This window comes from Opisthocomus hoazin, chromosome 3, assembly GCF_030867145.1.
Source record: "Opisthocomus hoazin isolate bOpiHoa1 chromosome 3, bOpiHoa1.hap1, whole genome shotgun sequence".
NCBI lineage: Eukaryota > Metazoa > Chordata > Aves > Opisthocomiformes > Opisthocomidae > Opisthocomus > Opisthocomus hoazin.
This window is the reverse complement of record NC_134416.1, coordinates 89,089,930-89,375,849: the sequence shown is the minus strand read 5'-3', so window position 1 is coordinate 89,375,849 and position 285,920 is coordinate 89,089,930. Positions and strand designations below refer to the sequence as shown.

Here is a 285,920-nt window from a genome sequence, read left to right as displayed (position 1 = left end):
ACTAAATCTAGTCACTTTTAACTTTTCAGGGAAACTGGGATTCAGAATCTGAGCTGGCGGCTGAAGCCACTTCCCCCCCCAGCCCCTGCAATGCAGATGCGCACCCATACAGCCTCTGTCAGTTTAGGGAAAACCTTTCCTCACTGCTACACCTACGCAGAAACCAAGTGTGGATATATCAAGAAATATCAAGAAAAATATCGGGTTATCACAGTCCTTGTTGTACAGGACAGTAAAGGCCTAGTTACTTAGTGTTTAAATCCTTGTTTGGCTCGAAGCATGTGCATACACAGCTTTCATTTCCTCTCTTCTGTCCCCGTGCTTGCCCAAGAACACATTTCCCTGGAAGGGGACTGCCTGGTGCTCCTCACAGTTGTTTTCTGACTACAACAAGCAGCCCTTCTGGTATGAAAAGAGAGATGACTGGAGTCAGACTTCTCCTAGCAGCTCTCCTCCAATGCCAGCCAGATCCTCTGACCGGGGATGCTCGTACAGGGTTGGCAGTGCTGCGTGGCAGCGTGGCAGTACCCAGGCTGGGTGCCTGAGGGGGCAACGAGGGCTGCAAAACCCCACCGGGCAAGTGAGACGAATGCTTCAGCGGTGAGTCCTCACCCCAAGCTTTGCACTGCCCTGGCTGTGCTGGCAGGCAAGCCCTGGCTGGGCAGCATAAAGTTAACTCTGCTGCGTCAGCACAGCCTGCAGTGTAGATCGATTGCAGTGCAGACACATCCTGAATTTCTAAGCCTGCCGGTCAGCCTCAGGACTTGGCACTGATGCGTCCCCAGAGAAATCTGAAAAAATAACTGATTCCATAAAAGTAGCCCATCGGTGTTAACTTCCAAATGGCTTTTTCCTCTGGTTTATGCTGACAAACCAAAGGCTCTCCCCCGGCCAGCTCTTGCAACGGTCTCGCCCCGTCAGGACCTGCGGCTGCTGAGGCGGAGATGCAGATTTACGGCACTGGCTTTTGCAGAGTATAATGCTGAGCCTCAGGGATCAAGGGTTATGACATTTTTATGGCCTCTCTTCTCCCCCCTCATACGAATATGAAGCAACCGTAAGGAAAAACATCTGGTTTCACTTTTCTTTTCTCCACCACTGTTCCCATCTGACAAAACCTTAAAAACTTGCCAGTGCTCTAGAGAGCTGTGTGTGCCAGCAGCCTGCAAAGAGCCAAGGCTTATTTGGTGTCTTTGTAGCGAGAGTACACTGCCCTGGAAGGATCAGCTCCATCGTCACTAGAAGGCAAGACCACCTGGACCCCGTCCCACTGACGGGTGCTCTGGCAGCCCTCCTCCATTGCTAGGGCAAGCCCAAGGGTTGCTAAAAGTCTGCCCCGCCATCTTGATCTCATTACAGGCTGCGTCTCCAGAGGGAAACACTGGCCACTGCGGGGGATGCCACGAGAGGAGGCATCCCCTGCTGCGGGCAGGGAAAGCAAGCTGCGAGGAGAAGTCCTGCCTCACCTCAGAGACTCCAGAGGGGTTCTTGCAGGGTGGAAGAATGGGCTCGCTTTATTTCTGAACCACAGCGTGCTGAGGAAGGCTCACGCCTGCCTCTGTGCTCAGGGCTGGCCTGCACCAGAAAAGAAGGACAAGCCCAAAAATCCAGGCAGAAGCCCACGACCCGCAGGAGCTACCTGCGCAGCTTCTGGGTCCAGGCGGGACCCACGCTGCCTGTCAGCAGAAGCATAAAAGACTACTGACTCTGAGGGCAGTCTGGCAAAGGTGGCCGAGTGCCTGTTTCCACAGCTAGACAGCAAGAAACATGGTGTAATCGGCTCCCTCAGGTTGTCTTATTTTTCCAAGGACAGACAAAATTAAAATTTTTCCAAGAATCTGAAAGCATTTGTCCCTTGTATATGGGAGAGGAAGGCAACTAGGCAACAGGCAGTGTAGTAGCTCTGGAAAACCTTCAGAAATAATCTCCCTCTCACTCTCCCACCTCAGGATCTCCCATCTTCAAATCCCCTGAGGAAGCCAGGTGGGCTATTCAGACAAACCTCACAAAAGAGGGACAACAGCTGGGTGCTGGCCCCAGCAACATCCTGCTGAGTACCACCAGCTGTCATGGAGGGCATGAGAGGCGAGGGTGCTTCACAGGGACGAGGTCTCAGGACTGCGTGGCGATAAAGATCCTATGTTAGGCGTTAGAAACAAATCTTAACAGTTGTGCACCCAAATAACAAAACTGGCCTCCAAGGAAGGTCTCTGAGGGACTGGAACCAAAAGTGCTCATGGAGAAGGATATTGAACATCAAGACACACAAAGAAAATGTCTGTTCTGGCTGTGGGCTGCAAGAGCAGACCCAGGGTATTGTTTTCCAGTTTTTCTCTCTTTCTTACTGCCCTTCTTGACTACACCAATAAAAAACCACCACTCCCTCCTCTTATTCTTTTTCTTTGTTTACTTTACTTTTTTTCCTCATAGCAACTCAAAGCTGAAGCCATCTGACATTTCCAAGTAACCAAGACCATTATTCACTGAAAGCACTGGCCTGGATCCTAATTGCTGCTGGTCTTATACTCAACACAAGCATTGCAAACAGCTGTAGAGATCTCTGTACAGTACTCCACTCATGTCAAGCCGACCCTAATTCTTACAGGTCCCCTGGGATACAAATAAAACTTCAGCAACATGCTACCAGAGAAAATAGGTGTGCTAGGCATGCATTGGAAGGACAAACACCAGCAAGAGAGGAGCCAGGGTAGAAATATTGTTTTATACCCTTTTCCGAGGCGTGCAAAGGGGAAGCAGGTGAAAGGAGATGGTGGTCACTGGTATCTGCAGATCACAAGAAGGGATGAAGAGACCTTACAGCTGACACTAAGACAATGAGGACTTTCCAGAACATGTCCTAGTCCCCAGAGAATGTTTGTGGAGGAGGCTGGAGCACCCCCCTTTCCCACATCACCCCTCCAAGCCTTTGCTCCAGGCATGCTGCTATTCTGGCATTACCTGATTTCTTCACCCTATTTCCCTCTATTCACACAAAGGGCCTGTGTTTCATACAAACCTTTGTTTAAGGCTAAGGAGCATCATAACTGCCAGGTAACAACATTGCATTACAAGAGTGATGAGGCCAGTGTAAAACCTCTGCTAAGGAGGGGAGAGGTCTGTGCTTTGCATCTCTCCTTGCGAGAGTCACAGAAAGGAGAACAGGACGGGGCGGCAAAGCATGTGACAAAGTGCAAAGTATGGTGCTTTTCTATCTGCTTCACTGCTGTAACCAGAGGAATGCAAAGAAAAAAAATCATAGTGCAAGAGTCTGACTATTTCACAATGAAAAAAGATAGTCACTAAAATATCTTATGGGGTTTTTTCTTTTTAAAATACAATCCAAGTCAGAGACTGGGGGGGGGGGGGAGAGGAGGGGAAGTCCAGTTTTTTACCAGCTCCCCAGAGAGTTAGGCACTTATAACACTCCCTCATTTTTTATTGCCCTTATTCTTCAAATCCTGCCCATCCCCTGTGTGATTTCACACTGCCCTTCTGTTCTCCTTCCCATCTATTACACAGTATCTCCCTTTCCCACTCGCTTCCTCCTCTTCTCTGATCCACTCGTGCATTCCAGCTTCTCTCACTCATCCCAAAGTTTGTTGGAACATCAACATTTCTCTGATGCCTTCAGCTCCTCATCCCACGTGGCTGCCTGTGTCCTGCCAAGGGGCTCCTGTCCTGATGGTGGGGATGCAGCAGCCTAAACCTGCTGCTTCCCGTGGCTGAGTCAGTTCAGCCAGGCAGAAGAGCAGGAGATTTGGCGAGACATTTCAGCCTAGCCGGGGGAGGCGAAGCAGGCACAGTGCAAAAGTCCACTGCTTACATACCAGGAGATGGAAATCAGTACAGCTGATACTGTGTGTTCAGCTCTCAGCCAAAGTCCTTTCTCTCAAGGTTGTGCTGACAGACTATGAAAACAACGGCTGAAAGCACAGCATGAAAGCAAGCGGTGGGGAACTTGCCCCAGAAGAAAAAATTCACAAAGAGCAAGGCAAGGTTTAACAAATTTTTTTTTTATGTCAAGCCCTTGGCAGGGACTCGTGAGGAGGGACGATGGAAGATATTAATCCAGCACACACCAAACACTTCTTGATGCACACATGTGTTTCTCCCAGCCTTTCCACATAAGTGCTCTCTTTAAGACTCAGTCCTTAATGAGCGACATTTCAGAAGGACACCCCAGACCCCTGCATCAGCTCCAAGACAGGAGATATGCTGCAAATTAAGACATGTGGCAAGAAAATTTTTACTAGGAACAAATATTTGCCATTGCTCCGGATGGCTGCTAAGCCACACTACATTCTTGCTGGCACACTAGAGTGGATAAATATTCTTGGAAAAGTAAGTAGATTTCTGCCATCGCAAACATCTGACAAACACTTGAGGCTGCTGAACCCTGGGTCTTCATTTCTTCTTGTCAAGTTGGAGGCCCTGCCCCAGGTAGGACTATGCGCACAGCTGGCTTCTCATGTGTGCTGGTGGGACGAAAGAGCTAGAGTCAGATAAATAATAGGGAAAGCTATGGACACTCAGCACAGTGAAACCTGCATTAAGACCAGCGGACACATGCCCCGTCCTAGCTAGGCATCTCTTCAGATCTCTCAAGATTTCCACTGCCATTTCATTTAATGTCTTGTTCAAGCGCCACGTCTACCGGGGAAATGAATTCTCTCTGTTCCCCTATGCCAAGTTTCACTCCAGCATGTCAAAACCACTGCCCTACACTGCAGCATTCCTTTCCAAGTGAACTATTCCCCCCCCTCCCTCCCGCAGGTCCTGCTGATGGCAGCTCGAGGTTGTATAACTGTGCGCTCCCTCCTTGATAATAGCACAAACCAGGATTTCCTGGTATGCCAGAAATGGGTTTGCCACTCCTGCCTGTGTGAAAGGGGTGTGACAGGAGGCGAAGCAGCCATCGGGTGTTACAGCTCTGGGTCGTGTCTGTGCACCTTGACATCCCGCCAGGCTATAATAAGTGAGACCTGCAGGGAGCAACATATGTCAAAGCTGGTAATTTTCCTTCCTGCCTTCGCTCCTCAAAACCGCCTCAACTGGATCAACGCCCACCCAGTTCCTTCTCTGGACAGCCAGCGAGGCGTGCACACTGCACAAGCAGCTGCCAACTCCCCTGGAAAATGTACAGACCGACAGATCACCTGCGAGCCCGCAGCCTTGGTGTGAGCCATTCTGCACGTCTGCAGCTCGACAATGCTGCTGTGGCTATGCGAGGCAGCACCGGCCGGCCACTCGCAATCCACAGCCAGAGGTGCCTCTAAAAACACGGTCCCCACAGCAGGGAGGTCTTGCAGAAGCCTCCCAAACCTCCCCTCATTTTTAAGCCAAAGCATCCTAATAATGCCTCCTCTTCCTTTCCCTCCCCCAGCAATTTCCAGCTCCCCTGGACAGCCACGATGTCAGTCCACTTCTGGAAAGGGCATCCCTGGACAATCTGCAGCTGGATCGGAGCCAGATGCAGGAAAGGCTTGCAAGCTCCCTTGCACTGTCTTCCTTCAGGCTTCCTTAGCACGAGCCACACTCCCAGTGAGACCGCAGGAGACTTCAGCCGGTGTCTGCTCGTGCCCCTCTGCCGCACCAGGCGTTTGGCTGAGATGCAGCCGTGGCCCTGGGGAGCTGGGCTTGGAGAACTAACTAGTGCCATTTTCTGTGGAGCCCTCAGATTTGGCCTCCTAAGCAGAATTGCCAAAAATTGCACAAAAGAACACCAGCGTCTTCAGGTTTGCAGAGGTTTCCGTAACTTGAAAAGCATCCAGGTTGTTAACTGCTTCTATGGACATACTTCATATGCCACATCATTTGAGGCACCTGGCCGGTGATCTTTGAGCTCCTAGAATTGCCAAAGTGGATCTGCTTTGCCTGTTCTCCTTCCTCCTGCCTCCCTTCCGCCAGCCCTCCATGCTGCTGTCTCCTTTCCAGCCACTCGCAGATGCATGCGCCCACTTTACACCTTCTGAGCCCCTACATGAATATGGGATTTGCAGGCCGTTTAAGCTTTTGATGCTAATTCCAGAGCAAACAGGCCCATCGGTTCATTATCACACTACCAGTTTCACCATGTTGTCCGCATCGAGCGCAAGGCAGGCTCACAGCACTGCTCAATGCTGGGATGCTCTCAGAGCCAGCAGTGGAGAGTCCAACAGCTCCTTTGATGGGAGCAGGAAAGACCACATACTCATACCGTCTAATTCAGCTAATTTATTCTTAAATGTCGTATTGAGGCAGGCATGGTGTGAACAGAGAAGAGCAAACACACTGAGATCTGGAAGGTGATCCAAGTTCTGTGTTGCTTTATGCCTCTGCCTGCCTCTGTGTTGTCTGTGTGAGTGATTCAGACACCCTGTTGAATCAGACTCAGCTCCTGCCACCTGCAAAGTGAGACACTATAGGGACTGGGTATTGTACTGCATTGCGTAAGAGAATTGCCTTTGTCTGCGTGTGCTTTGAGCAACACATCCCGTTGCCATCACTCACGGCCATCAGAGTGAGAATTTAAGGCTCCTTTTCTCTTTGGGGCGTCATGACTCGCTGCAGCGGATGGGCGGGCCACACTGACCCTCTGCATCCCCCCAGCTCTGAGTCACAAGCCTGGGCATACAGCGACGTGTTTAGGATTACAGACAAGCACTCCATCAAAAACCTCCTTCTCTCCCTCCCCTGCCAGGATTTTTGCTAACAGAGGCTCTGTACGCTTTCAGATGCGGCAGAAAGGATGGAAATTCAGGGAAACCCCAGACAGCCTGCAGCTCTACAGCCAGGTGTCACATCAAAGGTACCAACCGATCAGCTTACTCAGTACCACCCAGGCACATAAAGACGGGATGGCATAAATCCATCCGTCCGCATGCCAGGAAGTTCTTAAAAGTAAAACAAAAATGTGTGTTGGCGTAGGTGGGTGACACTTATGAATGAGCCCTGATGGCACAGAGCAGGGGCATCACTTTACAAACCTTTGAGCAGATGTGCTGTGAGCTTTTGGAGGCAGTAACATGCCTGTCCTTTGCGGTGAGACAGCAACCTGATTTCTCAAAGATGTCGCTCGCGCTGTCAAGTGAACACAGCAAGATGCATCTCAGTGTGGTGGCTCTGGGCCAAGACCCTTCTGCCTGCTTGTGCCAGACCTGGCTGCAGGCATGGGGAGAGGGAGCGGGCTCCGGGCAAGCCTTACTGGGCAGTGCCGTGGGCAAGGGCAGGGCAGCACATACCACCGGGCACTGGGACAGGGAGTGCAGGGAAGGGGAGGCCCTGTTAATGAGACAGGTTGACAATTGTGTTACTCTGAAGGTCTGGCGGTGCTGGAAATCAGAGGTGGCGGGAGCAGAGCTGACTGCCTCCTCCTGTCAGGGTGGCTTTGCTCACCTCTCACAAAATCCCTGGCTAAGCAATACCTGCCGTTTTGGAAGAACCTCTGCAGTGGCCCTAGGGGATGCATGCCCTGCTTCTTGGGAAACACCTCCCTGGGTGCTTCAGTACATTGCCCAGGCTACCGCTGCTGAAATACCTGACCCGGTTTTGTGGGCATGGATACAGTCAAGCACAAGCATCAGCGTTTAGAAAGTGACTCAGAGAGTCAGCTACAGGCTGTAATGAAATGCGTTTAAAAAAAAAAAGAAGAAAATGAAAGAGGAAGAGCTGACATCAAAGCGAGCAACAGAGGACCCAGAAACCAATGGATTTCACACTCAGTTGAATAAATTCCACAGACGGAGCTGCGAGTGCGTGTGTACCAAACTGCTCCCCCCTCGCGGCTGGATGCCCAACACTCGGCGACGCCGCGGGAATCAGATGTTGCTGAGGATCCAGTTGCGCCATACATTTCCACATCTTGCTCAGGCTCCCCAGGTGAGTGTCTAGGTTGGTTTCTGTGGTACCGCGCCATGTGCCCGAATTCGTCAGGGATGGGCGTGTTCGTGCCTGCTGTTGGCCTGCCGCGTTTGCCTCCCTGCGGGGGAAGCGGGGAGGAAGCAGAGAAATTGTCAGGTTTGCATTTCACAACCGCCCGTGCGATGCAGGCTGCCGCACACATCCCGTGTGGGGCTCGGCCTCCCAGGCGCAGGGTGATGGGCAGTGGGAGGGAGTGTTTGCACAGCTCGCCAGCCGCTCTGCGGTCACTATAGCAACCCCCAAGGGTCAGTTTATGGAGGAAAGGAAGTTCGCTTTTGGGGAGTTCAGCTTTCCAACGCCAGCATCAAGCATGGCTGAAAAACAAAAGGCCAGACGGTGGGAGGAAACACACTTAAAGGAGCTTCTGATGTTCAAAACCACCCAAGCTTTCTCAGTCACCAGGAGATGCTGCGTTCCTTTCCCCTTGGTCAAAGGCGCACCGCTGGCCGGCTGATGCCTGCGCTGGAGGGTTATCTCCCCTCTCCTGCAGATGCCCATAAGCATTTGAGAGCAGGACACCTATAGATGAGTGCAACACAGAGCCACGCTTCCAGAAACACCGCTGTGCTGGCCCCGCCAAGCTGAGAGCCACAGGACTGATGTCCACAGCGTATTCACTGCAAGCTCTGGCTGTGCGAAGGCTGTTTGCAGACCTGCGCAACGTCTTCTGTGGCAGAAAGAAACAACAGGGACTGCTCTTTCTGGTCTGGAGGTAAACCAGCAGATGTCCATGCATTCAAACTTGGGTGTCCTGTGTGGAGACATGCAGTTTTTTGAACTGACCATGCTGAGACTTTGCCTGCATTGGTGCTGCCAGTGATACCCTGATTAAACCCGAAATATATGACAGATGTCTCTGAGGCGGTGCCTAGGGAAATACCCTCTTTCCAAACACTGCCGTCTTCCCCAGGCATCTCTCCCTGACCTATATGGCTCCTTGATGTGTTGCAACTCACTACCAAAATGGCCTGAATACTCCCCAAGAGCTGAAAGAGCATGTCAGCCATTGTTATAATATTGGGACAGTGTCAGAGCGCGGTCATCCTGGGGAATTGTGCTTTCGCAGGGAAAGAGGTAATAAACACAGCATCTCCTCAGCCACAACGGAAAACAGCCTGTGGCCTGAAGTTGTTCTCTCGCCAGCAGTTCCCATCACTGGGTCTGAAGCAGCGGAAGAGCAAGTGCTTGTTGGGGCACTGGAGGCCAGGAGCTACTTTAAAAGAAGGTCCACCCCCAGCTGAACAAGTCCAACACTAGATAGGAAAACAGGCACAAAATTTGCTGAGCTTCCCAGCTGAGCTCACCGCTGTGCCTCGTGCTCCAGGGTTTCAGAGCAGGCTTTCAGTTTACCTACCCTGCGTGCCACTCCTGCGTGATGGGTATGAGGTGATAAAGGTGTCCCTGCACTCAGCAGCAGCTGGAGAAAGGGCACAGAGGAGTCTTGTGCTCAGTCAAGTACGGAGGGGAGGTGCAATGGGCATTCCTCCCCCTGGCCTTGGCTGCAGTGGGAAACGTAGAGAGAAGGAAGCCCGGAGAACCCCAGGGAGGTGTATTGACATCAGACTGCACATCCCAAGGCCCATTTTCCCCTCTAAAACGGCAAGTTGCATCAGCTACAGACCTTTCCAGTAAAGCTCCTTCTTCTGCCTGTGACGACCTGTGCACGAGTGCTCAGTTGGTGGCAGGCTGGGAGCCAAGCTGGATGATGGTACATCACGCTGGAGACTGCTGCACAGGCAGAGCTTGGGGGAACTGGCACAGGGGTTTCCCAAAGGACCAAATTCAGCAAAGAAGCAGCAAGCCACTGCCTGGGGGAAGAGAGAGGGACAAGGAGAGGACGTGGGGGAGTAGGGACTGTGAGGATCTGTGTGTAGGAAGACCTAGGAGTGTGATACAGATACATTATGGCAGAGAGAAACAGGCAGAAAGACAGCATCATGGAGAAGCAGAGTCTCCAAGGAGGGGAGAGTGATACCGTGAGGCACTGGTGCAGGAGAAAGGACCACATGGCTGGGAAGGAGTGAGCCACAGCTGAGGCTTCTGAAAAAAAAATGATAAAAAGAGGGGAAGGATGCTGAAAATAATTGTGGATGCTGCAGGGGAGGACTGGCAGTGAAGGCTGTGGAGATGAGAAAGGTGGCTTTGTGTGGTGAAAGAATTCATCAAGTCACACAAAGATGTCAGATCCACTCAAGAAAACAGATGTATTGGAGGTGCAATTCATCTTGTCCCAAAGCAGATGTCGGATACATCATACACGTACTTGTCTCTGGAATGGGGACCTACAGTAATGATGCCAGAAGAAGGCATCCACATCGCGCAGGTCAGATCTCAGTGAATGAATCCTCTGTGTCTAATAATCTTCTGCTCTTGGGTGGCAAGCGGAAGGGCAGAGCTTTGGGATGACGGCTGCGTGTGTGTTTGAGGGTGATCTCTTGGGAGAATCTTCCCCAGGCCTGGGTGTTGCCCAAGGAAACATGAGTAGGTTTCAGTGCTGCCTCACTCCCCAGCTCATCAGCAGGGAGGACTCTCCCAAGGAAACTCCACAGGTGGGTTTCACTTTTGCTGGCAACACCCATCTCACACACCTAACCCCACAGGCTTTGAGCAGGGGATGTGCACAGGGCTGGCAAGCAAACGCTGTGCCTGGGAGCTGTGGGACAGACCAGGAGGGCTAGTAGCACAGCAGGGATGCCCTCGCCCTGCCAGTGGCTATGGCACAGCACGGATGCCCACAGGAATAGGCACTGCCCCTGCGCAGCCACGGCAAGGGGGCTCCAGCATCTCTTGGACAGGCTGCGGTTCAGCCCTGGCTTGGGAAGCCCTTCTGCCATTGCCCTCTCGTTCCCACTCTGCGTGTGGATGAGTCAAAGCATGTGTCCTCAGTGTCACCCAAGTCCCACACAGCCTGCTGCTAGCCCTGTGTACGGGACAGACCTGCCTGATCTCCTTATGGTGATGAACAATGGCCCTTCAGGTGGTTTAACGTCACGAGGAGTCTTTCCACAGGCTCAGCTCACATCCTAGAGCAGCCAGATGTGTTTCCCACTCCTTTTCCCACGTTGGTGAGCAAAGGGGGCTCAGCCCTCTGCCCTGGGCTCCGTCCTGTGGCACCCCCGGCTCCCTGCATCTGCCTTGCTGTGCGGCCCATGTGCAGTGTGTAGAGATGCTGCAATATCAGCTGAACCGGGCCACCTAGGATGGAAAAAGCAGGAGGACACCCAGGTGACTGAGACACCAACAATGCACAGAGTGATGGCTCAAAACCTTGTCATGGCACTTCGGAAATATTACTCTGGGGTGAGGGGAGGACAGGGAGGTGGAAGAAGTGGTTTTGACATTCCTCTATTAATACTGTGTGCAGAAAAGTACCCCAAAATAACGCAGTCAGGATTGGCAGCAGTTGTGAGACACTTGCCACTTCCTCCCTATGGTCCTCCACACCCATGGCAGCTGGAGTCGATGGGCGACATCTCAGCAGCGGCTGTGCCCGACGTGTGCTTGGACCTGTCTGTAGGGCAGAGGTCCGTGTGAAGCCCCAGGCTGCGCAGAAATTTAATCCAGCTCCCAAGATGTTGCATAAAGGTGTAAAAATGTGAGCTTTGGTACTGGCTCACCATCTGCTCCTAGGTACATGTAGCAACACAGTAAATAGCGTTTGCTTGTATTTGCAGATTTAACGGTCAGATAAGTGGTAAGGATGGTATGAAAAAGGCCTGCTGAGAAACAAGGAACACTAAAAACAAGTGTCTTCATCTTTGTTGCTACCGCTACTTTATATGCAAATAAGGCTTGCATTAGTTAGACCATAAGTGATCATCACAGAGGGTAAAAATAATTAGGGAGGAAATAGTAGCAAGGATGTTATTTAACATTATAAATGTTTCTATACCCTCACCTGTGCTCGGGTGTTGCCACTGCACCCACCTCAAAGGCTGTTTGTTGAAAGAGAAAGAAGAGATTAGAGAGAGAGATGACAAAAAAACAAAGAGATGGAAAAGACGTGGAAAAACCTTTTACCCCATAGGCTCCTCTGGCTTCTTAGAAAAGGTTTATCCCCCTCAAGCCTAGAGGAGGCCAAAACAGCCAGTTCCACAGAAATTGCCCACTCTTATCACTCCTGCCCCAGGAAACCTCGCAACCTTAAAGTGATTTTCTCTCCCTGCAGGGTTAACTCACCCCAAGGCATGTTTTGTGCCACTGGCTTAAGGCTCAGCACAGAGCCTCCCGTGCAGGCAAGCAATCACTTTGCCAGTTAGCTTTCAGAAGTATATGAGCCCTCAGGTTTCATGATGCGATGCTGGTCACTGAATGATGGTTGGGAAGAAGGTCCTTCTCCAGGCAGCTTAACCTGTAATTGTCTCATGTGAAGTGTTTAGCCTTGGCCTGAAAGCCCTTGGTACTCAGCACCACTGCCTTGCTCCAACATGGCACTTCTGGCCTCCCAAAAGCATCCTGTGGGAACAAGAAAGTCACTTCACTTTGCCCACATCGCTGATGCCCCTTCACTCTCTGCTGAAGACGAAAGTTTGGGGGTTTTATTTCTGTTTTCTGCAAGATGCTGCTGCCTGGGGCGAAGCAGAAACCAGCTTTCCCCAACCATCCCAGGGCACCCAGTTGGAGCCAGCTTTCAGAAAGGGCGTTGGGCATCAGCCACACACCTGAATGAGCAGTCGGGCTTTCTGAAAGGCTGGGTGGCCGGCCACCAGCACCCCGGTGGGAGCTGGCATGGGATGAATCCTGCTGAAAGTGCAGCATCCTCAGCCTGTTTAGCCCAGTGTAAAAGGCAGAGCCTCAAAATGCTTCATGTTCGAGACTCCAAGTGGGAGACGGAGAGGGTTATGTTGTAACGTCATTGATGCAGGAATCCAGACAACGCTTCCTTGTGATGGCGAGGTCCAGTATTTTGTCTTCTGCTTAACACATTGTCAAGAGAAACGAAGTCATGGACTATGACAGAGATTTATCTGTATTGCAGCACCACCTACACTAATAACTGCAACAATTACTGCTCACTTAAGTTTTCTTTTGAAAAAACGCCCTGCATACAAAAGGTTTTCTTACGCGATAGCGTATGATAGATCGCACAGTTTCAAAAGACACTTCTCTGCATCTGGCCAAATCCTCAGGGAGAGGATTTTCTTCATCCTTTATACTACTCTGTGGGCTCTAACTGGTGCCTGGCTCATCCTGCCCTTGTGTTTGGCAGTCAGGCTGTGTTTGGCAGGCAGGCCCATCCCACGCGCGTCCCTTATGGCCAAAGCGCTCCAGAGCAGAGGGGATGCTTTAACTTTTGCTTCTTTTTGCAGCTTTTTTATGACAGCTTCCCTTCATACTTGGCTTAGCCTGGGTCCCAAATACCTGTGACTGCTTCCCTTTCTTACTGGACACAGTTCCACTTTCAGACTCTCGTCTGCTGGCACACTGTGGGTGTATTTAGGTGTCCAACTCTCTGCGGGGAAGAGGCTTAAAAATTATAAGAGGTCCCCGTGGAAGCTGCACCACTTTTCAAACACGAGAGGATGTCAGTATTCATATGAGGCAGGGAAACCCTTAGTAGAAAAGAAAAATCCACTAGTTTTTGTTCCTTCTTCTTGACATGTCCCTTTAACAGCACTCAACAGCTGTTAAATGGGATAATCACCTGTTATCCTCATGTCACTAATTCAAATGCTAATGGCTGTCAGTGCATGAGAGGTTATTCAGCCATACGGCACCCCAGGTACGCTTTGCAAGAGGAGGATGCTGAAGCGATTAAGCTCCCTTCTGGGATTCTACCATCATTGGAAAGAAATGCTTCCAGATGATCTCAGCAAGGAGATGTTGTCTAAGACAGAAAGGAACACCGGACAGGGAGGAGGCAGGAAAGAAGGGTTTGCGTGTTTTGCTGCCTCAGAGGGTCTCCATGCCCACACTGAGAGACCCTACACCCAGCCCAGCCTCCGTGCCAGCCAATTCAGCCACGGCTCCCTTTGATCCCACATAACTACTGCTTGTACAGTGGTAGTGCTCAGCGAGCCCAAAAAAGGGTCGTCATTTCACCGCCCTAGCTAAACCGCTATCCCAGCAGTGCAATATTTGCTATCTACACAGAAATAGCGGCACCTCTTCCTAGGGGTCAGGTCACCACTGCAAGGTCGCTAGCAGCAGAGGAGAAGCTCTGGTCCTGGCCAGGGGACACCAGGCTCAGTGACCCTCCAGCCTCCCAACGTGAAGTGCCAAGCTGTTGGCGCCCTGCGGAGCAAACCCTCTGGTACTCCTTGCCTCTGTGACAGCGAAGAGGCTGCAGAAGGCAGTAGCAAAATCTTTCGAACCAACACCGCTTTCACAGAGCAGAGCTTGCAACTAGATCCACATGTGCGCGCATGTGTCCAAAATGTAGTTCAATGCATTCTTTTATATTCGACACATGCAATTTCCCAAAAAATCTCCCAGTCTCAGTCCCAGTTTTGTAAATCTCTACAAAAGTATGTAGTGTCTTTTACATGGTAATAACCACAGATTGTAAAGTTGCACCATTAAACAGGTCACACTGTTATCCACCAGGGATATCAACACAAAAGTAGAGCCAGATTTAAGCCTAGAACTCTTTTGCTATGAAGCTGCGACCCACAAGGCAGTAGGCCATTGGTGTCTGTCCTTCCCTTGCAAAGAGACCAGATGACAGTGCTATGGGTGATGCCAAAGGAAAGGAACAGCGGTGACTTCAGTTTCCACCACAGGCCATGGTGGCTGTGCCTCACCCATCCCTCTTGTAATCCAAGGTGCGTGCCCAGATCGCAGATATTGGCATCATCTGTCTATCAAGTGGCATGTAGGAGGAGAAAAGGGGAATTAACAGATCAATATGGTACCCTAGATGGGAAGATATAGAAGATGAGGAGGGTAAACAGCTGGGAAAAAAGATAGCTCTTCCGCAGCTTTCAGCCATGATCATCTGAAACACTTTTGACCACATTCTCCAGAGGGGTCATAATCAATGAACATCCAGTTTTGTCTTTTGAGAAACCTATTTTGACGTCAAAACTATGGTGTGCTTCTAAATGCGGTCTGAAGCCCATGAAGGCCACTATTATTTAAGGAAATTCACTGGCCAAAGCACCCCCTCAGCTTCAGCATCCATCCTTGGCTTATTTTTAACTTTGAAATGATCTTGTTTTCAACTCTGCTGGCCTGGTATCTCCAGTTCCGTCGGTATTCCATTGCTAAATCTTGACATCTTCTCTTTTGAAGAGTTACTTATGGGCAAGAAAAGTTGTTCTCCTTGCATGTTCAAAAAAAATAAATATCTATATCTCTGTTGCCATGACAGTGGTGTGGGTTACTACCAACTATTTTAGCCACACTAAGCTTAAAATGGTAAGCAAATTAACAACTCTTTTATTTATTCCTGGGAAAAAAAGAACTGATGCAGCCAGCTCAGGAACAAGTGCTGGGACATGTTTGCTCCTGCGAGCTTACGGGTGACCACCAGGTAACCATGGCTGGTCCCATCCATGGAGTGCAAGGCTGACCCAGTTTCCCCTCGGAGCTGTCATGGCAACCTCCATGGTCGCGTTTGCTGCTTTGCATGGCGAAATCTTTGATTTCTGGCTACAGCAAAGCAAGAATGCAAAACCGGTGTCAGCGCAAGGCGGAGGGCAGCTCAGCCTTTTGCCCTGCATCCCGCTCCTGAACAAAACCTGTGTCCAAGTGGTCACAAAGGAATTGAACATGGGAAGGAAAGGAAACTGTCACTTAGTTTTTTCCATTCTGGTGCTGCTTTATTCCTCAGAAAGAAACATGTTCAGCCTGGCTTGATAAAGAAATGAGGTGCGTGCAGTCATTTTGTGTGTGCCCAGCGTGGGGCAGAGCCTCTTCCCTCCTAATCCCCCCTGAACTCGAGTCCCTTGCTCTCACAGACCAAACTCAGCAAAGAGTCAGTACCCTCGGATCCCTGAAAGCTGTGGGAAGAAGGACAAATGGGAGAGGGATGGTGCCTCTGCACAGGGGAAGGCGACAGCAGGAGCTCAGCCTGTATTTGACATCAGAGAATCTGCAAGAGAGTGACGCTGGCAGCACGGCGCTCGCCTGGGCTGCTCCCAGGACCTTGGCTGCAAGGCGGTTGTGCATTTACCCATCCTCAGTCACTCGTTACCCAGAGAGCTGGCTGCCCGCAGCCACAAAGAAATGTCAGCACTTTATACTAAAAAACTTGTCAGCCCAAACCGGAGAGAAAAATGTTCCACTTCGTGGGGCAGACACCCAAAAATCACTTCTGTGTCGTGGAGAGGAGGGAAAAGGAGGAAAAAAAAAAAAAAAGAAAAAATGGAAATGATGGAAATGGCTAGGGGGTTGATTTGTAACGGAAATGAGCTGTAAGATAGTGTGCCCAGACTCACTAAGCCGAGGTGGGCATGAGAAAAGCAAGTGACAGCCAGCGAGCACCAGGAGAGCCCAGGCAGTGGGGAAGGAAAAACATCAGCCCGCTTGGAGGGAGCGAGAAGTACAGAAAGTGCACGCTAAGTAGGAGTGCGGGGATGACATCTGAAAAGGGGAAAATTTAGGCCAAGTGGCAGGAATAGTTTCCTGACAGTGAGATGCACAAACTGGAGCCGTCCCTCAGGAGAAGCCCTGGAAGCCTCATCAATTGGTGTGCGAGGACTGAGCTGGAGGAAAGCTGCAAGTCCTGGAAAGGCCTTATCCAAAGCTTGCTGAAAATCAACAGCAAGGCTTGCATTAATTACGGGAGGCTTGGCTCCAAGACGAACCACACCGCCAGGAACGAGCCTGCAGGGAAGAGGGGAACTTGCAGGAGGTGATTGGGTGGTGATGGGTCCCCGGCACGAGCACCGCCCTCCCCGAAGGAGCTGGGAAACAAATGGGTGAGCAGGATGAGGAAACAGATGGGGAAATAAAAAAATCCCTTCTCCTTTAAGGCAACATTATCTGTCAGCAAGGAGCTGCTCTGTTCTGGGCATGGCACAAGCAGAGTCAGGGCTCAGGCTTCTGTTAGTCTTGGCCCCTGGGAAGGCCAGCTGCCAAAAAAAGGGCAATTTCGCTTTAGTCAGTGGGCAGGGCATGGGTGGGTGGGGAGAGAAATGAGGCAGAGAGCGAGAGTGCAGCACGGGAGAGAGGGGACGTATGCACCATGTCTTTGGATGTGCAGCAAGAAGCCCAGCAGGACGGAGCTTGTGACAGGGGGGAGGAGGCGATGGCTGTGGGCAGAAGCCAAGGCAGAAGCAGAGGAGCTCCAGGGATGATGCAGTTCCCCTCCTAGCAAGAAGGAGCCTTGTCTAAAGAAACTCGTGCTAAAAACAGCTGGGATGCTGGCTCCGTCCCCAGAGCTCCCTGAGCCACCAGCCCTCCCTGTCACAAGAGGCAGGAGGCGATTTCCCCAGTGGGGAGGCAAACAGCATAAGTTCCCACGCAGGGAACTATCCCTGCGCCCCGTCCCCGGGCATGCTGCTCAGCCAGATGTGCCAGCCGGGCTGGGTGGAGACTCTCCATTGCACGTAGCCCCAGAGCTGCGGGCCGAGCTGGCAGGTACCGTGGTGTGAGCTGAGCATCATCCCGCCCATACCAGTGGCCTTACTGGGAGCTGGCATCACGACGTCGCCTCCGCAGCATGAAATGGATTTTCAACCTCCAATCCCATGTGGGTTCCTTCAACCCCCAACGAAAGCATCTGTGCTCCAAGGGTATCCACACATTCATGCAGGAGACAGCCAGGCACGGGCAGTCGAAGCAATAACCGGCCTTTGCACACCACAGCCCTGGAAGTGCTCGTCATGTGTGCCATCCATCTCCCACCCCCACTTTTACTGGTGGATTCATTTATTCGGACACACCGCCTTCTCCATTTAAACAGCAAACCCGGCAGGGCAGGAAATGACAGCCTATGCAATTGCCAAGCCAACAGAAACAGAGCTAAAGTGGAAAGCCTAATTTAAGAGTAAAGTATAATATAAAGAGATTGTACTTCTTTCCGGATCAGGGATTACAAACCCAGGGAATTCGGAGTTAAAGTTATGCTTAAAGTAAATTCAAACTTGTTGAAGTGTGGCAATGTGCAACCAAGGCATACAAATAGCCTTAATTCTGCCCTGCAGTGACACATAACCATATGACTGTGATTAAAATGTTTTAGTACTTGTGCTCCTAGACTAGATTACCCTGATAAATACAATATTTTTTCATATTCCCTTGCTTTGCCCCTCCTCCAATAACCCTGTGCCCCACATATTGCCGCTAGTACAGATTTCACTGCCTACCTGGAAAAAAAGACACATATCACAGGTCCTTCACATCTGTAATGGGAGCCCCGGGCTAAGTGTTGTCTTGGAAATACCCTCCCTCCTGCCATCGGATCCACAGCCACCCCTGCCCAAAGCTCTGGAGAGCGCAACTCCAGTTGCACCAAGCGAGCATTTACTCCTGCTGAGGAGAAGGGAAGGACTTTCCTCACACCTTTTACACTGCTGTAATCTACACTCCTGTATTTATTTTACAAGCCCATTAAAAACTTGGTTTTAAAGTGTAGAGAAAACCAAAGAGAGACAAAGAAAAATCATCTGGATAAACAATTATGCCTTTTTGTCAAGGACTCAGGAGCTAATCGAGTCCAGATCTGTTCCACATTCACATTTACATGCAAATTTGTACTTACTGAGCTAGAAAAAGTCAGATTAGCGTCAAGAGTCAGTTCTGCCCTCAGCTACATAGCACAAACTGCATGGAGTGAATGGTGGCTCGCAGGGTGTAACAGAGGGCAAAGTTTGGCCCCTAATACTTGCAGACCATTTGGCCTGGACACACATGAAAGTGCCTGCTCTGCACTTCAGCCCAGTCTGAAATGACTTTCCAGAAGTTGTATTTACTTAAGAGTGTGGGTGGCCTGAATTGTCACGATGTGTTTAAATATTCGGCACTAAATCACAGCTGTCCACTTATTTGCACTTTTGCTGCTGGGCAGCAGGAACACCTCTGGAATTAGTCAGCATCAGACGCATTAATGAGCTAACAGATATACTACAGTTTACAGTTTAGCCTTCTTTTGTGCACATAAATACACACCCCGTCTCCTTTTCTTGCCCAGAACAGCATATCTTTTCAAACATGTTGACTTTCTAAGCTTTATTTTATTTGGCCTTTATTAATGAGCTTGCAAAGTTTTCTGTTACACAGAACAGCACCTTGCCCCTAGCAGGCTTGCTGTGTGTTACACACTATCCTGAAGAAACTCGTTGTGCGAGGAGGAACGGTCCAGCCTCAGAGGAGTTCCTCCTCACAAGCCAAAAGCCATTCCCTGCATGCGAAGATCCCAAGTAAATATGGAACCAATAACAACTGCAAGTGAAGACCTTTGCATATGGAAAATATTTACAAAGTCTGTGCTACAAATCACATCGGCTGGAGGAAAACACTTGCACCTTTGCTTGTGCAGAAAGCAGGCGATCTGTTGCACAAAAGGAAAGAAAATCTTGTTCTCTGGGTTAACACTCCCACATCCCATTCATCCCACTTCTCCACTGCCAGTAACTTTTTATAAATCACAGGCATAGTGTGGGTCATGATTTGATGACTCGCCGACAAACTGTATCCAGCATGGGAGGACCGCAGTGTCGATATCAATTCTTTGTGACTTGTATGCCTAATGGATACTAACTGCAAATTGTAACAATTTTTATTAAACAAACCACTAGAGACTTTACCAGGGTAATGTTCTAGTATGGAATCAATGGCAGCCAGTTTTGTGTGTGTGTAAATAAAACAGTTTTTCGTAAAAAAAAAAACAAAAAACAAAACTTATTTGCTGACACTGAAGTTTCTTGTGGGAATACATCACTTCTGTAATTAAATTTTCATCTGGAAGATTTGTCAGGTCAAAAATGGAATTTCTGGTCAAAATCATAGCAGGGAGGAACACACAGGAAGCCAGGCTCTGAACCAAGCACAGCCGAGCGTCTTGCATCCCAAGCACTTGGCCTGATTACGGAGCCAAGAGCTCGTCTGCCATATGGCCACTCCTCACCTAGTCTTGCTCGGTTTTGGCCATACTCCTCCAGCACCATTTCCCGGTTCTCCCTCCAGCCTCTCTGGAGAGCAGAAAGTGCAAAGCCACCCTCTGATAGCCTCTGCCGGCTTTGCAATCAGATTTGCCGGGAAGCATCCCCGAGCGAGCAGCTGGCTCCGGCCGGAGGAGCACAGGGGAGCAACCCCACCACCAGCAGCCACTCTCACCCATGCAGCAGGACCTGGGAGAGGATGTCTGGCCGTATCTGCCTTCCCCACGTGCACAGGAATGCGCCATATCAGCAGATAGAACCTTCGGTAAGGGCGTAAATGCATCCCCCCTTGGGCGTCTGCGCAGCTTTATCTGTGGCAGTGCAAGGAACGGGGAGAGCCGAGCTGCCGGCCAGCCTTTGTACCCTCACAACCTGATTCACCAGAATAGCCCAGCTGCCTTTCTCCACCACAATGGCACACCGGAGCTGCAAGCCTAGTTTAACCAGCCGGTTTGTGACACTCTTGTGTCCACAGAGTGGATACGGAGCTGCTGGAAGGGGCCAGCAAGCCCTTTCGCGTTGCGTACCTCAACCAGGCTTCTGCAGCAGGGGCCAAGACCCAGCTGTCACCAGTCACCACCTCAACCTCCCTTCACCTTCAGGTCAGAAACGGTTCAGCTCAGCCACTGCAGCCAAGTGGGTCTGAAACACTGTTAGGAGGGACCAGAACCTCTTGTGTGCGTACGTGTGTGTGTGGTTTCACAACACCTCCCTCTCCCCACTGCCAGCCACGCCAGTTTCCTCAAAGAAAGGCAGAACAGTAGAGCATAGACCCAAAGCTGCCCCGTGATGTATTAAAGCCTTGTTTTTCCCACTGCTTAAAGAACTGACCCAGCCCCCTCAAATGTTCCCAGCATATTTGAATTGTGAGTCAGAGACCACAATGGAGATACTTGCCTAGCCTGACAAAGTTGAAGTATCTCCTGCCAAACAGTAATCGCTGATTTTTTGCTCTGTCACTCAGAAGTCCTGTTTCCACCGCCCTAACCATGCAAAACACACTGCCTCATTGAAGAAGCGAGGATTACTTCTTGGATGCTTACCTGTAGCATCTCCAACTTCTCATGGTCCCTTTCAGAGTCCTGCTAACAAACAGGACGGAAACCTGCAGGTATTGAAAGCTCACGTCTCTGCACCCACAGTGGAAGCAATGCAGACAGAGGATAGAAAGAATAGCAGCAATACTGACAAGTGAGGCCAGGAAAAACTTCATCTTTGCAGGCAGGGTCTAACACTTGGAAAAAAAAATTTAAGACAGATTTCCACAGGCTGGACCAGCATCTCACTTAGCAAAGCACCCTAAGGCTTAGGAGTTAATCTGTGGCAGACCACCATACTCTTTCTTGGGCCACCACCACTGCAGTAAACTTTGGCAAAAGGGAACAGCCAGGAGTAGGGAGCAGCCAGGAGTAGGAAGCAACATGTTGTTCACCATAGCTAAAGCCACTAACTGCCATGAGTTAGTTTCCAAAGTGGCAAAATAAGTTTTCACTGCTGTTTCTTCTGCAGTGGTGACAGGGCTGCAGCGCTAAGTGGGACTCCATTTTCTTTCCCCCCATCATCCAAGCAATGCACGCAGCCACGCTTGGGGCAAAAAGGTAGAACATACTTTTCATTATCCTTTTACTATAGGTCACACTCATTTCCCGTTTTCAAATTTCCCTAAACAATCATGAGCACTAGAAATATTTTTTCTTAGTTAGTTTTTTTTTTTGCCTCTCCTCTTTCTCTCTGTTGAAAGCCAAGATTCTCAGTTGGTCTCAGCATTTGGGCAGAGACGCACGAGGGCTTCAAGGAAATCCCCGAGTATCAGTGCAAGGCTTGATCTGCAGCGAAGAGAGCTGGCACGTCAGTGCTCCAGATGTTGCTCCAGTGGTGGAGCCATGTCAGGATGAGCCCAAAGGACCAGCGGCTGAGAAAAAACTCAGACACGACCAAAACCTTCAGCATTACATGAGGCTGAGGCTGTGAGTGTGTGTGAACTTGCTTTATTTTTCTTTTTTTTTCTTTCCCATTGCAACTAAATATTTCTTCTGAGGATTCATGCTCATACTTGTGCAAAGAAATCTTTCCCGTCATCTCCTCCATCACCTGGGCTGCAGTGCAGCCAGCAGCGTGCTGCTATTCATCCCTGCTGCCCGGGCAGCAAGAAAAAAAAATCAAGTAAAACTTCCCTCCTTATTAGTTAACGCTTGCCCACAAAAACAATGCAAAGGCCGGGAGGTGAACAGGTCTGAGTGGACTTCACATAACAAATGCAAACATCACACTTCAAAATCTCTCTGCTTCTTGGATGGGGGAGCCTTTGACAGAAGCTGTGTCCAAAGCCCTAGACAGAGACCCAGGAGCTCTAGGATTTCCTCCCCAGCTCTGCCTCAGGCTTGACATTTCAGGACTTTGGTGTCTTGCTGACAAACCTGAGTCACGCTAAACTGCAGATAAAATACCAGTGATCCTTTTAAACTTCCCATCCCCCCCGAGCACACGTTGCTCCGAGCAGTGCACATGCACTGACCTCTCCCAGCTCGGTCCTGGCGACAGGGCAATGCACGACCCAGACCTGCTCTCCCTGAACACCCCACAGGCTTTTATCTAGCATGGAGCCAGGCACTGGAGGTGCGTAAGAGGGAGTGAGAAAGAAAAAGAAGCTGTTGCAATGTGCAACAAATACAGATCCTAATATGGATCTCAGGACTCTAAAACAATATGGATCCTAAGTCCATTCAAATCAACCAACAGAGGCTTCCAATGCCTTTACTGAAAACAGTAAAATGAATAGAAAGTGTCATGGCAGCAAGAACAGCTTTTAGAGTCCCAGCTGATGAGTCAAACCCTGAAGTGAACACCGAATTAATCTGCAGAGGTAATTGCTCCAGGACAGCCACACTGGCAAAGCCACGGGAGGTGGGAGAAGGATGATTGTCCTCCCACTCATGGCCAGTTGGTAGGTGACCAGGTTGCTTCACATGTTCCAGCTTGTCAATCTGACATCATCCATGAGGAATAAAATGTGTCCATTAGAATCCATCTACACCAGCTAGAACTATTCATGGGAGACAGACTGAAAGAGCAGGCAAACAGGGCTACCATAAAACTGGAGTGAGAGGCCTCAACGCTCCTTGCCTCACACAGTTCAGATGACACCAAGCTAGCCAAGCTTGAAAGAACTGCCCTTACATAGGGGTCCTCTGCAACCATCTGCACGAGACCACTGTCATCTGAGCTAAAATAAAAATCCCGTTGTACAGCCATGGTAGGATGCTGGGCCAGCTAATGCAGCGGGACGCAGTGCATTTTAGAGCACACTGTTCTGCACAACAAGCTTTGGAAAGCGTTTCTGGAGGCTGAGCCAACCTCACAGTGCTGGCCCTGAAAATATTTAACACGTGTCCTTCTCAAAAAAAGGCATTTTAAAGAAATCTGGATTGCAATCTGAATGCAAGCACCTTCTTTCTGCTCTCCATCCTCCGAGGCAATGCAAGCAGAACAGTCAGTCCAAGGGGCACAAACTGGCCCTGGAAGAGCCTCAGCCCAATGTCTGGGCTTGCTTGTCAAGCCAAAAAGAAAGGAGGCGGCGGCAAAACCATTGCATAGTCACCTGGAAAGTTTCTAATGCTGTTTGCAGGAGCAGTGGCTGCTGCCAGGAGCGCACCAGAGTCCTCTCCCTGGTAGCGTGCCACCACTGTGCCATCGCCCGGGCGGTGAGATTGTCAGCTGTCACTCAGCAGCCCAGGCTCCTCGCATTACAAAATCTGGAAGGGAGATGGAAGCTGAAATCAGAGAAGCTGCAAACAAGGGCTAGCAGCCTCCCGCTGCAGAGCAGAAGAGGCATTCCACCGGGAGTAACTCCGGCACTTGGGAGAGGACAGATTTTCTGTGCCGGGTGCTCAGAAATTCTACGTGAGCACACCCATTGGCACGATGCACAGCAAACCACTGGCTCTGGACACACGTGCTGGCCCCTCACATCTGGCACTCAGATGCAAGGGCTTCCAAGGCTTCAAACAGAGGGTGCACCTCCCTCCCACCCCCACTAACTCACAGCAGTTGCAAGGGGGACAACAGCAAGTGCCCCCCCCCCCCAACCCACTGCTGGCACGTCCGTCCCCCAGCAGTCTGCCAGACTGTTACACCCTGACAAAAGGGCTTGGCGGAGCAGCCTCTGCAGCCAAAGCAAGGTTCGCAGCAGGGGCTGAAGACCAAACCGTTTCTATCTCCGAACACACCTTTGTTAGTTTTGGCTGCACCCTTTCAGGTATCACCTGCCTCCCCAGGCAAACATGCTCCTATCCTGAGCTCCGCGAGCCTGCTGCGCTCTTCTGAGGGCTGCAGTCACCCGGCAGGTATCCGCGCACCTCCCGCATCCCCAGCAGCAGCGAGTGGCCGAGGAGGGAGAGCCCCGGGACTACCGTGGCTGCAGCGAATGTGTTTCAGGGAGCTGAGGAAGGAGCTGAAGCAGATTCACAGTCAGGCTGCTGTTTGGCTTTGCTGGAAACAAGAGTGGAAAGCTGGCACTGATGTCCAGCCGCCCCAACAAACATTGCATTCATCTGCAGAGCTACGGAGCAAATGATCTGTCAGTTGTTCATCTGGAGAACAGGTTTCTCCAGCCTGGATTAAATGATTATGTTGCCACAGCATGTGTTTCTTGCTTCTTTTAGAGGTAAGGTAAGTAAGGTGAGAGCATCACAGAGTGGGGCCTGACCCTGCAACCCAGCTGCAAGCACCTTTACGCTTAGAGAAAGTTCGGACCAACGCAGAGCACGGGGGACATGGCACAAGTGCATTTAAAAGGCAGCACTTTGGTGCCAATGTGCTGAAATCGCTAATGCAAGAAAACACCTCACTCGAGTACAGGAGGTGTACGTACACTTCGCCTCACGTTACTGCATCCAGATGTGCACCAGACTGGCTGTATTGCTGAGCCTTCTGCTCCTCATTCTCACAAAGCTGAAGGCAGGATGAGTGCACTTGGAGGTCTAACAGCACATGTGCAGCAGCGACAGGCTCCAGTGAAGCCTGTGCGTCCTGCCTTCACAAAACCCCCCTTGAGTGACTCCCTCAGGATGTAATTGCAGTCAACTTCATTCCAGGCCGTGAGCATATGTCTGGCTACGGACATTACTGCAAGCACACATGGGAAAAAAAGAAACATAAAGGAGAAAGTGCAAAATAACACTCTTGCAATCCAAGCCCCGTTAGGATAACGGGTGTTTTCCTCTATAGGAAAAGGTTACTTCGCTACCTTTGGCAGCCTGGCAGCTTCCCTGCATTAGTCTTTTGCAAGGCAGAAGAGAAAGGCTGACACCAGCTTAGCAGACTCAAAACCATGACACTGCACCAAACCCTCTGGCAGCACCCCCTGAACCCCTCCAGAGCTCACATGGGCAAAAAACAGATGCCCAAAGAGCCAACATGGTAACTTCAGGACTCGACCAGGTCGCAGGGGGCCAAACCCTTGCACAGGGGAGCCCACAGCATCTTTCTCCACCCCATGGCCTTCAGCGGGTCACCAGAGCTTGCAGCAGGTCCTCAGCTCTCAGGGGAGGATGGATCTGTGCTGGGGGTGGGGGGAAGGGTGCCGGGATGCAGCCACAGCATGCCGTGGGCAGTGGGAGCCACAGCCACAGCCCTCTTCCCCCACCGCATTTCACAAGATGAACTGTAGCAGCAGCACTGCCGCTTTTGTATTTGCCTTTTTTTTTTTCCAGAATGGGCAAACCCACATGTCGGTCGGTCCGTAGCCCACCCTGGGGAACCCATACAAGCACTGCTCTGGGGGGAAGCTTCCTACAAACAGCCCACAGCAAGCACCCAGCGCTCTCAGCCCAAGCAGTTGCAGGCTGGTGAATTTCTAAGCCATCCAAAGTAAGGTCTTAACGATGGGAATCGTCAGGCAGGCTTAAGCAGGGCTGAGCTGCCCTCCCCACATCAAGCGGCTGTGAAAACATGCAGGACTTGTCCAGCTGGGATGGCTCCCAGTCAGGCATTTACGTTTGTGACTCGTGGACGAGTCTTTAAAAATACATCCCAGTACATGTACGGATGTACTCCAAGATACACTTGCATCCACAACCACATGACCTAAGAGGTGGGTTTGAACTAAAGTGACTCAGCCTCCCAGTTACAGGAACAAAATTAGCAACTACTCATAAACGTCTTATGTCTCAGATGGGGCTAGATGGCACTCTAAGTTAGTTAATCTACAAGCCCTTCACCTCAGGAGATTTCACTTCGACCTTACGATCAGTGGAAAACCAGGAAAGCTGGGGCTCCCTAGGGTATATTTTCCAGAGCTGGGCTGGTAATTCACACTGACAGCCTGATTCAACATATTTTCTAGGTACCTAGTTAGGAACTTTGTCCAATAATTAAGTCATTTTCTGGAATTTACTTATTTTATTCTTTTGAGCAAATAATTCTTGGCTGGCAAGCACTTAAACATGTAATATTTATTATAAAACATATGGTTTTCCCTAATACTTAGCCTACTTTTTCCTACTTAGCTTTAATTTATCACATTTCTCCTCATTAACCCCTGCCCCCCACCCCCGTTGTTCCCATGCCGGATCCCTCTACCTCTCCCGGGAGAACAGTGATGAAATGACATTCGCCTCCCAGACCTCCTGGCACATCACCCCTTCCCTTCGGGATCAGCTCGGCGAGGCAGAGAGCCCTCTGGCCCGGAGCCCCTGAATCACTTAAGGATGCACAGCTGAAACAGAGCAAGGCAAAGCGGCAGAGGAAGGCGAGGACCGGGCTCACAGCACAGGCTTCTGGCTGTATTCAGGTCAGAGCATTCAGGTCCCGCGGCCTCGGGCCTCTGCGTGAGCTGGGTAGGAGATGGACGAGTAAGGATCTGCCCTAATCTCACACCCAGACCTTCCAGAGACTCTGCACTCCCTCCTCAAGCGAGCACGCCGCGACTGATGGCACCGTGCCACGGCAAGCAAACGGCATCCACATGTCTGGGGGGAGAGGGGGGACATGCGGTGCTGGCGCAGCACATCTGGCTCAAAGGCTGGGAAGAAGACGGCCACCTCTTTAACAGAGGCTGTACCCACCCCATCTAGTACTCTAGATGAGTATCTCTCCCATCTTATAACAAACAGAGCAGCCCTCTGGAAAAAAAAAACAAACCAACAATTTCTCCCAGCAGAGAATCCCTTCCTGACAGCCCTGGTCATTCGTGCCTGTGAATTGGCCTCCCCGTTCCTCAAGTAACAGATTAGTCACATACATTTGCAATGGCAGCAATTCTGCCAAATAGCTGAGGAGCGGGGCAGGAGGGGGAGGAGAACAGCATCACAGCAAGAACAGACAGAGGAGGGGAGAGGAGAAATGAAATGTTTCTTCCTCTTCTCCCATGCCCCCTTGGTTTTCGACAGCGTTTGTACGCGCAAGCTGCAAAACAGCTGCATCACGTGCAGGAGGTGAAATCCAGGCATTCTCTAGCCGAGAAGCTTGGACAGCCCTGTCTCTCCTCCCAGGCTAGTGGGAGCATCGCCCAGCAGCCAGAACGCAAATAGCTCTGCTGAGGTCGGGATCAAAACCCTCCCTAAATACGGACAAAGTGTGGTAGCTGGGAAGACCTCTTTCTTGAGCTCCCCATCTTCCGAGTGACTGACAAAGGCCAGACCCCGGCAGGGCTGAGAAAGGCTCAGGGCTGCAAAGCGTCCCGCTTAGAGGGGAGTCACTCGGAGAGGAAAACAAACCTGCAGAAGACCCCAAAAATCCAGCTCCTGATTAATAGGTGGCTTACTGAAAACAGTTACTCCCCTCTTCCAATAACATGCATGAAGAATCACCATCATCCTGAGAGCAGCAGTTCGTGGAGCCGGCGAGCAGGTCAGACCGCTCCTCCGCGCTGTACACGCTGGTGTCAAACTGTCCCTGTCCCAACACACTTCCAGCTACAAATGCCCCGGCAGGTAACAAAGAGGGAGATTCAAAGCAAGAGCACCTGAGTGAGCCCGTAACAGGAAAAAAACCAGGCTGTTTTGGGTCATCTGAGGTGTGCACACATTCCAAGACGCAGGGTCTGTTCCCTGTAGCTCATGGAAATGCTTAATGGGCAGCATGGCCCGGAGAAAGTGTAAAGAGGGGAAAAGCAGACACGTGCCTGGGGAAAGCAGATGAGCAGGCTTTCAAGACAAGTGTTGCTACTGCAACAAGAGATCAGAATGCATGTAGGCTGTCGCTGTCCTGGTAATAAATAACAGCTACAAAACTCTTATTAACATCTGAAAAATACATTGGTTCTGCCAGTAAGTCCACCATGAAGCTATCTGTCACATGTTAGCACTGTGGTACTCACTTCAGACGTCCCAGAGAAAGGCAGAAAACACAGCAGGCAGGTCACAGCACCCCGTATGCCAGCCAAGGGGACTCCCAGTCTCAAAGGACGCATTCTAATTATCATAAAAATAATGCTCCCCTCTGGTATCCTCCAACTTAGGGGGCAGCGCTGAAAAAGAAGAACGAAATACAAGCATCACTTCCGAGACAGGAATATCGCCATCACACAAAATACCAAGTAAACCACAGAAATCTTCTAGCTTTTCCTCCTAGGCATGGGGCTATGCATCAGGGTCTGGGCTGGTGCATTCACCCACAGCCCAGCGTGAGCCTGGCCCCATTCACCAGAGGGAATGGGAAGCGCTGGGCCTCTTCTCCTCTTGCTGTCTCACATTGTGGAGGGGAATTCAGGGCACAAGTGGACTGATGCCGGCGAGGGAAGTCTCGTCCCACGTGCTGCCAGGCTTCCCCACGACCCCATCTAAACACCGTCCCATTCCAGAAACAACATGGGGAGGAGGGGGAAGCGTATAAAGCAGTGCTCTGATATCTGGTACTACACCAGGACACAGATTAGATGATTAGCCAATCATTTTAATCGCTACCCAACAGTAATAACTATTTATGCAATTAATACTAAAACGTACATAGCATTGCAGTCTGTTTTTAATACTAATTGGGGCGGTCCTGACCCAAACAACAACCCTGGGTAGTGAAGCCACGTATTTTGGGGCATTTTTTTGACTGGCTGGTTCCAGAACTGCCCTAGACTACTGTTTTGATTAGGTTTTTGCTTCAACGTATGTACTTTTGTCTGTTTTCTTTTCAACTTCACATATTTGGCAGACAGAAAAAAAAGCAGCGCGGTAACTGACAGTGCACACACTTACTGTGCGACACGGGTTAATTCATCCTGGTCACCTGTGTCTGGTTCCTGTCCTGCGTGTTTATTTTTGCGCTCCCATGAGGGCTTGGATGCCTGGGAAAGATACCGGTTTTAGAACTACTGGGCCACCATAGCTGGACGCACACAAGTGAGCAGTGTGCTGAGACCTGGGGGAGCGGACAGTATTGCTAGGTTGTTGGCTAACCCACGCAGTCAGGAGGGCAAGGTGCCAGTGACAGAGACAAGCTGACTCTGAGGCAGACCCCAGTACGCTTCCGCAGGGGTTTTGTACTCCGCAGAAGCACTTTGCTCTCCCTTAAGGAAGGGGGGGATATTGGAGACAGTTCCTCTCCCTCCATCAGCACAGTTAATGCCTCTGTCATCACAAGCACGGGGAAGGATGGGTTGGGTGTGCAGAAGCTATTACCTGCCACATACTGAGCAAAACCATGGGGAAAAAGGTGGTGCAGCCCCTGCTCTGACTGTGTCCATCCCACAGGCAAATGAACTATGAAAACAGAGCACTGCAAAACAAAATCCACTGCTCCAAAAAGCCCTCAGAAAAGTATCTTCAATGGCATCATGTTTTTTCTCCTCCTTCTTTCTGATCCTTTTTTTTTTTACTGTTGAAGTTGACATCTTTTCCTCTTGCTGAACCAGCATTTCCTGACAGCAAGCCATTGTCAGAAATTTTCCATCCAGCTCTGGAGTAGATTTCAACACTCAGTGCTTGTGCATAATTATGAGAAGAGGTTAATGTCAATCTCAGAAAATTCATCTACAGGATGTGCAAAAGGGTACCACCAGCGAGGAGGAGTGCATTCGTTTGGAGAAGTTCAGACGCTGGCCGGTTTCTTTGCCTCGAAACTGGGGTCAGCTCCTCTCTACTCAACTACAGCTGCAATGGCAATCCTTTTACATGTGCTTACTGCCCAGCTGACCTGTCACTTGGAAAAAATCCTTCCGTGGGGAAGGATGCCTTTCATGACACAGTGTATCCCCTTTCAAATACCCTGGGGACATTTTGACGGTTTTGAAACCAAACATTTCGGAGAGGAGCACTGCTCCCCCAGTACACAGCCGTACAGACAGGCCTCGGAAGCTCATCAAGCGAGGCTGGAGCTTGTGGGAGGAGATGGAAATAAAAGCAGTCGCCGGCTGCTTAATCGCTGCCCCTTGTGCCCTGCTCACCACTGCCTTGTCACAGCAGCCCTGTGCGCAGTGGTGACGGGACAGCTCTCCCTGTTTGGAGGACTTCACCCAGCGAAACATCTCCAGGGACGAACACGCACTGAAGTGTAAGCATGCCCAAGTAACTTTTTAAGAAGTTTGAGAACAAGTTCCTGTGCTGTCAGAGAGCTGTCAGGCAGGCGGCAGCCTGGGAGCGGCAGTCCCCAGCCCGCAGCGGTTGCACTCGGGTGGGTGGGGGACAGCAACCCCAGCAGCCAAGGCTTTTTTGGGACCAGCCTTTCCCTATTCAGAACTTCTGCCCGCGAGGCACTCAAGCCAGAGCTGCCTTAATATGTTTTTAAAGGCAGGTAAATGACAAGCAAGGCATCTTTCCCTTCAAAGCCCAGCACTCCTCCTCCTCTGAGACATCTATAACTGCTATCATCAGCTTAAGGGGCAATAACTTCCCCGGCAGGCTAAGCTGGTTTATGAGGGGGAGGGGGAAAAGCTAACCCAAACTCACCAACCGCCCCACCGCCATCAGCCAGCAGCTCTGAGCACACCGGCGGGGAGGCGGGGGGACGTGGCACCCCAGCAGCATGCCCAAGAGAGGATGCCTTTTCTACAGGACACAGAGCACATCCCGGAGAGGATGCCTTTTCGAAAGGACACAGATGATTCATCACCACCCCGCTGAAGTGTCACAGGCAGTTTCGGCTGCAGCTCTGTTTGGCGGCGGCCAGCCAGCGTCAGCTGCCTCCTGGAAAAGGGAAAGAAAAGGGAAAAAAAAAAAAGCTTTGAAATGATGGAATGAGCAGAGGAATGGAGGGGAAAATAAAAAGGGGGGCGGGGGGCGAAAGAGGTGGGCTTGCCGTCTCTGGTTGGGTAACAGGCTAATTCTCCCCTGCTCCCTGCCCATGCCTCCACCTAATTACCCTATTTCCTCTGAGCTGATTGGAAAGTGGCCTTGTGTCTGGAAAAGGCCGTAAGCATCTTACACACATCTGTTCCACCTAATCCCTAGTAACTAGTGCCCGTGTGTTCAGGGAGAGGCGAGGTGGGGGAGGACGAGCGGGGAAGGGCTGGGGAGTGTTCCCCATCTGCGCTGCCCTGTGGCGGCAGGCAGGGCTGCCCTGCTGCTGGGGCCAGGGGCTTTTGGAGAGCCAACGCTGTTCCTCTTCTGCCTGTTTCACAATCTGAAGGCCCTTTCCTCCTTCTCCTTGCAAGAAAGAAACATTTTATTTAAAAAAAAAAAAAAAGAAAGAGAGGGCCTGGAGTGGGAAGCAGGACACGTTTTGCTGAGCCTTGCTGCAGTTCAGATCTGTGTGAGCCACTCGTTTTCCCCTTGCCCTAATCCTGCATTATCCGTCAGAAATGATGTTCAATCCCTGAAGGGGGGTTGGAAGTGCTCTCCAGGGCCCTGCATGTTTTGCCCAGGAATTTGGATTGCACTTTTTATGTGCAGCTCCGGGAAGGGGCAGAGGGACAATTACGCAGCCGTTTAGTAGCAAGGCAGGCACATTTTCAGCGATCTCTTCCTAGCAGGAGCTAATTCAACGCGAGGAGATCATGGGGATAAACAGCTCCATTTGCCAGCAAAACGATTGTCACATCTGGAATTTACACAAGTTACGAGGAGCCAGGAGCCACTATTTTGTTTCGCTCACGCCACTTCATAAAACATGTTAGCACTTTCAAAGCGTTGTGAGGCAGACGCGTGCAGGACAACGTCTCACACAGCCCCGCCCTTCCCTCACCCTCCCTTGCCATCACCGGGGGATGCTGGGCTCATCTCTGCATCTTACTCAATGCCCTCAACTTTGCTCCAGCCCCTGGGAAGGGAGGCTTTTGGCCTCCGGCACAACCAGCTGGCCATACCACGTCAGGTCTCCATGTGACGGCCCCAGGGGGCTCCCAGCCGGGAGAGGGACCCACTGTGCCCCCCACGCACCTTGCAGGGGATGCCAGCCCTCACCCTGGCTCAGCCCACGTGGAGGAGGACTCAGCCGTCAATCGCTTTAAACCAGTTTCGAAAAAGTTGGCTGCACCACCATGGAGTGTTTATTTCCAAGCGGTTTCCGCATTTATCCAGCCAACTTTTGTGGGTTTTGCTTTGGGATTTTTGCAGTTGCAATATATGAATGCTCCTCCTGCGACAACGTCCTCGCTCATCCCTTGGCACGCTAACGATGCCCGAGATGGTAATGAGTCCCATGGGCTGAGCTGCAGCTGGTTTCTATAGGAAGACCTTGTCTCCACCCCAGCAAAGATGCTGGGAAGCATCCTGCGAAAGGGTGGTGGGATACAGGTGTCCACAGGCTGAGCCCATCCTGTCCAGTAATAATGGAAATAAAACATTAAGGGGGAGAAAGCTGAAGTCAAGGGCATTAGCTGAGATTTTCACCTTTGGTGCTTCACACCTGCACGCAGCCCTAAAGGATGAACAAGGCAAAACCCAACAGCCCACCTTTTCCAATTCTTTTTTCTTCTCATTTTGTATCACTGAGCCAAGAAATCTGCTGCCCACTGACCTTCATGGAGGACCGAACCAGCCTGGGTGGGAAAACAAGTATGAGGACAAAAGTCATCTCTTGGCCCACCGTACCAGTTGTGAAACGTTGTGTAGAGGTAAAGGCCTGCAGGTTATGGTGTGGAAACCTGGCCATGACTTACACCTCCTCCTCTTCCTCCCACCAAGGGAAAAAGGGCTGTCTCAGGGAGGCTCATGCCACCCTGCAGAGGACCAGCATCATCGCTGCTCACTTTGCTGCCTGACGGCTTTCGCGAGACCCCTGCCAAGCCCATCCAGCCCCGGGTCTGCTGTCCGGAGTCCCGCCGATGCTCACGCCTGCTGGTCAAGGAGAAAAGCTCATGGTGGGGACGGCTACCCAGCAGCGGGATGTGTGGCACTGGCCCTGCGAGGGCCGTGTGGGACAGGGAGAGCCAGCAGCTGCCCTCTGCTCCAGCTCTCGTGACCGGCTGGAAAAGCGAAGTGAAACAGCACGATGGGAAGCCGCAAGGTCACACTTCGCTTGTAACGCGGTTCTCCCAGTTCACAGGCTGTCTTATTTTTTATTTTATCATAAAATGTTATTTTTAATTTTCTCAATAAGATAACACTTCATTATCTTTATTAAGAAAGATGCACCAGCTGAACTTCAGCTTTGCTAGTGTGATGGAAGGCATCCCACATCACTCACAATGAAATTTAAAGAACCTCAAGGTAACTTCATGTGACTTTCCCATGAGCGTAGGTTCCTGCCACTTTAAAATTAGCAGCTGAAAGAAAAAAATAAAAAGTGTCTTCAAAACCTCCATCTTTAGTTACCAGATAAGCGGCATAAACACTCCAAGTACCCAGAACCACTGGCAGTTTTCTGTTAATTCAGCCTGAAGTGCTGTGAAAACGGAGGCCACCTTCCTCCCAAGCTGCAATGATGGCTTTGGTGAGGAGTGCTCAAGGCTCCTGAAAGCCAGGCTGTGCAGCCAGTCTCAGAGCCTGCTTGGACCCTTTCTTCTCCCCCTTTATTAAAAGAGAGAAAATAAAACCTGAAGCTTGAGCCCCTAAGATTCAGCAGCACGCCTGAAGCAGGCAGGCCACTGAAAACACAGCAGCGCTCCCCATCTCCGCCAGCTCTGGTTTGTCGGTGCCTGGGAGTCGCTTCGCGCACACCGGGTTCCCAAGACTGACCACAGCACGGAGTTGACTGAATGTGCGAGGATTGTCATGGAATATAAACAGCAGCAAGCAGATGGACGAGAAAACATCCATTTGATCAAATTTAGGGCCAGGGGTGGTGCTTACAATTATGACTGCAGTCTCATCCCCTCCTTCTCAGTATCCCCCCAGCTCCAGGGAGGAGGAGACCAGCCATGCCATGACGGCTCCAGCCCTCTGAACACCTTTCCCACAGCATGCTCATCGTACCCTCAGGAAAAGAACAAAACACACCAACCCAAGCTGTTCCTCAAAACACACACTGGCATGAACTCTGCCCCCAGCTACGCCTCCGAATGACGGGAGCTGCTGAGGGGTAAGGAGGAAGAAGGTTTGGCTCGAACAGATCTCCTTTATTAGAGTCAGTGCAGGAGGACATTTACTTGCACCAAAGTACCGAGACAAGCTAGGTATCCAAATACTTCTGAAGACCCAGGGTTGCCCCAGCTGGCCAAAAATTACCTAGCATTTACTTGCGGAGCTGGGAGGAGACTGTGGAGGTACGGCCATCTACACTTCCCACAGTTAGTGCCTGTGGCAGGAGCAAGCAACCACAGCTCAGGAGCCGTGTCTCCAGGTCCCGTGCTCTACGCAGAGATCTGCAATCTGTCCCTCAATATCCTGCATTCTTTGAGATCCCTTTTAAACCCTTTGTGAGGGTGTTCAAAAAAGCAGAAGTCTTTGCATGACATTCCACATGCTGCATACACAGACATGTGATGGTTTTAAAAACTGTTAAAGCAATAAATTCACTGTATCCCGATTCATGTTCTGCATACGGTACGATGCTCCCAGCCTGGATGTACGAAATAAAACAATAGCTATACTGTGTGATAGCTCCTAGCATGAAGAGGCTCTCTATTTTCTACTCTGCTTTCACTGAGGTCTTATCTTTCTGGGATGAAACCTTCATAAATGTTCAGTTTGGGGATACTGAGCAGATTTATTCTGACACCCTTCTCTGGGGAAAGTCAGCAGCTTCCAAAAGACGGGTCATGGATGCAGCATCAGCACGGTCACAGCCCACTGAAGGGGATTCGTTATCACCCATCCCAATTGAGCTGATTAATCCTCGATAGCAATAGCTTATTTTAATTGTCTGAACTCTGTTATGGCAGGACCGAATCCCCTTAACTCCCCTAATTCTAGAGGCTGGATTTTTAGCTTCCTTCATGTTTTTTTCCTTTCAGTCTTGCATTCTCTTTGCACCAAGTCACTAATCACAGACTATACCTTGGGAAAACCCGTATCTGCAGGTCCCTGGCCTGGCCAGCAGAACAGCTGATCTAACTTGCGTGATGGCCCTGCATTGAAGGTGTCCCTCCAGAGGTCCCTTCCAACCAAAATGTTTCTGAGATGAAGGCATCATACTACTTGAACAGGCAGAAGCAGAGCCGAGGCTGCACGCAGCTGGGCTGAGCCAGAGCACGGCTGGGGCACGAGGCTCCCCTGGGAGCCTGGAGATGCCGACCAGGGGGACATCGCCCGGTTGGAGATGCGCCGTCTCCTTTGGGGCTTTCAATACTCAGCAATGAGTTAAAAAAGTAACACCACACCAGCGGGCTTCGGGACTGAGTGACCAGTCCTGAAAATCACAGCAGAAAGAGCTCACCCAGGGCTAGGCAGAGAGCGAGCGAACAGGTGATGCCTCAATTCTCCCTGTTCCCAGATCTCTTCTTTAGCCGCAGGCTCTGTGGTGAAAATTGCTGCAATTCTACGTAAAAATTATATCGCCATTAGATTTCAGAAAGCACCTGCAAAATGCAGTTAACTTACCACATAAAAAAAAAAAAAAAAAGGTATTTCAGGCGAGAAGATAAAACAATGCCAATATTTTCAAGGGCAAAGCCTTCATGGTTTATATTTAAATACAACTACCTGTTTAAGCTACTAACCTATTGAGAATTTTGACTAATATTCCATGATGGGAAAATGTCAATAAGAAATTCCCAAAGCAGATAACAAACTGCTTTTACAAACAGCAGAAGGTATTTTGCCCATGCCACACACATTATAGGCGATCCAACTGAGGGTCTGAGCAGACACGAACCACATATAATTCCACTTCCATATGAATGGAAGTCCAACGAATTTCCAGTGCAAATCAGGAAGAATTCAATGGGTAATTAAGCATAACAGAAACCTAGGTTTTCACTCTGTCTGTAGCTTATTCAACTATGGCTTTATACTTAAAAGTTTTTACAGTATCTTTCGCACTGGGGCTTGGGGGCTCCCAGGCAGTAAGGGATGTGATTAGATAAAAGACCAGTTTAAGGACTATTTGACTTTCATCCTTACTTCCTACTGCCTTGCTTTTGTGGGTTTAAAGCATAATCTTTTTACTAATTAAATACTTGTGAATATTCTGTTGCCTGCACAATGAATATATAATTAGACTCGGGAGAAAAATTATGTGCCCTCTAACTGATACTAACACTTCAGCATAAAGGTACCCAAGACACCCGTAAAAGTAACCTATGAGCTTCTGCTAATAACATGCTGCCTCTGATCTCCAGAGGATTATCTTACTCTGGAGCTCTTATAGGAGCCGTACATTGAAGGGGCCTGAAACAGATACCTTGTAATTTATGTCCCTGCTTAGTGCCTCGGTGAGGAAAGGCGGCCTTTGCTCCAAATTGCAAGGGTTTCTTTCTCTTTTTTTTGGGTCTGAAGTTAATGCACATGATCTTCAGGGAGCAGGGGGCTGTAAGGAACGTCTGGGTGGTTTCAGGGAAGAAAGCGTATTTTGTTGCCCAAGCTCCATCCCTATTTTTTCATGTCCAGGACTGCTTTTTCCCCTTAGAAACACAGAGAAACCTCTTAAATAAATTATATTAGGCAAAGCCCTTTCTCTCTGCTCCAAAATTAAAGAAGTATTTCTGTTGCTTTATCCTCACCCAAGCACATACTTTATAAGCAGTGCTACCTCCCAGTGCTATTATTTGCCATACTTTATAAATATTGGAGTCCTTTTTCTTTCCTCTACTTGGCACTTTTACCATCACTTTTAGGTTACTGGGTTTTGTTTTTGTTGTTTTTTTAACAGAGGTTACCCTCCCAGCTACCACATGATAATGCGCTTTTTACACCCCACCCCATCCCCATCCCCCCACCCCCACCCGTGGTTAGATCAGCTCAGACAACTAGATAAATATTGTAGGGAACTGACCCTTAAATATCAGGTTTGCCTGTATTTTTTCATGGAGGTCTTTATTTCTTTAAATTGTAGGTGGTCTCCTTAAGACAGCAGGGAGACGAGCCTGACGTAGCAAAAGACGGGAAAAAGAAGAAGCAGAAAAATCCCCTCAGGATGTTTCCTGTGGTAAAACAAAGTAAGGAATATTTTAGGAACAGTAAGGAATATTTCAGGGCAGCTCCAGACAAATTCAAATCCAAATCTTCTGTGAGGTTCAATGAACCACGCAAATTGTGTGTTTCCTCCAAAACCCCAAACCAGGCAACTTGAACCTGATTTTGGAGCGAGTACTGGGGCCACTGACATTCCTGTGCCCCTCGGTAATTGTGAAGAAGGTTGGATGGGGTTTTTTTGAGATGTCTGTTTTTTCAGAGCAAAGTTCGCTTAAAAAAACAGTGGGCTAGCTACTTAAAATCAGCCTCTATCAGCTAGCATCAACCAAAGATCTAGACACAGAGGGGAAAAAGCTCCTTTACTAGAAGTATGGCCTCAGTGTAAGCGATCCATCAATTTCCTCTCATCTTCAAAAGAAAATGATACCTGGGCAGGCCAACAGATAATGACAGACATGCAGCCTCAATGTCAGCAACCCCTGTGACATTGCTAGCATTATCCTCCAGTTCACACACCGAATCACAGGGTAACATTGCAGTTCAGTCACTTTTCTGTAGGGTCTAACTCCTTAAATAACTTCCTTCAGCCGGAGACCGGCTTTCTTTTTTTTGTTGTTGTTTACAATGTCAATAGAACATTTCCTCTGCTGGCATTGAGAAGTGTACCAGAGGACACATAGCACCTGTGTCAGTGCACTTGATCTCTGGATTTCATCACACGTAACATGCTTCACTGCAACTGCTTTGCTTTACCGCTTGCTCAACACAAAGAGGTACCCGGACTTCAGAGTTTCACATCCGTGCCTAAATTTCAAGGCTGACAGACCTAAACATCGAGAAGGAAGCACAGATCTTCTTTTCAACCCCAAAAGCAGGCAACTTGGGGAGTCTGGGAATGAAGCAGGTCCTTGGTTAGAGAGCGCTGTGCATTGGTCCCGGCTTATGTTGACCAACTCACAGTAAAGCTGCTCCAACCCCGGGGCCACGGGTAGTCAGGTCGGCCCCAGTGCCACGCCACCACAGCACACCCCAGCTGTGGTGGAGCTGCTCTGTGCCACTCACCGCGGTCTGCTTGCAAGGCTTTGATGGTTGCAGGTACCTGACATAGGCAGGCATCTGCTGGGACCCTTTATTCACTTTTCTTGAAGCCGTTCGCTTTTGGGAAGGAAAACCCAAAGTATCTGCCTACTCACATGGAAACACACCAATATCTCAGTCAGAGTTGCTGAGGCAGATTGCTAAACTTAATTACCAGTTCCAAGGGCTGAGATTGAATGACAGGTCAATTCATGCAGTGAGCTAGCAAAGATTGCTGATAAACGCTTTCTAACTAAAAGGATGATAAAACATCTATTAGTCACTGAGGAGCTTGACGAATGAGTTAGTCCTGGGGTTTTTTTACACTGTGAAGATCAAGAAGCACTAATCTCGTCAGCACTGTCATTTCCTACCAGCCTAGTCACTCAAAAGATTCAGGAAGGATCGTGACACTGCAAGGGGGTGACCAGTCACTGCTGCCTCATTCCTATTAAGGAGACGTATAGAAATAAGCATTAGCAGGATGGATGAAGTCTATTGTACTCTGGAGAACATCGGACATTTCTGTGAGTTAGGAAAACAACAAAGAATGAAAATAACCTCTCACACACAGCTCCCTTGGAAAAGCGACTGTATTAACAACATGACATATCCCTTGCACAGCACCTTTTAGTCCGAAGCATGCCATAGAGGCTAGTGGGCATTGGGAGTCTGGGTACTCAAGGCCCACCTCCAGCAATACCAATAATCTGTTGTATACAAGCAGTTTGAAACTCAAAGGCCGAACTGCGCCCTAGAAGGACCACTGGGTAGGTGGTCTCTTTATGCGCTGAGTAAGGTATTAGGACAGTCACTGTGGCAGCAGGACGTGGCAGTCATATGGGACGAGAAATGCCCTGAAACTGTCACAGCAGGAAAAGGCACCAAAGCTGCCCTGCAAAAGCCTGTGCGTAGATCTGACCCAAAAGTTACCTTCTGCAGCACTCAGTGACACAACGCTCGCTGCTGGGAAGGCACAAAACCAGCCACCACCCATTAGCAGGAACCTCTGCCACCTTGTTTTCACGCTGGGTGACCCAGAATGCATTTTTTCAGCTCTCTGTTTCTCTTTCCCTTCCTGTTCTTTCGCTGGTCTTTTTAGACCGTGAGATCTTCGGAGTGAGATTGCCTCTCATGGTGTATTTGCTCTGTGCCTAACACAATGGGTTACAGTCTTCGCTTAAGCCTTCAGGTACTGCTGTCGTAGGAATAATAATTCACGACACTTACGCACACCGCATTGCTGAAATGTAGCCACACTGGAGTTAAGGTTGGGACACGGCCGAGCAACACAAGCCACAGTGCATGTATAAAGTGAAGTTTTGCCAAAGACGGACGGTCGAGCCATTTCTAATCCTTAAGCAGCAGACATCACCTTACCTGTTAGGATGTGCCTTACTTTCCCCTTTCTCTCCCACCAAAATACCCACAGAGTTCTCACTAGAAGGTACTTAATATCTACATTATGAAGCCCAAGGTTTTCCGGGAGGTTGCAGCACTCCTGAAACGGTGCTTAACATGTTTAACTGGTGACAAATTTACTGCCTCTACATTGAAAATTGTGTAAATTCTTTACACAAAGGAGAGCATTTCCCATGGAGATGAGTGTGCCCGGCTGGAATATCTGACCAGAAACTGGCAAGAAGGGAGAGAAAAAATAGTTATACTAACAAATATATGATAGTAATCCAATGATGGCACAATAAGGGGGGCTTTTATTTACAGATTCAAATAGCGTAGAAGCTTGTAAATCTGTTAGATCCTTTTCTTTGAATGTTAGACCCCCAGACTCTTGAAAGTCCAGGTCAGTCTTGGTCAGCTCGTTCTTGTACTCAATATGGTTTGCCTTAAGCCAAAAGCCTCAGGCTACAGACAAGACATCCTTCTTCACAGTCAGATGTACAGGTAGATATTCTGACTGAAGTGCATGAGACTAAACAGATCAGCAGCTCTGCCAGTAAATCTTAGAGATGTAGCTTGTAGAGAAGGAACAGTGACAAGTAACCGTGGGCAAAAACTTCTTCCAGCAGTTGGGTCCAGAAGACAAACTAACTAGTAGTGTAGTGCCTACAATATTACACTAACATTTAAAACAAGGAGTGTCACTGAGTGCCTGTCCATGAATGAAGGTCATCTCTTGGCACTCAGTTTACAGCAGACACGTCTCAGACCTGCTCTCCACATGCTCTCCACACATCATAATTATGTATCAAATATAGGTGGATGCTATCATATATATTTTTTTAATTGATGCGGTCTCTAAGACTACTATCCCTGCTGTGCAGGGGCCTATGCTGGCATTAAACTGCTTTTTCTTGACAAAGTATATTATCTTCCTAAATTGGGGATAAGCTATGCCACTCTACATCCATACAAACCACTACACTTACATTCTCATTGCAAGATTTTCTACTAAGCATTTGGAAAAGGACACCCGCTGAAGCCAGCCAGTCTGCAGTTGTGATGGTTACACAAAACTTTCATATACACCCCAATAAAGGGTTCCTAGCCATTTTCACATATACTCCGGAATAAAGGACACATATCTCAATAAAGCAGAATCTTTTCTTCCTTCCTCCATGTTCTCGTCATCAATGAACACCCTTCTGATCAAAGGTTGTTGTTTGATCCCAGGGAAAGGCTAACCGTTACCGCAGTGCTTAGGTAGTTGCTCCAACAACTATTCATAGGTCTGCACTTCAAATCAGATCAGGCAACTAATCCTTTTTTTTTTAAACAAAAATACCTTTAATTTTTCAGGGTGCGTTTTTTTTTCTTAAAACATTTTCTCAAGCCAGCTGCAGCCGCAGCCCCCATCTCATCAAGCTGCAGCCTGAATTAGCATCTGTTCAAATGAATGACAGATATCCCAAGTTTTATGTTTCATGCCTACTGCAAAGTTGAGCAGATGTGAAGCATGTTTACAAATGCAGAGACATTTTGGGAGTTGCCCTGTTTGATGTCTGGACTTGTTTTGTACACACTCCTCATATTACTGCAAGTTCTTGGAGGAGGATGCTTCCATGGTGACTTTACTAAATGAAATAAAGTTTAAGCCAAAGGGAGCTTGGCTTAAAGTTTTTTTTTGCAGTTGCAAGATAGCTTATATCTGACTCTGTCATCAGTAATTAGGCATGTACAGGAAATCAATCTCAACAGGGATGTAAGATTCCAAAGCTGTCAGTAAGCGTTAGATTCTTTTTAAACACAAGCTCTCCAGAACGATGCTTATTAGTGAAATGCAGCATCTGAGTCAAAATCCTAGATAACCTAACAATAATTAATTTTGTTCAAAAGAATAAGCCTGAACTGTCTTGGTGACCATAGGCATACAGACCACTAAGATAAAACCTGGCCAGAGTTCCTCTGGGCTGAGAAGTATGAATAGGCAGCATGACAATTGCTAGGAGGGATGTCAATGTAAAAAAGAATCTCCTAACAGAAATATCGGCCTGGAAAATGCATGTCAGTCTGTAAGGAACTCTGCTCCTGTTAGCCTGGAGATGTAGGATGTCCTTACTGGGTGCAAACCAGAAAGACTGCTTTCAAGGCATTTGTTTCCTCCGATGGCTCTTTGCGTCAAAAGATTTTCTCCGGTGGTTATTGTAGCTAAGATTTCCCACCTAAGCAGGCAGGAAAACATGGTAAAGCTAGATATTTTGTGTTTTAGACTCACAAATGCACACAAACACGGAGAAGGTCAAATGTTGAGCTGAAGGGAGGCAGTGTCACTCCACTGATTACAGGTCTGCACATGTAGCATCAGGTTCAAACACTGAGGTGATGTAAATTGGAAATGCTATGTTTAAGTCAGTAGAATTAGGCCATTTGATGCTGATCCAAAATATCTGCTTGCAGTACGTAGGCAGGGCATGCCCTCTTAAATCTGAGCAGATCCACTGAGTCAGAGGTAGCTTGCAGAGAGTCAAATCTACCCTTTCTTCCTTTCATCTGCAGCCTACTAATCCATAAAATTTGGAAAACAATGAAAACCCATTGCAGTTTATTATTAGATTTTCAAAAGTCCTGCACACCGTTGGAGTTACTTGCAGGAGTTACATTAGCAAAGCTGCTTTAGCAACAGTTCTTGAGATGCAGTCAGTAAACCAAGACGAAAAAAAAAAACAACCACAAATCAAGCCTACAAGGACATGCAGCTTGTTTCATTGCTTCTGACAGCAAGGTAGTTTCAGCCCCGCTTTCATCTGGGCATGTGTCCTTAGTGATTTTGTAACTGGAAAGGACCTACTAGATATGTTGAATTGGGGTACTGCCAGTAGCTATTACTTTCAAGACCTTTACACACTGAGATGAGAAGAATGTATCCATGAACTAGATACTGGAGCATGTGTGTTTGTGCATGTGTGTGTCAGCTTCAGAACCAAAAAGGCCTGAATGAGATCTGTAAACCTAGCTCCCTTTGGGAAAACTCCTCCTCCAGAAACCTTCTGCTTTTTTCGAAAATACACATTCTTGTTATTCCAGCTCTCCTCACTTCATATACTTTGCAATCCCAACTTGCAGTGAGATCTGTGTTTACACTGGCATAAAGGATTGCTGCAATCATGGCACAAAAGAGGAATAAAATAGCGAGACTGTCCCACAGATACACAAACTGATCTATAGGAAGGCTTAACATGTTGCTTAACATTCACGAATTGCTGTGCATGGGTACCCGGATACATCTTCATCCTTGCTCACAATAGTTTTCACTTAATTACTTTCTTTAGTCAAAATTCTTCTGTAACATGGAAAGAGGCACTGGAGCACATTCTGAAGTTGAACGGACATCACAGTGCTCCGCCTCTCTGTTCCCATCTTGCATCCATATCCTGTGGTTTCAATTCCACCTCCAAGTTGGAAAGAGACAGGGCTGAAGGGGAAGATAAACCAGCAGCCCCTCCGCAGAGTCACTCTGATGGAGAGAGAAAGACGTGGGTGGGATGGAGAGCGGCTCAGAGGACCCATGGTGGACCACGGTCCTGTTCATCAGCCGTGATGCCCAGCAACTGTCTGTCTTCATGATTTTAGTCCTACGTGCTCACTCCACAGCTAGTAAAGGAAGCAGCCAGACGGCTGGAGCGATAGGCAAGTCCCTATTGCCCTCCCATGGGATGGTATTTGCCCTCCCATCCCATCACAGAGCTCTCTGGACCAGGAGCATGAGAGGGAACGAGGTCCTACCCCACATCCAGCCATGGCAGCTGAGCTCAGCTGGGAGGCCCCTGCAGCCAGCTCCCAGGTCCCACCCCTCCACGTCCAGCAACGTGGATTTCTCAGATGGGAGCTCCCGCGTTGGAGTTTGCTCCCCTTGGCAGCCGCTCAAATCTGGAGTCTAATGACCTTCGGGGCACCGTACAAGCCTCATTCATTTTGCTTAACATTCGATTAACTGTTTCTGGGTTTCTCCTGTAAGTTACTCTGCAACTCAGGCCTCCATGACAAATGGGAATGAGAAATAAACTTCTTAAATTTTTCTGCAAAAGACAGCAAGGCAGCAAAATACAGTTACTCCATGCAATCTAAAACAAAACATAGTACTGAAATGTATACAGGAAAACAACCTCAAAACTGATAAACCTAAAAACACTACCAGGAGTCTGTAAAGAGTTGACTGCCTCTGCTTGTCTCCTTGGCAAAGAGAACACTTCAGACACAGCAGAGATATAGCAAAGGGCCAAATCAAAATGCACAATTAACATATTAAAAAAAAAAAAACCACCTGTCACACTAAGGATGTAAGAAATGTTTTTCTATTTCTTTTCCCTCTGAGCAATTGCTAGAGCTGCTGCAGAGATATTTTGCAATTGTAAAGACAGAAGGAGGTGGTTTATCTGGCAGTCAAGCTGTGGTTCCCATGATGAAAGACTCTGAGGACTCTGGTGCTGGTACGCACATACCAGCTACTCCCTCGTGTGATCCTCTGTGCTGCAGCTCACCCCCTCTCCCTTATTTTCCGTGTCAGGAGTTTGTCCTAAAGTTTCTGAAAGCCTTGCCTGTCGCTTCAGATCCTCCCCCATCACAAATGCAGGGACAGCATCAGGGAAAGGCAGCCTAGCCAAAGGCTCATGTCCTAGTTCCTAGGACAAAGTAGAGGAGGGGAGAGATTTAAGGGATTTAAGGGATTTTAAAGTGTTCCCTGTAACTTGACAGTTATTAAACATGTTCCAGCTCTCTAAGTGCCTCCAGCACCTTCAAAACTCGATATGCACCTACAGAACTCTAAGGGTTTCTATGGAGCTGCATAAGGTGAAAACAAAAGAAAAAAGTACTGAATGCTTCCCAAAGTACTTCAGAATTAATTGGATGTATTATGCTGTTGAAGTTTGTTGAGCTTTTTCGATAATCCTGACAATTTACGTAGACTATAGCAGGGCAAAGCTGGGTTTCAGAGTCAGCAGGGTTGGAGCACGTTGCATTTCCTCAGAGATAAGAGAGGGAATCATTTCACACTTTGCCCAGATTTGCAGTAACACTGGAGGTATGTGAATCATGGCAATAAAACGTCACAACACACAGTGGACTCCTAATTCAAAGTCTTCTCTTTATGAAGGTTTCCTAGCTCTAAGGCAGTATGACGTAGCTCTCAGGTAGATCCCAGAGAGTGGAAACCCACTTCAGCATAAACCCCACTGAGATCTTTGTGGCTGAGACGATTCCTCTCTTCCCAGGCAGACAGTGCAAACACCGCTCAAACATGCTCATCCCTCATGGGTCGGACCTGCTGAGACCTGGAAAAAGGAAGACATGGGTAGTATGCTTTCAGTGCCTCAGCCATAGGAAAGGACCACCTGTTGCACGGCTAACTCCCATTAACCTGGCTGTTAACAGTGCATCCATTGGGCTTTCAGCTCTGCGGATTCTCAGTTTGATCCCTTGTAAGGCATGATGCAGCACACATACAGCCTCACCATTTCAAGTGGCTCACGGGAACAGCAGCTTTCACTATTTCCAGCCATCGAAAAAGGCACTTGGTCCCCGTACCACAGTGCGGCCACGCATACCAGAGGCGTCTCAGGTTCTAAGTGGCAGAGGCCACTGTGGGGCACTGGGGCACCCGCGGGACTTCTCCCTGCCCCTTCGATTCCCAGGCGCAATGGCAGGACCCGTGCATGGGGTCCCTGCCCTGCTCTGATGGACTGCCTGCATCCCTGCTGCTTCCATGCCAGTCAGGGGTATGCTGGCAAGGGGATGAGGGCATGTGTGCTGCTGCAAAAATGACTTTGATCTTCTTCCATTCTCTGGCAGAAGTAAGGTGGTGGGAAGGACAGAGGAGATCACAGAGCATGTAAGCACCCAGAGCTATCACCTGCCACCTGGGAATCCCCCGAACATGGGAGAGGCCTTGCTTTGCCAGAAAGCTCAGCCAGCTGTTTTCCCAAAGGGCTCTCTGGGGCTACAATTATCTATGCACAACAAGGAGCATCTTTTAGCCTGCTCTGCTTTTTATTAAGGACTTAGTAAGCACTTTCTTAATTCATTTAATGGCATTTTTCCTTCCTTTCCCACACCCAGTCATGCACTGAAATCAGACTGACCTTAGTAAACACCAAAAAGAAGAGGATCATTCTTTTCACAGAAAATCTTGGCATTATTTCCCAGTAACAACTGCAGAATCCTTATGGAAGAAGCCAATTAAGCAACAAAGCACAATCAAGTACAGCCTATTACGCTAACATAGTAATTCACACCTACAGTATTGCTACTAGATTCACACCTGCAGTGTTACATAAAGCCAAAAGCAACGAACTATTAAAACAAGCTAGCCAGTTTATTATTACAATATAATTTGTGCCTGGGGATACACTGCAGAAATTATAAGAGATTGATATGTATTTTTATTTAAGCGCGAAAAAAAATCTGAATTTTAAAAGGGAAACAATTGAGTGGTTTAAGGGTAAAATCAGATGGAGCTTGATACTTTTAGGAATTCAGTTATACAAAGCAAAATGCTGAAAAGTAGCCTGTGGGGCAGGGGTCTGCAGCGGGAGGGGAAAGGAGTGGATGAGGTGACATCACAGCATCTCCACCTGCTCTGTGGCCTGCTCTCACGGGGCAGGTACTCGGCTGACCTTAGCTGGAGGACCTCACTGAAGCCAACAGAGCTATTAGGTATGCAGAGCTAGCTGCTGGGCTGGAAGCAATTTAATGGAAAAAAATTAAGTGCTTAGTCAGAGTATCCAGCATGCATTCCCTTTGAAACATCCCCTAGTGATAACTATCATAATTATACTTCCTTGCTCAGGTTGTTACAGAGGAATTAGGCTGCCATTGTCCATTCTTACTCTGTGAAGCGTTTCAGCTGAGTTGAAGGCACGGGACATTGGACTGCTCAGCTGTGTCAGCAGCAGGTCACCCCATCCTAAAGCACTCCCAAACAAGGAAGAACTAAAAACAGTAATTCCAGAGACAGTAAGGAGGCCTTTCTTATGACACTCCCCAAATCTTTCAGAAAACAAACAAAAAAACCCACTGTTGCCTTACACTTGAGGCCTGAATGGGGCTGGAGGTTCACACTTCACTTGGTTATGACCCTAACCGAACCAGTCGCAGGATATAAACGAGCGAGTTGAGTGATGCTCTGCTGCTTGGGATATACCTTTTCCATTGAAAATTTTGGCAAGCAAGGGAGCAAGATGTCCTCTACTCCTGCTCAAACACCTGGTGGGTACTGGGGGGGCATGGGGGAGCTGCATGCCGGCGTTCATTGTTAGCGCACCTGCGACAGTGCCTGAAGCCATCCCTGGTCTTACAGCCAAAATAAAGGCATTGCCCACTCCCCTGCGATGTCTGAGAAACCGTACTTGTGACTGTTGGTTCCTTTGGCAGGCTGAGACCCTGACTAACAAGCCCCACAGCTTCTGCAGCTCCTCATTGACCTGACAGCCCGGGGCTGGTTGCCTCATCTCAGGTACGGCATCTTCCTCCCGCTCAGTCCCCCCTGCCTGCTCTTTCCTGTCTACCCAAAGAGCTGCCACGGAAATAACCTTCCCCTCCCGCCGCTCCGACCTTGTCCCCAGGTGCCCCAGGAGGCACACCAGACCTGCTGTGCGAAGGCTGCAGCCGCCTTCGCTGGTAACAGTTTAACTGCAAGCAGCCAGGCGGGCGGGCGAGAGGTCAGGGTGGTCCCTGCATCACCTCTGCTGACGAAGTCTGCTCCTCCAGCGTGGCCCACCACGGTCCCTCATCCAGCCAGCCTCCTCGCGCTGTGGTAAACCCCGCTGGTGTCTGTCCTGCCCTTGTCCTAGCCTGCGCCCTGGGGACATTCTGGAGAACAGCCAGGCCAGGAGGGTCAGGAGAACTGCAGGGGCACTCATCCTCAAGCCACGTCCGTGCGCCCCAGGTGGCTCCTCTGAGGTCTCCAGGCCTCGCCAGACAGTGTCCAGGAGGCCACGAGCTAAAACCTCCAGGGGCCCATCCCCTCCGTGAGGAGCTGAACACAGAAGGTGGTGGAAACCCCATAAATTGCAGCCCACAGAGCTGCCCAGGATTACCGCTGATCAGTTAAAAAAATCTTACCCGCTGTGATTTCTGTTGGACTCGGTGGCCCCAGCCTCCACCGCTTTAGCAAAGGTGCTGGGAAGTTATCAGGGGCACTTGGCTCAAAACTGGGTTGTCTTGCAACATTCTTCTGAAGTACTGTTTGCTTTGGCACGTGGATTTCTGCATGCAAAACAAAAACCAAACAAAACCACAACACAACAAACAAGTAGCTAATTTCTAGGAACAAACTAACCACTTCAGGGATCAAGATGGGGTAAGGGGGTGAGAAAAGAAGCAGTGGGAGTTAAGGGACTGAAGCAATGCCTGGAGCATGCCCAGAGCTTGTGCTAGAATGAAATGGGGTGAAAATGGGTCAGATCATTTTCTTTTCAATTTGTATTCTACCTGTTTAAGGGGCTCCTTGAAAAGTTCTAACAGTCAAAAGTGTGTTTCACAGCTCTGAACGCTGCAGGGAAGTAAAAGCAGTCCCGTCTTTCTCTGCTTTTTTTGTGAAATGGCATCCCTTTGCAAAGGCACAGTGCTGTGCTCTGTTCAGTACCCAAGCTGTACTATTAAACTACCGCACATACACACAATTAATTCTCAAGCCTAGAAATATAGGGAAAGGAGGGGGGCACTCTATGTTTTTTTAAATAAGCCATTTCTAAAGATGTGGCAAGGGGGGGGGGGGGAAAGGCAGAAAGACACATTTTATATTAGGACCAGATGTGGAAAGGGGGAAAAAATTAGGTTTGTGCCAACAAGCATCAAGGAGAATTTTTCATGTTTCAGCTCCAGAGCTGAATCTGCAGCACGCCACACCACACGCTGATATCGTCAGTGTAACGACTACGGCATATTAGCAGCATAACCCTCCTGCCAGCAGAGAGAAGGGAGTTGGTAAACTAAAAGCAACCTCTTCTCTCCATCTATTAGAGTATAACCTTTTGGACAGTTGGTGAAAACCAGTTCAAACTCTGCTGTTGCCCAAACTTCAAACCCATTGAAAAGCTTGCCTTGGCCCCAGGCCAAAGTCCAGTGTTTTATTACCAGCCTCATGTCTTTCTGTCCCTCGCCTTCCATTATCCACTTATTTTCTTACTTTTCAAACAAAAGAAATAATGAAGCATCCTTATAGTACAACAGCTATCTTCACAAGTTCTGGTACATGTCCTGGACCTCGTTAACTGATTCCACATCCAAAACACAAGGCTTTGGGCTATTTTTGTTGTTTAAAGTTGCACATTGGCCAACATCCTCTGCATATAATTAACCCCCTATTTCCATGGAATCTCTGCATTAACTTATTACAGACTTGGCTGGTAATGAACTCCTGGGAGAAGTCCACATACAAACACCGGCCATTGGCTTCAGTGCCCACGTGGATTAAACAAAAATTAATCTCATCTATTTGGTTATTCATTTGGTGTCTTTAAATTGGAGGCGTTTTTCTGCTTCATTTGATGCACACAAAGAAAGTGGGATCTGGCTACTGAACTTTATCCAGAAACATCCATGTGTGGAGCAGATTAATGGGAACTTTTCATACCCATAATAGCTTTACAGCAGTGAAGTAGAACACGCAGTTCTCCCTGGGTGACTATACTGCTCTGGGAGACAGGGAAAACAAACGTGGTTAGAAGATAGTAATGTTTTGCTCATCAAGCACTGCGTAGTTTAGACATCATTAAAGTGACATGTTTAGAATCGAGTCTGCGAGGAAACTCGGCTACCATGGGTGGGGTTTTTAAACCTTTTCTTTTTTTTTTTTTTGTGGAGCACTGAAGCTTTTGGACACCGAAATAAAAAGAAGGATGTGACAGATAGAGATGTCCCAAAGCAGCTGCTGGTATCAAGTGACCATATATAAAATGGTGAAAGGGAACTGACAGGCGGGCTAGTAAGGAAAAGCAGCAGCAGCAGGGCTTACCGATTCCCCCTCTACTTGCTTCCCGCTGGAAATGGGGATTTCTAAATAAAGAGAGTAGGACGGCTATTTTTATATCACTTATAACTTTTTTTTTATAATTTGTAGTGAGCACCTGGCTGGAATCCAAGAGAGCAAGGTCATTCTCTGGGGTCTGCATGGACCGTGGATCAGCCACCTTATTGCTGTGTGCCTCAGTTTCTCCATGAGTAAAGCCAGGGTAACAATAACAGCATCCCCTGGAAAATGCTCTGACAGCTACTAGGGGAGAAGACTATAAGAGGAGAACTCCAAAAGAACTCTTTTCTCCCCTGCCCTATAATGGGCACAAACTGAAGCAGAGGAAGTTCCGTCTGAACATGAGGAAGAACTTCCCTCTGAGGGTGATGGAGCACTGGAACAGGCTGCCCAGGGAGGTTGTGGAGTCTCCTTCTCTGGAGATATTCAAGATCCACCTGGACAAGGTCCTGTGCAACCTGCTGTAGGCAACCCTGCTTTGGCAGGGGGGTTGGACTAGATGACCCACAGAGGTCCCTTCCAACCCCTACCATTCTGTGATTCTGTGATTCTGCCTCCACCCCACCTCTTCAAACTCCTCCTTCACAAAGAGGGTGGCTATCGGGTTTTGGGATTACAGTTTTCAACAGCACCCTTCTTTATACCGTGTGGACATCTCTCTGGTCCTTTAGGCTCACATGGAGGTGTCCTGAAGAGGTGCCGTGGGGCCTCCTGGTCTTCTCCCTGACACAGCCACAGAAGCTGCTTCTTGGCATGAATTGACTTTGTCAGGTTAAAAACATCAAGGTCAAGCCAGCTGTGCTAAGGAGCTTCCTCAATCAGGCATTTACAATTCATGATCAAACTTTGGTGGATGGTACTAGGCCAATTTCTCACATGAGGTCCCAGTGCAGTGGACCTTCCTTTGCTGTAAACATCCCTCCCTGCCTCCTGTGTGATTTTGGTCTTGCTGAGGAAAACCTTGTTACTTGGAAAGGTATTTACACAACTTTTCAGTTGGGGTTGATGGCTAATGTGATGTTAAAGCCCATAGTCCTGCCTAAGTCATCTCCTCGTACAATATTCCTTTTGTTGCAGGACCTTCTGGAAGAGAAGCAGACCTGGCCATATGCTTCAAGGCCCTCAGGATTTCTCATGGGCCAGAGAAGCAGTCCTCTTCCTGTAAGCCAGGGATGGAGGCCCTCAGCAACCAGGACCTCGAGCTGACCTTGGGGGTGGCCTGAGCAGCCTGGAGGACCATCCACAAAGCAGCCTGTCCCTCACAAGGGAGCCGCCAGCTTGGGTCAGCACTGGACAAAACCTCTGCCTCTTGCTGCAACACCACCGTTTCCAGCTGGAGCTTTTCAGTCTTGCATGGTACTCGCTCAGGTGATTAAAGGTCAGGGCAGCGATCCCCTGCCTGCCAGTGCCTGAGCCAGCTAGATCAAACCTCCCTGGCATCTGCCTGCATGTGTCAAAGCCCTGGGTAGCCATGCAGACGTCACCTTTGACAAGCAAAGGCAGATGGGCTCAGAGGAAGGCGAGTGTGGTGGCCCAGCTCCTTCTTGGAGGCATTTCTCCCCTCCTGCCCCCCACCTTTCTGGCCAGCATCTCTGCCATGCAGCTGGGGGTGGGACAGCAGCCAGCTGTTCCCCTTGTCCCCGGCAGCTCTGTCTCCCTGCCACCTTGACATCCCACTGGCCTGGCAGTTTGCACCAGCGGGAAAGCAGAGAAGCAAAATCGGTCACCGCGCCACCTCTGCAAACGGCCCGGCCCCCTGCAGTGCAGGGAGCATGCGTGGGTGAAGCCCCTCGGGGAGGAGGGCACTATCTGCCCCACACTCCCAGCCTTGCTGAAGGGGAGTGGCAGGAGCCACTTACCCCTATAACACCCATTTCAGATGTATCTGGACAGAAAGCATTAAAAAGTGCTGAACGGCCTGGGAAAAAGGGGTTTAGAGAGAGTGTTCACATACATGGCCTGAAAGCCACCAGTCAACCTCCAGGTTGAGCTGCCATGGTGATGCCTCCACGGTGGTGTGTCCTGAGGTGCCCCCATCACTCCTTGCCTGCAGACTGAAAGACGGGCGACGGGACCATGACTTGGTGTCCCACGCCTTCTGTGAGGGTTTTGGGCTGAGCAGAAAACGGGTGAGCTTCATTCGTCCGATGGAGGTCTCTGTCCACTTCTGACAGCCTGCCATAACCCACTGGCCAGCATCTCCTGCCGAACAAGCAGAAGAGCAGGAAGCAAAGGGTGTCCAGAAAATGGGAATCAGGCTTGAGGGCGCAACACAAAAGCCAGTGGGGACGCAGCCGAGATCCACCCACTTCTTCAAAGCAGCTTTGCAAGTTCCCTTGCCACCAATATTTAACCAGTCCACCTAGTCAGCTACATCAGCAAGCATCTCCACCTCAACCGCGTTGCTCCAGTCCTCCATGCAGTTGCTGTAGGGACATCAGCGCTGCTCAGACACACCCCGGCCAGCCAGAAACGCGCTGGCTCAGGTACTGAGCCAGTGTGAATGGGCAGCAGGGCACAGGGATGACTAACCGCCCATCCTCCAACAGACCTGCCCCGCTCACCTTTCTCCAGACATGGGGTGTCTCTGGCCCAGTAACAGAAAGCAGAGCACAGCTATGACCAGCCTAGGGCACAGCAAGAAGAGGAAGCAAAACAGAAGTGGCACTTCTGTGTACTGCATCAAAGCCAACATCTGAAGGACACTGCTGTCATTGACTGTAAATAGTGCAAGATGGTTTCTGCAGGCAGACAAACTGGGTGGACATGTCCAGGCCTGTGCTCATTACTGGCTTGGAGATGAAGCTGGTGGGATTCTTGTCGTGCCGAGTTACTTGGCTCATTACAAGCACACATTCTCACATATGAGTTTTGCACCAAAGTGCAAAAAACAATATATAAGAAAAAGTTGTGACTTTAAGAGCAGGATCACTTCTAATCTAGCGGTCTTATTTTATTTATTTCACAGTTCCTGTGAAAACAACAATGTGATTGCCCTTTATTCAATATTTACTAATGCTTCTAAAATACTGGGAAGCATTTCGCTAATCATCCTTCTCCTTACGCTTTGCAAAGGAGCTGAAATAAACCCTTAAAAATTACATGACATGCAACAGCTAGCGGAGCTTTGTAAGCAGCACCACTTAAACAACCAGCCAGCAGACTACAGCACAAAAACCTTTTCAAAGGGAACTCAATAGCAGAGTGCTGCTGAGGATGCAATGAATGAGGGTTGCTGAGTTCTGCCTGAGGAAGGATTTCACTGCCACTGAAGTCAATGAGACCCTAGGGGAGAGATTTAAGGAATTCGTTTCTCATTCAGCCTGAAGTCTTCTTACAGCAACTTGGATATCCACACTGATATCCAAGCCTCTGGACAAAGCACCCAAAATTCAGACCACCCACAGCTCTCACACATGTTCAGGCCTCCCCAGCAGAGCCAAGGGGAGTCCAGTGGATCCCGAGTTTCCCATTTCCCTGCTTCTCGTATTTCCTGACTACCCTCAGCACAGGAGGGAGCTGCCTGTATTAGCAGGGAGCTTGGGCTGAAGAGGAAAACAAGAGGAGAAAGTAACTGCTCTTCAGCTGACCTGACCACCCTGCAAGCCCACACAGCTTCGCAAGGGCCTGCAAGGGAGAGGATGAACCTTGGGGAACCTGTGGCGCAGGTGATCGCGTGGTGACGGCGGTGACAAGCTGCCACAGAGGGGTCAGAGGTCCCCCGCACGGACAAGACTTGCCCTTGGCAGGTCCCCCAGAAGAGAAATCACGCATTGGAGGGAGGTCAAGCTGTGGGTTGCTCCATGGTGGGGTGTGCTACCTCTTCCTCACCTCCATCTTCCTGGCAATTCAGTACAGAGTGAGCCAATGGAAACAGCAATGGAGAAGCAACTGTTGATGGGCAACCATCACACACCTCCAAATCAGGCATCCCATGATCCTCACCCACTTATAGCCCTACTCTTCCTATGGTGATCTGGGTAAAAGATATCAATCCATCTGTAATCACAAAACAAAATGCTATAAAAAGTCCCAATAAGCTGCTAGGACCCAGTAATTGCTATAAATCACATTTACTGTTTAAATTCAGGGAAGAAAAAAAGAGAGTTGATCTACAGTAAAAGCAGACGATGCTATATCAGGCAAGACTAGAACTTGCCAATTTATCAGAGCAGTGTCAGCTGGGGTTTTAAAACCCAATCTCTACATGTCAAAAATGTAAAATTTACAGCAAAGCCATGTTTCCAAAGGTGTATCCCGGCAGTTGCAAGTCTTATGTATGAGGAAGTTGTACCAGCTCAACAAATAATATCATTTTTAAAGTGAGCTCTTCAGGCCAGCTCTGTAAACGTGTGTTTCATTTTCAGTTTGCTTTGGTTTATCTTCAAATTTACTTCAAGATTGATTATTCTGGTTTCAAAGAAACTTGTCCACCCAGGACTTTGTCACAATTTAAAACTTTGCTTTCGGTCATGGAAAGCAATCTTCCCACAGAGCAGAGGACAGGGCAAGTTTTAATTCCCGTCTTTGTTTATTTGAGAATTCCTGTGTGGAGCTATTCTTATTTTAGAATAAAAGCACTCATGCAGGGACTCAAGTAACAAGAGATTTAGGGTTCACATAATTATTTCCAAAAATTATGCGTGTACACCGGGTTTGTATCACAACACCCACTCTGAATGCCAGTTCTCATGTAATGACCTAACTCGCTGTAATAGATTATTTGGGGATTAAAACCAAAACAAATAGGTATTACAAGGAAAAAATATTGCCACATGAGGGCATGCTTCACCTCTTTCAAAAGCCTGCCTTTTTGTCTCATATTTAAGGCAAGTTACATTTTAAGACCTAGTTTCAGGAAATGGAAAACTCAGTTTTTAATTATGATTTACTAGGTTTCTTACATAACAATTAAACATAAAATTATCACAAACTTTTTGAAAAGAAATATTCTTTGCTCCCATCTGTGGATGTACAATTTTCTTCTGCTGCCAGCAGCACATGCTTTGGTCTTGGGGCAGAGGAGGTGAACTGTCTGGAGTCTCAATGCATAATACCCGTACAAAATACTCACAGAACACAAAAATCAAACAAAAAAATACAAAGTATATTAATTTCACCTTTTACCCAACGGGAATGGTTTTCTGGTTGACCAGCCACACCAGGGCAAAGGGTGGCATCTCTTACCATCCTCTTGTGAAAGAAGGGCAGAGTTGCGGGGTTCTCCATGGTTCCCCAGCTCCAGCACACCTATGGATCCATATCCTCCCAGGAATGACTGCCCATGTGTCCACACACTCCAACACGTCCTCAGATCATGACACTGCTGCCAAACCTGTGGTATACCTTTGTTGGGGATTCCCCAAATCACACGGTAACCCCAGGCAAGTCCGAGTGTCCTGCACCTCTGAAAGTCCACCTTTTAGGTAAAGCTGCCACTGTCTGGCTTTCAGAGCCTACCAGCTTATTTGTGGTAACAGCCCACAAATGAGTTAGGTCTGCTGATGGTAGGATCATAGCATTACAGAATCATTAAGGTTGGAAAAGACCTCTAAGATCATCAAGTCCAACTGTCAACGCATCACCACCATGCCTACTAAAGTAGGTACTGACAGGCAGCAAGAGATTAATCTCTCCACCCAGGTAGCTGCACCACAGCAGGAACGATCCTCAAGGCCACAAACTTTCTCTGGTCCACAATAGAGGATTTTGGACCCACGGTGAAGCACAGTGATTAACTAGGAAACAACAGCACACAATCCTTTGAGTCACTAGATGTAAATTTTCTTATAGCGAGTCAGAGTATCTGCACATCCTAGCTTCCTGGAAACTCGAGGACCTAAACATGCGATATCCCACTTAGGTATCATGTCTGTACCAGGGAGACCATTCTCCAAAACATTAGGCTTCTCCTGCAGCCTCCCAGCTCTTAGCCAATGTCCATGGATGCTCAAGGTTCTACAGAACCTGGCCTTGGGATGATTTGTTAAAATCAAATGGGAGGCTGTTTGTCTTTGTTTCGGCTGCCGCCGGCAACAAATGCGCCACGCGGCCGCCCCTCCCCCCGCCGGGGTGCGGAGGAGAATGGAAAGAAACAGGTAGAAACCGGTGGGTCAGGATAAGGGCAGTTTAACAGAACAGCAAACAAAGGGAACAGCAACAAACAACGATACAGATAAGGAGAGAACACAACAACGAACCGCACGACCCAGACAGCCGCTCTCCCGAACAGGACCGGCGCCGCGCCCCCCCAAGCCGCGAGTCAATCCCCGCTGCGACGCCCCCCCTCCACCGGACTCCAGCGTGACATCCCATGGTATGGAATACCGGGCTCTGTTTGGCCAGGTGGGGTCAGCCCCCACCCCCCAGCTGTGCCCCTTCCTGGAGTCCGGTGAAAATTAACCCTGTCCTGGACAAACCCAGGACACTGTTGTTCCCAAACTCCAGAGGAGCAGGGTCACACGCCAAGTTTCAGACACCTGCCACTCGCCTGACCTGGGCTCAGCAGTCCCTGCCAGAGGAGCACCAGCTCCTGGATCCTTCATCCTCAGCTGACGCAGGGAACCAGGAGGCTGCAGAGGCTGTAGCCCTGACAGCACCTGGCTGCACAATCCTGGCAGTCCAGGCTTGTGCTGACAAAGGTGTGCACACTGATGGCAAGAGCCATCTTACAGGGCAATCCTTCTTCGGCTTCTGCCTTTATCCCAGAGATGTAAATCCACTACATGCGTCTTTCACCACCATAACCATGCTCCGAGATGATTCCATCTGTCCATGGAAGAGATGGACAAAACACAAATGCTCTGACGTTTGTGGAAACTGGTGCAGTAAAAGCCACGGGTGGAGTGATAAATAAATTGATAGAGAGGCTTTTAATCCAATGAATTTGACAATATTGCATTCCCAGGTACTTCTGTTGTTGTAAACATGTTTCAATCACAAAATTGCCAGATGGCAGCCTTTATGTTCTCTCCTTATAACATCACAGGAAAATGCATTGTGGTATTGGATGGGAGCATCACCGGTATTCTGTGCTCACAGTGACAAAAGTTTTTCTTGTGTCATTTCACCATGAGTAGCTTTGAATTTATGCATCAGCATATAATTAACTGGATATTCATAAGCATCCATAGGGCCAGATACATTGCTCCTCTGGATGAGCCAACCCAAAGAAATCAGAACCCCAAATACCTGCTTGCAGTTTATGGAGGGATCAAGTTTCTCCCTGACTCCCTTGCCAAGCCACATGGCCTCCCCTCCAAGCCAGTTTCTGCCCTGCAGCCTGAACCCACCCATCCCTGCCGGGCCACCACAGCCCTGTCGCGCCCTGCAGCTCCCAGCCGGGCAGCTGCCAGCCACCGCTGCCCACTCCCTCCTGTCTGCTGCCCCTTCCCGAGGGCCTTGCATGGCTGCCCTGCCACCAGGACGTGCAAGGGCCACAATTTGTTTATTGGGCAGAAACAGCAGCACTGGGGGAGAGGAGAGGCCCTTGCTGCAATGCTGTCTGCACCTCCGAGCACCCCAGCCTCGCCTTGCGCTGGGAGATACAGCAATCGCATCGTATCTCTGAAGACGGACGGGGGTGCCGGAGGGGCAGGACAAAGCTGGGGAGAGCCTGGGAGTGAGTGGCCGCAGGAGCATGGGACCCCCCCGAGTCACAGCTGGTGAAGACCAGCCTGGCGCAGGATGGCCCTGCGTGGCTCCTCAGCCCAGCGATGGACTCCATGCTGGGACGAGCTCCAGTTCCCAAGCAACGACCCAGGCGGGTGACAAAGAGGCTTCCCCTCGCCCCAGGGTCCTGGGCACCTCAGGCACTAGCTGGCCCACCAGCTTCCCCAAAAGGCACTGGCAGCACACGGGGGCAGGCTGAAAAACCCACAAGCCCTTGGCTTCATCGGGGCAAAGGCGGTGTCTCTAACTGGCCATGGCTTCAGCAGGCAGCACGCCAGCATGTGGGCCAGTGCGTGTGCTTGGATATCTCTCTACCGAAACATGCGGTTATTTCGCATCTCTGTGAGCATGGCCTGTCTGGGAGGATTCCCTGACGGCTGCAGAGGAAGGGCAACAACAGTGTCCTAAAAGCTTAAATAGGCAAAACCTCAGCAGGAGATGGGTACTGACTCCTCCTGTATCACCAAAAAGCCTTGCCAAATTCCTCAGGCCCAGCACAGGCAGGCCATACAAGCCCGTACACAGGCACCGCTGTCCCCAGGACTTCTGCCCCATTCACAACAAGAAGTCTATTTATAAAACACCACCCTCCCGTTCCAGCTACAGCACTGGTGCTCGCCGCATCGACAAGCGAGCGCTGGCTAAGCAAGCCCCTACAGCTGCCGGGCTGCCCCTCACCGATCACCCCCTCTTCGGCCAGGAGCCAGCAGGACACCAAGCCTGAGCACCCCAAAGTGGCTCCTCCGGCCACTCTACTGACCGTCCAGAGCCTCGGCTGCATCAGCCGCGCTCACAAAGCCACCGGGCTCCGCACAGCCGCCACCTCGGTGCCAGCACGTGTTTTGCTTGCCTGATGGTTGGTAACCTGGGGCAGAGATGAGGTGAACAGCTGGGTTGAGAAAGCTGCTGCTGCTGGCCAAGTGTACATGGTCACCACAAAAAAAATGCTAGGCTTTCCGTGGAGTAAGAGCTAAGCACGAGCTCCCGCTTCGGCCCAGAGACAACGGTGCCTGCTTCCCTCTCTGTGGAGGAGAATTCCCCTTTGACCAGGGAAGAAAACAGGGAACAGGCGTAAGGAAAACAGCACATGGCTGCAATCATGGGAGAGTGGCAAGCAGCCATCCTAACTGGTGGTCACAAAGCTGTCTAGCAGCTGCAGAGAGAGGGATGTGGGGGGAAACGAGCCAGAGAGGGATGGAGCGGAGGAGGAGAGGAGGAAGCTTTAAAGATGAGCAGATTGAGGGCAGCCTCCCAAACGAGTCAAAACTCAGAGAGGTGGTCCCGACTCCCTATTTAGCAGGAGGCATCCACGAATGAATAAAAAGCAATGAAACCTGGATAACTAGGAAGCTGAAGTTAATCGGATTCATACATATTTAACAGGGACATTCACTCAAATAGAGGCCTGCCTGTAGCGTGCTGGAAACAAGTCACGCTGCCTGGGAGGCCTCGCTGCTGGCCAGCACAGGGCAGAAAGGCAAGGGACTGCTCACCATGCTCAGGGAAAAAGCAGCCCCGATGTGCAGGGAGGAGAAAATGAGGGAGTGGGTGAGATGCTGGGGAGACCATGCTCCATTTCGCAGCTGAGCCCCCGCTGCTGGCACACACTGCAGGAGACAGCACAGCTGCCCAGGATGGGATAGCCCCAGGAAAAACCTTTAATTCTCACTTTCTAGTCCAGAGCTCTTGCTCTCAGTGCAGCAGTGCGGCTTTGACATGAAGCCTCAGAGAGCTGGAGGAACTTGCGCCAGGATCGTGACTGATGCCAGGAAGATGAGGGGTGGAAGGATCACATCTCCTTCAGTCTCTGTAGCAATGGTCTGGATCCAGGTACACACCTGGGTAATAAACCTATTGCCACACATCCCAGTGGGCCCTTTCAGACCCGGATTAGTGGGAATTCAAGCCTAAGAGAACCACATCACATGAAACCATGTTGCTTCTTCTCCACCTCCACCTGGGAACTGGTTGAACCGATGCCCTTGCGCAGTGCTCTGCAACGGCATGTCCTGTATCAGAGCTGCTCCACAGGCAGACCTCAGCAACTCCTTGGCATTTGATATGAACCCAATTAGTATAGGAATGGGAAACTTGCCTTGGGTGCTCCTGGCTTGGGAAGTGTCACCACAGGATTCCCCTTGCCTGCTGCCCTCCGTCGGCCGTCCTACAAAACACAAAAACAATTCCTACCAAGACAAGTTTCCTCTCTGTCCGGCACAGCCTGTCATAGGAGTTCTGCAACCCCGGCTATGTCCTCACTGACACCTGCTCAACCTCAGGGCCCTCCAAGGTTTTGCACAAGCACAACTGGCTGAACTGTCCGACGAGGCAAAGGAACACCAGCACTCTCATCCCACAGGAATTGCTACAGCCCTGTTGACACGGAGGCTGCTAGATGGTGTTTCCAGAGCAGATTCCCCTCTCTCCTAGACATGGAGGCTCTCCCTCGAGGCAGAAGTCATGGCTTCAGTCCACCCTGTCACCTGTGGCGAACAAGCATCAGCCACACAAGGAGAGGCTCGTATCTGGCAGATGGGAAGCAGGACACAGCTGCAGGAAAAAGGGGAGCACACCTACAGCACGCAACAGTAGTACGTGATATGTTCCAGGGATACGTGAAAATGACGGTTATGAAAGAGACAGGAGGGGAAGGGAAATAAAAAAAGTCTTTTGGCCCGCATCCAGGGGGAAAGGTTCATTTCTGTCATCAGACTTAATGGTTCAGGCTAGGGAGAAATGTAAACGGGATCAGGTCCTCCCTTCCCAGACAGAGAGAGCAGGGTCAAAGGCAGCACCTCCTTTCCCCTCCCCGTGTGTGCCATCTGCCTCAGCCTGACCCGAGACGGGAGGCTGTCCTGAACTGCCGCTGTAGCCGGGTTTAAGGAGAACAGCACTGATCTGGTGATCACTGCATCACACAGGGAATCAGGAGGACTTTTACCTCAGGCACCACAGTAAGCTCTGCAGGAACCAGTTTTCATGCATCAGACACATTACATGGATACCACACATCCCATCTGGCAACTCCCTCAAGTATTGCAAGCTTCTGGATGAAGCGACTCCAAACTCTGGATCTGGCACAACACTCACCGGGCTTGAATTTAGACTAACACTCTCGGCCGAAAGCCCCGAGCACTGGGAAGGAAGTATCCTTATCCCCCCCTTTCCTCCCTCCTTCCCACTCCTGCCCCCAGACGGAAGGCACACTGGATCACTCCTCTCCGCGGCTGAGGGAGTGCTCTTCTTCTGCCATAATACCCTCCACACAGGGAGCTCCACTGGTCCTGCTCTCCTCCATCCACCAGGAAAAAAATCTCTGCTCGAATCCAAACACATCACAAAATCCAGCTGATTTTGCCAGGATTTCCCTTAAGAACATCAGGAAAACAAAGAGTTCCAGTGGTGTTGAAACATTTTTCAGCACATTTGAAATGCAACATAGCTGCTTTTTTTTATTATTTCAAAGCTACTTTCATTTTAATTTTGTGTCTGTTTGTACTGCATTAGGTAAGCTGCAAAACTCAAAATCAAAGCTTCCAATTGATCCAACACAAAAAAAAGGAATTGGAAGTGAAAAACCAGAAGATTTTAAAATTTGCCAGATCAAACTCTAAAAAGTAAAAATCCTCTACAAAACCAAACAGAAACCTCGATTTTCACACTCTGTACAAATGTTTAACACTATTTGAATACAACTCTCAATCTGTGAAATCTGCAGTTGTAGATAAGCCTCTAGTACTATGTAGGATAGGAAAAGCGCTGTATTGTATAAAAAGCTGTTATAAAAGAGTGTAAGTCCAGTAAGGTGTTCTGATAGTTCAGCATCTAAATATTTTTAAATATACATATATATTCTATCACTGATAAAAGTATATAGCCAGGGGAGAAGCTGTCTGTATGTCAGGATTTACAGATTTAGGAATTGTATAATCCTAAATGACATTTCCCAGCATCAGTCCTCTAGGCCACATGGCTGCAAAACAGCATCCTATCATCAACTGTGTCCTCACGTGCATGTACGCAGACCCAGTGATCTTACAGGTGTAAAACAGGGCAGGACTTGGTCCATGGCATTCATAGCCCAAAAGAACAACTACAAATTCTTAAAGGAGAGGGGAAAAAAGAGAAAATGAGAAAAAAGAGAAAAAGAAAAATAATAATGTTGAGAAAAGCAATGCTATACGCTAACTTGGCCCTAAATAAAACCTTAGATACTGGCTAGTAAGTACTCTGTCAAACTCTCTAGACTGAACATTACAATAAAGCCACTTTGGAGGGGGCAGCAGCTTTAAACCTACAGAAAATAGCTTTACATACCAACCTCAGGCAGTGAGTAAAGAATACTGTGTTTAAGCAGAAATTGCAGGAAGCGTGTGGGTGGCAATAGCCATCCTCCAGAGTTTAGTGGAGGACACTGTGATCATTCCTGTGGCTGGTCCAGGGAAATTTCGGTGCCGTGGAGAGATACGCCGCCAAGCCACACCCTGCTTTCCAAAGTGCACCCTGGTTTCCAAGGGCTCGGCAGATGGGCTTGGGATGAGCCTCCTGGAATTGCCAGGGACTGAAATGGAACTAGAGAAGCCAGAAATGAAACGTGAGATCTTGGACCAAATACAATAGATCTTGGATGCTGTACAAAAGTCACAGAGATCAGATGTCACCCAGTGATTAGGGGAAGAAGGGATAATATCAAAGAGAAGGTAGGCCAGCTATGTTAAGAGGAAGAAAACTCCTTCACATACAGCCCAGACCTATGAGTCAGAAGGTCTAGTTTATAACCTTGGCAAAGCTGAAAACTTCCTGTGACAACTTAAGCAAACCAGTTTGCTTCTCAATACAACAGGATAATAATTTACACAGCCCAGAGCTTTGAATTAACTGGAATTCATGGAGAGCTTGGAGCTCCCAGGGTGAAAAGTGCTCTTGCCTCAGAACAGAGTGACGCAGCCCTCCCGCTGTCCATCTGCTGAGCACAGTGGGAACGCTCCCGGCAGGGCACTGCACACAGGCAGCTCCCATTGATGTAAAACACGCTTCAGCGCTTGCTGCTTGGTGCAATTGACAAGAAGGTCCCAGCACACCGCTTCCTATCACTTATAGCCAGCTACATCCCACCACATTCTGCATGAATGGAAACTATTCATATCGTTACACTAGGTATAGCAAAGTAAACAGGAAAAACCAGAAGATTTGCTAGCAGATGCTAGGGGAAGGGAGGACGTGATGGTGATCAGCAGCTTTGGCAGCTATGTAAACGGTACCAGGCACGGCAATTTCGTTAACCACCTCCCCGTCAAGAAATTCAGAACAGTGGGGATTCATATTTAGAGAAGGCTTTCCAACATGCTGTTGGCTCTTATCTTGACCCAGCACATACATCACAAGCCATGACAGAAATTGTATCAGCATCAGCAGCAACCAGAGTAGCAGAGTATTCTTCATGGGGAAAAAAAACCCAGCAACAACAACCAAAAAAACACCGGTGTTTACTGTGAATAATGTCAGTTGTTCTACAGCTTCCATCTTCCAGTTGGGGTTGTGTGGCTCCGAGCTGGTGAAAGCGCTTTCAGAATATCATCTGGAAGGAGGACAGCATCCAGATGTATTTGACAGGAGTGAAAATCTATGTAAGGGGAAACCTTATAGCAGCCAAACCTGAAGGGGGTTTACAAGAAAACTGGAGAAGGATTTTTTACAAAGGAATGTAGTGACAGGACAAGGGGTAACAGCTTCAAACTGAAAGAGGGTAGATTTAGATTAGATACAAGAAAGAAATTCTTTACTATTATTTACACTAGAATAGGTTGCCCAGAGAAGCTGTGGATGCTCCCTCCCCGCAAGTGTTGAAGGCCAGGCTGGATGGGGCTTTGAGCAACCTGGTCTAGTGGAAGGTGTCCCTGCCCATGGCAGGGGGGTTGGAACGAGATGATCTTCAAGGTCCCTTCCAACCCAAGCCATTCTATGATAAGCCCTATGTTTCTTGTCTAAAAGTCACCACCCCAAAATAGCTTGTGATCTAGTTATTTTTATTTAGAGAAGAGCCTGTGCCTTGAGTTTGGACCCGAGTCCAAATTCCAGTAGAGTTTCAGATTGTTGTTATGGTAGGATGCTCCATTCTGGCCCAGTTCAGAAACAGGATGACCAGTAAGTTAGGGATCTCATTTAGAGCCTCAGATATTAGCGTGGCCCATTTTTACAGGTTTGTGTCATACAATAAATCAGCAGCTTTACACAAAAGGGCGGGTTTGTTTATTGATGAAGGGAGAATTTAAAAATTGTGTGCTCATTTCCATGTTTCAGAAAAGCTGTAAGTTGTTTCCGGGATGCTGGGAAGACTCCCAAGTCTCCCCAGTCCTCAAAGGGGGCCACTCAATAACAGAGAGCACGGTTCACTACCTGAAAATCATAGTAGTGGGTACTATCAGCTCTTCATTTTAAAGCGTTGCCTGCACACAGACATGTTTACCACTAGGCCACACACAGTATTATAGCTTGCTCCGTTTTGTCTGTGCATGCACCAAGGATTCTTTAACAGTTCTGTATTTTTGAATCTGGAAACCCTGTAGGATCTCCAGGATCTCTTAAAGACCACCTGCACCCTTTTGTCACGCTTCCTCCCATTTCTGAGTGATCCCTTGAGCACGAGAGCTTTCTTCTTTGCCCCAGCTGGATATTCTTAAAGATTTTATTATAAACTGCATGTTCAGCTTTAACCACAGTGGTACTAACATAATAATTAATAGCAATTTCTTGTAAATGCTCTGTTAGTAAGTTTGGATAATAATGATCTTTTAGTTACTGGTCCATCTACCATACTGCGTACCCATCCTAGAGCTCTTGTTTACACAGGAGGCTGACGCAGCTCCAAATACTCCATTTTAGTTGCTCATGTAACAAACAAGTACTTCACACATATTTTACACACATGCTTGGCACAAAATACCCACGCACATATTCACATCAAAGAGGAGTAACATGTTCTATTCCAGCAGATGTATTCAGTCCCACACACATGCCTTACCCATCCTCAGACCCATAGGAGGCTATGCAGGAACTGTCTAGGGCTGTGGACATGTTCTGTGGGGAAGGCTGTAGCCTTCTTCTCTCCTCTCCCTCCTTTCTAAAACTCAAGGAAAGGCTATGCTAGTAAACAGATTGAGAAGACCTTGGACTGCCTTTTCTAATAGCAGAGCAAGGGGCACAGGCGCCATCAGCAGAGGATTTGTAGCAAGCATCTGGAAAGGCTGTAAGATCTCCAGCCCAGTTCAGCTGTTTGAAAATAAATGCCTGTCTGCAGCCTTATGGAACTGAGCTGGTACCTCTTCAGAGATCCATTACATAAATCTCTTGTACGCTCAAGAGATTTATGATAAACACTTGCTCTTTCCTTAACCTCCAAAACCTTTTCCACCTGCTGAATAACACAAGATTCTTTCCCCTCACCCAGCCTGTTCAATATCTATATAAAGCCTCTAGAGAAGATTCAGTGGCACCATGGACTGACTTGTCAGCAGTACACATATGACACCCATCTCTACATCATCTTCACCTCCCATGGAAATAACATTATTACCCAGCTCTTCAAGGGCTTGGCTTAGGTCAGCAAATGAATGAAGAGAAGTTGGCAGAAGCTGAATCGTCGCAAGAGCCTGGGCTGATGACGGTATAGGAAAGTTTTTTACATTTCCATAACGTCATCCACTCTCCATCACTGGCATTAAGACTACTTGAAGATTTAATGTTCATCTGAACTAACACATCCTGGAAACCCCAATAACCATTGCTGCAAAAACCTCAGTCCTTCAGCTCTATTTCCAATCAGATGACTCGCTAGATTGAACTTGGCCCTTACGCTTAATTTCTACAGCCTAGCGTGTTCAGAAATGACACTCTGCACAAGAACACTTCAGCCCATTTACTCAGCAGTACAGGATCACCAAATAAGCTTGCGCTCCATTCATTGCTATGCTGACTGCTCAGCCACAGCTTAAATTCAAAGCTTCACCCTTCTTTTCAAAGCCTTCATGACCTTACCAAAAATTTGTTCAAGAACACTCACACTTCTAGTATTATGTTGAAATCTGACAGTTATATTGCTCTGTAACAAAATAAATACCCAATTTGAAGGGTGCGTGCACCAGGGATGGAGGTTCCTACTGCCTAGGATGCAACTATGGACTCCTGATCACCTGCAGGAGACAATCATAAATCTCAAAAGTGCAGGACAAAAGAGAAACTCCAGCTTTTCAACCCAGCCTTCCCGTCTCTATTCTAACCATACCAAAACCACCAGTGTGAACAAGTAATCCATGACTGACAGACAGGACGAAGTCTGGTGTCCAAAGGCACGCTCCAGTGGGGGTTCTCTGGTGCCTGATAAAAGGCGAGCTGAGCTGGCAGCACCTTGATGCTTCTAGCACAAGCTTCTAGGCTTTCTCATGTATCCATCTGCCTCTCTCTTTCAACGTTACGGTAACGTCATTTTCAGATTTGTACTCTTTCGGCAAATTAACTGACTAACAGGCTCACACTTTTGGGGAGGTGGGGAGGCAGGACACGTGGCATCACATAAACAGACAGACATACGCACACAGCATGAATTCTGAGGCATTGTTTCACTAGGAAACAGGTATTGGCAAAAGTGCCCTGCATAAAAAATAGGAGAGGAAAAGACAGAGAGAAATGTTGAAGATGCCTCGTGTTCATCTTCATGAGCTTGTAAAGTAATTGGAGGCAGATACATAAAGGTATCCTGGAACATCTGAGAAGTCATTGCTTTCCAACACACCAGTGACAGTCAGGGACTCAGAACCTGGAGCCTTCTAAAACAAACATAAAAGCTGCTTTTCAATTATATGAGATGCAAAACAAGTCAAAAAGTCTAGAAGATACCACTGAAATACACCTGAATCTATGTCCATAGCTCACTGCTACACAGGAAGGGGGCCTTGTTTTAAGGTTATGTTTCCACATTGCTTTTGAATTTCCTGACCACTGCTCAGTTGCAATATATCTAACTGTGTTTAAATTGCCTGCCAAGGAATGTAAAACAGAGGTACCTCGATAGGGGAACCAACCAGCTGTGTATCTGTACAATATTCAGAATAAATGCTCTGATGATGCAGAATCCTCATGATACACCTAGCACTGCATGAACTCCCCAGCTGCTTTTGCCTGGAAGGAAAAACATGTATGTACGAGCAGCGATACTGTTCAGAGACACTAACGCAGGCGTATAATACTCCATCCTGCTTTCTTCAGCACAAACATAAGCTCTGAAGAATACATGTCAGATCTTTATTTCTGACAACAATTGGCAATAACTTTGCCAATTTCAAATGTCAATGAGCAGCATAACTTTACAAATGGTTAAAAGGTGCACAAAGGTTGAAAAGCTTGGAAGTCTCTGCCAAAGATGATAAAACTTTGCTGAATCTGTTAAACTTACGTTCCCCTGAAATTTTCAAAACAACCGTTCCACTTGACATCTGCCTAAATTTGTACAGACCTTTGAGCTAACCTGACAAGAAATAAGTGACGAAGCAAACCATCAGAAGACACACTGGGAACCATCGAAGAGGCCCACTCAAAGCTTATGCCATGGTGGGGTTATATCTCGCCAGGCTCCTCTGGTGGTTGATTCCAGCAGCAACATTTGGGTTGGCACACCGTGCCAGTGAGTCAGCATTTCTAAGTTACAACTGAGAAAATAACCAAAAGAAAAAAAACGTGGGTTAATTATTTGGTAAGGCAGATGACATGATCATAGAAGTGCCCAAATTTTACTGCAAGACTCCTCTCCATCCTCTCCCAAAACTCTGCCTTCTTTTCTTAAACTGACAATTAAGAAAACAGCCTGGGTGTTGCTGCTTTCTGCCCAGTGTCCTCTGCCCTGCCTGCACACGTGCTCATCCAGTGACAGGCACCAGCAGCGAAACGGGATTACGCTCCGCTGGTTTAGGGCATGAGCACAGCCCTGGGTGGGGCTGCTGGAGGATCAGCCTTTAACAAGGTGGCCAATTTATAATCCAGCGGGGCAAGGAGCAACTGGCGCTCAGAATGAATAGCTCTTCTGTGCGACCGTCTCCCAAGGCTGGCGGCCTGGGCAGCCCGCCTCATCCTTTTCTCTCTCTCTCTCTCTCACACAGATGTTACTCCTTCCACTAAGTTTTTTGCTGTTTCCCAGACTGGAGATACAAAGGGGAAGGAAGATGAGAAGCATCCACCCATATCTGGTTGGACACTGCAAACTGCAGCAAAATGAGCAAACTATCTGCTAGATTAATAGGAAATGAACCCCTGGAGTTTAGTTGCCCTAAGGAGGTCTCATTTCAGCTGGACCCTGCTCCCAGGATCGGTCTTTGTGCCAGGGGGTGCCTGCGTGAGGAACCCCAGCGCTGGGGGACACGGCCGACGGGGTGAGGAGGACGGGCCAAGCGCGGGGGAGCGCCGGAGAGCAGCACAGGGACGCGGTCCCCGGGCCGATGCTCTCTCTCGCTTTCTGCTGAACCTCTGCCAGCGCTCCGACACTTCCCAGCAGCCGGACCATCTCCCTCGGGCGCTGCTCCCACCACGCCACAACGGCCACAACGGCCGCGCCACCGCTGTTCCCCCTCGCAGAGCAAGGCGACCACGAGTGCTCCCCTCACGGTCAGCCAAGGCGCAGCCCAACCCGCACCGTGGGCTGCAGCGAGGCGAGAGAGCCGCGCTGGCCCGGGGGTGGGGCCAAGGGGAGGGGCGGGGCGGGCGGCGGCCCGGCCCCCCTCGTGCGCGGCGCGGCGCACGGCGCAGCGCCCTCTGGCGGCGCGGGCAGCCCCGCGGCGGCCGGGCCGGGGCGGGCAGTGTGGCGCCGGAGAGGAGCGGCTGGCGCGGGAGCCCGGGCGGGGCGGCTCGGCCGCGGACGTGGAAGCAAGCGGCGGCCCGAGCACCCTGAACTGGGCTTGGAAGAAGGGTCGGAGCTTACCGCGCAGTTCGGAGAGGGCGGACCCGCCGCTGCGGGGAGGCCCTCGGTCCGAGTGAGCGCAGCGGTGCCGCGGGGACCGGCAGCGCGGCTGGGCGTCTGCCTTTGCCCTCCCCCACTGCCACAGCGGCTCCCTGCCCGGAGACCCACCCTGCCCCGGGAGGCTTCTTGCAGAGCCTCCGATACCTCCAGGACAGGCACTGAATAGATTTCCTTCCCACGGTGAGGATCTAACCCGACATCTGACAGAACCACAGGATGGTCGGGGTTGGAAGGGACCTCCGTGGGTCATCCAGTCCAACCCTCCTGCCGAAGCAGGGTCACCTAGAGCAGGCTGCACAGGACCGCGTCCACGCGGGGTTTGAATATCTCCAGAGAGGGAGAATCTACAACCCTCTGGGCAGCCTGTGCCAGTGCTCCATCACCTCAGAGGGAAGAAGTTCTTCCTCATGTTCAGACGGAACTTCCTCTGCTTCAGTTTGTGCCCATTGCCCCTTGTTCTGTCACTGGGCACCACTGAAAAGAGTCTGGCCCCATCCTCCTGACATCCACACTTCAGATATTTGTAGGCATTTATAAGGTCCCCTCTCAGCCTTCTCTTCTTCAGGCTAAACAATCCCAGCTCCCTCACCCGTTCTTCGTAGGACAGAGGCTCCAGTCCCCTCACCATCCTTGTAGCCCTCCGCTGGACTCTCTCCAGTAGCTCCTCATCTTTCTTGAAGTGGGGAGCCCAGAACTGGACACAGTACTCCAGATGGGGCCTCACTAGGGCAGAGTAGAGGGGGAGGAGAACCTCCCTCGGCCTGCTGGCCGCACTCCTCTGAACGCACCCCAACTTCACAAAGCATAAATCTGTAGCTCACTGCGTTCAGGAATGGCTGCTCCTCAGTACCTACAGTTCTCCTTTTTTTCTGTCTCTCTGCTGGCACTACATTGCGCAGAATGACTCTTTCCCGTCTGCAGCACTTAAACAAAACAATAGAAAAAACTTAAATATAACTCAACCTGAAAACTGTCCACCATTCTGTGCTTCCCCCCTTGCCAAAGCAGAGTGAAGGGTGACGGAACCATCCACCTGATCAGCCTGGCTGATCTGGCATCTGGGGCATCTGGCTCCCGCAGGATCTTTTACAGTAGGAGCCTGTTTCTAGGACCATTGGCCTTTCTGCAGCAGGATGCTGTTTTCAGGACCTGATCTAAGCTGAACTCCGAAAGACCACAGAGAAAGAAGCAGCAGAGTCTGTGCACTCAGTTTCCTGGAGAAGACGCCCGAGCTGTTCTTACGGCCTCCTGCAATAGCCGCCCGTCCTCCCCGTGCTCTACGGCCCGTCCCGGCGATTGCCAGCACTGTGGGCTCAACGGCCTCAGCTAGCAGCCCACAGCTGGCCCGGGGAGCCTGCCTTGGTTTGAGTAGAGAAATGCACAGTGTTTTCAATTAATAGCCTGCTCAGCAGCCATGTCACAGTCCGTGAGAAATGCTAAGTGTTATTAGCAGCCTCTTGGTCCAAAACCTTTGGGAGGGCCCCTGTTCTGTCCCCATCCTCACAGGGTCTTTGCATCTGGGGGGAATGCCTAGGATGGAGAACACAAAAGAACAAGCTGGACTGGAGTACCTGTCAGGCCATTGAAAAAAAATGAAACTAAGATGTCAACAAGTTCTGTGGGCCTAATTGTTTCTTCTCAAACAGATTGTCAGCTTATGTGAAGCAGGGTAGCTCTACTGAGTAAACGAAAGAATGGAAAGGAGGAGGGGGATAGCCTTGGGATCAGAAAGGCACAATGTGGGTCTTTATCCCCATTGCTTGCTGGCTACTGAGTAACATTAACTTATTGCCACCACCCCCCACCACCAGGAGATAGTGGCACTCAGAGAGATGAAGAGACACAGGATGGCAAATAGCAAGACTGTGTCTCTACAAACACCACCATGCAAGGCCACCTGAAGGATCGGGCCTTGACTCCCTCTCTCTGCAACCCCTGCTCTTGCCCTGCTGCTGAGCTCTCTCATGAAACTGAACTGCACAACACTAAGCCGATTAAAAAACAGAAACAATTGTTTTCTGAGCCAGATTGCTTCCCTGCTCTGGTCCACCTTACAGCCACATGCACTCTGGGCTAAATACAAGGGAACGGGTATGAAGAAAGTGCAACTGCTTCTTTCAGCATCAGTGCCAGCTCGAAGAGTTCATCAGCCTGCAGCCTGGTGAAATGCTGGGAAGTCCCACAGAGCGCAAAAGAGAAGGAAACTGTGCTTTAATTTCAGCAAAACACTGAACACAGACAAGGAGCAGGCAGTGAGTGAGTGATGCAAACGCGCCTAGTCAGATTTCTCCACTGGACCTTCAAGAGAAAAAGAGGTAAAATATCAAGCACAAAGGGCAGCCTGAGTTTTCCAAACACAGAATCAGGACAAGCCAAATCATGTCCAATTGCACAACATTAAAGAGTGATTCTGTGCTCTCTTACCTTGTGCTAAGGGAACAGCAATGTTCTGACCTGCAGTGATTTATGTGTAGCAAATCCGTGCTCATAAACAAGTGAGAGGAACCAAAATCTCATGCCCTAATCCTTCCAAGCAAAACCAAATTCTTTATGGGCATGCAACATTTAGCTGAGCTTGCTGTTGAAGGAGGTAATGTTTGTCCTTGTTTGAATCCAACAAAAAGACCAAAACAAGAGAAACAATGCTCAAAGAGCTCTTCTCCTTTACATTTGCAAATAATGCTACCAAAAAAAACCCACTAATTGCTTCACATGCTTTACAAACATTAATTAATTTAGCCTGATGTCTCCCCAGCTGGACAGGTGTTATCATCTCCACTGAACATATGAGCAAGCTGAGTAAGACAGAGCTGGCCTTGTTTTTTCTAAGTAGCATCTAATTTTCAGTGCACTTCTGTGTACAGGCAGCATCTGTTAATTTTGGCTAGAGCTGTAAGCGGTTAATACTTGTGCAAGGCAGATTCTGAGTATCTCAAGCTACAGGGCTAAAATTAAAGCCCATGCTTGAAAATGTGAACCTAAAGGACTTGCCCATAGCTAGGCAAGATGAGAAATCTGTTGCAGGATCAGGAAAATAAGCCAAGTCTTCAGATTCCTTGGGGCTTGTCTCCACAAGAAACATAGGGAAGCAACGTAAAATTGCATTGTGCCAGAAACATTCTCCCCAGGTGGACCCTTTGGTGTTTGCTGCTTTCAAAGAGCAGATTTTAACCCCTCCATAAATTCCTCCCATCCCCATAAGCACAGAGAGACCCACATCTCGCTTGCTGCTACTGCCGTAGCTTGTTGCCACTTTCTAAACTGAAAGGTGATGGTGACAAGAGAAGGATGTGGTGACTCAGGAGGTAGCAATAAGAAAGCCAAGGGCAAAGTTTCACTTTGATTTCAGAGAAAACTTCCCCATGAAGATGCTCTCGGTTTGCAATCAGCGATGAAGTCACTCACCTGTGTTTCAGAGAGGGGTGAGCTACCTCCCGCTTAGCGTATGCAGAGATTACGTCTACCCATTTGAAGCAGACACAGCCAATTTGGGCAGCTGCCCCCATCAGCTGGAGCACGATGCCAGCCCAAAGGAGGAGCTGTGTGGTTTCGTGCTAGAAATAAGCAGCAGGCCTCTCTGCGACAAACTCTCTAGACATAATCTGACAACGTCCACGCAGGGGCTGGGCTGCAGATGCACAGCCTCCCAAGCTGAGGGGCTGGTGGAAAAGGCTGTCCTCCCAGCCTGCAGTTACCATCCCTTCAGGTCTGCTTTGCTGAGCTGTGCTTGAATCCTTTTCACGCTTTTTCTGTCTGAATGAGGTAGGTTAGCAGAGGCCTAGTATTTCAACGTTATAAGCTACCACCCAATGCAAGATGTGCAGTTGTCACCCCACAGCCTACTCCCCGGATCTAAAGCAGCAGGAACCTCCAGTGCCAAGGAAGAGCTGGAGGCAGCAGCTTCTGCCACAGCCTATGTGAATATCTACAGCCTAAGTGCAGGGTGACGGTGCCCAAGAAGGTCATACTCTGGCTTGTCACGTGGCAGCTTTCATGTGGAGATGATCCTGGTGCTAATGCATTAGGCTTGGCTAACATTTTAAATGCTGTGGGAATAGCTTTGCCATTACTTGAATTCCCAGATTGGTGTGATATAGCTTAACTGGCAAAAATCAGTGTAGGCTAGGTCTGCCAAAACTGGTGGGTCCAAAGGAAGACATTGTGCTGCAGTGGGTGCCCTGCGGTGAGGATGGCAGCCGACTGCACAGTGACCACCCAGTAGGCGCATGCACTGCCGAGGCAGGCATAAATCCACTTTATGGTCTTGGTGGACTTGAGAAGAGTAGCAACACCAGACAGATGTAACAGTGGTTTTTACCACTGCAGGGTATGGATATACATCTGTTCAGAGCGAAGCAGAGCCCCTTAGTGTATCTCCCCCTCATCCCTCACACACCCACAGAGACACTTACACCTGGTGTCCCACAATGTCATATCAAGTGTTTGTGTAGCTGAGCTCTAAAGATTTTTTTAAGGACCTTTGGGTGAAGAAAAATAATCACCATACATCCTCCCTGAAACCCACATCTTTTCTTTTAAGTGGATCATTTCATGGAACTGGCTTAAAGGGCAGCTAGACAAACAGCTGAATCAGCACAGCCGATGAAGCAGTAATCTGGGGCAGCGGAGAAGGAGCCGACCAGAGCAGCCACCTCGATCACCTGCAAGCTAGAGCAGGATGCCTGACTGCAGCCCAGCTTTACCAACACTTTCCAAAGTGGTTGTTTTGGTTTGGATTAGGGTTGGGTTTTGGTTTTTTTTCTTACATTTCCTAAGGAAATTAGGCTTGTGCAATTGCTCTGTCCCTCGGTCTTCCTGTAATCCCTTTCAAATCTGCTGTGCAATCTCAGTCAAATCTGAGAGAGTTTCAAACACAGCACATCCCTCTAAATCAGCCGGTGTCTGGGTAGAAACCCAAACTTGTGTCCTTTGCAAGGAGAAAGGCACGCAAAACTCAGCTGCCAGCCAGTGCTGCCGGTTACTCAAAACATGGCTCTGGCCTGTGATTTTGGAAGGACGGAGACAGAGCTGAGGTGGTGAACCTGATGCTTGTCATATGAAGCCGAGCTTCATCACTTTGATCGCTTGTGCACAGCCTGCTTTAATCCAGACTTTGAAACTTATGGCACGTAGAATTTGGTGTGCGCTTGTGTTTTAAAATACAGTGTCCTGGCAGAAGTTCCTTCTGTAAGTCATTAAGATGTAGCTTATACTTTTAACTCTGTTCAGTGATTTCTGCATCAGGCTACTGTAAGATTAATTGCCTTAACAACAGAAGTACTACAGACATCCTTTGTGCAAAAAGGGTGATATTTACTTCTGTGCAGGGGCTCAGATGTATCATGTGTGCAATATGCCTGATACTGTATTTGTATTGCTAAAATGCCTTTTCTCAGGGGAGCGTAACACAGAGATGAATTCCATCTAACATGAGAGGAAAGACTTGTTATCTGGATAGATTATTCACTGATCTATAAATCAGAGAGAATACAATGCATACTGTAGTCCCACCTGTTCCCACATACTCCTTCTTGTCATCGCAGGAGGTCTTTAGTACCCTGAAATACAGCTTGCACAATAAAAATTAATTGAAAGTGTGCTAGAATCATTAACTTTTGGAGCTTCACAGTTTGCCCATCCTTAAATAACACCGGTTGTAAAATCCTGTTTGTGCTACAACTCCTCGGCTCTCCGTCATGTAGCATGTACAGAAATCAGCAGTATGTGCAGCAGGGACTTAGTTGGCTATAATATGAGCTCACATAATGGACTTTCTTCTTTAGCTCAGCAGCAAAACACTGACTCAGATCTAGAGACTGGTTATAGTCCCAGCGGTGTTTACTCCATGTAATTAGCAGTATCAAGTGTGTTGTCTTTTGGGTAGCCTGATTGTTTCCATATGCACGAGTACCTTCTGTGAACGTAGACAGGGCAAGAGGCAGACAGCATTAAAAGTGCGCGCGCGGCGCTTCGGGAAGCACATATGTTTTAAATACATTATCTCTACAATTAAGAAGAGTTTATAAATCGGTCATATAAATCTTCAAGAACAGGGGCAGTGGAGACAGAAAAAGACTTCTTTCCAAGCATGGACTTCTCCTGGGTAACTACTCGTAGTTAGGGCCCGGAGATGGGGCAGACATCTCCCTGCTTGCTGACGGGAGAGCGGCATGAATCAGTAGCTCACGCGGAGCAGGGAGCGGTGCTCCGAAGCTGGCGTGCATTGCTCCGGGCGGGAAAAGGCTGTTGATGCTGTGTTGGGGCCTGGAGGAAGATTGGGCTGGCGTTCGAGGTGGGGCGTGCCTGGGAATGCCGCACAACATTCATCTTAGGGGCAGGTACTTGCTGAAATTCCAATTACTGAGAGAGATGGCTGAAGCAGAGTGAGGTCTTGCTGTCGCTGTGCAAAGAGGTGCAGTTTTTTACCTCCGGGTAATGTTTCTGACCGATCCAGAGGTAAAAAAACAATGAAGCCAAGCACCTTCAGCCTCACTGCAAGGCAAACCAGGTGAGGTCAACCCCAAATGAGGGTGTGCTGCCAGCCTCGCCTACTCCACCACAGCAGCAGCAGCAGTTACAGCCAGGTTTAAGTAAAAAAAACAATTAAAAAAAAAAATCCTTGTGAGCAGAAAAGACAAGCCCTAATGTTTGTTTTGAAAGAAAGGGTAAAAAGGGATTTGTTTGGGTTATTTGCCTCTTTTTCTCCCTCTTCCTTTCATGGCTGCAACATTGCCATGCCTGATGGGCTCTCTCCCCTGCAAGCCCCAGGCCCTCGCCCCACGGCTGGCAGCGTGGCCAGAGGCAGCGGGGAGCGGCAGGGAGAGCCGTTCTCTCCCCATTCGAGAGAGCAGGGCCCCTCTGCACCACGGTCTTCAAGGTGGTCGCTGTGCTGCTTGGGAAAGCCTTTCCCAGGATATTCCCTCGCACACCTATTTCTGTGGGTGCCTGAATAAAGTCCGCCTTCAGTCAGTGCCTCGGGCTGCTAGCCAGCCCCTGCCCCAGGTGCCCTGCCAGCAGCCCAGGGCAGCGGAGAACAGCCTCCCTGCCAGGCTCCTCTGAGCTCCTCCAAGCCTCCAGCATGCGCATCTGCTTTGTCGCTTCACTAGCCATGTTTCAGGATCTGTTCTGCAGCAAACCACTCTTTATCTTTAACATGAACTCACCAAGGGAGAGTGCTTGACCCAGGGTATTGCAACCATCATCTTTAATACAGCAGGCACAGTCAAGATTTTGCCTTAAAACTTGTCTTGCAATACAGAAGGTACACGCATGCAAAGCACCCTTAAACCTGAGCAACTGCATCATACAATTTCACCTCCCTTTCTCTGCTACCTCTAGGAACTATCACAAAAAGCTCCCCAAACAAGCTGTTTAATTAATAAATCTTCACTATAAAGTACTGCACAGCAATATCTTATGCGATAAATTCAGACTATACATTCTTCTCTACAGCTCTTCCTGGAAATCACAGAATCATAGAATCACAGAATGTTAGGGGTTGGAAGGGACCTCTGTGGGTCATCTAGTCCAACCCCCCTGCCGAAGCAGGGTCACCCAGAGCAGGCTGCACAGGACCTTGTCCAGGTGAGTCTTGAATATCTCCAGAGAAGGAGAATCCACAACCTCCCTGGGCAGCCTGTTCCAGTGCTCCGTCACCCTCAGAGGGAAGAAGTTCTTCCTCATGTTCAGACGGAACATCCTATGCTTCAGTTTGTGCCCATTGCCCCTTGTCCTGTTGCTGGGCACCACTGAAAAGAGTCTGGCCCCTTCCTCCTGACATCCACCCTTCAGATATTTGTAAGAATTTATTAGGTCCCCTCGCAGCCTTCTCTTCTTCAGGCTGAACAAGCCCAGCTCCCTCAGCCTTTCCTCATAGGAGAGATGCTCCAGTCCCCTCATCATCCTCGTAGCCCTCCGCTGGACTCTCTCCAGCAGCTCCTCATCTTTCTTGAACTGGGGAGCCCAGAACTGGACACAGTACTCCAGATGGGGCCTCACTAGGGCAGTGTAGAGGGGAAGGAGAACCTCCCTGGACCTACTTACCACACTCTTCTTAATGCGCCCCAGGATCCCATTGGCCTTCTTGGCAGCCAGGGCACACTGCTGGCTCATAGTCAATCTGTCGTCCACCAGGACACCCAGGTCCCTCTCCACAGAGCTGCTCTCCAGCAGGTCCACTCCAAGCCTGTACAGGTGCATGGGGTTGTTGCTCCCCAGGTGCAGGACCCTGAACTTGCCCTTGTTGAATTTCATCAGGTTCCTCTTTGCCCAACTCTCCAGCCTGTCCAGGTCTCGCTGAATATCTTGCAGTTGCTGATTTGGATAGGATTTTTGCAAGCCTAGTGAGAACTAAAAATCCTTTACAGAAAAAGGCATATGCTGTTCATCAACAATCGTTCGTTAAACAGCCTAGCTGTTTGTTTCAGTCATGTCTTCTGATGTTAGGAATGGGGGTGCTACTGTGTTAATAATAAGCTATCAAGCAGTATTGCAAATAGTTACTGTTCTTTAGTTTCTTGAAAAGCTCCAAAGATTTGAAAAATGCATTTGCAGCACAGCTACTTCTGCCTATTCAGAAGTGTGTTTTACCTCAACCACAAGATTTGGCTATCTCAGTGAAAAATACTGCACTCGAAATTAGTTTAGTAGTTTTTACATCTATCACTGTTGTCATTCTGCATTTATTATTTTCGTGGTGGTTTCTCCTGGTTCTTTGCTAATTTTTCTTTGCTCATTTCCACTTGAATGTCTGTCAGTGACAAGCGCACTTCATGGCCTGAGGTCACTGTCGTGGTCACAACAGATGCAGGGAAGCCCAGTCTAGTCATTCGACCTAAAAAACATTACCAGGGAGCGAAATTACCTGTGTGCAATCTCGTGTCCTTACAAACACACCTGCAGGTGTGTAATTCTTCCCTAGCGCCTGGTGAGCTACAGGCGTCAACTTGCAGTTGTGCAGAAATACCTGAGGAAAGTTTGAAGATGCCTGAGGTACTGCTACCACCTTAGCGCTGGCAGCACACAGGACAGTGCATGCTAATTTAAAGCTTACATAAATAATCAATATGTTTTAGGGCCCTTTTATGTTTAAAACATTAGGTTAAATGAGAAGTATGAACATTTAGTTCAAGTTTAATAGCTAAAAATACAAATGTACTACATACTCAATACCTAAAACTCTGCTACATGGACATATAAATATAAATATAGAGAGGCTATCTGGAAAACCACCTTTTCCATAGCGATGGAAATAATACACTGCTTATGTGTCATGTTGAGGCATTATTAATCTATTCCTCTGCTGGTTTTGTAAACATGATACAGCACTAAAGATTTAGGGTGGCATATTGAAGATTCAGGCCCCTGACTCTGCAGACGTAAGCATGTATGTAACATGTGCTGAAGTGCTTACAGGAACGGAGCAGAAATACTTTATCAAGCCCAAACTTGAAAACAGGTGGTTTTAAGTTATACAAGCACAAAGAACAGCGAACAATTCTTTAAGCAGCCACTTTTTGTGTTCAGAAAATAAACAGCTATTTCTATTCCCGTTGCCACCACCCAAATAAAAAGCCACCAGCAGGCAGAGAAAGAAACAGATGAAATCTAAGTCGCAATTTTGTAACAGGGGCTCCTTCCCACCATGGAGGGCAGAGGGGAGGAACCACTTTCTTTGCTTTTTTTCTCTCCTCAGGTACTGCTGGGCCAGCAGTCGCCTGTGTCCCGGGCCGGCGGGCAGCTTAACACTGTGGGACAGCGGCACTTCCTCAGAGTGAACCAGGGTGCCCTCACAGGGTGGGCTCCACGAGACGGCTGGAGAACGGCCTGCTTGAGGTCATAACTGGTATTTTGTTCTGTTATTGCCCCCCAAAAATGGCTTCCATTAACATCTCTCACAGCCGCTGCAGTGGGCCAGTGCATGTCCCAGCAGCTGGGCTCCACTATGGCCACGGGAGGTGTTCCCGCTGCCCGTGGCCTCAGGGCCTGGTGAGGAGGCAGCTCTGAGACCCGCTGCCTGCTCAGGGACTGGCGGGGTGCTGGGGGCCACCTTCCCCTCTCCTTGCCTCAGGGGCGGCCCCATGCCCTGAGGGGAGACGGATGAGGCCGAGGCCCGGAGCCAGGCCTTGTCCACCCCCGAGGTGTCAGCCCCCTCCTAGGCCTCACCAGGCCCAGCCACACCCCAAAATGCTGGCACCCCTGCAGTGGCACCTGCACCCCCTGGCCATGTCCACACCCCACAGGGAGCAGGGCCCCCCAGGCCTATCCGCATCTTCCTCCCAAGCGGCAGGGCCGGAGACCCGTGGCTGCCCATGGTGCAAGGCTGGGGGTACGTGGGCAGCCACAGAGGCGAGGCGAGGCAGGGCGCAGGGGCCAACGTCTGCCCCCGATGTGGGGTGAAATCCCTCTCAGCCGCCCGCAGGTAAGGGAGCGTCCCTCGAAGGGTAATAGTGAGAACCGTCCGGATGCAAAGCCAGTCAGGAGCTCCCTCCTCTTACTGGCCTGCCTGCTGCCGTGGGAAGCGGGAGGAGGTTTTGCAATACCCAGGGAAAGGGATGAGCCCTGGGAGCTTGAGAGTGGGAGAGGAATAGCGGGGTTATCTGCGGAGGTGGGTGAGAAGGGGAGCAGGACAGTTTGGCTAACCCAGAGGCGAGGGGATGGCGGAAGGGGTGTTGGGAGAGGAAATGAAATGCAGGTCCAAGCACGGCTGGCCAGGAACGCAGGGAAGGGGGACAGCCTTGCGCTGCGCTTGGTTCGGGTGCAGGCTGCGACACGGGTGCGTGGAAGGGCTGGACAAAAGGCAGAAGAACCATGGCTGCTCATCCAGGGCGGTGAGAGGGAAGACCTCCCTTTCGCAGGAGGTCTGCCATTCCCATTCCTGTTCCCCACATGCTGCTGGGGAAGCCTGCGCTGCTGCTGCTTGCTAGGAGACGGCGCACGGCTGGGTGGCTGCGGGTGTGTGAGGCTTGCTAAATGGAGACTCCCGCTGCCCTGCTGGTTGCTGCTGCACTGGGGATGGAGGAGGAGGTGGAGGAGGAGGAGGGAGGGATGTGAAAGTGGGTCAGGAATGTAACTAGACTCTGCCCCCCTTGTTGCAGGCGCAGGCGGCGCTGCCTTAGCGATGGAAAGCAGGCATTTCACTGTTGATGTTCCCCAGTCCGACCGGCTGACGGTTACTAGGGGATCCTGAAGGATGTGTTCCCCTGTGACCCTTTGAGAAGAAAAACTTAGTTGTTGCAGTAACGAAGTTTGGCATGGATGCAATGATGCAGTAAATATCATAGGTGAGCCTTGCTAACGGAGGAGGAGGAAGCTGATACTGTATAGGCTGGATAACTCTTGCAGTCAGGTCAGGAAACATTTAAAAAACGTCCCAGGAAACCATATTAGTTAAACACAGGACTTTTACATTTCCTGATGCAATAAAACTCTCAGAATTTATCCCCTATGTATTGTAAACTACTAAGAAAATGGAGATAGAAATAAACTGCCTTACTGATGTAGCATGAGGTGCAGAGCTCACCCACAACTCTGCAGTAACCCTGTGCAGGTCTTTTGCATGCAAGTAACTTTTGTTTGATGGCCTGAAGTTTTGAAAGTTAAGGGGTGTGAAAGAAGATGGACGCTGACTCAAAACCTCAAGTTTGCACCCATCTTCTTTTCAGCATTGCTACTTTAGATTAACAGTTTTCAGTATTGTTACTTAGATTAAAAGAGGGAATTTGTCAATCCTGCTCCTGCAGGATATCCCCAAACTAAGTATTTTCAAACTGGAAAACAAACTAAAAGAATGAACAAAAAATATTCAGCTTGAGGCCCACTCACGCATCATTTCTCCCTATTCCCTCCAGTTCTTCTTGTCTGATTTCCATCTTCCTCTTACAGAGAAATAGACCTTTATTCACAGGGGTGGATAATTGCTTTTCAGAGTTAGAATGAAGAACTGAAAAAAACACAGAAGACAGATGCTGTGAGATATCTGTTTCTTCTCTAGTTTTCTTTCAGAGTCATGTTTTTTCTAAAGCACTGGTATTCTGAAGAAAAAACGGGTTGCTGTACATGGGACCGATTCTGCTCCCTGCCTGAGGATCAACAGAGGAGAACTGAGCTGTCAGGCTCACAGATGCGTCAGGAGTGAGGGGACACACCGCGTGTGTCAGTGCAGGCCACGCAGCAGATAGGTGTGCATCCAGTCGATGGATGAGGTTATGCATGTACATTTCATTAAGTGAGCAAAAGTCACTGGAGCAAACTGTGCAGCTATTCCTTTTACTCCTTTGAATTATATGTCAAGGAGGTATTGCTATAACTAAACACTCCTTTAGCTTCTCTCATCTCTGAAAGCTACTCAGTGTTTAAAAGCATCCATGCGCTTTAATTCAAGGGCACTCAAAGATGCACAATGAACGTCTCTGTTTTTACTTTTCATGTGAGGTAATTTGTCAAGTTGATTTCCCAAATCATTTGCTACTAAAAGCTAAATTTAATTAAAAAAGTTACATGGATGTAAGCAAATTGTGGTGAAATATAACTAATCTATTGTACTATTACTCCTGTTTTAAAAAAAAAGCAGAAACCAATAATGGGTTCAGTGCTGTAGGCCACAAAGCTCTTCTTAAAAAGAACTCGGCAGAGGGCCTGGGCGATACTTCAGAGGTGAATGTAGCCCATCGCCTCCAGTCATGGAAAATACTTATACAGTCTTTATCCACAGTTTTAAGATCAATAATTGCTTAGGCATGTCATGCTTGTATTTTGCGGCACAACGTTGCTGGGTTTTGCAGGCTCTCCTGGCAATGCAGAACATTCAGTAGACACAGTCTTTCACGCCATCTGCTTGCGCAGGCCTCTGCCACTATGCAGCCTTGCAGATCTGGGCGGGGGGATCCCAGAAGTCTCTCTCGTTACCGGGTGACAATGCCAAGTTAGAAAGCTTCCTCTTCCAGGACTGCCACAGAAAGTCTTGATTGTCCCACCTATTATCAGTGTATTTCCATGTGTGTTGAGGCAACCCAGTGAGTTGGGAAAACTAAACATTATGGAGAAGAAGCACTTGTTTTAGCAACCATTCCTTCTCTCAATGGCAGGGAGGGTCTGATTTCGTGGTTAGGCTTGGTCCTTTTTACGCCCCCTGGACAAGCAAAGGGCATGTTGAGCCTCACAGAAACAGTCACAAGAAAATCCTCCTGTGCTCCTCCTAGGAGCGTGGTGTTTCCTATCTATTCCCCCCCGCCCCTTTCTGTAGGGATAATATGAGGAAGGAGGTGTGGCCAGAAGGTTGCTGCTTTCTAGTTATTCTTGGCTCTGGCAAAGGCCCTTCTATTCAAGGGTAAATGGCAGGGACCTTGACGCCGCTCTATAAATCTGTATCGATGTCTTAGAGGTCCCCAGAAAGACCAGATAATATGACAAGTCATGAAGCACAGCTTAGGTATAATGCAGAATTAGACCTACAGCCTGTGGCTGCTTTGAACAGGAGTTGATTGTGGCATCCCAGACTAGTCCTTTACTGCCAAGCGTTTGGGCATGGGCCTAGCCTGCAGCGAAAGGCTAGTTAATGCAAAAGTATGGAAAAGGAGACATGGAGAAGTTCCAGGTCTGATAGTTGAGTCCATCTGCAAAAGTATTTTTGCTTTGGTTTTGCTTTGACTCGTACACTGGGAAAGTAGGAGGGGAAAAACCCCTATTTAAATAGAGCTTTTTCTACCTGTGTTCAGTCAAGTCCCCCGGTTATTAGAGAGAAAAAAGATGTATAAAGTTCTACCAAATCATGTTAGTGGGCTAGTGTGCATGGTTTAGTAAAATGCTTCTTTTCTGAGTAATTTTACCATGTTTTGGATTTTAAAACCATCATTTCTAAAAGAGATAATAATAATTTTTAAAAAGTTATTAGCTCATCTTGTTTCTACCTTGCAAGGGAACCAATTTGCATGCTACAAAAGTGGCTGACTGGCTTCAGGAAGAGGATAGATTGGGCCCTATTAAGATAGAGTTAAAAATTTAGCCACATGCTATTTTGGAGATTTATTTCCTTGGTTAGTATGTTGTTCTTACCAGACTGAATTGCAGAAACTTCTGTGCAAACAAGATGAAACAATAGCAGCAAAGGTGTGATGCCTTACCGTGCTGAATAGGGACCTCAAAGTCTATTACCATTTTAATGATGGCATTGTTAAGCAAAGTAGTCTCAAGATGATATCGTTTACTTCATTAAGAAAAACATGCTATTTATTGAGGGTTTTACATTTAGTGACCAAAATGCAGTAGTGTCTGGCTTTCTTTTGAAACTGTCTCTCGTGTAGTTTCAAAGCTGTTTGCAGCTGGAGACTGTCAGCCACTCACTGTACTTACAAAACAGGTTTAAAAGCAGACACGGTTAACAGGATGTGACATAGACTCTGCTTAGCGCCGCTGTATATGACACATCCCTATACTTTTCTAATAACTTTGAAAGAGGCTGCTTAAGCTTAGAATGCAACAGCTGTTCTTAAAGTTTGAACACAGCAGGAAAGCCTTAACAAAGGTATATTCCACATACATCTTATTGAGAATTATTTCAGTGAACTTTCGCTTATCAGTACTGAAAAGATGTGTTAAAACCAGTCTGGCAACTTTTTTTCAAAACACCATGTGCTGGAGGGCCTTGAGAAAACAGTTTTGAAACAATATCAGAGCCGAACTACTGCAATGCTTTGAACAAGAAGAATGTTCACTAAATACATTTCCCTGTTTTTTGTAGTGTCCCAAACAACAAAAGACAGGTATTTCATGATTTATAGCCCCTTTTCCAGTGAGATCCTTGAGAAGGAGCTCGAAAGATTTGCATCTTGCAAGTAAGAACATGGTGGACTTAAAATGCTTAACCTACGCTATTTTCTCAAAATTTTAGCCGTGAATTTACTGGATCCTGTTTCAAAACATGCATATATAAGTCTTAATTAGCCACCCAGTTCCCCTTATCTTAATTCACTGTAATTCAGCCAACACCCACAGGAGAGGCTACCCAGTGACTGAACCACGGGACATGCAGGCATTTTGTGCTTCGTTTGAATCAGTCGCTGTGGTACAATCCCGCTTTCTCTCTAGTTCCCATTTCTCTCTAGTTCCCATTAACTAGAACTCCTGGGAGTGAAATTAGGTTTCATTGCCCCAGGCCGCACCCTTTTCTCTCCTGCAAAAGAGGTGTGCTTCAGAACACAGGGCTGTGCGCGGGTCCTCCCACCCAAGCCCAGGGCGCAGACAGAGTGCCTGGCCGATGAGCTCCTGGCAGTGCTTGCTCTGCGCTGGAGGGCTGAGGAGGAAACACGTGGATAAGGACTGTGCAAAGCACACTGCCTTCCTGTTTGGTTCCCCCTTTCCAAACGCAGATTTCTCAGCACTTCTTGGCACCCCTCTTTTTAATGCGTAGCAAAGCATTTCAGGTCAGGATGGGTTATTCATCACCCCTGAAAAGCACAGTCTCACTGTGTACAGCTTGCTTTGAAAAATCAGAACTGAGTGGCACAAAAACGCAAAATAGGATTTCGAAGAAATCGTAGATGTCATTTTTCAGGATATGCTTCCTAACACAAAAGACAATGCAAACAAATAGTAGCATCGTGTTAGAGCGAGGGCAACTGGGTTTGAAGCATACCAGCTCAGACTAAAAAACAAGTTTTGCTGAAGGGAAGAGCCTTCCAGTACAGCTGGTTAACAGCATAAGGATTTAAGAAAAATCAGGACAGTGAAAGAAATGTACGTGTTGTGTTACAAAAATGTAGGGCCTAACTCTAGGAAAGTACGTAAGTCACTGGGGATGCTGCCCAGCAGGTAATGGTAAAACAAGAATCTTCTCTGCTTCTAGGGCTGTTCTGAAGAGCTGCTGTTAATGGTGCTTCCTCTTAGGCATTCCCAGGAGCTGTGTCTGTGCCTGCTTTGCTAAGAAGAGAATAGATGGTGGATACTGGTATTGGCAGGACCATTTACACATCAGTCTTGGTATTTTCTTTGAAGTCTTGGGTAATAGCAAGCAAGAGTCTCTGCAGAGATGATTTTTGCAACACAGGAAACACCTGTACACCCTCTTCAAATTATTTCTCCGTGTGACAAACACACACCAGCTCTGCTGTGTCACAAGGCCTTTTCACCCTCAAAGTTAGCCAGGAACGACCTCACAAAAGAAGCGCTGGACAAGGCAAAATCCTTTCCCAAGTCTTCCCTCCTCTCATCTCCTACTCTGTGTTCTGACTTGTTTTTTCCTCTGTATTCTTCAACATACAGCTTGCCTTCCTAAAAGCATCAGTCCATCATTCCCTGTATTTATTTCCGTGTCTGTTCCTGAGTTGTCAAGGACCAGCACATTCTTTTTTATTCCCTGTGTGCGTAGAGCAGAGGTCCAGCTACAGGCTGGTTTGCATTCTAAAGCTGTAGAAGTAGAACTGTATCAGTCAGTGATGTGGTTTCTGCAATTTCTATAACTTTTTCTTTAAACATACAGCATACAGCTGCCACCTCTCTTCCTCGTTTAATGAGAGCCTATTCTTTTTCCTGCACTGAAGTGCAGACTGTTGATATAAGCAGGCCTAGAGCTAGGAGAGGGGGCTCCCGTTCCTGGCCTTTCTACATCTTGTTGATTAGTTCCCCTCTTGCTGCCTCAGTTCCTTCAGCTGTACAACGGGGCTCGCAAAACTGTCCTTTTCATTAAAAGTGATTTAAGATTCTTGGTGAAGAACATGACATAAAATTAGACAGCTATAGCTGCTGCAGAAGTATTATATACCACTGTCACTGTGTGGGGAGTTCTCCAACATCACATTAGTACACACGAAACAGCAAAATTTTTTTCAAGGTTAGCATCTTCTACTCTTCAGCCTTGCCAGGGTAGAATAGCGTCTTAGATAAGAAAATGTTTGTGCAGTGTGATACCGTTACTGTGGTCTTCTTCAGATCTTGTCAGGATCCTAGCAGAAGTTATTTGCAATAAGGAAAAAAAAAATCGCTCTTTTAACCAGTTATTAACCTTGAGACGGTCTACTTACAAAGAGGTCACAAATGTTGTACGCACAGTATCTCTTCCTTTGTTCTCTGAAATCGGGATGGTTTCTAATAATTTAAGTGTTGTTATTTTATTACTAAGTACTACTGTATACCTCAATATTTTACAGAAAACTGATATTAGGTGAATTACACAGTTCTGGAATTCCTTCCAGTTGGGTATATCAGCATTTCTGTAACTTCATCTTTTCTCAGAGCAGGCTTCAGAAGCTAGTCTTGGAGGATGTAACAAACATTGGATAATTCAGGAACAGTTTTGCAAGCATTTGTACCTGTCAGTTACAGTACTTCATTTTCTTGCTGATGAATATGCCCAGCATGACATTGACTTTGTTTTAGGAGAAACTCAAAAGTAACTCGGAAGGAAAATCATCCCAATTTAAAAAAAATAAAATTCATGGCACTGAATCAGGTACACGACTCCTCTGATTCATCCCCTAAAATAAAAATTTCTCCACCAAAGCAACAGGCTATATAAGCTGCTTAAGAGTTGTGTGTGTTGTACATCTTATTAATCTTGAAGCTGAGCCTTTTCATCCTTGCACCATTTTGTCCCCAGGTCCCATACAGCCTAGCACTGGGTCAGAGACCCGTTTTCCAAAGAATGCCCCAGAAAGCACTGTGTGGGTGATGTTATAATTCTCTATATTCCTACAATGGAGCAGTGTGTCTGTGTAATGGGATCAGGAATTTTGCTTTAGAGAGTTAATGTGAATGCCAAATGATAAATAAAATGCTGAAATGAAAAATAGGCCCCGAAGAATGGAAAGCATTGTAATAAGACAACATTTATCTTTCTAACTGTGGGCCCTCTGAAGTCTGCAGAAAGGGTTTATGGATGAGACATGACCAGTAGAGAGCATGCAGGATCACAGCAAAGAGCAGATCACCAGAATTCTGTAGAGTCACAAAACGCACGGCTGTTTAATGTTTGAGTTAATAGTTCGTAGAACCTTGAGATATTCAGAAGCATTTGGCAAACCTCTTCTAATATTACCAGATTGTTTAAAGATGTTTGCAGGTCACATTTACAAGTGGATGTCTGTTATCTGGCATTTTTTATAAGCAATATTTTTAACAGCTCTTTTTGCTGTTATCAGCACATTAACTCCTTCCCACTGTACCAGGAAACTGTATTCTGTTCGTGGATAGTGACTCCATTCTCTCATTTTTCATGCTTAAAGGCTGTAGCAGAACACGTCTTTAGGAGATCATTTTGTTATCCTGTTTCCAAATCCTTACTATGGGTGCCTGATAATCAAAGGAAACCTTACTAATCATATACATTTTCAAAATATCTATATAAACAGTTCTTAACTTACGTCACTCTTCTTGAAAGTTCAACCTGTTTCTTCGTTATTTGTACTCCTGAAAGATTTCTCTTTCGTGTTCATAGCAACCTTCCTATTTCCCTTTAATCACAGTGGCCTCCACGCTTTTCCCAACTGTTTAGGATTCGTTGGGAAGAATTTCACTTGTTTTCTTAGTAATAATTTTTCAAGTGTTTCAACATGCCGCAGCATATTTTACAAACTGTAGAGGATTCTAAATGAATATTTCTTACTGAGTTTCACTTTTAAACTAATTTCCTGGTATTATTCAGAGAACAGATTGTTGGTAAGTAGATTCGCTCCGGAACTTTTCAAAAAATTTCTGAAGTGCAATTTTACTTTTACATCCCAAATTTTTCACTTAAACATTGGAGTGCTGATTAAGCCTTTCTTGGGAGGGTTTATTGGGTCGAAGGTGACTCATTCAATATCCCAGGAGTCTGGGCAGTTACCTGAGATGCAGAGAAGTGATTCCATTCATTTTCATCCCATTTTCATCAGAGATCACACAACTAGTTACATGCATTATGCTATTAATTTTTGAAATGGAATGACTGTCATTCAGCATCTAAGTCATACTCACATGCTTAAGTTTCAGGGTTGCTCAGCAGACACAGAAGCTATGTATGTGCTCAGCATCTCTGAAAATCAGGCTATGTAGGTGCCTAGAAAATACAGAATCAAATATGTAACTGCAGGCATCCTAACTGGAAAAACATAGCCTGCCTTTTTTTTTTTTTAATTTATTGAACATAGATGAAGTATTGGTTCCTAGCAGAAGCAGAGCATATGACTTAATGGATTTCTTCCTCATTCAGATGTGGTAAATCTGATACGTACATTTATGACGTCTGGCAAATGTTCTGAGTTTTCTATTTAAAATCTAAAATGTAGTTACTAATTCTGTAGTCTGATTTTCAACATACTTGTTTCATCTTCTAAATTCTGAAAAAGGTAGTGTTATGTTCTGTAAAATTGGGGGAGAAACAGCTGGCAGTGTGAATTGTGACATGGTGTATTTTACTGAACCTGAAAGCTTAGTTTAGGCCCTCCTAATTACATGAAGTTCCTTCTTCTCACATAGCCCTGGGATAATTGGATGGCATGGCAGTCCAAAGCCTTTGGGATGCTAAAATAATCATGTATTAACCCTATAAACATACTTTTGCTTTGATGTTATCAGCACTGGCTGCTAGCTGAATAATTACAGTTCCCTTGTGATCAACTTTCCTATGGTAAGAGTGAGAGCAATGATAAAGAGGATGAAAAAGCTGCAAGACACTTGACATGCAGTTTTAGTTCATCCAAAGAAAGGACATCGATTCATAGAAATTGGTGTGAAGCATGCCATGTAGTTAAAGCCTTTGGTCCCCATTTCATTACTGCAGGCAAACAGGGCTTGCACTCCGTGGCAGGGAGCAGCCACAGAAACTGGTTGTGGCTCTGGCTGAGATAAGTTTATACCGTTCCCTTTGGCAAATCATTGTCTCTTAAATTCCTCAACGCTTTGTTCAAAATACAGCTGTGTTTCAATAATAACTTATTTCTGTATAATTCCAGTTCAGTGGTTTTTATTACATATGGTGCTAACATTTTCACACGAGTAGTCCAGCTGTACAGCACTCTCTGCAGTCAGCACTAGCCCAAAATCGTACCAGGAACTGTCTCTATTAGTTTCTGTGCTACCAAAGTTTTGGATACTGAACTATTGTACACCACTCTCATCTTACTTTCTCTTCATTCCTCTGTTGTCCTAGCTCTCCAAAACTCTCCATTTTACGGTTAGCCCCAATGTGCTGCCACAAGATTTTGCTGTAGTTCCTATTTACACGCAGTATTATCCGAGTACCAAGTTTTACAAGAGCTGTCCATTTCCAGGTATGAAATCCAAGACCTCTCATTCTATTCCAGTGTGGTTGGGTAATGTGGTGTTCATCATAGGATGGGACTAATGACACCAGCTCTGATGAATCACCACATGCAAGTAGGCACAAGGGAGTATTTCCTCTCTGTTGCTGTGTCAGTAACTGGAGTCTAGACCAGAAACATCATCTGCGGATCTGCCTTTAAGGTTATCCCAAGAAAAGTGTGCAGACTGTGGTGAATCGAGTCCACTGGCTGGTGGATCATGGGTTTAACAGCTAACACGAAAACATCAGGCAGGATTTTTCCTGATTAAGTGTGTACCCAGAGAACGACAGACTACATCTTCTGAGGTGAATCATGCCCACTTACAGCAGAAGCCACAGCTCAGAATTTCATGTCACTTGGGAGACTATTCACTACTCAGTTCTCCATTGCATATAACGATAACCTTAGCAAAGCTCCTATACGTACCAGATAAGAAGGAACAGGAAACAAAAGCAAGCTTACTTTTCGGTCAGAGAGATCTTGCTTACAACTTTCTTCCCTTATTTAGGGCACACGTGTGTGTAGGGGGCTAAGTAATTGTGGAGGACATTGGTGTCCTTCAACAGACGGTATTTTTACAGGTGGACCACTGCTCAGAAGGCTCTAAGGTGAATTCATCGCATTCATTTTTATGTGTACTTGTATCAGGCTTTGCATCCAAATCTCTAGAGGTAGAAAGCCAGTGCTCCAATCCACTGTGTTACAGGGGACCTCAGAAGTGTTCTCCTCAGCCCTTCTCTTGGATTGCCTTCTATATAATTCTTATTCTAGTGATGTTAGGCTCCAGCCTCAGGCCTTTTCTTGTTTGTTGGTTTCTTTGCATTTGACTATTTTTGAGACAATTTTGCTGAACTCCTCAGGCTGCTCATTCTCACTCTATGAATTACCTTCAGCCACTTCTGAGAGGGAAAGGACAAAAAGTAAAACAGACAGCTTCATGAAACAAACTCAGAAGGTCTATGTGAAGTAAGTATGTAAGACCGTTCAGAAAATCATCAGAGAAAATCTTATTTGCAGTTGCCGTTTAACCAAAATTAATCGCTGATAAGATTATTCCACCAGTGAGTTTAGGGAGGCACAGCGATCTGTCAGTTCGCAAGAGGTTGCAGGAAAATTACTGCATGACTGTTAGGATTTCAGGATGTTTTCATAGACATGAATCCCAGACAATCGAATCCTTTGCTGTAAGCACATGTGCCACTGAATGCAAGCTAAAAATTTGGAGTTCAAATGTTTTCTGCCCTTTCTAGTTACTCGGAGTTCTTTTGAGGAAAAGGCTGATGTCTGTGCCCTGTTCCTAGAAAACATTTGTTTCAAGAGTTGAGATTTCCATTCAGTGAATCATTTCAGGTAACAGCTCTCTTATGCTCATTTTAATAATAGTGGTTTGGGGTTTTTTGCCTTTTCAAGTTTCATTTTATATAGAGCACAGTCCCATCTGACCACCAAAGTTATTGAAAAGGAAAAAAAATTGTTTAGTAGCACATCTACCCTGTCTACCAAATCTTTTCTCTCTAGATGCTCATTAAGAGAGTTTTCACCTTCTTTGTATTGCACAGGAGGAAACAAGATTACGGAACAATTTGAAGACAGGAATGCAGAAAAATGTATGGAGAATACTTTCTTGTCAATGATCCTTTATTTAAAAATGAAGATAAGTGAATGTTGAATGATAAATAAAGGTAAAAGTGTCAATATGAGGACTTCAATGCTCTTATCCACATTTTCCTAATATTCAGACACTTTGCAAGTACTGAGTTTTCTTTTCATAGAAGCAAGTATTTTCTTACATGAAAGCTCCAGAAATTATCTAAACCACGTCCCTATCTTCTGCCCCTCTGGTCTGCAAAGCTATCTTTTTCTGCCAGGAGAAACCTTCTGCTGACAGTTTTTGCTGTTGTTGTGGAAGTCATTTTACTACATCAGTAGAAAAATTCCTTTTACCTGTCTTAACCATGTCCCTGTTACAGACAATCTGCTAACACAGCGTGGCTGTTTCAACAAGCGACAAGCTCCGCTGGTGTAGTTACACCCCTGTAAGCTGCAGCGGAGATGTCTCTCTACCCCCGACACAATTTACATCAGCAAAACTCTACTTTTGCCAGCGTGGCTTATGATAATCTTCTGAATGACATGAGCTGTGCTGGTGAAAGTATAGTTCTGACTGCACAACTGTGAACATTCGCTGCTTTTGGTAGCATAGCTTGGTTTTAACCTCAGTTGCAAATCCTATCCCTCTGTACATCTGAGTAGCGTAAGTAGGCCTGCACAACTTCATGGCGTACACCTGTCCCGAGGCAATTTTGCCTCTGGTTTAAGAAGGCACAAAGTACAATTTAAGTAGGTACAAAAGCACAAGCGGCTCTTTTCATCCTCGTTTACCTTAGCCCTACCATTTTCTTTCGCTTCCCCCTGGATCCTTTGTCTGCCACATTCACTGGCCATTTTTCCCGGGCAGTTCGGTTCCTCCCTTCTCTTCCCCAAATCCTGTCACTGCAGCCTCCCCCAAGTTACATTAATCTCTGCCCTTGAAAGTTGTCTGCTTTTTCCTTCCCTGCAGGGTAACTGCTCCCTTGCATACTTTCTTCATGACTGCTGCCTCACTTCCTATTTCTTCACTTCTCTGCTGCTTGCTGGCCCTCTCTGTCTATTTTCTGCTGCTTTGTGGGTGCACCTCAAAGCACTGTCTACCGTATTTTCCCTGGGCTGCTTGGGATTTCCTTCTTCTCCACCCCTGTTTCTACTTGTGTTCTTGGAGCTATAATTAGCTGTGGCATGAAGTTAAGAAAATAAAAATGCAGGCTGGAAAAATCAAGAGAGATGTCCTAACAGCAAAATCTGCAAGGGTACAGACCAAACTCCAGCAGAAACTGTTGAATCCTCCATAACTGAGTATATTTAAAACTCTACTAAGGCAGTACTGAAAAGTGTATTGCGTAGAGCAATACTGTGGCAGCCTCAGGGAATGAATAGCAGGTATTTTCCATCTCCAGCCTCTAATACCAAAAGATAGTAAGTAATGCTTCAGCTGGATATTGCTGCCTTCCTTTAGCTGCTGCTGTCTCCGCTGCCGCTACAGCAGCCCTTTGAACAACTGAACATGAAGAAGTCACTGCTAGCAGGAGCGTTTATTTTGTTTGTGAGAGGTTTCAGAATCAGCTCTCCCTAGCAAATGGGACATGGGGAAACACACAGCTGGCTTACTACTTCCCTTCAGGAGGGTAAATAATCACATTTAAACTAACAATCAATTAGGTGTGAGAGGCTGGGTGGTCAAGAAGAATGAACCATGTCACGTTCGGTACCAAATCACGAGGTGAGCATTAAACACTAACTCCTTTTTGCACACCTGTGTTTTTTGCATTACCTGGCAACAAAAGTTTCTGGGTAAATATGCAGATTTTTAAAACAAGTGAAAGTATTGCAGTGGGTGGTTTTGCTTGCCGTTGTTCTTTTTCCCCGCTTTGTCTCTGTACTGACATACTTGCACATGGGCTATACAACCTGTTTCTGAGGCTGTACATTAGCGATCACATCACAGAACTATTTGAGAATGTAAATGTCAAACATCTACTTGCTAGTTTTTTCACACTACGCTTTTAAGCAGTCTGAGGAAAAAGTAGGCTGTGCTGTTTCAAAATTTGCTAAGTGGTTAAGTAAGCAGGGGGAATCTTAATCAGTTTTATCCATTTAAAACATAGTATCTTTTTAAATCCTCCTCTTTTAATAATTTTGGTTACTAAAATTATAATAACAGTCTTTTGTGCCCCTGTTGTTTGTTTTGGTTACAAGGCTGAAAGACATGTCCGTTGCTTACATATTATTTTAGCCATTCTCTGCAGTTACTGTTTTATATAGGACATACACAATGGTATATCCTGTATACCTGAAAGAATAGATTTGAGTTGTTGATCTTCCCCAGAAAGGATTTAGAAACATTGGTCATTGCCAAAACAGTTTAGGGGAGTAGTTTATGTTACTTGTTACACCCTGAAAATCAGGGCTGGGGAAGGGACTAGTTCATCAAGCTGGTCCAGCGAGTCCCAGCAGCAGGGCTGCTCTGTGCTGCGTCTGTCTGCTGGAGACTCCCATGGTGAAAGGAGAGAACGAGATGGAGCCAGCAACCACTGCAGCCAGAGACTTCAAGCGGTCCCTATGGGCTGTGATCTATGGGGGAAAGAAGTGGTGTGGGTTTCAGAAATACCATCTTCGTATTTCCAGGCGTCCTCAGACGAGAGGTACTCTTAGCTGGTGAGGTGGATCAGCTCAGGGTCTCTTTTGCACTGTTGAAAAGGCTCAGAGCAAACAGGGAGCAAACACTTAGCACTCGATCTTTTATTTTTGCTGTGTGTTATCACTAAAATATTGTCAGCTGAGAGCAGGTCATAAAGCAGAGTGGATGGTTTGGTACCTGAAGAACTACACCAGGATTCTAGGGGAAAGACAGGTGTTTTTTCCAGCTTTCTACTGCTAGCCAGTTGAGGTGTGAGGGAAATTGCTTAAGCATGCTGTGTGACCTCAGCTTTACTTTCACTCACTAAAGGCTAATGTTGAGATAAGTTTGGACTGAAGCTTCGGCCTTGACTTTCTGAAGATATCCAAAGCTGCCCTTGGAGGTACTGGGTGGGGTTGCTGCAGGAGCAAGTTCTGCCACTCTGCTCCCTCGCGCCCCAGCTTCCCGATTTCCAGAGGCCGAGGTGGCCGAGCATAGTGGTACATCACATTTACCCACATGGGGAAAACAGGATTGCTGGATGCCGCTGTGTCAGCTGACAAATGCTCTGAGAGTCTGTGGCTTCTCTTACGTGATGTGCTTTTCTGTGTGGTTTTCCACTACACAAATTCATCAAGTTTAGTTTCCCAAGCATTTTTTAGGAAATACATTTAATTGAGCATTCCACCTTTTATTCTGTATAATTACCCTGCCTGTGTGGTGGTCACACTTGTCAGTTCTGCATTTGTTCTTAAGGGGTTTTTGATCCAAGAAACCTGTGTCTCAGAAGAAGGAAAAAAAATCTCAGCAGCAAAACAAAACCTCAACCCATGAGAAGACCCAGCAGTGGCATGTTTGTTCATTTAAAGAAATACCTGGTTGAAATGTAAAGGAAATTCAAGCATTTCTTTTGGTCTTAGGTTTTATAAAGACTTATATCTCAAAGCCCTCGGGGCTGTATTCTCTGATCCTCCAAGCAGGCTTTTCCCTGCGTTAGCAAGTCAGCTGAGTTCCACTTCTCTGCATGAGCACAGACATCAGGGGAAGGATGGTGGCTGGAGGGCTCGGGATGCTATGCAGGCAGCGGCTCGGGCAGCGCACGGTGCCCCCAGTGCCTCGGACACCCTCGGAGTAACTCCTAAATGCCACGATCTAAAGTAGAGAACATCGATAGTGTCTAACAAGACACCGGGAAAAAAAGATTTTCTACATAACTTTTACCTCCTCTTTCAATGCCAATGTTTTCTTTAGTCTCTGCGCCTTAAGACATTGCTGCATCCTCAAGTTGCGGCCTTCATATAAGCTACACATCCTGTTTTTCTTCTTTCCTTGAATACCTTTAATCTGCATCTCTGATATTTGAATTGTGGGTGGGGGCAGAATTGTCCTTTTCTTGGGACCGCAGCAGGTGGCTTTTATGTCACCAACATGGCTACGTCACCCAGGGGTTTTAATAAAACTGATAACACACAAAATACCATCACAAAACTGCTGGTTTTATTTGCATTGTTGCTCATTGCATTTAACATCACTTGTAGGATCAGAGTGGTGTGTGAGGGTTATACAGAGGTTAGAGAAAGGCTTCTTCCCCTTAGCACGTTTACCATCACTGTGGAGTAGTGATGTCACGATATCCAGAAAGTATGCAAACCACGTGCAGTCTTAGGAAAAAAGAGACTTAATGCTTCAACTGTCACAAACAGAGTGATCAGAGGCGATGGGATAAAACTCAGCAATGTGGATGGTAGCAAATGCAGAGTGAAAGGGATAGCTGTATTGTGTAAGCAGTGTAGTAACATTTTGGGAGAGTCATTTTATTGATAAACGTGGTTTTTATTAGACAAAAATGATCTCCACTTTATTTTTCCGGAATAAAAAAAAAATAAAAAATGAAACCATTTGCTCAAAATTTCACATTCAGTCTTAGTCCGCAGTGGGTTTTTGACCTGATTCGTTATAAAAGTTCGAATGATGGAAGATTGAAAATGGAATTATTTTAATTTCTCTTGCCTTGCAATAGCCCAGAATTAGATTCATTCTTAAACTGTTACAGACACATCACTTTTTGCCATTTCATAAACCCTGGTAGTTAATTTTTTTTTAATTATTACATAACTTTATAGCACTTGTAATTTACAGCGTTAACATAACTGGTCCACCCTTCACTACATCTTTCTGAAAGAATAGGGATGTTTAAAACATAAGAACGTAAATGCGATAAAAAACCCTATCTACAGGTTTTCTCCAAGCACTAAAATCCTGTTGTTTTTTTTTCCCAATGCGAGCTTTACAATACCGACATTATTTGCATTTCCATGTTTCTAGAGCAGATTTCAGACGTTGAATTGAACGGCGCTTGTTTTCCTCTTCCGTCTATCGATCAGCTTGCTAAGCTCCCTGCGTGGAAGGCTGCCTAACCATCACCGAAGTCAGAAAACACAGCGAGGGTGGATGGGAATCTTCACGCAGAGGTGGTCCAAAACGCTTCCAGGACCGTTCCAGAGATATTAGCCACAGGTCAACGAGATGCGCGCTGCCAGGTGATTACCCGCACTGCAATTTGCACCAGTTTCAATTATAGCCATTTATGTAAATGTCTGTGCAAACAAGGCCTTGGGTTGTAAACCCACAGGCCTCATGTCCATGCAGTTCGTATGTAAGTGCCACGCAGCCTTAAATCACAGCAGTCTTCCGACGTGTTTTAAGGGCTGAGCTTGAGATACCTGGACATGTGTCCAGGTTTTTGTTTAATCGGATACCTGACTGTGAGAGATACCGGAGGAAACTTGCAAGCTGGCTACATAGCTATCGAACTGACCAACCGTTCCGCTGCTGCAGGTTGGCAGGTATGATGGGGACAGAGGGGAAAGGGTTAAAGACACTTTTCAACGAATTTGTTTTTAATGACTTCCCTTGATTGTTTTTTGGCAAAATAAGAGCCTTGTGGCAGAACAATCAGAATGCACTTTCTAACGTTTGCTGCTATATTGTGGGGTAAACTGTTACATGGCCGTTCTGTCAGTCTGCAACTCCACTTTAAAAGAGCCCAATGGTATTGAAATTTACACACAAAGCTCACGCATCACAGCACACAAATTCTGGCTGACCACACTTCAGCCTGCAGAAACCGCCGCAACAAACGCATCCGAGAGAGAGTTGTGGTTTCGTGTTCTGAACACCCGCCCATGCCTTGCGGTTCTGCACGCCTGACATTTCCAGCCTCCAGACGACCGGACCTGCAGGAGCTTTACTCGGAGTCCAGAAGGGAAGAGGGTTGCTCCCGACCGGGAGCAGGGCTCATGTCCTTGAGACAGGTCCTGTCTGTTCCTGACTTGGGTGCCCTCACCCAATCTTTGAAAAGAACGGTGCGAAGTGAGTTAATAACGGCACCTTCCAGCCAGAAGACTGTTGGTAAAGAGAGTTGGTTGAGGGCTTACTGCCGCCTGCCTGGAATTCAGCCTTCCTTCCTGTGTGAAGCCCTTTTCAACCAGGAGATGGGATACCGGGGAAGCCGGTACAAGCCTTTTACCTACAGGCCAGGACTCGATTTCTTTAAACAGCAGCCTGCGATTTCAGGTTCCATCTCACCAGCAACAGCATTAAAAGGCCTAGTTTTGGTAGCTTTAGAAATAGCGTCAAAAACCATTTCCTCGAAGTGTCAACTGGTTCCTCCTATGCTCGTTACAGCACTCCTTGCAAGCAGTTTGACTTTTTTTTTCCCCCCACCGAGCTTTCAGGGTGGACTATTTCCAGATACTTCATTTTTATGTACGGTTATTATTTGTCACGCAACTCTGAACAGGCGCTGGCTTTGAAGCGAAATCCCCGCGGCTCTGAACAGAAGGACTCCTCTCCATCACTTGTTGCGCCTTCGATGCCTTCCAGCTTCCACCGTGGGGACCGTCACCTGCCCGTGCTCCCCCGGCAGCCGTCCCTGTCCAGACCCCGCCTTTGGTCGGGCACAGCACCCGGATACACGGCTCCCGCGCTGGTGTCCTGGCTCTCGTCAAACCCCGCATCCCTCGGGCTCGCCCTGAGGAGACCAACGGCCGCTGTACCTGCCGAGAGGAGGAGGAGGAGGATGCGGAGAGCCTCCAGCGGGCCGCGCAGAGCCGCGGTGAGCTCCCAACGCCGGCAGCACCGCACCTCTCCGGCCGCCGGGGCAGACGCTCGGCCGCAGCCCGGCAGAGCCCCGCGGGCGGAGCGGGAGGGAGGGCGCCGCTGGCACCTGGCCGCCCGGGGCACCCCGCTGCTGCGCTGTGAGGGGGAGCGGTGCGTGGAAGTTTCGCCAGCTGCTCCCCCCCCGCGGCGGGGGCAGATAGAGATGCTGCGCGCAACAGGCGGCCGCGCGTCCCCGGCAGAGGAGCCGGGGCGACACGTGATGTGTCTCCTTATCAGGGTGCGCGGGGCAGCGCGGGGGCGGGCCGGGGGCGGGGGCGCCCGCGGAGCGCGGCGGGGTCCCTAACCGTGCCCATCGCTCCCCTCCCGGGAAGCGCGGGGGGACGGGAAGTTAGCGCCGAGTTGATGAACTTTGCACATCCACAGAAACGCCATTTTGATTCCTTTTTCCGGAACGAGTTTGCGGCTCCCTCCCGTGCGCGCTCCCCCCCCTGCCCCCCCCCAGGCGCGCCCCCGCGGCGGCCCATCCTCCCGGCATGTCGCGGCGCAAGCAGCCCAGCCCCAGCAAAGTCCGGCGTAAGTACCGCGGGGACGCGCGCCCGCACAAAGGGCACCAGCGCGCCCGAACTCCGCGGGGGTCTTTGGGGGCTGTTTCCCCACCCTTTTCTTAAGAAGGGGGGGAGAGAGAAAGAAAGAGGAGGAAAAATAAACTTCGGGGGGGGGGGGGGCAGGCGCGGAGGCTGCGACGTGTCGGTCGGCCGGGAGAGCTCTTTAAAAATCGAAACGCTTGTTTGGGGGGGCAAGTTTCCTTTAGAAGAAAAAAAAAAAAGTGGAGGAAAAAAAGTTTGGCTGGCAGCGGTGGAGATGATGATGAGTTCGTGCAGCCTCCCTCTTCCCTTCCCCCGCTCCTCCCTCTCCTCTCCTCCCTCCGCGGCTCCTGGCTTTTTTTTTTTTTTCTTTTCCCTTTCCCCCTTCCCTGTTGCAGACTTTCTACCAACCAGCGGCACCGGCCGCGGCGTTTTGCCTTCAGGACCTGATGCTCATCCATATTAAACCGTCTGAGCTCAGGAATCCGGCCAGATCATCCCCCCCCCTCTCCTGCTGCAAAGTTTATTTTTAACCAGCCGCCGCCACAATTTGGATGGGGCTGCGGGGAAGCAACATCTTCTAGCCGGGCTCGCCCCCGGCCGCTTTGCTTTTTAACTTTTCCTTCGGACTTGTTTTCCTGCGGCCCGGCGACGGCGGCCCCTGTCCGCTTCCCCCGGACGGGCGGGCGGGCCGCACCGGAGCCGGGGAGCCGGGATGGATGGAGGCTCCCCTTCCCCGCAGGTACAAGCCGCCCTGAGCCGCGCATCTCTCTCCTGACTGCCCGCGGCACCCACGCACTTCTCCCCTCTCCTCCTCTCTCCCCCTCCTCTTAATTTTACTTTACTTTTTCCCCCTTTCCTCCTCTTTCTCCCCCCCCCCTTCCCCCCCCCCCCCCCGTAGGGACGTGCGTGTCCTTTCCCCTCCCGGCCTGCGCGGCGGCGGGGGGGGGGGGGGGGGGAGGCCCAGGGACGAAGCGGGGGGGTGCGCTGCCCCCCGCGGGTCCCCCCCGTCCCGCTGCCTTTGTGCGGGGCCGGGGACACATCCCGGCGCGGCGGGCAGGGACGCCCGGGCGGCCTCACCGCTACAGGAAGGAGCCGGGCAGCATCCGAGGCGCGGGGGGGCTGTCCGGCCCGGGCTGCCCTCACCCGCTTCACCCCCCGTTTGGGCGGGGGAGGGGGGGTGGCGGGCGAGACGTCCCCCGCGGCGGCGGTGTTTTGGGGTGCAAAGTTTCTGGTGCCCGGTGCGGACGGGAGCCAGCCGCGACCCGTCTCTCAGGCGACTGCGCTCCCCATCGCCGTTGCTACGGGCCGGGACCCCCCCGGCGGCTCCGCGGGGGCCGCCCTGAGGATGCGGGGCAGATCCTCCCGCCCGGTCAATAACGCACGGGGACGAGGGGGCGGCTCTTCTCCCCCCCCTCCTCCCCCATCGATCCATCCGCCGGCGGGGCCGGGCCGGGCCGCGGGGAGCGCGGCGGGCCGAGATGCTGCAACTTTCTTTTTTTCGTTTTTTTTTTTCTCCTCCAGCAGAGGAGGGAGGGCGGTGGACTGAACTTTGTCATGTCGCAGATAAGTTTCCTCTGCCTTCTTCTCCCTGCACTTCTCACCCCCACCCCCTCCGCCCCGCTTTTTTTTTCTTTTTTTCCTTTTTCTTTTCCTTTTTTCTTTCCGTTTTCCCCGTTTCACCTCTCGGCTGCTAGGCGTCCTGGCCTGGTCCCGCGGGCGGAGGAGAGTACTGCTCCTGGCCCCGCACGCCGCCCCCGGCCCCGCCGCCCTCCCGCGGCCGCGCCCCGCGGTCCCGCCGCAGCCGGTGCTCCGGTCCCCCCCGCCCGGGAGCCGCCGAACCGATTCCTGCAGGGACCGGGCCGCGGGGAAACACCACCGCCCGGTTTTAATCACGACTCCCTCTGCCGCCTGTCGTCTGATGCGGGTAGGGTGATGCGTGGCCGTCTGTTCCAGACGGGGTCGGCGGGGTTTGGGGCGGGGGGCCGGGAGAGGCATCAAGTGCAGCTGATGGTTCTCGCCGTCCTGCCATCCCGCCCCGCGCCTTGGAAAAAGCCAAAAACTGTGCTGGTTAGCAGCGGGAGCAGTCGCTGGAGAACGCCACCTTGTCACGGCCGCAGCGCGCGACGGGCACCTGGTATGGTGGCTGAAGGGTTTTCGTTGAGGTCCACCGTTCTGACACAAGCGCCAAGTTTTGTTACCACAGTTCCTGTTTTCCACAGGGTCAGTGTGCGTGAAAGGGATGCAGTGACTCAGGGTCAGGCCAGCGGTATTTGTTGTAGGTTTTAATTTTCCCTTTGAAGACTGAAGGGTATATAGTCTGTTCTTGGTGTGCCTGCATAATGCCAATTAGCCTTCACGGGAGTCAGGTACGTCCAGGGAAGAAGAGGCCCTTTTGTTTGTTAGAAGCCTAGAAGCAGCAGGAATCCATCATCCAGTCAAGCAGAGGACCTGGGCTTTCTCCCTCACCTGCTGTCAGGGACACGTCCGCCCTCCGCCTCTGCTGTAGGGCAGCTGTGCCTGGCCTGGCATGGCCTCCTCTGCCCCCTCGCCTTCCTCCTCCCGGCAGCCGTGTTCGAAGCTGAACTCGCATGGTGTCGTTGGAAAAACACCATCCTTTAAGTACCATCGAGTAAACTTCTGCTCTGATTTCACAGGGAGCTTCTAGTTGTCAAATTGTTGTTTGTCCATTGGTAGCGACCATTTATGTAGCCACTCATGCATTTCTTCTAGTAACTAATGACCCAAAGGATATAGGTATGTATTTTTGGCTTGGTATTAAGACAGAATATAACAGGGTGTTTGCTGACTGTTTTCCTGGGGTCTTTTATTTGTTGGTTGGTTGTTTTTTTTTCACCCTGGCCTGGGTGTTTGAAGCTTTGCTTGCTTGCAGATTTCAGGGTAGTGAAACATCGCATTCTAACTCAGCTTCCCCAGGTTGTATGCCCATTCTTAACCCTTTACAACATTCCCTGACCCTCTGCCCAAGTGGGTTTTATTTTTGTTTTGAGGGTCAGGAGGTTCTTGAAGTTTTCAAACCTGGGAAAGCTGAATGTCTTCATTATCTATTAGTAATATCTATAATCTCCCATGGTACCAAAGGCAAGTGCAGTGTTTCTCAAGGCATACAGACACTGACTTCTGGAGTGCTTTTCTCGATCCTTAAGGATTTTGTCACTTTGCCTAAGTTGAAGTCACACTGCCGTCGTAACGGGAGCTTGACTTTAGCTTGTGAACGTTTCTTCTTAAGCAGAAATAGCTTGGATTGCTCTCAGCTGTATTTCTTACTTAAGTAAAAACTGTTCATGTACTTACACTGTATAGATTAAAAACATAGATAAATCCCTTTGGTTATGTTCATTATCCCTTGTAAAAGTAGGTGGTGCTTAGAAGGTCATAGGATAAGTGTTGCTAAGCAGCTAAACAGAAGGATGCTAAAATTAACCTGAGTGTTTTTGTAAGGGATTCACTTTTTAAGTTACAATAGTTTTTTTTATTGACTTAAAATATGTTTTTTGGTAGTAAAACATCTGGCAAAAAAAACTTAGATGCACGAGTAAAGCTTTGCAGGGGACTCTGTCGAGCGTTCAGGTTATCTACATACAGGAGTAGTTCCACCCTCCCCCAGTATGCCAGTGTTTTACCAGCACTGGGCCCTCAATTTGTGCCCTTTGCAGATGTCCTTCCAGAGTTATCTGTTGCTCCAGGAGCATCTAATGCATGTTGGAGAGCAGCCTGTAGGGACAGTCTTGGGAAAAAACGAAACCGCAAAGGTTCCCCAGGAACAGGCAGAAAACAAGTAAATCCTGTTAGTCTGAAATCTTTGCATGTGCAGAAAAAGCCCCTTTTAACTTTTTGATGAATGATGCCTAAGTTTGGAAATGTGTGTTTTAGGTGTACACTCTTAAAACATGTGAAATCATGTCGTTGTCTTTCAGCGCAGCAAAGGTTGTTTTAAAAATTAGTGCATTATTGGACCATGTTACTGGACCAGTTTGAGAGGGCTGCCTGGATGATGTGGTAGCTTCTTTCTTGGGAGGCAGTTGTCTGTAGAGGAGGATGGTGGTGCGGCTCTCGGCTCTCCCCCGAAGGTAGTGAGAATGCCTGTTGCTCTTTTTCTTTTACCTCCTTTCTGCATTCGAGCAAGACAGTCTGTCGTGGGATTACAGCTTTAAAATACGCTTTTTCAAGAGTGTTCTGCAGCTTGGAAGGGGGCCAGGAACTGCTTCGTGTTCTTTTGAGTACAGCTTTGGCATGGATGGAGTGCTCAGGTACCCTGCAGCTTTGCTGGGAAGCGTTTCGAAGAGCAGGTGCAAACTTTGGGAGTGAGAAGGAATTGCCTTCTGAGACCACGCAGCAGCTTGTTTCTTATTTTTGGGTGGGAGATCTGTCTGGCCAAATTGTTGTTCAGCAGTTAAAGCAGATTTTCTTTGGGGAGGCGTACAAGGAATCCTTCCTTTGTGTGTGTTTGATTTTTTTTGTTTATTTTAATTTTTTTTTCTCATATCCTACACAAACCAGCAACTACGGGGGCTGTGCCTCCTTCCCCCCCCCCCCCCCCCCATTTAAAAGCATCTTTATAGGTGATGACTTCCAAGGCAGGACTTGGGTATGTCTGGAAAGGCTGCTCTCTGGCGATACACTGAAACGTTAGCTATTTGTGTGGAGCCAGGAAGGGCTTGAAAGTTGCAGAGCTTTGCCAGGCCAGGTTTGGTTATCAGCGTTTGATTACAAATGAAAATAGGTGAGGCTGGCTGAGGTGGGAAGTGCTGGCTCTGTTCTGGGGTACTTCTGAACAGGAATTTCAGGAGCATTGACTCTTTGTTCTTCTTGGGTGCACGAAATCTGATGATGGCTTATCTTTGATGTCTGCCAGTCATGATGTTTTTCCCACCTGAAGGTGTTCCCTCCACCCCACCCTGCCCCTCTGTTTTGAATAGCAACATTTGAGGGCCAGTGACTTGGAATTCTGAGTGCTGGCTTCCGAGGCAGTAACACCAGAGCATCTCACCCTACTTCCCCCAGCATTTTACTCAGAGCAGGGTGGCAAAACTTACGTGGAGCTCGGGCTAATGCTGTGTGATGAAATATTAAAAGGACAGATAATTGCCAGCTGGGGCATATGCTGTGGACTCCCATTGGATGGCTTGTTTGTGTTGTGCTGGAAAAGGGTCAGGAACAAGGGAAAGGGCCTGGACAGAAGGGAGAAGAGTCAGTGGGATACTCGGCTCGTGGCTGTGCCAATGTTAAACCTGTTAGAGTGGCCTCCTGGAGTCCGAAAGGAATTGTCCTGATCTCACTGAGCAGCGGCTGAACCCGCGCTTCGTGGAGAAACAACACAGGCCTTCTGCTGGATCCTGCGGCCTTTTTTTTTTTTTTCTTTTTTTTTTAATAGTGGCATTTCAGCTTTCAGGTTGGCCAGCCCAGCAATCAATAAAGGTGGTTACCTTTGAATAGGTGCTTTACACAAAAGAAGTAGTTGATGGGTGGAGACTGTTTATTCAGAGTGATTCAACTAAGTAAGGCGAAGAGAATCTGAATACCTCTTTAAAGATGCAGAGAAAGGCAGCTGTTTTAACAACAGGATTCACCTGCAGAGTCCCAGCTGTCTGCAGAGGTGCTACAGCCAGGGAGAAGAAAAGCTGTCAAAATCCCCCACGGGTGTTGTTAGGCTCCTGAACTAAAATAGGTATTCCAGGGGCCATTAGAGAGGGAGGCCCTTCAGGCCTGGATCACCTCCCCTGTCTCCTTTGCCCATCTTCCAGTCCAAGCATGTGGAATGCAACTCTCCAATTCCACTGTTTTCCTGCACCTAACCTTCCCGAGCAAAAATGTTGTGTGTTTCATCTTAATTAATTACTGACTTATGTCAGGATTTCGAAAGATCCTTTTCCTTTGGAAGAAGACATTCCCTCATCCTGGATGAGGGATGTTATTTGTGTAGAGCTCTGAAAAAGTGTGGGAGAGCTGCTTGCACACGGTGGCCAGGTGACTTCCCAGTGTAAGTTCTGTCAGCTTTGAAAAACTGACTTTTGAGTCACTTTGGGTAAAAAGTACGTTAGAGCATCTTAGACTTTTTCTGTGCTGATGTGCCCGAGTGACTTGCTGATTTGGTTCTAAAAGATAAATGTATTTTGTGGCTAATAGTGGAAGTACCAGCCTCTGATACGTGTAAGACTTCTCCACTTGTCATCTCCTGGTGTGGGTGTTTTAACAGGTGTTAGCATGTGCTTTCTCAAAACAGTGCAGGTGTACTCATAGGTGTTTTAGGAATGGGTGGCCTGCATCACCCATCCTGTGAAAACGCAGGGTGATCAGCCATTGACAAACCTTTATTTAGTTGATTTAGGTATGTGCTTCCTCTCTGAAGGCGAGAGAAGCAAAATGTTCACGTTGAAGCGTAGCTGGCCTTTGCTTTTATTATGTGTAATTAGCTGGCTTTCACTTGCGCCCTTGTTAGTCCTGTTCCGTACGGCAGGTGATGTCAGTGTTCAGGTGTATTGGTACCTGGGAGTGCTTTGCTCAGAGCACTTGCATCACAGCAGTAAATTCCATTCCGGTGTCCGAGCCGCACTCCTTCGCACTGCTAACCTTAATGGCTCGAACAAGGAGAAGTGCTTTGGATTTTGCACCAATAAACAGCAGTACTTCCTTGTATTTCCTTTAGGGAGCAACACCACTTAATTGGACCACTCGCAGCTTTGGGTAGGGGAAAGAGCCTGGTTTAGGTTCCTCTTTTTGTTACACAAAATGCATTTTCTTCGTTAAATTAAGTTCATTATGTCTCATTCTTCTTGATGTTTTGAGAATGTGAGAAAGAGCCAGGACACGAATACCTGTGTGCTGTTTGTCATTCATGTGTGCATTTTTTTCTGATGTTCATGCAGTTGTCTGTGTGGGGAGGACACCAGGTGGCTGTGGCGTCTGGTGGCCTGTGCTTGCCTGCCTCATGCCTTCCTCGTCCCCAAAAGTCTTAAGGAATCCTGAATTGGTGTTCACGTGGATAACTTGGAGCACACAGCTCACACATTTTGCTATCTGTAGATGATGCTATAGATGACTGGTATCTATATCCTTATGCTGTTGGATGGAAGGAAGGAAAGCTGCAGGAGAACGCTTGCTTTCTAAGTGAGACCCTGAAGGTCCAGGAGGTGGAAGTGTGTCCCATAGAAGCCAGTTGTGGAAGAGGTGTGGCTGGGTTACTAAGGGCTTCTATTTGTGAGGTTTGACTGTTATTTTCCAGGGGAAGAAGTATGAGTACAATGACAAGTGCTTCTCTACAGAGATGTAACTTAGGTCTTGTATTTGGTTTATTTGGAGGGTATATTTCTTTTGGGCTGTTCTTCTAACAGCTGCAGATATCATCTGTTCTTCTTATCAGATGGTCCAGCCAGGTGTTGCTTAGTACATCTTACTACATTTCCAAGTTAGGTTCAAAACTATGGTACTTGGCAACTTCTGGAACAAGTCTTGGAGCAACTTCCAGCCTTTACAGCAGATAGGTGGCTTTTCTGCTTAGTGAGATCTCCTGGTCGTCTTTGAACTGTCAGGAGCCTGAGTGTCCATGCTGCAAAAGGACAAAGAAAGCTGTACCACAGTGCCCCTCTTTCCCTGGTGTAAACTCAGTTTATTGTTGGAAACTGCGTTTCTTTAAATAGTGAGGAATTTATTTTTGTATCAGTGCTGCCTATGCTTTGTGGGAGAAATCTTCTCCATCCTCTGTCTCCATTCCACCTTTTTGGGAAATGGCAGCATCTTTTTGCTGAGCCTGAAGTGGCCACTATGTTTGACCTAACCAGAGGGTGAATTTCTAGGGCTCCTGCTTTGGCAGGAGGGTTGGACTAGATGACCCACAGAGGTCCCTTCCAACCCCTACTATTCTGTGATTCTGGGTGGGTGAAATGATCTGTACCTCGGGGTGGATGCCGGTTACCTTGGGAGGAAACCGTGCAGATTATGAACTCTGCAGGAAGGAACTGGTGGATTCTGTAAACTCTGCAGCCCCGCTAGCTGCAGTTCACGCAGTTCCTAATCTCTGCTTGCAAAACTTTTGGAACTTGTAAGCTCTTTAAGTCTAGTGACTGGGAATATTCCAAGGTTTGCTTTTCCCTCGAGAAAGAAAAAAAGGTAGAACTAAATGGTAAGGTTACTCATTGTAAATGGTGAAAAGTCAACACACAAAAGTTAAGGTGTTACAGAACAGTTAAGTGCGCAGAGCTGAACACAGATCGTGCACCATTATGGTTGCTGTGATTTGTTTAATAAATCAATAGATGCATAAATAGTGTGCAGAAGTGGAAAACATGGCTTCATTCGAATCAACAGCAAAGTTCTTTCAGGGTTCACTGGACTAAGATTTTATATGCAGTATATACAGCTGAAAGCTCTTGAGCATTCATAGCATGAAAGACGCCAGGAAACTTTAACAAACCGAAAGACTAATAGTGTCTTTGTATTTTTCTGGTGCTTGAAATTCCTACAGATGTAGGTACAAAGTCAGTGCATGTGTTTTAGGAGCTTGTTTGATAAACAGCAAACTGAATTTGCAATATAATAGCCTATTTTTACTAAACTCTCTTCCATTCTGGTTTTGGGTGTCGCTGAAACAGTGTGGCCATTGCTACATCCGTTTTCTAAATCCTAGAGGCTGTACTTTAGCTTTCTTGAGTATATTCGCTCCGGTGAGTGGAAGGAGGACTTTTCCTTCCCAGACCTGTCCTTCCCTGCGGTGCAAAGGGAATGTAGAGGATTCTCCTCGAGGATGGATCCGGGGCAGAGATGGCCCCTGCATGTTTGGGGCCAGAGTTTTTATTTACACCATTGCGTAACTCAGTCTCTGTAGGAGAAGATGTGGGTTAGGAGATTTGCAACGGCACAGACTTGCATGTGGCCGTGGTCTGCCTGGTAGCCGACTTGTGCTGGTATTGCACAGTAGATGTACTGATGCCTCCAGTATTGGGTGACCCTGTGCAGAAGGATCTGCTGTAGCTTGACTTTCAACCTCGTGCATTGGCAGCCTCTCTCGTGCCTGCACTGCTCGAATTGTCTGGCTTGCAGTAAATGTTTCCATTTGTGTGCTCACTGTCTCTTCAGAGTGATTGCTGAAAGTATTTCGGCCAAAAATAATTTATGCTGGGCAAGAAGATGCCAGTAGCATGTGCAAGTTGCACGCTGTAGTTACTGTCCCAGCTAGTGATTCAAACAGAGCTGCACAACCCAGTAGCCCAGATGTGGAGTTAGAAAGTCCAGACTGCTGATTTAAAAATTTCCACTATTTCTGAGATGCCTAATCCAAAGACGCAAGAAATGAGCTGATGGTGGTCTTTGTTTCATTCCCAATATAGAGGTGCCAAGTGTTGTGCTTTGATTTCCTACACTGTAAACTCTTTGGGGCAGGGATCAGCATTCAATTACTGAGTTTTGCAAAGCCGCCTAACACACTATGGAACTGACCTGCTCGGCACTACCTCAGTATAAATGTTTAATTATAACTATCTGCTTACCCCACAGTGGAGCCTTTCCAGATATCAAGGTTGAGGCATGCTGGGAACTTGCAGTGCTGCTGCTGAGGTGTCTGTGTATAAACGGAGAGCTTTGGTTGCAGGGCGGAATTTGGGCAGCTCTTGTAAAGGCCTAGTTTGCACATGAGGGACAAAGATTCTTTTTTTTTTTCCCTAGGCAGTGTAGGTGCAAGTATATACACGTGTTCAGGGGTCGGCATCTGGTTGTTTGGTTTAGAAGCAAATGCACTCTTAGCTTTAGTACGTGTTCTAAAGCACCACAGTCAGACCACGTCCTTCTCAGTCCCTTTTGCTTTAGGTCTGTGGGTAAAAGTTACAGACGTCAAGGTTCTGAAATTGAGAAACTCGAAGAAGAAACTGGGAATAGAAAGATGTCACCCCCTCAATACATCACCTTCCCGAGACTGAAATGAAGTGCAATTTTGGGCTCTTGCCGTTCACAAATCAATGTAATTCTCTTGCTTTGAGTGACTTGCGTTGTGGCTTTAAACTGAATTCTTAAATCATCCCAACAGTGATGTATGTATCATTTGTTATGTTTATACAACATGAAAGCATATGGAGTAATGGAAACACCTAGAAATTAGACCTCCAGAGAAGACTCTCATTTTAATCAAGTTACTTACTTGGGTTAAACCAACCCAAATTTAAAACATGTGGGCTCATGTACTGAACTAGTTGCGTTTTTAGCACTCCAGGGGTCCGTCTGGGAGTTTATCGGTGTGTTGTCTTAGTCTGTTCCAGCCAGCTTTGTAGGAGCAGTTTGGTGTTACTAAGGTTGGAATAAGCTGATGTCAGATTTTTGTCCACAGCGCATAGTAAGTAGAGGTCAAACACTTGTACAGTCGGTGATACTATGACTTGTTAAGAATGTACGCAGCAGGTCGCTTTTCAAAACATCTTTTGAAAAGCAGCCTGCGAGAGCAGTGCCACGTAGAAGAGACGTGCATCTTCCTCTGGCATCAGCAAATGGATGCATCCTATCACATTGGACTGCTGAGCATGTTTAGTCATGTTACTGTAATAAGCTCTGGGAACAGGAATGGGTTCTGCCCTGCTGCGCTTTGGAAAGATTTGAATGAATTTGACTGGTTTATTCCAGGGAAACTCCTGTTTGTGTCTGCTGCTTTTGTGCTGGGTACAGAGAAGGAAGGAGTCAAGTTTGTTTCTTGGCCGAAGGGGGGTTGCTTTGCAGTTTAGGATTGCTAACATTACCATACTTAAATGATCATTCATTAGAAGAGGTAAAATGAAAAAAAATCCTAAGTGACTCCTAGAATCCTCAGTGTTTCTGGCACTGATAGTACGCGGATCTCCTTGGTTTTGAGACTCCTCTTTGCCCAGATAAACTGAGCTTAGGGACCCTTCTCTTGATTCCAGATGTAGTCTTCAGGCATCCCTATCTCTGCTGCCCTGGTGGATCATCCTACAACATACGCAGACGTACATTTTAAATGTGCTTTAGTGGGGATAGTCATCTTTAGCCTTTTCTTTTTGTCTTAACACAGCTTAGCCTGATGGCTGTCAGGGTATTTTTTAAATTTGCTGGGGGGGGAGTGTGTACTGGAGGCAAGTCTAGATCGCGCCAAGCACTGGCCCTGCAGACACTTTAAACACAGATATAATTCTGCTTAAGCAGGTTGTTCCATTTCAGTCAAAATACTGCCATGGGTGAAGTTAGGGGAAGTGTTTCAGGACTGGGGCCTGCGTTTAACTTTCAGAAAAAGTATTCCTGACAGAAGCCAGGATCTTTAACCCGTGTGAGATGCAGCTCCAAACTTGTCACTGACTTCAGTTCCTGACCTCCTTGAGAAGGTACTGCTCAGCCCGAGGAAGCGTTGCAGGTCTCACGGTGTGAGAAGAGCTGGCTTTGAAGAGGGGCGGCAAGAAACGCGGCCGCAAACCCAAGCTCCTTCGATACGCAGTGTCTGCAAGAGTTAAACGAAAGCCCTCCAGCCGCTCATGTGCTTGCTGTGTGTGCATACTTTTCTAATCTTGACATGGGGTCTGAGCTGCAGGCTCCCGGGGCGTACGTGAAGTTGGCTTGGCTGTCACCTTTCCACTCCCAGCATCTGGCTGTGGCTGGGCCCCGGGACGCTCCCCGCCACTGGGATTGCTGGCTGCCGAGAACCTGACGGGCCCAAAAAGGGCAGGCAGGGTGCTGCGGCAGACCCTCTCCCGCATCTGGAAGGCGTCCTGCCCCCACTGTGCGCGCCCGGGTTGGCCTGGGCGAGCGTTCCGCTGCTCTGCGGTCACCGTTTGGCTGCCTCTGAGGACGGGCCTGCGCTGAAACAGGGGGACGGCTGTGCAGAGCGGGGCGTTGGGAGGACGGAGTACACGTCCTTCTTCTCCGGGTGACAAAGTCCTAAGGGCAGCTTGGGCCTTGGCTGCCCAGGAAGAACTGCAGTCCCTTGAACCCGCAGCACTCTGTCAGCGATCGCCGGGTGTTTCTGACCAGGGGCTGGAAATGAAAGCTGCCACCTTTTTTTTTATTCCTTTCCTTTCGCTTGAGTTTGCTTGGAAAGGTTGCCAGTGGCCACCTCACCCCAACCTGCAGATGTGTGGGTGGTGGTGGTGGGGGTGGCTAGCGGGAGGGAACATCACCGAAAAGGCAGAGGGACTTGGCTCCTGGCCACGCACAGGAGCAGGAGCAGCTGCCAGGATGGCCCCCGGAGCCTCACTGGTGTCGGCGCAGCCGGCGTGGGGGGCCGTGGGGCTGGGGGCAGGTTTTGGGGGTCAGCAGTGCGTAAAATAACCTCCGTTAATGGGGAATGTCCCCCTTCCCCCCTTCAAAATAGAGCTCTGCTTTCTGTAGGAATGGGAAAGTTTTGGATCACAGAATCACAGGATGGTCGGGTTGGAAGGGACCTCTGTGGGTCATCCAGTCCAATCCCCTTGCCGAAGCAGGGTCACCCAGAGCAGGCTGCACTGGACCACGTCCAGGCGGGTCTTGAATATCTCCAGAGAATGAGACTCCACAAACCCTCTTGGCAGCCTCTTCCAGTGCTCCGTCAACCTCAGAGTGAAGAAGTTCTTCCTCAAGTGATGAGTGAGCAAGAGCGATGAGAAACGCGTAGAAGTAGAGCAAGTTACCGAAAGTGAGGAGCAGAAAGAGTATGTGCTGTAAAATCTGCCTGTGTTTGCGGTGTCGTTCGCTTGGGTTTTTTTTCATTTTGAGAGGAGTGTGGCTAGGAACAGCTTGGTGCTGTTGGATAAACCTGTCGGTGCCGTTCCCTCCTCCCTGCCCTGCTTTGTCTCTGAGAACCTGTCACACTGTGACAGATTGTACTGCCAAACATCGCGCTGTGTTTCAGACGTGTCTGGCTTGCCTGGGGATGCCGTGTGAAATGCAGCAGGATGTGGCATCCTGCGGGGAGCAGGTCGTGTGTGCTCAGCCTGCCACGCCGGCTGCAGCAGAGGAAGGGAATGCACGTCAGAAGAACACAGTTGTTTGCAGTTCCTTTCCACTCCCCTGTGCTGTTCCGGAGAGAGGGCACTTTGCGTGACCCACCAGGTTCACTGAAGCTGTCTTTCCTTGTGTGTTGGTACCAAGGGTCCTTGATGGCGAGAGCCTCTGCTTGGTGGAAGGTGGTGGGGCTATCTGTCTGACCTCTGTGGCATGGGGTGCAAAATTAACCCTGTCACAGGTACTGAACTGAACGGACGCGAGTTCCTCTTGGGCCTGAGATGAATTCTTCCAATTTAAAGCTAATACAGAAGTTTCCAAAAGTTGCGAGAGACTCTGATGTGTAGCTGGAAGTGCTGAGGGAAGAGGATACCAGCTTTTCCAGAACGGTGCAGCTCAATCACAGGGTGAGGTTGGACTGGACATGAAACTGGATTCCAGGGTGACGTGGTGATTGCAGCCTCCACCGGCTTTGCTTCTTCCCACAGCTGGGGAGTTGATTTTCCTGGTAGGCCTGTGCCAGCATACTCCTGCTGCTAGTCTTGTGGCGTTACCCCAACACAGAAGTCGTGCTTGAATTGCTTGCAAGTGGTATGCAGTGCCCAAATCTAGGCGACAGGGGTAAGCCAGCCTATCTGCGCTTGTGGCAAAGCTGAATTTGCAAAATGCTGTCTCCATTAAGGCCAATGTAATAATAAGTTGCAGAGATTGCGTCTTGAAACGCAAACAGTGTAACACAGGCATCTGGAGAGGAGGGCGGTGTGCTCTTTCATAAGGCTCTTGCTTTTTGTTAATCCGACTCATGAAGAAAACCTAAGTTAACATTTCCTGTATCATTCCAGAATTCTTGTAGTACTAGCAAAAATGACACAGGGCCACAGCAGTTGTATGGGACCAAGTAAGCATCTACTCACGTTCTTTTCAATTGGGACAGCGGCATGAAGAATTTATTTACTGAAGGTCACAGAGGGAGACAGTAACAGAGACAGAAAAAGAACCCAAATGCCCTAAATCCAGTCCTGTGTCTTCACCATTAGATCATGCTTCCTGTCTAGGCGGATGAATCCACATAAAAACCTCGGTTCACAAGCAGACGACATTCAAGTACTACCATCTTTGTAAAATACGACTAGGGCTAATATATTTGCGCTGACTTTCATCTTGAGTGCCTGGTGGAACACCTGTAAGTATTTACATTTTAACATGAGCTTTTGTGCTGGTGAAAGCAGACAGTTTGACAGCAATGACCTCTCACACAAAAGCCTGAATAAGTGATGAACTTCCAGCAAATCCATGACCTGAACTCTGCTGGGTGCATATTGATGGCAACAAGTTAATATGGCCTGTGGCAGTACCAACAAGAGGCCTAGCTCTGCCCTGGGCTCCTCTGCTGGAGGTGGTCTGCAGCTCTGACCACCGTCCCTGTCCAAAGGCCTGGAAGTAAGCATGCCTGTACGCACGGCGTGGGTGAAGGCCTCAGGCTAATGATTGTTGCAGAAGGGACTTCAGTTTTTCTGGAGGTTTCTCATCCTGCTGCTCTGCTCTGACCCTGGGTGAAGGGCTTGGTTTGTGTTGCAGAGAAGGCGGAAGTGTGGACGTGTCTCTTCCCTCCCAAGTGGTGCGCTTCAGAGTTCGCTGTGCTTGAATTGAATTGAGTGGTAGTTAAAACTTCAATTATGGGCAGCTCTGGAATTGGACATGTCTCTGCTGCAAGCGTGGTAACTTCTGGCTGTCAGACAGGGAAGACAGCTGTGGTGCGGTAACCTCTGAAATCACCCTGACCTGAATCACGCTGAAGTCACGGCTCCGGCGACGTTTCCTTGGGACTGCCCTGTCCCGCAGTGAGCAGTTCCTGGTACCTGCTGCTCCGGTGAGACTTGGGTTCAGAGTGGGGAATGCCTCTTCAAGCTGACAGAAGTGCCTCTGGGTCTGTGGCAGGAGGTTTTTGAGTCCTATGGATTAAGTCATACTGCATTTTTTCGCCTGCAAAACTGGAAACTAGAGGGAGTCCTGCTTGTGTCTAATACCAGGTCAGACCGAAAGCCCATCTAGCCCGAGATGCTGATCGATGTGGATATATCAAAACAGAATACGGCAAAAGGACACCTATTATTGCTGAGCCACTCTCCATCATCTTTGAGAGGTCGTGGAGGACAGGAGAGGTGCCTGAGGACTGGAGAAAGGCCAATGTCACTCCAATCTTCAAAAAGGACAAGAAGGAGGACCCAGGAAACTTCAGGCGGGTCAGCCTCACCTCCATCCCGGGAAAGGTGATGGAGCAGCTTATCCTGGAGGTCATCAACAAGCAAGTGGAAGAAAAGAAGGTTATCAGGAGTAGTCAGCATGGATTCACCAAGGGGAAATCATGCCTGACCAATCTGATAGCTTTCTACGATGACATGACTGCCTAGGTAGATGAGGGGAGAGCCGTGATGGCATGACTGGCTGGGTAGATGAGGGGAGAGCCGTGGATGTTGTCTACCTAGAGTTCAGCAAGGCTTTTGACACAGTCTCCCATGATATCCTCCTGGGGGAGCTCAGGAAGTGTGGGCTGGATGAGTGGTCAGTGAGGTGGATAGAGAACTGGCTGAATGGCAGAACTCAGAGGGTTGTCCTCAGCGGCGCTGAGTCTAGTTGGAGGCTGGTAACTAGTGGTGTCCCCCAGGGGTCAGTACTGGGCCCAGTCTTGTTTAACTTCTTCATCAGCGACCTGGATGAAGAGTTAGAATGTACCATCAGCAAGTTTGCTGATGACACCAAACTGGGAGGTGTGGTAGACACACCAGCAGGCTGTGCTGCCATTCAGCGTGACCTGTACAGGCTGGAAAGTTGGGCAGAGAGGAACCTGATGAGGTTCAACAAAGGCAAATGCAGGGTCCTGCACCTGGGGAGGAACAACCCCATGCACCAGTACAGGCTTGGGGCGGACCTGCTGGAGTGCAGCTCTGTGGAGAGGGACCTGGGTGTCCTAGTGGATGACAGGTTGACCATGAGCCAGCAGTGTGCCCTGGCTGCCAAGAAGGCCAATGGCATCCTGGGGTGCATTAGGAAGAGTGTGGTCAGTAGGTCAAGGGAGGTTCTCCTCCCCCTCTACACTGCCCTGGTGAGGCCTCATCTGGAGTACTGTGTCCAGTTCTGGGCTCCCCAGTTCAAGAAAGATGGAAGAGCTGCTGGAGAGAGTCCAGCGGAGGGCTACGAGGATGATGAGGGGACTGGAACATCTCTCCTATGAGGAGAGGCTGAGGGAGCTGGGCTTGTTCAGCCTGAAGAAGAGAAGGCTGAGAGGGGACCTTATAAATGCCTACAAATATCTGAAGGGTGGATGTCAGGAGGATGGGGCCAAGCTCTTTTCAGTGGTGCCCAGTGACAGGACAAGGGGCAATGGGCACAAACTGAAGCACAGGAAGTTCCGTCTGAACATGAGGAAGAACTTCTTCCCTCTGAGGGTGACGGAGCCCTGGAACAGGCTGCCCAGGGAGGTTGTGGAGTCTCCTTCTCTGGAGATATTCAAGACCCTCCTGGACAAGGTCCTCTGCGGCCTGCTGTAGGTGACCCTGCTTCGGCAGGAGGGTTGGACTAGATGACCCACAGAGGTCCCTTCCAACCCCTAACATTCTGTGATTCTGTGATTAATGATGCTTTCCTAGTATAGCCTACTAGCGATGTGCAGCTTCTGGAATCTCTTGAGCCAAAGGTTTTTTATATAGGTTCAATATTTAGGTTCAACAGTCCTTTTTCTTGAGCTTGTCCAGCCGCTTTTTGAAACTGTACAGACACTCGGCATGTTGTGATGGTGAATTTTGCACTTCTAATTACATGCTTTGTTGGAGGGGAGGTGAAAAAACAACCTCCTAAACCTGCCGTTTGATACTTCCACTTGATACCATTTAGGACTTATACTGTGGGAAGCAGCGAGTCATCATTCACTACTGACTCTCTCCATGCCTTTCAGGATTTTGTGGAGCTCTGCTGTATCACCTCTGTGGCCTTCCTCCCAGGCTGGAGTCCCGATCTGAGTACTGGTTATTGCGCAGGAGCTGTTCCGTGCTTTTGATAGTGTTGTTCACTGAACACTTGTTAAAGCTTCAGTTTGCCTTGTTAACATCTATCACAGGCACATGCCAAAAGTACTTTATTTGCCTATATATTTATTGGTATAAGACATATACTTCGACAGGCTTAAAGATTTCCAAGTGCTGCCAGGATTCTACTCTTCAGCAGCATTTTTGGGAAACTTTCTCAGCATTGGCAGGTTACCGGCAGAAGATGCTGATTGGTGACAGGTCTGGCTCAGTTATTTATATCTGGATTGCTTGAGAACTGCTGGTTTAAATGGTGCTTTGCTCTCTGCCTTCCTTCCCAAATACACTACTGGTTTCTAAGGGCAGTGTCCCTGTATCCCTCCACTTAATATTTTCAGCCCCCTACGGATGGCAGCCCGAAGCACGCCCTGCATATTTAAAACCTTAGTGAAAGCAACTTATCCAGAGACAATGGACATTTGTCCGTGCCAGCTCTGGGGGTATTTCTTTGAGCTCCACCCAAACCAAGTGATACCACCCACAAAAAAAGTTTGTCCACTTTCTTCATCCAAATGCTAGACTGCTTGTATGGGATGATAACTGGGATTCGTCCATCTGTTTGGTCTGGGCAGGTATCAGAGGAATTGGTTTTAGCTCCTTGAAGTAAAAGGTTTATTGATGTAACTCAGTTCTGGTCCCATCTCCTTTTTTGGTAGCCTGCCAGCCCACTTGTCCACCCATAGGACTGCTCCATGTTGCTGGACTTGGAGATTTTAATTTTTACAGCCAAAAGTATTTTACTTCAGTACCAACCATACTGCTAGTATTTACTTACCTTAACTCGCTCCCAGGATGCTTTACAAATGAGTGCCTGCAGCACTACTGCAATGCAGCCGCTTCTGAAGTGGCGACTGAGAAAGGAGAGGTTTAGATCAGGTCATGCTAACCCCTTTCTTTCTCTGTGTAAAGGGCTGTGCATTCTTCGCTACTGACATAGCCTAAAAAGGAACCTTGGCTTTTAAAGCCCTACCTTAACCTGCCTACCAAATGATGCATGCTGCTTGATTTGTGTTTCGCTGATAAAAACTTTATTCCGACTTGCCAGAACTGGGAACTTAGTTGCAAGTAATATGAAGGGCGATGCTAGCAATTTCAAACCTTTTGGTAAAGCAAGCCTTTCACGGTGAGAACTCGGCTTTATCTAGGTTACTTATTCCCTTTATTAAGCCCTCTCAGGACTGATGAAATGTAGCGGTCTTAGGAGAAACAAGCCCTGCACATCGTGTAGTACTGATTTATAATGGTAATCTTTTAATGTTGCTGTGTATAAAACCATTCTAATAAGCTGTTCAGCACTTTTTGCTGTACTCTGTGGGCTCTGTGAGTTATATGATGTTTGGAAGTAGCTAGCATATCTGTTTGGAGAAATGAGGCAGGGGCTGTCCTTTTTAAACTGTCAAGTTGTGGTTGTAGTTCTGACTGTTGAATTCGGAGCTCGTCTTGTATTGCTCTGCTGCTGCTCTATATGCATGAAGTATCCTAAATGTGAATTTAGTATCCTAAAGGCCATGCGACAACCAAGGAATGGAGCCCTAGCATGGCGTATGCTTTGCAGGTGTGTCTCTGCTCTTGGGTGTTAGATCAGGAAAACCCAGAAGCTAACGTAAAGTCATTGTGTATGTGTAAGCAGTAGGACACATTTGTGTTACTTTAATTATGAGAAATTTCTTAACTGCCTTTTTTCTTAGGGTACATATCCTAAATACTGAAGGTCTTACATATCTTAGAGGTACGTCCTAAGGTGGTAGGCCAAGAAGCTGAGAAGGACTTTTTGTATTTCTCCCCCCGCCTTTCGAATGTTCATTTCATATGGCTGGATCAGTTCTCTAATCTGGCTTGCTATGCAACTGATTTAATTGTGCTGGCACGAGGAGGCAGTGGAGAAGACATGGCAGAGGAGGAGAGGGCTTCTGATTGCAGTGCAGTGCAGATAGGACAGATTTTAAAAGCCCATGCAACCATCCTTAAAAAGACCGGTGCTAAAACCATCAAAACCATCATATCTTTGTAGTGAAGCAGGGGCCAGGAGGAGAAGTGGCAGAACCAAGCAGAATGCCTTTTTGCCAGTTTATCTTTGCAGGGGCCTCAGTTCAACCTAGGACGAAACAGGAGGCATTGCTTGCTAGGATGGATCCTGGAATCCATGCAGCAGTGTGCTGGGTTGATTAATTCCTGCGCACAGAGCCTAATCCAAGCTCTGCTCCACGGGCAGGGGGTCATTAGCAGTGTCTGTTGTATCTGTTCTGCTTTATAGGAACTGCACCTGCTCTGTTGTTGGGCTTAGGATCTTTGCCGGCTTGGAGTTGCAGTGTTGAAAAAACAGCACAGCCCTTTTTTTGGGTTTGTTTTGGTTGGTTTTTTTTTTTTTTGAAGATGCTTCATTTTTAACCTATATATTCTTACCTGCATTCTGGCTTCCGGCTTCGTTGAAGGTAAGAGTGAGCGTCCACTCCATGGCTACTATAAGTTCATGGGTATCTTTGTACCCTGATGCCAGTAACTGTCCCAAAAGAGCGCCAGGCTGATGTTAATAGCGTCACTTTCCCCCACCACCCCTTTTGCCTTTCCCGCTTGCCTCTGTCTTTCAGGTACAGTGTGGTGTTTGCCTTCAAAGGTTGTGTTTCACACCACTTGTGTTTAGCGCTTTTCCCCCACCACCACTTCAAGGCAAGTATTCTTCCAGGTGTGCGACTACAAACAATGCAAAGGGAAGAAATCTCAATGGAGATCTGTGCGCAATGTTTGTTATCTCTTTGAAGCTGCCTTTTTTTAAAGAGTCTTTTGATATTTAGGTATTTCCTCCCAACTTTCCCTTTTCTGGAGTGTCTTTGCCTGGATAACTATGAGAATTCATGATGCTGTTGAATTAGTGAATTCAGAATGGTTTCCTTGATGACCTAAATATGCATTTGACATCACAGGATGAAGAGGCAGTTTGTAATCTATAGCAAAACCAGCCTAAGCAGGGGATTTTGCTTTTGTTTTCCTTAATTTGTTTACCCCCTCACCTCTAGCAGTTCCTTGCTGTTGTTATGCTGTAACTCACCCTCTCTTCAGAGATGCTGATACAAGGGTTTGTGGGGTTTCTCTGCAAGCCTGATCTCTAGAATGATCTGGGTAGCCAGTCCTCTCTCATTTTTTTTTCTGTCTTTCAAGAGTCACACCTCACCAACTTCTGTTTTGGTCACTGAAGGGGAAGCAAACTGTAGGCTTTCCGTGGCTGGGGAGCGAGCAGCTGGAGGAAGGGGAACAGCTTCTGGAGAGGTGCTGACCCTCGGTGCAAGCGGCACAAAACTACATGCTGTTTGTGTCAAGAGGCTTGAGAGTTTCAGCTGTGAAGATGATCTCGTCTTCCCACCTTACCACACGTTCTCTGTCTGCTCTCTTGATGCAAATCTCCTCATTGCGTCAGCTGTGCAAAAATTCAGTTACTTCTGTAAATTGGGTCTCCTTTAGCTGTTCTTTCTGCTCCCAAATTAATTTCCATCCAAATAGTGTATCTTTCTTAATGACGCTTGATATTGTGTAAGGAGATCATGTTTCATCATGTACGATTGTGGTCCAGGTTTTGTTCTGGCTGAACTGGTACAAATCTGGCGCAACGTTGCCCTTGTCAGTGCAGTGTCTTTTGTGGAAGAAGTGGGTTTGTGTGGCCAGGAGCAGAGTATCAATCACTGCGTAGGGATACCAGCTTGAAGAAAGTAGTAGTGAAGACCGATGTAGGTTTTACTGGAGTGCCCAGACTCCTGTTATAAGATATGGAACTAAACATGTGTTAAAGGCCGAGGAAGTACGGTAACTGCAACAGCGTATTTCCAAGAATATTGTCTTGTTGCAAATGACCATGGCCTGTGAAGGGGCTTGACGGCATCTGCACGCTTGATACAGGCTCTATCAGTGGTTATCATCAGTTACAATAGTCCATTTGTTTTTAAATTTTTGAAGTTATTTTTTATAACTGGAGGAGTGGCATGTAAGACAGGGCAGCATGTAGAAATCTAAAACGCCAGCCAAAAGACACCTCCTTTTTGTGTCTACGTGTTGCAGCTGTCTATCTCTTGGCAGCAGGCAGCCTGGGTAGAATGTGAGGTTTCAGCGCTGAAGCATGGAAGAGTGAATTAAGGAGTTCTGAACTTAAAACATTCTGCTCTTCTAGGGAATTTCAGTCCTCACCATTAATAACTTATTTGGAGACTATTTGTGAGGTGGGTTTTTTTCCTTTCAGTAACACCTTATATTCACGATACGATAAACTGAGACGGGTTGCTAACTCTTTAATTTTCTCAGTTATTCTATGGTTTAGTAATCAGATGAATCGGAGTCAGTTGCACAGATACCCAGCTGGGAGGAAATACAAAAAAGAGCACACGTATTTTTTTCTGGGGAGGAGAGGAGGAAAGGGGAGATTTCAGTTTTTCGCTCTGAAATAGACTTTGGTGTAAGCCAAATAAAAAACATTTTGTTTTAGGGATGTTAGCACAGGACATGTTGTTTCTGCATAGACTATGACAGCATCATAACACCTAGGGCATAGTTACACCTTCCAATCTCCCCTCGTTACACCTGGAAAGGCAGAGGATTTTGCGAAATGAGCCAGCATAGCAGCTTCCCTCCAGCAGCTCGACGCTACGAATACTTGTGTTTCGGAGTCGGTAGATGCTGACTTTTGAACCGCGCAGGCAAACTGACAAGGGAAAGGTGTAACAACACATGGTGAGGCTTGCCATTAAAACCTGTTTTTTGAAAAACTGCATCGTGCATTCGGTTGCAGAGGTGTTGTCAGAACGGGGGGTGGGAACCGTGTCCTCGGCAACCGTGTCCTCGGCGCTCCGAGAGACCAGGTTTGGGGGATGACCTCTGTCTCCCTCGCAGAGTGAATCCTTGCCTTTTGCCCAGGCTTTTCGTCATTCCAGCCTGGTCTGGGATACCGTTTTCCTATCCGCTGAGGCATTTGTCCCGCCTGTCATCGTTGCATCTGCGCTGGGCAGGCAGGAAGAGCCGGTGTGGGCCGTTTCACCACCGGTGGTACTGCCGCCATGCTGGCGAGGGCTGTGCTTTGCTGTCTTTGAAAAGGTAACGGCTGAGGTCGTTCAGCTTTTGTGTGCCTGGTGGAAGCCTGGCTTTGGGCTCCAGGAGAATGGCCAGACCTTTCCAAAACACGTCTGGAGTTTAGCGTGCAAAGGCTGCGTGGTACTTCAGCAGGTTTTTTTTGTTTTGAGTGTTTTTCGTGGTTCATAACTTTCACAGGGCTTTCGAGCCATCGCCCTTTGGGAGGCGGGTGCTGAGAGGAGTGGGAATGATGGCGGGGAGAGGACGGGGACGCGCTAACCTTGGCAGCTGGGACCTGGCCGGCCTCCGGCCTCGCCTCGCCAGGCCCCACCGCACCGGCAGCAAATGGAGGAAGCTGCTCGCGGCGCGGCAGAGGCGCCTCCGGCTGGGGGGATGGGGCCGGACGGTGAACGAGGGGTTACGCAGAGCACCGGGGGGCAGAGGGGACCCCCACGCAACCACCCCGACCCCTCGGGAGCTTTGGGAGAGGAGGGAGCGCTACGGGAGGGGCCGGGGAGCGGAGGCCGTTCGGCTGGCGGTGGGGAAGGTAGCAGGGGAAAGGAGCCGGGGAAGGATGGAGGGGGGCGGCCACTCCTCTCCCCGGTTGCTGACTAAACAGTTATGTCAGCTGGCAGTCGGCGCGGCCTGGGGATTTGCGATAGAGCTCCTGGAGGGCGGGGGCGGCGGCGCAGGGGGAAGGGAGGGGAAGGTCTGGCCCTGCCGCTGCCGCCGCAGCTGGGGCTCCGGAGGCCCTTGGCGTGACCTCGGGGAGCGCTGGCGGTGATGCCCCGGCAGAGGGGACGTGTGTACGCCCGCCACCATCGTTTGCGCAAGCGTCGGTGCGGTGCCTTGAACGGCGGCCGCGGCCCCCTGGAAGGCTGTGGAGTGTGGAGGGCGTCCCTGCCCGCCCAGTGCCCCTGCCCTCCTCGCCTGCTGAGCCAGGGCCCCTCTGCCAAAGCACTCAGAAAGCTGTTTCCGGGGTGCGAGGGGCGTGCTCCAGTCTGAGCCTGGCGGTGCGTGGGGAGAGGGCAGCCCCACGGGGCAGAGCTGCGTGTTCGCCCCGCTGCTAGGCGCTGGCCGGAGCCCGCGCTGGAGGTGTGAAGCATCGAGGCAGCAGTGGCCGGCATGCTGCCCACCGGTGGGCTGCAGGCGGAGGCTTCGCCGTCCGAGCGCAGCCTGGCGCTGTCGGAAGGTAGACAGTGAGGCCTGGCTGCTGTTCAAGCTTGATGTTTCCTTTCTTGGCCTTGAAGGCAGATGGAGCCCAGGGTAGCCCTTACACAGAGCGGGAGGCATTTATAATGATTCTTTCAGGTCAGTAATGTTCAGATCCTATTTTACTGTTCTTCTTTTGTTTTCCATAAATTATATGCTGTGAAGTTGGAACAGCCTTGGAACAGCTGTGGCTTTTCACCCTTGTGCTTCCCTGCCCGCCACCCCCCATTAGGAGCAAGTGAAGGATGGGTTGCATGTGAATCACCTCTATACCAGTTTCACTTTGCTTGTCCCAGCGGTGAAAGACAGAGAAGGACCCTGTCCTGACAGGCAAAAAGGGTGTGTGTCTCAACTGTTTGAGGTCAACTGAGTTAGCTGAACACAATTAAAGGGGGGGAAAAAAAAAAGCTCCCTTGATGCTCCTTAAGGTACAGCCTACTGTGTCCAAAGCTATGTTTGTGGCTGTGTGAGACCAGTTAATGTGCTAACCTACATCTTAATGAACATTAAGATGGGTTTTTAGCAATGTTAATCTGACTCAGCTGAGCTACCATGATTGTAGTTGTGAGCGAACCTGTCTGGTCCACATGGATAAGCGTGCTGGCTTTAGTTAGCAGGACAGCACCAGTCAGTGTTTCTAATGGCCTAATTAAGATGATTTGCTTTTATTTTTTTCCAAAGGCGAGTGTACTATGAAAGATGAGCGAAGGCTGTAGAAAAATGTTTATATTGTGATGTGGAAATCTACAGATCTTGCCCAGGAGTTGCTTTGTTGTACCTTTGTGCAGCTCTCATCACCTCAGTCCAGTTCTCAGCTGGGTGTGTTGTGCCTGGCACTCCGGCACAGCACACCTAGATGCTATGTTACGCACAAGTCAAATGGTAGCATGATTTCACAGGGCCTCGCAGTCCTTTGCAGAGCGGCTTTACAGATGAGCTGGGCAGCTAGACTTCTGTCAGGTTGTTCTCAGTGAGGTTGGTGTCTGCTAGCTGGTGTGGGAAGGTTGCAATGCAGTAAAGTATCCAAGTGATGCCTCAATCTCCATTCTGCTTTAAACGTTCCACTTGTGACCAGCCACAAGAGCGAGCACCTTGTGAAAGGGTGTTGATAAAACCTGAATCCCTGAATAGCTAGCTTTTTTTTCCCTGCTTTTTGTAGGTAAAAAAGCTTTTTTGGTGTTGGGGTGTTTTGAGCAGAGGAAAAAGTCTCCAGGAGACAGGGAGCCACTCATAAGTTACTGTTAAGCCAGATGTTCATCATGGGTTTTTTAAAGCAGTCAGATTGTCTGTGGCTCTATGAAAATGGAATTATTTTGAAAGGAGAGGGGTATGTAACTGTTGGAGTGCTTAAACATAGGGTCTGAAATGCTGAATAACCACAGTTCTTGCTAACTTCACAAGGAACGCTTCTGGAAATGGCTCTTGATGCATTGGGTGAAAGCACTACAAGTGCGAGTAAACAGTTCTTTAAAATATTTTGGCACACTGAGAAAACTTCAGTGAGTGCTACTTGGAAGCTGAACACTTGACTTTTTGCGGATAAGATCAGTTTAAATAGGTGCGTTTTTCTTCCTTCTGTGTGTATGAGAGAGGGGAACAGGAGGGCAAGTAACAAAATCAGAGGAAAAGACCTCATTGCTGACTTGGGAGGCTTGTTTGACCTTTGGAGCCCCGTGCACTTGTCTGTGGTTTCCAGCCAAAGGCTCTCACTTTGAGAGCGCCTTGCTTCTCCTGCTGAACTATTTTTTGACGCACTGAATGAATGCAATATGTTAACACTCCTGTAAGTCCCAGAACTGCTTGGCTGCCCCTTGCCCTGCCTGCCTTGTGCTGGCTGAAAAGGTACCATTGTTTGTTCTGCAAACAGTGGGTGATGGCTGTTTCCAAGGTGACTGTGGGCGCTGTTGCTGCCCTGTAGTACAAAAAAAAAAAAAAATCGGCTTTAAACACCTGAGAGCATCCCACTGTCACCAGAGACGGTGGGAGGGAGGAAGGAGGTGTTTGTTAGAGCTCTCTGGGCTGGTTCTTAGAATAAAGAAGGAGAAAATGCCAGTAAGCTAAGGACAATGCATGTATTTGGTTTACACTACCTAAATAGTGCATGGGTATAGCTACTGAAAGGGGTGACTATTTCTAAGGATGTGTCTCTAATGAGATTAACGTGAATTTAAGGTCTCTCAAACATACTAATCAACTGTTAGTCAGAGTTTGCTGCAGTGATACTCTGCTTTTTTACTTTATGAAGAGGATGTTTTGAAGACTGCTGAAGTAAAGGTGTATGGTGTTCCGCCAGGGAAGGCTAGGAGGGAATACTTGGCAGTTCTACTAGACTTGTAGGTTTTCAGATTGTTTTGGAAAACAATTACTTGGCAGTGAAGTATGCATCCCCCAGAAAGAGAACCCCAGCAGTCAGTTCTTTCATTGCGTTTGTGCATTCTTGGAAGGTCTGTGGTACTGCGAACAGTGACTTATTTTGAAGTGTCTACGTGGATGGATTAGAAGCATTTTTTCAGTCCTCTCTCTGTGCTGCCTGCCCATCTACTGATGCAGCTGTTTAGTATGGAGAGGGGGAGTGAGTTTCAAAAGAAAAACAACCCAAAACTTTAATTGGTCATGGATGCTGCTAGCAGAACTTTGCCTCCCCCCCCCCATCAGGTTTAGTACAGTTCATACCCAGGTTTCAGTAAACATTAACTGCTTTTATCAGGGCTCGAAGCATGCTGAATGGTTAGCAAAGAGCATGTACGGAGAGAGACAGCGAAAACGAACAAGTCCAAGGTCGAAAGGATGGTAGGTTTTTCTTTATTAAAATAAGGGATGGAGAAGGTTGACAAAACTTTGTGGAAAAAGTAGGCCCATGTGAAAAACATGATTCTTGTCCTTAAGCTTTCGTCCAGGTGAGAGTACGCAGGGGGTACTGCGAGGAGGATGTGCGTCTTTAATTCTCCTTCTGCTCTGATGATGACCAGAACACATCAGCCCTCCCTGCGCCCATGCTGGCTGACAGCACTAACACCTCATGGCTCGGATCAGTCCACAGCAGAGCGCAATCAATCTTCACTGTTGCTCATCGTGCCCAGCACCCACAGAGCTCCCACTGACTTCAGCAGCGCACAGCCAAGTGTGGGCAGCGAGAGATCAAGATTTCCTCCCCTCCCTGCCCGCCTGAAGCGATGATACAAACCCATCCTGGTTAGGATGGGTGGTTAAGGAGCTACGGTTTAGCAGTTTGCCTCACCTTTCTTTCTCTTGGGTGACTTGGATGTTTCTTTATTGCTTTTGAGGGGTGTACTGCTGCTGATTTTGCTGCAGAATGAATTGCTGGAGTGATTAAAAAATAGTTGATCAGCTTAGCAATGAAAATGAGGTAAATTGCAGGTAAATTAATGATATGATTTTAAGTTGAGCTGTGGAAAAAAAAGTTTTGAAAAGAGCATGTGACCAGCCCTAGTGAAAAGTGTTGAAGCATCTGATGCCAGAGTTCAAATTGTAAGTTATTTTTAATTGTGCAAATCAGCATATCCTGTCCCTCCTAGCTCCATTCAAATAACACTTTGCAAAAGAAAGAACCAGCAGTGCTCACCTGCATGTTTCCTAGAAAACGGTGTTGTTGAAAGGCTGCACCTCGCTGGAAAAACACAGATTTACTTAAATGATACATCAGACACAGAAGAAATCCAAACCGTCTGTGGCTGGTCTGATAGTACTTTGAGAAACACCCTCCGCTGCCTGCCCCTCAAATAAGAAACGTGTGCGCACAGTTAAAAATCTCATCTTTGTGGTGACACAGATGATTCAGTACAGGAAACGAGAGGAATCTCATTCAGCAGTTAAGCGTTTGTGGGGCGGGGGTGTGAGGAGGTCATGGTGTTCAACACGCCTGGTTAGAAACCTTCAGGCTTCTTTCCCTGCTGCATTTTGTACCGATTTAAATCGGGGCTGATCCTGTCCTGTTCGTTCCACCTGGATCAGCTGGGAGAGGCGAGATGGGACTTTGTTGGCTTAAAATTGTAACTATAGACACCCAGCCAGCTCAGAGCCATCCCTTGGCATGGGAGGTGCAAGGGCTCTGCTGACCCGTCCCGCTGGAGCTGGGCTGTGGGGTGGCCGGGCCAGTGCGTGGAGCAGGGCCGCCACGGGGGCTGCAGTGGTGGCCTGTGTCCTTCCTCCTGTTGCGGCTGCGTGCTCCTGGGGCTGGCAGAGGGAGAGGAGCTTTAGGTGCAGGCTTGCAGTTGCAGCCTCTTGGAAGATGCCGTAGTTCATCTAAATATAAAATACGGATTGTGGTTTTGGTCTTAAATATTTGTGGGATTTCACCAAACCACTACAAACAATCAAAGTAAACAGCAGCAAAAAGTTACACATTTCAGGCAGGGTTTATTTTTTATTTTTCTTTTGCAAGGTAGTGTGGAGACTTGTATTCTGTGACTCAGTGTTCAAAGGACAAGACGTTGATCAAATTGAGAACTTCTTTGTTCGTCTCTTATTCACAAACTTCCCAAAGAGCTCTATTTTAAAGTTTTTCAGGAGGCTGGGATGTAGTTTTTTGGGGTTTTTTTGACTCTGTTGATATTCTCCCACAGCTTTCCAGGTGTATTTGCATCCTTCTCCAAATTTAAAACAAAAACAAACAAACAAAACTTCCTTTTCTAATACATAATAAATAATAAGTCGATTGTGTGTTGTGTTAGAAGCCTTTGTAAAGTCAATGGAGGGAAACAAAATCATGTGTGCTACTTGAGTTCTGAAATAGGGCAAGTTTAATAGGAGCATGTACAAAACATTACTTGCCTGGAAACTGACCAAGGAAAAAAATAAGAAGGACGATTTTTAGATTGCTTTGATCCCTCTGCAGAAGCATTTGCAGTTTTGTATTTGCTGTAGGTCTCCAGCTGATAACCAGCACTAATGAAGTGGCTTTTCATACCGTTTTATTGAAATTACTTATGCAAATACAGCGCAAACTTTATTGCAATAGCAATCATGTACAGTGCACAGCTGGTAAACAAAAACACTACCATTCATTCTCCAGCACCTCGATAGCTTCTGCTCGGTTCTTGCTGCTGTAGCCGGCCGTGCGCGCTCCCTTCGCTTGTTCCTCGGCTCCAGCAGACCCCCAGGGCTTGCCCGCTCTTAGCGCTGAGGTGCAGGAAGGGCTCGTTCTTGAAGAACGACTCGTCTTGTTTTGCCTTCTTCTCTTTTTTTAACCCCTGTGGAAAAATACTTGTAGTGTCAGTCTGTGAGACCGCAGTCCTGTTCTCCGCTGAAATTGAAAAAAGGTTCTCTGGGGACTGTTAGGTGCACTGTGGGCAGGAAGAATTACACTTGTCTAGTTTTCAGATACCCTTGCGAAGGCTTCAGTGCGGAAGTACTCTCTTAAGTCTCTGACCTACCAGTATGCATAATATAGTAAAGGGGCTCATTCTGCCAACCATGACACAAAATTTCTGTCCTCTCTCCTTCAGCTGTGTTTCCCCTGGCTGGGGAAGACAGTCTCATTACTCGTAGACTGTCATGGTCAGATGTGACTTGGTAGAAAATTTTTGTCAGGCGAGATGTGAGTGACCTCTGTGCCGTGTGAGCTCTGGGAGAAAACAGGGTAGATGCCCCACCGCGGCCTTGGGGCAGCCAGCAGTGGTTGGGGAGAGGTGGTTTGTTGTTTCCTATTAACATGCGGCCAGGCCTCAAGTAATTTCTCCTCTTACAGAAACTTTCCCTGGCTCTCCCGCTGAACCTCAGTTACAGTGTGTGATTTGGGGGTTTTTTGTTAAATTTCTGAGCTCAGTAGAATGGAGCAGGTGACAGGTATTCATTACTAAGCCATGCTGTGTAGCTGCCGTTTAGGAGCACTTGTGCATCGCTTTGCGTGGGTGTCTTGTGTATCTTAGGGGCAAACAGGATTCAGCTTCTGCGGTGCAGGTGTGTTTGGGGCTGGCAATGGTGCCTGGTGTTTCTGCTTCAGGAGCCAGAGCTTCCCGGGCCGAGGGCGGACCATATGGCGTGCTCCCGTCCCGCAGCAGGACCCGTGCATCCGTAGCTCTGTCGGGGCTCCTGGGCGTGGGGTGGTGGCCAGATGAACCATCTAGATGGGCTACCCATGGGCTGGTGGCCATGAGCCCGGCATCCCTGGTGCAAGGTGGTGGGGGGCCTGGAGAGGTGGCCTGGCACGCACCGAAGTCACTGCGCTGCCTGGCTTAACAGCCCGGATCGTTTCGGTCTTGTAGCTCTGGTGAAGAGTCTTGCATTCAAAGTGCTAATGACTTCCTCGTTGGGATCCAGACTCTTTAAATTTTTGTTAAAGGGATTGTCTGTGCTGACATTTAGCTAGCACCAGATGTTGGCTTTTAGTTACCAGTGTGGAGGTGGCATGGCTAATAAAGGCAAGGGTGAGAAACTTGCGAGAAACCGCCTGTCAGATGCGGCTTTGTGTGCTGCAGCCTGCATAATGTCTGTCGCTTCTTCATGGGCCAGCGTTCTACAAGAAAGCTTTTTCTCTCTCCTGATTCTTCTTTTTCTTCTGTACTCTTGACTGGCCAAGTGTTTTCCAAGCACGTGTCTTTTTCAGGTGGCCTTGCTCTTTTGTTAGAGGCTAGTGAATGCAGGGAGAGTGCAAAGGTAACTCAGTGGCAGATTTGGGGGGGGGTTCCCTTACATTTTGGTATTTCTTCTGTACATAACTTTCCTGTAGATCATACTTCTCCCTCTCAACCTCTTTTCGCCATACCCTCCCTCAGAAAATGTCAGCAAGCGATTGTTTCCTTTGCAGAGCAGCAAGCCCCTAGACAGAGGCTTTTCCAGTTTTATGAATGCACCATTTGTTGCAGAGGGCACAACTGTTCGATATAACTGGCTGCATCCCACTCTGCTTGGGACCAGCATGCACTACAGCCAGGCTATGCATAAACCAGATTTTTGTATTAAATGACACCATTTTGTCCACAGTAGCAGCCTGTCTGTCTTTTGTGTGTGAGACTTGCAGTTTTCAGATGCAAAATATATAAAGAACAGCAGTTTTTCAGAAATACATGTTACTGGGTGAGCGTACCGTGCTATTTTAAAGTTTATTTTTCTTAGGGAGTTCCTGATGAGTGATATTTCTTCATTATTTTGTGTAGGCGGGAGAAGGCAAAAGCACATTTTAAAATACTTTATTAAATGGATGCATGGTATAACGTTACAAATGTAGTTGTTTTATTAGGGATATGCTCAGTTATAACTTAACTGAAAATACACGTAGCGCTTCAAAAGTGCACATGCTTGTTCATGTTTTGTTCGATGTCATCAACCTACTGTACCCCGCTTCTCCCCCTTTCTCAAGTGCCACAGGGCTGGAGACTGTATAGATGTAACCACTTCAGGATGCACTGTGCTTTACATATTTAACTATGTCTAGGAAATGTCATCTGACATCAAACGTGGTGCTCCCTCCCGCTGCCTGCCCTGCTTACCCCCTCTCTGAGGTCAGCACAATCCACTGGTTTGGGCCAAAATGGTGCATGTGGCCCGGGGGTGCTGCGCTGGGTCAGGACGTGTCGGGGCGGCCGAGGGGCCACGTGGCCATCGAGCACGGCTCCTGTCTGAGATGAGATGTGTTCTTCCATATTTCCCAGTACGGGTTTCTACAGCGCACACACCCAGCTGCGACGCTTGCTTTACACGTGAAATAACGCAGCGCCAGCCTGCTGGCAGACTGGGAGGTGCAGGAGGAGGGGACGGCGGAGTGGCGGGAGGGTTCGGGGGTGCCGTGCTGTTTGCATGCTGCTTCCCTGTCCTTTCCCTCTCGGCCCTGAAAAGTGGCTGTGGGAAAGTGCCGTCCCTGTTCTCGGTTACACGAGAGGTTGCGTGGGGCTCTGGTCCCAGCGGCTCAACCATGGCTTAGGCTCTCAGTCCACGCTGCCTGTCTCGTTTGTCTCAACGCCAGCAGCTTCTCAGAAGCACAGTGGGCTCTTTTCCCCATCTCTCCTCTCTCATACCTGTTGAGTCCCCTCTAGCAAATAAGAACACCTCCAAAGCAACCCCATCAGCTTAGAAGTCGCCCACTCGTGCTTCAGTAAAAATACTTTCCATGCTCCATCATCATTGTGTTTAAGAAATGAGGAAAACTGGAAGCACTTCTAATTTTCCCTCTTTAAAGAAGGCGGTGCTGAGTGGAAAAGACGAGCGTTCCCCATCTCACCCTGCTTTGGGTACCTGAACGAGTCTGAGCATCGGGCAGGCTTGCCTGAAACATAATAATCCATCCACCAAAAAGAAATAATTTAAAAAATGTACAGCTTTGCAGCCTTTCTGTGGAAGTTTCCACCCCCCTCCGCCTCACCACGTTGCTTCATATATAGTCACTGCCCACATAATGTTACCCGCGGGATGAGGGTGGGAGGGGGAAGCTTGCTCTCTTTCATGTGACTGCAGCACAGTTGATAATTGTACCAGACTTCAGGCGCTTGCCTGACCGAAGGGATTGATCGGATCCGTAACCGGACAGAAGTTTTTCAGGCACATCTTTGTGCCTCGGCGTCCCAGCAGATTCAGAAAAGGAGCCAGACCTGCTCTCTCCGTGATTGCTCGTTTGTTGTGAGCTGGCTAGCATATAGCATGCAGAGACAAAGGCCATCCTGGCCTGAAAAGGCCCCAGAGAAAAGCGGTATAGTAAATACATCTGTAAAACCGTGTTCAATATACAGACTGCATGCATCTCTCACGCTCACTTGCTCCACCTCCCCCCCCCCCACTTTAAAAGAGGGATGGCAAAATAGTTTGATAAAATGCATCAAGTGCTAAACTGTTGATATGATTTAAAAAAAAAAAAAAGAGGAGTCTTCGCTCAAGCATATGTTTCCAACACTTTTATCTTTTATGGACTGCATACTTGCTGTGGGAGTGGAAGGGGATGTTGCAGGCTTACTTTCAGTGTACTTAGAAACTTTTCGCACAGCATGAGAACTCCCCAGAAAACATGTGGAACAGCAGCCTGGAAACCAGGAAGTTTCTGATGCCGAGCACTCGTGGCTCTGAGGGATTTGCTGTGCTCTGGAGGTCGTGTAATAATCTGGCTTCTTTGTTGGCTTCCCTAAGTTTATTTTATGCGATGGAGGGGTATGTGTTTGTTGCTGAGCTTTTAGAGGTCCTCGTTTCTGTAGCATCTTTTTGCCCCTGGTTCTTTTGTTGCTGCACTCCTGTGATTAATACGTCTGCTGCTTAAAATGGCTACTGAACCACCATCAAGTTCTTGCCACTGGTTACCAGCTGCATAACTCCTGTCAGAAATCACCCAGCACAGCTTTGAGTTGATGCTTTTGTTGCTTAGCAGGTACGTTTCTGATCTTTGGGCTGTCCGTGAACCCTGTGAGTACTGTACACAGCAAAGACATAAATCTGCTGCGGTGGTGCTGGTGTGTCCTGATGCTGTGATCACTGCTGCTGCCCCTGCGCTGTGCACTGGTTAGATCTGCGTGACGTGCACTCTTCTGGGTGTGTGGTTTGGGGGGTTTTTTTTGGCTTTGTTTCCCCACCCCCTTACCGCTTTGCATAGTTTCGGGTTTTTTTTTTGAGGAGCTGCAGAAGTTGCTAATGTAGAAAAGCGGCGACAAAGGCGGGAAGACTGGCGCTTGAGGGCTGGTGGTCCTGGCGAGTTGGTAAGGAAGATCCTGCTCCCTGCAGTAAAGAAATCATGCATCCAGTTTCAGTCTGTGATGGGCTCGGCATTTTTTTTTTCCTGGCGTCTCCTTTCCGTGTGCCTGTGTTTGCGCTGGAGTGCGATGGGGCGTGAAAGGAGTCGGAGGAGAGAAGGGGCTGGAGTTGGGTCTGGTTGCCAAAAGAAAACCACCCCCAGCAACCTTGACCCAACGGAGAGGTAACCGGAACATACCGCAGAACAGGTTAGGCAGGACGCTGAGGCCAGATACGAACCTTGTCCAGTGCTTCAGGGCATCTCCAGCAGACCCTCCTCCCTCCAGCCTTCAGGGTTTGCCCCCTCCGCCCCGTCACCACGCAGTCCGGTGCTGACAGGACTTGGATGTGGGGTGGGCGGCCGGTGGCACCGCTCACTCGCCCGCTGCCAGCAATTTCTTAAGGAACGGAGGGTGTGCGTGTCCGTGCCCATCGCCACATCGCGCAGGCAGCGCGCGACGCAGTGCGGCACACGCCTTCACGCACTCCGCCGTGTCGCCTTGCGGGCAGCCCCAGCCGAGGAGCGGCAGGAGAGGACAAGTGGCGAGAAGACGGGGAATGCCGCCGGGCCGATCCCCCGCTGTAGTTAATCATTACGTGCAGCACAACATGTTCCTGTTTTCTAGAGGTTTCACTGGCACCCGCAGACAGCAGCACATGAGGAATATGCGACAAACTGCTTTCTGAGCAAGATAGTTTGCCTTGCAGCAGCAAGCCCAGCATCTAATACAAGACATCATGTCTTCTGTAACATGTTTATGCCCAATCGTTCAGTAAACATACCATATATAGTCCGGTTCGTGCTCGCTATAACACCCTGCTGCAAGGCGACTTTGCTAGTACCACACAGATTCCTTAGCTCCTGGTAACCGACTGACAAATAGGATGTTGCCATATGGAACGTAAATATTCCACACAACTGGGGGTTTTTACGCTCCTGCTCATAGTGCACAGAGCACGTGTTTCTGATCACGACAGTCTTAAGTCTGTCACTTTGAAAACCGAAGAGGATTGTGCAAAGCAAAGTGCCTTATCAAAGGATGGGCCAGGTCCCACACGTGCATTTTTGTTGCAGAATAAAGATCCCACTCTTTCCATGAACGTCAAAGCTCGTATTTCTGAATCCATGTTTTGGGGACTTTTTTTTTGTTTTCTTTTTTCTCCTCTCTCTGCTTTAAATGCCTGCTGCCTCCTAGGTGATGGGTCACAAGCTAGAGCTATGATTCACTGAGAACTTTCTCTCTGCATTCCAGCATCTTTTTGCTTACTCCATGTTAGCAGAGTACTGAGCACGGTAGAGGACGTGAAGAGCAGCGCTGCAGCTGGATTCACAGCTTCCTTAATCAGCTGTTACATATGGTTTGCCTTCAGGTTTTTTTTGTTCTTTTTTTTTTTTTTAAAAACATTGTGAAATTACGTTAGTAACATTCTGACTCTTGTCTGTGCTAGCAGAAGTGGGTCAGGAAAAGGAGATGAAGCCTGCCTACGTAGGCCAGGGTGGGGTATTTTTGCCTTTCTGTGCCTCCTACTTCTCACCCCATGGTGTGGACCCCAGATAACCTTGCACAGAGCTTTCTGGCTGGCTGCTCGGGGATGGCTGTTAGCGCCTGGGTCCAGCAGTTTAGCGAGTGGCAGTGTCTCCTGTACCACTGAGACGGTTGCTTAATCTGAGAGGGTGCCAGCTAGATGCAGAACCATACAGGTGGATTTTCCTCCAGTGACTTGCTCCTTATTTAGGCAACACTTCCAGAAGGGGAGACTTGGCGGGGGGGGGGGTGGGAAATGTTTGGGTGTTACGTAAATGCAACAGGACATGCATTTCTTTGACTTGTCTCTCATTGGCCTCATCAGAGTGAATTATGTCTGACTGCTTGGCAGCTAATTGGACCATCCTTCCCATTTCCTAAGCTGATAAGCCCCTCACTGTCTGCCTCAATCAGGCTTCTTTGTTTGAGAAGTTACTAATGCTGCAGAAGAACAGAATAACTACTTTCCTGTGTACTGTAGCCAAGTGAGGTGCTCTGATCAATAAGTCTATGAAGTTTCACCATATTTCTTCAGCAAAGTCCTTTCATGAGACTTACGTGTGCCATAACACCAGTAGCAGTTGGCAGGCACTGAAAAGTAGGTATAGCTGGTGTATTTAATACATACCTTGTCCCTTTTTGAAGGAATCACGTTCGTGTTTAAGTTACCCTCTGAGCAGCTTTATTCTGGCAGACCCTAGTAGCCGTGCGGAGTAGCACAGGTGTCTGTAGTTGTCTGTCCATCAGAATCTGATCTCAGAAATGGCTCCCTTTCACCGCAAAGCGTTCAGACCGGGACTGTCTTTTCTGATGTGTCTGAATGGTGCCCAGCTTAAGGTGGGTGTTGCCAGAAGGTGAGTAGTAAATGATGATTAATTGTCTCTGTGCTATGGAGGAGTTTGTATGAAAAAGCACTTGGCTGAAGGCTGTGCTTCAAGCTCGTCATAATTAACCGTGCAGTAGACAGTAGCGTAGCATCCCAAAGGCCCGATTCTTCCATCTCTTTGTTGTTTTTCATTTGCCTTATGTGGATTTACTGTGTCTGATTAATGGAGAAGCATGGATCTCTTTGTCACCACTGTTAAATGGTATCAGTATCACAGACTGCAAATCGGCTGAGTGATACAGAATTGTACACACTAAAAGTAAACAGCCTTTTGTTAGGTTGCTCAGTAATCTTTTTAATGCAAAGGTGTGGTTATGAACGTTGCAGGTATGCGTCCTCCTGTTTGTACCACTGAGTCTATGATATGAATGCATCGGAAAGGTGCAAAGATACTAATTCCTTCATTCATTGTATCTTGAAGTTGAAAAGGAATTTTATTCTGCAGGACACTACTTTTCCTTTGCTGTCAAAACTGTAAATAAATAGAAGTAGAAAACCTAATGCCATAGTGGTTTTTAACATAATTTTCATTCTGAGTTTACGTATTGATTAGAGCAAGTAAACTCAGAGAGTTAGAGCCGCTGATTCAATGCTTGATTAGAGCAAGTCATTGCATCTGTTTGACCATACAGTTATTTCTAAAACCTTTTGAGAAGTAGGGTTCATCACAGAAATCTTTCTTCTGCCCCCATCCCTTGACTATTTCTGGCAGCTTGCAGGGCCGTAAGCACAGAAAGTGAGTATTGGAGGATTTGCTCCTTGCACAAAAATTGGAAGGACTGGGCTTTTTTTGTTCTTAAAAAGCTTTCCAAAATGGGGTTTCCCCTGAGCCAGGCGTAGAGGACATAAAGCGTGCAGAGAAAACAAATGCGCATCGCGTTGTGAGCCTACATTTGTAGGTGCACTCGACCTTGGGGAGTGAGTACCAGTTTACTTCTTGTTGCACCTCTGAGTTGGTGTTGTTGAGCCCCAGGAAGTCTGTGGCATCGCGGGTGGACCAAGGAGAGGACGTAGATGCCGTTGAGTTCAAGCAGCCATTAGTGGTGTTCAGCCATTATTTGTACATTACCTCCAAGAGACGTGGGAGGTCGGGTGAGCTGAACGCGGGGCCCGGTCCGTAGGGCAGGGTCTGGTGGAGAGGCTGAGGGAGGCAACCGCCAGCGGTGGCTGGATGGCCATCCCTTCCTCCCAAGGACTTGTTGGCAGTCATTAGAGCCCAGCCAGCCAGCTGATGACCTCTCGTACTGTGGCTTCTTTTATTAGCATTTTTATTGCCTGACATTTAAGGTAATGGGCGGAGAATTTGTGTTTGGATTTTAAAGTTTCTGGAAGAGTGTTTGTGCTCTGTATCTTGCCTGAACCTTACCTAAGCCCGTTCAAGACCAGCTAGCAGCCGCTGATTCAAAGGCCTTGCCATCTACTGTGGGATCAGTGAGCTTCAGTCTGTCTGCATGGAGGTGATGAGGAAAGAGGGGGAGGCGGTGTCTGTGTCTTAAAAAAGCGTTGAAAAGGAAAAACTGGAAAACAAGCAACCGCTCACTATGAAGTTCTTGGAAAGAAGGATGCTGCGTATGTAGTAGTTAATGTGAATCACACTCTGCATGCATGGGAGCACGCTGATGTGGCTTACAGGAGAGGAGCTCGGTGGGCTGCAGTGGAGTCTTAGCAACCGTGAATGGAGAGAAAGCAGGAGGCAGCTTGGCCTGCCTGAAAGAGCTAGAGGAACATCAGGGATGGGGAACTTCAGGAAGTGTTTAGCCTCAAAATTAGGGCAACTTGAAAATTAATTAACTGCTGGGCCTGTAGTGATCTGTGTGTTTGTGTAGGTATAGGACCTTAAGCACAGAAAGGTTTGGGGTGAGTCTGGAAAGGGTCCATGTTTAAGGAATGTAGTTCTTCTGGCTTCCGAGATAGCTTTTTGTGTAGACAGCATGGAAAACTATTACAAAAACAAGTATTGCAAGACACTTAATGAGATGGGAAACTGGCAGCGCTAAGGCTGTGGCTCTTGGACTCGAATGATTCTGAGAGAATTGCAGGTTTTCTTCTGCTTTCTTTTTCCAAGCAAACATTTTCTGACTCGTGAACAACCATGAGTGGGGTTTATCCTACAGGCTTCAGGTCAGCAACCCCAAAAATGCATTGAAAATCTCTCTTGACTTTTGGGATGAGGGGCTGTGACAGCAATTGGGCTCGAGGGGAAAAAGATCACTTTTGTTGTTTGCTGGCAGTTCCACCCGTGTAGTCTGAGACTTCGCCTGCTGAGATGTCAAACCGTCGGCTTTCACCGTTTTGGAGTGGGGGTGACTGGGACAGACCAGACCAGTTTTCAGGGAGCTTAGTCAGCTTCCTAATTTCCAGGTATACTGAAAGAGTCATCGGGGACAGGAATGGAGAGAGAATGCCAGTAAGTTCGTCTGTGTGAAAGAAGCTGGCCTACCAGGAGGTTTTTCAATTGGAGATCACCAGGCAGCTGTATTACGGGCCCTGTCTTCTCTTGCATGTGGCTCTACCAAGCTTTAACCATTTGTGCTGAAGCACTACACGTCAGGTATTTAGCTTCGGGCCACGTTTGTTCTGGTTGAAAGAAAAATAAATAATAAAAAAAAAAATTCAGCCATTTCTAAGAATGCAGCTAAGGGAAAAGTAACTTCAGGTTTTGAATTCTTTTTGATGTCTTCTCTTTTCTTACTGGAAAGAGGAGAAAACCCCACAACAAACCTATAATACCTAAAAAAGGGGGAGAAAGTCTGACCTGTTCTAGTCCTCAAAGCTGTAATGCAGGGGCACTGAGATTTGGGAAGGGCAAAGCAGGTGGGAGACTGCAGTTGTAGCTATCAATGGAAAAGCTAGCTCTTGGTTATCATGGCTGATAATCATCAGCAATGGTGATGTCTCCAGTGTGTCCTGTTGTTAGCGTCTGTTGCAATGCGTATGGCAAAAAGGACTGCGCGTGACCCAGTGGAAGCCAGGCATCCTCGTGCTGCTCTTACTGCAGACCACAGTAAGTCAGGTCAGCTCTGTGAATACCGAAGCTGGCAACCTAGTCCCGCATCTGGAGTTAGCCATTTGGCGACCTCGTGTACCTGTATGTTTGTCTTCTCTTTCACATGCAAAAAACATGTGGGGAATGCGTGACTGTTTCACTTGCAGTGTGGCATACAGGTACAGGTATAGAATCTCTGGTTGAGGGGTTTGACGGTGTGAGATGAAAACGTGCTTTATTTTGTAGGCACTTCTGTTCCAAATGGAGCAAGGGGAGCCTGAAAGTTGTCTGACAAGATCTGCATGCTTGCCAAACACTGCTGGTCTCCTAAATAAAAGCAAAGTCCCAGAAGTCTGTAAATACCTGTGTGTATGATGTAAACAAGCTTCCTGATGCAGGGGCTGGGGTAGCCCTCCCTTGCAGACCACAGCTTGCCCTGGGACCTTGATCCATTCTGTTGAAGTTGGTGGGTCTCTTCCATAGAATGGGGCTGTTAGTATCAGTTCGTTAACAAGACTGAGGCCTGGATTTGTAATGAGCCTCCAAGTGTAATTTGCAATAGCCTGCTGACTGTGTCTTACTAAGCTGCTGTGGGTGCAAGAGGGAAACAGATTAGGCTGGAGTAATATTTACCTTCGCTTCCAGTCAGGAGGAGTATCTAGAGCAAAAAGGAATGTGCCACACCTAGGATCTCCGGAGTTGGCTTTTCTGGGAACTTGGGCCACAGAGAATGAAATACTCCCGATGCTGTACATGCAAGGTGAAGGAGGCTGCTATATTTAAAAATATGCATATGAAAATGGAACCAAAAGTTACTGCAAAGCTGCATTTGCAGGTATCGTAGCTGCAAATAAGAAACCAGAGCTGAAAGGTTTTACAACAGCGAGTATCTCAGGATACTCCTGACATTTCGCATTTGCTTTGCTGAAGTGTTAAAAGAAGCCCTGGTTTCCATAGTTACGGCTAGCAATTAAAAAATTGCTTTAGGATTTTGTTTAGGTTTTTTTTCGATTATATACAGTGTGTATGTATAATGTGTATTTTATGTGCATTTAAAAGCTCCTTTTTTGCTTGATTATGGAAGGGGAGACCACAGAAAGAGTATTTTAAGTTCTTTGACAAAGACATTTGGTTGAAGTAATTTATTCATGTTGAGCACCCCAGAGCAATATTGAATAGCTCTGTCCTCCTCTTTTGAGAAACTCCTCAAAGTGAAGGAAAAATCCCTTTTTTCTTTGTTTCTCAAGAGAGGAAAAAAAAAAAATTTCAGAATGGGTTAAACAGTTTAGCAATTCATATTCCATTTCTTGCAAACTTCCTCCTCACCCCTGAGCCCAACCATTCTTCCCCTTTGCTCTTGCCCACAGAATGACCGTGCAACCAATTTTAGAGGTGCGCTCACACATTTGTTTTTATTAAAAAGGCTGCAGTCTCCATCTCTGGTAATCCACCAGGTGGAAGCAGATGTGTAGAATATCTATCTGTGTGTATATTTGTGAATCTGAGTTTGTGCAGAGGGGGTTTCTCAGAGGGCAGCATAAGTGCAAAGGCAGGGGGACCCTCGGCAGTGTGATGCTGTCAGTAAAGCAAAAATTTGCAGTTAACCACTGGCTGGATTCGTTGGTGGTTTTTGTTTATGTGGTGGGCTGGGTGACGTTGTATTAGCCAATTCTTCTGATGGATGGTGAGAGATCAGTTGCCTGGTTTTACTGAATTACAATAGGGAGAAAGCTATCGGGGAGGGGATGGGGAGAAGATGATAGGAAGTGGTTTCTTAGAGAGATGGGTGCTCTTCTTGTGCTAACAGAAGTTTCGGTCTAGTAGCCACTAGTGTGTTTTTCTGACCTACGAGAGCTCCTTTGTAGCTTATGGTGTCCTCTTCTGCCTGCCTTCCTGTTAACCACCTGGCATCCCGGGGCCGCCCTGCTCTTGCGGAAAATGTCACCTTTGATGTTTGGAGGGGTATCCCTTCTATATTCGGCCCTCACAATGATTTTGCGTTGAGTGCGTCTTTGCCTGGAAATACCCCAGAAGTGCTAAGATTTTTATTTAGTTTGGTTGAGGGATGGGTGGGAGGGAAGGGGGAATCCCCATGGTGTCGAACGGAAAGCTTGAGGTAGCTCCGAGGGACCTCCTGTCAGCACCCCTCCGGCCTGCCAACGCTCACCGTCCCCGAAAGGTGGGGGTTTGGAAAGGGGCTGCGCTCTCCAGGTTTGTGCATCCTGCTACGGTGCGTGTAACACGGACGCCTTGGCTGTGCGCTGCTGCGGGGTTTGTTCTGTCCTGCTGCAGTTTTTGATGATGTTTCTTCACTGACTGTCGCACTAAAATTCATGTCGCTGCCTGACAAGCTGGGCTGCTAATAACTGAAGGGCAAAGCCTGGACAGTAAGATGAGTTGAATATATATCGATTTAGATATTTTCTTTACTGATTTGTACTCTCTGAGCTTTGCTTAATAGTGAGCATGTTACAGAAACAATCACACTGCCTGAAAGTGAAGTGTTCCTCCAGCTGTACCGGTGAAGGTATTTGCATTGTAAGTCCAGAGTTTCAAAACTTAGTCCTCTGCTTGTACTCGGTGCACGTTAGGACAAAAATAAAATGGAGGAAGAACTGAAAGAAACCGTTTGCATCACTTGAGGCCCAGTGGGAGCTGAGGGTCAGGATCACTCCGCGAATTAATCAGTTCACTAGAGAGTATGGTAATGCAAGGAAATGATGGTATTGCAATAAGGTTTTCATTTTTTTTTTATTAGTAGCAGAAACTTTAAAAAGAGAGCAAGAGAAAGCCTGGGAGCAGAAGTGGCCTGAAGGGGAAATGACCAAGATGGCCTTAGAAATGCAGGGAATGGTGGTTCAGGAGTGCTGCTTCGCTGTGTCTTTATGTGAAACTCCTTTCTGTCTTATGGAAGGGGGAGAGAGAGATCACAGCCCTGTGAAATCTGACTTCTTAGTGCTGTTTCGAATGAAGTGCAGTAGTTCTGGGCCTTCCCCTTGTGGATTGAGGATCTTAACCAGGGAATGCCAGGGCTGTGGAACAGCGACTGCAATTGCAAATCTGAAAGTGGTGTGTGGCCTTTCTTGTCATTTTTAACAAGCTAAAAGGTCGCAGAAATCTGCCCAGGCAAACTTTTGGTCCTGCTGTGTCCCAGTGCAATAATTATAATCCAGAAACAGCCGATGGGTCACGTCTTCAGCCCTGCGCAGCGTTGTGACTTGCTACCTACATTCCATGTTTAGCTTTGAGCGATCAGATGGTGCAAGCAACGTGAGCTAGCAGCGCCTGAGGACATGCAACCAGGCAACCCGTACTTTCCCTCTGCAGCTTTGGTTTCTTTTCTCCGCTTCTGTCCCATCCCATCCTCTGAAGGTGATGCATTTTTACAATAAATCCCCGCTCTCTGGAGGAGGTCAGCTGCCCGTGCGGGAGCATGTGTGCCATTCCCACTGTGCTGTCTGTTAAGTCCAAGGGCCCAAGGTTTGTAAATATTGTTTCTAAAGTCCCTGAGGACTCCAGGTGAGCTGCTTGCCCTGCTAACCAGGGCTGGCTGGTACCCGTGGTGGCAGACAGTTTCAGCATTGTTGCTGATGGGACTCAATGAAGCATGATTTGTATTGGAGGGAGTCAATTTTGTCTTTGTGCTTGGCCCTTTCACTTACAAATGTTTACCAACAAACAAAACAGTTGAAAATGATGCTTAATTCAGCCATGTAAAGACTGAGGGAGGCGGGGAGGAAGGGCAGTATTTTGGACTTGTGTTTGTTTTGTGCTTAGCAGTGTGCAAAAGGTACACCCTGTCCTCAGTCTAGGAAAAATTGGATAGGTAAGCAGAAAATTACCAACTCGTTGCCTGGGACTGCTCTTGCTCCCTTGCTTCCCTCTTACAGGGATGCCATGGGAGAGGTGCGCTGCAGACATTTTAATGGCAGTAGTTTATTTTATTGTGGACTGGTTTTCACTGGGTTTAACTGGAGAACTGAACTTCAGGTAGGCTTCTAAATGATAGGAGTGTTCTTACAGCAGAGGGGTTGCAAGTGAGCTCTGAGCTGGAGAGAGGGGAGTGAGGGGGAGTGGGAGGAGGGAGTCTGGAGATGGAGTCAGCTGTGGGTTCGTTCCACGACATCTTTTCATCTTTCTCCGGTACTGCAGCACCGCGGGAGTAGAGTTACCAACAACATTCTTGCTCAGGTCTCTCATCCCTCACTCAAATAGAGGGTGTAATTTGATGATGTCTCAGCTCCCCTGTGTGAAGGCTGTTGATGAAACTGTATGTGTGTACATTTTTAAGTGAAAAATAAATAAAAAACACCCAAACAAACACAAATCCCAAACCAGATCAATTCCGTGATCCCGGATCACCACGTAGTTGTTCAGATGCTAGGACTGGCACGAGGCCAGAGCTGTGGGGTGAAGCGAGGACTGGCAGTCTGTCCTTCTGAATGACAGCCATGGCTTACATCAGGTTAAATCACTCTGTGCGCTACAGGCTGAGGCAAAGCAGAATGGATTAAAAACAGGTTTTCACTTCTAGCCTGGAGTTTTGTCACAACTGCACTTCGCTGTCAGCTTGTGTAGGTATTTCTGCATCTCAGCTGCCATGCAATATGAGAGACGTCTTTTTACAGGACAGTTCTCACAAACTTTAGTGTTCACTGAAGTTTTCCGTGTTTGAGCTGCTGTGTCCACGACTTTCACAAAATAGATTTTGAATCTGGATTTTTATCTCCTCCGTATCCATCTGTACCAGCTGTTATCGGCCGCAAACAGGTTAACAGTGCGGCCTGCTGGGCTGCTTAATGGGTGGCCGCAGGGCACTGCCTTTGGGCTGATGCAGATCATTTCTTCTGGCCAAGGTTATCTCTCTGCTGACCTTGTGGCCAGAGCTCGGCCTCTCGGTGGCATGGCAATTGTGAAAAGTAGAGCTTCTGAGACAATTCGTAGAGGCTGGAATATCCTTTTTGTTTTTGTAAAAGCTGTGTTTTATTTTTGTTACTGCTCTGAACGAGGAAAGTGTGTGCCTGGATGTGAAGTTTGCAAATTCGGAGGAGGTTGTGTTCGGACATCCTTTTCTTCTAAAACCTGCTGCAGAGACTCCCCAGATGGGCATGGCAAGAGGCCCCTGTACCACAGCTCGGTTTAAAAACCCACTTTTGCTGCTGTACTTTCTCAGTTGTTTGGTCACTGAGGTTTGATACATTGCTGTATGTGACACACGGCATCCGATTTCTTCCTAGCTGTAGCCTTTCATACCAGAACGTCTTTTCCCTTGGTTGTAATTGGTTCGGTTTACTGGACTAAATGTGTTTGCATGCTGCTGGGATGAAGAGGGACTTCTGTTAGCTGTGTAAGGGAATGAGGCACAGGGATTGATGGGGGGAGTGGGGAGAGAGGGAGGAGTCGGAGGGTTGTTTTTTTTTTTTTTCTAGAGGCATCAGGCTCCTCCTGTAGCGAGGGAGAGCATAGTACATCGAACCTAAAGACCTTTAAAGTACATGCTGAAATGGATGCTGGGAAGATACAGTACAGTGCTTGGGCACAACTCCAGGGCTCCCAAGGCAAGTAATATTTAAACAAGCTGAACAGCCCCTTTAGGCAAGCAGCAGGAAATCCAGCGCTTAGCTTTGTGTTGTTGCGTGGTCAGCAGAAGATAAAGCTCAGGCTATGCAGCTGGGGTTCCCTCCTATCACTGGATGGCAAACTGTTAAGAAAAGATAAAAGGAGAGAAAAGAACAGGGGTTCTTACTGAAAAGCATTCCTTCGTATTTTAAGCCGTCGAAGTACTTTTAAATACATTGGGCCTGATGTAAGTCAGAAGCAGTGTCACCAGCAGCTCTGATGTGTTGGTATTTGGCAGGTGAAAGGTGAATTTGTCCGTCTGCTTCACCAGGGACAAATGTTTAACATGGGTAGGACTGTGCTACGTGTAGGTGCCTCACTACGAGCCTCATGGCAGGCAGGAGCTTCCCAGAGCTTATTTAGGAGCAGGGCACGTAATGGTGGAGCTGCTGCTGACTGTGGGTTCATTCTGAAAACGCACCCAGCCTTCAGCCCTGTGTAGCCTTCCTAGGTCCTGCTTTCTGCAGACAGTCCTTGGCTGGACACTGTTTTAACAATGAGGAAGAGAATTTAAATGAATGAGATTGCTAGTTCGAGTCATCTGATCATTATTTACTGTATTCCTCCCCTCCCTCCCTCCTCCCTTTTTCCTGCATCGCAGCACTGGTGTCTTGGGAAAGAAAATGCTTCAGAGCATTTGTTACCAATTTAGCAGCAAGTACGTGCTCAAATTTGGGATTTCTGAGATCTGTGTGTGCCATATGTAGGCAAAATGTAATATTTGCTAGTTCCAGTGGAAGGGAACAAACATAAATTTGCTGTTCTTCAGGTAGTGTTTCTTTAATCTAGTGAGACTTACATTTGTGCAGCCTTTTTGTTTTGGTAAGATGGTTAACTGTCCTCCCTAGGGTGCCTAATTGCTTATCATGGACTAATCAGTCCCCTGGGTATATGAAGGGATGAAACACTGCCAAGACAGAGCCTGTGACTTCCCCCAGAGGTGTGATAACCCTCTTGGTTACCCCACCCTTTGGGGAGCTTGCTTACTGCTATTTTGAAGACCTCCTTACTTCAGAAATTACCGATGTTTAGAGATTCCAGGAAGTTTTAATGGACGGTATTTGCCGAGGAACCTTTGAGCTTGTCAGCTTCCATATTTTTCATGTCAGATCTGCACTGAATAGCATTTGAAGTTCTGTGTGAAGGATGCTGAACAGGTTCCTGCTGCCACTTCTGTTTATGGAAGTGCCTACCTCGGTAGCCTCCGTGGCATGCCAGGCCCTAACAGGTGAGGAAAGGGCCAGTTTCTGTCTTCTGCTGTCAGTAAGCAGGGATGGTGAAATCTTCTAGCTTCAGAAACCCTGTTTGAAGTTTAGATGAAGGAATGGGTGAAACAAGTGTGGTGGTGACTCTTCTAATTTTTGGCAGAATGATAGTTGCACATTACCGTGTGTGAAATGAGTGGGTAGATTCAGAAAAGTTTTTCACTGTACAGTGAAAAATAATTTATTTAGCTGGTGGTTTTGCTTGCTTTCGCCTTTTAGTTGCTTGTTTTAACTCATCCAAATACACGCTTGCCTGTTCTACAGGTGAGATGGCTACCAATTTCTTGAATTATTCTCTTGTCTCTCATTATATTGAACAGTTGAGCTCCATAAGGCGTATAAAACTTACTACAAAACAATAACGTCTGAACTGGAAGTGGAAAATAGCTCCTGCTATTTAGTATCTGAGTGAAAGTATGACTTCTAGTGTTGAGGTTTTCTTTGTCCTTTACTTTTGCTCTGAATGAATATGAATTTTATATGAATTTTGGAGGATGGGATCTGTCAATCAGGTAGAAATAGAGTTTGATCCTTTAAAGAGTTGTAACCTAATCAAAGAACAGTATTGGATTTCTTTTTCTTCTTTTGTGGCTCTTTTAGTAGATCTTGTTCACCTCCAGTCATAGGGTAGATTGTAAGTGACCTCAGCAAGATTAATGTAAATATATATATTGCCATAGTATGTACTGGCTTAAAACTGTAAAGCAAGGTGATTTCATTTCTAGAATTACAAAAAAGTGCCTGTGTGGGTGAGTATGTATATCTATGACTTGAGAAAACGTTCACATGGGAACATCATTCCTGAAAAGAAGTATGAATTTCAGTATCATAGGTCTGGTTATGATGTTTCAGTGTTGCTTTGCTATGAGTGCATATATGAAAGTGATTAGTCAAGGTTCCACTGGCAAACTCCTGCCCTCCTACTACAGAAATTGGAGTGGGTGTGAATGGGTGCACGGGCCACTTGGTCAATTTTGTTGTTGTTGTTCGTTTTTTCTCCACGGTGAACACTTGCAACTACTACTTTATCCAGAATTAGGTTGAACCTTTCCATAATTTATGCTAGTTCATTTCAGGCTAATGTTTTGGTATATTATATGTCAATGGGAGTCAGCAGAAGGAAATGAGTTTCCCTCTTCATACATGAATTGTGGGAAGAATTGTCTGTATCATCTATTTGAGGGCAGTGTGTGAAGCACTAGCGATGGAATTGGTTTTTTGTAAGAGGAGGGTGATTTTGGACTAGCAGCAGACGTTTTTGGCTAGAGGAATAGCAACTTGAAACTTCATTTACTGAAGAAACCTGTTCACAATTTTGTCTTGTTTTGTTTTGTGTTTTTTTTTTTCCCCAGCGTTCCTGAAATAAACTTCCTGCAATTCTTTGCAGTGTGCAGGTGTCACAGACTCCCTTTTACTCATGGTTGCCTGTGCAGCCCGTCAGGCGACTGAAGGCTGTGCCTAAAACTCTACCAGCAGTGCGGCATACTGCAGTGGTCTTGATATCGATACGGTGGACACCTTGTACAGCTACAGGCTGTAGCGTCCCCTCCTAGTCCGAACAACTGAGTATTGCGTTCCAGGAGTCTACACACGTGGAGGACTGCCTGGAATAGAAAAAGGAAAGCTGCAGAGATTGTAAGCTGCTGCTTGATCCGTGTGGCTGTTGTGCCGAGGAGCATCAAAACTTTGCTGGATGGATCCGACAGCTCGTTGCAGAGTAGAGGGTCAGTCTCCCTGGTTATTTGCTGTTATTAACTGTAGTGGATTTTATGTTTTGTTTTTTTTTTATTTGCTTTGTTTTTATATTTTTCTCTGCATGCATAAGAGGATTGTGGCCTTGCAACCAGAATGCTCGTATTCAGGAAACTTAAGGCTGTTCCTAGTGAAGGGCTTTGAAGATCAGCAGGCATTTCCTCCAGGGTTTGCAGCATTGTTGGAGGAGCCAGTCACTGCAGAAGTCTTCAGGCCTATACACCCGACTCTGGTCATTCCTTACCTCACCAGCACGTGGATGATACTGTTTGCAGACTGTCTAAGCTCCACGATGACCTCCGTGGATTCCTCATGAGCTTTTACAAGGCCAGGCCTGTGTACTTTGTAAAAGCCTTTAGAAATGCCTGCTAGGCTTTTAAAGTCCCAGAGCAAAAGTTATACTACAAGGAACTTGGAAGGTCAGCAGCTGGATGAGGTTGTGGATGAAGGGGGATGTGTGTGTGTATATGCAGTTCTTGTTTTGAAAATACATCTTTTTCAAGTCAGATAGAGATACATCCTTTCTGAGGAGTCTTCTTGCACTCATCTGATGAAGCTGAGGGACTTTTGAATTCCGTAAGAGATTGTTGAACTGGATTGCTGTGCCCTTTTTTTGCACATGTGTCGCAGTCTATGAAAATTAACAGATGCTGTTTCAGTTTGTCACTGTTCAGGAAGCACCTCCCGCAGGTTAGTTTCACTACATGTACTGCAAAATAGAAAGAAAACTCGTACTGAAGAATACCATTGGCAAGTAGCACTGCTGTTTAAAATTTTCCTGGTGGCTTTCCTGTGAGGATCTGAGCTTGGAGAGGCTTGCCAGCACCATCTACTACTGTAATTAATTTTCCTAACTAAAACATGAAAGAAAGGTCGTATTTCAGAATGTAGAGCTCTGCAAACAACCCTGAAGGCTACCTGCCCAGCTGGTTGGTATAAGCCAGTGGGTCTGCTCACAAGACTGTGGCAACTTGTTCATCAGTGATGGGAGAGAGACGTTTTTCTGAAGGCTGGCTTCTCTCTTCACCTGGAGGAAGCAACAAACCTCAGTTTGAGCGATGTGTGGTACTTTGGCATCTATGGCAAATACATATCTAGAATAACCCCAGGTAAAATTAAACGGCTAGCTTGTATCTCTTATCTCTGGTTCAGAACAACAGGAGGATGGCAACTGATGGTCATCTATGCTTAATATCACATGGAGGTGATGTAGATGGTGTATATCTGTTCCTGGTCCTTAGGAGGTTGCATGAGATAGCTGAGACCTGTTTGTGCCTTATAGAGTGCAGGGCAAGGGAGGGTGGCTTTGGCTAGTGGGGCTGCTCGGAGTCTGCCTGTTATGGAGATATGAGCTAGGAAGGAGGGCTGCAGGTTGTCTGGCTCGTGAAAAAGTTGTGTAGCCACTTTGGATATTGCAGTTGGAGGCTGATGTTACAAATGCCTCCTAGGGTGGCTGGGAGAGTCGGGGTTGTACAGCACGCTTCTGAATCCCTTTGCTCCAGCACATCTCTCTCTCCTCCCTGTGGTATGTGGTTTCCCCTCTTAAAATTTCAAGTTAAAACTCTCTAATTAAAAAATCTGCTTTGAGAGGTATGTGTGTTTCTGAAAGTTTTGAAGTTGTCTTGATTATGTATTTTGTTGTTGTTGTTGTTGTGAGACTGTGATAGGGGCAATAGTTCCTGTGCTGACCAGAAACAGAAGATAGGAAGATAATGATGTTAACAAGGTGGAGGAGAAAAGGAGGTGTTTGTTTAGAGAAAGCCTAGTCACTAAAGCCTGTGGAGCAGAGGAACCCTGCTGATAACACAGATGAAATAGTCTGCCTCTTTCCTAACTTTGTAGGAGTGGAGCTTTGTAATAAATGGCTGCCATGTGGCAGCTGTCTCCCAGCTTCGTGAGCCTGGCACTAGTTAATCCTGTCAGCAAGTCATGCTCCCTGGAAAAGAGCAGCAAGAAGAGCTGCAAACTCTTGAATCATTCTCTCTGCAAAATATTTGCATGTTGAATCTCTTTCTGCTTAAAATGAGTTTGGTAATTTGGTGGAGATTCTCGTCTTTGAGTAGCATTAGAGTGCAGCTGTGTTGGCTTTTAAATAAAATGTTAGAAACGTGCTGAGATGTTGGGATTCTTTTCTCTCTTTAAAAAAGAAAAAAGCCATTTTAGTTTTGGAAGGTAGATGTTCTAGGGTACAAAACGTGCTGTGAAAAGAAGGGACGCTCTATGTTGCTATCCCGGTGTGTTAAGAAATTACAGGCTGAGCATCTGAGATCATGATTATCCTTAAAAGCTCGAGGCTTTAAAATTAATCTGTTCACTTTAATTTGCTTTTTTTGTATTTTGCTGAGCATGTAGTGTTTCTGTCCCACCTCCACAACCTGGAAAACTAGAACTTTGACTTTAAAAAAAAAAGTTATGAGATTTTTGCGCAGTAATGTAACACCATCAGATTTTTACAGGGGTCATGGTAACATCATGATGGTTGACAACGTCACCACCAGGAAATGAGTTTTAATCTCTATAATTTCTACTCTTTCTTATGTCGTGCATCATTTTACTGTGTTACCTTGCGAGGCATAAAGTGCTTTGGCATGCTACCTGGTACAGTGCTCCAAGCAGAGAGTGTGCTGGCATCTCCTGCAAAGACAGCACGGTTGGGCTGCAAAGGACGCGTTGGGGGCTCTGTGGTGAGCGAACAGATGCTCTCTCCCTTGGGCTTGCCCGTGCAAGGAAATTTGCTGGCATGTGGATGCAGTTACAGTGGTGAAACGCCATGTGGGACGTAGCTACTCTGAAGGGAAGGAGGCTCTTCCTGGTTTAGTTCACCCTGTTTCCAGAGCAGTTTTTGTAAAACTGCCCGTGCTTTCAGGCCCTGTGTGAAGCTCCCTTTAAATCTGTCCTGGAGGAAGAGGATCGCAGCCAGGGCGCAGCACAAGAAGCAGGGCACTAGCACAGGAGATTTTCTATTATCTTCTGTGGCGTGATTCATGCTGCCTCTCTCTAATCCCTGCCAAACCCGTCCTGCTGCGCACACACAGCTCTGGCAACGTGTGAAGAGCAAGCGCGAGGGGATGAAATGTTTGTTCATTTCTCCCTCCGGAGATTTGCTTTAAACCTTTTCCTCCAGTCCCAGATCCAAAGCTGCTGTGGCTGAGCTGCTGGCCGTCAGGGCGAGGGACAGGGACGGGGATGGGAACAGGCTGGCCCTCCCTCCCTCCCTCCCTCCCTCCTCCCTCCTTCCCCAACAGCTGCAGGCGCCAATTGCCAGCGAGCAGCCTGGCCGCATGGTTTCGTGGCTTTTCTTCCTCTCGTTATTACTGTTCCTTCTTGTTTCTATGATGCTGTGCGGAGGAACAACCGGACGGATTGTGTCCTCTCGGGATGGGTGCCTGGGCATCTGCACAGCCAGTTGGTACGGCACAGGAGCCCCTGTTTTTTCAGTGACACCAGGGGCTATTGATGGCAAGCTGAGGCTGTGCTGCTGCTGTTGCACAGATGCTTGCTCTTGTCCCACCTTAAAAGGACAAGATATCCCGTGGTTCGGACTGGCCATATATTGTTGGGGATGTCAGCATCTCCGTCACAGCCACCTGGCCAAGCCCGGCGTCGCGCTTCGCCCGTCCCGCGTCCCTGCAGCCTCTCCTCAGCCGGAGCCGAGGGCACTGTAACTCAGACGGTTTGGAGGGGAGGCTGCTTTTCTGCTTCACTCCTCAGAAATGTTTTCCATCTGGCTCTCCCAAATGCAATCCGCCTAGCTCACCCCTCGGGCTCTTGGGCGAGTGTCCCATTCCCTCAGCACAGTGCTTGCTTAGCCATGTAGGTGATGGGACATCAACTTATAGCTTCCCCCCGCCACCCTCAGGGTTTGAAGTTCACTGTGTTTGCAAGCAAAAATGTAAAAAAAAACCCCACAAACCCACAGAGCTACTTTTTAGGTTGTTTCCTCATTTTGTGTCCCTCATCCCTGCTTGCTTGTTTGAGGTGGCAGCGGCAGCAGCAGATGAGGTTTTGTGGCCTGGGGTCGCTGAGGCTCCCCTCGGGCAGGCGCGCCTGCCCTTGCTCAGCCTCTCGGGCCGGGAGACATGCAATGAGGGTGCCCGCTGGTTTTTACTTCAGCTTCCCCCTGTCCCTCTGCTCGCTTTGCCTCGGCTCCTTCAGGGCGGCGTGGGCAAAGGCGTTTTGGCAGGCAGCGTGACGCCGCTTGTCTGTCCCCTTCCTGCCTTTGAGAGACACCTCCATCCCACCTGTGGAGGGAAGAGCCTTCGGGGCCTGCTCCCTCCGGTCCCTGGCCCTGCTCCGGGCTCCCACCCTCTCCCGCACCTCGTCCCAAGGCCATCACCTTGTCCGGTGGGACGGGAGCCAGCCCAGGCCTGAGGGAGAGCCGCGGTGGCCGGGCCAGGGAAGGCAGTCGGTGTGGGGACAGACCTCGGGCCGTGTCTCAAGGCGAGCCGCCCTGCTGCGGCCAGTGCCAGCCCAGGGGGGAGGACGCGAAGGGATTTTCTCGGGTCGCCACTTCATCTAAGGCAAATAAACTGGAGTCGAAGCCAAGAAACACATCGACTTCCTGGAACTCTGCGAGCCGTCCGCACAGCTGTCCCCGCTCCCCCAACACATGCAAAGCAGAGCTTATAAGGACAGACAGTATTGCTTTTGTGTTCCTCCCCAGCCAGCGGGGAGGGCACGGCGGGGAGAAGGGGGGGATGTGCCGGGTATGGCCCAAGGCCCCTCGTGTCCCGTGTTGCCCCGGCGTCGCCGTGGTCCCTGGTGACTGGGGAGCTGGGCCTGCTCCCCACGCACCTCCCAGGGACTGCGTGGGCAGGCAAGGGTGAGGATGGAGGGGCGTTCGCAGTCATCCGCATGGGAGGGAGCAGAGGGATGTCTGCTTACAGTCACTTGCTTTATTCTGCTGTTGCCCTGGCTTTATCTTTTCGCGTGTTGAAAAGCGGTGCTGGTGGCCCCGGGTTTTTTGGGCTGCCTTCAAATCTCAGTCTCCTTTTTGCTTGAACGAGCTCTCGATGCCAACTGCAGTGCGGTGACAGAGGCTTCCTGGAGGGCCAGGTGCTCACCCACAAGCTAGTATGAACAGCGAGGATGAGGAACAGCTCGTAGAGACTGCTTTGGTCTGGGGGGGAGGAGGGCTGGGGCATCAGGAGATCTCAAAATTCATCCATTGAGCCTAGACGCGGCTGCAGGTTGTTGCAGCTTTTGGGGTGCTGTGCATGGAGCATAGCGCTGCCATCCCCACGAGTGGCAGCGCCGTCCGGAAGCTCAGTGCGGGTTCGGCTCATGCCTGCGGAGGTGGGGAGGAGACCTGGGCCTTCCCGGGAGCCTGGGGGCCGATGGGTTTTGCTTTCACTCTTGGGGCTGGAGCAGTGTGTGCTTCGGTTCTCCTTTCTAGCCTAGTGAGACCACAGGCTCCTGCTGTTCCCACAGCAGGCAGCACTTGCGAAAGGAGCAAACATCAGTGCCCTGCTGAAGTTAGCAAATCGAGCACAGGGCTGGGAACACTGGAACAAATGCATTTTATACTAAGGCTGCCTGCTGTCTCTCTGCGTTACTGTAAACCAGTTGGACCTTGAAAGTGAATTTCATCCAGGAAACCCCTGCTTTGCCGGTATGGCACCTCACTGTTACGTTAGTACCGCTTCCTTGTTTTCAGTGTATTACATCAATGTAATACCAGAGTGTCGTGGTGATTCAGAGTTGTTGTTCGCTTAAGGCCTTAACTAACTTCAAATTCTGGTATGCTTTTTGGAGAGATGCTTTTGGTCATCTAAGCCAAAGTTCTGAGGACCAGTAGTGGTCCTTCAGTCATCAGAAGGTGATTTTCAAAACCTACGTAAGCATATCCCATCATGCATGCAAGGGGATAAAACAGGAGGCGTAAACATGTTTGAAGATTTAAAATTTGGCCTGTTAGGTATTGTAGCAACAGTATACAAATAATCTAAAAATCTGGGGATCGTCTTGTTCTTGTCTGATGCTTCTTTCCCTGCTCCACTCCCAAAACAGAAAGTGGTCCCTAGCTCAGTTTTAAGGCATGGGCATGAGCATGTGCTTCAGTTGTTCATTCTGTGTCTGGCTGTATCTGTCTGTGTACATTTTAGGTAAGAAAAGGCAGATGGATGTTGTGGATTTGTAGGGTTATTTTAGGAAGCAAAGTATCATATGTTCGCTAACATAGGTAAGACAATTGTATCGCTAACAGCTCGGAGAGGTCATAGCAAGATGAGCGGTCTGTCTTTTCGTGCTCAGGGAATACCTTTCCAGAGGTGTTGCTCCTTTTGGTTGTTGTCTTTGAGGCTTTATTTTGTTTGGTTTTGTTTTTCCCTAGAGGAAAACATTAGTTACAGGTACAAGTTCAAAACCTTTGGAGTAACATTCTTAGTTTTTACTGAATGCTGGGTGGAAGAACAACCACCAGATACTCCATGCCACTGCACGTCTTCTGGGCTGGTCTTCTTTACTCGTAGGTGACTTTGGACTGGTGCTCCAGCAGTGGTGACAGTGAGGTGACACTGCTAGTGTAATTCTTTACTGCTGGGGTGCCGAGTCAGCACCAACACTTAGTAGCAAGGGCAGAGTTGGTATTAAAAAGGTCAGTTGGGAAAACTTTTTTCATTTGGTTTTCCTTTGCCTCGAGGCAGTGGCTTTGGATAGCGTTAACCATTTTTTCTTCCCACAGAGCGCCTTTTCACCCTCTTTCCTTCCTGCCAGCTTTGATGCAAAATCATGTGCAGACTGTAGCGCGGGTGATTGTGTGCATCTCTTGGGGTGGGAGCGACCACTGGTGCTTGGGTGTGTCACCACGTGCTCTGTGAGTAAAATCTGCTCCTCTGTGTAGGAGCGCAGTAGGAGAGCAGTGCATCAGAAACCGTTTGGAGCACGGGGTAGTGATTCTTAGGTATTACAATCTCAAGGGTAAATGGTAAACTTTGTTTATTCAAATACAACATCCCTCTTTGAAGTTCTGTTCTCGTCTAAATTTGTATACTAGAAGGTCTGGCCTTCATTTAAATGAACCTTGGGTTTTTTTCTACCACTTAAAAAAAAAACAGTGAGAAAGCCTTGAATAAGCTAGTAGCGTTGCTAAGATGGAAATGATGAAGAAGGCTCAGGATTCCTGTTCGGGCCTCACGGGGGAAAAAGCGGTTTGAAATGCGTATGGGGGGGGTGCACATTCCTAAAAATGTCATTTGTTTCCCCCGTTTCTCCTCTCTGCTCGCGTTCTGTAGTGTGTACTACGGTGTGTTTAATGAAACCAATAAAAGTATTTGGCTGAGAGTGTTAATCTTTCCCTGGCCCAATTAGTGCATTGCTTTTACTTTAACGTTAATGTGGATTTTTTTCAGAAGGCAGAACAATAAGCAGCTTTGTGCTACACACCAGGTTTTCCCCCTCCTTGCATGTATTGTGTGTTTCTTCCTATCTATTCCGAAGGGAGAGCTCATGTGTAAGGACAGTGGAGCGAACTGGAGCAGAGACTTGTACCAGCTCCCAGGGGCCGGGATGTGCTGCTCCGTGCCTGTGTAGCTGCCTCTCAACAGCAAGTCAAGTGATTGTGACTCTGAAGACTCATCATTTCTTCTGCTTTCTTCTTCCTTCCCCTGTGGCCCGTGTTCTCCTTTTTGCTTCGTCTGTGATGCTCTTCACCAGAAGGAGAAGCAGCTGTAACTGTTGCGAGTGGTCTTAGAACAAGAAAATTAAATACATATAAATACACATAAGCACGAAGTGGGGAAGTAACTGTTGATGGGCTCGACTGTAACATACAGTGGAGTCACACTTTATCCCAAAGGAGGAAATAGGTCTAGCAAGTGTCTTCCTGTACAGACTGCATGGGAAGCAACAAGGCTTTTTTCTGTTTTTTCTGTATTTTTTTTTTTTTAGCTCTCTGCTTTCTCAGTGGCTCTCCCATTGAGCTGGTTATATGGGGGCATTGGGGGGGGCCTCTGTCAGAAGCAGGAGATAAAGGCCCCACAGGTTTCTCTGTGGGATCAAAGTTGCCCCGGTTTCATGGTTTCAGCAACATCATCAAGTGGAGGGGACACGTTCGCGCAGAAGAGCCAGGTCTCTTGGTGTGGCCGTGCAGAGAGGGCTGCTGTGTTGTTCTGTTTGTGGTCGTGTGTGTGTGTGTGTGTCCCATGTGTTAGCGCTGTCGCTCTGTCGCTTGCTCTCTGCTTTTCCTCCTTTTCACAGAGGATGACTGTGACGCTGGGGGGGTTTCTTCAAAGTAGAAGATTACTTGAATGCTTGTGACCACTTCCCCGTTTCCTAGAGGCTTTGGTCCGATGTTGAATGCAACCTGATTGCCAGCCTGCTTCCTGTTTGTCCTCTTTCCTGGAGGTCCTTGTTTTCTTTTGGGGAGCGGGAGGAAGAAGACTCCATCAGCACGACCTCCAAGCAGGGGCGTTTGGTGTGAGCGGAGGATGGCAGTCCTGCAGGCGGCATGGCATAGGGCATCTGTGCTGGTTGCTGCCTGTCAGATTCCCTGAGTTTCATAGGTGCAGTGGAAAAAACCACACTTCCCCATCCTCAGTGATGCATTTATTTAAAGGAAAAAGAAAATGCCAAAAAAAAAAGCTGCAAGAGAAGTCTCTCAGTTTGTTCCTGCCTAAAGGCGCTCTGCCACGGGTTTTCCCACAGGAAGCAGTGATTTGGCCCAGTATTCTTATTGTTTCTATATCCTATTGCAAATAGAAAGTTATGCTTCTGAAATCGGTGTGTGCGGCTCGTGTGGTTGTCTTTGTTTCAGTGGTGCATTTTTGCTTCATGCAAGAGAGTGGAAAATAAATCTGTAGATAAAAGTGTGCAACAAAGATAGCTATTTTTGCAGAAATTAAGTTGCGATCTTTCAGCTGCTTCCAAAATAGGAAATTTTTAATATATGGACGATGGTTTTAAAAACACGATCTGTGACTATAATCTTTGTTTGCGTTAGCAGGAAGATACTTAAATTCAGAAATAAAATAGCTTTTTGTTCATAGAAATTATGAAGGGCTGTAATAGCATAATACATAGTTTTCCTCCTGAAAGAAGAACACAAAGCAAGCTGTCAGGTGTTTCAAAACCAGGAGGTAGGCTTGTTAATATGTGCGTGTATGCCTGCCTCTTCTCCTTGTGATGAACTTTGCACATTTTCGCTGTTGCTAAAAGCAGCACTAGGAATTCTGGCTCTTGTTCCCTGGGAAGCTCCTCAGCAATCTTAGAAGTTACCTTGGCCAACACAGGAGTCTTCACAGTTACACAATAGATTGACTTTTTCCAGGATGAATCAGTGGTGACAGTGATGTCCTAGGTATTGACTGCAAGAGGAAAGAATATGTCTGCTTTGGAGGGGAGAGTTGTTTGGGTTTTTTTAAGGACTAAAGCACTAATTTCCATTGTTTTAACAGAAATCTGTCCCAGTAATTTAAACCGGTCCTTATTTTTGGTGGTACTAAGCAGATACAGCAAGCAACTTACCAGATTTAGGCCAGTCTCAAAAAGAACTCTTTTGTGGTTATTCTATTCAAAATTAAGTCAGCTACCACGTAAGTGGTTAAAGAAAGTTAGAGAGAGGTAAAAAAAACCCGGCTGTGTTGCTCTCCAATGAGATGGACCTTTTTTAAAAACAAACAAAACAACAGCAAAGTTGTAACAGTTAAGGACAAACAAAGCAAAACAAATAAACAGCTCCCGTAATTATTGAAGAAAATACAGAAGGATGGGTGCTTGGACTCAACTTGGGTCAAGAAATCCCTGTGTTGCAGGGACTGCTAGTGTTTTCTGAGCAGAAAAGTACGAAAGTGGGTAGGGCAGAGTTACCTGGAGTTGTTCAGGATAGCATAAAAATAGTCTTTTTGTCTGTTTGCGAAGATGTAATTTGAAAACAGTTTGTAGAGAAGTTAGTGTTATCCGGAGCCTTGGACACTGGGCTTAGTCGGGTGCTAGGTTTTGTCTCTAGACTGGGCTGGCTGGCTGTGTTGCATCATCTGCTTGCCGCTCCTAGGAGGGTCGGTGGTTAAACGCAGGGACCTTGAATCTGCTGCTTGGCCCGGTACTGGGTGAAACGAGGAACTGCTTGGCACAAGCCGGGCCCTTTCCCTTTGTCTGCCTTTGCCTGCGTGCTCTAAAATGTCAGTAGTTCAGATACCATAGTCACTTATTGTTTGCAAATGCTATTCAAACAGCATATGAAGATGTGTTACGTGACCGATTTGCATGCCATCCTTGAGAATATTTTTTTTTAAAAGGAGGAAACCCTATGGAGTTAGCTGCAGTTTGAGGCCAGTGGTCTCTTCTGTGTTAACCTGTGTTAAGTTTGCTGGATGCGATTTGGAAATCGGAGATGAAGAAATGTCCGCAGTGTGTGTGTTTCCATAATGTAGTAACTATTTTTCTTGTAGGGTTATAAAGGTGTATTTCTTCGTTAAAAATGTATCAGTAGTTTTCCATATTGCAAATAACTTTGTCCAGAGGCTATTGCTGTGGGTGCCACAGGCAGAGAGGTCCTCTCTTTCTCATACATTGATCATTCCCTGTCACCTCTAAAAATGATGTTTAACTGCCCTGTCATTCTCCAGCCAGAACAGGCATCCTTCCTGGAACCTCAACGATAGCATGATAAGTTTGTGGTTTCAGAAAGGGGTGTGGAGAAATGCTGTCAGCACATAGGATGGTTGCTTATGTCTGCAGCTCATCTGGAAACCTTGGGCAATGGCTGTGAGGAATCTGCTGCCAAATGGTCCCAGAAACCTCAGTAGTCATTTTACCACTGGTAGAAGGAAGAAAAAGCCACCATGAATTTATGTATTGGAGTAAACCTTAACCCTCCAAGAAGAGGAGATGGGAGGAGTGTATGCATGAAATGGAGTTACTTAAATTGTCTAGCTGCAGAATATTCTTCCAACTTCTTAATCAAATGTCATGACTATCAGTGATACGCTAGCTTGCTCTCTTCTTCTCTCCCTACTCCTTCTTTTGCTGGCTGAATACCGGGGACAAAGCCGGTAAGAGTTTTGTTTCTTTGTTTGCCCAGGTTTTGCCACTGGCAGAGGCAGCAGTGTCTCCCAGCCCAGTGCCTGGCCACCCATGGGAGTGGGCACTTGACTGTGCTGGCACTGTTTGCATGCTTCAGTTGTCAGACCTACATACCGGTCAGGGGAGCCCTCAAACTAAAGGGCTGTAGTCTTATTTTGCTTAAATGGCTTCCAGAAAAACTTACTCACATTCTCTTTTTCCCTTCTCCCTCACGCAGTGCTAGAGGGTGGTGCTGAAGAAGAGGCTGAAGAGCCAGACGCTACTATACATACTACACTAAGTGAGGAGACCAGCAACCAAGAAGAGAGCCACAGTCAATCAGGGGATAAAAATGAAGGTAACTGGTTTGACCAGCTCTGTGTGACTGTGTAAATTAGGGCATTGATTAAAGCCTGTAGAAACATTTCTTACCCATCCATACCCCTTATCTTTGTGAAGAGTGTAAGATACATTGAGCAGAAGCAGTAGCGCATGCTTTTCTTTCCCCGTCCCTAACCTTTATCTGTCTGAAAAGTATAAAATAAGTTGAGCAGAAGCATGGGCACAGAAATACTCGGCTACTATTGCAGGCTTCCAAACTAAGATTTTCTTGGCTCCCAGTATCTTGGCACCACATTACTTAGCCTCAAAAAACCACCTGTTTATAATGCTCAAACTCATCTTCCAAAGACAGTACTATGCAGAGATCAAATGTTCACAGGCAAACGTGTTCCTCCTTGTTCACCCTCACATCCTCCTGTGTTACACCGACTTTCTCACAGCACACATTAAGATTCTGAGCTCTCCACCAGAGGTGACAGAGCAGTAGGCTTGCAGGGTGTTCCTGTTTGTTTGGGAGACTTCTTTTGGGGGAAAGGAGTGTTTAGTTTGAAAGCATTTTCCTTTTCAAACTCCTAAAGAGGAAAGTGGAAGTTGAGAATGATGTTGAGAAACTAGAGATGATATTTTAGGTGTGTTTTGAATTTGGTATCTGAGACAGGAGCATCCCTTCTGCGTACAGAATGTGATGGAGAAGTCTGAGTCTGAACAGCTTTAGCTGTGACATTAGTCATGGATCTAACACATGTACTCCATGGGCTAATATGTCTTGATAAACCAAACAGAAAAAAAATTTACATAGATGCCAGCTGTGGCAGTAAAGAGGCATTGGGGGGGGGATTTAGGCTTTTGTTTTGGTTGTATTTTTGCTAATTTAGCTTATTCTGTATACTGAGCTGGCTTAAGCTATGCTAGAAAGAGAACCCGGTACCCTACGCTGTGTTACTAATGCCTTAGTTGTGCAGTTCTGCTCAAAGCACGTGCCAGCTTGAATGATGGTGCTTGCTGGAGTGTGCATTCATCAGTACTGCTCTGCTAGTTCATGGTGATCACAAGGTACCACGAATCAAACTATTTTACAGCAAGAGAGTTTATGGTAAATCACTCTATAAACCGCATACTGAATTAAGGTTGAAAATGAAGATAACGTGAATGTCCTATGAGAAGAAATGTACACCTCGTCCTGCATGTTCCAGTATGAGAAACTTTGCCTGTTGCAAGAACTCCAGTTATTATGGGCTGTTGCCTGTGCTCCATGATGATCCAGCAGACTGTGATGCGAGTTACAGGCAGCTGAAAATGCTGTGGTATTTTTTTTTTCTAGATGGCTTAGCAACTCCTATGCGTGTTTTTGTTTTTAATTCCAGAGAAGCAGCTGGAAGGCTTAAACAGCTTCAAGGTATCACCAAGTTCACCAAACAGTTTGGACGGAACAGACTTGTCCTCCATTGATGCCATGATGTCAGCAGTGATGAATGTGGGAAAGATTGCTGAAAACGGCGGGACCTCTCAAAATGTCAAATCCCCCTCAAAGTCTCCTGCACCAAATCGGATTGGCAGGAGGAACCAGGTATGTAAACCCAAACACAAGGGAAGGTGAAGGGGAGACAAGTGGGTGCATGGGTAGTGATGACATAATTATGTTTCTTTGATTGTTTTGCCTTTTTTCCCCTCAGCGTGTATTCCTTGCCTCCACCATTCTCTGTGTATGTTTTCTGGTGGCTCTCCAGAACATAGCTTTAGAAAACTGGGAATCAAAGGGGTCCGCTTGTTTGGATTCACATGTAAAACACCTGAGCAGGAGCTCCGATGTCACACAAGGGTGAGCTGGTCTAGCAGATGCCACTAGCAGTGGCAAAGCCACCTGAGAATTGCTGCTCCTTCCCTGCTGCTGCCTTTCTCCAGGCTCTTGCATTTACCTAATCTGTTGGGGGAGCATTTCATTTTGTGAAACTAAAAAAATAGCTCAGAGAGGAGCAGAGAGGTGTAGCAGGGGGCTTGGCTCAGCCATCATGTGGGACCCCTCGTGAGGTGCACGGCTGTCCCTGGGGAAGATCCAAGTGATTTAAGGTTAAAGGTGGTGCTAGAATGAAACATCCGTCAGGATGCTCAGTTCACGTATATGTAGTGTAAGGTGCCCTTACTTCATTGTGAATAAAACTATGAAGAGCTATTGCAGAATGCTTTGTACAGATCTTAAAGAGCAAATATGTGTGGCTTTTATGATTTTTTTTCCCATTTACCAGTTGATGGCACCAGTTGATAGCGATATTGATCTAAACAAGTGAAAGGAGAGAGTAGTATCAGTTAAAGCTGTGATTATTTATATCCATGTTTTAATCCTGCTGGGCCAAGCTGTGGAACAGCAAGAAATACCCCAAATCCCTGTGTCCATTGGACATTACAGCTCGCGGTGAAGCACGGAGAATTTGTAAATGAATCAAGATGTAGCAGGGACCAGAAAGGTTGAGAGGCATGACTCGTGATGTTCCTATAGTAGTTTATTAATAGCTTGCCAAGTAGCTGCCCAGTTGACAGACTTATGACTTGTCTTGGATTTTTTTGCTTGAAAGGAGTTAAAAGCCATTAACTGTAAATGAACATTCTTAAGTGGAGAGTCTGGGCAGTATACGGGTAAGTGTGTTTGTGGGATTGTATTGTCTAGCACCTGGCTGTAAGGTCTATTTGCAGTGTTCCCACTTAGGGGCTGCCCCAGTTCCTTGATTTCGTCATGCGAAGTGAGGCGCTGGAGATCAGACTAGTTTCTGTGGCAGTGCTGTTACACGGCTGTCCGCCGGTACACCATGTGGTTTGGCTTCAGGGAAGTTTATTAGCATTAGTGACCTTTATTCCACCTGGTATTTCGGTGGGCATCGAATCAAAGGAAGCTCGAGAGGAAATGTGACAGGATTAAGAGGGATTCTTACAGCATAAAAATAAACAAATATATTGAAAACATAGTGAATACCCTATTTGTTTTTAGGCTGAAAGATCGTTATCACCAGGGGGGCAAATGGCTGCATTACTAAGAAAATAGAAGTGAGATGTGAAATACTAAGTGGATATCAGTCTGGTTAGCAACCTCTAATACAGCGAAATTCCCACTTTTAGCACAGCAGAACGAAAGCCCTGAATAGTTTCAGTGTGTAGCAGCACAGAGATCTCAGATTCTGGTCAAAATGTGCCGCTTAGTACAGCTTCAAGGATAATAACAACTAGTTTGCTGGGTCTGACCGCTGTTTCCCATGAGTTGGCAGCAATACATTTTGCCCTGGACCTTTGTCCTGTAGTCTATGGTTCTCTTTATAATGCTGACTTTATCTTGGCGGTAGTCTACCCATGGTCTAATGAACGTGTTCTCACATCAACCTGCATCCATTTTAACTTCTCATCTGCTTTGCTCTGGAAGAAAAGTGTGACAAAGGAGTTTCTTTGAGCTGGATAAAAGCAAACAAAGCTATTGCACAGCTCCAAAAGCATTTGCCGTCAGTTGAACGCAGAGCAGCCGTGCCAGGTTGACTTACTAAAGGGAGAGTAGCTAACAAATTAGCTGCTAATTTTATCTTTCAGTTCAGGAAGTGTGTTTTCACCAGCCTGGCTCCAGTGGGGTAGCTGAGTGCTGTGTTTTAAATTTGTGAGTGGGGGTGCTTTTACAGTAGGGATGCTAATGTTTTTTGGTCTGGATTGGGTCAGTCAACAGCATTCCTGTTGTAGCTACCCTGGATTTGCTTGAGCTGTGTTACGGTATGCGGCATGTACCCTGTGTGACCACTGGAGAAAGTTTGGGTTTGAGTTAATAATAAACCCCAGATTCAATACTGCTCAGCTCTGGCTGAGCTATAGTGTGTTTCTCATCTTTGCTTCAAGGTGAACCAGTTACTACTCTATCTTCTGTTAATTTGCTGATTTGAAGAGCAGGCAGTCTGGAAAGCAGCCTTTGAAACAACAAAGTGCATCGTGTAGAACTGCAACACTCGTTTAAAGGGGGGAGGCAAAAAAATACAGTAGGTTGATAATTTCACAGAAATACCCTGCGGATTAAACACCATCTAAACTGTCAGCACAGCTGCGGGGATTTTCCTCATGGCACAGTGTGTTTGTTCTCTGTCCTGAGCCAACTTTAGCAGGGTTGCAGTATAGTTGGAGCTGAACGTTATTCCACAGACAGGTTGTGTATAATAAAATGAAAGTTATATAAGTAGGATGGAACGAGCATGTGCAAATTATATGTTCATATATAAAAATGGGGTGGGGGGGACTGTGGTATAATGTGTTCTAAGTTTCTTGGGGTGTTCAGACTTCGTAATGGCAGCCTTGCTTGCTTGCTTGCTAATGTTTTGTGAGTAATAGTATGTTGGGCCTTGGCCTGTGTGCATGGCCTACAGTAGTTACTTTTAGGATGGAGATCCCTGAAGAACAGTTAGAAAAAGATGTACAAGAGAAATAGTAGGGAGGAGTGGGAGGACCAATTGTTGCAGTCCCGATCCTTTTAGATGTGAAGTCACAAGTTTTGTTTACTTCAGACAAAATGGGAAAATAGTTCTCAATCCGTGTTCACAGGTTCCTGAAGTTAATAGAAAATTATCATAGCCCTATTTTTGAAAACAGAGTGTTAGAGAGGGACTCTAGAATGGTTCCCCAAATCATGTAGGAAGGCATATTGCTTTACTGAGACTTAGAAAAAACCTTTCTCTGACACCGTGTCAGCATCTTCCCTTCTAACATGCCAGAGAATTTGTCACAGAGACTTGTGTTAGTCATTCTCAGTGTTCTCCACAAATACTTGGGTCGGACAATCTGGAAATGGTTGCTTCTGAGTTGATGACTTCTGGGATGGCGATGGGGGAAAAGAGTTGTGTGGAGGGAGGACACACACAGATACACTCCTACCCATCAACTCCCTCCCAACTAAAGAGCTACTGAGGGCGGGTTTTATTTTTTGCTTGTTTTCATGAGACTTAAAATAGCCAGTAAAGAGGTTCAATAGAATGCATCCTTTTGGCATAAATATTATGCTTTCCCATCAGTCATGCAGAGATGGGTTTTGTACTCTCTTGTCACCAGAAGTGTAGGTAACAGGCAGTGGATCTATCTAGCTAGTGAAGATTTGTTTCGTTGTACAGAAAACTGAGGTTTAATTATCAGTGCCAGACCATCTTCCTTTTAATATACAGGCCTTGGTGCAGAAGCCATGCCTGGGCTTCTTAGTGAGGTGGTGAAAATACCCTTTATGTCACGCAGTAGCCATCCTTGCGGACAATTCAGGCAAACGCCTTTGGTTCCTGCCAGAGTGCCATTTCATCCTTGGCTGAAAGAGTGGCAGCTTTGCTCAGTGTCTCAAGGGCATACTTAAATGAGGCTGAGCTCTCCAGTTGGCTTCATTGTTTGTACTTGTGGTTTGACTATGGTTACTCCTGATTCTCACCTGGGTGGAGAGTAACTGGGTAATGTGTTCTTTTTGAGTCACTCCTGCATTGTCACCTCTTTCTCGCTATGATCTCATCAGATCTTGCAAGCTTCAGAAGGGTTGGGCCTGGCCCGTGTGCCTGGGTGGGATGCTTCTAGGAGCAACACAGGATGCTAAGGGAAATGGTGCTGGTGATTCAGTAAACGCTGCTCTTCCTTCTGAGTCAGCCACGGCGCAGAACCTGCAGCCCCCAGGAAAGGGCACCGAGCTAGTGCCTTGCCGTCGAGATGGGGTGGGAAATCTGAAGTCCTCACATCTTGTGCTTATTAAAGATCTTTTGGGAAGATTAGTGGCATTTGCCCACATACTCTGGCGGTGTGCCAGGAAGTGCTTGCTGCTCATCTAAATTCTTCCTGGCAGTGTGAGCTGGTCACAGTAATTGCCTTCCCTTCCTGTCCTCAACTGCTACTGCTGAGTAGCCGTGTGCTGTTAAAAAGGCTGCTGTACTTCTGTGGTAGTTGAAATGGCCCCTCTTTGTAAGTTCAGAAGTTTCTGAAACTTCCCTGAGGGATCTATCAGGATGATAAATGTGTACGTGCAAGTTGGTCTGTTAGTGGTGGCCTTTTGTACTTTGGATGGATTATATTTTTTCCATCCCCAGCAGTAACAGCTTTCAAGTTCTTTTATATCGATATTCCTTCTGATTTTTGGTTTCGTTATGTTTTGTTCACAGGAAACAAAAGAAGAGAAGTCTTCCTATACCTGTCCTCTGTGTGAAAAGATTTGCACTACACAGCACCAGCTAACTATGCACATTCGTCAGGTACGCAGAGTACCGGCTCTGGATTTCTTACTTTTATTAGGAGTGTCTGGTTTACCAGTGTCCTTTTTGCAGTAGTGAAAAACAATTCCATATGCACACCAGAAATGCTTCCATTATAACTTTTTTCAATTGTTTTGCTTTTATTTTAGCCTTCTTTTAAAAAAACAAACTCACAAACACAACCCCGAGTTGGGTAATTTTCCTCCCTTCCTTCCCCAACTCTTCCCCGACAGTGGCTCAAACAAGGATGTATGTCCTGTTCTGCATAGCTTAAGTTACCCCAAGGATCCGGAAAACCACTTCCATCATGAGGAAGAAGTCCTGTTTTGTTATCCTGTTTGAGTACAGATCTTTTTACTGATCAAGCAAATTGAAAAGCAGGAAGACGCAATCTTTATATCATGGCAGTGTAGAAAAGCCTGTCAGTCCTTCACAGGGTATAGCAATTTTGGGAGGAAGAATTAAAAATACGTGTTTTTTGTTGGATTATGCACTTTTTTGTCAGCTACAGGCCTCTTCTTGCTCCTCTTCAAATATATGTGTACTTCATAAAGAGGTTTGGCCTTTCTATGTCAGAAGGTTCTGCTTTGGATGCTAAGGTTGTGGTTCACCACTGTGAGTCCACTAGATACATACTACTTCAGTTTTCCCTTCTGTAATGTAACAATTATTTAATTTTTTTTTTCTTACTCTCCTGGTGGTTTTTTTTTTTTGTATGTGGAAAAATCTTCAAGTCTCTGAATGCAGGTAATAAAGAGTGGTACGTACAGCACAGTAGCTAATGGCCATATTTTGGCTCTGTAATGTATTCTTGTGGCCATAGAAGTCTGCATGTGTATTCAGAAGCAGTTTACTTCTGTTTTCTTAACTACACATTCAGTTTGGAATTAATATCTTTAAAGAATATTTGGTTTTAAGTGTCTTTCTTCTGCCATGAAGTTTGTAATTGCATCCTCATTTTGTTTTCCCCCTGACCACTCACCCAACCCCAAACACTGCAGAGCTTAAAGTATCCCAAGGTACCATTTGTGTGATGGGTTGTTGCTAGGTCCCTTTCTCTCCTTTTCTGCTGCACACCCAGCAGAAATGCTGCATGTGGCAAGCATTGCAGGCTGTGTGAAACAGCTACTTGTGCTGGGGGATTAAGGAGTTTAAACTGAAGGGCTGGGGTGGAGTTGAGGGGAAGAGGGATGGGAAGGAGAGGACTGTACAGGGCACACCTTGGTATAAAGTGTTGTGCTGAGTGGCTCTTCAAAGCTGCTTCTAAAATGTTTATCATTCTCGCTGATATTTTACTGGCACTTCAGAAGGGGCATTCAATGAAAAACAATCATTGCTTTCTCTAGCATAACACTGACACTGGAGGGACAGACCATTCCTGCAGCATCTGTGGAAAGTCTCTGAGCTCAGCGAGCTCCCTTGATCGCCACATGCTGGTGCACTCAGGTGAAAGGCCTTATAAATGTTCAGTATGTGGACAGTCCTTCACCACCAATGGAAACATGCACAGGTGAGTGCTGATCGTGACCCAGGAGTCTGGAAAGGATTACAGGAGAAGGGGCTGTTTTGTTTTCTTGGGAAGACTTTCAAGCTGACTGAAGACATTTGCTGGGGCAGAAAATGTGGATTGTCTGTGATCTACAAGTATGGCATGACACATGTACACGCACACACACTGCAACTACTAGGATGCTTAAGTTGTGGGAGGAAGTTGGAATTGCGAAAGGTCTTCTAGATCTCTTCACATATTATCAGAAATTGTTATGGATATCCAGAAGTACTGCTTTTTTGTTTGGGTTTTTTCTTTTTTTTTTTTTCCCTTGAGGAATTGGATGGATTTTTCTCAAAAGGACGAAGATACAGAGCGAACCTGTAGAGGAGCTTCTAATTTGTAGCTTCAGAGTCATGGATGCAAATGGTTGTATTGGAGGATCTGCAGTATGTTACGTAATTAGGTATCTGAGCGCCATCGTGAAGATGCCTCTTTGAAATAATTGATCTTGTTTTTAAATACATACATCATTACTTGCTTGTACCATAGACAAGTGCACTACAGATCCATAAAATTCTCTGTAACCCAAGTTGCCAAATGTATTTCATATCGTTTCCTTCGTAGGGATGTAGCAATATGTACCGTTGTCAACTAGGGAAACAAAATGTTAAATCATATGGATGTTCCTTCCCCTCTCTTATCCCCTGATTCAGTATTCATTTATTTGCATGGGTGGAGCACCTCAGAGCTGATTAAGACTTTGTGAATTCCCACATAGCTTTAGTCCCCATATCAAAGAGTTTACAGCCTACAAAGAAAATGCAAGACAGGTGGGGGAAAGGAATACAGCTTATAAGCAAAATGACAAGAATGATGGTTACAGACTGGTTCTGTGTGGGAGGGAAGAGATCTTGTTTCCTTGATTATTACCAGTCGTTTTCGAAGCAGTATGCTGTAGGTGGAATGAAAGAGATGATTTTGGTGACAATAGCAAAGATAACATAATGCCACACAAAGGAAGCAATAGCTGCTGGCAGCTTTACCTTTTCTGTATCATATTGTCCAGGTTAAACAGTTACGTGAAAACAGAGGAGAAATGGAAGGGAATGCAGTTTTGTAATTCCGTATTTATTTAACTTACACTTGATTGGAATTGGGGAGAGTTGGGGAGAGAGATGTAAAATGAGAAGGGAAGGACACAAAGACATTCAGATACTGGCCTTGGGCATTGAATAAACCACACGTCTGACTCATCTGACCAGAGGTGTTGCAAGCCACATGCTTGCCGGACTGGGTCACTACTCTGCCGTGAGGAAGGCAGGGCAGCTGCTGCGTTGCTGCTGATGCTACTGTCGCCATCCGAGGATGAATTCCAGTGCTGGGACTCTGGGGTGGTTGGATGCCTGTGTCCAGGTCCTCAGCCTGGGCTGCTTACTACAGGACTGGTTGCAGGTTTGGTTTGGCTTTTTGCCCAGTAGGCATCTCCTTGTCCTCTCCCAGGAGTAGGAAAGGGAGGCTTCTCCTGGGACTTGACTCCAGGCCTATCAGATGTTGATGCAGTCATCTTTGCTTACGCGGGTTTCCCCGTATAGCAACTCTTACCGTGCTTTAGTAACAAATTAGCCAGAATTGCCAGGCTCTGTGACGTGCCCAAGAGAAGTAAGTACAGAACAGAGCCTTCTGATGAGAAGACTGTTTGGTTTTAAATTTTTCTCTTAACAAGATGTTGCTTGAAGTTACCAGGATGGAGTGCTGTATTTACTGGCTGCACTAAGCAGGACCTAAGTTCGTGCATGGAAAATCTTCCTATTAAAAGTCCTACTTGTGTAGGCCCACGCTGCAGCAGCTCGGTGGGACATTGCAGACACCTGTTACTGAGCTTGGTGGCACTGCAGCAAGTGACCCCAGACCTGTGATGGGCAAGATGCTGAGCACACTGAAAGAGACTAGTTTTGCTAGAGGAGGGTAGTGGTTGGTAGGACTGTGCCGCTTTTTTTTTGCAGTGAATAACCTTTTCTTGTTGCTAGAACAGACTATAATAGTGAATCCTGTTGTTGAAGTGGAAAGCTTGAATGTGCAAGTAGGAAGATGGGGATAAATGCAAAGGGAAATGAAATTTGTTATCTGGTGCTATGACACACGCACAAAGATAATGTTCATTTTGCCCACCGGGTACCTCCTTCCGAAACAAGTATTTCGAGTCTAAGATGGTGTGAAGTAAATTCTTTCACAGGCATCTCGAACTTAGCTGTAGCATCAGGTCCAGTGGCCTGACAGTGCAGTGGATGAATGCCTCTCGCATCACATTCAAAACTGCTTCTGGCTCAGGATCCCAGAGCAAGGACCTGCTTGCCAGGTCCTGCCTTGTGTGCAACTCCCGCAGGCCTTGCTTGTGGTGGTGCCAAGTCTGCTCTTCCGCACCAGCTGGGTGATAACATGCATCCATTTTCCTCTGCTTTCGTGCACAGTTCCTTTATTGTTCGCTATTTTTGTGCTACGGTATTGTACTGACAGATACATGCCCAAAATAGCAAAAAACAAGGTTTCTAACCTGGCCCTGGTAGCCAACGTGTTGGTATCCCTGGGGTGTTGCATAGAGTGCAGGGTCAGAGAGAGAAGTTGTAGGTTTAGCAGTAAGTTGTGAATGCACTGCTAAAGAATCAGCGTAGTTTGTGAAGGTCCTGCAGGAGCCTCCCAAGCATTACTGCATTTACACCAAGTATGCTCAGTGCAAGGGAGAGGAGTGAGGGAGAAGTTAGTCTGCCAGTATCTGAACGGGGGACAAATGTGTAAATACATGCTACGTACATCCTCTCTTCTCTTTCTCTCCCTCTGCCTTGTTCTGGCTCTTATTTAACTGTCTATACTACTTTTTTTAATCCAGACTTTTAAAAGACCGTTTAGGGGAAAAAGTCTAATGAAATGGTTTTGTCAAGGGAAATACTGTGCCACAGGAGTGTTTATTGCTCTTCTGTCACAGGATGAAATTTCTGATCCATTTTTCCACCTCATAGCAGCCATGTCATTAGACATTCAGCTGAGCGAGGTAGGAAAGGAGACAAGTTTTGATTGCCTTTTTGGGTTAGAGAATACCAGTGTCATTACACTTAAGTGCCCATCATCTCCACTGAAAGCAAATTTTCTCTGCCCTCACTTTATTAAGGGAGAAGAACCCCTCCAGAGCTCTTATATGTTGCTCTTTTGCATGATGGCAAAACTTTTTTGCAATAGCCAGACTTTTTGTGGAGTGCGAATGCTATTTTCTGCCCATCTCTTCTCTGAGTTAGTGTAGCTGTGCCGGAGTGTTGCATGTACTCTTCACCTGTGAAATCCATGCTGCCTTTCCCAACACCCACAATACATCCAACACTTCATTTGTAAATGAGTCATAGCCTCTCACATGAAGTCCAATTTCTTTTTGTTGTGCTCCTTGGCTCCTTGTCAACAAGTCAGATTAAATGGGCACAGCGCACAGGGGTGGAGGGGAAAGGTGCTCTTGTGCAGCACCATTCAGAAAAAGAGGTTAAAACTTGCTTCCTTTTGTGACCCGGCTGACTCTTGGCCAGGATTTTCAGCAGGGAACCGTGAGCCCCAGGGCATCTCAGAGAAGTCCCTTACAGCTGCCAGACTGCTCAGGAGTGGCCTCAGCCTCCTGCAGGGTGGTTGCAGCTGGAGAGAGCAAAGGTCTCTGGAGAGTGTGCAATGTCCAGAGCGAAAAGCTGATTTTCTCATTCTTCTGAATGTGCCATCGAGCTGACGGCCTCCATATCAGTGCCGCGCTCACTGTGTGGGGAGGGTTGTTGCAATCTGGTACGATAACTGAGAGACCTGTCAGTGTCTGGCATCAGGAACAGGAATTGCTCTGGAGGAGGAGAGCTGGAGGCGATGCTGAGTTTTTTACAGAGATTTCTCTTTGTCCAGTACTGGAAAGAGCAAGTTGCCATAGATATAGCAAGCCTTCTAGCATCAGGGGACTGATTTGCGGGTTTGGGGAGTTGTTTTCTTGGGACTTTTTAGGAATTGAAGGAAGGAGTTAGATCAGAATAATTCAAAATTCCTGTAACTGGAATGGCACTGTGATGATCAGTATATAAGAACATCTGCAGTTTAGGATATGCTGTTCCTCACAGTTTTATGCTAGAGACAGAGACACTATGGCTTTCTCTCAGTCACAGTAATTTAAAATTGAATATTCTCAGATCTCTCCCAGGAGCATACACTGTATGGAAGGAGGGGGCTGCGTGTGAGGAGTAATCAAGAGTTTTCTGTAGCTCTGAAGGAGCTGGGAATTTCCAAAGTAGTGTCTCAAATCAATAGATTGTAATTACTAGAGGCTTTCCGAAGGCTTTCCATCTGTACTGTCACGGTAGCTCACCAGGGAGTTTGTCTACGAATAGTGCCGACTCTGAGGAGCCCTTTTCGGTCTAGACTGTGCCACCAAACAGAATGTTGCAAGCCTCTTATTCTGTCTCCACCACTGCATGTCCCCAAAATGCAGACAGAGGATTTAGGCGGCTGCTGTGGGTTTTAGTGGTGGTGGTGATTTGTAAGCTTTAGCAAGGGACCTTGAGATAGAGAAAAGGCTTTGCTTGACTTCCAACAGAACGTGGATCAGAGGGAAGGGCGATGCCTCCACGTGCTCCAAAAGGGTTTGCTTTGCAGGTAGGAGACTTTGCCAACGGCTCCTTTTGTATTTCTGTGGTTGAGGATGGACTGTGCCTATCACTTTAAAATCGCATTTTCCTCCTTGCCTAAGACATGCTGTCCATGCAACTTGGAAATGTTAATAGGATATAAATGCCAGAAGGGAGGCGAGAAATGACCTTCCTGCCAGTTTCCAGTGAGTAGCTATTAAAGACTCTGTTGCAAGTCTGAAAAGAGTAAAGGGATAATATATATGTTTCAGCCACAGCTTCCCCAGTTTGGTAAATGAAGCTGCAGTGTCCATGGCTGGTGTTCGCCAGGCTGTCCATATAAGTGCGGTAATGCAAACAAACTGAAGTGTTTCATATAAAACCAGACCATCACAGGTATCACCTTCTTTCTCTTTTTCCATTCCTTACCCCATACTTAGCAAAATTCTTCATAATGGCTTTTTATTTACATCCTACTTGGGTACTTGTAGGCTGCTTATGCGCCATCTCAGCAACAGGTCTCAAAGTTGGGGGATTTTTTTTTTTTGGCACATGCGAAACACCACATGCAACAACCACATGCAGAAGTCTTTGAAACTCAAATTGCAAGATCTGGATCGCAGAAGTTATGCTTTGAAGCATGCTTACAAAGGGTCCTATCAAAGAAGGTATTTCTTCTTTTAATTAAGAAGGCACTTTCATTCTTAATCTTATTTTCAGTGCTAGATAATTTTCCCAAACTTCTCTTTTTAATGCACTGTGGAGAGACAAACAGCTGGTTTTGTTATCAGGGTATGGTACTATTCTGATACTCAGATTAAGTCTTTTTTAAACAACACTTTGTGTGTGTGTGTATATGTTGCTGAGTGAGGTTTTTGAGAAAGATGGAAAACGCGCGTGCTGGAGGATAACCTGTGAATTTTGGTGTTTTAACTGTCCATCTTCAGTGGCAAATGAACAGTGTATGCTTGTAGAAGATTCTGATGTACTGGTTCGAAGATGAGTGTTGGATCCTGATGAAGGCATAGGAGTGGAGACGCGTACGCTTTAATGATTTCCCTTCTCCCTTCTCTCTTTACCATGAGTCCGTGTTTCATGGGCAGGCATGCGGACAGGCTGCCTGTGACTTTGCAAATATCCAGTAGTCCGAGTGTCCTCAAGATCTGGCTGAATCCATCCTCTCCCTGCATTCCACCTGTGAATTGCTCCTGTGTTATTTATGGCATTGGCCTGCTTCCAGTGCGTTGTGTGTGCTTTGTAGGGTGCAGTGCAATAACAATGTCCAGCCTCTGAGTACAAATAGGATCTCGGCAGTCTAGCACATGCAGCCTGGCATTTGCTTAAGATGAGAGTTTTTGGAGACAGAACATAGCCAAACGTGGTGATGAGCGGAAGAGGAGAGGAGCTGCCTTATTGCAACATGATTTGGTTTCTGGTGGTTGCAGAGATGGCCAAGAGGAAATTTGGTGTTAAATATTGGGTAGCTTCGAAAAACTGAACATACAAATACTTGAAGCTAAAAACAAATAGCCGAAAAGCTCGTGACACTTCACGCATGTGAAAAGGTCCCCTCTTATTGTCTTGCACAATAGAAATGTCTCTTTGGTCATCTCCTGAGGAGCTTTTATTTCAGTGTAGTAATTGGGAGGCAGTGCTTTTAAATATGAAGAAGCAGTCTGTATTACAGGCTTTCAAATCCATTCCATACACATGGGGGATGATTTAACCACTGTCAGCATGCAAGTGAAAGATAAGCTTCAGCAAATGCAAGTGCCCTAATTCTTGAGCAGGGATAACGAACACAAAGGGCTAATTTCTGCTTCTGGTAAGTGATCACTGTAGTTGCTGGAGACAGGTGAGATGTGATAGCTGTTGTGGTTTTCTTTGCAATTAAAAAATGTTACATTTTCACTAATACATTTTGTAAATAGGGATGGGGAAGCAGGTGGAGGGAAGTTTTTTTTGGTCTCTCTTCTGTCAGCAGATACATCCAGAGTAAATGTTTGGTATTCTGCTGGGATCCCCATGTTTTGAAGAAGATTAAAAACGAAAGAAAGAAAGAAAGAAAAGGTCAGGCTTTTTCAACAACAGTCTAGCAGTAAGAGTCTGTTTCTCTGTGTCTTTGATGAGAATTAGAAGACTACGCTATGTTTAGTGGTCCCAGGCAGAAACTTTTGTCGGCCTCACTGTTGCTGAGTAGATTGGTCATCTTTGGTATAGACTTTTGTATGAACTTTTATTTAATTCACATGACGCGTAAATAGGGTGCTCCAGCAAACCCGCCCGTAGAGGGGAGATAAGAGACTCTGAAGGAGCGCTTGTGCCATAGTACCTCCGTGAGCCATCAGAGCTGAACGGAGATGCCATGATTTCAGATGTGTTACATGCTGCTTGTAGCCTTGGACAGCATCCCCCTTCAGTTATCATTAAAGAACAGCAAAGGAAGTTAACACAAAAACACGAAGGCTGACATCTGATTAGAATCAAGCGAGGCAAGGAAGTGCAGAGTTAAGATTTATACGCAGACCTTAATTAGCTCCATTGTTCTTGAGAACTGAAGCGTACACAATGAGGAACATTATACTTGCATCTCCAGAGCTCTTTGGTACCTAAACAGAAGAAAGACTTCAGTGTGCTTTTCAGTCCTAGATTTTGTGTGTGCTGCTGTTAAGTAGTAGCTAAGTCTGATCTTGGGCGTTGTAAGGCTGTGGATTTTTATGTTTCCGTTTTCTGCAGGGAAAAAACAGGGGACCCACTGCTCTCCATATTTTTAGGTTTCTGGTGCAGCTTGTGCTGAGGGGAAGGTGGTGTGACGTAGCAGGGTAATACCACCCTCCTCACAGGCGGTAACATAAATCTCTGTATAACAGAGTGTATAGAGCGTGGCTTACTGCTGCTTTGTTGCCCATGTCACAGTTCAAAGGAGCACAAGCCACTTGACAGATTAGACTGTAGTTGCAGAGCACATGGCAGCACAAGACCTTGATCTTTCCGCTTAAGTACCCTTTCAGGAACATCACCTCCTCTGAAGGTCTAGTTTTCTCCGGGATGTTACTTTCCCTTCTCACCTTGAAGAACTACAAAATAAATACAAGCCTAAACTCAGCAAGCACTAGAAAATCCAGACAATCTTTGCAGGGAGCTGAGGTGCTTTTAGTCCTTTGCCATAAGCCTGACATTGACACGGTTATTGCAGAGATGTTAGCTCTCAAGGTTAACAAGTAACGTGTTGTTTTGTTGGCATTTTGGTTGGTGGTTTGTCTTCTAGCTTGTACTTCGCTTGGGTGATTCTGTGTAGAAAACGCTGGTGGTGAGAAAGTTTGCTGAGAGAGTTTGTATGTTAAGGTACTCTTTGCTCAGCCTGTTGTGCATGCACGTCAGAAATACTTGCATCGCTTCTCTAGTGAGTGATGTGTTCACTCTGTTCCTCCTGTTGTCTGAAAAGACTCCCGGGCCAAGTACCGATGAGAATGAGGAAAACGTCTGTCTCAAACTGCATTTGTGGTTGCTGTTGTTCCACCTTTAAAGTATCTCTTCCAGCTTTACCTTTTCTCCCCCCAGTATCTAACCTGCTCAACCTGTTCTGGTTCAGCATGCTGGAACCGGCAAACTGCAGAATGTACTCCCTCTCAGGGTCAGCAGGTTTTTTCCTCTTTCTTTTCTCCCCTCTTTTAAAAATAGGATGTTTGTTAACAGTAGAGTGTCAGCATCTGTGGAAACTTCTCTAGCCGTAAAAAAAAAAAAACCACGGTGAGCGGAATCTTGGCATTTGGGCTTAGCCAGGGCCTTTCACGTGGGTTTTTGAGCCGTGATGCTCACCTGCGTGATGGACACATCTTAGGCAAAGACACAGTATTTGAAGTAGTTGTGCCATTATACAACTGGTAAATAGCACACAATATGCAAATATTGCTTTCCGTTTCTTGAGGGCATCTGTAGAGATATGCTGAGTTCTTCAGGCTACTCTCTTAGCTGAAGTTTTCTAAAGACTCTCAGCGATTTTTTTGGTAAATCCTCGGAGTCAGCTGTCCAGTGCTTCATGTGGAAAGATGTCTTAAGACAGAGGAGGTGTACAACTCCTGTCTGGCTCATTTTTGACATCAGGCCACCTCAGTGTTGTTGTCTTTCTTGACAGTTTCAAACTGAGGATGGAGAGAGTCAGGCAATCCATATTGCTCATGGACTGCACTGAAATTAATTTCACTTGGGCGCAGAAGTTGCCAAGCTCCTGTAAAGTAGCACAAGTCGTGCGGGGACTTCTGTTTCCAGCTACTAAACAGACATGTAACAAGACATGAAACCTTTTCCTAGTGCGTCTCGGCTCTGTGGGGGAATGCTGTGAGCTCACCGTCAGTGAGGAAGGAGGACCACATGTTCAGGAACTGGAGAGGAAACGGCCTGAACACGTGAAACCTCTTTTGCTAGGATGCGGTCCTCGGCGCTGGGAAAAGTTTGAACAACTCATGTGTGCGCATTGATAACCTCTTACTTCCTTGCCCCTTGGGTTACTTGGTGACTGCTGATATCCCGATGCGGGGACCCTGCTTTAACGAAGATGTGCTGCTCTTATCTAGCGCAGCTTCCGTGCTTGCATGCGTGCGTGCGTGTCTGCGGGGGGGAGGTATTTGGCTCCATCTGCGCAGCGTCCCCAGCATTGCTGTGGCTGTCTGTTTTTTCCTCCTTGAGCTGTGTGACGCAGCGAGTTGTTCTGTGCTGTGTGCCATCAGGATTGCTCAACAGTGGAGCACCAGAGGCAAGCAGCTGCGTGAGGGCTTTGCCTGGTTCTGGGAGGTAGCTGGGGCCTGTGTTTGCTTGGTTGGCAAAGGGGTGTGGTTATGGGGGGGAGGCAGGACGGATCTGGGACTGCTTCATCCGTGTTTGCTCTTAAGGATGAAACTTTTCCCCTTTCAGGCATCCTTTCTCTAACTTCCTCTCTCTCTCTCTCTCTCTCTTCCCCCCCCCCCTTTTTTTTTCCTGATGCTAAAATTTAAAACTGTTTTAATTGTCCTTACCGTCTAATAACATTTGTTTTCTTTAAACATAAAGTTTATTGAAAAATCAGTAATCAAGTCATTGACTAAGGTTATATACCATGATAACTAAAGGACGTGCCTGAAAACCACAAATTACCAAGAAGATAAACAAAAACATCAGAATGTCCCAAGCCAGGTTTTTGGTACACTTTTAAAAATCTTATTCCTGATTAATTTTATTGTTGTTAATGAACTTTTGTCTCCAAGCCCAAGTACAGGGGCCTCAGAAGGAGCTTGTTTAATACTGTCCCTTATGAAAGAGTTTCTCATGGCTTGAAAGTCTCCTTGCAGTATTTGGCACCGTTAAGTCAGGTCTGTTCTGAATTTAATGCAGGCTGCGGGCAGGCAGTTTGGTGAAGTGATACCGGGAAGCTCACGCTGCATTTCCCTGCTCTTCTGCCCTCCCTCACGCAAGGGTTGGTGCGAGCTACAAATGAATGCTTGCTTTTTCTGTACTTTGGGTAGCTTTGCTTTGGAGGCATGGTTTGAATCACTTCCCTGTCACAGCATCATCAGGCAAATATTTGTCTCCTTTTTTTCCTTTGAGGTGTTGTGACAGCACTGCTGGTAGGGAACAGGAGTAACTTTTGAGGCAAGCTGGGAGTGCAGTTGTATCAATCTCAGCCTGTTTGAACTTGCTGATTCTGCGTAACAAGTAGTTGCTTAAGTGTGGATACAGCAGAATTATTCAGAAATGGTCCCCCCCTCTTGGGATTTGTAGATCAGTATCTTTCCTCTCACTCATGCTTACAACTTGCCTTGATTCACAGCAAAGCAAAATTTTACTCTAGGATAAAAATACAAAATGCTCTGTCTGCGTGTGTGTCGCATATCCTTTGTGTTGGCAGCTCCGTGGCCCTGGTTAAGTTTGCAGACTCTCCTGGTAGCACTGAAAAGGGATTTCTGATCTGTCAATTAAATGTAATCACGGGTGGCTTCTGCAGCCTTAGCACACCCAGCTAGTCTTGGTGGATCTAAATAATAATGCTCATGCCATGCTAATGATGCTGTCTGCCCCCCTGCTGTAAAGCTATTTGTGCTTTACTGGGAGAACCTCCTTGTGCAGGGAGACAGACAGCGCAGCAGTCCGCACTGCCCTTGGGGGGATACCCACGGTACGTCTGTTCGGCACCGTGGGCCACAGCAATTCCCAGGGGGACGCCGAGGGGACTGCTACACCCACGCCCCACGTGCCGCCCCATGCTGCTACGCGAGGAACCTCGCCGGGGCCATGTTAGCCCTGGTAGAGCTGGTTGGCGCTGGGGCCTCCACGAGGAGAGCGAGCCAGCAGGATTGCAGCGCCAGGGTGTGGGGAGCACTGGCTGGGGGATCGCCTGCTCTGCCCGGTCGCAGGCGAGCGGCTAAAATGAGTCAGTGCTTCCTGATCTGATCCTTCCTGGGACCCGTTCGCCCCACCCTGCTCTTGCACTGCAGCCATTGCAGTGGCTTTCTTACTGGCATAGCCTTGGAGATGTCTCGATATTCAGCTTCATTTTGTTTATCCCATGCATTCAGCACTGGTTACCGCTAGTGTATTTGGTGGTACTTGGAATTTGTTTTGAGATTGCTCCGCAGTTCTAAGAGGGCGTTTCCCACGTGGTTGCGTCTTTGTGTCTAAATGTCTCTTGACTTACCGTGAAGTGTGCGTGCTGTCTGAGGGCTTTTTGGGTCACTTCTGGGTTTTTTTGAGGATACAAATAGCGAACAAGCCAAGAAGATAAGACAAACAGAAACTCGTCCAAGTGTGTGATCATGTCTGATTTGCAAAATTACCTGCATCTTTCTGGTTCCTGTGATTACAGCTGGCAAGGGCTGAGTGGGTTGCTCTCTTAAGTGGGTGATGTTGGTAATTAGCACTGGAAATATATTGTCAATACAGTTTCTCTGCATGTTTCAGCAAACAAACGACTAAACTCTTTAACCCAAGGACATAATGCCACTGCACTTTTGACTTAAATTTTAGTCATATTCGTGAGACTCTAAAGAAGGGGGTTAGCAGCAGTGTATTAAGTGATTGCTCCTAAAAATCCTGCTGCTTCACTTTGTTTGTTCAGGATCTATTTCCCATGCTCGTCAAACGGCAGAAGTTTTGAAGAGCAGTTCACTGTGTTCTACGTTTTTAGACAGCTTGGCCTGAAGTAACGTTTGTTAAGCAGAATGAAACAAAAACAGTGACAAAAAAGACATGACCTAGTAATCTCTCAAAAGAGATGTTATCCGTGTAATTTTGAAGGCTGTCTTCTTTTACTCTGTGAGCCATCTTTCAGTCTGTGGGGCCTGAAGAACGTCATGGTCCAAATTTCAACCTGTCTTGGCTGCATCCTGCACTCGTGTTAGTTCTGACACAGTGGCACAAAGTTGAAACTTAGGCAAAGCAGACTTTTTTTTTTTTTTTGGGAAGCAGAGATGTTCATAATAGACATGCTTTTTCTTTGCTGTAAATTAGTGAAAACCAGTTCTTTGGAGATTACTGTTATTTGAAGGTAGCGATGTAAGTGAAATATCTCAGGGAAGAAAACAGTGGAAGGGGTAAAGCAATTGTGTCAGCTACATTGTACTTTGGGCATCTGACCAGCTCAGTCCTTCCCAGACTAGCTTGGTGAACTTGAGTCACTCTTTACGTTGGAGGAAAAAGAAAAAAAATTTAAATAAGGTAAAGGATGGAAAGCACTGATTTTTTGTTCTTAGTCTCTGAATGGTTGGATGTGTGGCTCCCTTGTCTTCAGATAAGCATCAGACGTATGAGGATCATCCCCTAGATTTTGATATGAAACTGCTCAAACATCACGAGGGAGGTGAGGAACAGCCGTGTGCAATACAGTAGAGTATAGGGTACATCTAGTGGTAAAGTGGAGAAACTTAGAATAATATGTGGGATATGGAGCCAGAACCTGAACTCAATGCTGTCAAATGATCTCTCTGGGCTGATAATGCCCGGATTCATTGGCCACCCCACTGCGTTTCCACAGGCGTGGAGATGTGAGGGAGGAGGAGGGTGTTTATACATGCGCTGGATCCTGCGCTCAGGAATTAATCTTGATTTAGATGCTGGGACTTTCCCAACCAGGCCTCAGTGAAATTGCTTGCTGCTCCCCCTCTGGACATGCAGCTCCTTCTAATCAGACCTACCTGGCATAAACCTCACTTGACTGCAAGCCAGCAGTGCTTGTGCTGCCATAGTTATAAGGGAGAGGCTTAACCCTGGACCCTGCTCAGAGGCTGCAGATACACCCTTTTGTTCAACACTTTCCTTTTGCCCAGGTCTCCGAGCCAGGCAGGCCCTTTCTCTTAGGGATGTGGAGCACATCAGCGGCCGTGGAAACCCAGGATGCAGCTACAGTGTGGTTTTTCTCCCCAGAGTTAGAGGTGAGGGATTCCCACGCATGCTGAGGGGTGCTTCCTTTCCAAGAGCCAGAGCAGCGCTGATCAGGTTATCTGCATGCAAAGCAGGAGCTCCTGGTTTTGTTCATAATTCAGTGGGACCGGGAGCTGGGAGCAGCTGCGTCTTGTAGTTGCCTCTTTCAGGATGCTTTAACTCCTCATTCTAGCCTTGAGCCAGCCAGTCAAAACCTGCCCACGTTCTGGTTTTGGCATTGGAGCTGTAGGCTGCCCTGTTTCAAGACCTCCAGAAAGCTTGTATCATCAAAATGCAAATCCCTTCAGCATTAAGAAAATGCAGCAGCCCTTTTTGGAGATGCAGTAAAAACTGGGATGTGACCAGCACGAGCTGCATGTCACTTCAGCAGGACACATGCTCTTTTTTTTTTTCTTTTCCCCCCTCCTATGAGTCATCCGCCTTAGGCACTGATCCAACACCATCCACGGGGAGAAAAGGAGAGAGGTACTTGAGTTCTGCATTTGTTTATTGTTCCAAAAGTCTCTTGTTCAATGTAAAGTGGCAGAGAATTCACTTGCTACTGTTCTGGTAGAGTAGTCACCCTTCTGAAATCATGCTCTGCGTTAAGGTTTGGGGCTGAAAACTTTTTCTGCCCATTTGTTTTTTTAAAAAAAAAAAAAGGAAAAGAAGCTGGGGGAATTCTTGTACAGTATCATCTTGGTCATCCTGTCCACGTGGCCATTCGGGGAGAGGAAAGTTGTGGCAGAAGAGGGGAAGCGGAAGGTGATTCTCACAGGGAGGATGGAATGAAAGGCAGTCGAGCTCTTGAAAAATGAGGTTTTGTCGTGAGGGCTGACTGGCACATGGTTGTAACACAGTTGGATCCTCTTGGCTCACCAGTGAAATTCTTTGTGTGAGGAGGAGGGAAGAGATTACAAGGAGAGGGTTTTCACATACAGCTGTACTGCAAAAGGCATAGTGTGTAGCAAGCTATCTGCATTTTTTGCATAGCAGTTCTTAAATGTTAAGAGTTTAGTTCAGAGGTGGATCAGACCTTGTTTGGAAAAGACTTCATTTCCTCTTTCCATTTTGGGATTATTCTTTGCAAATTCTTCTGGCTGTCTGCTTTCATTCTATATAGAGTTCCACCACTTTCTCTGAAAAATCAGGGCTAGCTAGCACTTCATGCAAGGGAGTCCTCTGTAATATTAAGCTCAAACTTTTATCGCCTTCCTTTCATCCTGTGTATCATGGTTGCATTTTAGCATTCCACCCTCAGTACTGTAGAAGTGTATGTGTACTTGCATGTGTAGCTGGAAAACTAATAACCACCATCTGAAGTGTGGGTTTCAGGGCTCTGTACCTTCCTGAGCCTGTCTGCTGTTCTTGGGTGGCTCTTAGGATGGTTCAGAGTCAGAATTCATTGATTTAAATTGGAAAAAAACCAAAACAACTCAAGTTTCATCTGCTGTGGCTCTGGCTCTCTTCTGAGCTGCAGCAGTGGTCACTTCAGAGCTGCTGACACATTGCTGTAATTTGCATCTGTGGCTGAATATGAGCATTTCTGTGCATGTCCTTATTTTGCCCTTCTTTTTTTGCATTACATTCTCACTTAGTGTTGAGTGTTTATTTTTTTGGAACTGATGAATGTCATCTCATTTTCCTTTATCATTGTAAGATGCTGGAAGCCAGGCTGACTTACGAGCCCGGCTTTTGTATTCAATGTATGCCAGTGTTGTCAGGTCAAAATATGTTGTTGTAGTCACAATGGGAAAATAACTTCTAAGCACAGTTTTGTTCCTGTTCTACTTCTAGCTTGGCAGGCTAAACAGTGAGGTCGGGCATTTTCAGTGTTACATGTGAGATGTAATCAAGGCAAATGCTGCTAAAGGAGGATCAGGCAAAGCAAATGCCCCCCCCCCCCCCCCCCCCCCCCCGCAGTTGTAGTTAGGAAACTTTTTAAGTAAAAGAAGCCTTGGTGAAGGGAGTGTTCAGCTTTAAAAGAAGAGTTCTGTATGTGGATATGGCTTGGCATCAGCTGCAGTTCAACCCAAGTTGGGTGATAAATGTTCTCTCGAGGCAGAATGACATCCATGTTGCAAAGTAAAAGAGAGAGATGAAGATTGTGTCTATCCTTTGTACTGCTCAGCTTTATCTTCCCACTTATCTTGGGCTGTAGCTCAAGTAATCTTTTTCCTCTCCACCCTTGACTTGATGTAGTGAAACTTGCTTAACCTGCCAAAAGAAGAAACCTGCTGGCTGTAACGTGGACGGGTTGCGACTCTCTTTGAGAACTCTGGAACCTGCTGCTTTGGTTTCGGATTTTTCTTTTTTCCTTGATGATCGCACGCAGAGAGCTATCACAGCAGCTGTGATATTTGACCTACGCAGTAAAAGTCAAAGGTGCAGTCAGGGTGTCTTCCTGTTTATAGCTCAATAGCCTGGGCCGCTTCCTTTCAAATATACAAAACTAAAACATGAAGGGATTACCACATTCCTTGCTGTGGGTACGGATTCTGTGCTCGCATTTAGGGCATGGCAAGAGCGCGCAGGGTGCGGGAAGGAGAACTGCAAGCCGGAGGCAGCCGGTGACTTTGATACCAGACGTAGCAAAGCCCCGTCACCGTGGTGCTGCACCCACATTAGCAAGCCCTGCCTTCCCAACATACATTATATTGCAAACACGGCTGGACTGCTTTTGGGACTTGCAGGAGCCAGTATGTTTGCATACATTAGGTCATGCCGGGCAGAGGTGCCAGACTGAACTGACACTAACCTGGAGGTCTCACCAGTTTCTCCTTTTGGTGTGATGTGGATGTGCCATCACACCCCTCTCACATAGGAGCAGCTCCATCAAAACAGGCAGAGTTCAACAGGTGGACAAACAGCAGGTAGAAAGAACTCAGCCCTGGGGAAGCTGTTTTGCATGGGTAGTGACTAAACAGGAGCTCTGCATCCTTGTTACTGGCAGAAAGGAGACTTTCAAAGAAAATAGGAACAAAAAGTCCCACGCTTAATGCATAGGAGGTTTCTTTTGTTTGTTAGTTTTCTGGGTGAATGTGATTTAGCTTGAGTGCTTTTGCTCTCTAGCTCTCTGAAAAGTAACTGGCCGAGTAACATAAGCTGTGCGTCAGTCAAGCTGCCAGGAAGTTAGGCATGTAGGCCATGTGTGTGTCTGGGCTGGGGGACAGACAGGCACATGCAAAAGCCTCTCTCTCACTTTCAAGAGCTCAGCGAAACTGGAAAGCAGTCTTCATGAAAAAGAAAAAAAAAAAAGAAAGAAACTATCTTCCAAGTTTTGCTTTGCCTGCACAATTGAATACTATGGTTTTTTGTTCCCAGATGCTTGTTGAGTTTTATCTTCAACCATTGTGGACAGAAACCCTTTGAACAAATAGCTGTTTTCTTCTCCCTTATTCTTGCATGAATACAGGCAACTGCTCCTCACACTGTTGACTTATCACCACTAGGAAGCTCTGGGGTTGACTTAGCTAGCACACGAAGTTAGATCAGTGCCGTAAGGGGGGGAGAAAAACAGATCAAAAAAAGACTAAAGACAATGAGGCAGTACAATACCTGTAGATGCCTTCCCTGCGGATTGTGTGAGACCAGGCAGCACTGGATTCATGCCGATAAATCAGTTAGCTTTGGTGCCTGTGGTGACGGGGCTGCCAGAGGGCCAAGGCAGGGGAGTGCACTGAGCTGCGGAGGCTGTGCCAGCGCTTCGACTTCTCCCTGGCTCTGGTCGAACCTGGAGAGAGCCAAACCCTCGGAGCTTCAGCCTTCCTTTCTGCTCCCAGTCAGGCCATCGGTGGGGAAAGAGGTTACGCGAATTCAGCAGTGGTCCTGTATTGCTGTGCCCAACCTGCTGGGCACTTCTGCACACAGATACTCTCTCCTCCTTGAACCTCCCACAGTGTGACTGACAGGTGTCACCAGTTTCCGTCCACCGTTTGTGTGACCAGTGAGAGTTACTAGGGGGCTGGGGAAGCCACATTTTTCCTTGTGGACCTGGTCCTCTGAGCAGCCCCAGCCTTGCTGGGCATTGACAGCGGGCAGTAGCTGAACAGCCATTTTAAGTATTGGTTCTGGTGTGTGTGGTGCTTTTGGCTTGGGGCTGTTCCTACGTAACACCCTCAGAAGCCTGGCTGTAGTTTGAGACCGTAATTTAGATGCCCTTTTTTTTAAAAAAAAAGAGGGTTCAGAGATTATGAAAGGAAGTGTTGAAAAAACGTTGTGTGAGGAGACAGTCCTCCCAGCAGCTCCAGTGGATTCTGCCTGTGAGTCAGTTTGGTCCAGTGTGTTATCTGGAAGCATCATGCCCTTGGCATCCAAAACTAAAACGGATTTGGTGTCATAACAGCCAAGCAGTTATGAGGACATGTGAGACTCGTCTAGGTTACAACATTCTCTCATGTTTGAACATGGTAGCGTGCAGTCAAGCTAAATGGCACGGTCCTGAGCCGAGCTGGGGGTGTAACTTCTGAAGCATGTGCCCAGATGCCATTAACATTGTCTCCCTTGTGCTGCTTTGAAGTCAGCTACATAGACAAAGGGCAGCTCTCTCCTGCACTCCCATTTCTACCTGTTAGAAGCAAAAATTTCTATTGCACATAGGAGCCTAAGTTTGATGTTTTTCTAAAGCACTACAAATTTGAAGTGAGGCTGAAGGCCCTACATTTGTTTAAAAAAAAGAAAATTTACAAGGTGGGCTTTTAGTAATCAGAAAAAGAAGCAATGGGAGCAATACCCCGAAACTACACAACAGTGTCTTCCTCAGGTTGCAGATAAGGAAAATCAAGCGGCAGGTGAGTCAGGCATACAGATCTTTGTGAGAATGCTTCCTGAGCCATTTTGTCCTTCTCCACTTTCCAGTGTCTTTGTGACGAGAAGTAGTTGTTTTCCTGGGGAAGCTGGTTTGTGAATGTGCTTTGGCAATACGGAGTTGTGCAAGCCAAACCTGCCGCAGCTGAACAGTTTGACCAGATACGTCTTGGCTTCAGAGTTGCAGCTGAAATTTGGAGTTGGGTGCACGAGCGTGTTAAGGATGGGAAGGAGACAAGTGTATTTAGGAAGCGTTGCTCTGACATTGGTGTATGCTGACGCATTTGGGGTGCTGTCTGAAACTATAAAAGGAGAGAGAGTCAGCTGAAGATGGGGTGCTTTTTTTGCACGGAGAGAAGGGGATGCTAAGCTGCAGGCTTTTCCTTACCAGACTGCCACAGGGCTGGGAGGCCAGGCCTGTAGATTGCTGCGCAGCGTCAGGCAGAAGCAGCGCCTGTTGGATGAAGGGGGACGGGCACTGTGCTCCCGGGGATGGGCGGTAACGGGGCAAGTGCTGTGCTGTGGGTCGGGGCACGGCGAGAGCTGGCAGGCTCCCTGCCGCGGCCCCGCATGGTCTTTGCGCTGCCGGGGTCCCGTGCTGGAGTGTGCCCCAGCTGTCTTTCCAAAGTGCGGTCCGGTTTATGGGGTCTCTGCTGGTATCCTTTAAAGGCAAACTTTAGAAGTGTTGTTGGCATTAAAATTTATGTGGACTTTCCGGCCAGATTTGCCTGCTGACAGTGTCTTCTTCCTCCTCTTGCTCAGGCACATGAAGATTCATGAGAAGGATCCGAACAGCACAGCAAGCACAACTCCCCCATCGCCGCTGAAGCGCAGGCGGTTGTCTTCGAAACGGAAGTTTAGTCATGATGCTGAGATGGACAGAGAGGAGAGGACACCTGCAAAAAAGGTTCTTTACAGGGCATGGAGCAAAAGATTTTCCTGGCTACCTCCTAAACTGTCAGCTGTTGTGTTCATGCAGTCAGCACAGAAATACTGAAATGTAGTCTTGTTACAGCCCTGCATATATTGAAGATGCCATGCTTTTCCTGTGTAGCCAGTGCTGTTGTCTGAGACTGAAAATGAATTTTTAATCTCAGAAATCAAAAAAATTCAATTTTTTAAAATTCTTCATTGTTTAAATATTTGGGTTTGCTTGTAATTTATATTAGGCAATTGATGGTGGATGGCAAGAGGATGAACTATTCTTTTGCTACCTCAGCTTTTCCCCTAGTTTTTTTTTTCTTCCATTTACTTCATAGTCTTGCAGGATAGTGATTTGATCTTTAAAAAAACCCAGTGTTTACTTCAAAAGCAGCAACAGCTTAAGTCTGTTTTTGTCTTCATCTGGAGAAAAAAAAAATCTGTAGTACATTTCACTTTCACAGTAGCATAATCCTACATTATGGGAGTTGCAAGAGCAAAAATATTTATTTGAAGGCCATTAGGGTTTTGTTTATGAAATATTTTAGTACGTTTCAGTCCATTGTACAAAATGTATGGTGGCTGCCAAACTTAACTCGACCCTTTCCACTTACTATCTTTAAATGGCAAGCTAGTAGCAGTTCCATTTAGCTCAGTACAGCTTGTTTCTGTGCATGCTTTTCTCCCCATAATCAGAAGAGGACTATAGAAAACACGGAGAAGTTCAGTGCTTTTCCCTGGACCACTTGAGTTAGGAGCTGGCAGTATCTCAGTGGCATAAATAATCGAGGCTGACAGCTCGCCTGGTTTTCTGAAGGGGGAAGAATGCTAGTTCAGTAGGATATAAACATACAGGTTTATAAGTTGTTCAAATCGCAGTTTCTCATTAGAACTGATGTATCCATGACTTAGCTGCACTCGGTATCTCCTGCTGAGCCTCCTTGTCTGTCGTGCATGTTCTCACACACACGCGGAGGCTCTGTTGCTGCTCACCCTCTCTCTGTTGCCAAAATGAGTCATTTCTGGTCGCCTGCAGCAAAGTTACGGATGAAACCTGCTGCTTCATTTTTAAGAGAAGGACTTCAGACGGATTGCGTGTTTAGTTTGTTGCTTAAAATTTGGTCTAGTGAGGTTTTTTTTCCCTCTCTCTGAAGGTTGTCGAGGATGGTCACTCCTGTGAAGGGGATAAGAAGGCTGAGGAGGAAGTTTATCATTGTCCAGTGTGTTTCAAAGATTTTTTTTGCAAGTATGGGCTGGAGTCCCACATGGAGACACATCCAGATAATTCGCTGAGGTAAGAAAGAGTCCCAGGAGTGTTTCTGGTCACCAGATGGCCTGAAGGGAGCCTGCTGGGGAGGGACAGGAGCCATTCAGCCCCCTGCACTGTTAACTGCCCCCCTTTGTGATTTTGAACAGGTTTTTAAACATTTCTGCCTCATCTTATGTCACCAGGGTGCTGCAGGGCTTAATTTTGTTATTTTTTGCAAATACAGGATATCTTACCAGTCAATAGCTGGGAATGTTTTTAGAAGAAATCAAAGCACCTTCCTCCCCTCTGAACCCATCACTGTTGTTATGTAAAACTGTAAAATGCCAAATTGCAAAATTTTAATAAGTTAAACTAAAGATGTTTAAAACATGAAACAAAACTTGATAAAAGTATTCAGGTACCAACCTATGAGATTATCCTGCTTGGGGAGAAAGCAATCCCTGGATGTAAAGGTGTCGTCGTCTGTTGTGGGAGTGAGTGAAGACAGATGAGTTTCTGGTTCCAGACTTTCAATAAAATGTGTTACGCTTTTCTGCCTGTCAAGGTTAGGGAATGATTTGGATTTTGACTGAAATCAGCTTTTCTTAACAAGGAATAGTTAGTTATTAATTGCTTGGGAAGGTGCTTGGGTGTTGTGTTTTGGTTCGAGTAATCGCCCCTGGGACTCCTGGTACTTTTTTATTTCCTGTTTTTTACCATAGAAAAATGTAGAGCCAGATATGTGAAGATACAGAAGAGATATTCCAAGTCTAGTTTAAATGTGCAAAAAAGCTGCTATTTTAGAGAATGAGACTGTCCATTTGCAGAAACTTGTCAGTGTTTTAAGGTTATTTTGTGACATTGGACTCTATGATCTTTTTGGAAGGGTGCAGATTTCAGTATCTTGAGGCGTCAGCAGTCTCTTCTGAATACAGTTTCATAATAGAATGGCATGGAGCAGAGCCATCCCATTCTGTTAAAAGGAATTTTTTCTATTAAATTTTCCATTTTTTAAAATTAGAAAACCTTGGTAAATATGTGTAAAACCATATTTTAAAGGCAATATAAGTGCTGTAATTGTTGGGGAAACTTGGTCCAGCAAATAGTAGTTGGTTAAATGAAGGCTGCTGTTTCTGAAGTAAATGAAGTAAATTTTCATTGTAGAGCAAAACTGAAGCAGTTTTTCTGGCGAGAGCTCTGCAACCTCCACAAAAGAGAGTCTGACATAATTTTGCCATATATTTTATGCTTTAGAGATAACAGCTCTCATATTTGGCTTATCCTGGCATTAGCCTCATTTTGAAGGTTCTATGAAGATGTGACCTCTTTGCAAAGTTATATGCCATGGACCAGAGTGGAGTGGTGGATTCTCTTGCTTTGACTGATGGATAAAAGATTACAAAGTAGATACCCTTCTAGCTTGGCAGCTTTGCGGTCTGCTGCAGCAGGGCAGGAAGACACACTGGCTGTGCAACTCTTTCTCTATGATTAGGAGACCTGCTGTTGGATAATATTCTCCTGAAGTGGATTTTGCTACCCTTGATTGTGTGGAGAAACAAGGGCTAAAATGTATTCCTAAATCAAGGCCGTGATTGTCAAGTGCTGCGGGCGTGAGTTAAGGCTGATGCTGGGATGCCAGTCTTTATGGGCTTTTCTAAATGGCCGTAAGGAGGTTTTTGTCAAATATTTGCTTTAGCAGTTTAAGACATGTCAGCGGAGATAGGGCAAGACAAGGAAGCTGTGGTTCTCCCTGGTCAGCTAACATATTCAAATGCAGCTTGCCCTGCCTGTCTGTTTTAAAATACACCGTTTGTCCTAGTTTAGACAAGTCAAATGACACTGTCTGCTTGGCCCAACCTAGCAGAAAATCCTCTGGTAAGCAGAGCAGTCTGTGCTGCTGTAGAGGTGACTCTTTCATCCCAAAGGAAATGGGTTAAAATCCTTGGCAGGCAGGGGCTGTAATCCCCTGGTTTCCAGGGTTATGCAAGACTGTAGAATTCAACAAGATATGCTGAATGTGCCACACAATTCTCAGTCCTGAATTCATGTGACAGAAATGATTCCTCTTGGTGAGGCTTAGGAGTGGTTTTTTGAGTAAAAGAGATGTAGAAAAGAATATTTTGCTAGAGTATGAGAGAAGGAGGCACGTGTGTATGGGTGCACTTGTGGCGGGAGAGCAAACTGCAGAATATTAGAAGGCGTTCATCGAATCCTGGTGTTTGCCTGTTGCAGGAGACAAGGAGGAAGAACTCTCCTTAAACAAAGTTCAAACAAATAAGAAAGCGTAGCAGCTGTGTTAGAGCAAAGAGCAGGGAGCAGAACGTGCTCAGTCTCTTTTTATTGCCCATACTGCAAAAGCAGAGGTGCTTGACAAGGACTCCTGTGAGGTGGGTACCAGATGCCGTGCATCCCTGAGGCAGGTGCGCTGGGCCTGGCAGCTGCTTTGCACCTACCCTTTCAGGTCGCCCGGCACAGGTTGTTTTGTTGTGGCCAAAAATAAGCGATGCTCCGTCTGTCTAGCCGTGCTTGTCTTTGTAAACCACAGGGCAAACACCCGGGTCCGATCTTCTCCCCCAGGTAGTCAGTATAAAAATGATTGCAGACCTCGGCGGCGGGGGGGTGTGGAGGGATGTGGGGAGATGCAGCGGTGTGCGTTGCCTTGGTGGTGGTACCAACCACTCGGCGGGGATGCACCCTGGCAGCAGCAGCAGCAAAGTGCCGGGCTGTGCAGGAGCTTCTGCCTGGCTTCCTTGTGGTCCTGTAATCCTGCACTTGTAGTGCTGTTGTGTAAATAGAGCTTCTCGCCCCCAAAGCGTCTGTCTGTCTGTCCCGGCCCCCCTCTGCTAAGTAGCAGAAAAGGTAAGGCTGTCTGGGAGCCCCCGGGTGGGTATGTGAGCTGCTAATTTACAGGGTGGGCCATTACCCTTCCAGATACTGTCAAATGAACAGCTTTCAATCACAGGGTTAGCTGTTCCAAGTCAGATGAAAAGACAGCCCGCATTGTCTTCCCCAGTGCTGCTTTTTCATGTAAAGCCGGGAGCACCGCATTGTTGACTTGCAGCAGAATAAACAATACTTAATCCACTGATTGTGTGAGAGGGGCTCCGGCTTGGGAGAGTATCTCTTGATTATGTAAAATCCTAAATCGTGCTTCTTTGTCTCCTAATTACGGTAAGGACTGCCCTGCTCTCTGTAGCAAGAATAGGGCCCTTTATCCCGCTGACAATGGGCTGTGGCAGTGTATCTCCTCCTCGGCATTACCCCCCTCTGGTCAGTATCTGTCCCTTTGAAGCCCCGGGACCCGCACCCTAATTAGTGACATGAGCTGATGCCATCAAGTTTGCCTGCAGTCCCCCTTAGCAGTGGGAGGTGGCCCAGGCGTGCTTTCTGATCCCCTTCGCCTCTCTACCTGGATTATTTAAAGACCGTCTGTCTCCCTGCAGCTGGGGCCTCAGGACACCGTCTATTTTGGTGAGTTTGTATCTGAGTGTTGATATAATTAGCAGAGCACCGAAACGCTGTGCAGCCAATAGGGAAAATGAGAAACCTCGCTCGCAGAGCTGGGTAACTTCTCTGGAAACTTTTGTGGTGGAGGGTTGCTGTCAAACATGGTAATGTGCTCGGAAAGGTCGCCTGACAGGCAGCTCCAAGCAGCATCAGCAGTGCCAGCAAAGGAGATGTGAGGATTTACTGGGGAGAAACCTCTCCAGGCGCTATGTGAGGTTTCTCCTCTTTCCTTTGGCAAGTACAATGGAACAGGCTTAAAGGAAAACGTGTGGCTTTTAAAAAAGTGCAGGCACTATAAAATTCCTCTGTTGGGTTTCACTGTAACCAGAGCGTACCCTTTATATTCCCTCTCCTTCTCCTCCAGGAGGATTCTCACAGCAGTTAGTGGTGGATACACTAGCAGGCTGTGCTTGCCATTCAGCGTGAGCTGGACAGGCTGGCAAGTTGGGCAGAGAGGAACCTGATGAGGTTCAACAAGGGCAAGTGCAGGGTCCTGCACCTGGGGAGGAACAACCCCATACACCAGTACAGGTTTGGGGCGGACCTGCTGGAGTGCAGTTCTGTGGAGAGGGACCTGGGTGTCCTGGTGGACTACAGGTTGACCATGAGCCAGCAGTGTGCCCTGGCTGCCAAGAAAGCCAATGGGATCCTGGAGTGCATTAGGAAGAGTGTGGCCAGCAGGTCGAGGGATGTTCAACTCCCCCTCTATTCTGCCCTAGTGAGGCCCCATCTGGAGTACTGCATCCAGTTCTGGGCTCCCCAGTTCAAGAAAGATGAGGAGCTGCTGGAGAGAGTCCAGCGGAGGGCTACAAGGATGGTGAGGGGACTGGAACATCTGTCCTATGAGGAGAGGCTGGGGGAGCTGGGCTTGTTCAGCCTGAAGAAGAGAAGGCTGCGAGGGGACCTAATAAATGCTTACAAATATCTGAAGGGTGGGTGTCAGGAGGATGGGGCCAAGCTCTTTTCAGTAGTGCCCAGTGACAGGACAAGGGGCAACGGGCACAAACTGAAGCAGAGGAAGTTCCATCTGAACATGAGGAAGAACTTCTTCACTCTGAGGGTGACAGAGCACTGGAACAGGCTGCCTGGGGAGGTTGTGGAGTCTCCTTCTCTGGAGATATTCAAGACCCTCCTGGACAAGGTCCTGTGCAGCCTACTGTAGGTGACCCTGCTTCGGCAGGGGGGTTGGACTAGATGACCCACAGAGGTCCCTTCCAACCCCGAACATTCTGTGTGATTCTGTGTCTCTGAACCAACAGCTAGAGGTTTTTTAATTGTTCCTTCCTCACAGCAGCAAGGAGACATTTATGCTGCCTCTCATGCTTGTGTATCTTCCTGAGGAGAGGAGGAGGGTGGTGGCGACAGCGTTGCAGTTACCTCCTTTCTTAGAGACATATTTCAATATCAGTTCTTAGTGAGAACAGTTGTGCAGTTTGAACATGGCAAAAGCCTGGGTCTGAACGAGTGTTATGGGGACTTCCTGATGACGTTTGGTTCAGCGTGGCATTGCCTTCAGTTAGGGGATTTGTTTTTGCTAAGTTTTTATAGGAGACAAGAAAGAAATAGAGATTGCAGAGTGTGAAAGACACCGTCTGCCTCAGTCACTGAGCTGACCTGGTGACCAGAACCAGTAGATGCGTGCTGCCATGAACGGATTCAGGGTAGATTAAGGTTTTTGACCTTTTACAGAGCATGTCCAAACAGTGATAGAATGTATTAAGCTTTGCAACTTGCCAAATCCCAGGCATATTTTCACAAGGACAGCAAAAGCAGTTCTCTTTGCCCCAGGGTAACGTACTTATGTAGAACTTCCAAAGAATACCAAAAGCCGTTCACAGTCTACCTTCTCCTTCAAAACAGCCTACCGAAGTTTTGCTGAAACTTGTCAAGTCAGGTTGGCTAGAGGTTGAACATCACCATGGAAAGGTGTTGTTTTGAACAATGAGATCTGTAACAGGCATAGCAACAGAAAAGCTCAGGTCCTGGAGTGGAAAGTGTCGAGACACCCTGACCATTGGTGTCTGTTGACATCTGCCTACAGTTTTGCCAGGGCAACCACTGTGAGCTCTTGTTTCTGAAAACTCTCCCAAGTGGAAAATGCTGTCGTTGTGTCTTGGTGTTACCTGGCTTCACTCAGGAGGAGTGGGCAACTTAAATGCACTAGGGATGGTGTCTTGGACTGTCTGAGTAAATTGTTTCACAAGATGCCACACACAGCTTGCGATTCAGTCAGGCTGGTCACCAGGTTTCCCCCTTTGGCAGCACATCCCTGTTCTTCAGTGCATGGTGTCAGGTGGTGGGACGCTGCAAGACACCTGAACCTACGTCCCAGTCTTAAAATAATTTTGACCAATTCACGTGAGCAGCCACATTTGAATCAGGACAAAAGGAAGTGGGTTTTGAGTCAAAATGATTCCAGCTACTTAGAATATTACGTTTATTGCCCAATTACTGTTCTTCAGAGCAGTTCTGCATATTGACTTTGGGGAGATAAAATAACCAAGAAAACAAATTAATGCAAATTTAAAGTGTACAGAGATTATTTCAGTCATTAGCATCAGTAGAAAAGACTAGTACAAGACTAAGTTGTGTACAGAGCAGCAGTGTGACTGAGTAAAAGTATGTTGTACAGGATGTAAAAGAGAAAAAAACCCAAACAACAGAAAAAGCCCCATAAGTTTCATTCATGTCTTTGCCAATGCCTATTTAAGCAACTTTAGGAATTCACTTTCTATCTTTTCTCTCCTTATTAGTAGAGAATAGTCCTGCTGACTTCATTTTTGTGAAGCACGTTGCTGTCTACATGTGGTCAGCCTTTTGTGGGGAGAAGGTGTTGGTGACATTGCAAACTTACAAGAGTGAAGGTGTTTGAAAACTAAATGTTGTTTGCGATTTATATTACTTGTGAGACAAAGCTATGGGTCCCTGGTGGGGAAAGGATGGTTTTTTCTTGATTGTTGACACTACTGTTACTGGAAGCAACTTGAAGCGTGACTGACAAGTAGTCTTCAGGCAGCATTGTGAAGTTTCATACTACGTTTCCATCTCTGTCACAACTGTTGGTGTGCCTGGTTCCTTGCTAGCACTTCAAAATATGAAATGTTATGCTCTTTTAATGCAGCCAGATATTTCTGAGGTGGTTGTATCCTACACAGTTGTTGAGTACTGAGAGAGAGATGGAGAGAGAGCACTCCAGCATGGACATGTTGATGGACCTCCTTGACCTTTGGTTTTGGCACACTATAATTTGGCCCCAGTACTTCCCTTCTTAGTCATTCTTTGGGATTGTACCAGCAGGGATCATTTAGGTAGGAACTGCTGCTGGTGTTCCTGGGTGCTAACAGAGTCAGTGCTACAAGGCTGGTTACAGCCAAGGATGGAGGTGCATGAGGGCCACTTCTGTGGCATTGCGGATTTGACTGACTCTCCTGCTCTGCTCTGCTCTGCTCTGCTCTGCTATGCAAGCTGCTAGCTCGGTGTCTTGCTGATAGGAGCTAGGAACCGAGTCCTGATCTGTGTTGGCAGCATTTTCAGTGGAGGAGCAATACCGTGAGCCAGCTGATGACAGTGAAACCCAGCTCTGGTAAATGCTAGGACCAAAAATACACTGTGGTAAAATGCAGCTCCTAATGTTGATAAGGCAGAGGAGAGGGTATGCAAGCAAGCCGGTGGATGCATCCTTTCACTGAGTGAATGGAGAAGTAAAATCAGTGGGCTGAGCATCTGTCTGTATGCTGGCTTGCAAAAGGAGACCAGAACTGCATTTTAACTGTTTCCTGAAGTTTCTGTTCAGAAAAGAGAGATGGGAAGCATCTGAAGAGCAGCATGAGTCCATTGCTGGTCTAGAAGTGGTCAGCTCAAATCAGGGAGCTCATCCTGCAAGGAGACTGGGAATACAGAACAGCTGGGTAAAAATACCGGATAGCGAATGGACACAGGGAGTGACGCTCTCGTGTGAAACTGTGTGGTGTGTCACATGGTGTTGAGTATCTTAGCTCAGCTGCAAGAATAGAAAGCGGGTGAAATGCAAAGCTGACTGTAGAGGAAAGCTTCTCGTAAAAGGGAAGGAGGAAAAGAGGGCTGAACCAAAACAGGTTATGAGCATGCCTGCCCGATCCTGATGACCAGGGTTTGGTTATACACAGGCTCTCTCGGAGTGCTCGCTGCTGCTGATGGTGTTAGCAGTCCCGTCTGCGTGCCGAGCACAGCTTGCCTGCGAATGTAGGTGAGGGCAAGGATGTTCAGTCCGGATTTGGCTGCACCTGTTTGTGAGCCCTGTTGTCATCAGTGGGTGGTTATAGGATAGACAGGCACCTGGAAGTGTGTTTCTTCTTCGATTACTTGTGAAAATGGTGTTGCTTTTTTAACATGGTAGGCACAGATTTTTTTTTTTTCTAAACTCTTCCCCTTAATCTTAAAACTACAGAAATACTTGCCTTCCGTATTTGAAAGATGTGTTAGAAGGCAGGAAGAGCTTTCCTTCTATTACCCTGAAGGAATACCAGAAGGTCCACTTGAGTCTGTGTGCACAAATAATGACTTTTATTCTGGATGCTGTGCAGCTTCCAATTCTGGTAGCTGTAGGGGACTGTGCTGGTCATGGGTTTTTTTCCCCAGGTGTGCTAGCTCTAATTATTAAACCCTTCGTTGTTATTTATGTTGATCTTCAGCTTTTGCTTTGTGATTCTGTCCAGCCAATTTCTTAACACTTCTGGTTTTTAAAACTTTGACCTTTATTAAGTAAAAAGGTCATTATGAGAAAAAGAACTACTTTGTGCAAGTGTCTGCAAGCCATATCCCATTTTCCCTTTATTTGTTCTCAGTTGCATGCTAATTCTGCTGGAGTAAATGGTTGAGTAAGCTACTGTTCCACTGGGGCAGAGGTATTTAAATCTGGCACTGTTGAAGTGCTGCTGGTACATGCAATTCGTTAGAGTGTTGGGAAGTAGTGAAATATTTTTTCTTGATTTTTCTTTGTTCACACACAAAGAAAGTTAAAAGTGGCACAGGACGGCTCATGCCTTTTTATTAAACCCTATGGTGGTTAACTTCACTTGAGTTACTCTGTGGGAGTCACGATACACCGGTATGGGCGCTGGCTCTACAGCATGCTGCCAAGTCTCTGAAGCACGACATCAACCTGGTTTGTATCAGATCTGCCCTGGCTCCTACATGGTACTGTTCTTGCCTGTACCACAGCGTGGCCATAGGAATGCTCCCAGCACTGTGCATCCTGCTATTAATAGAAGGGCTGGCGCAGTGGTTTCAGCCTTTGCTGCACCCAAGGGTGGCTTTTTTGAGGGAGAGAATTAAAGGGAGCGACAGGACACGTTGGTAGCAAAGTCAGACAGCCAGTGGGGAGGTGAGAGGGAGGAAAAGTTAAAAGAAAAGTCCTGCCTTTGCTGAGGAGGTGAAGCATCGTGCACTGAACCTCTGGTGAGCTGCGCCCGTCCCCCTGTGCGCCAGGAAAGGGGAGAGGAGGCTCTCCAGCCCTTTGCGGCTGGCAGCGAGTTGGCTCCCACTGCTTCTATGCCGCTTGCGATTTCGGCGTTGACTCATGTGGCGTTGGGCGAGGTGGAGATGGAAGAGCAGCAGGTCCTTCGGGGTCAGACACGCTGTGATGCTGTGGGGAAGGAGGCAGGAATGGTCATCGCAGGACAGAGGGAGGACCCGCAGGGATCCCTGGGAGCGAGGCAGGAGCGGCGTTCGCAGCGCTGCTGCTTTTCCATCACTCAGCTGCAGCAAGTGGTAGAGATTAGTGCAGCTGTTGGATGTTATTTCCCAGGGCCCTGAGTGTGGAGGCCAGGAAGGGGTTTTGATCCAAAAAGAGAGGAGTATCTGGACCTGAGTGGGGTTGCACAGGAGCAGAAACCAATTTGTGCGCTCTCATCTCCCTCCCTTTGCCTTGCCCCAACAGAAGTGAGAGAGAAGCAAAGGAATCCGTTCCTGAAGGGGAATATGTCTGTAACCTGCTAGTTTTTCTTTCATAGGTGGTGAAAGCCCTTATGTTTAAAACCATCCTTTCTCCATCTCCCCCTCCCTGTCGGCCTCCTCTGCAGCGCACGTTACTGGTGCGGAGGCTGGGAGCCTGCTCCTGTCCCTGGTGCAGACATGAGTCAAGTGCAGGGAATCACCTGTGTTTCTCTTCTGCCCAGGTGTATTATTTTTAGGTCAGCATAGCATTTTCTTTGCTGGTAAGGAGAGCCATATTAATTCAGCATAATGTGAGACAGAAGGGAGAATAATAACGACAAAGGTAGAAATTTATATACGGTACAGATTAGGGATTTCAGTGGGAGGAATTAGGTGACTTAATAACATAACTGTGTATTAACGACTTCTGTCTCAGGATATGTTTCATTCTTGTTTTGTTTTCCTTGCTTCTGTTTGTGGCAGTTGCTAAAGAGCACAGACCGGAAAGGAATGAAATGGTATCAAGCTTTTTATTTTAGATAAGGTCTAGAAATTAACACTGGTTTTATTTGTTGATGTGCACAACATGGGCAACATAATGAGTTGCATGGGTGAAAACTTCAGGTTTTTGTTCTACTCTTGTGTGGTTTCAGAAGTATAAGTACAAGAATGCTAAATGTTGCTTTCCCTGTCCCACTGCCAGTCTCAGTTAATGTAGACCATAGTGTTTGTTTAACTTCTTGGTGACAATGATGGATATAAATACTTGGCACTTGTGTCTTGACTACTGAAATGTAAAATTTAGGACTGAATGTTTTGACTGCGTTACCCTGAATCAAAATCAAGACTGATTAATTTTGCTTGAAATTTGGCTCTTTATTTCCTTTCTAAAGTGTATTTCCTTCTGTATAAGAAAAAAAAAGCTATTTCCATTGCTGACAAATTAGAATTGGCTCAGAGGAGAGAGTAATGCAAGGCAACGGGCATCGCTTATGTAAACTTTTCTTGCATAGGTGCCGCTTGTTATAAGTGTAGCAAATCCTGGCTTGCCTCTTGAACGAGCTGCACAAAGCATTGACTATTTCTTAAAGCCTGTTAAAATGCTTTTAAATCCTAATTAGCATTACAGATTTCAAGAATACTAACTTATTTTAGTAGAAAGCTTTTTAATGGTGTGTTTTTACACAGAGACCTTGTCTACACTTAAAAAAAAACCCAAACGATAAAGGTGCACTGGTGTAGTAATAATTAAACAGACTTGCCTGGCGTGACATGTGGCCTGAGCACCAAGGTCAGCCTGGTCATTGCACTGTCATCGCACAGTTAGATTTCGGTTTGCTTTTGTGTTTTAGCAGTTCTATTTTCTCACCTGCATGCTTTGTACACCCCTGCCAGCGAGCCAGAGCCCTGGTGTTACGTTTACATTGTACAGGTGTGAACAACAATGAAACGTAAAGGCAGCTGAGAATGAAGCTCATTTTAAAGCGGTCTTACCTGCTAAAAGCAATTTTTTCCTTTTTGTTTAGAATTGAATCTCTCTACTTGGAACTGAACAGCTTTCTTCTCTCTGCTCTGTAATCGTATATATAGAATGGAAAACTGTGGCCAAGACTAGCAATCACGTGATAACACAGCAGCTTTTATTTGCTACATCTGGAAACTTACCTTGCAAGTGGAGTGCATTTAGCTCTCAGGTGTTCAGCCATTGCTCTGCCTGTTCTGCTAACAACCTCAGAACCTGTTCCGATCTCCGTTCTCTGTAGCCATACCATCCGTGTTTGAATTGGCACTGCACGTGAGCAGACTTGTGAAATTGTAAGGAGAGGGGGTTTTTTTGGTGTTTTGTTTTTTTTGAAGTTCATCATGAGCAAAGTATTACCATCTGTTTCAGATGCTTTATTTGATATGCTGGACTTTTCAGACTTTCCACAATTATTTAACTTTTTTTTTTTAAAAAAAAGAGTTTAAGCAAGATGAAAAAATGTTCATATCACCTAGGATTCCTTCCTCTTGTCTTGTTTAGACTGTGGGTTTAGATTTAAAAATACTGTAGGCATTGATACTACCTGAAGACAGAAAATAGTACTGATGACAAAACACAGAAACCAATGGTTAGGCTTCCTTGCAAAAAATTAATGCTTCCAGTTAAGGCGTTGTTAGACATGGCAGCTTACTCCGTTTTAAATTAACACAAGCCTTAGTCAATACACATGATGCTTGCCTTAACTAATTAGGTTTTGAAGCTTAGTACCTGTAAGGTTTTTTGGAGGTGGCACCTGTCTGTATCTGCATCTGCATTGCTGGTTGTATTCAAAGCTGTCATTTTAGGACAAACTCGGACTCCCTTTGCTCAAGGTGAGAGAGAGGGAACTCAACAAAAACATACACACACAGAGGAAAGAAACGTCGTGCATACACTTGGGCAGATGGGCCATGTATTTTAAGTACCTTGCATCCGTAGCGGAGACTGACAAGCCCAAGTGAGGTCTGTGGAGCCTGACGTCCCGAGCCGGCTGTCCGGTGGCACCCCCAGGCATCAGAGCGGCTCTGCGATGACCTTCCCTTGCCCTTGGGGATCAGCGCGGGCGCTGGAGCCTGCCTGGGGACCCTGCCCTGGAGGGGCTGTGCCCACCTCTCTCCCAGAGGGCTTGCCTCGGGCTGTTCCCATTCCAGCTCTCCCAGCTGCTGCCGTGGAGGCAGGGAGGGCACCCACACATCCCTCCCGTGCCCCAGCTCCTGGGTGATCCTGCAAACCGTGATACTGGGGAGGGTGCTGAGCCAGGGCGTGGTGCATTTATGTGCCCTGAAGTGCCCGCATCTTGAGGTGACAGGTGTGATTTGTCTGGATGTTTCTTTTTTCAGCCAGGAATGGAAAAAGAGCTTAATCTTTTCCCAACATTTCTTTTTGCTTGCTGATCCTTCACTCACACCAAGAAAAATAGAAGACTAAGGACGAAAGAGAAGAATGCAAAAGGGTGTTTATGTGTTGTGAAAGAGAGAAAGTACATGTTCCTTTTTCAATATGTATTACTCTTGGTTTGGGAGAAGGGAGGCGGTTCCCTTTGCATGGAAAACACCATTTTTAAATTGCAAATTTTTACTGTCCTGAGGCATAGTAGTTGATACAGGTGTACTACGAAGGACTTTCACACGGGTCTCTGCTCTGAAAGATTTACTCTCGAGTGCAGCTTTTGACAGGAGCCCTAAAATAAACCAGTGCTTAAAATCAGCATGTCACACAGTCCATGGAGGTGAGGGAGAGTAAGATGGACGAGGCACACCTCCCCGCTGTGTGGGAGGGCTGGCTGCCTGCCTGGGAGCGCTGGCTCCTGCTCAGCCCAAATCCTGGGGGTACCGTGGCAGGCGCCAGCTCTCCCAGTAGCTCTGTGGTCCCGTCCATGGTGGCTGTGCCTGCCCCATCATGCACGAGGGGACACGGCCGCGGCACTGGGTTGCTGGTCCAGGGGAGGCCCGGCACATCGGGGACCCTGGAGCTGCCTCAGGACACCCCAAGGTGAGGCTGTGCGTCCCTCTGCAGAGCAGCTGGCCCCACGGACCGCCGGCGATGCTCCCGCTGGTACAGGAGCATTGCTTGCAAGGCCTCGTTGTCTGTCTGCTGGTGTACCAGGAAGAGTGTGCCAGAAGCATTGCTTGCTTTCACACCAGGTGTTTTCATCACCTCTAAAAAGGATTTTATTTCAGTAGCCTGCAAGCTCTACAGGTGACTGCTCTAACCCTTTCATGCTCTCCTTCCCCCAGTGGATTTGGTGGTTGTGCGTTTGTGTTTTCACTGAAGATGAAAGCTTTGCATCATGGAGTAGGTGCTGCCAAGTGAGCTGGAGGAGAGCCGTAGATCCTGACGCTGGAGGAGCGCTATGTGTTGGCATTCCCGCTCCCTACCAGAGACTGTTGTCACCATTAGCAGTCCTCCTTAAGTGAACAGTTGCTTTGTAAATGGCAGTGGTTCGGTATTTAATGGAATGCAGGGACTATGCTGGCAATAATTCTAAAGGTAGGATGCAAGTGAATTGACAGGGGAGATAAAACAAATTAAACGTCCAGTGCATAATATTCATGTTCCAGCCTTCTGGGTACCGTGATAACAGAGGCTATGTTACATATACTTCACACTTGCTTCTTTCAGCACTCAGAGACTATGAGTCCAGTTGCTTTGTGGCTGACTTGATTATCTCTTCATTTTCAGGGAATAAAAAAGGTCTGTGGAAGTTTATGTAGTGCTAAAAAGAACAACAATGGGAGCTTGTTAGGGACTGGACAGGGAGGGGGTGGTTTCAGGATTTTGTCAGAAGTCGTTTCTAATTGCAGGATGTTTTTTTAATGAGTAGGCATATGTCCTTTTCCTTGATGTGGAGGGCGAAGACAGTATGGGGAGAACTAACGCAGGGGGAGACGTGAAAATCTCCTAGTGCATATGACATCCTCGCTGACAAAATCTGACTGCTTCGTGTTCACTGGTGTTTACTTCTGAGCAACCCATCCATTGGTTGCAAGCTGGAACTGTGCCTGCAAGGAACCGTGTTGAGTGAAGCTGTGTGTCACTTGTTGAATATGGAGTGGACGTGACCTGTCACGCTACAGAGCTCAAATCCCAGATATTGAAAAGGCGGTAGGCGTGTTTGTTGACGTGTTGGCCAAATGTTGCCCCGTAGTCCTTACTGCCTGCAGCACAGCTGCGTTTCCAACACCTTTGATGGCTCAACACAAGTCTACTTGGTGCAAGAAACTTTTGTTTAGCTGAATTTGGGATTTGAGAACTTAAGAAAAACAAGAAATCATAGCAATAAAGTGTGGGTAGGAGACGACGTTGCTTCTGCATTTTTCTTTGGGGCACGCTGGCTGTGAAGGGGGTGTATGAGTGTCAGAAGCTTTGAACCTGTTTGAGGTCTTCCTCCTCTGACCCTGCCCCCCTGCCAGGAGTGCTAGTTTTCCTTTTGAAATGGTGTATTTCTCCTAACAGCTTTGAGAAAAGTCAGTGAAAGTTTATGGAAAGGCAGTGCAGAGAAAATTCATACACGAGTATTTGGGTGGTGTTCAGTAGTATGTTTTAAGCAGTAAGTAAAAAAGGTGCTATTTATACATTTGCAGCTGCCTGCTGCTTAGGTCTGATTTAACCTCTCCTTGTCACTGGTGGTTTTTAAAATGTCTTTTATTTTAATAGTACTTTTTAGTAAAAATGAAATGGTGTAAAGCCGTTGAAATATTTTATGTTGGACAATGGGAAGGTTGTCAGAAGGCTGTGGTCTCAGCTGCCACTTTGCCGTCTGGCCACGACGGACACTCAGTTCTCACGTGCTATGTTCTTTAAACTTCCAATGCGCTTAATAGCCAGTAACTGGTAGAGAGTGACTGTGACTGAAATGGCCTTTCTGTGGTGATAGGCATTTGATGTGCTGAGGCTTTGTTTTGCATTTAGCAGGTTCTTCGTACCATGGGGTGAGAGGAAGGAGGCTGTCCTAATCCAAGAAGAATGCTAGTTCTTAAGCTTGCAGCAGTCAGTAAAGTAATTTTTATTTTATTCCTTTCCTTTCCAGGTGTGACATCTGTTGTATTACCTTTCGTACTCATCGGGGATTACTGCGCCATAATGCAGTTATCCACAAGCAGCTTCCCAGAGATCCCATGGGAAAGCCTTTCATTCAGAACAACCCTTCGATTCCGGCAGGCTTCCATGACTTGGGATTCACGGACTTCTCCTGTAGGAAGTTCCCCCGCATTTCTCAGGTACTCTCTGTTCTTCATAGCTTAAGGTACCAGCTGATTCAGTGCGTATCTTCTGAATTCACTGATGAGAGACTCATCCTCGATGAGGCAGAGACTGGCTGTAGAATGTTTTGTGGACAGCACATTACCACTGTCTGTGTAGGCTTCAAACACTTTCTGCCTTTCCTTTTTTTCTTTTTTCATCTATAGAATATTTGGGTTATTTTTTTTCAGCATTCCAGCGGATAACTATTGGTGTAAAGATCTATAAAAATATTGTAAAGGATAACTTTGGTGATGTTAGATCCTTGAACCTTCCAGCCTGCCCATTAGTTCTCTCTTTCCCAAACCCATCCTACATCTAAAATCCATAGGGAGAACACATGGTAAGGAAGACATTATTTATTTTAATTTACTGTGACAAGGATGTAGTTGTGGTGTGAAAGATTTTACCACAAAAAACTTTAGGAAGTCACCTTACTGAATGGTGACATGTTCAGCGATTTCTTCACAAAACACTCCCAAGCACATTTCCATTATGTTCCTTATGTGAGGTCTGAAGATTTTGCACCTTTGAGGGAGAGTGGCTGGGGAAAGGCAGGGAGGTGGTCTGTAAATATTTTTTCTGAGAGCCATAAAGCTTTCTGTAGGATGGTGTTATTCCTCCCTCTGTCAAACCTTACCTGCCTTAGTTTGGGTCTGGATGAAGCTGCTTATATATCTGAAAGAAAAAGAAATAAATCGACAGCACAATCCAGCAGGACCATGCTTATTCAGTGTCTGCACTTTTCTCATTCTACTTGGGTTATAGCATTGATATCCAGCTCTTCTGGCTGCAAGGTGGTAGACCTGAAATTTGCTGCTGGTCCTGGGGAGCAAGTAGGTCATTCTGGAACTCTAGCGTTGAGTTTTGGTGTAAAAGTTACAAAAGGAGTAGAGAGTACTTTTTAAACAACTTGCTTTTATTTCCTTTGTAACTAATGGCAGACATTTAAAGTTACTAAGGGATTTGAATGTTGGGACTTTCCTTTTGTAATAATTGTGCTTGTACTACGAGGCAAGACCTATGAAGTATCTGAACAAAGTGTGTAGAATATATAAAGATCGTGCCAGCCCTCTGCTTAATTTATTATTTGTACTCTTTTTTCATGTGGAAGCTTTGCAACATGTGAGCTATCTGGGTAGCATTTAAATACAGCATTCGGATTCATGATCATTTTTAGGGACAGGTATAAAATCCATTTGTGAACTTAGTATTTTTCTTGGGAGAATAAATGTAAACAGACTTCACTAACCAAAAGCCTGCTTTGGGCTCTGCGTTTCATTGATTTGCTTTTGAGGGTATTACTTTGGTTGGTTTATGTTTTGTCTTCTTGGAATCCTTTTTTTTTCTCATTTCCTCCTAGTTTCTTTGTAGTAGTAAAGCTAAAGGGGGTAGTCCTGCTGCTCAGCTTACTGAAGTTTGCTGTATAGTCTGCTGAGGCTCCTGTCCTGTCAGTGAAGTGAGAGGGGTTTCTGGAAGGGAAGTTCAGAATGGAAAAGTATTTGGGAGTCTGAAAAGCCCTCTGAAGGAGTTTGCCTTTATAGAAGGGAACTTCAGGAGAATAAACCCCTAATTCAGATACACCACTTAGGTGACTAAAGGCTGTGGAGCAGGAATGTCTCCATGCCAGGTAGGTGGTGCATGCTTTAAACTCCTTAACTTGGGCAGTGTGAGAGAGAGTGAACTGGTTTTGTTTTGCAGCAGCATGTGATGCCTTTCCAGTTTGAGATGTCTGCTCTAAATATTTTTTCATGTCTTGCAGGTCTGGTGTGAAACGAATTTGCGAAGGTGCATCAGTGACTTCCATCGATTTATCTGTGAGACGTGTAACAAGGCATTCCCCATGCTTTCGGCGCTCAAACTGCACACAGAAACTCATGTGGTGGATCAGGGAAAAGACAAGCACAAGACACAGTCCACGACCCCACCCAGCGAGAACCCAGACCAGAAAGCCTTCATGGCATCCTTGGGCCTACAGTACACCAAAGACATCAAGCCTGTCAAGCAGGAGGACAATACACAAGATGAGCTCCAAGAAATGCGGCTCAGAGCACTGAAGAGTAACCTACCTCAAGAACCTGGCAGCACCGGTCTGCTCAGCCTCTCTCCTCTGGAAGCTGCCTCTGTGGGAGGGTCATTTTCGGTCCTTCCCCCTACGAAAGAAAACATAAAGCTCCTCTCGCTGCAGCCTTTCCAGAAGGGTTTTATCATCCAGCCTGACAGCAGTATTGTGGTAAAACCCATCTCCAATGAGTCTGCCATTGAGCTGGCAGACATTCAGCAGATCTTGAAGATGGCTTCTTCCGCTCCTCCTCAGATCAGTCTTCCTCCACTTTCTAAGGCACCTTCTGTCCCTGTACAGTCCATTTTCAAGCATATGCCGCCGCTGAAGCCAAAGCCTTTGGTAACTCCCCGCACAGTTGTCGCAACCTCTACACCTCCTCCTCTTATCAGTGCCCAGCAAGCCTCCCCTGGCTGCATCAGCCCAAGCCTCCCACCTCCCCCTCTGAGGCTGATCAAGAACTCGCTGGAGTCCTCCTCCAACTCTCACCTCCTCCAGCCAGGAGCCAAATCGAGTCCTTCCTCGCAGTTGCTCCTCCAACCCAAAGTAGAGCCTTTAACTCAGCACGAGATGAAGACACAACTGGAGCAGGACAGCATCATTGAAGCTCTCCTGCCTCTGAGTATGGAAGCCAAGATCAAGCAAGAGGTCACAGAAGGAGACCTCAAAGCCATCATTGCAGGGGCAGCGAACAAGAAAGCCCCAACCATGAGGAAAGTTTTGTACCCCTGCCGTTTCTGTGACCAGGTGTTTGCCTTCTCTGGTGTCTTGAGAGCTCACATCCGTTCTCACTTGGGTATTTCCCCGTACCAATGCAACATCTGTGACTACATCGCAGCTGACAAGGCAGCGTTGATCCGGCACCTGCGGACGCACAGCGGGGAGAGGCCTTACATCTGTAAAATCTGCCACTACCCGTTCACAGTGAAAGCCAATTGTGAGAGGCACTTGCGAAAGAAGCACCTCAAAGTGACCAGGAAGGATATAGAGAAGAACATCGAATATGTCACCAGCAATGCTGCAGAGATGGTGGATGCCTTCTGCTCCCCAGACACTGTGTGCAAGCTGTGTGGTGAGGACCTGAAGCATTACCGGGCCCTCCGCATTCACATGAGGACACACAGCGGCTGCCAGAAGAGGAAGCCGTTTGAGTGCAAGGAGTGTGGCACAGCCTTTTCAGCCAAGAGGAACTGCATTCACCATATCCTCAAGCAGCACTTGCATGTGCAAGAAAGGGAGATTGAGAATTACATCTTAGCAGTGGACTGCAGTGCCCAGGAAAGCCAGACAGACCCTCCTTTATTGGAGGACAGCACTTACATGGACCACAAGCCCATGACGCCTTTCCTGGAGCCACAAAACGGCTTCTTGCTTGGGACTTCCTCTCACGTTCCCATCAAACTTGAACCTGCAGGCAACTTCCCGATGGATTTTGATGAGCCATTGGATTTCTCTCAGAAGAACAAAACCATGAGTGCTGTGCAAGTGAAGCAGGAGAGCCTGTTTGGCTCTTCTCCCCTGTCCCTCTATGACTGTTCCATGGAGCCTATTGACCTGTCTATCCCCAAAGTCCTGAAGAAGGATAAAGATGATGTCCCATGTGAAGCCAGGAATGAAGAGCTGGCTGCTTCTGGGAACAGTGATAAAGCTTATAACTGTCTGCAGTGTCCTTTGGTTTTTGGTGCCAATGGGAACTCAGAGAAGAGCAGGTCTGTCATACATCCCCAGCCACTGAAAGGTTCATTGCATTTGACTGTCCCGATCATTTCGCCGGCTCTCCTTGGCAGTTCTGCCTTGCTGAGACCCTTGAGGCCTAAACCGCCACCGCCACCTCTCTTGCCAAAGCCTCCAGTAACTAAAGAGCTGCCGCCGTTGGCTTCCATTGCACAGATCATTTCATCTGTGTCTTCTGCTCCCGCTTTGCTGAGAACGGAGGCTGCAGATGCCAGTCCCAAGGCGGTGGGCAGCTCCACTGGGTGTGACAAATCAGGGAACGCCAAAGCAAAAGTGACAATCATGACTGCTGTTCAGAGAGATGGCAGCCTGCCCGGTGACCCGACTCAGGCGTGTGATCCAGAGCAGTCTCCCATTGCTGATGCTGGGTTGACTAAGAAAAGAGGTAGAAAGAAAGGAACGAAAAATAAGCCTAAACTTAGCAGTGGCGTGGATCTGGAGTCAAGTGGGGAGTTTGCCAGCATAGAGAAGATGCTGGCTACCACAGACACTAATAAATTTAGCCCGTTTCTGCAGTCCACTGACAATTTCAAGGAAGAAAGCAGCAGAAATGGAACAAGTGAGGATGAGAAGGAAACTGCTGAAGATAATCTGCTGAGAGGGAAGAGGAACGCTTACTCAGACTGCCTGCAAAATATCGCCTGTCCTTACTGTCCTCGAGTCTTCCCGTGGGCAAATTCTCTGCAGCGACACATGCTCACTCACACAGGTAAGAGAGCCTGGTGCTCACGGTGGACTCTAGCCCCTGAGGATCTTTCTCGTGGAAGGGCCTCCTCGTGGAGGGGTCGTCCTTTCTTGTCCTCCCTCTGATATCTGTATGGTATTCTTTGTTGTTTTGCAAATTCCCAGCCGTTGCTGTTGTATAGTGCTGTTGGTAGATTTTTCAGTAATGGAATAATCTCTGTGCCTTTGAGGATAAAGGGGTCAAATTAAACTGTTAAAACAGATTTGACTTCAGTGGCATAACTTAGTGTACCTGAGAAGAGACTCTGATTTCAGGTGTTCTGTTATTGTTGTCTTGCCTGGGAGGTGAACGTGTGTGTTGAATATTTCTTTGTGCCTTACATGGTTTATTTGGCTGCTTCCAGTGGCTGTTTGTCTGCACCGGTAACGATAAAAATATCCATAAAAATGAGAGCAAAGAAGTATAGAATTGTGGCAGGAAAACAAAATAATATAGTGTTTAGCATTTTTTTTCTTGCGGTGGATTTTATTTGACAGATCAAAGAAGGAGGATGCGAGAAACATCATCCTGAGCATTACATAGTAGTAGCTTGCCTCTAGGAAATGTTGATTCTCAGTGCTGGACAACTGAAGGTGGGCTTGTGCTCTAAGGTGTGGAGATGCACGTGGAGTCTTTAATATTGTGCCACTGTGTAAGTAACCTCAAACCTGGTGTAAACAAAAGGAGGAATTGGGGAGGGAGATTTATTCTAGGTTTGGGGTTATTTTTCATTCTTCACTATAAAGGAAATACTGCGTTGAATGCTGTGCCGATTTGAAGTTCACTCCATTTTCCACCCACACTGTAATAAAGTAATTAATCAATTCTCATCCCACTCAGAGAGAGAGAACACAAAGCTGTACTTGCTGTTGCTGCCTTTAATGTCAGTCACGGTTGTTGATATTATTTGCTTCATGATGCAATCGCAACTCCTGACATAAAGAAGTTAGGAATATTTGTGAGAAACATAGGGGGTTTGAGTACAGCCTCATAAAAGGTAACTTCATTTTTTTGAAGGAATTGAGGTTTCCTCAAGCAGCTGATGCGTGTGTGTGCTAAAGAGGGAAACCTGAAGAGGTAAAAGAGGTTAGCTAGGAGGTTTAAAGGGAATCTGAGCTGTGGAGCAGTCCCTATTACAGTTTGCTTTGGGTGACGTGAGGACATAACTTGCAAGGTATGAGTGCAACAGTGAGGCTATTGTCTTCTGGCCTTCAGAGACCAAATTATTTCATCTTATTAAGCATACAGTTTACTTTCAGTGGTGAAGGAGAGCTCTTTATTTGTATCAATTGTTTTCTAACACCCTGCTCTCCAAAAAAAATACGTAGTTACTGAAGAACTGTTCATGAGACAGAAAACAATAGAGAGGCTTTTCCCAGGCTGAGGGGTTTGACCTGCTAATTGATGGCAGGCTTCCAAGGCAGCAACGCTGGTGTAAACCCTTAATGAAGACAGGAAAATGCACTTGGCCATGAGTTATACTGGTAAAACTTGTCTCCCCCACCACCACCGGGCTTGGAAGGAGACACTGTCCTTTCAGAAAGCCTGTGCTGCAATCCCCACAAGAAAGGCAAGCGACTGCGGCTGTAGCAGGGCTGGATCCTCAGTGGGGGTACAAGATTTTTGGTGCTGCTACGGCAGTGGCAATAATCAGATTCCGGCTGGTGCAACTGTGGCAATGATAATACTGAGCTTTTTTTGCATCATCATCAGAGCAGTGTTGAGGGAGACTTGTTGCTGGAGGACCACCACACAGCAAGCTTTGACTGGCCTTGGGGCATCTCCTTGCAGGTGACGCCAGCACCTGAGGCTTGCTGGAGGGGAGAGGGAAAGGTAGGAAGGCTAGGAAGGTGGAGGAGATTTAGGCCAGGGAGGTGGTGCCAAAGCAAGCACTCGGATGCATTCAGGTGGAGCAAGCCCTGTGTTTTTGTGGTGTCAGGAGCTGGTGGCATGGGAGGAGTTTGACAGCTGTGTGGTAGATACAGCAATGTGTTGGCTTTGTGTTCTGGGTGGGCGAGTTGGTTTTCCGATGGAGACATCTACAGTGTCCTGGTGCAACGCACCGTTTCTGCCCCCACCTATTGCATGGGCAGTGACTTGTTAGGTAGCTCTTTTTTAAAAGGAGTTAAGCAAAATTTCTATTCACTAATCTTATTATAAAGAGAGAAGGGGAACTTCTGGTCTGGGCTCGATGGCTGCTCCCTGACCTGGGGGGAGAAGGGGCCAAGAAGCTGATGTGAATGGGGTAGATGAGGGTGCAGGTGATCTGCTTCCAAACTGCATGTGTTGGGTATCTGCTCCACAGGGAATTCACTGCAGGCAGGCTGGTCCATTCTCCTGGATTTCTGTAGGACCTTGCTATCAAAAAAAATGAGGCAGTCATTTGAGCTAAAAAGTGGCAACTGGCTCTTCTCCATCCTTCTGTAGGGAAATTGGTATTGGAGTAGTTTATGTAAATAGTCTAAGCTAATAATGCATGAGCATGGTTGAGGAAAAGGCATATGATTTTGAGCGTTTAAGTAGTACCTGTATATTACCAGTTTTAAACTGCTGTGTTTATACAGACATGAAAAGATTTTTGAAAGTGTGTCTTTAATGTTCTATAATATTTCGACATGGAGGACTCCTTCCATGTGGTGTTAAAATCGTGTTTAGCTTTTGTGGAAGTGTGAAAATGCATATGCTACCACTAACCCACATCCCTCATGCAGCCAGAAGTGTCTCTCGTGAAAGCTTTCACCCTGCTTATTCTTGCTTCAACACCACTGTGTATTTTTTAGTTCAAAAGCTATTCCCTGAAGAAGCATACACCTTCCTCACCCTCGCCGGTTTTTATTTTAATACAAAGCTCACAAGGGGGACACTGGGAATTTGGCATAGCTTCATTTTATACAGTGTTTAACACGGTGTCTGTGTTTTGTTTGAACATGCTTGAACACTTGCTTTTAATACTTTCTTTCTCTTTATGTCTTTCTTGTTTAATTTACTCCTCTGTGTTCAGCTTGGTTTGCCTTTCTTTTTTGCTGTTCTCTCCTGCTCTTGACTTTTTTCATTCTCAGAGGAGCAAGTAAGATGTGACCTGCAGGTGGTGCAGTTAATTTCGCTCCTTTTATGGCGTGTGCATCAGACTAGGTTTTATACAAAATTAAAATAATGGTCTTTTTTGGCCATTCATTTGTTATGGATAACCTCAATCTGTTCACAAAGAATCACTTGAGGATATTTTCAGAGTGATATTGCCAGATCTTATTTGGCCCAAGATTATTTTTTGTAGAAAGTGAGATTTTGTATTGTTTTGCTGTTTCAACAGGAATGAACTGTAAAAGAAAATATCTATAAGCAAAATAAAGTAATAAAAAAATAGAATGCAGTCATACCTAGCCCATGAACCTGAACGTTTCCTGTTGATTGGAGGACACAAGTCACATAAAAGAGAAGAGGACTGGAGGCGTTTTTAATATTTGCTTTTATGACTTAAGTCACAGTGAAATTGTAGACATATTTACTCCGCGACATTTGTCCTTACCATGGAGAGAATGTGTTTCCACTAGGACAACAATGGCAGGAGATATTTTAATTAAGGAATGATCTTCTTATGTGCTTTGGTTGTTTAGATGACCCTTTATGTTGAAAAAGACTTGCTTCAAATGACTGCCTTCCGTGAAGTGTCCAGCTTAGACTAGTCCTGCTGTGCTGCTAACCAAGTTTTACAGTCAGTTCTGAGTCAATATGTAGGCACAGATGTGTTTTAATCCAGGCCATGACCATTCTTACAGAAAAAGTTAATACAAAATTAAATCACATTGCACTTAAACTGACTGTTTAGGTTACTCTCTAGTGAGTAACTGTGTTTTATCACAAGAGCAGGTGCCTTTAAGGGACAATACAGGAAGCACTGAAAACTGCTTTTTTGAATGATATATTTTGTGCCTTTAAAAGTGACATTTTTGGAAAGCATTCTGGTTACCATTTGGGAATAGGACTGTAACTTGGGGTGGGACAATTGGAATTTGCACAGTAAGCAGGATTTTTGTTTGGGTTTTGAGACCTCCAACTAGGACGCTTGTGTGGAAAGAAGATTATCTTATCTGTTGTAAGTATTGGTCTGTATGACAAATATTTAGTTGGTAGGAAAGTTTTAAAGGCTGAAAATATGAGAAAATTGTGACCTGAAATGCAGGTTGTGTTTCAAGTAATTAATCCCCAGCTAATCCTGTCATTGCATGCTTGAAAAGAAATGTGGAAAGGAATTGGGCTATCATGAAGCAAAAGGACTTCTGCTCAACTTTGAAGTTCTGTTTTTTATTTGCGTTGTGAATGAAGCCAAATAAAAGTGCAGAAAGTGGGGGTATTCGCAACCAGAAATTTATGGTTGACTTAGCAGGCATCTAAAAAGAAAGAATGACTTGAAAGCCTACAAAAAGCAGTGCCTTGGTGCTTCTAAAAAGTTGTGTTGACACTGGAAGAAAATAAAGACAGAGAAACAGCGCCTGAGATGACTGTGAGATGCGGGGAATCCCTCGTACGGGTTGAGACATTAACTAGAACAGAACCAACTTGTGGAAGATTAAAGTGAGAAACATACCCACAGTGTTGTAGTAAAGAGGCTGCTGGCAGCGGATCAGGGGACGTCCAGAGGTTTTGGGTGTCAGGCAGAAGGTGTGACAAGGGCTGGTCTCCCTTTACAAGTAACTATCCTCACAATCTCTGTCTTTATCATGAAGATGCCTTGCAGGACCGCTTTCCCCGTTGCACTGCGTGATCCTGGATTTTCTTTCAACTCTTCTGTACTCAATCCTCTCCCTTGTTGTAGTCATTTAAATGAATTACAGACATGAAAAACTTTCTCCTGTGGGGAAGTAGCTGATTGCTTATTCAACATACAGGTCTTGATTCCACTGGAGTCGATGGAAAGATGCCCTGTGGCTTTGATGGAAGCTTGTGTCAGATTCGCATGGGTGATAGACTTCTCAGGAGAGAGCCTGCTGTTGAGGAGCTTGCACTCGGGACGTTGTAGTTGGTCACCAAGCAGTAAAGGGGGAAAAGGAAAAAAAAAAAACCAAAACCAAAGAAGTTTCTTATTACACATGAGAAGGACAGACAGACATACTTTTTTTCTTCTGTCAGGCCAGAAGCCCTTCCCCTGTCAAAAATGTGGTAGTGTCTTTTCTACCAAATCTAACGGAATTTGCACAAACCTGGCGTTGCCAGCTGCTGCCTGAGGAGGAGTGTGCTCATCCCCAGTGTACGGAAGAGGATGCTGGATCTTACCGTGGCACATGCAGTCTTTCCCCGCCATTGAGCAGAGCAAGCCCAGGTTGTGTTTGGTCGGGCTGAACGCTACAGACTGGTGAAGCATAAGGACGTGCAAAGTGCCCTGCCACATTAGAGCAGTGGTGCACCCAGCCAAGCTCTTGTGTCCCCGATGGTGGCCGCAGGATGTGCTATTCAGGGTGACCATATGGGCCTGGCCACTTCCTGATGTCTGTTCCTCTGGGTGCTCTGTCAGCGTCCACAACTGCCGCACTGGGAGTGCGTGTGGGAGGGCACATCCCTGCCTGCTCCCTTCACTACCTGTCTGTGGACCTGATGTCTGCAAGTCTCTCCGATCGCTTTCTGAACACCCTCATGCTGTCTGCCTCCAACCTGATCTGGTGTCAAGCACCAGAAGTTCACTACCTGCTGTGTAAGGAACTACTTTTTTAATCTGTTTTCAGCTGATCCTCTGCCAGTTTCTGAGACACCCCCCCCTTACTTCCAGTCTTGCAGCACTTGGTGAACTGCAGTTCTGCATGCGCCCTCTCAGCTGCCTTCACGATTTGTAAACCTCAATCCTAACACCCCCTTCTCTCCTTCAAAGTGAGAAGCCTGAGCCTGTCTGGTGTCTCCCTGCAGGGCAGCTGGATCGGGTTTGCTGTGTGCTATCTGCAACGCAACTATCTCCTTCCTTGTGGCGTGGGGACCAGAAGCGCACACACCACCTGAAACAAGGGCACACCAGGGCTTTACGCAGCAGCAAAGGGACACCCTTGGTCTTGCTCTCAGTACCCTTGCTCGTGGTACCCAGTGTTTCTCAGCTGTAGTTTGGCTGCTGCTGCAGGCCAAGCTGGTGATCCTGGAGAGCTGCCAGTGATGGCTCAAAGACCTCCTGCCTGAAGGTACCTGCCAGTACTCTATTCAGCCCATCACCCCGTCCAGAGGTGTTTTACCTTATATTCATATGCATTGAAGCTCACTTGCGATTGTATTGCCCCCTCTGTTTGGAGAGTTTAGCAGCGAAGGAGATTGATTGTCAGATCACACAAGGCTTCGTTGTAGGCAGGCAAGCAGCATTTAGTCAGGAAGGACAAGCTGACATGAAACCAAGGCCGAGCGAAGTCACTCTGAGCTTTTCTGTGCTGACCAAATGGGATGGATGCAAGAAGGAAGCTCAGCAGATCGTGTTAGAAGTCCCTTGCCTGACAAGTTTTTGCACAAGGGAGCCATTGCTGTAAGGTGTTCACACCTCCAGGAGAGACGGGGTGACTTTGGGTCAGTTTCACGGGAGAGTTGTTGAAGTAACAAGCCTAAAAGCAGCAAGAAGTTGGCTCTGTGCGTCACGCTGGTTAAAAATTATGGAGGAGTTGTTACTCTCAACCTCAGGGTAGCTGCTGATCAGATTGCACAAAACCCCGTGTACAGGATTTTCCTCTTGCATGTCCCAGCTCCTGTTTGTTTGGGAGAGCCTGCTGTCTTCCCAGCCTCTCTCATCCTTATTTCTTCTGTTCAATACAGCGGGTTGCCTTGCAGTGATTCAAATGTAGTAATACAGGTCTCAGTACTAGTCTGGCATTCAAATCTGCCATGCTAGGGACATGTTACGACGTGATTTGATCTTGCCTATCATGAAGGGACTAGGTTGCCTTGTTACCATGTTAACAGCCTGTAACTTCACAGGGCTGTAGCACGGTATCTGGGGTGTCACGTGGGCTCACCCTGCCTGTGCAGACAACAGATGGCTACAGCGTGAGAGAGGAAGACTCATGTTATAACATGATCCCTTCCCAGAACAAAAGTCTGCAGAAAGGGCTCAGAAAGCACTCACCGCTGACGGTCTTCATGGCAGAAGCTAACGTATCCTGCTCGGGTCTGTTGAAAACTTTCTTCGTAGTCAGAGGGATCCTAACGCAGCTCAGTTAGTCAGTGGGGTGAGGAGGCCCTGGCACAGCACGGAGGATGGGTAGGACCTTGGTGTAACATAGATGTTGTTCTTAGCAGCCGGCACCGGGCTGGTCGGAGTGGTTTGACCTGCTCCTGGAGGCAGAGCCTTGGGCCACGGATGGATAACATAGAGCACTTATTGGCCATACTGGCTCGACCTGTTCCCAACAGTTCATCCCCACAGCTCTAGCTGACCCAGCTGCCCGAAAAAATGAAAAGGGCAAGGGGAGGCGACCGGCCGTTGTGAGCTCAGTTCCCAGATCTGGCTGGCGGTGCAGCCCTAAAAGAGCAAGTTGATGCAGCTGAGGTGTGGAGTTGGCAGCGTCTCCTGGAAGGAGGTGGGGATAGATGCTGTTGAAATTGGCTTTGCTGTCAAATGCTTTGTGTCTTCCAACAGCAGCTTTAGACAGCGAGGAAGGAGCCCAGATCCTATACTGTTATAGTTACCGCATGCACTTTGTAGCACAGCCTAGTGTTTATAAATGTGGTGTTTAATCATGGTCCAAAATCATTCAGCAGCTTTGGACTTGTGGTGTTCTTCCGTTGTCCAAGAAAAATGGATTTCAAAATCAGTGGAAGTAAATGAACAATTTGAAACTGTGTCTTAGTTTAAAGAGGGGTCATTTCTCTTTTTGTGCTGGTTTTAAAAGGTGGGTGAGCAGCGTACTTGGGGTGCGTGTGCAGCGCCCATGTGAGGGCTGTGCTTGGAAGTGAATAATCGCCCAGATTTCACTGTACGCCAGAAGGAAAGGGGATGAAGGGAGATGCTTGGATGGTATTTGGTCAGCCGTAAACAAAGTGAAGCTCTAGGATGAGGTGTAAGACAGGAAGTGTGATTCAATGGAGTGTCACCGGGAACAGCTTTATGGAGAGTTTCTTTTGATCGGCTTTTAAACCAAAACAAAAACAGGATGGTGGTTTTGAATAGGATTCAGAGGCGAGGAGGCTGTGTAAGCGAAGGGGCTTGTGCGTGTCCTTGCTGCGTGGAGAGGAAGGGAATTGTCTAAAGCACCTGAAGCAAACTGAGAACGTCTCGCCCAGCTCACAGCAGTCAGACCTGTGCCGGCGGCGAAGTGTGCAATGAAATTTTGGAGCAACTTAATCAATCGCCCACTTTCGTCGCGTTAAAGCAGCGCTGCCTTTGTCTCCTTAGGGCTTTCTGAATGCTCCCTTCTTGCAAAAAAATGCAGTTGACAGAGGAGAGATGTGGGGTAGGAATGGGGTAAGGGATTATCTCTTACGTAATACAGAAAGAGACTTTGCAGAGGAGAGCTCCCTTGCTTAAAGAGGCTTGTTCCTGATGTGAGAGAGCCGAACACAACTGCTCTGTGCTAACTAGGCAAATATTGACAAAGTAAGTATATTCAGCAGTGAATTTTCTGATTAGTGTTTAGCAGAATTCATCTTTGCTCTAGATATCTGCCATTCTGTGATCCTTCCAGAAACATGTGAGCCCTGCGTATAGCGGGGGACACTGTGTTTTTCCAAACTGTTATAGCTGTTTGTACCTCTGTACTACATTTGTGGGTATTTCCTAGAGGACAAAGGGCTTGAAACTGCATTTTCAGTGTCAGGCAAAGTTTAACAGCCGTTCCAGAGCCACAGCTCAGGGTAAGGCAAGAGTTGCTTGCTGCAGGGGGTTGGCCTGAGTGCTGGAGCAGCTGTTTGGAAGATCCTGAGAAGACGGCGCATAACTTAGTGATTGTATTGCCCGCTCCACATCCAGCTGCCTTTCTGCTGAACAGTGGAATTCACCATAAGCTGAAAGTCTGTGTTTCCTCCCGCCCTTCAGTGCAGATTTCCACTTGGTAGGTGCGGTTGGAGCTAGTCCTGAACACTTTTCTTTGTGTCCGTGACTTCAGCTGCTCTCTTGAAGATGCTGGGGGGATCACACCTTGTGTCAAAGGCAAAAAGTGTGGTTTTTTCCAGAATTTTTTTTTTCCTTTTCCCCCAGATATATTCAGTTCCATTTACTGTAAGTAGCCCTTTTCTATCATCTTGAATGTTTTTATTTCAAAACGCATGCAGGTATCACTGAAGGTTCCACAGCAGTGGGCTAACTGAACATATAACTTGTGTGTGTGCATGTGATGTAATAAACGTGGATAAATTCTTGTGTTTAGAGTGTTTACAAAAAAAAATGAACAAAGATAACCCCCAAAATCTTGTAATTTGACTCTGCAGGTTGGTAAGATGCTCTCCAGTTCGTGGGTGGAAGTAGAAGCAGCATTGTGTGAGTGGGTCCAAAATATCGCAAATTTACTAGACTGCTACCACCTAGTGGTAACTGCATCTGTTGTGAAACACGGTACTAGTAGGGGTTATTTCAGTTAATGTAGGGAAAACAGTAAATCGTTGGCTCATCTGATAATGCCACCTGCTTGTACAACATCCATTTCCATTGCTCTGTCTGCTCCAATTTTGAGCGTTATTTGTGTGTTGGGTTTTCTGACACTCCTCTGGAGATGTCAGGAATGTTTGGTAATAAACACTTGCTTGAAAGTCACAAAATAGTTTCCATTACAACACCCTGTTTTATCTAATAACTCCTTAGCATCTCAAGCTCTACTCTCTATTCCACCTTAGTTCCAGGAAAAAAGAGAACCACAGGAAAAGAGATTCAAACCAGCAACCTCCCCACTTTGATCTGCATCTGCTCTTTTATCTGAAACTTTCCACATTTGTTGTCTCTCATGGTAGTTTTGTTTGTGTATGCAGGAAAGCAGTTTACTCCTCTTTCTCTTTCTTTCTTGCCATGTGTAAAAGACTAAGCACACTCTTCTGACTGGGCTGACTGAAAACTGCAACCTGAATTGTAAATAGACTTCAGCAAAACAGTCTTTCCTTTCCACAGTTTGAAGGAAAAATTATTTTGGCTGCAACTATATAGTGGTTTCTTTCATGCAAGCGGAAAAGTTTTTGGGTTCTCAGATGGAGTCCTTGAGGTTTTGCTTATGAATATATCTCCTGAGAAGTTTGTTTTTCCCAGGAGCTGACGAGGCAGCAGTGGCGCTACCAGTGGTTGCTTCACGTTGCCTTCCTCCATACGTCCTCACCTCCCTGCTATGTCCTCTCTCTCCCTTACCTTGCCCATGTTCTTTGACTCCAGTGTCAGAACTGACATCATCAAATAGTGTCACCTTCGTCTCTTCACTTTGGAGGAGTGACACAAACTCAGGTTTTCCATGACAAGATAATGTATTCTGCACCCAGGGTCGCTGAAGAAGTGGCAGTGGGTGGGAGCCTTGGCAAGTGGACCTCGCCACGCTTGTCCTCTTGACTCACTGAGTGTAAATACCTGTGGGATGTCAAAAAGACTGGAAAGCATTTTACAGCCTTAGTAAGTGAAAGATGGGAAAGGGGTGAAAGAAACAGACAGCATCTCCTGCGCACCCTGCTTTCCTCACCACCTGGATGCAAGCAACTGCTTTGCACCGTAAATCATCAAAATTCTAGAAAAGGTGATTACCCATCTGAGAGGAGCTCGGCCTTGTTGGAGGGATGTTTGCCCAGATCTGAAGGCTCGGTCAAAGTCCTCCTTGTGTAAGGTACAAGCCTGCCGGAGTTGTATGGCCAGCAAAGTTTCTGTTGCTGCAGATAGGCATGGAAGCAGAGAAAACCCAGTAGTGTAGGCCAAACCTAACCTCTGCTGGCTTGGATGGGGCAGCTGCCAGTGCGAGACTACCCCTGCAGCTGTCCCTTGCACTGCAGAGAAATCCCCCACCGGACCGGACACGGCTGCCTTCGTGACCGTCGTGTTCCCTGCATACCTTCACAACTGCCCCGCTGCTCTTCTGGCTGGGCCACGGGAGAGATGGGTTGATCCTTGCCCGTCCCCAAGCAGCCGGGGTTTGTGCAAAGCAGCTCTCTTTTCCACCAGCTGCGAAACCAACTGCGCAGGCCAGGGGTAACTGCCGAGCAGCTCGACTGGTCGGGAGCTGCTGCTCCACGATACGCATGACGTTTCGTAAGGGGCCTGCGAAACTCCTTCTCGACAAGGAGAATGGCAGGTCTGGTTTGCGCAGGTGAGAAGGAAGAGCGCGCTCACCCAGGCATGTACATGTGGCAGCAAGTTTCTGGCTACGTCTCAACCGGGGTTGTGGCCGTGTTCATTCAGGGCGGTGGGCCGGATTCGGGAGGGGGAAGCCCATGTGCATCCGTCCTTCTGTGATCTGGAGTGGTCTTTGCCCTCCATGAAGGCACGCTGTTTAAACTTTGCGCTTGTTTTACTTGGTGTCAACCTCATCTGTTTGCCTGTGCTAGTAAGGCAACATCACTTACCTGTGGACCACCGATCCCTTGGAGCGTGTCTGTTGTGCACAGGAAAATGGAATTGCGGGCCAGCCGTGCATGAACAGCATAGCAGCTGGGAAGGGGCCTAGGGCACAGAGGAGAGGACTAAAGAAGATGGAGATCGGGTACGGTTCATTGGCGGATGAGTACACTATGAGAAGATTAATATCTTTTTGGAAATACTGTAAGCAGAAGAAAGAGGGAAAATTAGGGGAAAATTGGAAAATCATGCATGATATACAACCTGTTGAACGTAGAAGTTGGGACTTTTGCGTTTGAGAGTTTCAAGACATCCTGGGTTTGGTGTGCTCTTACTTGATTGCTACCAGTGCATATTCCCCTCGTTCACTTTGCTCCTGATATTTCATGTTGAAAAACCAATTTGTTCTGCATCCCCTGTCTGCTGTTTGATCAGCAAAGAGTTACAAGACATCTCCCTGGGTACGATAATAGAGGAGCTCTCTCTGTCCCAGTCTCCTCGTGCTCTTCGCTCCTCTCCATCCTGATGGCACTCACGTGGTTTCCTGTCCCGCTCCCTGGTGAAGACCCTCCGTGCTGTGCTCATGGCCTTTCCTTGGCCCAGTGCGTGTCCCCTGGGGATGGGACAGGGTGGCCCTCACCCGCTTTGCTGAGGGTGAGCACCAAAGACAGGGGTACAGCAGCCCGTTCAGGTGCTTTCTGTTGGCATCGCTTTGAGGTCTTTGCACCTCAGGTGCTCTTTGCCCCACTTTGTCTCTTCATCCATCATCCACAGATCTGTCTCCATGATGAGCAGCCAAGGGCGCCTAGGGAGGAAACTCCTCTTCCCTGTGGTTTCCCTTCCCTCCCGCCCGTAGCCTAAAGGGAGCAGTGGCTACGGGGCGCTTCAGTCCCACACAAACCCATGCTCTGGTGAGAAAGACCCCGTGTCAACATCAGGGCCATGCAAGTGGGTAGCCAAGGAGGACAAAGACCCTTCCAGCAGCAGCGGGGAGTCACATCAGTTGCTACAGATCCTTCTTCTCATCCCGGCTCTCAGGCCAAGGAGCGGCGCTGCTGGTGAGAGCCGATGTCCTCGTCCTGCCTGCAAGCGCAGTGTGCGGAAGAAGGCGGCGGGCAGGAACCCGTGGCCTTTGCTGAATATCTCCCCTGTGTAGCTGCGCCCTGGGTTTGGCTTCCGGGCTTGCTCCCGTGCCTGTGCCGGCAGCTGCGAGACCTGGCTACCTGCCTGTAGCCAGGAGCCCCGTGGCTGGGCCCGGCTTCTCGTACATGCCTGGCTCCATCCTCTCTGGGTCGTGGAGCAGCGCTTCCCCTTAATTATCACACATCGACATTTCAGCTTAATTTTTAGAAGTGACCTCTTTTTGTTTATAATAGCTTTCTTTTTCTTTTTTTTTTCTTCTATTTTTTTACCTTGATATAGCCAAGAGATAAAGCAATGAGTCAAAGTACAGAATTCAAATGCAGATTCATGGGGCACTTGTAGGTGACCTTCGCTTTCAGTTGCCTACATCCTTAAATTCTCTAGCATTATACACAGATTATGGCTCGGCTGCAGGTTTTAATGGGCAGATAATTAGATGAGCAATGAACTTTGTGGAAAGCTTTTGTGTAATCCACTGTCTATGCAAGTGGATCTGTTTTGATTAAAAACTGAGATTACTTTATTTGATAGGTCACTTCTCCCCCTTTCACCCCCCCCCCCAAGAAAAAGCATGTTGAGGATTATGCTCTATTAAGTGATTGTTCATAATTACTGGAAATACTGCTTAGCTTTGACGTTTGTTTAATGGCCATTTATTATCATTTGTGCAACGAGATGGAGTCAGTGTTGCACTCGAACTACTAAGTGCCTGAGAACTATGTTCTTATCTTCTGTCATTGCTCTTTGCTTACAAAAAAAGCCTGTAATAGGAAATCTAGGCATTTTGGAGACGAGGACATGTTGTACTGTGTCAAATGGAGAACTTAAACTGTTCTACTAGAGTTTCTAAACCCCTGTAGTTACTCAGGAGCTATCAGGCTTGCAGCTGAATGCTGAAATGCCTGTTAGGTTGTGTGCTCCCTCGGCCTCCTCCCCAGTCAACAAGAAGGGCAGCGACAGGGAGGACTTAAAGCAAGGAAAACTTCAACTTCCAGAAAAGGTACAACTTGCTAAGTTTGTGTCCTGGAATGATTGCTGGAAAGTGGCGCTTGGGACGCAGTTTTGTGCCATGCATCATTGTCAGCTTTGGCCTCCTGATCCAGTCCAGCTTATTTCTTACTTACCCGTACACTGTTTGTGTGGAGTTTGGGAGGGGTACGGCTCCAGCCCTTTGTTCTCCATATTTCTTCTTTCTTACTTCTCTCCTTATTATCTCCTTATTTCTCCTTATTTTTTTTGACGCGTGTTACATCTTCAGCGGTGTTAATGCCACAAGCTGATAAGGATGCAGAGGAGGTCCTCAAGGTGGATGTCTTTGGTGGGTTTTGCCTTCTTGTTGGGAGAACTGTGAAACAACGAAGGATGCTGCCTGTTCCTGCATCTTGGCCTTGATGTTTTGGTTCCAGGTGGTGTCAGTGTAACAAAGCGTGTGTGTCAAAGAGCCACACGTGGATAAACTTTTGCATCTTTTGCTCATGTAATGTATCCCCAGCCTTTTTAACTGACCTCTGTGTTCCTGTCTGCGCTAACCTTTAACATCTAATTGTACCAGTCGGTTGCATGAGGCCTTTACATTCCCTTTGAAAAGTGTTTCCCATCACTTACAGTTTATAAGTTAGTTTGATTAATATGTGGTTGTATATTACTTCCACCTATATCCAAATTTCTTACATGAAATACTCTAAATGATACATCCATGTGTCTCTGGTATGGTGTATCTGTAATAGTACTGACCTCAACTCTTCTTTGATGTCTCAGCATTTTGCGTTCTGTGGTAAAAGTGATTATATTAAAAGTGACTTCAAGAAACTGCCAAGAGAGCGAGTGTGTTTTGGAAAAGAAAGCATTTTGTGACATCTTGTTAATTGGGTTCTGTGGTGTTTTGATCTCTTTCCAGCTGTAAGTTACTGGCCTGGGTCACAGATAAGAGGGGAGTGGATGTTGGGACGCTTGGTCGGAGGCAGTGCTCGTGGGTCCACGTGCAGCATGGCTGCCGGTGGCTGGGATTGAGCAGAGAGCTCCCCGCTGAAAGTCTCTCTCTATTTGCTTGCAGACTCCCAGCCTGATGTGGAGACGCTAGCTACGGGAAACAAAGTCCTGGACCTGACCTCCTGCGAGAAGGAGCAGCCAGAGGAAGCTACAGAGCTACTGGACAGTGAGTGTGGCCCCAAGGAGGAGCAAAAGGCTGACTCCCCTCTGGCAGAAGAGGATGCCGAAGAAAAAGTGGATGGATATGAAGAGGGCCCTGAGGAAGATTCTGTAAGTAACAAAAGTCTTGACCTCAATTTTGCCAGCAAATTAATGGACTTCAAGCTGGCAGAGAGTGACCAGAGCACAGGCAGCAATTCTCAGACTGAAAGGAAGCATGCCTGTGACATTTGTGGCAAAACCTTCAAGTTTGCTGGCACTCTTAGCCGTCACAAAAAGGCCCACACTCGTGAGGACAGAAAGGATGAAAGGAGCAGTGAGGATGAAAGCAAAAGCGTTCAGGATGATGCAGGAGCTCCCTCGATGCAGGACTCTGGTCTTGAGCAGGAAGAGTCTCCGATGGACTTGAAGGTAGTGGAGTCTCCTGTGGACTGTGAGGCAACAGGAAAGGAGAATGAAGAGAGCGAAAGCATCTCTGAGGGGGAAGGCACAGAGAGAAAGTCCACTGAGAAGAGCAGTGATGACAAAAAGCCAAAGACTGATGGGGCTAAGAGTACTGCAAAAGCAGACAAAAGAAAGAAAGTCTGTACTGTGTGCAACAAGCGTTTCTGGTCTCTGCAAGATCTGACGCGACATATGCGGTCTCATACAGGTAAGAGGAGACTCGAGAGCAGAACAGATCACGAGCAGGTCTGCCAGCAGGCTGAGACATCTGCTCTGTAGGTGCATGATTGCTGCTAGCACTTGAGGTTGGAGGCACTGTTTTTAGTCCTACAGGTGTCTGCAAGGTGTCTTCTCTGCCCCAATCCCCCATGCTGCGTACAAAGCCTATTGAGGGAGTGGGAATTGTCAGCACTGCCGTATCTTCCGTTCCCAAAGTGTTTTTGCCTGTGCTTGCTTGCAGAGTTTAGAGGTGAGGGCAAGTATGGAGATCCCTCCCCCAGTTGTTCTGTCCAGCTTCTGACTCCGTTGTTGTCATATGTACATGGCTCTGCCTCTGCCCAGTATTTTGACGAGCAGTGGAGAAACCTGGCAGTAAATGAGAAGACTTCGTCTCTGAGTGAGAATTTGGAGAGAGAGAGTCTGGTTTGGTCTGATTATCTAAGCCCAGTACTAGTGACGTGCTGGTGATCTGCGTGACCTGCTGCTTGGGTGAAAGGCAGAGCTGCGGTGGGCACCCTGCTCTCCAGCCTGGCTTGGGCAGGGAAGGTGGAACGCAGGTAGCAGAACGCTTGTCTGATGACTTGACTCAGCAGTTAAAATACGTGGGATTGCTTTATGCGATACACAGCTCGCAGCCCTGCCTTGCAAGTGAAATGAAGCCATGAGCCAGCTCAAAGGTGAATTAATCGTTCATCCTTATTAATGCATCCTCATTAATGATGAATTTTAGCTGTCAGGGAGCTGCTTTGACGTGGGAGAACTGGTGCAGTTTGACATTTTGTATCTTTTGAAGGTGCTCTCTGCTGAAGACAGATGTTTGTGATCAGTAAAATATTTGTGCTGTAATTGACGGTGACGTGTAGTAAACTACACCAAAGACTAGTGCCTTAACCAGGCTTTTTACCCTCCCGAATCACAAATATTGACCTCTCCAGTGCAAAATTGACCTGTTTTCTTCTGGTGTTGAGCCACAAGAGAAACAGGGAGCGGGTCCCATTCCTGTGCCTGTTTTCCTACTAATTCAGAAGTCTTGGGAAGATTCTAGTATCTTAAGTACTGAGCTTTACCCCCAAATGATACACTGGTGGGTGCCTGTGGAGATTCCCGTATTGTGTGTTTTAAATGTTTTCATTGCATGCTGAGATACGCAGACCTTGTTGATACAGGGTTTTTTCCATTTGTTTCTCTTTTTTTTCTTTGACACTGCAGGATGTTTTAGCATAGAATAGGTGTTGAATAGGAACCTGGGACAGTGCTGTCTTCAGATTCAATAAATGTAAATACCACCTATCTCCAGTGTTAGATCAACGCGTTTTCAACTGAGGCTTTTGCCTCAATACCGTGTGTTCACTATCCCCCTCCCTCTCTCCCTGCCACTCATTCAGATACATTGGCAAAATGCTGTCGGGCTCTAACGTCACTTAGACTTTGGTTTTAATGTGTGGAGTTTTTTAAAGACAGCTGTAAGGTTTTGGAATTTCTTTACTCAGAAGAGAGACTGTTTGGGACGCGCTGAAGTGTGTAGTACACTTCTGCCCGCCCATGGAACGGCAGCCAGGCTGGAAGCCTTCGCTTCTCCCGGCGCAGGCTGTTTCCCAGTAAGTCATTGCGGGGTGCCCTTGTGCCGCTTGTCCGAGCGCAGGGAGAACCCCAGTCCTGCGTCGGCCGCAGCTGAGTGCTGGGTGGGCAAAGGCTGTTGGCCAAAAACGCGCCCGGAGAGCTGTGCCCTCCCTTGGCAGCAGGTGCCCAGGCAGGGCAGCGGGGAGAAGCGTTTCTGAGAAGTGTCAGGACTTATGTGCATGCTTCAGCCAGCCAAGTTTGTAACTGGTTTTCTTTTAATGATCACAAGTGCTATTACATGCGAGGAATGAGTCGCAAGTGTCTTATTCCGTGTGCTCATGGGCACGAGGTGGTGTCTTGATGGATTTGCAGCCCTGAAAAGTCTTTAGTAGCGCAGCTGGAAAAAGAGATGAAGCGATCAGGGTGGGACCTGCTGTTCTTCAGGGCAGACAGCACCCTGGGACACTGTGCTTGGTTGGGACTTTGGGGGGAGTTTGTCTGTGGGGCTGTGGTTGCTCTGTTTTCTGATGAGCTCATGCTGAGGGAAGTATTCAAGCATTTCAGGTGCCAAAAGCAGCTCAGATCGAAGCAAGCTACCTGTTGATTGCAGTGGAGGATGCCTGCAGCTGCTCTGCAGCTGAAGGTTGGAAAATAAGAGGAAGAATTTAATCCTGCAAGTAGCATTTTTGAACGGGCATGAAGAGGTTTTTCAGGAGCTCTCACATGTCACTCCTGTCCTAAAGCACCAGTGGGCTGAGGAACACCAGCAGCTCTGTCAGTAACATCCCCAGGCAGGCATTTTTCACTTGGTCAGTAAATTTTGATCACGTCTAACAGACACCCTCCGTGCCCTGTGAATGCCTGACAAGTCCAGGCCGTTTAGCGGCTCTGTCTCCGTTTTGAAATGTGGTGATGCTGTCTTCTGCTTCACAGAAGCAGGAGGGGCGGTTGTGGTAAGGGTAGTTCCTGCCAGCTTCTCTCCAACTGCGGTGGTTAACTTGTCCTTGCCTGGCTGTCAGCATCTAGGAGAGAGAGAGATGTTTTCTTATGTGCTGTTGAAGTTTTTAAGCGCTGTGGGCCACAGTTACCTGGGCAGTGTCCTCATCCTTCCCCTCTCTCCGCATGTACCAAGGGCTGAGCTGTAGCAGGGACCCCGCCGTGGTACGGGCTGGTTTCACAAAGTCTTTTGAGCTCTGGAGGACAACTGCAAACTCCTTCCAGAAAAGTTACTAAATTATTCAGGATGATAATGAGCACCTGGGGCTGATGGTCTTCCTCCCTCCTTAGCGCAGGGCCATACCAAGCTTGTAGAAGTACTCAAGACACTCAGTTTTGATTTTTCATTTGTGCCGTAGGGGATTTCTCTGTGTTCCTGCTTGCATGCCAGCAGCTAGCACAGAAGCAAAAAGTCTGCATAGGTGTGGCATCCACATTTGATATAGGCACTGGATTTCCAAAGCGTAGAGCGTGTTAACGCTGCTTGAAACAAGAGGGAGGTGCTTTGGTGACCTTCTGGCTGACTTTGTGTTTTAATTCTCTTCTAGGGGAGAGACCCTACAAGTGTCAAACCTGCGAGCGGACCTTCACTCTGAAACACAGCCTGGTTCGTCACCAGCGCATACACCAGAAAGTCAAAAATGCCCGAAACCATGGGAAGGAGAGCGACAAGGAGGAGACCCAGTCAAGGTGTGGAGAAGACAGCGAAAATGAGTCTAGCCACAGTGGCACCAACCCCATCTCAGAAAACGAGTGCGACTCCACAGCAGGTGTGGGCAGCCACACGTCCTTCCTGGGAAGCCGAAAAGAGTCCCTGGCCGGCCCGGTCCGGGACTCCCCCGGCAGAGAGGAGAGGCCGAGCGGGCGAGGAGCCGGCACCTGCCCGGCAGAGCCCGCCAAGGGCGCACAGAAACAGACGGCAAAAGACCAGGAACCTCGGGGCAGCTCCGAGCACGAGAGGCCCTCAGGTTTCATTCAAGACTTGCTGGAGATGCACAACAGAAAGTCTCCCATGAATCACCTCCTCGCCTCTGCAGACAGCGCGCCGCAGCTCCTGGGAGTTGAATGACTTGCGCGGAGGTTGGACCCGTCCCAGCGCACAAACCGAAGCCAGCAGAGCAAGGTTTCTGGTGTCTTTGTTTGTTGGAAGAGCAACCTGCGGCCGTGGGGAGAGTACGGCAGACTGGATGCGGTGCCATATGCCTTTCAGTATAATAATGCAAGAGACTACAGTATATACTGATTTGAGTGCCTTACTACTTTATTAGATCTTTTGGTATCATAGATTTTTTTTTTTCCAAAAATGATTTTTTTTTTTAATATTTTAATGAATTATTTGGAGAGGACCTTTTTCATTTAAGCATTAATGTTACCTTTTTTATTGGTGTGCGTGAGCTTGTTCTTGTTATCTGTGATAGTCACTGTGTTTGTTCTCTGAGCTGGAAATGGGGGCAGTGGGGTAGGAGGCCCGTGGATACCACAGCCAATAACTGGAAGAAAAATTATGTGAATTTCATACGAAACAGTCAGAGGAAATGCAGATGAGATGCTGATTGACCGTCTTTTCTCAGTAGATGTTCTTGCGTTTGCCACACGGTGGAGCATTAACACCGTTCCCGGCCTGAACAACGTGGCAGTTGAAAGGTGTTCCGAGTGGTCCGGGCCAAAAGCAGGAAACGCAATGGATTTCAACCTCACGCTTGTTTCCACTTTTCAGCGTTAGAAATGGTCTGCTGAATCCCAGGGGGTTTTTCTGGCCGCCGAGGACCGAGCATGTAGACAGAGAAGAGTTACATAGCAACGTAACCTATGGGAATTACGCACCCGCTGTTATATATGTTTGATTTGCTTCAGTATATTATTATTATTTTATTATTATTTTATAAATCCATCAGTTTGCTTGTCTCTGCAGTCAGCAGAAACCAATGGGCAATATTTGCCCACGCCGATGTGTCACGCAGCTTGGATCCCCTCTCGGAACGTCTTTGACTTAGCGCTTTCACCAGCCCCTCTTCTTACGTTGCGGCTCTTCTACCGTGTGTTAAATGAAACCCTTCCTCTGGCCTGGGAGTCGAACGGAGGCCAGCGAGGTACCACCACGCCTGTGCAGGGGACCATCTCGCTCGTGATGGGGTGCGAGGTGCGTGTGTGCGGGTGCGTGTGCGTGCGTGCATGTTGGGGGGAGAAGTGCGCGAGAAGGGGGCTGTGCGCGGCCCCTCCAAGCGTGTAAGCAAGGCACTGCGAGTACTAGGGTCATCTTGTTGCAGTCACATCGGTGACGGCGTGTGTTACTTAAAGAGCAAAGCTATTCCGTCTTCCAGTTAAAAGCAAGCGAGAGAGAAACGCGAGCCTTACCGTCATCTTGCTACTGTCGTGTTCTAGAGCAAGAAAATACTACTGGTAATAAAACTACAGATACAAGACATGTTAAAAATAAATAAAATAAATTAAAAAAAAAAATTCTTCCTGAGATTTTGGGGTTGATGCTTGAAGACTTGAGGTGTGTGTCTAAATTTCATATCAGTAACTTAACCCCTTTAATGCTGGCGGCCGGAATTTCTCCGTATGGCTCCTGTTGCCGGCAACAGGTGACGCTCCAGCTGCCATTCTTGCAGGGGTTAAGCGAAACGTATCCTACTGTAGCTGCGCATTTTTGGGAGTGCCCAGCATTTTTTTTGTTGTCCTCGTTGTTGTCCTCATTGTTGTTGTTCGTGAATTGTCCTTCAGTCATGACCTCTGGGACAGACAGAGCCATCAGAGCGTTTGCCGGAGCCTCACTGTGCTGTTCCACCGCTCCAGCCCAGCCCAGCCCGCACTGTGACCCTCCCTGTTTCCCCCGCCGGATCGCTTCGCCTGCTCTCACCAGACCCAGAGGAAGCGGGCCTTGGACCCAGCCTATATTATATAATATATATATAAATATAATCTATATATATCTATATCTATATTAAAAAATTCTCCAAAAGTTTCTGGAGGCTGAGATCTCACTGTCCAGAATTCAAAGGAAGAGAAACGTTCTTGAGTAATATTCTTGCGAATAGAATAAGAAAAAAAATGGTTGAGGTATATGTGATTTCTATTTTGGGGGGAGGTGGGGGGGTGGACTGGGGGGGGCAGTGTTTTAAACGGGGATGTTTGAACCAGTTTGGAAACGAAGCTAATGCCAGGTATAGATCACTCAGTCGCAACCGATAATTCGTTTGAAGCTCTACCCAGGTGCATTCTACTTAATTAAAACCAGTTCACGCATCCCTTAAATTTTTATTACTATTATAATTATAATAATTATTGTTATTATTATTATTTTGGGTATTTTTCGGTTTTTGTCATTTGTTTTTTGTTGTTGTTGTTGTTTTGGGTTTTTTTTTTTTTGCAGCTCTCCACACTAAACTGCGCAATACTGTGGGGGAGAAGCCATTACTAAACTATATGCTGCAGAACAATGTAGCAAGTAATTAATTCCCAGCAGCCTGCCGGGACACCTGCTAGCAATAATCACTATTGATTTAAAGCTTTATTTAGCCTTATCTATATCCTAGTAGAGTATAAGGTCTTGCCACATTTTATTGACATTTTTATTAGTTGAGTTTGACTGAGAACCGTTGCTGTTGTTGGGGTTTTTTTTTGTTTCCCCTCCTCCCAAATATTAAACTGTGAAATTTATAATGTGTTTAAACTATGGGTGAATCTTAGGCTTTAGTTTGCATGTTCAGCTAATTTGTCTCTATATGATTTTTGTTTGAATCTTTTAATTTTTTTTTTCCTCTCTCAGGGCTTTTACAAAAAACAAAAAAAACAAACAAAAAAGGATCTTCTGAAATTCTATTGCCTGAGTTGCAATGGACTTAACATTGAGATAATTCAATCACTACATTTAGCACTTGACTGTGAAAGCGCAAAAAAAAATAAAGAAAAAAAAAAGACCCTTGTTTGAGGCTGTTGTGAAATAACTCTTGGGGGGCTACGTGACAGTCTGATTCCATTTTCAGAATGATTCATCCTCTCCTCTCTCTGTGTCTCCTTTCTCTTCTCTCTCTCCACAAAGGAAGTTTAATCCTAGTGATTTCATCCCATGCAGGAAACAGCAATAAATGTGTAGAATTCATATTTTTCTAAAGGGAACTTAAACTGCTGCTACGAATTGTGTACAAGACTGGTTTATGCCACATGAACAGAGAATCACACACTTGTTTTGGTACTTTTATTCCTCTTTTTATTCAGTTGTACAGTACTTCCAAATTCAAGGTAAAAGTTGTTCTGTATCAAACCATCTAAGCAATAAAATGTTATATTTAAAATTATAGGTTACAAAATGGACGTGGCTCTTCTTGTGGGTTTGTTGTAGCTTGCTTTCCGACTTCCCTGCTAGAGGACAAGGTAGCAGCTGGAGCTTAGCTGTGCGTGTGGCATTGTTGTTTCTCTTCCTTCACTTGGACTGAGTTTGAATGGGAGAGGACTGCAGCACTTTGAAAATTCACATTCATTTTGGCCACCATTTACTGGTAGTCGAACCTCTCTGAAACAGTGCTTTTCTCTTGGTGTGCAGTTCCTTAATGGAGCGACCGAAGACAGCAGAAAAGTACTCGAGTGTTGGTTTTCCTGCGCGGGCGCTAGGTCAGGGTTCGCTGTCATCTTTTTAATTAGCCGTAGCCCCATGGTGACGCGAGTGAGCGTCCTCCTGGCACGGTGAACAGTGCGTTGGTGGGTTTCTGTGTAAATGCACTAGGTTTCTGCCACTGTAGTTTTATTTTTGTGTAAATGTGTGTATGGCTGTGAAATCTTCAGGGTGTATTTGAAAGCCACGTGCATGTGTCAAAAAAAAGAGAAATCCTTTGTTTTTAACTTGTCGGAGCCACTTAGCTGCATTTTATATGCTTTCCTATGAAGAAAACATATTTCACAGGACAATGAGCCAGAGACTCAGATCTGAGTTGCATATCCAGTTCTGGAGGCCAGGGAGCTGCAGCGAAGCCAAAGCATCCACATCTTCCCAAGTGCCAGCGGATGGCTCGCTCTGGTAGAGCAATGAACCAGGTTCAGAGGTTCAGAACCCGAGAGACGAACCTGGGGGGGCGAACTGCCGCCGCCTCCCTCCTTCCCTCAAGCCTCCCTCGCCTTTGGGACGGCAGGGAGAGTTCCTCAGCCCAACAGGGATAGGGTGGAAGAAAACCAGGCAGCTCTGCCCCAGCCCAGGGTGTCTGACCGCACAGGGCTCTGTCGGCTCTCTCGGGGCGGGCTGAAGTGGGGAAGCAAGATTTCTGAGAGAGGAAGCCTGCTGAAAATGGCTTTCTTCCCTCTGCCACCTGCTGGTCTGAGAAATGTTCCCTGCTGGTGCGAGGCACGTGGGAAAACTCGCATCCAAAGGGTGTGGGGACCTGTCAGAAGGTGTAGAATCAAATGGGGCGAGTCTGTGTGGCTAGGAAGCGGCTGTGACTAATTACTTGTGAAATAGGCGGCTTAGAAAGCACCTGGTTCTTGGCCATGGAGGGGTGCCATTTGTGCACCCAACCCGTTTCTCCTCCTGCCTTAACTTTGGCTGTGCCTGTCCCTGAACTGGGAATTTCGCCGCTCTCCTTGCCTTCCACGGGGAAACATCCTGCAGGCCAGCTGAACTGGTGTTGGTGTTCCTTCTCCCTCCTCCAGCTGCCACTCCTCCCTGTGCCATCTGACTGCCCATGTGGTGGCTGCCCTGGGGAGACGATCGGCTGCCTGGCTGTGTGCTTACCACATCGCTGTGGTGACCCCCAGACTTTGGGGCCTGGCGATGCGCCGGTTCCTGCGCTTGGGTTTGGCCTCTGGCCTCACGCTGGAGCTGCCCTCCTCGCTCCATGTCCCCCACCCTGTGCACACGCAGGGGATGCCAATGTCCAGGAGGTCACCGCTGTCGCTGTCTGGGAAGCGGGGACCGCCGACACCTGCAGATCTGCTGACAGACCGCAGGATTTCCCCAGTTAGTGCCAGGCTGGGTCACGGGGTCAGAGAAAGTGGAAATACTCCTAAAATGGGAGGGGGGGAGTTCAGCACAGCTGGGGTTCCTGAGGCAGCAGCTCTGCCGGGGGGTTACACAGTTGCAGTCTGCTCCTCCGGTTTTGAAGCAAGAACTTCAGCAGGACACGCGCTCTGCGAATGCAGCCCCTCCAGAGCCGAAAGCATGTCCGGCCGGGGCGTTGACTTGCACTCGGCAAGCTTGGAAGCTCTTGGCTTTTCTCAGCATGGCCACACTAGCCTCATTCCTCATCCCCTCAGCTGAGGCCTGAGGTGTTGGGAATGCAGCGTGCGGTGACTTCACCCCTTCTCACCAGTCCTGAAAGGACGATTTCTACCAGGAAAGCACAAGGTGTTTCTCCTGCATGTTGTGAGGGTGGCAGGCGCTGGTGCAGCATGCCCTTGGTCTCTGAGTCGTCCGTCCTGCGGTGCGCACGTTTGCTTGGGACCCCGGGGGCTGGGGTGCAGCGCAGGGAGGGGTGCTCCGGGGCAGAATGCTGGCCAGTTTAGGATTGCTCCCCAAGTGTGACGGGTGCAAGAGCCTCCCTGCGCCCTGCCAGAGCTCATCAGCGGCTTCACCTGAGCAGCAAGGCCTGTTCACAGCAAGGGCTGAGGGGGAGGATGGGAGGTGAACAGGAAGAGCAGTGCTGCGTTTGTGCTCTGCTGAAGAAGCAGCAGCCGTTCTGTATTGCAAAAAGATATTTATAAAACCGTTTTTCCTGTAAAATCTTTTTTTTTTTTTTTTTTTTTAAAGCAATGAAGTGGATTAACACCTGGGAGAAGGGCAGTGGCAAGGCAGAGGGCAGCCGGGCTGCTGAAGGATGGCAGCGCAGGCGCAGGCCAACAGCAGGTCAAAGCAGAGAGTGGGATGTCTGACGGACACAGGGACACCCACCTCGCTGTTGCTGGCTGCACGCCTCACTGCAAGCAGGTGACATGTCATCTGCACACGTGTCACCTCAGGCAGAACTCAGAGGGTTGTCATCAGCGGCGCTGAGTCTAGTTGGAGGCTGGTAACTAGTGGTGTCCCCCAGGGGGTCAGTACTGGGCCCAGCCTTGTTCAACTTCTTCATCAACGACCTGGATGAACAGTCAGACTATGCCCTCAGCAAGTTTGCTGATGACACCAAACTGGGAGGTGTGGTAGACACACCGGAAGGCTGTGCTGCCATTCAGCGTGACCTGGACAGGCTGGAAAGTTGGGCAGAGAGGAACCTGATGAGATTCAACAAAGGCAACTGCAGGGTCCTGCACCTGGGGAGGAACAACCCCATGCATCAGTACAGGCTTGGGGTGGACCTGCTGGAGAGCAGCTCTGCAGAGGGACCTGGGTGTCCTGGTGGACGACAGGTTAACCATGAGCCAGCAGTGTGCCCTGGCTGCCAAGAAAGCCAATGGGATCCTGGCATGCATCAAGAAGAGTGTGGCCAGCAGGTCGAGGGAGGTTCTCCTTCCCCTCTACACTGCCCTGGTGAGGCCCCATCTGGAGTACTGTGTCCAGTTCTGGGCTCCCCAGTTCAAGAAAGATGAGGAGCTACTGGAGAGAGTCCAGCGGAGGGCTACAAGGATGATGAGGGGACTGGAGCATCTCTCCTACGAGGAGAGGCTGAGGGAGCTGGGCTTGTTCAGCCTGAAGAAGAGAAGGCTGCGAGGGGACCTTATAAATGCCTACAAATATCTGAAGGGTGGGTGTCAGGAGGAAGGGGCCAAGCTCTTTTCAGTAGCGCCCAGCAACAGAACAAGGGGAAATGGGCACAAACTGAAGCACAGGAAGTTCCAGCTGAACATGAGGAAGAATTTCTTCCCTCTGAGGGTGACGGAGCACTGGAACAGGCTGCCCAGGGAGGTTGTGGAGTCTCCTTCTCTGGAGATATTCAAGACCCTCCTGGACAAGGTCCTGTGCAGCCTGCTGTAGGTGACCGTGCTTCGGCAGGAGGGTTGGACTAGATGACCCCCAGAGGTCCCTTCCAACCCCTACCGTTCTGTGATTCTGTGATTAATGGGGTGCCCGACAGAGGAAAGAGTTGATTGCATTCTCTAGGGAAGGGAAAAACTTTGGAGTATTCCTAGGTAAGGGGCCAAGGCGCCTTCATCTCAGGATGCATCTGAAATCATCCCGTAGAGCCAAAACTGAGTTGAAAAGCATTGCTGAGGCTTTCCAAAAATTCTAGTATTGCCGCCTACTTTCAGCTCTCAAGTCCCCTCTCAGCTTAAAAACAACCCACAAAGGAAGCAGGAGTTTCTCAGCTGTTAAACGCTAGTAAGTGGGAAGACTCCTCTGGCTCACCGAACCGTGCTGTGTAACACGGTAGAAAACCTTGTAGCAACCCTCCGAGTAGTAGGAACTGAAAATAGCTTTCTCCTTCACTGTGCTTGTTTATTTCTGCCGTGCCAGATTCGCCTCTCCTTTGGCAGGGCAAACTGCCAGGAGCGTATGAGGAAACTCCAGACTGGAACACACTGTTGTGAAAGCATTTGAAGCTCTCTGAGGCCTTTCAGCACAGGGTTGTGAAGCCGTTCATGAACACCAGTTAAAAGGAGGCTGTAAGTAAGAGCGAAGTTCGCAAGGAGAAAAGGTATTTTTTTTTTCCATCGTGAAAGGCCTAATCTATTTTCATAATCTCAGAGGCGGAGATTAATGTGGTAAAGACCAGCTATGCTGTGGGCTGACCTTCCGTCGGTAATTTTTAGCTTGTAACCGCACAGGAAGCGTGGCTGAGCGACTCATAGAAACCTATGAGGGTTAGGACAAAACATCAGCCAGAGGGGGTCGGTGACTCTGCTGTCACGTGTGATCCGGGCAGCTGGGACACAGGGAACAGCACACGGTGACTCTCTGTGGCGAGTATGTAGAGAAATGGGCTGGCCCGTGAGCACGTGTGCTCCTGGGATGGGCAGCCCCTGCCCTCAGACCCCGTGCAGGTAGGAGTTTGGGTAACTGAAGACATCGGTTTTTACCTTTCCTCCCATCCCCTGTAATCTGATTGTACAGAGAATGACAACAGCTTAGATTTGTGACTAGATTTCATGTTTTAAATGAGCAGCATCTGGCTTTTAATCAATCTGTACCCAAAAGAAATATTTGCATTCTATTTTAGGGTGTTGGCAGTGCTACCTGTGAGATGTCGGCTTGCTTTGGCCAACAACTGTTTCTCCCAAGTGTGTGCAACTCAGGCTTTACCGCAGGACCTGTGCTTGGGAATGGAAAAGTGACTGGGTAAAACCCAGCTGTAAACAAAAACCGTAACTTTTTCACTGCCGTTTTCCTCTATTTCTATCAAAGTGTAGCCCTGGCTTACTGCACAGGGCTCCTAGGTAGCAGCTGGACCACAGGAGGGCACATGCTAAGTGGGATACAACACTCAAACCTTTGCTCACTTGGCCAGTAAATCCCTTTTTGGTGGCAGGGTATTTAATGCCATTTCATCCGTTGCCTTCAAGATGTCTGTACAACTAAAGCTTTGCAGGCTTCAAGATTGCACACACCAAGTCCGCTGCACTCCGCAGCTGGAGAAAACCAAAGTATCGAGCTGCCCATGCACACACAGCAATCCATAAAAAGTCTGCACCACAACACAGTGCATCTGATTTTTGATCTCCTGTCCAGATCGTTATCCGCCAGTATCTTCTGGAGCCACATCGGCCTTCTAGCATGGCTACCTGTGAAACCCAGAATCGGCGCTGTGCTGGCTAGGAAAGCTTGCCAGGGCTGCAAGGGAAAGGAAGAAATCTGGAGAACCGAGCAACCCGCACACCTCACAGTGACGCGTTCTGACAGAGGGCGCAGAGCCACATGCTGCTGTTAGTGCATTTGGTTATTACTTTTTGGCGAATGCACTTCTCACAAACAATTCTGAAGTTTTTTTCTGAACCAAAATAGAGTAGCTTTAGCAGCTGTAAAACACCTGCTTAAAAATGAAGGTACTTAATTTGATCAATCAGTGACATCTGTTTCAGTGTAATTCCACAAATTCAGCAGAAAGGCAATGCTGGGGTGATGGCCCTTGGCAGCTGCCACTACACGAAAACTGGTGAGTAACCAAAGGGAGAGCTGCACCCAGCAAGTCTGGTCTCAGTACGACCTTGAGGGACCGTCTCGCCCTGTGTGAGCATGGAAGAACACCATGGAGCACAGTCAGTGGTTGCTCTGGCCAATGCCTCATAGCAACGGTACCACAGTCCGTCAGATTGCTAATACACTGGAAAGGAGACGGCCCCCGTGTAGCATGGTTTTTACAATACGAGTTAAATCCTGTTCCATTTCTGTTTCATTCTGACAGACTGCTTTCCCTGTGGTGCCTAACAGCAAGACATGCTTCCCCGGTTTTCAGCTTGCTGATGGCAACCAGTTGGGATTAGTTGGGCAAAATGGCATCTCCAGCTGGCAGAAACACTTCCACTATCTACAAATAAGCCACTGTTACAAACAGCCACGCATTAACTAAATCTTAAATACTGGCTATAAGGAAAAGATAACACACTTCATAATGAAGTTTGTTAGGGTATTTACACTCACTTCTAATGACAACCTGTTATTTTGGTGACAATGTTTGCCATACTCTATGCAATCGTCATCAGCTGCCAGTTCAATTCTAGCTTTTCCTTTCCAGCTGAAGCCTGCAATAGGGTATTTTAAGACTTTCTTCTCTTCTGTGTAGATTTCTGCTAAAAAAAAAAAACAAACCAGTTTTACTTCTGTCTCTCTTGGAAAGTTATGGTGGACTTGCCAGCTGTGGCTGGGCTGGAGCACACTGCCATGGCAAGGCCCTGCGCACTGCTCGCTTTGGCAGTGCTGCAGATGCAGGTGCATGCAATAAGCATGCTTCAGTGGGCTGGGCCGACCAGACTCTGACCCAGCTTGCACAGAAAAAATACTCCAGCTGAAAGCAGAACATGGACCTGTTTGTGTCTGCACATGGCCAAGGTGCACACAGAGTTCAAAGGCCCAATTTAATTGAACTTCAGTGGCAGGAAACCTTGCTAAGGAGCCTAGGACCAGGAAAGCAGATGACAAAGTCTATGCAGCGCCACAGTTCTCCCTGCTTCTGCAGCACCATGGGCTGGCCCTGCAGGAGGCTGCGGCCCTGATGTTTTTTTGGAAGCAAATGCAAGACTCTAGTACTCACAGCTTTTCAGAGTTTAAGTTTCACATTGTTGTTGTCCCGTCCCGTCCCCCCCCCCCAAAAAAGCACAGAAAAATGCAGTGCTCAGACTTACTTCAGTGACCAAGACATAGCAAGAAATGATTAAGAAAAGGTAGGCATGGTTGCTATAGCTCATCCATTTAGATGCTGCTCTTTGAGAAGGGCCTAAAGTTCTCTTATGCTTGCCTGTTATGAGAAGCAGCTGTCAGGGGCTTGGGAGATCCCCTAAATGGAAGCTGTTGGTATTGCTGGCTACAATAACTGCCATCTAGTGAACCCAGTATTGTATTTTATCTTTAGGGTAAATGCTTTAAATCGCCCATGGTCCAACAATGCAGCTTCATCTGAATGAAAACTCTACCACCTATCTCCATCCAGGCCCCACCAGGCAGGACCATGTTTTACTAGAATATACACAGAGGTTATCTTGAAAATTTCTCTTGTTCAGACACTTGTGTGGCTATGTACATTAATTCCAACTATTCTCTTCAGTATGTAAAAGAGCCAGCTCTTAAGTTACCATTTCATGATGTGAATTTCAGTGGCACAAGGAAATCTCAGTTAAGGCAAGACAAGATATGGTTTCCATGTAAGCTGAACGGACCAAAAGCGATGAGGAAAGAGGTTTCAGTTTTACCTCACCAGTTAAGGGACTGGAATGCTGTAATGCTGAAATTTTACTGCCTCTTGGTTAGTATAAATATATAATCAAGACTACTAGCACAAGGGTACAGAAAGATAGCCTACTGAAACAAAGACTTCAACAACTGGCTTAAAAGGAATACATCTGAGACTTCATATTGGTCTCAATCTTTTCAGAGAAAGATAAGGCAGACTTCAAATTTGAGAGTTATTTTTATGTTCTCCGGGAGCTAAAAACCACATCTTAACACATCTGCTTTCAAGTTTTCCCTTATTTATCCACAGAGGTAGTTCACAAATACAGGCATCTCAGCAGCCTTTATTTTTAAGCCACTTTTGTTTTGCTTCGGTTAGATTTTTTTTCCCCAGCAAGTCTTACCTCTTCTGATTGGATGCAGTACACCTGCTTGAACCGATACTTGCAGTACTACTGCCTAGAATATTATTGTTTTCTTAGTCAGAAAACAGCATGGCCTTTAAAGCTACAGGGATTTGGCCTTGTTATAATCTTGTGCTTCAGCAGCCTTTAAGCATCTTAATCGATCCTTTTCACACTGCCTACTGTTTAACAATAGGTTATTCTTTCTGGAAATGGAGGTGACTATGGCTGTTTTAACAAATCAGGATTCAAGAGTTTACCAAACATTTTCCCAGGGTCTTCCCTTATTCTTACAAATAATTTTAATCTTAATGTTAGCCCATTGTCCAAAACATCACAGAGTACCTCCTTGCTGTTATTCCCATTCCAAATACACTTGTAGAAAAGCAGCTTTTTAAGAATAGCATGTTTTCACTCTTTGTATATTTGCTACTATGGGTTGCTTATAAAGGAAAAGAGCACCAGCATACCACTCAGGCTTTTCGGTGCCATATTCATGCTTTATTAAAAAAAAGCTACACAATACTAAGAAAAAAAAAAAATCAAGTTTACTTTACAAAAAACCTGCAGCCATTTTCAAAAGATCTGATCTCACTTACAAATGAAAGTCAGCAGGTAAGAAAGTAAATGTTAATTTAACATTTCAGTTGCAGTACATCATCTGAACTTAATCTTCCAGAACAATCAGTCATTCTTAATCGGACTGTTGATTGTATCTATACAAACAATCGTCTATATCGCTTGATTAAAAAAATCCCTGGGAAAATTTAGATAAAAGAAAAAATGTCAGAAGAATGTTACTTAGCCCACGTATAACCTCTTGCAGAAACAGAGCAAAGCCAGAAAGATCTTTCTAAGTTAATTGCAATTCCTCTGTGTATTTAAGAAAAGTCTTAGTTGCTAAGCTGCTAAATTCTGTTCAGTGAGGAGATTAACTGGTATAATGTCAATCTATGCAGTTACCATCAAGCTACACTAGTGCTATGCCTTACTATCTCCATGGAAGCATACTGTGCAAGTCTCAAGTAACTTCAAAACACTCCTGAAACAGCCCTTGGGTCACTCCTATGAGGTAGGTACTGTCCTTCCTTTGGAGAAGAAAAGAGAACAGACTCTGTACAGCTAATCAGTACACCAGGCACACTGAAAAACAGGACAACCAGCCTATGTTAGTAATTGACTTCCCTGCTGCTTCCCCGAGTTCAGAGCTTTCAGCCACACCACTTTGTTTAGCACCACGCATTCTAGGAATAAACAGTGAATGACACTTTTGATTATATCCATTCCAAGGTAAGGGAGATGTTCAGCACAACTGTTTTGAAACAAGTAGAAGCACTACCATCACTACTCCACTCCATGCATCTCCACAGCCTACAATTTCATTATTTCATGCATGAAGAATAAAGATGATACTTCATCCTGTGGTCTGACAGCAGCCATTCTTCTCTCAGATTAAGTGATACTGAGAAAAAAATGAAATGCTGTCACAAAGCAGACAGCATACAGAGGGCTACAAGTATCAAACACGGTTCAAGTGTAGCTAAACTAATACTTTGCTACCACTGCAGACATGAACCCTAAATCAGTTTTTCTTATCCCAAGCATGAACTCATTAAGCCTTTACAATTTTTTTTAAGTAGTTAAGGAGCTATGAGAAGGGAATTCATAGTGGGCCTTCACACTAAGGCCATAGTTTATTTGCAGTCTAAAACAACTTCAGCATCTCTTATAGTAAGGAAGAAACCCTAGTCCACATCACTTTTCACAGTCCCTGCTCCTCTTCTCAGCCTCACATGAGCAGCTGTGTGGTAGCGTAAGCTTGCAGAAAACCAGGCTGGTAAGAATACTAGATGATACAAATGCTCCTGCTACCACATGGAAAGGGGTGGCATAGAGACAGGCACAATGGCTACTTGTCCCATCTTAAAGTCAATGAAACTATACCCTACTCATCAGATAATGATATCTGGTAACCAACCTATGACACCAAGCTATCTGTACATGTTTAAAAATCGAGTAGAAAATTCAAGTACCAAAATAAAAGTTGGTAACCAACAGGGTAAAGCAACAACTATGCTCTCCTATTTGAAGAAATCTGAGTGTAGTAGACTACTCGCTTATTCACTAGATATAATGTAAAAGATGCCAAAGTTCAAATACCAGCACACACTAGAATGTTATTGCTAAAATTTCAACTACAGCAAACCAACCAGAAACAAGGAATACAAAACTGTTACATCATTTATCATGAGCAGTAGCAGACTGTCAGCCATTATTCTCATGAACTGCTTCTGGCTGAGGAAGTTACTATGAACCATCCACCATGAATGCCAAGTTGTATAATTAGAAAGATAGCCTTTGTACAACTGAATTTCCCCACTGCCAGTTCCTATGCAAGTTGCTAAACTGTCTCCTCTCTTCTTTCATGCTTAGGAGCTTAAGTATTTGGATGTTAACCACTGAGCACAGAGGAACAAGCTGAAACCTTCAACCACTTCTTTCTCATCTGTACAATGCTTCAGTGCCTCAGATTCTCTTAAGTCCTGGTCAGTGTAAGATTTCTAGAGGCCCAACTTGCTCCAAAACTCAAATCAGTAAGGGCTAAACTACTTATCTAAACAAACAAAACTAGGATATTAGAAATTAGTATCCTTTGTTCTGATCCTTTGGTTTTTTTCCTGGAGTACCTCTGTATCTAGAGCAGCACTGATTGTCAACCCCTCAAAAGAGTATCTTCCTATCTTGGGAAGAATTAGAGTATACAGTTTTAGATTACCTATTAACAGAAGATGGAAAAAACAACCCCAAACCTCTTCATTTCAGGTTAGAGACATAATCCAGGAGAGAGAACTTAGAAGTTCAGTACATCAGGTGCTGCAATAGCTATAGGGCTTTAGCATACAAAGAATTTAATGCCTAAACACTTTGTTGAATCAATGCAAGCTTGCATATAAGCTCATAAAGCTACCACAGAACCACTCACATTACATGACTAAAGGCAAACAAAGTTGTTCCACACAACTTGGAGTTACCCCTTATGAAGGCAGCATTCAACTGTTTGCTAAGTGATCTGTATGACAAGTCAGCAATCTTAACTCTTAAAAATATTCTTCCTGGGCTAGCTGTATTATCAGAACCTGAACAAAGTACCTCTGGGGTTGCTTTTACTATCCTTTTCCACAGCAAGATGAGTCGAGAACATCTTCACAGTTCATTCTGGCAAAGTATATAGTAAAATAGTGCCAAAAATAGTGCCAGCACAGGTAGTTTCAGAGCTTAGAGGCTTCAAACACGCTAGAACATGATTTGCAAGTATTGCTCAGCATTCATGGGCTCAGAAGCTCAGTCCCTGCAGAGCAAGAGTAGATCTAAAAGGGCACTGTCACTTATGGGGATTGGGAAGGGGAGGAAAAGAAGGGAACAGAGGTCACAAATCAACACCTCTTTCTGAACTCACCAAGCTTCCAGATAACCCTCAGACACAGGAAGGGATGCAGCTGAGATGCAAACAATTTAAGCACTGTCTGAGTGCCAGAATGTCAGCAAACTGACACTCTGCATTACCTGCTCTCTTCACTGCCAGTGAAATTCCTGAATGCAACACAAGTGGATCAATACCTTAGAGTTCCTGGTAATCATGTAAGCTGTGCTTGCCACCAAAGAAAATCCCATTTTGATTGCATATACCTTTTCTGCTTTAGTACTGAACTAACGTAGTTAATAATGGAGATGCATCTGTGTTACTAGTAGGAAAGACAAGGTGATAAAAAAACACCCCTCAGACGAAGGTACTGACCAGCGGAAAGAAGCTTGAGATTTAAAAACTGCAAAGGGTGAATTAAGTAGTTTGCCATCGAAAAGGATTATTTGAAGCTAACAGTTATTCAAATTCAGTTTCAAGTGTCTAGAGTAAACACAAAGTCTTTGCCCCATGTAAAGCTTTAAGAAAGGTTTACATTTTGATACATATGACATTCTAGTTTTTGAGAGAACACCAAGAACTTACTGAAAAGTTGTTCTGGCTTTTTCAGTAATTTCTTGAGTAAACACTGCAGAGCTACCAATATAATCAGAATACCTAAGCTGCTGGCACAACTCAATAACTAACCATTTAACAAGTTGGGTATAAAAAAAATTTATGTAGTAATACCAATTCAGCACACAAATTCCATGCTTCACAATTTCTGCTGCTGTGTAAAGAGTCTTCCTAATATCTACGCAGATAAATTCAGATTTTTAGGTCACTGCATGCCCAGATCAAAAGAGCAGCTATACCCAATTGTGCCTTTAGAATGCAAACTATGCAGAAATCTAGATGATCAGTGCCTTGCCACTGAAATAGGACCACGCACACAAACTTCAGTGTGTGCACGCTGTAGAGAATAAAGTTACTTACTGAAAAAGAAAAATGCATACAGATTCTGATACGGACATGATACAATCAAGACAGCGTAAGTCACTAGACATTCAGATTAGGGGGAGGAGAAAAATCCTTCAAAGACAGCATACAGATGACAAGCCAGCATTACAAAGAACTCTAAAGGCACATTTTAGGTAACATGGTTTTTGTTAAGACCAACTGCTTACACACGCACACACATGATCCCCCCCCCCCCAAAACAATTAACAAAAAAAGAAAAAAAAAAAGAGAAGTGCAACTTCAGTAATATTAACACCATTCAGTTACTCTGTTCAGTCCAAATATTTAGCAGTATTTTTCCTTATGGTGATACAGATTCCCTGCACTACTCCAATCCAAAAAAAACCAAACAGGCAGGATTAGTAAAGGTTCAGCTGTTGTACTAGTTAACATTTACTCATCAGAGCCCGCTGATCTCTTCTGTGCCCTCTTGTAGGGCAACCTCCTCGGTGAAGCTTTATCTAGATTTAAAGAAAAAAGAAAAAAGATAGTTGCATCAATTGCTACAGCTGCACAGACTGGATGTTCTATGACCATGTATTTTTCTCCCTCCCAAACACTAGTCAAACTGCCCTTCTAGTGCAATGCATCACCACAAAGAAGCCAGTTCAACTTAACGCTTTTTAACTATTAGCATCCTAAACAGAAGGTAACTAAAAAAATAATGTTCCTACTCTGCAACATGAAGCTCCAGGGCGAGGACTGTTCAATTTGCCAGTTACTAAAATGCAAAAAAAAACACCCCATCCCAAAAAACCAAACCACACACCATCTCCTGAAACTGCATGCTCCGCTGTTCAGAAAAGTTTCATGTTCATTAATTACCCTTTTAGGAAGTTAATGAATCATTTTGGTCACTGCTGGTTTACCTGTCTGAAGAGTATGTGATTGACCCTCCTTTAGACAGCTTTGTCTGGCATGAAGTATTTCCACACTCAAACAGATTAACAGTAGAAGGCAAGTGTTTTGGTTGTGAAAAACACACCTTTCCAGGCAGCATCCACATTTGACAGTGTCACTTTGTAAGGAGATATCCTATATGGTCAAGCCACCCAGCTTTAGCTGTACTATCACTGGATGCCAGAACCATCACCCTACATTTAAGACTTTATGACAGGCCTATAACTGTCCATTACAATGATGGTCCTCACACAGGTAGAATTTCAACCATTGTAATATTGTAGAGAAGCTGCAATACTTTATATGAAGTGCTAAAGTGATTGCTAAGTGTATCTGTTGACTTAGAAATGCACTTTTTCTTAAACAGAACCATCTCAAATAATTTCACTCTTTAGAGTATGTACAAACATGAGGAGCAGCCATCATGCCATTACAAGCCAATCAGTACAGTATAAAGTGTCTTCCAACAATAAAATAGTCAAGAACCTCTGAGGATCTTGAAGGTCACGTATTAAAAAGGAATGTAGCGTAGAGCTCCAATTAAAACTAACCTGGAGCTAAAGAAAACCACAATTAAGAACAACTTAAACATCAGTTTCTCCTAGACTTCAGGTATTACGATACCAAATACAAATTTAGCTTAAGAAAGGGACAGGATCCAAACGCTGCCAGGATTTGAACCCATTTAAAGACAGCTTGCTCTTTGGAAAAAAATAGCATTTAGGCCTTCAGTCTTTCGTGCTAGATTGAGGCTTTTCAAATTCCTGTGTCTAGATTTTATACTATCACTCTTGTGTCTCACAGAAGACAGCGTACAAGAAAGCTTACACTTTCAGAAGTAAAACATCAGTCCTTATACCTATGTAACACAGGTACAGTTTAAAAGGGTGACGGAATTAAGTCAAAAAAATTAAGTCATCAACTCCTGGCAGAACCTCATATCAGAGCTAAGGCCTCTAGCCCTTCTACAGTGACTAAAGCTCAGAATACACTTATTCCATCAGGAGTCTCTCTCAAGTAAAGGCAGGTCTTGTGAAGGGTTTTCAAAGCACTTCCCTTGTCTAGGATGCACTTTATTTTAAGTCAGGCTATCTCACCCCACACCAGACAACGCTACTGGTGATAGGAGTTCACCTGGAATAAGAAGACCCAGGAAGATAAATCCGACGATTAAACTATTATACCCAAAGCTGAGGTTTGTTTCTCACTGAAACAAGATGCACTCAGCCACTGGTCATGATCAGTCCTCCACCTCCCTCATGTAACATCAGCTTGACACTACACCAAGGCAGCAGGGAAAGCAGATACACATCTGCATTTTAGATAAAGGTTTCCAGGAACTGTTAGAGGAGACAACAATACTTCAGCAATATTCTACTTAAACTATGTTGCTACACTATAACCAGAAATAAAATATATATACACATAATTATAATATATGAAAACTTTATATGTATATAAAATGTGTTTGTGCGGTTGCATGCATCTGCTCTACAATTTTTTCCTGCTCATGCTACATCATCAATCACTGCATGCAGGAAGCTGTACTTCTCCCCATGCCTAATCACTGCACAGACAACACATTAAGCACTTCCACTCTTTAGATCACCAGAGTTTGCCTCACCTCTTCTACTCTGCACTGAAGCCATGGGAAAGCAAAACAGAAGAAACAGCAAGAGAAGTTACAAATATCCAAACACACACAAATAGTCTAAAGAACTCCGATGCTGTGTTTACTGGTGGCATTTCAGATATCAAGTAGAACTTAGTCATTCTGGACTTGTGAAGGACATTAACATCAAGTCTTCATGTGGCTTTAGTTCATATGCACTTCCAATGCTTATTTAAAGCTTTGGCCTATAGGAAAACTTCCAAGCAACTTACAGAAACTTTGAGACGCTAGATGTGTCTATACCAACGCACGTAGCATGGGCAATAAACAGGAGGAGCTGGAAGCCATTATACAGCAGGACGGCTACGACAGCTACGACTTGGTCGCCATCACAGAAACGTGGTGGGACAACTCGCATGACTGGCATGCTGTCATAGATGGCTACAGACTCTTTAGGAAAGACAGACCAACAAGGAGAGGTGGGGGAGTTGCTCTATATGTGAGGGAGCAAGTAGAATGCATTGAGCTTGGCCTGGGGGCAAATGAGGAACGAGTTGAAAGCTTGTGGGTTAGAATTAAGGGACAGGCTCATAAGGGTGACATTACGGTGGGTGTGTACTACAGGCCACCTGACCAGGAGGAGGAAGTTCATGAGGCCTTCTACAGGCAGCTGCAAGCAGCCTCACAGTCACAGGCCCTGGTTCTCATGGGGGACTTCAACCACCCTGACATCAGCTGGGAAGACCATACAGCTAGGCAGGCGCAATCCAGGAGGTTCCTACAGAGCATCGATGATAACTTTCTGATGCAAGTGGTGGAGGAACCAACAAGGAAAGGCGCGCTGCTGGACCTTGTGTTAACAAACAAGGAGGGACTGGTGGAGGATGTGAAGGTCGGAGGTAGGCTCGGCTGCAGTGACCATGAAATGGTCGAGTTCAGGATCCTGCGTGGAGGAAGCAGGGCGATAAGCAGGATCAAAACCCTGGACCTCAGGAGAGCTAACTTTGGCCTCTTCAAGGAGCTACTGGGAGGAATCCCGTGGGCCAGGGCTCTTGAAGGCAGGGGGGTCCATGAGTGCTGGTCACTCTTTAAACAACACTTCCTCCATGCTCAGGAATGGTGCATCCCCCTGAGAAAGAAATCGAGCAAAGGAGGCAGGAGACCTGCATGGTTAAACAAGGAGCTTCTAGCAGAGATCAGGCAGAAGAGAAAGGTCCGTGGAATGTGGAAACAGGGGCAGGCCACTTGGGAAGAGTACAGGAATGTGGTGAGAGCATGCAGGGATGCGACAAGGAAGGCCAAGGCCCACCTGGAATTGAAGCTGGCAAGGGATGTCAAAAACAACAAGAAGGGCTTCTTCAACTACATCAGCAGCAAAAGGAACACTAGGGACAATGTGGGGCCGCTGCTGAATGAGGCGGGTGTCCTGGTGACGGACGATGCGGAGAAGGCAGAGCTACTGAATGCCTTCTTTGCTTCAGTCTTCAGTGCCAAGGCAGGCCCTCAGGAATCCCAGGCCCCGGAGGTAAGAGAGGAAACCTACAGAGAGGATGACTTTCCCTTGGTCGAGGAGGACTGTGTGAGGGATTGCTTAAGCGATCTGGATGTCCACAAATCCATGGGCCCCAATGGAATGCACCCACAAGTGCTGAGGGAGCTGGCGGATGTCATTGCTGAGCCACTCTCCATCATCTTTGAGGGGTCCTAGAGGACAGGAGAGGTGCCCGAGGACTGGAGAAAGGCCAGTGTCACTCCAATCTTCAAAAAGGGCAAGAAGGAGGACCCAGGGAACTACAGGCCGGTCAGCCTCACTTCCATCCCGGGAAAGGTGGAGCAGCTTATCCTGGAGGTCATCAACAAGCAAGTGGAAGAAAAGAAGGTTATCAGGGGTAGTCAGCATGGATTCACCAAGGGGAAAATCATGCCTGACCAATCTGATAGCTTTCTACGATGACATGACTGGCTGGGTAGAATAAGGGAGAGCCGTGGATGATGTCTACCTCAACTTCAGCAAGGCTTTCGACACAGTCTCCCATAACATCCTCCTAGGGAAGCTCAGGAAGTGTGGGCTGGATGAGTGGTCAGTGAAGTGGATTGAGAACTGGCTGAATGGCAGAACTCAGAGGGTTGTCATCAGCGGCGCTGAGTCTAGTTGGAGGCTGGTAACTAGTGGTGTCCCCCAGGGGTCAGTACTGGGCCCAGTCTTGCTCAACTTCTTCATCAACGACCTGGATGAAGAGTTAGAGTGTACCCTCAGCAAGTTTGCTGATGACACCAAACTGGGAGGTGTGGTAGATACACCAGAAGGCTGTGCTGCCATTCAGCATGACCTGGACAGGCTGGAAAGTTGGGCAGAGAGGAACCTGATGAGGTTCAACAAGGGCAAATGCAGGGTCCTGCACCTGGGGAGGAACAACCCCATGCACCAGTACAGGCTTGGGGCGGACCTGCTGGAGAGCAGGTCTGCGGAGAGGGACCTGGGAGTGCTGGTGGACAACAGGTTAACCATGAGCCAGCAGTGTGCCCTGGCTGCCAAGAAGGCCAATGGCATTCTGAGATGCATTAGGAGGAGTGTGGCCAGCAGGTCAAGGGAGGCTCTCCTTCCTCTCTACATTGCCCTAGTGAGCCCTCATCTGGAGTACTGTGTCCAGTTCTGGGCTCCCCAGTTCAAGAAAGATGAAGAGCTACTGGAGAGAGTCCAGCAGAGGGCTACAAGGATGGTGAGGGGACTGGAACATCTCCCCTACGAGGAGAGGCTGAGGGAGCTGGGCTTGTTCAGCCTGGAGAAGAGAAGGCTGCGAGGGGACCTCTATAAATGCTTATAAATATCTCAAGGGTGGGTGTCAGGAGGATGGGGCCAAGCTCTTTTCAGTGGTGCCCAGCGACAGGACAAGGGACAACGGGCACAAACTGAAGCACAGGAAGTTCCAGCTGAACATGAGAAAGAATTTCTTCCCTCTGAGGGTGACGGAGCACTGGAACAGGCTGCCCAGGGAGGTTGTGGAGTCTCCTTCTCTGGAGATATTCAAGACCCTCCTGGACAAGGTCCTGTGCAGCCTATTGTAGGTGACCGTGCTTCGGCAGGAGGGTTGGACTAGATGACCCACAGAGGTCCCTTCCAACCCCTACTATTCTGTGAATTCTGTGAAACTATGTTTTCTGTTATTTAAACCTCCATTATGAACCAGGTTTTGGGTAGAGATTTTATACTGTTCAAAAAGTCTACAGAACAAATTGTAAATGTCACCGATACTCATTACTGTATCAGCTAGTGAAGTCTGCTCTGTACAACAACAGGCTGACAATGTAATAGTCTAATCATTAAGCACAGCGCTTTCAGACAATTTTTTTATTCCCTAGAAGAGACATGTGCTGTTCTAAGGAATCAGTGTCATAAGTTGGTTACGCTCTATTTTGTGCAAGGCAGACTACTTACTTATTTGATTTAAAGTTTCTTGGGGAATCCAGCTCATGTCAACATCATTCTGATTTGATGTTCCCATCTCCACTTTCTGTACTGGCCTTTTCCTCTGAAAATTCAAGAAAGAAGAAAGATTTTTCTTTCCGCAAAGTTTTAATAGCAAAAGTACTAGTAAAAATTAATAATGCTCTATTTAATGAATTGCAATTATTTCCCTAAGACACAAACTTAAGGCTAGTCAGTGTATGAAGCTGTCTTTGTAGCTTTGCTTTAACTGTCTACCACTAGCAATTTATTCACATAAGCTTGATATTACTACTTCTAATGCCTCACAATACTGATTCCACACATAGGTATCAAGATTTCATGCATGCCTGGGCAATTTCATTATATCTCTTACGAAAAATGGCTGATGATTAATCAAACTTTGTCATGACCGGTTTCATTATACTTTCTCAGATTAGCACAGTATTCTCATATGTCACATTGCAAAATAGGTTTCAAAGCACAATAATCATTCCATACTTCTTCCCAAGGGAAGCGACTTCTGAAGTACTTTAAGCCAGACTGCATGAAGACATAACCTATGCATTGCATGCAGATGAAACTTCAGCTTTCAATGGTTTTTACTTGCCAGATAACTTCCATTAACAAACCCTTAGCTGTTCTAGTGTTATAAATGGAATCCAGAAGGCCCTCACTAACATTACGGGAAAGCACTGAACTAAATAAAGGACTAGACAGCCTGTTTCCCCCAGAGTCTGACCTAGGTCCGCAACAAACTTTTTAGTGGGGCTTGTTGTGACATGACAAGGGGTAATGGTTCTAAACTAAAAGAGGGTAGATTTAGACTAGACATAAGGAAAACATTTTTTATGATGAGGATGGTGAAACACTGGAACAGGTTGCTCAGAGAGGTGGTAGATGCCCCATCCCTGGAAACATTCAAGGTCATGTTAGATGGGACTCTGAGCAACCTGATCTAGTTGAAGATGCCTCTGCTCATCGCAGGGCGGTTGGACTAGATGACCTTTAAAGGTCCCTTCCAACCCAAAATATTCTATGATTAAAGTGGTAGATAGAAATAGATGAGGAAAGTCTACCCAATAAGTACTGAATCATTAACTACACACATCCAGTGACTGGGAAGTATCAAAGCTTCCAATTCAGCCACTTCAGTGTGGTGCCAAAGAGCAGAACCAAAGAGCATCAGGCAAGCAATCTAAATATCTCCAATTCTAAACATTTCCTAAAAATGCTCTGGTGTTCCTAGTAATCTCCAAGGTCTTAGTTCTAAAAGTAAATCTTGTAAAGTTCTACCTGTATCATTGTATACCAGAAGCAATTACTGAACTGCTTTCTTTTTGTATCAGTAAGGTCTTGTATTAACAATCACACAGACGAGAGACACTACCCACCTTCCTAGATTCTAGTAACTGATGTAGGCCAACAATGACAAGTAGACCAAGTCCAGCAAGGAACATGTACATGAAGATCCTTGAAAAAAAGTTGAAGAAACCATTATCTAAAAATCTTCAGTGTTTAAGAAAGTTTACAAAGAGGCATAGAAACTAAGCCTAGCTTTGGTCACGTGCCCACTTGATCTTTCCCAAGAACTTTTGTAGAGGGTGAGTGGGGGGAAAAAAAAAAAATTGAATCTGAAACTTAAGCGCTAACAAATATTAAGTAATTATTCTGACTTCTACTTCAGAAACTGTAATCCTAAAGTTAATTCTGAACAACAGAACATTTGAAAAATGTCATATAAATTGAGAAACTGTTATAAATCATTATTGAAATTTAGTAACTGCAAGAACTTTTTTGCAGTATCATGTTTCAAGACGTTGGGTCACAGGTAATATTTATGTTCATGATAGCTTTAACCACTTACAAAAATCCTTAAAAATGTCTTGTATGCTTTTAGTACGCTACTGCAAAGCAAGTACCACTAGGATACTAATTTATTGGCAGAGCTTTGACTGGCCTTGCTTATCATGCTCTGTGTTCCACAGTTAGAATTCTACCTATGCAAACAATCATTTTTTCAATCTGTGCATTTTGATTTTGAATAATTCTACCTGAAATACTTGTTGATACTTAGCAAGAGGTGAACATAAATTATACCTAAAATTAATCTGGGGAGCAGGCAGGAGTTTGCAGGTAAAGAATCTACTCCAAGTTGAACATCTTAACTCCGACTTATGACAAAAGAAGTTATGGAGTTAAACTACACAGGAGACTTAACTGAGCATCCCTGTTTTAGACTGATTATCTGTTCACAGGATATTTAACTCATATTGGTTCTAATAATTCCAATTCTTTTGAGAGCTCCTTTATCAAGAGTATCACACATTTTCATGTGACCAACTGTTCTTTCATTGATGTTATTCTATTTGAGAAATATGAATGAATGCAACAGCTATTTCTTTCAGCTAACTTTTTTTAAAAGGGAAGCTTGCTCAGCAGTCAGTTTCTGCCTGTGGCAGGAGAACTCAAATATTCCGCATTATCTACAAGTATTTCCGAAGATTATTTTTTTAACTTACAAGTTCTCTTAAAATTCCAATCCAGTGTTAAGAGTATTTAAAAGCATATCAGCACAGCATATGCTTGCAACATATAAGGTGGGTCAGATGTACTTAGTCTTTGAGACAGAAAAAAAACGCTCCTGAAAGATACCTGCCACGGGTTAGCGCAACAAGCAACAAGTGCAAGTTCCTCTATCTCATACTCCAAATACATCTTCCCATTTATGTAATCTTGGATTATACTGGAATGCTCCAGAAGCAAGTTATTCCAGTCTTCACAGTAGGACCCACAGCAAGTTGACTCAGCAAGTTATTCCAGTCTTCACAGTAGGACCCACAGCCCAATATGATGGACTTCTGTATCTTTAATTCTTAGGAAAAAGCATAGCAGCTTAACAGCTTTGAAGTGCTATGTAGCTGTATAACATCAGGTCCTATTCCAGGCTTAAGCCCTCTGGGCCAAAGCAGATGTGTAAACTGCTCACTGACAGTACCAATCCTGAAGATCCCTAGTATTAACACAGATCTTCATCTGGGGGAAAAGTTCGTATTTTCAGTCTATCAGCATTGTACAAGTCAAATGCCTGCTACACCATCAGCAAAACACAGCAGACCTAACATCCAGTAAAATGAGCATACAAGAACTATTTTCACTGGTACCATCAATAACATGTTCTACCAGGATACCAACTAAATTTGAATCCTCAGCCTCCTTACGTTTCTCCATCCAGCCCGTCTTCTTTTTCAATGATTGTAACAGTTTGATTGAAGACAGCATCTTGAAACACATTGCCCTATAACAAAGTTTCCACATAACATTTTAAATTCATTGCTTGAACACATACACAAACGTTTATCTCATGTTCTTAGAAAAACGCTAGAAAGCAGTAACTCCCGCATGAGACTTGATTAATCAAGTTTGTAAGCAGTGCAAATTTGCCTCAACATATAAAAGCGCAAACTTTTTGGTGTAAGTACAAAGAACAGTCTTGATATTATCAAGGAAGTCACATCTAGCCTTCAGTATGTTATTTCCTATAACATGAAATATTACTTATGAAGGGTTCTTATTAGAACCATCAAAACAACAGTACAGAACCCTGTTAAACTTTGACCTGCACTAAAAGAGAAAAGAATCCCATTTTAATTCCCATTTATGCTTTTGGATAGCCTTCCCCCAGATTGCAACCACTGGTCAGTTATTTGCTCAATGTCAAGTTTGGAGATGGGATTCAGGTTGCTGGGATTCAGTTTGTTCGCAAAGCCCAATTTGAAAAGCACAGTGAAATTTAAGTTATCCCAAAGATAGCTTTAGTTTTTTTGGCTTTTTTCCCAAATGACTACAGCCCACTACTACTCAGTTCTACTGGTATTCTAGCTCCCACTGCTGACATAACTTCAAGTATATACATAACTAAGTGTACACGAGGGGCTATTGTGAAACACGTAGACAGTTGCTTACTGTACTTCTGTTATCTACTGATTTGCTTTAAAACCACAAAGGCAATCACTGACTGAAGAGGCAACAACTTGACTAAGCAGTTCCTTCCTGACATTTCCACATCAACTAGAAAGATTAAAATGAATTACAACATCAGGCTTACGTTTGTATCTCTGTAGTTGAGATTGATAACTAGTCCGAAAGGACGACCACCCATAGGCTCAGCAGGGATGAAAGAGTACTCAAATGTGGCTTGTCTCTGTGGTGGAACTACTGTATTCAGAGGCAGAGCTGTGAAGTTCTGGATATAAAACTGGTAGTCTTGAGGATATCGGAAAGAAGCATCAAGAGACTCGACAATGAAATCCTCTGTACCCTTATTGGTGAAGCCCACCAGAAATTTTACAATGTTGTTCGCTGGGAAGTCTAGAACACAAAAAATATTCAACCATTAGAAACTTCATACACCACACCTAGCCTGCTTCTAAATGGAGAGTGTCTAGAACAGATTCTGGTTTTGTAGAGCTTTACTGTTCTACGCACATGTTGATACAGCCTAAGCAACAGTAACAAAGATGGTAGATTAGCACAGGACTCTTACCTTCACCTTTAACAAATAAGATGGTTGTATCCGCACTAGGTGAGGCTTTAGGTTCTCCTGACAAGTCTTCCTCCTCTTTTTCTTCTGTCTAAGACAAGAAACTTTTTTGAAAAATCCTATAACAAACAGTGAAGCAAAGACCATGCTTGTTTCACGAGAATCCCATGTGCCAAAGCAAGCGCTAGTATCAATTCCTGCAGTTGCAGGATTAGCACAGTCTGCTGTTCTTCTAGATTTGATTAGCATGATTTTCAGCATTGATCCTTCTATTTTTTGTATTTGACACAGTGACTAATCTCAACTGCATTTAGGTATATTGAAAGGTTTCTTATCAGAAAGCAACAGTAAGGTCTCTGTTTGGAGGCAGAAGGAAAAGCATAGAATCTAAATGTTGGATGTTCACATCTAAGCTATTTCTATTTAGAAAACAAGCACTGCCAAATAAGGCAAAGGAGAGTTACTTTCACTGCAGAGGGAGTGCTTACAGAAGCTTACTACTCAGTTTTAATTAGTTAAGTGTTATGTATGCCTGGAAACAGTTAGACTGCTGGAACTAACCAAGTTTACAGATTCACTTGTTGAAGCTCACCTTCGTGATGATTCACTTTTTAATTTGGCAAACATAAGCACTGAGGGCTTATTTTCCACATGGGGATCATGGGATCACCACCTCCCCCCACCAAATAACCATTTTGAACCTTCTGAACTAATTGCTTGCGAGTTAGATCATCCAATGTCACTGCTTAAACAGCCGCTTGAAGCAGTGGAGAGCCTACTGCATCAGTCATAACACATACCATGATCCAAGGAAGCCATGAACCAGAGCTGAGCACCCAGCATCTTGATTTCAAGGTGGCATGCAAAACTATCTTCTATTTCGGCATGCAAAACTATCTTCTATTTCAGTGACAAATACACAAAATTGTCTAAAAAGTGTAATGTTTTGTACGCAAGCCACATACACTTTATTAGAAGCAAGTTACAATGAAAGGGTTATTCAATAATACTCTGTCAGTACTGAACACCTAGCATACCTGTACCACTTAGCAAAGCTGGTCAACCATAAGCTCACCAACTTACCAGCATCAGTAAAAAGATACTAGAATCAAAGAACAGTTTACCAGGTCTCCATTTTTATTACGCATCTTCTCCTCCTGACAACGTCCCAAACTTTCTTATATTACAACAGAAATTTGAGAAATTTTCATATCATTTTAGGTACACTAAGTGTCTAGCAAGCCTAATACTCCACTGCTACAAGCAGACCACATAACTATGTAAAGCATTTCACTTTGTCAAGCTGAAGTAAGAGACCCCAAGCAGCAATATGGCCACCGATATAGCAGGCATACACTGCAACAAGCATCAGAGACTAGGAACGCAGTAAGCGAAAACAGGCTGCAAAACAAGGTTTTCAGAATTAATACTCAGCTCAACTGAGAACTAAGATTCTGTTGCCCCTTGAAAACTGACACCAAAGCCAGAATGAAGTAGTCCTACACCTCAGTGTCATTCTCAGTTTACTGAGATGCAGTTTAAGCTGGAAAAGAACTACACGGGGCTCCTAAGAGCATCTGCTTCTCTCAGTCAGGTGGTCTTTTTTGCGAACAGCAGTTTTGGGAGTCAGAAATCAGGCTGGTTTTTTCAACTGGTAATTCAGGAAAAAAAGACAAATCCTTCTGAAACTTCAAACTGAACACAAGTTTAACTGGAGACTTTGAAACAGCTGTTTGGAAATAGCCATGCTATTAAACTCATATTTGAATCTATGTAAACTATCTAGCTTCAAGCACTTTTGGTCTATTTCATACTTATGAAGTAACATTCATGTACAATTACCAAGTCTGTTGGCTCATCTTCTTCAACTTCAGCTTCATCATCTTCATCTTCAACTATAGTATCTTCCACAGCTTCCTCATCTTCTGTAGCATCCTGAGCTGCAACTAATAAACCTGAACCTACCAAAACACAATGCAAATACAAGAAACTGACACTATAGTACAATTTTCAACCTAACATTTTAAGAATTTTAACTTTCTGAACTACTCATTTATGTGCCAGGATGTTCAAAACCAAAATGTTTACATCTGTATAACAAAGAGTTCAGCATTCACACATCAATGCTTAAATTCGCAGAGGGCAACCAACTTGCCTTAAAAGCTGTGGGGTTTTTTTTGTCACCATATCAAAACATTTTCATTTTGTTTTGTCATTACAAACATGAAAGTAAAAAGACATTGCTATTGCCAGAAACTTAATTTAATGACTACTGTTTCTTCTAAGACTAACAAGCTTGATAAATGGTTATCACATCCTTTTCATCTGCTGGTATCAGAACACTGTGCTTTCACAGGTAGTTAAAAAGTTATTTCTGCCCTTATCTTCATTGAAGTTTTAGTATGTTTTAAAAAAAGTCCTTTTCAATATGACCTCCTCAGTATCATACACTAGTACATCTGCATGTTCAACAGAACCCCAACACTATTCAGAAGAGAAACCCGATCTGGAGCACTGCTCCAGAGCAAGGCTTGAAGAAAAGGGCAGTCTGACAGTTCCTCACCTCTCTGCTTTTGGGGAGCCGAGTCTCACACATTCAAACACCAGGCAGATGCCATTAACACAAACAGCGGCCACAGGACAAAGTTCTGTCTGTTCGCAGTTTAGAGCGCACGCAGGCTAGGCGGAAAATTTTTAAAACATATGCGCCAAACTACTAATTATTGTGGTTTTTTTTTTTTAAAAAAAACCTAACATTTTCCAAAAATGAAAGAGTAGAAATGAACAGGTGATTGATTTACATAAGCCTGAAAAAGATCTAATAGCCATAAGCATATATTTAAAATAAACAAAAACCTTCCTGGGGAGTAAGAATCCTTGAACAGGACAAGAACACCCAGGGACCTTGGGACTGTCAGTCACAGCTAGAAAAAGCAACCCCCCACCAAGTGTCTTTAGAAGGTACACTCAAAGACTTCTGTTCAACCACGTGCGACACTTAATCCAAGACTAACAACAGTGATTTTGTTTGCTGAAGTCTTCAACTTCTAAGTCTCCAAATAAATATTTTTTTTTCTCTTTTATTATTAAAACCTCCGTGTGCAAACAGACTATAGGCATCGTTCACCAGCAGCCGCGCTGGCACGTTCCCCGAGACCTCCAGTTCGCGGTCTGCCCGGTGGATGCCGGCAGGGCTGATGATGTGGCAACAGCGGGAGCAGAGAGCGGCGGCCCCGGGGAGGAGAGGGCTCAGGTCCGGCCAGGGCCGCGTCCCTCCGGCCTCTCCCGGCCCGGGCTGGCAGCTACCGAATCACCGGGGTAACCGGCGCCGTCCGACAGCGGGAGCAAAGGAGGAGACGAACCCGTTGCTACAGCCTCAAGCGTCTCTTTTTTGAGGGTTTTTCCTACCCCCTTTTTTTTTTTTGAGCTAGGCAGCCAAATCCACGTGGCTACCCGAGGCCGATTTCACGGCCGGGCCCGGGAAAGGGCGGCCGCCGCAGCCTGCGGGAGCGGAACCAGGCCCCGGAGCCCCGTCCCGAACCGGTGGGGCAAGGAGGCCCGAGCAGCACCCGCCGCCACCCCCCTCCCCTTCCCTCCCCTCCCCTCACCAGGGCGGCGAAGGCGGCGCTGGGCTCCCCAGCCCCGGCGGCAGCGGCTTCCCCTCTCCGCCACCCCCGGGTCGCCATGAGGCACCCAGTACGTGCTCCCTCAGTGGCCCCTACCACCCCTCCCCCCTCACCTTGGCCGCCGCCGCCGGCCCCAAACAGCAGGACAGCGGGGAAAACGAGCAGGGCGAGCAACAGCAGCTGCGACAGGGGCCTCATGACGGCAACAACACCAAAAACCCGACGCCTGCTGCTGCGGGCTGTCTAAATGGCGGCGGCCTCCATCCGGGCCCGCTCCCGCCCCGGCCCGGCCGCGCCCCCGGCGCCCCGCCCCCGAACCGCAGCGGACGTGGCTTCGCCGGGGAGGAGGCGGGGGAGGTCACGTGACCGTAAGCACACGTCTCCCCTTCGTCGGCACCGCCCCCCATTCTCGCGCGCATGCGCCGCCACATTCTGTTTCCAGGTCGGGGTTGGGCTCCGCTTCCGGCTCGAAGCGGGGCGGGCGGGCGCGGTGTGTGTGGGCGGTCTCCCCCCTACTGCCGCGCAGTGCGCATGCACAGGACTTCCCGCCCGGCCTCTCGTCCTGTGGGCTGCGGAGCGCCGCGCCGGGCGGGCAGTGAATGGCGGCCATGTAGCCCGGCTCGAGGCGCGGCGGCTGCCGGGGAAGGGCTGGCTGAGGCCCTCGACGCCCGGCAGGCCGCGCTGGGCTTGGGGGGGTTCCCGCCGGAGGGGTGATGCGGCCTCTCTCGGCAGCGGGGCAGCTTTAGCCTGGCTGAGGGGAGCGCTGCCCGGGCGCGGTGGGGCGGCGGTTGGGGCCGTCCTGGCCGGGGCAGGTGCGGGAGGGCAGGACCGGCTGTGGCAGCCTTTCTTCGGCACTCGGCGGCGTGAGGGGCTGCGCCTTCTGCTTAGACCGCTTCTAGTGCGGGGAGTGGCGGTGGGGGTTGCCTCTGGTACCGTACTGCGAGGGGAGGAGTAAAATCCAACGGGTGAGGATTTCTGTACTGTAGAGTAACATACTCTAACATACCTCTGGAAGGAGCAAGGATAAAGTGTCTTACTGAAACAGAGATGCTATCGGAATCTCACGATTCCACATTGCTTCAGAATAGCTGGGTTTGAGTCATATGTTTGGTGGTTTAATTGAAAAAGTTTCCAAAGGCATGATAGGCAATGTATATGGAAGTGATACGTTACCTTTATCAGTGGGTCTTTCGCTAAATGAAATTTAAGGCATCTTAAGATGGAGAGCCTTCCCAAACCCCACAATCAAAACATTCAGTGAAAACAGCAAGGCCAAAACCAGCCCCCAAGCTTTCTCATTTCTCCCACAGTTAGTTCAGTGATTTGCATACAGGGTACAATGAAACAGGAGTAGTGTTAAGTCACATTCCATATTTTGCAGAAACTTTTGTTATTTGTGCATATGCAGCTTGCTGTGATGGCAGTGGTAAATGGAGTCTTCAGTCTGTCGTCTTTCCACATTATTTTCACTCATTCGATTTTGAACCTGCAAATTACAGCACAAAAAAATTATCAAAAGTCACTTTTAGTGAAGTTTTATCTTAATCATATTTTTAACACACTAAAAATGTTACGAAAATGCTGTTAAGTATGGACTGAAGATGAAGCATGATTATGAAAACGGAAGAACATCCATTTGTACTGATAAAAGTATTTATAGTCAGATAATATCCACCCAATGGTATAGTATTACTTTTTCTGCAAAGGTCTCTAAATTTGTTTAACATAATCTTTGGCCAAACATGTTCGACTTAAAGTAGTAAAGGTTTGGTTGTTTTGTGGGTTTTTTGGTTTGCGCTTTTTTTGGGGGAGGAAAAGGAGCCAAATACTTTTTTCTTGGAGATATAAAAGAGGGAATACTAACATGCTATAGGAGGTTTTCTATTTAGCCCTCTAGGATCTGAAACAGAAATTCTGTGTCTTCTAAGCAGTGACTGCATACTTTATGTGGAGCTTTTCCATCTGAATTACCTGATCCTGATGTTACTAATTAATTAACCTGTGTGGTGCTCTTGCTGAGTTTTTACAGGTGGGGCACAGAGAAGTGTTAATTAAAAGTGTGTGTGCGAAAATAATTGAGATACCTTGACTAGCTTTAGCAAAACACTAAGCCCAGACTGACTCCCGTAGTCTGTTAGGCTGCAGTTCTTTAGTGCTAAGTACTCTACCCATATTAAACAATTTATAATCTGAAAGGAAAGGCTGTATGAATAACTGAAGCAAGCTACAGAGATTTTTTTTTTTGTGCACAGACTGCTCTGTGTGTGTATTCACAAACATAACAGAAAGAAGTGTTGATAATAATTGCCATTATTGTAAATTCTACATTTGACATCTCATGTCAGACGCTAATTCTGAGAAGACTGGAGTTCACTAGGAGTTCATGTTGTCCACAGGAATCTGCATGTGGTCACAGTTATGTACAAGTGTTGTATCCTTGCATTTAAAAAAGCTTTTCAGTTAGAAATTACAGATAAAACTGTTATTAGGAGAAATGCCTTCAGCTTCATAATGTATTACAAAAAGGGTGAGCATTCTTAACATCTGTGGACTATAAAAAGGTTTATCTCATGTTTCTAGTTTCCATTTTGAGTGTCTTCAATGATTCTCCCAGATGTGTGTTTCTTTTTCTAAGATAACAGCAAAAGACAAACAGTTGTTTGTGTACATATAGAGAGACTTTCTGTATTAATACTTGCTTTCGGCACGGCAAAGTGTTTAAGAATCTATTGGACTGCCTCTTCAGCATTTACTCAGTGGCTTCTACAAGAGATGGATTCAGCAAAGTGCTTTTAGGAGCAGTGTCACAGATACAGTCCTAACCTGTTGTCTGTTGTGATCTTTTTTGTAATGTAGAGGGAAATTTTGTTGGTAAATTCAGGATGTTGACTTTTTTACTTGCTCCCTGAGTTTTCCTAGAATTTTGCATACTAGCAAAATGTTTGGTGGTTTTGTTTTGTTTTGTTTTTCTCAGGTGTTTTTCTCTGGACTTTGCTGTACCTGTCCATATCTTGCATTGCCACCATATGCCAAGAGCTGCACTGATTCCTAATTCTCTTCAGGTTCAGATGAATGCAATAGTTTTGAAGAGTTATGCCCCTAATCAGCGCACACTGAAAAGATAGATCATAGTTTTTGCTGGGACTTTCCATGGCACAGATCAGACCGTTTTTTCTGCTTTTCAGAAAGTGTCAAAAACTGTAAAGTTTTCTTCTAGTAGTTGGTGATTTTGTACCCTTCTATATTTTGTAGTGCTTGCTGAAAGCAGAAGAGATAATACTGTACTTCCAAGAGAATTGTATTGAGGACTATCTCTTCATTACTTTTTGTAGTTTAGAGAAGTAATTCTATGGATATAGAATTGTGAAAATTTTTCCTGTTAATTTCTGTAGTACTTTTAAAAATGGTGAAGAGTTGCTATATGTGGAACTTATTAATGATTCCAGTGAGAACCTCCCACTTGGACCTATCAAGATGATGTTATTCTCTCTCATCATAACTCTGGGGGATCTATTTATATAAAATTGATGCAGGAAGAAAGTACTTGTATTGCAAGCCTCAGCCCTGGGAGTCCTGTCGGCTGCTTCTGACATGGTGGTAGTACAGGAGACAAACTAGTGTTCATAGGAGCTCTTAATGAGATCTGCTAGATTTTTGTCTGAATTGTGGGAGTTCTTTGAAGGTCGGTGCTTTCCCAAGTTTTTTTCCAGGAAGGAATTTTAGTTACCCTATTGCAGCAAAATTGCCTCAAAAAGACACAGATTCCTTATTTTATCTGAAAAAAACAGAGGGATACCTCTCTCAAGATCTGCTTAATACAAATATATGGAGACATTATGTGTTCCACAGGTTTGACTAAATAGTTAGGTATTTTTCTGACAAACAGGAAAAATCAACAGGAAAATCTAATATATAGATAAATTTGTCATTGTTAACCAGGATTGCTTACTCAGCTATATGAATTCCACGTTCTGCCATTGATGGCAACAGGAAAGGAACTTCAGAGCTCCCTTTGGCCTGCTTCGGGGTTGCCCAGCTTAAGGCTCCTTGTAACACTTTCATTGAAGGTTGGGGTGATGGTTTTGCAATATATACAGCTTGGAGCATACAGATTCCTTATAGCCACCAGATTTTTGATCTTACCTCTGCATGAAGAGCAGGAACTGAAGTTTTTGACACCAAAAGATAAAAAGCTATTTTTATTCTACAGTGTAAATTAATTATTGCTACTAATTCAGAGATAGTCTGGGTATTCGGCAGATTTGTGTCATTGTAGACATGGAATTCATAAGTCTAGTCTCTCTCACCAAAGAAAAGGGTGCTACTCTGTAAAATTAGGAACATAGGAAGCTGGAGAGAGTCCTGACTTCTGGAAAGTTCCCCAGTTCCAGCTAAGTGTTTTAGTTGTGAGGCACTAGTAAAGAGAGAACCTAATAAGACTATCCCAAGTTTATCTTATCTTCTTTAAGTAAAAGATCAAATCTCTTGCATACAGTTAAATCATTTAATTATCTGTTAAGTGTTACATTACCGTATATAAAATAAATAGTATGTTCAACACTTGCAAGTTCTGCACGAAAATTTAGCCTGAGAGTCAAAGTGAGTTTGTGGTGGTACTAGACTAAAGATTCATCATGTCAATTTAATTGTGTTTATCTACAAATCCATGTATATTGGTTGAAACCTAGTTGTAATTGCCAGAGAGGTCAACGTCAAGATTACAAATTAAATTCACATTTCTGAATGCAAATCAAACAAATTGGTAGGTGTGAAAGTTTGCTTCTATTAGAGCCTAGGTGACACAGTGGCTTAAGGTACCAGCATTCCCTTTTACGTAATTTGGACTCATAGTGTGGAAGAGTTCAGGAGTGGCAATGAATCAGTTGGTGTAGTTCTGCGTAGTTAACTGGCACAGATCAGAACTGCTGACAGTTTGTTCCAGAGGGGCTAAGGGCTTACACAGATGTGGATGTTGCTCACTAGTGGCAAGCTCTGAGGTGAAAGGCTGCAAACCCACCTTCCCACAGTTCAGCAAAAGATCATTTATGTTTTTCTCGCATCAGAAGTAAAATGGGACAAATGTCCCCTGGTATTTTTGGCTGGTGTTCCAAGTTCCTTGGTGCACACTTTACCTTTTTTGATTGTACCACATTACAGTTCTGAAAGTTGGCAGGGATGTCTGGTTGCTGCAAAGAAAATGTGTCCAGTTCCAAACACAGTCATTTCTATACAGTTTGTCCTCTCCAGAAGGTCTATATAATAATAATAATAGGTGTGGTGTTGATGAGGCATAAACCTTTGAAGTGGACGAGGAAGAGGGAACGAGGTCATCTCTGTACTAGAGGAGTTACCAGGCTAACAAGATCCTAAGTGCTGCTAGCAGTATTCAGCCATCCTGCAGTGCTTCAGTGCAACCCTATCCTTCTGCTGTGTTTGTGTAACAAGGTGTAGGGCGACATACCTACATTTTACTGTGTGCTCATGCATCACTCCCGAAGGAGCTTGGGTAGCTGTCCAGCCAGGAGCTAGTAGCAAGTACTCAACTACCAAACTGAGGAGGCCTGGACCTCTTGTATTATATATTTATTGCTAGGACAGTAATGCACTGCAGGGCCCTAATCAGCTTCCAGACTCCACTGTATAGACTATGTGAACACAGAATAACAAGGAGCAAGAGGGAGAAGGGGTACAGTGCACAGTAATATTTGATAGCAGTGCACAGTACATGCAGAGTACCTCTAATTTTTATTGTGAAAAATGAACTCACGTCAGTAACTTGGTCTTGGAAAGTTTTCATTTCATTATGTAGCTGTCTTGTGATGGCTACATTTTTAATGTAGTTTGTAACTAAACATTCATGGTAATAAAATTTGAGACTCAACTGTAATTTATAGATTTCTTGTCTTATAAAAAATACCAATTGCAACAGCAATTTTTAATAACAGACTGTCAGTGATAAACCCCAAGCTGGCAATAATCCTTTACGCATTCTGTGTAGAGCCTCTTTCTAGTATGTGTTTTTAAACAGTCTTGTGGCTATAGAATCACAGCTATCAAATGTAACCAGCTGTACAGATCCTTGTATCATGCCCTTCAGTCTGTACATTCAGTTGTCTTCATCTAGCTTGGGCTGTTCTCCATTAAATTTTATCTAGCTGACCTGAGACATATGCCTATAGAATAAGTTACAAAGCAACTAAACCTTTTTGTTAGATGCTCTCTCCCTTTGGGGGAGGTAAGGAACACCAGCTCCTGGGCTTGCCTGGAGAAGGTGAAGCCTGCAGAGTAAAGGAGCTGTAAGTTCAGTTCACGTAATTGCTTTCTGTGGTGGAAGTATCTCCTAAAGGATTGGTAGAATATAATAGACTACTTCAGTTGGAAGGGACCTACAGTGATCATCTAGTACAACTGCCTAATATATAATAACATGTACATTCTATGATACTGCACATAGAGTACTGTCCATCCTCAGGCATGTGCTTCTCATTCATTAGAACACTGAAACCATTTCTGGACTCTGTGATCTTCCCAATTAAGTGTATGTTACTGACTAAATAGTGCAAATAATATGACTGGTTTTGGCTTATGCCCTAATGGAAACCTTCAGGTTTGTTTTAAAAGTGACTGATTTAATAGACATAACACCTAGTGTCATAGGTGAAGGGTGCTTTTTTTCCTGAGTCATTTCCAAAGTGACTGGAAATCTGGTAATTAAATCTCAATAGGCACTATAATGATAGAAAACTAATATGATACTATGTGTAATACTGAGCATAATTATATGTTTACTGGACATAATCAAAATCAAATAAGCAGTAATTTGAAGAGTAAACTTCCTTTACTGGGAGGCACATGGAAAGTGTGATCAAAGCACTGTGAATTAAATAGCTTTCATAATTGGTCCAGTAAAAAGGGTTACTAAGATTTCTATGTTCTTGTACTAGAGAACTTTCCTTAATCAGCTGGACAGACCCATTTGAACTTTCCTCAAGCATTCAGAAAAGATCTACTTTTGTCTCCAAGGTTTTCTTTTCAAGGGTAAGGTTCTTCCCTTTTTCTTGCAGTTCAAGAATAGTTTCATTCTAGCTGTTAATGTTCAGTGGTAGAAGGATGATCTATGTCCTAGTGAGTGTAACACTGGAGGAATATTAACAGTGTTTGAACCGACGGAGAACCAAAATTTAGCACAGAGTTCATCACTGCCTTTCCTTAGAGTTAACTGACCAAAACCAGCTATGACAAATGGCAAAGAGAATTACTAGGAGAGACTGGAACGTTCCAGTCTTCTTAAGATCCTGAGAACATAAGGTACTGATAAGTAATTAAGATTGTGTTTATTTCATAAATTTGCTTTTTGAGTATGTATTATGAAACCTAACATGGTGTGTATGTTTGAGACCTTCTGAGCTTCTAATAAGATGTGTTTAGTAATGTTAGTAAGGGAAAAGAATCTGAGAGCAGGCCAGTGTCATTTGTCATGTATGGTGAAAGAAAAATTATACTCTAAGCCTGAAGTCTGGTGAATAGGGAAATAACCAATAAGAGAAAATGTATGCATAGTTACATAGGGAGTAATCAATAAATAAGAAAGCCACCTATGGCTATGTTAGAGTTGTCAATGTTAAAAAAAGGGAAACTGAAAATTCAGTTAATTTCTAGACGTTACACTTTATGCTATGGGAAATGAACAAAGCAGATCTGTTTTCTTTGTTGGATGGCTTGGGGTACTGTTATTGGTACATTCAAATTTGCAATGCGTCCCTGGTCTGAACACTGTTTACTTCCCCTGCTTGGTGAAGAAGGAGCAAAGCTATTTCAACAAGGAGAAAAAAAAAGGTTTCTTTTACCTATAAGAATCAAGTACTTTTTTATTACCTATCCAGTTTGGCAACTGAACCCAACCATGTTGCATTTCATTCTGGTTTTTATTTTGTCATGGCTCTCTATTTTGCACAATTTATATAAAAATCTAGTGTATCACATCAATAAATGGTCTAATAAATAAAGTGGTAAAATAACATATCTAACCTTTGTCAGATGCACCAGGACTGTTATCAGACATTATGAAACAACGATACCAGGATCATCAGCTGGAGGAGGTGCTGACTTTTCAGAGCCTGAGATCTTTCAGTCACTGCGACTCCTGACAGAACCCGTTCCTGTCACCACCTCACTCAGGTACTGTGGTTCTGTGCCACGGTTGGTGGGACACTGCCGTGCCGAGGTCACCCTCAGCTTCTGGCCTCTCTTCACTTGTGGATCAGCCCTGTTCCTGCTGCATGCTCGCTGACAGTTAGCTTGGGCTTTCTTGAGCCCTGAACTGAGTACTATGAGACCTTGCCCTCAGGGTTTCCTGATAGCTCCTGGTAAATCTCCTGATCCTTGCAGCCAGGCTACAAAAGTAGATCCCAGCTCTACAGGCTCCTGCATCCGAAGTGACCCCTGCCCCCCAGTCTTTAATGGAGACTAGGAGAGGGCATGGGGGTTTGTTAATCAGTTGTAGCTAACCTCTGTCATCTAGACAACAGTCATTATCAGCTCAGCAGTCATCTGCTTGCTCTCAGGAGCCTCGTGTTGTACCTGGATGCCAGTAACCAGGGGAATACTGTAGAGGTCTGTCCCAGGACCTGTCCAATTTAATATTTTTATCAATACGGAAGGGAGCAAAAGTGCTTGTAGGGTTTGCAGATGGTGCCAAATCGGGTGGTGGGGTGGGGGCATAGCAGATATGTTAGAGTGCAGGGCTGCCACCCAGAGGGAATGAGCCAAGAGGAACCTTAGGAGAAATTCAGCAGAGTCCTGCACCAGGAAATGAACAGCCCTGTCAGCAGAACAGGCTGGGGACTGACGGACTGGCTGGGGAGAAGCTTCTGCTGAGAAGGACCTGGGGGGGGTGGGTGTCCTCGTACACACTGAGCTGTTGTGAGCCAGCAGTGTACCCTGGCAGTGAGAAAGGCCAAGAGCATCCTGGGCTATTTGAGAGAAGCACAGCCAACAGATCAAGGGAAGTGACTGTTACCCCTCTAATCAGTGTTAAAGTTTATCTAGAATACTGTGTCCAGTCTTGAAGCTCCACAACTTGGGGGAAGATACAGACAAAACTAGATGATCTTTACAGGTCCCTTCCAACCCAAACTGTGATTCTGTGAAAACTGTATCTAGAAACTTCTGCAAAGTTGAGGAAAGACATAAGGTGTCAAACTTTGGAACATTTACATTCCAATCCTTTCATTCCTTTTGCCCTCAAAGAAATGAAGAAAAGGCCAGTATCATAACCTTTTATCCCCTCATTTATTTCAATAAATTGCAAAGTGTTTGATCACTACTTGAAATTAGATGATTGCATAAATATCTGTGTAAGACAAAATTCCACACGGGGACTCAAGTGCAGTAAAGGACTTAAAAGAAGGAGTGCCATCTTAACTTTAATGTTCCTGAAGAGAAATGCAAGTTTCATACACTTCCCTGATTCTCAACTTCTTGGTCAGAACCCTCAGCTTGAGTCAGTGGAAGTTTGTCCCAAGAAGGGAGGGAGAACTGCTCCACATGGCAACTAGAAACTATGCGTTATAGGTATTTACGCTGCTTAGATTTTTGCATCAGCCTGAATTATACCTTAGCTGTCTGTGATCCTCTGACTTTATCATATCTCTTTTTCCGCCTGGCAGTTTCAATTTGCAGGATGTGGTTTTGTTCTTGATCTTTCACCCTCCGTTGCTGCAGCTTTTCGTTCTCTCTTCTGAACTCACAAATCTGCTGTTGCATTTTCTTCAGCTCAGCTTGTTCATTTTCAGATTCTGCTGGCAGGATTTTAAGCTGAGTAGCCAGCTTGTTATATCTGGATCGCAGCTGTAGACTTTCTGCTAGCCTGCCATCCTTTTCTCCCTGGACTTTTATTTGCAAGTATAGGTGCCATTTCTGTGTATTCTTTTCCTCCCTTAGCACATGCAGGGCTGAAGCTACAGTCTTGGCCTCATGTTTCTGCTTTTTTCTGAGATGCTGCACTTCCTGTATCTTTTTGTCTTTCTTTGTGTGATCCATCTCCAAGCGCGGTCTCCTAAACCTGGTCTTCTGTTCTGCCTCATGCTTTATTTGAAGGAGATAATATGCAGATTAAAGTTCTTCCGTGTGCTTCAGAAGGGCTTTCTTTCCAGTCCCAGCATCCTCAAGACATTTTATAGCACTCAGTAAAGTTTCCTGCATGATTATCAGTGAACTCCTAGCCTCATTTTTCTCCTTTGTGAATTCGCCTTTTGTTTCACTTCAATCTTCAGTATACTTCTTTAGCTTTTTTACAGTTTTTTCCAAATGCTGTTGCTGGGTAGTTTTTGTTTTTAACTCTTTAGTCTTCAGAGAAATGGTTTCATAGTAAGAATCAATGATCTGTGTTGGCTGCTTCTTCTGATTCCACTTCATCCTCCTAGTCACATTGTCTAGACCTGAATTCCCTTTGTTAAGCAGTAGTTTTCCTCTCTCTTTAACCTTCTCCAAAACCATGTAATCACACCGAAGATCCGTGATTTGGGTTTGTTCTTGCTGAGCCTGCTCTAGCTTCTTGATGACCCAGCTATATATTGTAATTATCTCCCAAAATGGTAATTTTTCCAAATGGTAATTGGAGTATTTTGTTCCACACACGTCTGAAGGTGCTGGCATAAGGACTTGGACAGGGGCTCCCTGTTCTATGGGTGGACAGAATCCCTTTATTGCTTGTATCCCCTGGCTTATATTCCTTGGGAGCAAGTGATATCTCAGAATGCTGGAGTAAAAGTCCTTGTCAACTTTCGGCATTTCCGAGGAACACAACCACATTCTGTCATTAACTAATTAGAAAAATGAGAGGTCACATGGCATGACAGTAATCTGTTCAAAGAAGGTGGAAGGGCAACTGAGGATAAATTTGAGTAAGCTTCACCCATACTGTTACAGTACTAGTAGAGTTGTATCATTCTTCTGTTGCAAAACAAGAGGTGACACCCTCTGTTCAATTTATGCAAACTGTTTTTTCACTAACTTCGGTGGAAATTTTCCATCTGTGAAGATAAGTCAGTGTGGGCCAACGTTATGAAATGATGAAACTGAAGGAGCCCACCCTTCTACAATGCCTACATTCCTTGCACTTGCATCAAGCTCCGATGGAGAGAAAAGTCTAAAGAGTGTAATTGGCCTAACTTACAGTAATCTTTGACCTTAAAGTGAGAATTTAAAAACCTGAGAAATCGAAATTAAACTTGGCCAAACAACCTCATTGTAGAAAATGGAGAAAAGGAAATGTTTACATTAAAGCAGTAAGAAATATAAGTCTTCCAATACTCTGTACATTGGAGATTTACTGAATTTTGAGAAGACTGATAAAAGGGAGATTTTACTCACTGAAGACAGGTAGAAGGCAAAAGTATATGCTTGAAATGCTGCTGAATTAGTCTGTTGAAAGGAGTGGGACAGTCAGAATATCCTATAGTACCTTACATAATAGGCCATAGAATCTTTTTACTGAATTTCCTAGATACCATAATAAAAGTAGGAATAAACAGGAGTAGAGTTTCAGGCATCATTTTAAAATGTTTGGTTTTAATTTTTTTCTTACACTCTCTGTAACTGAAAAAAACCCTATAAATAGGAAAATGCATCTCGGATTCTGGTGGGAACTCTCAGTACTTCCTCAACTTCAACAAGGGCAAGTGAAGGGTCCTGTATCTGGGGAGGAACAACCCCATGCATCAGTACAGGCTTGGGGCGGACCTGCTGGATTGCAGCTCTGTGGAGAGGGACCTGGGAGTGCTGGTTAACCATGAGCCAGCAGTATGCCCTGGCTGCCAAGAAGGCCAATGGGATCCTGGGATGCATTAAGAGGAGTGTGGCCAGCAGGTCGAGGGAGGTTCTCCTTCCCCTCTACACTGCCCTAGTGAGGCCCCATCTGGAGTACTGCGTCCAGTTCTGTGCTCCCCAGTTCAAGAAAATTGAGGAGCTACTGGAGAGAGTCCAGCGGAGGGCTACGAGGATGATGAGGGAACTGGAGCGTCTCTCCTATGAGGAAAGGCTGAGGGAGCTGGGCTTGTTCAGCCTGAAGAAGAGAAGGCTGCGAGGGGACCTAATAAATGCTTATAAATATCTTAAGGGTGGGTGTCAGGAGGATGGGGCCAGAATCTTTTCAGTGGTGCCCAGCGACAGGACAAGCGGCAATGGGCACAAACTAAAGCACATGAAGTTCCGTCTGAACATGAGGAAGAACTTCTTCACCCTGAGGGTGACGGAACACTGGAACAGGCTGCCCAGGGAAGTTGTGGAGTCTCCTTCTCTGGAGATATTCAAGACCCGCCTGGACAAGGTCCTCTACAGGCTGCTTTAGGTGACCCTGCTTCAGCAGGGGGGTTGGACTAGATGACCCACAGAGGTCCCTTCCAACCCTGAACATTCTGTGATTCTGTGATTTTGTTGTACTGTAGTACACTGTTCTTTATACGTCTTTTCACTTCTCTGTTTGCCTGTATCAGACCTGGTATATACGCTATGTTCTCATGCAAAGAATCAGATGATATACTGTTGCTGCTCTGTCCAGTTTTTTGGAGGGTCTATCTGTTGTCCAGTGGCTGCCTACCAAAAGAGTGTAATTTGTAACCTGTCATCGTTTATAATTTGTAACAATTATAATTAAACAATTTAATTTAAAAATTAATTAAAATTTAAACTTCTAATAATTTGTAATCTGAATGGGAACTTCAATGAAAGTGCACTGCCCTTTACGTTCAGAGCTCTGTTGATACAAGGTGCAACTCCAGCACCTGCATTTGATATTCTTAACACTTTTATTTTATACATCTGGGAGGCCTAGCAGTCTCATGTAAAATACTGCAATATGCATGTTGTTTAAAGCACTACTACTAGATTTACCTGAGAAAGGTATTATCATCATTTAAGCCTCCATTCAAGCAGCATGAAACTTTACCACAACTACTTCTGCACTGGGAGTTTTGCTAGCCAGGTTCAAATTATCCTCTCCAGAAAACCTGGATATATATTGAATAGAGAGCCACGGGGTTGAGTGAGAAAATAAGACACATCTTTTGAGGAGGTTCTTTAATAATGCAATCCAGTAGTGATTCACTCATTTCAACAAATGGCTTTTTATGAGGAACCACAAGGGGCTTAACTGATAGTTACTCTGGCAGTGACACCTCTTCTCTCCTAGATTCCTGGAATTCTTTTTAAATAAGTGTCTTTTCCATCTTAAGTGTTTTTCTTGCCAGCCTAGCATTCTCCTTTGATGTGCTGGTTGTTCTTTGACTATGGATCCCTCCTCTGGGAAAAATGTTGTGTCCACACTTCAAGACTCCTTCCAGCTGGCTATGGAGAAAGGTGCGCTGCTTCTATGGCAAGTGTTTCTATGGCTTAGTGACTTGGTTGTTTTCTGAGAGATATCTTGAAAATTGATACAGAATCAAGTTTCTTGCAATGGTTTCAAAGAATATTAATGGAAATAATATAGCTGTGGAGAAGAGGTACTTCACTGGGAACTGAACAGCGGTTGAAAAAGTTCAACAGTTTCAACAGTTGTTGAAAAGCAACACGGCAAGCTGTAGGCAATCCAGCAGGTTCCTAGAATGCATTGAGGACAACTTCTTAAGCCAGGTAATAAGCACCCCTACACGAGGGGATGCGATACTAGACCTGGTGGTCACCAATACGAGTGAGCTCGTTGGGGATGTCAACATCGGAGGCAGCCTGGGCTGCAGTGACCACGTGCTGGTGGAACTAACGCTACTGAGGGAAATGGGAATAATGAAGAGCATAGTCAGGACTCTAAATTTTAGGAGGGTAAATTTCCAGCTCTTCAAGGAGATAGTCAGAAGGACTCCCTGGGAAATGGTCCTCAGGGACAGGGGAACAGAACAGAGCTGGCAGGTCTTTAAGGATGTATTCCACAGAGCGCAAGAGCTCTCGATCCCCAAGTGTAAGAAGTCGGGCAGAGAAGGGAAGAGACCGGCATGGCTGAGGCAAGAGATGCTGGTCAAACTAAGGAAGAAGAGGGAACTGCACAGGCAGTGGAAGCAGGGACTGGCTTCCTGGGAAGAGTATAGGGAAGCTGCCCGGTTGTGTAGGGATGGGGTCAGGAAGGCCAAGGCACAGCTGGAGCTGAACTTGGCAAGGGATGCGAAAAATAACAAGAAGGGCTTCTACAGGTATGTCAGCCGGAAAAAGATGGTCAAAGAAAGCGTACCCCCGCTCATGAGAGAGACCGGCAAACTGGTAACAGCAGATGAGGATAAAGCTGAGGTACTCCACAACTTTTTTGCCTCAGTCTTCACTGGCAACCTCTCTCCTCGCCCTTCCCGAGTAGATGGATGGCATGAAGGAGACCAGGAGGGTAAAATCCCTCCGGCTGTAAGTGAAGATCAGGTTCGGGACCTCCTGAGGAACCTAAACGTACAAAAGTCCATGGGACCTGATGAGATGCATCCCAGAGTCCTGAGGGAACTGGCTGATGTAGTTGCCAAGCCACTCTCCATGATACTTGAAAAGGCATGGCAGTCAGGGGAAGTCCCCAGTGACTGGAAAAAGGGAAACATTGTGCCTCTTTTCAAAAAGGGTAGAAAGGAAGACCCCGGGAACTACCGACCTGTCAGCCTCACCTCTGTGCCTGGGAAGATCATGGAACAGATCCTCCTAGAAGATATGCTAAGGCACATGGAGGCCAGGGAGGTGATTCGAGACAGCCAGCATGGCTTCACCAAGGGCAAGTCCTGCCTGACCAACCTAGTGGCTTTCTATGATGGTGTAACAACAAGAGTGGACAAGGGAAAACCAATGGACATCATCTATCTGGATTTTTGTAAAGCCTTTGACATGGTCCCCCACAACATCCTTCCCTCTAAATTGGAGAGCCATGGATTTGATGGGTGGACCATTCAGTGGATAAGGAATTGGTTGGATGGTCGCAGCCAAAGGGTAGTGGTCAACGGCTCAATGTCCGGATGGAGACCAGTGACGAGTGGAGTCCCTCAGGGGTCCATACTGGGACCGGTGCTGTTCAATATATTTATCAATGACATGGACAGCGACATCGAGTGTACCCTCAGCAAGTTTGCAGATGACACCAAGCTGAGTGCTATGGTCGAGACACCAGAAGGACGGGATGCCATCCAGAGGGACAGAATCACAGAATCACAGAATCACAGAATAGTAGGGGTTGGAAGGGACCTCTGTGGGTCATCTAGTCCAACCCCCCTGCCGAAGCAGGGTCACCTACAGTAGGCTGCACAGGATCTTGTCCAGGCGGGTCTTGAATATCTCCAGAGAAGGAGACTCCACAACCTCCCTGGGCAGCCTGTTCCAGTGCTCCGTCACCCTCAGAGGGAAGAAGTTCCTCCTCATGTTCAGACGGAACTTCCTGTGCCTCAGTTTGTGCCCATTGCCCCTTGTCCTGTCACTGGGCACCACTGAAAAGAGCTTGGCCCCATCCTCCAAGTGCAAGGTCCTACACCTGGGTCAGGGTAATCCCTGCTATCAATACAGGCTGGGGGATGAAAGGATCGAGAGCAGCCCTGCTGAGAGGGACTTGGCAGTACTGATAGACGAAAGGCTGGACATGAGCCGGCAATGTGCGCTGGCAGCCCAGAGGGCCAACCGTGTCCTGGGCTGCATCAGGAGAAGCATGGCCAGCAGGTCGAGAGAGGTGATTCTGCCCCTCTACTCTGCTCTGGTGAGACCTCACCTGGAGTACTGCGTTCAGCTCTGGAGCCCTCAGCACAAGAAGGACATGGAACTGTTGGAGCGGGTCCAAAGGAGGGCTACAAAAATGATCCGAGGGCTGGAGCACCTCTCCTATGAGGACAGGCTGAGAGAGTTGGGCTTGTTCAGCCTGGAGAAGAGAAGGCTGCGGGGAGACCTGATTGCAGCCTTTCAGTACTTAAAGGGAGCCTACAGGAAAGATGGGGACAATCTTTTTAGTAGAGACAGCAGTGATAGGACGAGGGGTAATGGTTTTAAACTAAAACAGGGTAGGTTTAGGCTGGATATAAGGAAGAAATTCTTTACAATGAGGGTTGTGAAACACTGGAACGGGTTGCCCAGAGAGGTAGTGGAGGCCCCATCCCTGGAAACATTCAAGACCAGGTTGGACAGGGCTCTGAGCAACCTGATCTAGTTAGCGGTGTCCCTGCTCGCTGCGGGGGGGTTGGACTAGATGACCTCTAGGGGTCCCTTCCAACCCAAAACTTTCTATGATTCTATGATTCTATGAACACATGAATCATTTGCGTCCTGAGCATGAATCCTTTTTAATCAGGAGCCATCTAGCCAAAACATGATACAACTACATGAATGTTCACAGCAGCACTGAGGTACTGTATTATCCAGTTTCTCTTTCCTATGTATGTGTGCCTTTTCCATTTAAACCAATGTATGTATAAAGTCAGAATATAACTTGCAGTATTGGAATATCAAGCACACTGCATGAGAAGGAGGAGATTTTGGCCTCCTGCTGTGTTGGTGTAGAAAGAGAGTCAAAGTAAAGGGACTGCAAAAAGCAGAGCAGGATTTCTCTTAATGTCTGAGACATTTCATAACGTGCAAGACAAAACCTGAAAAGGTTTTTCTGACACTCACATGAATTTGCTTGTTATCAGTCATCGTAGTTGCAGTGAAGTAGGAGAGCCTGAGCTCAGCTGAACCAGCTGAGGCTGTATCTCAAGACCATCTGACTTGATGGGTGCCTGTAGCTCCTCACAACTATTCATGCTCTGTATTGTGACAGCTTGCTGTCATGGGCAGGAAGGAGGGACTCACAGCTTGGAAGAAGATGGAAGGACTCAGCTGCTAGGGAAGTACTTCACTATTCATTAGGCTGGCAGAGTAAAAGGGGAGTGTATCAGCAGCAGCTTACTTCTAAAGCTACACATAAGTGAACTGAATGCTGACTTTGTTTTTTCTCTGCATGATCTCTGTTCAGGACATACATGCTGTTTTCTATTTTCAGATAGCTTTTTACATTAATCGTCTAATTTTGGCAGTTCCTTGACCATTTGCTTTCTCTTCCCCCTCCAATGTCTCTCCACGCTCTGTACAGTCCCTATTGCTTCTCTTCTTCACTCATGCCATGCCAAGTAAGGTATAAGCAGCTGACCTCAAAATCTAATGAAGTCTGTTCAGATTTCAATAGGCTTTGCACCAGCTCAAGATCTGTGAGACAGCGCTGTTTGTGAATTACAAAGTACTGCCCTGGCATATTTTGGTAGGGGAGAGGTGTACGATACATAAAATGTCTGTATAACTCATCCTAGCACATGGCAGTTGAAGTCTCTTTCATGTTTAACATCACCACCGGGAATGTACTGCATGTTAAATTTTCCAAGACAGGCTCAGAAACAGGTTCCTTCACAAAGCTGGCAGTGTCTTTTCTTCTCTTTGGGTTCTATGTTTCATGCTGCAGATATAAAGGGAATTGTTAGTGGTCCTCTTGAGTGGCCTTTCCTAGGAAGTAGCAAGACTCCCAGAGATTATGAGTAGAGTCTCTGTACCCAGTTTCCCAGCTTCAGTGTGAACCAGAATATATCCCTGTTGCTGAGTTTCAGCATCCGTGAAAGGACGGGAACAACTCTCACATGCATGGATACGATGCACAGTTCGAAACTTTATTCTCCCGCTTGTGCGGTTATATACATTTACCATATCTGTACACGCGATCACGCTTATAGCAGATAGGCTACAGACATAAATCACGCGCTGTTCACACGCCCCACATTCCCTTATGATTGGTAACTATGGACTAACGCCAATAGCAACAGACTGCCTCCACGTCCTTGAACACATCTTGTTTTTGCTAACCCACACCATGTGCACTATCAGAACTTTCCCAATGGCTACTCTTAGCTGTCTTCTCCAGCAGCCTGTTCAATCATGCTGCTTTGCCCAAGTGGCCTAGTCGTGCTAATTCTCAAGCTACATCAACCCCAACATCTCCCCCTTTTTCTTTTCAAAAAAGCTAAGCTATCTTATCATTGCCTTAAAAACATTTGCTCAGTTTGTGTTAGTTGCATCACAAAACTTTTCTTCAGTTACCTCTAGTGCCTTTTGTGTTATGCATATTATACACGGGACCAACATAATCATTACAACAATAAGCAATAACATTTTGATTAGTGACATTAACCAGCCAGAAATTCCCCATCTGTTTCCTGCTGCATCAAATACTTCCACAGCTCCAATAAATCAGAATGCAGATACAATAGTCTAAAGTCAAAAACCGGAAAACTTACCAAACCAGAAGATGCAAAGGCAGTTACTTAGTCCAGACAAATCCATTAGATCACAAAAACCAAATAAATCCATCAGAACACAGAAATACAAACACTATGACAACAAACACATAAAATCACACATTTATGGTCGCAACCACACACACACACACACACAGGCACACCAAGTTTCCAACATAAATCCAAATATTACAAGGACTTATGAACAGACAGCAGGCAGGCAACAAAAGTAATACTGGAAGAATGCCTTTGTCTTATTAATAGTCCCTGCTCAGAACTTTTTGGCCCAGTGATCAGAGGTTCTCCCCGAGAATCCCTCGGTGCCGGCTGGAGGTCCTGCGATCCCTGGGACCATTGATGTTCAAGAGCAGGGTCCTATCTGGGTACCCAAACTCTACTACCAGAAAGGAGCAAAATAATTCACTCTCCAAAACTTAATCCCGGAGCCCTAGAAAGCAGGCACTCATATTGACACTCGTCAGATAGTACAGATAACAGCTATACATCGTTAGGATGTAGCATCTTTGTTAATCGGGCGCACCGTCTTTTTATCACCTCCCCTTCTTCTTCCATGTTCATTCAAGATGGGTTTGATCCATTTTGCTGGCACCCACTCCGTCTGTTCATTATCTGTAGAAATACGAGCATATCCCCTCCCCCAAGTGAGTAGTCGTACTGGACCTTCCCAAACCCCTTTATCCGGCCGGAATACTGTTACTAACACCACATCATTGTCATAGACATTTTTGTTTGTTCCCCTGTGCCAAATAGCTGGGGGGTCACTATGACCTCCTCTAACATTCAACCAATTCAGGACAAAAAGGGTTTTGTGTAGACAGTCTATCGGGGATTGCTCTCCCCCCTTTTTTAAAATATTTAAATGATCTTTTAGTAAGCGATGGGAATGCTCAACAATAGCTTGACCGGTGGAGTTGTATGGGATGCCCCGTACATGCTTAACACCCCACCGCTGAAGGAAATGGGCCACCACCTGAGACCTGTAGGCTGGGCCATTATCAGTTTTGATTTGTTCCCAACACACAAAGGCTTGCGCCCAATGTCGTTGGGTTGCTTTGGCATTGGTAGAAGTAGCTGCTGTTGCCCAGATGGCAGCCGAACACATATCAACAGAGACATGGATGTGCTTCAAACGCCCAAACTGGGGGAACTCGGTCACATCGGTTTGCCAAAGTTGTCTGGGCTGTAGACCTCAAGGATTTACACCACCATCCTGTATAGGAGTGAGTCTCGCACAGTCAGGGCAGGCTGCAACAATAGCACGCGCATCTGCTTTAGATAATGAAAACTGTCTTTGCAGTGCCGCCGCAGACTGATGGAAAAAATCATGCACTGCTCATGCAGCATCAAAGCTTGTGGACAGTTGTACGGGAGTGGCTGTCACTAGTTGGTCCGCACGGTGGTTACCTTCTGTTAGGCCTCCAGGAATGGAAGTATGACTTCTAATATGAGTTACAAATAGTGGTTCTTGCCGCTGTTGAAGCATGTGCCATAACTGAGTTATGGCACTGAACAGCAATGGGTTTTGTATCTTACCGATAAATGCAAAATGTAACCTTTGTACGATACCAACGACATATAGTGAGTCAATCACAATATTAAGAGGTTGTTGAGGCCACCATTTCAATACTTCCACTACTGCTAAAAGTTCTAAAATTTGAGCAGATCCTTCCGCCACAAGGCTGTGCGAGTACCAGTGGCCATGTAGTTGCCACACAAATCCAGCACGCTTCGATTTGCTGCTCACATCCGTAAACACTGTCAGTGTGTCTAGCGGGCAATCAGTCACAATATTCCGTGCCAACAACCGTAAACATGTCTTAAACAACGGGTGACACGGGTAGTGATTATCTATTACAAACAGTTGGTTCAATACAGCCGCTGCAAATTCATCATTTGTTTGACAAAACTGTGCGACCAATTGGGATGTAAGTGGCATTATTACTTGGTGTGGTACAGCTCCAGCAATAATTTTTGCTAATTGGCATCCTTTATGGATTATAGCCGCAATAGCCTCAATCCTTGTGGTCACTGTTCATTTGAAATGGCTAGGACCGAAAATCCATTCCAGGATGCATAATGGGTCTGATTGTTGCTCCCGCCATTGAGCCAATATCCCAATGATCTCTTCCCGAGAGTCATAGATATATAACTGGATCGGGGAGCCTTCAAGTATCCGGGAGACAGAACCATGTGAAATCTTCTGCGCGATAATTTGAAGTGCTGCCTCTGCTGGTTGTGTTAATTGGCGTGGTTCATGAGGATCCTTTCCGTCCTGCAATAGTTCATACAGGGGCTGTAAATCCGTATTGGTTATTCCACAAACGTTCCGAATCCATTGAAGGTCTCCCACCAACTTTTGGACATCATTAAGGGTTTTGACGTTGTCAGCACGTATAGTCAACTTTTGCGGCCTAATCACGGTTTCAGTTAAAGTCATGCCCAAATATTTCCCTGGGGGTTGTCGTTGAATCTTTTCAGGAGCCACCACTAAACCCCAAACTTCGAACATCCCCTTTAATTCACGAACAATGTCATCTTGGATTGGACATCGTGAGGCCAATAATAAGTCATCCATGTAATGATACAAAATTAGTTCCTGATGAGATCGTTGGAAAGGTTGCAGCGCCAAATCCACATATCATTGGCACATTGTTGGTGAGTTTTTCATACCTTGTGGTAGCACTACCCATTGGTATCGCTTCGTGGGTGATGCTCTGTTAATGGTGGGTACTGTAAATGCAAACTTTTCACAATCATCCGGATGTAACGGGATGGTAAATAAACAGTCCTTCAAATCTAGGATCAGGATATCCCATTGTTCAGGTATCATAGCTGGCGACGGTAGTCCGGGTTGTAGCGGCCCCATATCCTGCATTACTGCATTAAGTGCTCTTAGGTCTTGTAAGAGTCTCCATTTTCCAGACTTTTTCTGAATAGTAAACACAGGAGTATTCCAAGGACTAGTGGACGGGACCAAGTGCCCCAACTTCACTTGTTCATCCACCAGTTCTTGGAGATGGGCGAGCTTTTCAGTAGACAGCGGCCATTGGTCCACCCAAACCGGCTTTTTTGTCAGCCACATGAGCTTCAGTGTAGGCCTGGATGCGCTCGCTTCAATGGCCGCTGTCAAAAAGGTGTCTGAATGACACAACCCCATTGTGATAATACGTCTCTGCCTAATAACCAAATAGTAGTATTCAAGACATAAGGGCGTGCTTGTGCCAGCAACTTATCATCTTCTTCTACAAAGGTAATGAACTCAGTACTCATTTGTGTCGCTGTTGCACCACCGATTCCTGTCACCATTCCCGACACTACCGTCAGTGGCCATGACTCTGGTCATTGTGCCCTCGGGATTATAGTAACATCTGCTCCAGAGTCTAACAACATTTTCTGGTCTTTTAGTACAATGCCGTTCGGTCCTTTAATAGTGATCTTTCTTATGGGCTGTTCTGTGGAAAGAGGTTGTACGAATGCCACCAAGGGGGGTCCACTTGAGCCAAAGGCATCACTTCCCCTATAGTTAGGGTCAGTTAGGGGGACCTGAGCAATAGAAGGAATCAGTTGGGCAACCTTGCTGCCTCGTTTGATGGTTAATGGTGGCGTGAATACCTTTAACATAATCCCTATTGGGCCTGTGAAATCTGCATCTATTACCCTTGGTAGGACAAAAATTCCCTGACTAGATGCAGAGGATCGCCCCACCAACAATGCACCTAAAGGTCCTGTGGCTACCGAGGGAACGGCATGCACCTTATCATCTTCTGTAGTGATGTCTTGTCCCACGGCCAGATCAACTCCTGCAGAGCTGTTTGTGGCGGCTCGGAGCTCGTCGAGACAGCCATAGCTGTGGGACACTTTCTTGTCCTCGCGCCCCCCATCCTGGCGCTGCTCTGCCCGTTTCCCAACAGGGGGGTACCATCCTTTTTAAACTGCGACCTGCATTGAGCTGCTCTGTGCCCGAACTTGTCAAATCTATGGCATGTCCCTGCAAATTCGTCAGCCACCACCTTTTGCTTCTTGATCTGAGGACAGTTTCTTTTGCAATGGTCTTCCTCTCTGCAAATAAGACAGCCAGTTTTTGATTTAGCACCTCGATCCCCTTTCCCTGTTTGCATGGCAGGTCGTAAAGCAGAGGCCATAGCAGCCGCATGTATTCTGGCCTTCTCTCTTTCCTCTGCTAAGCAAGGTAATCAGGAACAAGCCTCCACGTACCGACTAAGGGTAGACCCACTAGGTAGGGATGCAATTATCTGTTGACATTGAGTGTTGGCATTTTGAAAAGCTAAATCCTTTCCTACTGCACCTTTTGCTTCACTTGGCAGATTTGGTGCCGCATCTAATGTCTCCTTTAATCAGTCTATAAGTGCATGTACGGCTCATCAGGACCCTGACGAATCTGCGTATAAGGTAATACAGGCTTCCCAATCTGTGGTAACTCAGTTAAAGCGGCCAGGGCCAAGCTCTGTGACTGTTGCAATATTCGAGGGTGTAGCGCTGCTTGAGCCGCCCCGTCGCGGAAAGCGCCAGTACCCATGAGCTGGTCTAGTGTAACTACACGTAAAGGATCATCGGCACCTAGCTGAAGGTTTTCCATCATTGCAACCTCACATTTATCCCACCACTTATCCTTCCACAACATAAAGGCAGTGGGGGGCAACACCAATTCTAACAAGGCTTGGGCATCAGCTGGCACTAATATCTGATTTTTGAAAAAGGTGGTAACCAGCGTCATAACTTGCTTGTTATCCAAACCATAGTTCATTACAGTTTTTTGTAACTGACTCACTGTTTTCCAGTCAAAAGGAGCCCATATCCATTGATTCCCCTGCGTAAACACCGGGAATGCTGTTAAACTGTTTGGTAGTGTTTGTCCTTCAATTACAGCATTTTCTATTACCCCCCTCCATCGTTGTCCCATATTAAAATTAGGGTCGCGTATCGGGGGCGTCCCGTCTCCACTCCGACCTCCAGTGGCCACACCACCCCCCTCTGTACCACCGGGTCCCTGCAGACCACACCCACCGTGCGCGCAATCAGGCTTTTGAACACCGGATGCCCCCCCTCCTTGCTCTCTCCACTTCACGCCCCTCTTCCATGCCTCACATGCGTCGTCCCCCACCCCCTTACCATATTTACTGCGTAAATAGTGATCAGCGTCAGCTAAGCTCATTTCCCCGTCTTCCAGCATGAGCCTAACCCAGTGCTGTTGCGAATGCTGTGCCGGTGCACTTTCGTTAATGCTTCCATTATTTGACCCCCCTGAAATCACCTCCCCCATCCCATCCAACTCCCCACATATCTGCTGCTCGACCGCTCGCAAACCGTCCGTTATGGCTTGGTGAGCCTTTCGATATGCCTGTTTAATCGTGGCGTTACGGGATCCTTTATCTAGTCGTTGCATCTCATCCAACAGCTTTGTCATTTGATCCTGTTGCTTTCTCAATGTGTCCGTAAGTTCATTTTTGTGAATCTTTGGGTATAATAGCGATGTTGGTCCTTCGGGCGAGTCAGTATCCATTACTTGAAAATCAGAGTCCGGGAGCGGCACATTCTCTGGCAGTGGTGGGGCTGTAGGTGGCGCTGGTGCCCAGTCTCCCAATTCAATACTTGGTCGTCCCCAAAACTCCGTTTCACTAGGACGAACGGTATAAGCCTGAGGTGCCGTACAGGGATCTTGATACTCTCCCGCGGGTTGACTGATTGCATAAACAGCTCTCGCGGCAGCTGCAGCCACAGTAGCATCGTCCTTCATATCAGCAATCATATTTTTAACAGTTTGGAAAACAGGGGCTAATTGTCGCATCTCTTTGTTTCTGACCTGCACAGAGTCCCACAAGTCCATCCCAACTCTGTGCCACGCATCCGGATCGATCAGCTGATCCATTGTTGTTATCAGCTTTCGGCGGCGGCACCATAATAATAGTCCTGATATGTCTGCTTTAGTTAACTTAGCGTTGGCTCGATCCACCAATTCCAACAGGCTTTTCAGCGCCGTGCTTTCTGACGCTGATACAGTGGAACCCATGCTGCCGATGTTCATGCCCCCCCCCGGCGTGCCGCGGATCCGCTCCTGCCTTTCTCGGGCAGCCCGGCTTACCTCGCCAAGCTGGCAGTCCCCTGCCTTTTTTTTTGGCTGCGATAAGTCCTTAGGGTCACCACAATGCCAAGTTTCAGCATCCGTGAAAGGACGGGAATGACTCTCACACGCATGGATACGATGCACAGTCAGATTCTTTATTCTCCCGCTTGTGCGGTTATATACATTTACCATATCTGTACACGCGATCACGCTTATAGCGGATAGGCTACAGACATAAATCACACGCTGTTCACACGCCCCACATTCCCTTATGATTGGTAACTATGGACTAACGCCAATAGCAACAGACTGCCTCCACGTCCTTGAACACATCTTGTTTTTGCTAACCCACACCATGTGCACTATCAGAACTTTCTCAATGGCTACTCTTAGCTGTCTTCTCCAGCAGCCTGTTCAATCATGCTGCTTTGCCCAAGTGGCCTAGTCGTGCTAATTCTCAAGCTACATCAACCCCAACACCCTGTCTTATACAACATGCAGCGTTAAGTACAGACTTGTTGCATCTCCAAGTGTGAGCAAACCTTGTGACTCTTAATTTTCAGGAAAGGTAACAATGAGCTCATAGGCAGAGTAAGGGAGGCAATAGTTTTCCAAGGACAGTCTTGTGTGAGGAGGAACATGGAGCTGCAGTGGTCCCAGATGAGTGCATAGGCTGACAGAGGTCTGTACTCCCAGTGATTAGGGATGCTGACTGGTAAACCTCTGTCACCTCTTTTCACATGCCCTGTCACATGGTGGTTGGCACATGGAACCATAATGCTGCTTCTCCCCTTCCCTCCTGCTAACCTGCGCAGTGGTCACTAAGGAGTGGAGAGCCTGAAGCCTGTTTTCCCTCAGTGTGAACCTGCTAAAAATACGTTACCTCTTCAGAGAGGTTGAAGGCAGAGGGCAGTATCCTCCTACTTCATGTCCCACTGAGATGGAATAACTGTGGGCTATGATTGCCTGACTCCGTCCTTCCGATCAGTTCATTATATTTGCCTGATGCAGACTGTCTACATAATTATATGGGCCTCTTCCCCTGTCTAAATGGCTTCTAAATGCTAATGCATTTATATTCATGTCCTGTTGTGTAAACACAAGAAACATTGTCATTTCCATTTCAGAAATGAGAAACTACAACGCTGGGAGTTGCATGAAGGGAGTCGCTGAAGGCCACGCTGCAGTTCAGCCTGTGATGAAGCTGGACCAAGAGTCAAAGTGAGCCTAGCATTTGGCAAGGCAGGAGATTCTCCTTCTGAAGGTACCGCTGTCACCTAGTGGCCTGTTTCACTTATCCCTGTTGCAGGTCAATCATTAGTGGAACAGTTTGTGCCCATTTCCAAATGAGTGATTAAAGCCTGGGAAAAAACAAAGCGTGCTGCAGTCTATGGCTGTAGCAGAAGTCACGTGGAAGCCTGGAGCAAAGAAGGAACAAAAATGAATGTGGGAATCCTCTGGCAGTGTTATGTTTCAAGCAATTCCCTGTCATTACAATAAATGGGTATTTTTACTTAAGAGCGCTGAATAATTTATTAGTGAAATAAACCTGTAGGATTAGTGCATTCTCTGTGGCTTCACCCACATGGATTAAGAATCCTCCAACAGTTGGTTCTAGGAAGAAGTCCAGTAAACAGGTGATCTTAAACCAATTCCTGTTGCATGTGGCCGTACGTTAGGAAAAAGAGCAGAGAGCACAACTGCACAGAGACAGATCTTGTCCCCTCAAAACCAGAGGCTACCCTGATGGGGTGACGGCAAGCCATGCTGGCAGGGCAGCAGCTGGAACTCAGCTGGATGGCCGTGCGTCTTGCTGTGTGACAGGGCCGCTGGCTCAAGTCCTCCCTGTCCCCAGAACTGAACCTGGCACTGCTTCTGCTGCGCTCATTTCGCAGCTAAATAAAGAATGCCGCACGTGGCACTGCAGCCGCTTTCAGGGAGGGCACTTGGCAGCAAGTTCCTTAGCGCAGAGCGTCCCAGTTTTGTTCGGCGTTTGTATAATATCTAGCACAATGGAGCACGATGGGAATTTCCAGATAATGCAAGATAATAAGAAATAACAGGGCAGTTTCTTTTCATATGGAATCTACTTTCCCCCTTCCAGAGCTCCCTCAGGACACATCAGGGAGTTGACCCGAGTATCGCAGCAGTGAGCCCTCCAGCTCCCCTGGCTGAAGCCACGGGTTTCCAAGCAGAGCAGCAGAGCCCTCTGAAGCGGTCAGGCCCTGTCTGTAGGCTTGTCTGCAGTGGAGAATCCTTCGGAAGGAGCTGCTGGGCTGTTTCTTCAGGCTGATGCTGTCTCCTTTTCTGCCTTACCAGCTTTATTACCAGGAGAGAATATTTGACACAAGATTTCCTTTTACACAAAAGAAGGAGAAATGGGTATTTAGGTTCCAGGTGCTCTAATGTCAGAAGCTTAAGCAGCAGAACCTGAAGACAGTGAAGTAACACTGGAGCCTTAGAAATGTCAGGAACTGGCTTGTTTCTTTCCGCAGTTGGTGGCTCTCGATGGGTTGATTGTACAGGAGCATGGTGGATGGAAATGACATCTATTGCATTTGTTCTTTTTTAAAGGCTTCTCAGTACAAGCATCCCTGTTTTGTGCACAGTGGCAGATTTTTGATAACCTTTACATAAACTAATAGGATAATAGGAAAACAGCTACAAAAAAAGACTGTATTTTAAAATTCTACTGTTCTGTACCAGATAGCGAAAGCCCAGCACTCACTCTTTATTTTGTTAATCCTGCATCACACGGGTACATAAACAGACGAGCACCTTGTTCAGTGTAAGGGGTGCTGCAGTGATGGAAGATGGTTCTGGTGAGGCTTGCAAACGTGGAATTCCTTTGGCTCCGGCTGGAGCTGTATTTTAATAAAGATTGGAATTTAGTATTTCAGAGTGTATTGGATAAAGCACTATCAGTATCTACTGCAGATGGCACAGGTGGTAACCAACGTTTTAGGGAAAACCACCATGAATCTGTGGGACAAACGGTCACTTCTCCTGAAGAGGGCTTGACGCCGCCGCGTTTCTCATTAAGGCTGTTGTTACGCCGTGTTACAGAGCGGTACCGCAGGTGCGCGTTTACTTATTTATTTACTCGTTTACTTTTTTATTTACCTGTCGGTGGCTGCTGTGAGCTTCCCCCGGAAGAAAGCCGTGCCGGCCGCATTCGCCCTCGCAGCGCCAAGCCGCGCTACTTCCGCCATGGCCGCCCGCCGCTGGGCCGAACCCCCAAGGCGCGGCTGACGTCAGGTCCTCTCAGCCAATCCCCGCGCCGGACCCTGAGGAGCGGGCGGGGTCGGAGGCGGGTCCCGCCCACTTTAGTCGCACGGCCGCGCTCGTACTCGGGGCTTTTCGTCCCTTTGTCGGCGCCGTAGGTCTCCGCGCTGGCTGCTTGCCCTCACGCCGCTCTCCCCCGCCATTGCCATGGATTACCGGGCGGTAGCGATGAGCCAGGCCGTGCCCGGGCAGTTTGACGACGCAGAGTGCTCCGACAGGTAGGAGGAGGCGGCGAGGGGCCGCGCCGGCGTGAGGCCGGTCGGGCTTGCGGGGGCGGGTGTTCCCCGCAGGCCACGTCGGAGCCCCCGGTGAGGGGGGTGGTTGGGGAGGAACCGAGGAGCGGGGAGGGGAGCAATGCCGGCGGGCGGGTGGGGAAGGGCCCTGTGCGCTCCCTTAGGTCTTCAAAGGTCCATGCTGCCTGCTTCGCCGCTGGAACGGGCGGAGCCGCCTGCAGAGCCGGGGTGGTTGAGGCGGTTTCACTTTGGCGTTGTTTCCCTGGAACTGAGCATGTGAAAGCGCCTTTACGGGACGGTGTGTTGCTTGGGACAGCCCATAACTTTGGCTCGGTTTGGAATCGAAACTTTTGCTGTTGTGCTGAGAGTCCAGAGCTTTTTTATGTTTAGTGGGAGTTGAATAAAGAATGACCTTGTGTTATGGGTTCAAGCCATTTTCTTTCTAGTTTACCATTTATTTCATTAAATGTCAAATGCCTGTGGAGAATCTGCTTTGGGACATACTTGTTCCTGGCAGAAAAACATGACAAACTACAGGCATCCAGATGTGAGTAAGTCAAAAGGGTTCATTTGTCCCACAAATTGGTTTTTTAGGCCTAACTTTTCTCCTGTAGGTTGTGCTGGTGCCAGGAGTTACCAGCAGGTTGGCTGGCTGCCTCCGGTGAGATCTGGTGTGGTACATTGCCAGGTGGAAGTCTGCCGTGGCAGCAAGCTGAGGGGTTCATCTGTGGTGAAGGAGCCAGGTGGCCTGATCTGCTGTGTTCATCTGATTGGAGTCGGAGCGATCCAAGCAGGTGTAACTGCAGAACGAGTTAGAAGGCAGCACTGATGTGGTGAAGAAGATAATTCAAATGTGGTCCATCCTTTGAAGGCAGTGACATCCTCATCTAGGCTTGCTTAAAAACAGGCAAAGTGAGAAACATCTCATGGAGAGCCAACCTTGTGATACCACTTGTTGGGAGAAGTGTATTGAATTTTTGATGACTGTAACAATCATTTGTAGCTATATAAACATCTGCATTTCTTTGAAGTGAATTTACACAAGACACAGAAACAGCTAAAGAAGGTGAGGTCGCTGATTACTGCCAGTCATACATGCGCGAACAAGTTAACACTGAGGAAGGAGACGGTGATGATGATGATGATGAAGACGACTGGGACTGGGATGATGAGGTGGGAAGACTCATGAGGCGCCACAATGTTGCTGGTGGATGTAATCCACAGGTACGTTGAAGGGTGTTTTGTGAGCATCAAGGGTACCTGAGATCAAATGGGGTTAACCCGGTGGCTTTGTTCTGTTAAGCTGAGCATAAATGCAAATGCAAATTTTTCCTTGAGAGAATCCCCTTCCTTTGAGTCTGCTCCTCTGCCATGCCGTGTGTGTATGTGTGTTGTAGGCAGAGCTCTGCTTGGTTTCCTCGTCTTTGTTGCTGGATTCTCTTTGTCACCACAGTTTTCCTTCTGTTCCTTAGCTTTCTCAGCCTTTCTTGCTTTGCCCAACCCGATCTCTACTGATGTTGCTTACTTTAAGGTATTTGTCCTCTGTGGTTTTGAGCATCTTCTCATCTTTTCTATTTAATTTTGAGACTGTACCTGCTTGCCACGCGCAGGGTGAAACAGGTTATGTTTTGGACGAACAGTGAAGGAAGCAAAAGAAAGCATAGGAGACGGAGGAAGGTGCTAGAAGTGGATTAATTTAGAGTGTGCTGTTGGCATAGAAACTCTGGCAATGTGAAAACTAGCTTCCTTCTTTCCCTCAGCCTGGACGCTGGAAGTTCAAAACCTCTTTTTCTTACCGATACCAACGCAACAGAATAGTTGAGATAAATTAGAGTGCTGATCATGGCACATCATGTCTGACTCTCAGCACTTGTCTTGTCTTCATTTAGCAGTTTATGCTGTCCAGTGTTAGTGAAATCATGTTCAGATATTAATTGTGTTTGGAGAAAACCTGTAAGAAAAGTATAATCTTGAAAACTTTTACCTGTTCATTACCTGCTTATTTTTTCTATCATTTTTTTCCTTGTTTCTGTCTGCTATTTCTCTCGCTTTTACAGATGGAAAAAGCTCAATTCCAAGACTAAAAATAACCATGAATTGGGGCACTTCTTGGAATCTTAACTGATGTGCCACCTGTATTTTCTTTTCTTGAATTAAGTAAAATCTGATGTTAATTCATATCCCTTTCTGGTTTTCTATTTCTAGCTCTAGGCATAGCCATTTGAGCTGACTTTTCCAATGATATTGTTTGTATTTTAAAGAGCTGTTTGGAGAAGGCAACTGATATTAACAAATCCTTTGTTTCAGGCAAATAGACAGACCCCTAGCTGCTATTCAGCAAAAATGTCTACCCCTACAGACAAGGCTTTAAGGAAATTTGAACATAAAATTAACTTAGGTGAGTATAATTGCATTGCCTTCTTTTACGAAAACAGACATCGCTCTGTGACGTTCTCAGACGAATTCTGTTGAAGTCAGAACTTTCTGGAATAGCAGTTAACCATTGCCAGATGGATTAAAAAAATGGCATTTGTGTACTTGAAGTTGCCTTTAGTTTCCATTAACCAGTTGTCATACCCCTTTCTCTCCCCTTTCACAGCCATGGGGCTGTTTTGTTTTGCTTTTGCCCCCCCCCCCCCCAACTTCTGCAGACTGCACAAAGTATTTCTTCCCTGGCTTCTCTGCAGGAGCAAGATGTTTGACTGGCGGGAGGGTAGCCACTCTCTGTTGTGATGTTGTTGGTCATTCTCAAAGCTGCTACCACAACTAAATTTTCTAGACGATTGCAGTCCCCTATAGTATTAGGGTGGTAGATTATGGAACGGTTCTCTCACAGGGATAGAGTTTTTGTGGTAAGCGAAGAGGCTGCTGTCCTAGCCAGTGTAGTTTCATGCTTACCGCACGATGGGAATGGCTGTTCTGGTCAGCCTCTCAGGTCTCAATGTAGCTGTGACTGAGGCCTTTCGACAGGGCAGTGAACAGAGGTTGTGTTTTCTTTCATAACAAAGCAGTTCTAAAATGAAGGTTCAAAATAGTAGTGCTGGTATGCGTAGCCACACAGCAGCTTTTATACACTGAGCAATTAATCAAACACCATTTTAAATGCATCCTGAAGAGAAAGTCCTGAAGTCTGTTGCTTATTCTGTTTAGAAAAATGGCATTTGAATGTGAGAAGAGAACGGCGGACAAATTTAGTGGTGAGATATTATCCAGAAGGCATTACTTCTGGATGGCATTACATCTCTAAGTCTGTAGAACTGCCTCACTCATCTGTGTTGTTACCTTATAGTCCTTGACGTATAGACAGAGTGGAGCATTAGGTTGACTGGTCTGTTAGCTAAGCTCCTGGGCTTATTATAAAGAGCTCCACCTGTGTTTGAGTGCTGTGTTGTGGCATACTGGCTGGCAGCAGGATTGCAGAGGCAATTCCAAACATAGGAAACTTCTTTGATATTGGTTCTTCTTTTTCATTTCTTCATATGTGTTTTTCAGATAAGCTGAATTTTGATGACTCCGTTATAAACCGAGTTACAGAAAAGTCTAGACAGAAGGAAGCAGACATGTGAGTATTACTTCTGGTTCTATTTTCATTTAAATAATTTGAACCCAGAAGAGTAGTTCTTATTTCCTAATGTGATCCTGAGTTTTGAATAAATTTATTAAGAGAACCAAATTTTGTAAACAGTCTGCGTGGAGTTTGCTTTCTGATCTTAAACTTTTTGATTTCCAGATTAGTTGCTTAAATCATTCCAAAATTTTGATGCTTCTGTGTCTGCTGCTCGTAGCACATTTGATTATATTGGTGTAGTAAGACAGAAGTGATGGGTGTCATTCCACTAGCAAAAGACTATTTTATCTCTGGTATTTTTATTCTAAACAGAGGTCCTTAAGCAGTTGGGCTAGAAAAAAAAACTGGTAGCCTTTTGAAGGTTCCACCTGATGATTTGGTGGAGAGGTACCTTTTTGTAAATTTTTTTTTTAAGATGGCAGCTTATAGCCCTAAGTTGTGGAAACAGATATGGTGTTCTCCAGAGTGAGCATAGTTCAGTGGAGGAAAGAAAATATCGGTAAAAGTGAAGGGCACTGATGTTTATGGGTTTCTTTTTTTTTTTTCTCTGCCTTCGGGGGAAATATTTGCATTTGTATGAACTGATGGCCTTACTTATTGAGGCGGTCATCTTCTCTTTTTGATACAAAGTACTGAGTCCATGTGTGGGATTGTATCATTTTATTTTCACTTCTGCTAGGTACCGAGTCAAAGATAAGTCAGACAGAGCAACAGTAGAACAGGTAAGTCCTTAATGCATCAAATTTCTCTTTTGACTGGAACAAATAATTTGGAATTTTGGAGTCAGTGATAAAATGGTTACTGCAGGATCAGAGTTTTGCCTTGGAATTCTGTTTCCCTTGTTAACCTGAAGAGACCTGTTGTTTCTTGCTGTTTTTGTTCTTATGTGAAGGTTTTGGAGCTCATGTTTGTGGTTAGCATTGTGATTTGATCATATATGCAATGCAGAATTACATCTTAAGCTTTTATTAAATTCCAAAGAACAGCAAAAAATGCTGGGTTTGCTTTTTTCCTTTTTTCTGTTACTATTACTGGCACAAGGCCATATAGCTTCTCTATTTCACTTGTGATCGCTGTGTCTTAAAAGAAACCTTGTTTTAATAGGTTTAGTGCAGCTGTGGGTGGGAAATCATTCTCTTGTGCCTCTTCCAGAGCTAAGTCGAGGACATATGCCTATCTTAAAACCAAAAAAACATCCTGAAAGAAGTCAAGTATTGTTCTAGAGTCATAGTCAAATTCTGAGTGACTGCTCTTCGGATTATCATTCGATCCTTAAGAATAGTCTGGTGCCGTGTGTCCTCTAGTATGGTTCTAAGATCAGAATGTATTAGTAGGTTTTGTCTTCTTCAAAGAGAGCAATTGTTCTGACTTTTCTGTATTAAATTTGAGGTGTTGGATCCAAGGACACGAATGATTCTGTTCAAGATGCTATCTAGAGGTGTCATATCAGAAATCAATGGCTGCATCAGCACAGGGAAAGAAGTAAGTTTTATTACAAATGACACGATAGTCTTTCTCAGCAAGCTAGTTGGAAGCATGTGGTGCTCAGAGGTACTGAAATACTTTCTTTTAGTACTAGTCTTTTTTGTGTTGCTTGATTGGTAGGAAGTTATCTTAAGATAAAATGCAATTTATGTTAAAGGAAGCAAGATTCCCTAAGTATGACAGTTTCCTCAGAATACTTAAATGTTATCTTAAATTTGTGGATGTCGTTAGTTGTATGTTACAACTGAAATTTTTGGAAAGGGTATGTGTACACACAATATTAAACAGTGCCTGAAAAACATACAAACGCAGGTAGTTTGTTCTTCATGTGTGACTTTCTTGCACACAAATCAGACTAGCTCTTCATGTCAGCAGACATGGGAGTATCTAAATGGCATAACAGAATTATTTTAAAAATACTATCATTGCTGTTACAAAACTAGCATGTTTGTGTGGTGTTCTCAAGTAATATTGCAGGTAATTAAACACAGACCACAAATTTCCAAGTAAACTAATAAATCGGGTTTAGAATGCCTAGTCCTTAGACTGGTCTGGTTTTCTTCCAAGTCCTTGGATGCTAATTAAAGGCATACTTTCACCCCTTGTAGAGGTGTCAATGTGAGATATTTGGGCCATGCTTTAGGGCTTAAGTAGTGCACAGGCGCAAATTAACCCTTCACACAAGGGCTTGTTTCAGTCTCCAAAATGCGGATGAGGCAGAGCTTTCTTGTGCACTGTTGTTTTTGTCCTTGTATGCACCCCTACCCAGTCCTAGGTGCTTTCTGTAAGCTGCCTCTGGTAGAAAAACAGATAGCCCTTGTGTGCAGTCGCAGTCAGCTGGGTGCCACTTAGGGGCTGGGGTGAGAGAGCTTATCGGATCTTTTC

At 46.8% G+C, this 285,920-nt stretch overlaps 3 protein-coding genes and 1 long non-coding RNA gene across 11 annotated transcripts in view; 2 read left to right on the top strand and 2 right to left on the bottom strand.

Moving 5' to 3' along the window:
• Positions 1 to 97,331: 97,331 nt before the first annotated feature.
• RREB1 (ras responsive element binding protein 1) lies at positions 97,332 to 224,477 on the top strand. Of its 6 annotated transcripts, none has more exons than XM_075416972.1 (12): positions 97,608 to 97,686; positions 144,268 to 144,639; positions 155,904 to 156,023; positions 157,372 to 157,574; positions 162,145 to 162,234; positions 163,581 to 163,744; positions 182,317 to 182,461; positions 183,630 to 183,769; positions 198,697 to 198,886; positions 200,671 to 203,413; positions 218,098 to 218,844; positions 221,960 to 224,477. In XM_075416972.1, the coding sequence occupies exons 2-12, from the start codon at positions 144,609 to 144,611 to the stop codon at positions 222,478 to 222,480; spliced, it is 5,094 nt and encodes a 1,697-aa protein (XP_075273087.1). In that variant the 5' UTR covers positions 97,608 to 97,686; positions 144,268 to 144,608; the 3' UTR covers positions 222,481 to 224,477. The 6 variants fall into 6 exon arrangements, with proteins under 6 accessions (XP_075273090.1, XP_075273085.1, XP_075273091.1 ...); XM_075416973.1 differs by lacking the exon at positions 97,608 to 97,686 and adding an exon at positions 98,404 to 98,439; XM_075416975.1 differs by lacking the exons at positions 97,608 to 97,686; positions 144,268 to 144,639 and adding an exon at positions 97,332 to 97,390.
• On the bottom strand, positions 129,796 to 131,165 carry LOC142360763 (uncharacterized). Of its 2 annotated transcripts, none has more exons than XR_012763340.1 (2): positions 130,874 to 131,165; positions 129,796 to 130,712 (listed from the first exon to the last, which is right to left on the bottom strand). It is a non-coding gene; the product is annotated as an uncharacterized LOC142360763 (long non-coding RNA). The 2 variants fall into 2 exon arrangements; XR_012763341.1 differs by having other exon boundaries at positions 129,796 to 130,618.
• Positions 224,478 to 228,970: 4,493 nt separating the features above from the next.
• On the bottom strand, positions 228,971 to 252,420 carry SSR1 (signal sequence receptor subunit 1). 2 transcript variants are annotated; one of them, XM_075416968.1, is made up of 9 exons: positions 252,221 to 252,420; positions 250,324 to 250,442; positions 248,485 to 248,572; positions 248,047 to 248,309; positions 247,160 to 247,236; positions 245,333 to 245,411; positions 243,930 to 244,023; positions 238,379 to 238,442; positions 228,971 to 231,105 (listed from the first exon to the last, which is right to left on the bottom strand). In XM_075416968.1, the coding sequence occupies exons 1-9, from the start codon at positions 252,303 to 252,305 to the stop codon at positions 231,087 to 231,089; spliced, it is 888 nt and encodes a 295-aa protein (XP_075273083.1). In that variant the 5' UTR covers positions 252,306 to 252,420; the 3' UTR covers positions 228,971 to 231,086. The 2 variants fall into 2 exon arrangements, with proteins under 2 accessions (XP_075273083.1, XP_075273084.1); XM_075416969.1 differs by lacking the exon at positions 228,971 to 231,105 and having other exon boundaries at positions 237,681 to 238,442; positions 252,221 to 252,419.
• A 27,373-nt stretch (positions 252,421 to 279,793) lies between these two features.
• RIOK1 (RIO kinase 1) overlaps positions 279,794 to 285,920 on the top strand; it is a 16,454-nt gene continuing 10,327 nt past the window's right edge. Inside the window, exons 1-6 of the mRNA XM_075415311.1 lie at positions 279,794 to 279,967; positions 281,014 to 281,206; positions 282,290 to 282,380; positions 283,475 to 283,544; positions 284,230 to 284,272; positions 284,940 to 285,032. Of these exons, the coding sequence (XP_075271426.1) occupies positions 279,897 to 279,967; positions 281,014 to 281,206; positions 282,290 to 282,380; positions 283,475 to 283,544; positions 284,230 to 284,272; positions 284,940 to 285,032 (561 nt within the window). The 5' untranslated portion in view covers positions 279,794 to 279,896. The remainder of the gene's footprint in view (positions 279,968 to 281,013; positions 281,207 to 282,289; positions 282,381 to 283,474; positions 283,545 to 284,229; positions 284,273 to 284,939; positions 285,033 to 285,920) is intronic.

What these genes read in the sequence shown, in the direction of transcription:
- SSR1 (XM_075416968.1), bottom strand. Translation starts at nt 252,305, where the DNA reads ATGAGGCCCCTGTCGCAGCTGCTGTTGCTCGCCCTGCTCGTTTTCCCC. An exon ending in AAGATGAGCCAACAGACTTG is followed by an intron (nt 248,573 to 250,323) that starts GTAATTGTACAT and finishes TTCTTGTCTTAG; the next exon opens with ACAGAAGAAAAAGAGGAGGA. An exon ending in AGAAACTTTAAATCAAATAA is followed by an intron (nt 238,443 to 243,929) that starts GTAAGTAGTCTG and finishes CTTTAAATCTAG; the next exon opens with ATAAAGCTTCACCGAGGAGG.
- RREB1 (XM_075416970.1), top strand. Translation starts at nt 97,647, where the DNA reads ATGTCGCGGCGCAAGCAGCCCAGCCCCAGCAAAGTCCGGC. An exon ending in CAGCCCCAGCAAAGTCCGGC is followed by an intron (nt 97,687 to 155,903) that starts GTAAGTACCGCG and finishes TCCCTCACGCAG; the next exon opens with TGCTAGAGGGTGGTGCTGAA. An exon ending in AGAGGACACCTGCAAAAAAG is followed by an intron (nt 182,462 to 183,629) that starts GTTCTTTACAGG and finishes CTCTCTCTGAAG; the next exon opens with GTTGTCGAGGATGGTCACTC.